The sequence below is a fragment of the Sminthopsis crassicaudata genome, chromosome 1 (genome assembly GCF_048593235.1).
Source record: "Sminthopsis crassicaudata isolate SCR6 chromosome 1, ASM4859323v1, whole genome shotgun sequence".
In the NCBI taxonomy this organism is placed as follows: Eukaryota; Metazoa; Chordata; class Mammalia; order Dasyuromorphia; family Dasyuridae; genus Sminthopsis; species Sminthopsis crassicaudata.
The window spans coordinates 488,621,545-488,868,447 of NC_133617.1; the positions used below are offsets into that span (position 1 = coordinate 488,621,545).

The 246,903-nt window shown below is 42.5% G+C and overlaps 15 protein-coding genes and 5 long non-coding RNA genes across 45 annotated transcripts; 13 read left to right on the forward strand and 7 right to left on the reverse strand.

Annotated features, from left to right (window-relative positions):
- The first annotated feature begins 276 nt into the window (after positions 1 to 276).
- SRCAP (Snf2 related CREBBP activator protein) lies at positions 277 to 30,835 on the forward strand. Its single transcript, XM_074281358.1, has 31 exons — positions 277 to 547; positions 2,283 to 2,356; positions 2,653 to 2,918; positions 3,301 to 3,555; positions 4,057 to 4,242; positions 4,698 to 4,838; positions 9,107 to 9,347; positions 9,453 to 9,730; positions 11,720 to 11,810; positions 11,898 to 11,987; positions 12,231 to 12,410; positions 12,512 to 12,852; positions 13,003 to 13,180; positions 13,598 to 13,734; positions 14,043 to 14,212; positions 14,366 to 14,558; positions 15,342 to 15,478; positions 15,603 to 15,789; positions 16,035 to 16,186; positions 19,976 to 20,158; positions 20,213 to 20,571; positions 21,174 to 21,346; positions 23,092 to 23,357; positions 23,507 to 23,709; positions 25,489 to 25,658; positions 25,910 to 26,106; positions 26,221 to 26,335; positions 26,565 to 26,690; positions 27,355 to 27,549; positions 27,851 to 27,934; positions 28,077 to 30,835. The coding sequence occupies exons 3-31, from the start codon at positions 2,865 to 2,867 to the stop codon at positions 30,426 to 30,428; spliced, it is 7,434 nt and encodes a 2,477-aa protein (XP_074137459.1). The 5' UTR covers positions 277 to 547; positions 2,283 to 2,356; positions 2,653 to 2,864; the 3' UTR covers positions 30,429 to 30,835.
- On the forward strand, positions 16,066 to 19,870 carry LOC141550555 (helicase SRCAP-like). Of its 4 annotated transcripts, XM_074281341.1 has the most exons (6): positions 16,066 to 16,203; positions 16,558 to 16,823; positions 17,035 to 17,271; positions 17,585 to 17,753; positions 18,587 to 18,847; positions 19,733 to 19,870. In XM_074281341.1, exons 1-5 carry the CDS (start codon positions 16,190 to 16,192, stop codon positions 18,825 to 18,827), a joined length of 927 nt encoding a protein of 308 aa, XP_074137442.1. In that variant the 5' UTR covers positions 16,066 to 16,189; the 3' UTR covers positions 18,828 to 18,847; positions 19,733 to 19,870. The 4 variants fall into 4 exon arrangements, with proteins under 4 accessions (XP_074137442.1, XP_074137441.1, XP_074137443.1 ...); XM_074281340.1 differs by lacking the exons at positions 18,587 to 18,847; positions 19,733 to 19,870 and adding an exon at positions 18,177 to 18,468; XM_074281342.1 differs by lacking the exons at positions 18,587 to 18,847; positions 19,733 to 19,870 and adding an exon at positions 18,177 to 18,382 and having other exon boundaries at positions 17,585 to 17,749.
- A 104-nt stretch (positions 30,836 to 30,939) lies between the features above and the next one.
- On the forward strand, positions 30,940 to 33,077 carry TMEM265 (transmembrane protein 265). Of its 2 annotated transcripts, none has more exons than XM_074281345.1 (3): positions 30,940 to 31,364; positions 31,889 to 32,062; positions 32,563 to 33,077. In XM_074281345.1, the coding sequence occupies exons 2-3, from the start codon at positions 31,892 to 31,894 to the stop codon at positions 32,722 to 32,724; spliced, it is 333 nt and encodes a 110-aa protein (XP_074137446.1). In that variant the 5' UTR covers positions 30,940 to 31,364; positions 31,889 to 31,891; the 3' UTR covers positions 32,725 to 33,077. The 2 variants fall into 2 exon arrangements, with proteins under 2 accessions (XP_074137446.1, XP_074137447.1); XM_074281346.1 differs by lacking the exon at positions 30,940 to 31,364 and adding an exon at positions 31,373 to 31,685.
- Positions 33,078 to 34,034: 957 nt separating this feature from the next.
- Positions 34,035 to 41,704, forward strand: PHKG2 (phosphorylase kinase catalytic subunit gamma 2). Of its 2 annotated transcripts, none has more exons than XM_074281337.1 (10): positions 34,035 to 34,194; positions 34,704 to 34,816; positions 37,722 to 37,897; positions 38,180 to 38,234; positions 38,849 to 38,914; positions 39,111 to 39,274; positions 40,358 to 40,448; positions 40,529 to 40,682; positions 40,775 to 40,900; positions 41,103 to 41,704. In XM_074281337.1, the coding sequence occupies exons 1-10, from the start codon at positions 34,120 to 34,122 to the stop codon at positions 41,385 to 41,387; spliced, it is 1,305 nt and encodes a 434-aa protein (XP_074137438.1). In that variant the 5' UTR covers positions 34,035 to 34,119; the 3' UTR covers positions 41,388 to 41,704. The 2 variants fall into 2 exon arrangements, with proteins under 2 accessions (XP_074137438.1, XP_074137437.1); XM_074281336.1 differs by having other exon boundaries at positions 34,101 to 34,260.
- Positions 41,102 to 45,515, reverse strand: CFAP119 (cilia and flagella associated protein 119). 2 transcript variants are annotated; one of them, XM_074281338.1, is made up of 9 exons: positions 44,894 to 45,514; positions 44,482 to 44,513; positions 44,143 to 44,208; positions 43,767 to 43,936; positions 42,885 to 42,955; positions 42,571 to 42,687; positions 42,427 to 42,487; positions 42,260 to 42,337; positions 41,102 to 41,982 (listed from the first exon to the last, which is right to left on the reverse strand). In XM_074281338.1, the coding sequence occupies exons 1-9, from the start codon at positions 45,104 to 45,106 to the stop codon at positions 41,786 to 41,788; spliced, it is 1,005 nt and encodes a 334-aa protein (XP_074137439.1). In that variant the 5' UTR covers positions 45,107 to 45,514; the 3' UTR covers positions 41,102 to 41,785. The 2 variants fall into 2 exon arrangements, with proteins under 2 accessions (XP_074137439.1, XP_074137440.1); XM_074281339.1 differs by lacking the exon at positions 44,143 to 44,208 and having other exon boundaries at positions 44,894 to 45,515.
- Positions 45,516 to 45,576: 61 nt separating this feature from the next.
- Positions 45,577 to 56,519, forward strand: RNF40 (ring finger protein 40). The gene is made up of 20 exons (XM_074281335.1): positions 45,577 to 45,700; positions 45,871 to 46,045; positions 46,811 to 46,978; positions 47,197 to 47,338; positions 47,590 to 47,796; positions 48,012 to 48,133; positions 48,222 to 48,368; positions 48,453 to 48,527; positions 48,666 to 48,785; positions 48,921 to 49,100; positions 50,042 to 50,177; positions 50,589 to 50,710; positions 51,140 to 51,606; positions 52,081 to 52,198; positions 53,271 to 53,420; positions 53,507 to 53,719; positions 53,809 to 53,934; positions 54,031 to 54,171; positions 54,262 to 54,363; positions 54,511 to 56,519. Exons 2-20 carry the CDS (start codon positions 45,914 to 45,916, stop codon positions 54,685 to 54,687), a joined length of 3,045 nt encoding a protein of 1,014 aa, XP_074137436.1. The 5' UTR covers positions 45,577 to 45,700; positions 45,871 to 45,913; the 3' UTR covers positions 54,688 to 56,519.
- A 17,168-nt stretch (positions 56,520 to 73,687) lies between these two features.
- On the reverse strand, positions 73,688 to 106,819 carry ZNF629 (zinc finger protein 629). 6 transcript variants are annotated; one of them, XM_074281352.1, is made up of 5 exons: positions 106,643 to 106,819; positions 105,164 to 105,329; positions 95,142 to 95,296; positions 77,879 to 77,987; positions 73,688 to 77,706 (listed from the first exon to the last, which is right to left on the reverse strand). In XM_074281352.1, exons 4-5 carry the CDS (start codon positions 77,949 to 77,951, stop codon positions 75,248 to 75,250), a joined length of 2,532 nt encoding a protein of 843 aa, XP_074137453.1. In that variant the 5' UTR covers positions 77,952 to 77,987; positions 95,142 to 95,296; positions 105,164 to 105,329; positions 106,643 to 106,819; the 3' UTR covers positions 73,688 to 75,247. The 6 variants fall into 6 exon arrangements, with proteins under 6 accessions (XP_074137453.1, XP_074137456.1, XP_074137455.1 ...); XM_074281355.1 differs by lacking the exon at positions 106,643 to 106,819 and adding an exon at positions 106,545 to 106,616; XM_074281354.1 differs by lacking the exon at positions 106,643 to 106,819 and adding an exon at positions 106,434 to 106,559.
- On the forward strand, positions 81,002 to 96,519 carry LOC141550568 (uncharacterized). Of its 4 annotated transcripts, XR_012484623.1 has the most exons (4): positions 81,002 to 81,419; positions 85,781 to 85,894; positions 86,218 to 86,334; positions 88,161 to 96,519. It is a non-coding gene; the product is annotated as an uncharacterized LOC141550568 (long non-coding RNA). The 4 variants fall into 4 exon arrangements; XR_012484625.1 differs by lacking the exon at positions 85,781 to 85,894 and having other exon boundaries at positions 86,218 to 86,395; XR_012484624.1 differs by lacking the exon at positions 81,002 to 81,419 and having other exon boundaries at positions 85,174 to 85,894; positions 86,218 to 86,395.
- Positions 106,820 to 106,859: 40 nt separating the features above from the next.
- On the forward strand, positions 106,860 to 117,688 carry LOC141550567 (uncharacterized). The gene is made up of 3 exons (XR_012484621.1): positions 106,860 to 107,160; positions 111,799 to 111,868; positions 115,101 to 117,688. It is a non-coding gene; the product is annotated as an uncharacterized LOC141550567 (long non-coding RNA).
- A 16,444-nt stretch (positions 117,689 to 134,132) lies between these two features.
- Positions 134,133 to 137,842, reverse strand: BCL7C (BAF chromatin remodeling complex subunit BCL7C). Of its 2 annotated transcripts, none has more exons than XM_074281368.1 (6): positions 136,455 to 137,842; positions 136,068 to 136,146; positions 134,947 to 135,055; positions 134,658 to 134,819; positions 134,486 to 134,571; positions 134,133 to 134,362 (listed from the first exon to the last, which is right to left on the reverse strand). In XM_074281368.1, the coding sequence occupies exons 1-6, from the start codon at positions 136,544 to 136,546 to the stop codon at positions 134,216 to 134,218; spliced, it is 675 nt and encodes a 224-aa protein (XP_074137469.1). In that variant the 5' UTR covers positions 136,547 to 137,842; the 3' UTR covers positions 134,133 to 134,215. The 2 variants fall into 2 exon arrangements, with proteins under 2 accessions (XP_074137469.1, XP_074137468.1); XM_074281367.1 differs by having other exon boundaries at positions 134,658 to 134,822.
- A 341-nt stretch (positions 137,843 to 138,183) lies between these two features.
- CTF1 (cardiotrophin 1) lies at positions 138,184 to 142,031 on the forward strand. The gene is made up of 3 exons (XM_074281369.1): positions 138,184 to 138,273; positions 139,861 to 139,979; positions 141,079 to 142,031. The coding sequence occupies exons 1-3, from the start codon at positions 138,249 to 138,251 to the stop codon at positions 141,523 to 141,525; spliced, it is 591 nt and encodes a 196-aa protein (XP_074137470.1). The 5' UTR covers positions 138,184 to 138,248; the 3' UTR covers positions 141,526 to 142,031.
- Positions 142,032 to 142,754: 723 nt separating this feature from the next.
- LOC141550564 (cardiotrophin-2-like) lies at positions 142,755 to 145,409 on the reverse strand. Its single transcript, XM_074281370.1, has 3 exons — positions 145,394 to 145,409; positions 144,955 to 145,091; positions 142,755 to 143,213 (listed from the first exon to the last, which is right to left on the reverse strand). Exons 1-3 carry the CDS (start codon positions 145,407 to 145,409, stop codon positions 142,755 to 142,757), a joined length of 612 nt encoding a protein of 203 aa, XP_074137471.1.
- Positions 145,410 to 155,579: 10,170 nt separating this feature from the next.
- LOC141550571 (uncharacterized) lies at positions 155,580 to 158,121 on the reverse strand. The gene is made up of 2 exons (XR_012484628.1): positions 157,334 to 158,121; positions 155,580 to 156,663 (listed from the first exon to the last, which is right to left on the reverse strand). It is a non-coding gene; the product is annotated as an uncharacterized LOC141550571 (long non-coding RNA).
- A 436-nt stretch (positions 158,122 to 158,557) lies between these two features.
- On the forward strand, positions 158,558 to 177,762 carry FBXL19 (F-box and leucine rich repeat protein 19). Of its 4 annotated transcripts, none has more exons than XM_074281359.1 (12): positions 158,558 to 159,247; positions 160,257 to 160,320; positions 160,720 to 160,920; positions 162,029 to 162,172; positions 162,433 to 162,519; positions 162,689 to 162,901; positions 163,481 to 163,513; positions 164,489 to 165,000; positions 170,640 to 170,803; positions 170,892 to 171,053; positions 176,995 to 177,213; positions 177,289 to 177,429. In XM_074281359.1, exons 1-12 carry the CDS (start codon positions 159,186 to 159,188, stop codon positions 177,291 to 177,293), a joined length of 1,866 nt encoding a protein of 621 aa, XP_074137460.1. In that variant the 5' UTR covers positions 158,558 to 159,185; the 3' UTR covers positions 177,294 to 177,429. The 4 variants fall into 4 exon arrangements, with proteins under 4 accessions (XP_074137460.1, XP_074137458.1, XP_074137461.1 ...); XM_074281357.1 differs by having other exon boundaries at positions 158,560 to 159,247; positions 177,322 to 177,762; XM_074281360.1 differs by lacking the exon at positions 160,257 to 160,320 and having other exon boundaries at positions 158,948 to 159,247; positions 177,322 to 177,762.
- On the reverse strand, positions 175,423 to 185,505 carry LOC141550569 (uncharacterized). The gene is made up of 3 exons (XR_012484626.1): positions 185,232 to 185,505; positions 181,963 to 182,034; positions 175,423 to 176,360 (listed from the first exon to the last, which is right to left on the reverse strand). It is a non-coding gene; the product is annotated as an uncharacterized LOC141550569 (long non-coding RNA).
- Positions 178,993 to 184,122, forward strand: ORAI3 (ORAI calcium release-activated calcium modulator 3). Its single transcript, XM_074281364.1, has 2 exons — positions 178,993 to 180,411; positions 182,180 to 184,122. Exons 1-2 carry the CDS (start codon positions 180,181 to 180,183, stop codon positions 182,894 to 182,896), a joined length of 948 nt encoding a protein of 315 aa, XP_074137465.1. The 5' UTR covers positions 178,993 to 180,180; the 3' UTR covers positions 182,897 to 184,122.
- Positions 185,506 to 186,074: 569 nt separating the features above from the next.
- Positions 186,075 to 200,618, forward strand: SETD1A (SET domain containing 1A, histone lysine methyltransferase). Of its 4 annotated transcripts, none has more exons than XM_074281349.1 (19): positions 186,075 to 186,335; positions 187,700 to 187,852; positions 188,050 to 188,148; positions 189,962 to 190,232; positions 190,477 to 190,598; positions 190,848 to 191,074; positions 191,458 to 192,325; positions 192,452 to 193,225; positions 193,810 to 193,986; positions 194,130 to 194,217; positions 194,600 to 194,757; positions 195,070 to 195,157; positions 195,410 to 195,742; positions 196,215 to 197,255; positions 197,663 to 197,835; positions 197,925 to 198,035; positions 198,390 to 198,509; positions 199,059 to 199,196; positions 199,384 to 200,618. In XM_074281349.1, exons 2-19 carry the CDS (start codon positions 187,715 to 187,717, stop codon positions 199,555 to 199,557), a joined length of 5,100 nt encoding a protein of 1,699 aa, XP_074137450.1. In that variant the 5' UTR covers positions 186,075 to 186,335; positions 187,700 to 187,714; the 3' UTR covers positions 199,558 to 200,618. The 4 variants fall into 4 exon arrangements, with proteins under 4 accessions (XP_074137450.1, XP_074137448.1, XP_074137451.1 ...); XM_074281347.1 differs by lacking the exon at positions 186,075 to 186,335 and adding an exon at positions 186,365 to 186,494; XM_074281350.1 differs by lacking the exon at positions 186,075 to 186,335 and adding an exon at positions 186,378 to 186,450.
- A 681-nt stretch (positions 200,619 to 201,299) lies between these two features.
- Positions 201,300 to 205,395, forward strand: HSD3B7 (hydroxy-delta-5-steroid dehydrogenase, 3 beta- and steroid delta-isomerase 7). 2 transcript variants are annotated; one of them, XM_074281362.1, is made up of 7 exons: positions 201,300 to 201,437; positions 201,890 to 202,055; positions 202,344 to 202,499; positions 202,754 to 202,862; positions 203,461 to 203,560; positions 203,896 to 204,058; positions 204,357 to 205,395. In XM_074281362.1, the coding sequence occupies exons 2-7, from the start codon at positions 201,896 to 201,898 to the stop codon at positions 204,815 to 204,817; spliced, it is 1,149 nt and encodes a 382-aa protein (XP_074137463.1). In that variant the 5' UTR covers positions 201,300 to 201,437; positions 201,890 to 201,895; the 3' UTR covers positions 204,818 to 205,395. The 2 variants fall into 2 exon arrangements, with proteins under 2 accessions (XP_074137463.1, XP_074137464.1); XM_074281363.1 differs by having other exon boundaries at positions 201,367 to 201,437; positions 201,871 to 202,055.
- Positions 205,396 to 205,691: 296 nt separating this feature from the next.
- Positions 205,692 to 229,096, reverse strand: STX1B (syntaxin 1B). Of its 4 annotated transcripts, none has more exons than XR_012484620.1 (11): positions 228,826 to 229,096; positions 220,036 to 220,110; positions 219,473 to 219,572; positions 216,362 to 216,436; positions 213,184 to 213,257; positions 212,308 to 212,416; positions 211,941 to 212,014; positions 211,330 to 211,467; positions 211,126 to 211,236; positions 209,911 to 210,333; positions 205,692 to 206,333 (listed from the first exon to the last, which is right to left on the reverse strand). XR_012484620.1 is itself a non-coding variant. In XM_074281366.1 (10 exons), the coding sequence occupies exons 1-10, from the start codon at positions 228,853 to 228,855 to the stop codon at positions 210,253 to 210,255; spliced, it is 867 nt and encodes a 288-aa protein (XP_074137467.1). In that variant the 5' UTR covers positions 228,856 to 229,096; the 3' UTR covers positions 205,692 to 210,252. The 4 variants fall into 4 exon arrangements, 2 of the variants coding, with proteins under 2 accessions (XP_074137467.1, XP_074137466.1); XR_012484619.1 differs by having other exon boundaries at positions 205,692 to 206,280; positions 209,869 to 210,333; XM_074281366.1 differs by having other exon boundaries at positions 205,692 to 210,333.
- Positions 209,576 to 219,479, forward strand: LOC141550570 (uncharacterized). Its single transcript, XR_012484627.1, has 4 exons — positions 209,576 to 209,702; positions 212,201 to 212,276; positions 213,205 to 213,272; positions 215,465 to 219,479. It is a non-coding gene; the product is annotated as an uncharacterized LOC141550570 (long non-coding RNA).
- Positions 229,097 to 246,903: the final 17,807 nt, after the last annotated feature.

Sequence of the window (246,903 nt, forward strand, 5' to 3'; positions counted from 1 at the left end):
AACTAGAAATAGGCTGGAAAGAAAAGGTATAATCCAAGATTGTCTAGAAAGTTTAGTTAACCTTTTCATTTCTGTGTCAAGGAATAGACTCTTGTGTGTGTGGTTTGACACGCAGCGCGGAAACTACACTTCCCAAGAACCCTCGCGCGCCAACAAGCCAACACCTCCTTCTGGCACGCGCGTCTCCTCCCTTTCCCTCCCCCTTTGCTCTCGCACCCGCACTATCTATCGCGAGAGGACGGGCCGCGGCGGCTGTAGCGGCAGTGATCTGTGGTGGTGGTGGTGGTGGTGGCGGCCGAAGGCGGCGGCGGCCATTTTGGTGAGGCCTCTGGAGCGGCGGTGGCGGCGGCGGCGGTTCGCGGGGAGTGGCACCTCCCCTCCCCCCCCACCGCCCTCCTACATCTGTGCGCCTAGAGAGGTGGAGGTAGAGACGAGATAGCGGCAGTACTGGCAGGCCCAGTGAGACTTGGGGCGGCCGCCGCGACGAGAGAGAAACCCTCCCCCCTTTCTCGGCGGGGGGGTGGCGCGCGCGCCCCCGAGGACGCAGGTAAGAAGAGGGAGACAAGATGGCTGATTCCCCTCGTCCCTCCCTCCCTCTCTCCCTCCTCCCCCCTCCCACCTCTCGACGACGAATGATTGCGCGCGCATCTCTGCTCTCCTCCCTCCCCCCCTTCCCGGGTTGCTGCGCGCGCATCTTCGGCCGGGCCCCGGGGCCAGTGCGCGAGACTGCCGGCGCGCGCCCATAGAGAGGGACAGAGAGGCCAGACGGGCCAAAAGGGGCACCGGCGTTTTATCCTCTCCCCTTTCCCGCTCTCCGCGCGCGTGCACGGGTGAACGAGTCTGAGAGGCGAGCGCGAGATCCAGGTGCGCTCTTGGCCGCGCGTATCCGTGACCCCTCCTCTCGCCCTGTCTCCCTGTTCTCTTTCCTTTAAGAGCGCGCAGGAAGGGAGTGGGTAGGGAGCGTGGGTCGGGCAGTATTTGTGCGTGCCCATCTCCGGTTCTTCACTAGGGTGGGTGGATGGGGGGGCCTTATTAAAGCTCACCTGTTTTTCTCCCTTCCCCACTTATTTCCCCACGATGTAATAGAGTGATAGGCTAGGCCGGGCACGAAGTACTGTTTTCCCCGATCCTGGGTTCCTCCTACCTCCCCCCGCCCCCTCCCCCGCCTTTCCCTTCCCCTCAGTGCGAAGATTGATTTGGGCGGGAGCCCTTAGGCTTGGGCAACCTTGCCAGGTCTCCCCACCCCCTGCCGCGCAAGCGCTGCCTGTTCTAACTTGGGGTGTGTGTGGGGGGGAGGAATCGTGTGTGTGTGTGTGTGTGTGTGTATGCTGTGTGTGTTTGTGTGTTTGTGCGCGCCTTCCCCGAACCCCTCCTCTTCTTCCGCGGACCCGTGTGCGCGTACCTTGGATGGAAAGGCGGAGTTGGGGAGGGGCAAATAAGTGGGAGGAGTTGGGTGGTAACGTGGGTTAAAGAAGTCAGAGGTCAGAAAGGGTCAGAGCTCTGAACGGTGGGAGGGGGCGTGAAATAGGGGTCTATATGTAGTTAGGCACTGCAATATGTCGGGGTAAAGAGGTCAACCAAGACTTAGTGGCCAAGGATTCGGGGTAAGGTGAGGTAGGAGGAGTGAATCGTAATAGCAATGATTTAAAATTTGGTGAAACATTTCCAGGTTAACTCTTAACAACTTGGGGTATAGGGCTTTTCCACATCAGAATCGAACTGTAATCTGACTTCTGTTACTGGAATCATTTCTGTAAAGAATGTGCATTTGTGAAACTATCTGGTCAAGGATTTGTGGAGCCCAGTCGTTAAAACTGCTAGTCTCTGTTATGAACAAGCCTGAGAACTCCAGAGGCCTTTCCTTGACTGTAGAAGTCAGAAAAGTCATCTTTGTACCTCTTGTGTTTATCTTTTCTGTATGCAAGAACCTTCACTTTCATAAGGTCCACTGATTCGCTTCTTTTCCTTAAACAAACAGTACAGGATTTTTAAAGCTTTCTTTTACTGTACTATATCTTTCCCTCCCTGCTTCCCCACCCTTCCTTGGGTGGCAGAAACTTGTTCCTATTCCCTGAATGAATTCTATTTCCATAGTACATGCTTTTGCTTACTCTTCTCTGGAACATAAAAACTTTCTTCCTTAATGCTCTTATTGGAATCTTTTTCTTTTCTGTTAAATTAGGAAACATTGAAAAATTCAAAAGCAGATAGTGTCAAATACATGAATTTATAAGAAAGAAGTTCCTCAAAGTTTATGATTCTTTTCTCTCCCCTCTTTGTAGGTGTGCTCTCCTTTGGTACAGCGGCACCGTGGAAGTGCAGACTTTCACGGCGGGTGTGGTCTCAGCTCACACAGGTGAGAGAGAGAAGAGCCTTTAAAAAGAAAATTAACAGGGAAGAGTTTAAGGCATCTATAAACACTAGTTGAGGGCATGAATTCTGGGCTCCTAATATTTTAATGTGCTTTTTGTGAAGAGTTTGGTTTCACTAGTAAGGGGACAATGTAAACTCTAGTACTTTGAATGAAAACATTGTCAAATAAAGTGGCTTTCTACTCTGGTTTTTAGAAATTGGGAGTAATGGGGTTTCTTTATACTCCTTTTGTCCCAGGAGATGGCTGTGATCCTTCTATCTTTCCCATTCATTTTGAAGCAGGTACTCCAGAGGCCAGTGGACCTGAACGGAGGCTGGGACGCCCTGGGGGGCCCCGGGCCCTGGACAGTGGGTCCCGGTGGCCGGTGGCCCAGAATGAGGCCAGTTCCCAGCATGCCCTGCAGCCGGACGCCAGCCCCTCGGCTAGCAGCAGTGGTGACGAAGATACCGTCATCCTCCAGGCATCCTACGTGGAGCCCAGGAGTGGGACAATGCAAAGTAGCCCCTCTCCTGCCCACCCTCAACTTCCAGTACTCCAGACAGAGGTATGAGAGGGAGAGGTTTTTCTCCCATCAGGAATTATAGTTCTAAGATGGGGGAAAATGAGAGTTAGGATAGAATGGTTTCCTTTTGAGAAGAAAATGAACACTGAAAATATTTTCCCTCTTCAGATTGGCTTGGAATATTTCTCTGTGTGTTCTGTCCCCCAACAAAATGTAAACTCCTTGAGAATAAGAATGATTTTGTATTTATGTGGCCATATTGCCTGGTATAGATCCTTGCATATAGCATAAGTTTGTTGAAGTGAGTCATTATTCTTTGGTAGGAAGTATAGTATTTCCTAGGGAGAAAGGCAAGAAATCTAGTATGTTCTTCGTGGTTTATGGTATACATAAGAATCTACTCATTTGTCTTCCTCTTCCTTAGCAGATGGTATCAGACAGCATGACAGGAAGCAATCCTGTGTCCCCAGCCTCAACTGACTCTCCAGCCTCCAGTGGGGCAGGTGGGATATCTCCCCAACGTCTAGCCCAGGACTCTTCCTTGGATGGCCCTCCTGGCCCTCCTGATGTCTCCTCTGTGCCACTGGTTGGACTTGGCATACCCCAGCCTGCTGACCCAGCCAGTAAGGGTCCTAAATGGGAGAAAAGCCACGCTGAAATTGCTGAACAGGCTAAGCATGTATGTATTTTCAAGCCACCTTCTTCTTCCCCCTGTCCCTCCACTTCTTTCCCCTTTCTTACCTGCCCTTGAGGATCAGAAAATCTTCTTTGGGAACCTTCTTACTATAGACATAGCTACGTCTATTCTATTTATCCATTTCTTTTCTCCTCTACTTCTAGAGTCTATTTGTCTTTTCTCATCTTCACAGTCATTATCTAGCTTTTGCTTTTTGCTTTCTTGGTATCTCTTCCTCCATCTTGAAGTTCTCTTTTCTGTCATTAGGTGTTTTCTCCCCTGAGCTAAGACTTCCTTGGTTAATTTTTCTCAAGAAAGGTGTAGGCAACAAGGAGGGAAACCCAGGGCAATATTTTCAAGTTCTTTAGAGCAAGGACAGAGTAAGAATAAGTCTATCCCTGTGTCTTTGGGAACACATCATTTGATACATTTAGTCATCTTGTGCATTTCTGTGGAATGATTATTGTTGGGAGCTATTGGTCTCTGCTTTTTTATCCCTACCAGGAAGCAGAGATAGAAACAAGAATTGCAGAGCTTCGGAAAGAGGGCTTCTGGTCACTAAGACGACTGCCCAAGGTACCTGAACCAGCCAGACCCAAGGGTCACTGGGACTACTTGTGTGAAGAAATGCAGTGGCTATCTGCTGACTTTGCTCAGGAACGACGCTGGAAAAGGGGTGTGGCTCGTAAGGTAGACATCCCTTTTTCCCATTCTTCAGACTGAATATCATGCTCAGAAAATGTTTCATTTAAGTGAAAGTTAGGTGTTACAATGGATAGAGCACCAGCCCTGGCATCAGGAGTATCTGAGTTCAAATTGGTCTCCAGGTGCTTGACACTAGCTCTCTGACCCTGGGCAAGTCACTTTCCCCCAATTGCCTTGCCCCAAAAAAGAAAAGAAGAAATGTTTAAGTAGAAGTCGTCCACAAGACCACTTAAAGTAGGTTGAAAAAAAAAAAAAAAAAAAGGCTAGAATCATAGAGCCTTTGGGAATGTTGAAGAAGTAAGTTTTGATGTTTATAGATATTTATATTTTGGCCACCAAAGTCTCTCATTTTCCCATTTTCTTCTGTGGAAAAGAGAATGAAGAAACACGGGGGACAAGTTTCTACTTTTACTCTCAATTTTATATACTTCTTCCACTAGGTAGTTCGGATGGTAATACGTCATCATGAGGAGCAGCGACAAAAGGAAGAACGGGCCAAGCGGGAAGAGCAGGCCAAATTACGACGGATTGCTTCATCCATTGCCAAGGAAGTCAAGCAGTTCTGGAGCAATGTGGAGAAGGTAGGAGTTTGAGGAAATGGGAATGTGTTTGGACATGGCTGTATATTTGGATGGCCAGAAAGTTTCTACCTATATGAATATGGAAGAGAACCGTTTGCCTACACTAGTCCATTTTTAAGACTACTACTAATCAATAAATTTTAAAATACTTACTTTATAAATTAGGCACTGAAGACATAAAGACAAAATTGAAACAGTTCCTCCTTTTAGGAAGTTTACATTTTATTGGGAGATGTACATATGTAGGTATATACAAAATAAATACAAGGCTATCGGGGGTTATGTTTGGAAATAGGTTCTGGCAGCTGTGAGGATCAGGAAGAGTTTTATTTGGAAGGTGGAAGGAAACCAGGTATTCTCAGCAGTAAAGGAGCAATGCATTTCAAGCATTAGGGACAACTAGAGCAAAAGCAGAGAGGTGGAAAATAGATTGTAATATGTAAGGTTTACACTCAAGAATGTATTGAAAAGAATTCTATGTAATGTCTGGAAAGGTATGTTGAGCCAATTTGTGAAAAATTTTGTTGTTGTTGTTGTTGTTGTTTTTTTTTTTTTTTTTTGGTTTTTTGGTTTTTTGCTGAGGCAATTGGGGTTAAGTGACTTGCCCTGGGTCACACAGCTATCATGTGTTAAGTGTCTGAGACCAGATTTTGAACTCAGGTTCTCCTGACTTCAAGGATGGTGCTCTATCCACTGTGCCACCGAGCTACCCCATTGTGAAAGACTTTAAAGTCTAATAGACGATTTTATACTTAATCCTTGGATGATCCTAAAGTCATTAGAGTTTATTAACTAGTGGGACTCTCTGTGGTGATATCTGTGCTTTTAAAAAAAAATCACTTTGGCAACTGTATGGAGGTTGAAGTAGAATAAGGAAAAATAGAAGCAGGTTCACCAGAAGACTATTGCAGTAACTAGGACAGTAAGCCCTCACAAGAGTGGTGACTGAATGTAGTAAAAGGAACAGGTTTGACAGTAGGAACTAAATTATATCATAGCTGAAAGGATGCTTGGAAGTAAGGAATCAAAGATGACATAAAGAATGAGAGCCTGAATAAGTAGGATGGTGATACTCTCAGCTGGTAATGGGAAGGTTGTGAAAAAGGGTGGGAAAGATGATCATGAATTCTCTTTGGACTCGATGATTTTTGAGATACTAACAAAACATCCAATTTAGAAATTCCAATAGACACAATGGTTGCTTAAGACAGAGTCTTGGGGTGTGCCCATCATTAGATAATCTTGATATAGATGATTAGAAGAGACTAAATTAGAGTAGTCAAAAAAGCATAAAGAGAACTAAGAGCACTGTCACAAAAATCTAGAAATGAGAATGTATGCTAGAAGAGAGTTTGGAGAAAGAGTAATAATCTAGAGTGTCAATATCAGAAATAATGAAGGCTGTAAAAAATGCCACCATATTTAGCATTTAAGAAAGTCATTGCTAACTTTGGAGAGAAAGTTTAAATGAAATATTCAGACTGAAACCCATGTTGCAAAGTATTCAAAAGAAAGTGAAAGAAGAGAAAGAAGCTGCAAGTGTGGATGGCTTTTATCTAGTTTTTGCTTGAGAAATATAGGGTGATATATAAAGTAGTGGTCATCAAAATCATTTGGTACTGGCTAAGAAACAAGAGTAGTGTATCAGTGGAACAGGTTAGGTTCATGGGACAAAATAGTCAATGACTATAGTAGTTTAATGTTTGACAAACCCAAAGACCCCAGCTTTTGGGATAAGAATTCACTATTTGACAAAAACTGCTGGGAAAATTGGAAACTAGTATAGCAGAAATTAGGCATTGACCTACACCTAACGCCATATACCAAGATAAGTTTGAAATGGGTTGAAGATCTAGACATAAAGAATATATACATAATTTAGACGAATATAGGATAATTTACCTCTCAGATCTGTGGAGAAGAAGGAATTTGTGACCAAAGAAGAACTAGAGACCATTATTGATCACAAAATAGATAATTTTGTTATGTTACATTAAAAAACTTTTGTACAAACAAAACTAATGCAGACAAGATTAGAAGGGAAGCAATAAACTGGGAAAACATCTTTAAATTCAAAGGTTCTGATAAACTCCTCATTTCTAAAATATAGAAAATTAACTGAAATTTATAAGATTTATCTTATATACATAATATTTAAGATGTAGATCAAATTTGTAAGAATTTAAGCCATCTCCAATAAATAAATGGTCAAAGGACATAAACAATTTTCAAATGAAGAAATTGAAACTTTCTAGTTATATGAAAAGGTGCTCCAAATATCTATTGATCAGAGAAATGCAAATTAAGACAACTCTGAGACCCCACTACATATCTCTCAGATTGGCTAAGTTGACAGGAAAAGATGATGAGAGAATGTGGGAAAACTGGGACACTGATACATTTGTTGGTGGATCTGTGAATGGATCTAACCATTCTGGAGAGCAATTTAGAACTATGCTCAAAAAGTTATCAAACTGAGCATATCCTTTGATACAGCAGTGTTTGTACTAAGCTTATATCCCAAAGAGATTTTGAAGGAGGAGAAGGGATCCGCATGTGCAGAAATGTGTGTGGCAGCCCTTTTTGTAGTGGCTAGAAACTGGGAAACTGAATGGATGTCCATCAATTGGAGAATGACTGTGTAAATTGTGGTATATGAATATTATCAGATATTATTGTTCTGTAAGAAATGATCAGCAGGATGATTCCAGAGAAGCCTGGACAGACTTACATGAACTGATGATAAGTGAAATGAGCAGAACCAGGAGATCATTGTGCACGGCAGCAAGACTATACAATGATCAATTCTGATGGATATGGTTCTCTTCAACAATGAGAGGATCCAAATCAGTTCCAATTGTTCAGTGATGAAGAGAGCTATCTACACCCAGAGAGAGGACTGTGGGAAATGAGTATGGACCACAACATAGCATTCTCACTCTTTATGTTGTTGTTTGCATTTTGTTTTCCTTCTCAGGATTTTTTTTCTTTCTAGATCCAATTTTTCTTATGCATCAAGATAACTGTAGAAATATATATACGCGTATTGGATTTAACATGTATTTTAACATATTTAACTTATATTGGACTACCTGTCATCTAGGGGAGGGGGCGTGGAAGGGAGAAAGGAGAAATTTGGAATAGAAAGTTTTACAAGGGTCAGTGTTGAAAAATTACCCATGCATATGTTTTTGTAAATAAAAAGCTTTAATTAAAAAAAAATAAATAATAGGGTGATGGTTTCAGGGATGATTATGATCTTTAAGGATGAGGAGACTTGGATATATTTATAGGTAACTAAAATACTCACTTGGGAAGGGAAGCATTAAGGATTTTTTGGAGGTGTCAGTAGAGGAGAACAATGTGGCAAAGAAGACAGGAAGGAATTTGAAACTGAATGAAATATTTGTTAAGCATTTACTATGTAGAAAGTATTTAAATGTGCTAAGCATTACAAATAGAAAAACAAGAGAGTCCCTGCTCTCAAGGAGCTCACATTCTAATTAGAGAGAGAGTACACAAATGGAAGATTTTGGCTGCAGATCAGATGGAAAAATCAAGTGATCCTTTGGGTGCAGTAGTGAAACATGTTAATGCTCCTCCTTTGATATAATTTCCACTGACAAAATCATAACAGTTTCTGGTATTAAACTATTTGATAGAGCCAAGAACTTTCCTTTCTGGGTCTTTAGTGTAGTTGTGAGTATAATACTTACAGGAACAGTTATCGGACTATATCTCCATAGGCTAGGATGATGACGATGGTTTCTAAGGTACCAAGGCCACTGAAAGGTACCATTGCAAGGTTCTTGGATTCAGGATTCCCATTTGTCTCCATCAGGTTTAAGGGAAGATGGCTAGCCAGATGGTAATGGTCTGACTTGCCTAAAACATGTTGCCTCCTGCCTCTCCCCCATGTGCCCCAATGCTTCAGATAGGATGGCTTCCATGCCCTTTGTGTAGCAGTTAGATTTCAGTTGTTGGGAATAACTGAACTCTTCTCCATAGGAATTGCTTCCTTGGATCTGGCTGAGGACCGGGCTGGAATCAGAACTGTCAGATTGAAAGCACATATAGAAAGGTTGGCCTTGGCAAGAAGAGCCACCTTAACATCAGGAATAACATTTCATTTTTGTAATGCACATGGATCCTGCTGGTACTGAGTGACAGGCAAAAAGTAGACAGCTTATAGAAGGAACACAGGCTCTGTCTTGAGAGATCATATTGTATAGTAGTTCTGACCTAGATTTCTTCCCTGATTTTCATAGGTGGTACAGTTCAAACAGCAATCTAGACTAGAGGAAAAGCGAAAAAAAGCCCTAGACCTTCAACTTGACTTTATTGTGGGCCAAACAGAGAAGTATTCCGATTTGCTGAGCCAGAGCCTCAATCAGCCCCTCACCCCAACTCCAAACAAAGCTGGTTCTTCCCCTGGCCTTGGTTCTTCTCATACTGGTTCAGCTGCTTCTAGTCCTCCACCTCCTGTTCTCCTCCAGCTTGATGATGAAGGTGAGTGCTCTTGAATCAGTTTACTTTCCTATGTTCCTCAGAACAGCCCAAACCTGTGGTTGACTTAGTTAACTTACAGTTCTGAGCTTGTTTTTTATGTTCTAGATGGGGACTTTCAGCCACAAGAAGAAGAAGAAGATGATGAAGAAACAATTGAGGTAGAGGAACAGCAAGAGGGTAATGATGCAGAGACTCAGAGACGTGAGATTGAACTGCTTCGTCGTGAGGGAGAACTGCCCTTGGAAGAACTACTACGTTCTTTGCCACCCCAGCTATTGGTTGCACCTTCCAGTCCCAGTCAGGTCCCTTCCTCAAGTGATGGTGACTCCCAAGAGGTCCTAGAGGAGGATGGTGAAGAAGAGGAATCTCACCCAGGTCCAAAGGTACAAGAAAAAGGGCAGGGTAGAGAAGATGGATGAATTTTAGGTCTGTCATTGGTTTGGAAAGGATTAGAGTCAAGCCATTCTCCAGTTGATAAGTGGTCAAAGGCTATGAACAGACAATTTTCAGATGAAGTAATTAAAGCTATTTCTAATCATATGAAAGAGTGTTCCAAATCACTACTGATCAGAGAAATGCAAATTAAGACAACTCTGAGATACCACTACACACCTGTCAGATTGGCTAAAATGACAGGAAAAGATAATGACGAATGTTGGAGGGGGTGCAGGAAAACTGGGACACTGATGCATTGTTGGTGGAGTTGTGAACAAATCCAACCATTCTAGAAAACAATTTGAAACCATACTCAAAAAATTACAAACTGTTCATACCCTTTGGCCCAGCAGTGTTACTATTGGGCTTATATTCCAAAGAGATATTAAGGAAAAGGGATCTGTATGTGCAAAAATGTTTGTGGCAGCCCTTTTCGTAGTGGCAGGAAACTGGAAACTGAGTGGATGCTCATCAATTGGAGAATAGCTGAATAAATTGTGGTATATGAATGTTATGGAATATTATTGTTCTGTAAGAAATAACCAGCAGGATGACTACAGAGAGGCTTGGAGAGACTTACATGAACTGATGCTGAGGGAAATGACCAGAACCAGGAGATCATTATACACTTCAGCAAAAATACTATATGGTGATCAGTTCTGACAGATGTGGCTATCTTCAACAATAAGAGGATCCAAATCAGTTCCAATTGATCTGTAATGAACAGAACCAGCTACACCCAGAGAAAAAACACTGGGAAATGAGTATGGACCACAACATAACATTTCCCCCATTTCTGTTGCTGTTTGCTTGCATTTTTGTTTTTTCTTCTCAGGTTAATTTTACCCTCTTTCTAAATCTTGTGCAACAAGATAACCCTGTGTGTGTGTGTGTGTGTGTATTATTTAACATATACTTTAACATATTTAACATGAATGGGACTACCTGCTATCTAAGGAAGGGGATGGAGGGAAGGAGGGGAAACATTGAAACAAGTTTTAGTAAGGGTCAATTCTGAAAAATTATCCATGCATATTCTTTGCATATAAAGAGCTACAATTAAAAAAGAAAAGAAAAGGTGACACACATACAAAAGAAAGGATTAGAGACTTCAAATCGGAGCCTAAAAATGCGATCTGTCCGTGGTCATTGGTACTTGACCAGTGGAATCTGGTACCAACTCGACTATTTTGTTAAAGTGCAATACTCTTGTCTAGGTTAATTAGATCATATCTAGAACATTAGGTTCAATCCTGGGTTCCCTATTTTAGGAGTGCTATTGGCGTAATGTAAAGTACCCAGAGAAAAACTGCCAGGATGGAGAAGATCCTCAAATTCATAAAAAATTGAAAGAAATTGGGGTGTGTTTATCCTGCAGAGTAGAAAAAAGGGATATGGTAACAATGTATTTGAAGAGCTGTTGATTGGAAGTAGTTTTTCTTTGTAGTCTTTAGGCCGTTTGGTGAAAATTGAAAAAGCAATTTAGATTTCATATAAAAAGCTGCTTCCCAGTAGTTAGCCTCAGAAAAAAGTGGGACTACTCACTAGTTTTTCAAAAATATATTTTAGAATTTATTTTCTGATATGAGTCGGAGTAGATTCCCATTAGAATTTCTTCCAACTGGAAATCTGTCATTCCTATTCTGATATCTGATTTGGAGAAAGTTAGGGCCTGCATTGAAGGTGTTTTGATGTTATCATGGAATGGTTTTCTAAGGTTTAGCACTTCCACAGGTCTGCCTTTAGGCAATGGGGCTAAGACTTGGTAGCTGGTGCTAAAAATAAAATCCCTTGATTACTCTTTTGCCCTGGTCATGCCTGTGGCAACAGTAACTTGGGAGACAGTAGGGTTAGGGGTCATTCTGTGGTGTCTGAGCTAATAGTATCTATTTCCTATGCTTCTACACTGATTTCCTCACTCTACATTTTCTCCTTAGAGAAGGCACCCAATACCTGTCACACAGCGAAACAAGCAGTTGTGGCATCCAGATGAGGAGGATGAGGAATTCCGAGCTGATGAGGATGAAGGTTAGTCTTTCAAATCATCTTTTTTTCTGCCTTGGTTAGTGTATATAACTTCTCTCCACCTTTGATTTTGTTTGCTTTCTTCCCTAGCGGAGGATGAAGAGGATACAATAGCTGCTGAAGAACAACTGGCAGGGGAGGTAGACCATGCCACGGAGCTCAGTGAATTGGCCCGAGAAGGTGAGAGAACTAGTAACAGGATGTTGTAGAAGTTGACAAGATTACTTCTGGGAATATAGCACTTTCACAGGTCCACCCCAGTTCTGGGGCAAGGATTTGGTAGCTGGTGCTGAAAGCAAACCCTTCAGCCCTCCATCTGTGCCCAGTCTAAATCAATGGCTGTAGCATTTGTGGGGCAAAATAGGCTGAGACAACAGGGATGTTGGAGAGGAGATAGCAAGCTGATCCCAGTGTGTCCTCTAGGAGAGCTTTCAGTGGAAGAGTTACTGCAACAGTATGCCGGGGCCTATGCTTCAGATGCTTCATTCCCAGGCTCAGGGAGTAGTGAAGATGAGGAAGATGAAGACGATGGTACCAGCTCTGAATCTGAACAAGATCAGGAAGAGGAAGAGCATCCCCATGAGAATAGTAGCAGTCAGTCCGGTATGTGGGGATTGAGGAATCCTGGTTTTGAACTGGGAAAGGACCAGTTGTAATTGGGGATTATGTGTGAGGAGCTCTGATCCCTGTCCCTATCTATGCAGAATCAACTGAGGAAGCAATGGAGGAGGAAGAGGAGAATGTTTCAGAGGAAGAAGAGGCAAGCGAGAATTCAGACTCAGAGGAATCAGAGTCAGAAGTGTCTGAGCAATCTGAGGAGGCCCAGCCTAGAAACCGAGCAGATGAACAGGAGGAGGAGGAAGATGATGACTTTGGAGTAGAATATCTTCTGGCCCAGGATGAAGAAAGGAGTGAAGTCAAAAGAGACAGTGGCCCTGCTGCCCCAGGGCCTCCTCCATCACTTGGCCCTAAGAAGGAGATAACTGATATTGCTGCTGCTGCTGAGAGCCTTCAACCCAAGGGCTACACCCTGGCCACCACCCAGGTATCCACTGATCCCATCTTTGTCCTCACTCATCTATGCCTGCCTATGTCTTCTATTTCTCTTAGCCACAACTTACATTTATTTCAACTCAAAATGTTTGCTCTAGCCATTTTCCAAAGTTATCCCTTCTCTCTTTTCCTTCTGTATCAGGTGAAGACGCCAATCCCTCTTCTGCTTCGGGGCCAATTACGTGAATACCAACATATTGGGCTGGACTGGCTAGTTACTATGTATGAGAAGAAGCTCAATGGCATCCTTGCTGATGAGATGGGTCTGGGGAAGACTATCCAGACTATCTCCCTGCTGGCTCACCTGGCCTGTGAAAAGGGTAACCCTAGAAAAGACTCTACATCTGGGGATTTTGTTTTCCTTCAGGCCCCATACAACTTCCTTGAGAGCAGTTCTTAAGTCATTGGGTGGGAGTCCCAGGTAGGGTTAGGAAATGAAAAATTTGAACGTGGATGATAACTATTCAGACTATTTAATCAGAAACTTGGTTATCCATCTGACTGAGAAATGAAAATCACAATACTACTGGGATTGATAATCTGGTGCTTGAAAGCAAGACTAGTTGCTGTGTGACTGATATCTGGAAAGGAGGATAGAAACTGGGAAATTGTGTTATCTAGCAGGACTTTGGACAAAAAGGCAACAGGCTTGATGGAGGGTTTCATTGGGGAAGCCTGGAATGGACTTTTAAACTTCATTGCCTCATCTCTGATCTTCTCCCCTTATTGTCAAATAGGTAACTGGGGTCCTCATTTGATCATTGTCCCCACCAGTGTGATGTTGAACTGGGAAATGGAACTAAAGCGATGGTGCCCCAGCTTTAAAATCCTCACTTACTATGGAGCTCAAAAAGAAAGGAAGCTCAAGCGGCAGGTTAAGACTTTTGCCACTCTTATTTGATCACCTCTGATCTGTATTGATTCTTTGATTCTGGCTCCCTTGATGGCCTCTTCTTGCTCTCTTCCTTCTATGGATCTCTTTTTTTTTTTTTTTTTTTTTTTTTCCCCCACCTCTTCTCATGTCAAAAAACTTTTTCTTCTAATCTATCCTTAATCTCTAGATGGCCTTTTCTTTATTCCTTTCCTATTGTTTTACCCTCTTATTCTATATTCATCTCTCTCTCTCTCTCCCTCCTTTTTTTTTTTTTTTAATTTTTCTTTTTTTCTTTTCTGGTCTCATAGGGCTGGACTAAGCCCAATGCCTTCCACGTTTGTATCACATCTTACAAGCTGGTGCTGCAGGACCACCAGGCCTTCCGCCGAAAGAACTGGCGATACCTCATCTTAGATGAGGCACAAAATATCAAAAACTTCAAGTCTCAGCGATGGCAGTCTTTACTTAACTTCAACAGGTGAAGATGGGAAAATATAGGGAAAGTCTCAAGATCTGACAAAAACAGCCTAACCATCTACCTGAATTCTGAGAGAAAGTCCTAGGAAAATAGGTTGAACCTCCAAGGTCTTAACCATGACCTTTTTGTTCTTTGTTTTGTGTTTTCCTGTAGCCAGCGCCGTCTGCTGTTGACCGGGACACCACTTCAGAATAGCCTTATGGAACTGTGGTCCCTGATGCACTTCCTGATGCCCCATGTCTTCCAATCCCACCGAGAATTCAAAGAATGGTTTTCTAATCCCTTGACTGGCATGATTGAAGGCAGTCAGGAGTACAATGAGGGATTAGTCAAAAGGCTTCACAAGGTAAGAGGAAAGAAGAGTAAATTAAAATATAGTCAGTGTGGAAAGACTACAATGCTCTGCTCAGTAGAATAGTCAATATTTATTCCATACTGACAAAATTTTTTTTTAAATTTTATTAATTTTATAATTATGCTTTTTTTTTTTTTTTTTTTTTTTTTTTTTGACCATACTGACAAAAATTAAAGGGTACATCTCTTTTTTTGTGTGTGTTATAAATGGACCAACTTTCTCAGGGACCAAACTTTGTAAGGAGGATTGTTTTTAAGATTTGTTAGGAAGTTTCTATTATGTACAAACAAAACAGTAAAATTTAAAAGAAAATTAGCATATATTTAGATTCGTGTAAAAATCACTACTAGAGGTAGAATAAAATGTAGTGGAAAAGTTGGTCTGAACTTGATAGAAGACCCAATGTGCCACTTCAGACAAGTCATCTGAATTGTTTGGGCCTTAATTTATTTCATAAAACAAAGGAGTTTAATTAGATTGTGTCTAATACTCTTTCTATAATTAACATTTCTGTTAAGTAATATTTCAAGGTGTTGAGATTAAGATTTTCAAGGGTTGGGAACATATCCAGAAAGCATCTAAAAACAGGAACACAGCTACTAATTAGAAGCAGTTTCCCTCCCTTCATTTGGCAAGATGGTATGGGCGTAACATGAAGAAGGCATGATGATTTTAGGTGAAACTTGGCCAAAATGAGCCTTTCGATGTAGAGTGGTTTCTAGGTTTTTCCCATAATAGTTTTCACATTCCTAATTCCTGCTTATTTGACCCAAGGTCCTCCGGCCTTTTTTACTGCGCCGAGTCAAGGTGGATGTTGAAAAGCAGATGCCCAAGAAGTATGAACATGTAATTCGTTGCCGTCTATCAAAGCGACAGCGCTGTCTTTATGATGACTTCATGGCACAGGCTACGTGAGTCTCTCTCCAAGGTCATAAGCATAGGTGCTAGACTTCCAAGTAAAGAGTTTTTGTCCAAGTAGCTGTACGAGGAAATTTCTGGAACCTTACCCATGTTTTTCTCTTTTTTTTCTGACAGTACCAAGGAGACTCTTGCTACTGGTCACTTCATGAGCGTCATCAACATTCTGATGCAGCTTCGTAAGGTGTGCAACCACCCTAACTTGTTTGATCCACGTCCTGTGACTTCTCCTTTCATCACTCCTGGCATCTGCTTTAGCACTGCTTCACTGGTGCTTCAAGCCACAGACATCCATCCCTTGCAAGTAAGTGACTTTCCCCGATTTTTTTTTTTTTTTTTTTTTTTTTTTTTTTTTAGTCATTAATATTCACTTTACCATATATTACCCATATATTTACCCAATATTAATTTTCTGAGTTTGTGACTGGGGGAATTTTTCCCCTCCCTTCCTGTGCTGATTGCCCCACCTCATCTCTCTGCACACTAGTTTCTACTCACTTTTATTGGATTTTAACTTAACCTGTCTTTCTTTGGCTCCTCTGATGACAGCGGGTGGACATGGGCCGGTTTGACCTGATTGGGCTAGAGGGCCGAGTATCTCGTTATGAGGCTGACACATTTCTGCCCCGGCATCGCCTCTCTCGCCGGATACTATTGGAGGTGGCCACTGCTCCGGATCCCCTCCCCGTCCCAAGCCTGTAAAGATGAAGGTTAACAGGTACTAGGGATGATGAATAAGTAAATGGGAAATCAGAGGAGAAATGGAGTAGTTATGAATGGTGTTTAGTGGAATGATATGGGAGAAAGAATAAGTAATGGTTATTTAAAATATTGTTCTGAATGTTGGTAGGGAACAGGATGTAGAGAAATTTAAAAGTAGGAAAGTAATTATGGGTTAATTTGGTCTAAAATTGTTTCTTTTTTCACTTTTATCTACCTTTTCTGAGTCTTGTCTGAATTTCCTCAAATCTGTTCCCATCTTTGTCTCCTTTTTTTTCTCTCCTTTGAATGTATAATTTCTCTCACTTTTTGCCTTACCCCTCTATTTTTCTTTGGTTTTTCTCTATGATAGGATGCTGCAGCCAGTGCCAAAGCCAGAAGGCCGGACAGTAGTTGTGGTGAACAACCCACGGACACCCTTGAGTCCTGCCCCAACCCGACCTCCTCCAGGCCCTGAGCATACAGCCCAACTCACCCCTGGCCCAACTCCTCCAGTGCTGCCAGCTCCACTGTTGGTGTCATCTTCATCCCCTGGGGCTCCACTTAGCCCAGCATCTCGGCCTCCTGGCCCAGTCCTGCTACCCCCTCTGCAGCCAAACAGTGGTTCCCTCCCCCAGGGTGAGTTACAAAGGATCCTAGGTGCTGGGATAGTTCCAAAGTTCTGCTTGGGTCTGAGAAAGTAGAGAGCGCAAAAAGCTTGAGGAAATGGTCAGGAAAAGGGAATAAAGAGTGGTTTGGTTGGGGTGAAAGAAACCACGGAGGTTAATGGGACCAGCCTAAGCCTTTAGACCACACAAGATGCTGATGGTTCCCTACTTTGTGTCCACAGTGCTGCCACCCCCTCTGGGGGTGTTAGGTGGAACCCCACGGCCCCCCACCCCGGCCTTGCCCTTGAAGCCATCTCCACCTGCCCCAGTGCGCCTGAGCCCCTCTGCTCCACCTGGCTCATCCAGTTTGTTAAAACCCCTGACGGTGCCTCCTGGCTATGCCTTCCCAGCTGCAACTCCTCCAGCTCCTGGGCCTCAGCGCCTCATCCTCTCCCCTGACATGCAAGCACGCCTGCCTTGTGAGTCTTGGAGCAATTTGGTGTGACTCAGGGATAGGGGGGAGGGGAGAGAGGGAGCTTGAGAGCAAGGACTTCAGAGGGAAAAACCTTGTTCAATCCCCAAGAAAGAGGAATTTAAGAATGCTAGAAAGAGGGAAATGGGAGGCAGGCTGGAAGAATGGAATTTTTCAGGATAAGGGTGAGTTTTTTGATGAGTGAATGTCAAAAAATAGCATAGGACCTCGAGAAGATGTGTGTCCGGTGAGCAAGGGGATGTGGCTAATAGAAAGAAGATGCCAGAAGCAACAAGCTTTTTTTTCTTGCTATCTCCTAGCCGGCGAAGTGGTGAGCATCGGGCAGTTGGCCTCCTTAGCACAGCGGCCAGTGGCCAGTACAGGGGGCAGTAAACCCCTCACCTTCCAGATCCAGGGCAACAAGTTGACTTTGACTGGTGCCCAGGTGCGCCAACTTGCTGTGGGGCAGCCCCGCCCGCTGCAAAGTAGGTAAAAACCCATCCCCTGTCCTGCCCCTCTACCTTTTCCTCCTTGTCTCTGCTTTTCTTCCTTTTTGAATTTCAATCTCATTGTGTCTCCTTCCATGTATAGTAGGCAGCCTAGGGTGGGTGGCATTGAGGGGAGTAGATTTTCAGTAAGTCTTCATTGAAAAAGGAAGAAAAAGACCCAATATGGGGAGGTATGCCCTCTTTCTCTATTTTTTCCCCTTATTTTCACCATCACCCCTGCTTTCCCCAGTTGACAGCTGCCCCTGCCCTGTTTCTTTCTCTCTTGCTCTCACTTTCTCTTTCCTCTTTCTTTCTCTCTTCTCCCTCTTTATCTCTCTCCTTCCTCCTCTACTTCTCTCCTTCCTTTTCTTCTTCTCTCCCTATTTTTCTCCTTTCTCTTTCTTTCTCTCTTTACCTAACCCAGGGAACGTGGTGCACCTGGTGTCAGCAGGGGGGGCAGCACCAAATCATCAACCAGCCTGCCCATGTGGCTTTCATCCAGGCAGTGGCCCCGACCCCTGGCCCCACCCCTGTCTCTGTGCTGCCTTCTTCGACCCCCAGCACCACCCCTGCCCCTACTGGTCTCAGCCTCCCGCTTGCTGCCAACCAGGGTGAGGCTCTTAGCTTCATCTTCATCCCCATGCCAGCCTTGGCCCCTCCAGGCATCCCCTAAGTTTTTGTCTGTCCACTCCCAGTCCTGATTTTGTCCATCCCATATTGCATTCCCGTAATGCTGCTTTCCCCTGCAGTAGCTCAGATGTCTTGTCATCAGTCCTTTTCACTCAGTACTTTGTTCATTTTCTGGTTTCTTCTCAACATGGCTTCTTCTTGTAGTGCCTCCAGCCATGGTGAACAGCTCGGGAGTGGTGAAGATTGTAGTGCGTCAGGCCCCAAGGGATGGATTGGGTCCTTCACCCCAGCTGGCCCCTCCACCCCGGCCTCCCAGCTCGGGACTTCCATCGCTACTAACCCCACGACCTACGCTTCCCTCTGGCCGGCTACCTGCTCCTACACTGGGCCCTGCCCGTGGCCCCCTGCCTACACTGGTCAGGCCCTTGCTCAGGCTATTGCATAGTCCTTCACCAGAGACAACTGGTAAGTCTCAAAACCTGGAATATTTAAGGTCTTTGCTGAGATCCAACCAAGCCCAGAAGTAGTTCAGGGCTGGCAGAACATATAGGGTATGTTATGTTTAAAAGTATCATGATGAATGCATTCCTTGAATCTAATTATTTTTTAAAAATCATATTTGCAGACCATTAGTATGCTTTTCCTCAATAGTTTTGTGAGATAAGTAGGCAAGGATTATTTCTCTGTTACAAAGGAGACGGAGTCCTAGGGATATTAAAGGCCTTGCCCAGTGTTACACACAAATGTTACAGTGTAAGATTGAACCAAGATTCCATTTCTGCTTCTGTGATTGTGACCATTACACTAAGCCAGTTCTCTCAGTCAGATTTTGGATTGCCCTGGAAATCCTTAACAATCCAAGTCCCTCCTGTACTCTTCAAGTAATAATTATATGCATGCTGGATCCCTTAAACTGAATCTCCCTGGATTCTGGGGATTACACCTGTCCTGTCCTTATTCTGAGATGTTTATCCAGAGTTTGGGGAATTAAGAACATCAAAGAGTCTTTAAGGAGAACAATCTGGAGTCAGGAGTCCTGAGGATTCTATTTTTTTGTTCTGTCATTATTTAACTAAGTTTGGGCAAGTCCTAAATCCCCTTCAGGCCTCCATATTCTTGGTGTAATAAATAGGTTGAACTAAGTGATTTTAAAAATTCCTTCCAGTTCCATCTAACATTCTATAATTTTAATTATAGTGAGTTGCCTGATACACCTGTAATGTGGAAAAGCATGGTTATGACTCTTTTCTGGAAAGCAAATAGTTAAACTGTTATTTGGAAATAGCAGGGAATTAGGGGCAGAGTGAGAGAGTAGACTTCTGGACTAATTCTTTTACTTCTTCTCCACAGCCTCAGTTCCTGGCTCTGCTCCTGTTCCCATCTCATCATCATCCCTTCCAGTCTCAACCTCACTTCCTGGCTCAAGCTCATCTCCTCTCTCTAGTCCTATCTTGTCTCCACTACCCATCCCAGTCTCATCTCCTCTTACTGGTCCTGTCTCATCTCCCCTTCCCATTTCAGGTTCTACTTCACTCCCTATTCCAATCTCAGCTCCACTCTCCAACCCTAACTCATCTTCACTCCCTGTCTTAGCTCCGCTTCCTGTTTCAGCTTCAACCCCAGCCTCTGCTGTCTCTACGCCTGCTTCTTCAGCCCAGGCACCACCAGTAGGAGTTGCCTCATCAGCTCCAGCCTTGACACTGGGTCTGAGTACAACTCCTTCACCTGCACCAGTCCACCCTCCGACTCTGGCATCATCTTCTACAAATGTGCAAAGTCCTAATCAGACTGGAGCTCCAGCACCTACACCAGTCATGGTTCCTGCTTCAGCTTTGGCTTCCTCTGTTGCAACAATATCAGCCCCAGCTTCAACTCAGGCTCCCATCCTGACTCCATCATCTACAGCACCTCAGGCTCTGACTTCTTCACTGACTCCAGGGCCAGTCCCACCAACAGCAATCCTGGCTTCATCTCCACTTCCGTCACCAGTTTCCATTCCAGTCCTGGCTCCATCACCAAGTCCTGCTCCTGTCCTGGTTCCATCACCAACTCCAGTTCCAGTTTTGGCTCCATCATCAGTTCCAGCATCTACCTTAACTTCAACCCCATCCTTGGTGCCAGCTCCAACTCCAGTCCTGGCTCCATCATCAACTCAGACTCTGGTACCAGCTATAGTCCCAACACCTTCAGTAGGCCCACCTTCTACCCAGACTCTGACCCTAGCCCCAGCTTTAGCACCACCCCTTAGCTCTTCTGCTCAGACACTTTCTCTGGGTCCAGTGCCCCCTCTAGGTCCATCTCCAGCTCAGACTCTCTCATTGGCTCCAGTGTCTCCCTTGGGTCCAAATCCAGTTCAGACCCTCTCATTGGCACCCACAACACCACTGGGTCCATCTCCAGCTCAGACACTTTCATTGGCTCCTGCAACTCCTCTGGGTCCATCTCCAGCTCAGACACTTGCTTTGGCTCCAAGTTCCCCCTTGGGTCCTACTCAGACTCTTTCTCTGGCCCCAGTACCTTCATTGGGGTCCAGCTCAGGCACTCTCTCTGGCTCCCACTCCATCTTTGGGTCCATCTCCAGCTCAAACTCTGTCTCTGGCTCCAGCTTCCCCACTGGGATCAGCTCCAACTCATGCACTGACTTTGGCTCCAGCTCAGACACTGAACCTGACCCCGGCCCAAGTTTCAGTGCCCCCTCTGGGCCCAACTCCAAGCCAGACACTGACGCTGGCCCCAGCACAGACAATATCTTCGGCCCCTCTACCATCTTCCCTCCTGGCTCCAACTTCAGGCCCAGCTTCCTCACAAGTCAGTATGGTTTCTCGGCTGCCAGCTCCCAAGGATGAGCCTGACACTCTGATGCTTCGTTCAGGCCCCCCCAGTCCCCCCCTTCCGGCTACCTCATTCTCTGGAGCCCGGCCCCGACGCCAGCCACCTCCACCACCCCGCTCTCCCTTCTATCTGGTAAGTTTTTGATTTCATGGAAGAAGGACTGATTTGAAATGGGACAGTCGCTTGATTAAACCCCTTAAGGAAAACGCAGGGAGAATCTTTTGTTGAACATGTAAACCAACATCAGGTATTCAGACTTCTTAGAAAGCAATGAGACATTTGAATAGTTTTAGGGAATTTTTGGTGGCTCCATTCCTGGAGATCTTTAAGGAAATAATTAACAGATAACTCTCCTGTCTAGTTATTCCCTATGATGAAACTAGAGAGGTATGGTTTAGAGCCTGACCAGCTTTAATAAGTCACTCACAGGATGTATGATATTGTGTGAGTGCTGAAATTTTGTGGAATTCTCATTTTCTACATATCTCCAGTTTAATGGAATCCATAGCCTGGGATGGAAAAGTCCCTGATGGACTCAGACCTTTCTCTAAGACACTTCTTAAACTTCCCATTCCTCCCCCTTCACTCTGTACCTCTCATTTCTCTGCTGGCTGGAGTCACCATATCTCCAAATACTGCCAAACAGACATTGCCTTTCCCCTTCCAGGCCACCCTGAACCATCCTTTGCCTCTCCTGTTCCTAAAGAATTATGAAAGGAAAATATGGGAGGTTTGGGTTTGGCAACTGGCACATTAGTGTTAACACAGACTCTGAATTTTATTGGCATGCAGACTCCTAGCTTTCTGCTATTATGTCCCTTCCAGCTACTTGTCTAATAATCCCATCTTTTCCCTTTCTGTTTCCCTCAAGCTCTTAGACTAGAAAGCAGGAGAAGCAGCGCGGAAACTTGAGTGTTATTTTGACAAAATCTCTGACTTGTTTTTTTCTTTCCCTGTCCCATCATTGTCCATTCCTTTCTTATTTCTGTTGTTTCTAGATCCTTTTACCAGGAGAAGTCACATATTCTGAGTTAAACACTCGAAGAACTGGAAAGGATAACAATTAGAAAGTTAGGTTGAAAGTGGGAAGATAAGAATAGGGGAGAAGGGCAGGTAGGTAGTGCAGTGAATAAAGCACCGGCCTTGAATATAGGAGGATCTGAGTTCAAATGCAGCATTAGGCACTAGACAATTACAAGCTATGTGACTGAGCAAATCACTTAACCCTCATTGCTTCCCACCCCCCCAAAAAAAGAAAAATTGAATAGGGGAGAGACTGGACTGTTCCTTTCCTTCCCATTAAATACAAGTTTTGCCTGAAGACAAGGATTTGGAATGTGATGACCTTAAGATCTTCATCAATCTAAAAACCTGGGTAAAGATTCCAATAGGGCTAAGTTATTTCCTCAGGTTTTATAACCTAGTTTTGTGTCTAATTAACTACTTCACTCCATCCTTCCCCTCAGCAAAAACCCCACTTCAGATTTGATTAGCTATTTTTGTACAAAATTCAGTTGCTTGAAGAAGTGTTAGATTCTCTGAGAAAATAATCAGTCTATCCAGGGATATCCTGGAGGGTTAAGTCTTAACAGGAAATCCTTTTAAAAGTGTCCTTTTTTAGGAGATAACCTGGAAGAGGGATTGTTATTTGGGAAGCATCTTTTATTTTATTATTATTTTTTTAAAATATATATATTTATTACTTAATAATTTTGACTCCCATGTGTATTCCCCTGGTATTCTTATAATAAATTACATTTATTTAGTATATTAGCAACGTCTACTTGTTCAAAATAAGAGTACTTGCCACAAAAGGTCAGCAGAGTCTTAAGATCTCAAAGCATTCATTTGCTTCTCTGTGCTTATCCCATCCCCAGGATTCTCTGGAGGAAAAACGGAAGCGACAACGGGCAGAACGCCTAGAACGACTCTTTCAGCTGAGTGAGGCCCATGGAGCACTGGCGCCTGTGTATGGGACTGAAGTGCTGGAATTCTGTTCTTTGCACCAACCCCTCGCCAGCCCAGTTGGACCCTCTGTCCCTGGCCCCAGCCATCCTGCCTTTTGGACTTATACTGAGGCTGCCCACCAGGCTGTGTTGTTTCCCCAGCAGCGTCTTGACCAATTGGCAGAAATAATTGAGAGGTTAGCTGGATTTGATACTGGCATATGGAGGGGAAAAAGTCAGTGATATGAGGTTGAAAAGCTGGTACTATGATTTGTATGGATGATTTGCAGAGGGCAAGGTAAAGGAGGCCTCTGGAAGCTCCAGTTCCTTGTCTCTTTTCCCACAGGTTCATCTTTGTCATGCCTCCTGTGGAGGCTCCTGCCCCATCTCTGCATGCCTGCCACCCACCTCCTTGGCTGGCTCCACGCCAGGCAGCCTTCAAGGAGCACCTGGCTTGTGAACTTTGGCCCCGGGCTCGGCCTTTGCACCGCATTGTCTGCAATATGAGAACACAGTTCCCTGATCTGCGGCTTATCCAGTATGACTGTGGTAGGTTCATGAAAAGAGGATAAATATATTAAAAACAAGTCGTGAAACTATTTCCTTTTTGACAGAATTACTAAAGCCTCCTAAGCAATGTAGGGCATTCTGTGTGACATGGTGTATCTGAATTTCCCATTAGGTGGTTCACTTGTATTATGGACAGGATAAAGAAAGTGAGCTAGCTGGATGATAGCTGGATTGATTCATAAGTGATCAAAGAACCCTTAAAATTTTTGAATAAATGATTGATGTCAACGTAGAAGAGTCTTTAGTTGTGTGCCTTGAGGCCATATTGAATTGAATGAAAATTTGAATAGAAGGTATGCTTATAATATTTTTAAATGATGCAAAATTGGGAGGTATAGCTGACAGATGGAATGAGTATGCTAGGTTTCTGAAAGTTGAAGAGAGGGGAAAAGACATTTAATAGTGAACAGTGTCTTTACTTTTTAAAAAATAGTAATATTTTCCCCTACTTATATTCAAAACTTTTTTTTTTTTTTTTTTTTTTTTTTTTTACATTTCATTTTAAGATTTTTGAGCTCTAGGTTCTCTCCCTTATTGTATTTTTACTTTTAAGCAAATCATCCACACATGTATAAGCTGAGGGGATATCAGGCTTAATGACAGTTAATATGAAAAAGATTTGAGGATTTTGAGTCACCCATGAACTCTATCATTCAGCACTGTTTTGTGTATTTCAGTTAAGTTAATGTAATTTTTAAAGGTATAGTACACAAACCAAGTGAGGTAGTGGTCCAACTGTAATCTGTATTGGACCACATTAGAAATATTTTGCTGTGTTTTAAGAAGAACTTAGAAAAAGCTGAAACACATGCAGATAATGATCGCCCCATTAGTATGCATAATAGTTGAATGAACTAGAAACATTTAACCTGGAAAGAAAAAAATTGGGTATGTGGTTGTTATTGTTAAATATTTGAAGGGTATTGATAAGAAATAAGGATCAATTGGTAAAAATTAGGAAATAGATTTCAGCCCATTTAGAAGCAATAATTTTTTTAATAGAGTTGATAAAAAATGGAATGGTTTGTTATGTAAGCTCTCTCAGTGAATACATACCAAGATCTCTACTTGTGAAATTCTTTTTAAATTGAAATTATTTAACTTAAACACCAGTAAAACAAAGAAAAGCAAACTGAAACTACAATTTATTTGTAGTTTAAAAATCAAATTTTTAAAATTGCATATTAAATTTAACATCATAGTAACAAAGCTGCCCTGTTTGTCTGTGTCCCCTTCTGAGCTTCCTTTAGTTCTCCATGTATTTTGTAATGCTATTTTCTTTTAGAAATCATTCTCATTACCCTCTAACTTCTTCCTTTTCCTCTCCCTCACATCTCAGACACACATAAAAAGCCTTTTTTTGTAACCATTTAGTCAGCAAATCAACACATGGTGAGAAATTTTTTGGTCTATAATTTCCTGGCAATTCCCATTACATATTCTATACCCTGTTGCCTGATGGGCCTTTGGGTAAAGTTTAAAATTGTTGCTCAGGGAGGGATCAGGTTAGTGAAATTCTTGTATAAAGAAATTGGTAATCTCTATCTGCCACTCCTGGACAATTTTTGATCACTCTTTGGAGAAACAGTGGTAGAGACGGGGGAGACTTCATCTCAGAAGCCTTACTTATGACCCAATTCCACTGTACGTTTAACCCATGATCTTATTACTGTCTTAGAATACAGTATAGAATATATATTGTCTTTTACATACCCAGCCCCAACTCCTCATTGTGCTTCTGCCCTCATGTTTCCTCAGGAAAGCTGCAGACACTTGCAGTGTTGCTAAGGCGGCTCAAGGCTGGGGCACACCGAGTGCTCATCTTCACCCAGATGACTCGAATGTTGGACGTATTGGAGCAGTTCCTTACCTACCATGGCCACCTCTACCTGCGGCTGGATGGTTCTACCCGTGTTGAACAAAGACAGGTGACCCAGGGGTCCCTGTCATCCTTCAGCCCTAAAGTGCCTTGCATCTTCAAAGTCTCCTCTCCATTCTTTGTGATCCTAAAGCCCCTTACCTTTCTTAGGTCTTTGTGACCTTTTTCCCTGCCTCCCATCTCCCCCCTTCCTAGACCCTTTGACTCCCAGAAAAGGCAGAATTCTGCCTCCGTGCTGCTTGTTTTATGGGCACTTATTTGCTCTACCTCTTGACTCTGATTCTACACCCTTTCCCCCAGGCTTTGATGGAACGGTTCAATGCAGACAAACGAATCTTCTGCTTCATACTGTCAACACGAAGTGGGGGTGTGGGGGTGAACTTGACTGGAGCAGACACAGTCATCTTTTATGACAGCGATTGGAACCCCACCATGGATGCTCAGGCCCAGGACCGCTGCCACCGCATTGGCCAGACCCGAGATGTGCATATCTACAGGTAATTGTCTCCTGCATACCCACAGTCCACTTTGTGAGCTGCCTCATCTCTGGCTACACAGGCTTCTAACCCTCCTTGGTTCTGTTAAGGAAATAGTTCTCACCCAATCCTCAGGCTTATCAGTGAACGGACCGTGGAGGAGAACATTCTGAAGAAGGCCAATCAGAAGCGAATGCTGGGGGATATGGCTATAGAGGGCGGCAACTTCACCACAGCCTATTTTAAACAGGTATTCATCCAGACATTCTATTCCTGCTGTAATAACCTCCTACACACCTAAACAGTCCCTTTGAACCTTAGAGGCATCAAAGATTAATCTTTTCAAGATTTCAGACTTTTTTTTTCCCAACCAGAATGCTTCAGCTGATGGAACCCTAACACATTCCCTACTCTTAGACCCTTCACCTTCATAGACTTATTCGTTGATTTTGGTCCTTCTTCCCCTTTGTCATCAACAGCAGACAATTCGTGAGTTATTTGACATGCCCTTGGAAGAGCCAGCTGTCCCTGTCCCACCTGTGCCTTCTGCCCCTGAAGAAGAAGAAGAAGCTGTGGCCAACAAGCAGACCCATATTTTGGAACAGGTGAGAGAAGCAAGAGCACATGAAGCTGGGTCTGTCTCCCAACAAATTTTAGACATGTTGAAATAAGAGTGATTAATAACCTCCGTGCTTTTTGGACACTAGTTTATTCTTTTAATGTATAGAATACAAACATCTATGTATGTGAATACAAATTCACATTTGTGAATTCACTTTGTGAATTACTTTAGGCCACCATGCCCTGTCTTTTTGTGAGATAAATGAACTTGACTCATTGTAATGCCTTTCAAATTCAAAGAAAAATTGGTATTTTGAATTGTTTGTGCTATACTTCTTTCTTGTAATTGTGTTGCTAGGGTTTTTTGCCTGGCCCAGAAAGAAATGAGTTAATCCTACCATTATTTTGTTCTAGTTTGCTGGGTTTCTATGGGCCAAGTATCTGACTCCTTGTTTTAAAAATATACTGTATTGGTCATTTTGGAACCCAGGAGGTACTTGGCTGCTTTAGTGTTGATTTGGCCTAGAATTAGTTTTGTTTTAGTAAGTTATGGACTGGGGAGGTATGTCAACCTAAACATTTGCTTTTGTATATGAAATTGATGGATGGGATAATATTGTTTGATGAAAGATTAAAAAAAGAAAGAAGCATAGGGTTCTTTAAGGACAATTTTGATAACTGAATCCCTTCCCCCTTTCTACTCTTTAGGCACTGTGCAGGGCAGAGGATGAAGAGGATATCCGTGCAGCCACCCAAGCCAAGGCAGAGCAGGTGGCAGAGCTTGCAGAGTTCAATGAGAATGAAGGTTTCCCCACTGGAGAGGGAGAAGAAAGTGGGCGGCCAGGCGCTGAAGATGAAGAGGTATCCCGAGCTGAACAAGAGATTGCTGCCCTTGTGGAACAGGTCAGTCTCACTTTTTTTCCTCCACTACCTTCATTTTTTCTAGTCTTTACAGCCCTCCTCATCTTTTTTTCTCTTATTTCCATTCTGTCCTCCCTGACCATCCTTTAATTCAAGTTCTGATCTTTTTCCTTCCTTAGTTTCTCCCCATCCAATCTTGCTAATTTGTTTTCTGAATCTACTTCATTTCAGTCGTTCTCATTTGCTTTTATTATTCCTCCTTCTTGTCTTCTGCCTTCTTTTACAATAAGGATAGTGACAGAGTACCACATTCTTTTTGTTCGTGTCTATCTCTCCCTTTAAGCTAACCCCTATTGAGCGCTATGCCATGAACTTTTTGGAGGCATCGCTGGAAGATGTGAGTCGTGAGGAGTTGAAGCAAGCAGAAGTGAGTATCCACCTGGACCTGGCCTAGGTGTACAGATCTTGGAATTGTTATACCTCCCTCCTTCCCCCCCCCCAGCCTTTTCCATACCATCGAACCCCATGTCTGAACTCTCTTCTTGCCACTTCATTTTTGTTTCTGGCAGGAACAAGTAGAAGCTGCACGAAAAGATCTAGACCAGGCTAAGGAAGAAGTATTTCGTCTACCCCATGAGGAAGAGGTGGGGGTAGGAGCTGGGGATGAAACAGCCTGTGGGACTAGTGGAAGCAGCCATCGTCGTAGTAAGAAAGCCAAGGCCCCTGAGCGTCCAGGAACCCGAGTCAGTGAAAGGCTTCGTGGAGCCCGGCCTGAGACCCCAGTGGCAAATACTACTGCTACCCCACCTGCTCATCACACACGTAGTAACTCCTCTACTCCTCGTCATAGCCGAAGTCCTGCCAACGAGAGAGCCCCACGGGCTACCTCACGGCCCCGTATTGTTTCAGTTCCAGCCCCTGTTTCCACCCTAGGTCCTGCAATCCCACCATTACTTAGTACCCTACCGGTTTCCACCTCTCCACCAATCCTCAGCCTACCACCAACCTTGAGACCTGAGATAGAACCATCAACTCAGTTGGAGCCACTCCCTCAGTCTTTGGAGCCTAAGTATGAGGAGGCAATAGTGGCTGGTCCCAAAACCCCTCCACCAACTCCTCCTCCCACAAAAGACTTGTCATCCAGTACCACTGAGCTCCCTATACCAGAGGAGAGTCTATTCCCAAGTTTACTTGCCCCAAGCCCAACCCCTAAGACAGAAGCCGTTTCTAATGGCCATGAGCTGGAACCTCCAGAGCATGTTGAGGAGTCCACACCAGTACCACCTAGTGATGAAGAGTTAACCCTGACCTTAAGTGAGGACAATGATCTTGGGTCCCCATTTTCTGGAGCCCCTGCAGAGCTTTCCCAGGAGCCACCAGACATTCAGCAGCCAGTGGAAGTTCAAATCCCATTACCCAGCCCTGAGAAGTTTGAGATTCCTGCTTCATCGGAGGTTACAGGCCCATCAGCTTCTTCTTCAGCTTCCTCTTCACCCAAGAGTCCTTCACCAGCCCGTCCCCCAAGACGTCGCACCAGTGCTGATGTGGAAATCCGGGGACAAGGGACAGGACGGACTGGGCAGCCACCAGGTCCCAAGGTACTGAGAAAGCTGCCAGGCAGGCTGGTCACTGTGGTAGAAGAAAAGGAGCTTGTACGAAGGCGACGACAGCAGCGTCCATCTTCAACACCACCAGCGACAGGGACCTCAGAGATTGGGGTCAGCCCTGGAAGCTCTTCAACCCGGAGCAACTCTGAGCCTGAGTCTTCCCCTCCTCTGGGAGGCTCTTGTGATTCTGTATCCCTTACCACTTTGCCTCCCCAAGCCCGGCGGCCTTTACCTGCTCGCCGCCGAATCGACCTGGGCAGTTCTGGTGGGGACAGCCCAGAGAATGGAGAACAGGGACAGCTAGGTTTACCTGTTATGAAGCGCAAACGTGGCCGACCACCCAAAAACAGGTCCCCTGGGGATGCAGGGCGTGAACTACATGAGTTGCTCCAACCTGTACCTAAGGACAAGACCAATGGGGCTGAGTTAGTGGCATCACCTGTGGAAAAGCGAAAGCGGGGGCGGCCCCCTAAGGCACGAGAACCACCTACCCCAGGAACCCTGCCCACTCAGGGAGGTGGTGGCACTGAGAGCCGGACACCGCCACCCCCCTTGCCACCACCTCCTCCTCTTCCTCTTGTCCCTTCTCCTGTCCCTGCTTGCCCTACAGCTGTCTCACCCTCCCCACCCAAACGGAAACGGGGCCGACCCCCAAAAAACCCACCATCACCCCGACCTAGTCAGCCTCCAGCTTTTGAGCATGACAGTTCCTTGGGTCTTGATGCTGGTGGAGGGGGGAAACAACAGCAACAGAAGCCTTCTGTTGAGAGTGAGGGTAGCTCCTCTGATGAGGATGGGGGTCGCCCTCTTACCCGCCTAGCCCGCCTCCGCTTAGAAGCAGAAGGTCCCCGGGTTCGGAAGGCAGAAGGATCTGTGGCAGCCATCCCTAATAGGGATGATACAGAATCGGCAGAAAGTGGCACTGGTGGCACTGATTCAACATCACCTCCTGTACCACTGCTCCCAGTTCCCCGCTCAACCCGGCTGCGTCCAGGCTCCCTAGTCCCCCCACTGGAGAGTGAGAAGGTGCCCCGAAAACGGGCAGGGACACCAGTCATTGGTGGCTCTGTCTCAGCCAAGAGGAGGTACCCACGACCTCGAAGCCCTTTGGGCGCTGAGGCATCAACAGAGGAATCAGAGGCTGAGGCCTCAGGCGAGGAGGAAGCAGAGGGTGATGGTGTTTCACGCCGCCGACCTCTGCCCCGACGCCCAGTTGTGGCCACCCCTGGGGACCAACGTGTCCTGCGAAGCAGTGCCCCTATAAATACAGTTGGCCCTTCCCTCAGCCACAGAGGTCGGAAGGCTAAGACGTGACCAGCCCTCCCTCCACTCTGGCTGGCCAGCTCTGCCCCTCCATCCCCACAGCCAGTCCTGACTGTTAAACCACTACTTGAAGTCTGGGGAGAGGCCTTCAGGGGAATTTAGGGGGCCTTCCCCCCCTCCCCTACCAAAGTGTGTCTGGGGGAACTGGTTGTCATGGAAACAGGGCTCTTTACCCTCCCCACCCCCATCCCTTGGCTGGGCAGTGTTAAGGGTGGCAAGATAGCCACTGTCCCCACTCTCCTATACTTGATTCCCCATCCTGGCTGTCTTTCACAGGTCCCCACCCCCAGGGGAGGGGGAGGGACTCCTTTCTCTCTGCGATGAGTTTTTTTTTTTTTTTTTTTAAAGAAGAAAAAAAAAAAAAAGAAAAAATAATAAACTTAGTTTCCGTATGAGCATCAGCGTAAGGAGGCTTCTGATTTCCTGGGATACTGGTGGGTGGGATGGGGTTTGGGCTTCGTCTATTTCTTCAGTCTTGCCCTAACCATCTGTGGCTGTTATGTTAATCTTTGTCAATTAATTCAAGGATAATATTTTTCTTTTAATACAAGCCTCTGCGAGCATCATGCCATCCATTCAAATTGTCTCATTTTCTTTCTTCTGATTGTTCTTGACTCCAGTCCTTCAGACTCAAATTTGTGCACCTAGGAATGGTTTGCCAAAGAGTCATTGTCTTTGCAAAAGACAGGTATAGCCTTGCGTCCCCCTCCCTCAGGCTTTCCATCTTCTAGACTCACCTTGCTGCTCAAACAGGTTTTGAGGTGGCCCCATCTCACTCCTCCCCTCTAGCTCTAGCTCTTAAGGTGGGTGGATAGAGTGCCATGCCCCACCCCTGGGCTCAGATACCTTTGAGTCAGTGAGATGTTTCCACCCAAATCAAATCAAAACCAACAAGCAGGGAGCTGAAATTCAGGGACCTACTGCCAGGTAAGAATCCTATTTCCCCTAGCTTTATCACAGACCTCTTAATATCCTTTTTCATTTTCCCAATAACCATAACTCTGTCAGTGCTTTAACCCTAAAATGATCTAAGTTCACAGTCCTCCCATAACACTCATTCCCTTTATTCACATTAATCTCTTTGCCTTTTTTCCTACTACTTTCTCATCTATTCTCTTCCCTTTCCATCTCTTCCTCAGTTTCTCCTGGAACCTTCCTTCCTCTTTATCTACCAAGTCTCCCCAAAACAGTGATCAATTTGGACAGTGCTATTATCATACCAGTTTATTTCCGGTGGTGGAGAAAAAGGTAAGAAAAAGGAAGTCTTAGGGAAAGAATTTAACCAGTAAACCACTTCATGCATGAGTCATTGCAAAAACTTGTTAAGAAAATTCCTGGTCAGACAACATTCCTGAGAAATGGCCTGTGCTACTTGGATGTTCTTAAAGAGGATTTGAAATCCAGACTTGGTGCAAGGGATCCCATATACCCTGACAGACTGTCCTCTACAGGTAATGGGAGAAGAAGAAATGGCATTGGAAACCTTGGTGAGCATAGAGACTGATCCTCCTCCAGCCTCACTTCCTGTTGGCTGCAATAGATATTCACTCCGATGTCTTGCAGCCACTAGCATCATCTGTGGCTGCTCCTGTCTTGGAATCATGGCTCTTGTGTTTGCTGTCAAGGTGAGGGATGTGGTTTTGTGGGGAAAGGGCAGGAATGAGCTAGGTGGTTGGGTCAAAGGAATGGAATAAAAGGATGAAATGAAACATGGCAGGACACAAGACAACCTATGATCTGGATCCCAAACTGGTGTTTTATAAAAAGATCTCTGAGAACAGAGACTACATTTGTATCCCCAGTACTTAAAAGAGTGCTTATGCTTAGCACACTTGTAAGCACTTAATGTTTTACTTCAATTAAAAAAAAAATTTCCATAGATTTGTTAGGAAAGGATAAAAAACAGGCGTGCTTAATGTATTCCATACATAAAACTAAAGTGTTTTCATGCTATTTTACTAATTATAAAGGGATTAGGTTAAGTATAAATGATGCTCATTTTACAAGTTAAGGAACTAGAGATGAGGCATTTCTCAAGAACATTACACATTTAGAATTTTTATGTTTTGAGCCAATTAAATGAAGGATGAGAAAGGAAAGCTGACCTGGGGTCCTGACTTCACAGGCTGAGGAACGACGTAAGGCTGGGAAACCGGAGGAAGCATTGTTCTGGGGGAATCGAGCCAGGCGTCTTGCCCTGGCTAGTATTGCAGTGTGGCTTGGAGTGCTTGTACTGACACCCCTGTTATTCTGGCTTCTGTCATACGCCATTGCCCAAGCAGAGTGACCCTACTGTGACAAACCTGGACAGCATGAAGTTGTCCTGTGCCATCAAAGGTGGGCCTCACAGCAAGGTCCTTCATCATGACCAGAAGAACAAGGGCCCCCAGATCCTGGAAGATATTTAACTACCTTTCAAAAAGTGGTTTTCCAGAGTCTGCCTTCCTAGCATGCAGGCAACAGAGCCATTCAGAGGGGCTGATAATAAAAGGTTTGAACTTGCATGGACTCACTCCTGCCCTTGGGACCTTAGCCCATATATGGGGTTGGAGAATAGGCAGCCCTGATTACAATTAATCTTGTAATTTAAAAAAACAAACAACCCTTTTTCAAGTGAAGATAAATGTTCCTATATAGTTAGTCTACACTGTCTTTTTCTATTCTCTGATAGTGTTCATAGCTAGCTACTGTTTCAATTTCAGGATGGGAAAGAACCACCCAGTGGAGTACCTTTTTTCAGTTCAAAAATGAAGTGACTATTTGCAGAATCTTTCTCATATGACTTGCACCTCTTTTCTTTACAAATCTTTATTAACACACACAAATACACCATAAAAAAAACTCAACATCAGCACAAATAACACGTTCGAGGTCTCACAGCTGGGACTCCTATCCCTCATTCCCCAGATCTTTGCAAGATGCTATGCAAGTCTGCATTGTATTTACTGAGAAGTGATTGGGAGTGAAATCTTTTCTGGGATCAGATCTTTTATCATCGCCACTGATTACTAGACTTTGCATCAGCAGTTTAGGGAGGAAAAACTGGTGCATAATGGATAGGGTTCGGGATAAGAATTAGCTTTTTTTCCCATTGGCTGCAGATGGAGGCAATTTAGAGGCTTTCCAGAAGGAGGTTGGACTCGAAATGGGGAACAATGATAAAAGTGGGTCCTAATTCCTGCACTTGTGTAGACTGACCAGGTTGCCAATCTTTTATCGATAGGCTTAGCTTTAGGGCTAAGGGCCAGGTTAAAGCATGCCTCTGGTCATGAATAATCGGGGAGCGAGAGTGCCCTAGGATGGGGCACGTGACCATGGTTCTAGGTAACAAGTGCCACTCCACTCCTTCATCCCGCTCACAGAGAGCCCACTTGAGCAAGAACAGTCTATATCCACTTAATGAACTCGACCACTTCCGGGGTTCCTTCCCAGGGTTCCCTAGTCAAAGGTGCCCGCCCACCTGTCTGCCTTTGCTGCGCACCGATTGGACAAAGTAGTCCCCTTTCCAGTCCGAGAAGGGCAAGATCCACCCCTCTCCTCTTTCCCTCCGGGTCTAGGGTCAGCTTCCTACTGGCTAGCTCTCTCAGGTCCCAGACCACAAGATTGACGAACTAGGGAAGGAGGAGGAGTGGAAGCGAGGGGGCGGTGTGTCTGATTGGTCGAAGGGCTCGGCCTGAAAAGGATGGGGGCGGAGTCTGAGGCCTCGGCCTCCGGTTGTTGGGAGACTGACTTGAAGCAGCGAGCCCAGAATCCTAGAGTGAGCGACCTCGCGGAGACCCCGAACCTCCTAGGGCATCCCCCCAACCCCCTCCCCTTCTGCCGGGTGGGTGAGACCGAGCGAGACCCCACGCCCTTAACCCTCCCCGCCCCCCCCCGCCTTCCCAGTGCGCCTGCGTGCCAACGGTCCCACTTTTCCTCCCCGCTACCGCGGTTCCCCCCTTTTCCCCTTCCCTCTGCACCTTCCCGACCCCCCCCCATCCCTCCTCCCCCTCCTCCCTCCCCCCCCAACCCTTCCCTCGGCTTCAGACTTCTCTTTAGGGTGTCTCCCTCAATCTCAATTCCTCAGTGTCTTCCTTCTTTCCCCCCTCCCCCTCCCCCTCCCCTTCCCCTTCCCCTTCCCTTAAGATCCTGGCTCCTCAGCCGCTCGCTCGGCGCTTCAGGGACTCCCGATGCGTGTCCCCCCCGTCTCAGCCCCGGAGCTCGGGCTGGTGGATCTCACTGCCCTCCTTCCCCTCCCTTGCCGCCCTCCCCTCCGCGTCCTCGCAGGCTCCACAGTCTTTCAAGATGACGCTGGACGTGGGGCCGGAGGATGAGCTCCCAGACTGGGCTGCAGCCAAGGAGTTCTATCAGAAGTACGACCCCAAGGATGTCATTGGCAGGTAGGGCCCCCCCTTCCCGCGAAGGGGTTGGGGGAGGCTTTTTTCCACCGGCGTCCGGCAGACCCAAGGGACTTTAGAGATCATCGGCCCGCACCACGCAGACCCGAAGGAAGTGACTGGCCAAAGGCCTCCCTGTGCTGTCAGACCTGGGCTGGAGTAAAGTCCCAGACAACACTGGATTTGCTTCTTAAACTCACCTGGCACTAAATGGAAGTGCTCTCGGAGCTTCATTTGAGAGGAAACACTGGGTCCCTGTGCACGGAAAGAGTTTGGAGACCTGAATTTCAGGCTTTGGCTTTGGCGCTTTGACTCGTTGTGTGTATGTGGCCTCGGCTAGTCCCACCATCTAAGCCCTGGCTTCCTCGTTTGAAAGTCAGGGAATTCTGCCTTGCTACCTATTTCTAGTTGGGTCCAAGTACTGTGCTTTGGAAACTTGTTAAAGGCTGTTAAGTTAAACCTGGAGGAAAAAAGCTTCAGAGAGTCCTAGCATCTTTACATTTAGACCACTTCTCTTTCTTTTACAGATAAAGTAACCAAGGTCTAGGGACATAATAGCTATTGTCATATGGAAGAGGGATTTTATGTAGGATTGTAGATTTACAGCAAAAAAGGTCATCTAGTCCAGCTGCTTTATTTTTTTAGAGCAAAGACTTGAGGCCCAAAGAGGTGAAAGTGACCTACTGAGGTCACCAGAGGAAGTGATAGAGACAGGATTTGAACAGACTACTTATTCTGCTTGGTTCTAGAAAACACCTAAAAACCATGAATAGAAAAGTTGCACATAAAAGCATATTTATGTTTAAAATAAAACATTTGTAATTATTAGAGCTATATAGACATGGAAGAGCCTGTTGCCTCCTGATTGAAGGAGATCTTTATGCACAAGCTTGGCAATTGCCCAGGCCATTCATTCAGCCAGGGAGAGTTGTCGTGATACTTAGTTGTGTAAGTGTAGTTTGGATAAGTGATCTCTGAGGTCTTTTAAAATTTAAAGTCTTATTTTGCTAGTATTTGTTTCAATCCTTTCACTTCCTAATGTATCCCTCTTCCCCATCCAAACAATTTCTTGTAACAAGGAATATAAATGGGAAAAGAAAGTTTAACAAAACCAACAAATCATCCAAGTCTCACGTTCTATATATTGCCCTCTGTGCAAATTAGCATGAAGGTATACTTTTCCCTCAATTTTAGGGGTCCAAGTCACAGCATTGTTTCAAGTTTTTGGTGTTTATATTTTTATTTACATAGTTTTCCCCCCCTGGTTCTGTTTACTTTGAATCTGTTTGTCTGAATCTTCTTATGCTTCTCTATATTCTTCATATTAATCATTTCTTACAAAGCATCAATTCATTATATGCATATACCACCACTTGTTATGTTTAGTCATTTCCTATCAGTTGGCATCTGTTTTGGTTTTGATTCTTTGCCACTACAAAAAATGCTGCTATAATAAATATTATGTGTGGGATCTGATCATTGAGACACTGTGATTATATTTGGGAAATTGTTTTACAAGAAGCTATTGAGGCAGCTAGGTGGAGCAGTGGATAAAGCACTGGCCCTGGTGTTAGGAGGACCTCTGTTCAGAGATAGCCTCCAGGGATTAACCAGCTGTGTGACTCTGGGTAAATTGCTGAATCCCAATTGCCTCTCCTCCCCCCAAAAAAAGATATGAAATACTTCTTGATGTTCTCAACAATGACAGGTTGTTATTGTCTCCATGGGAAGTCAAAGAGAAACACAGGTATCATTGTTTAGTGGGAACAGTATTGGACATGTATTCAGGAGAGACTTTGAGTTTGAATTTTGACATTGCCATTTAATAGACATAATTTACCCTCAAATCATTTAATCTCTCTGATCCTTAGCTTTTTCACCTCTAAATGGAGATTTTTTTACACTCTTTACCTCAAAGGGATGTTGTGAGACAAGTGTTTACAAACCTTAAATCATTATTATAAATGTAAAGAAACAGATTGCCTCTGTATAACCTTGGCTTTTAGGATATTAGTGGCAAAGCTGACACCTAATCCTCATATTCTTTTAATCAACAAATCTTTCTTGAATTATTTTTTATAGATAAGATCTGTTTAACCAGGCAACAGAAAAAAAGAGGGGGTAAGAGAGATAGTGTGTTGGCGAGAGGCCATAAAGTAATCTGAATCAAAAATAAAGTCCAGAGGAGGTTACAGGGGATGGAGGCATGTATGAGTGATAGGCAGGGAGAAGAAAGGTTCATGGCCATACTCTTTGATCCAGCAATACCACTATTAGGTCTGTACCCCAAAGAAATCATCTAAAAAGGGAAAAGGATCTACATATACAAAAAATGAGGGTTTTTTTGTGGTGGCAAAGAATTGGAAATTAAGGGCATCCCCATCAGTTGGGGAATGGCTGATTGAACAAGCTATGGCCTATGACTGTAATGGAATACAGTTGCATTGTAAGAAATGAGCATATGGATTTAGAAACTTGGATTTACATGAACCAATTCTGAGTAAAGTGAGCAGAACCAAGAGAACATTCTATACAATAATTGTGAGATGATCAACTATGATAAGACTTAGCTTCTCTTCAGCAATGCTGTGATAAAAGACAATTCCAAAAGACTGTGATGGGAAATGCTACCCAAAGAAAGAACTATGGAATCTGAATGTGGATTGAAACATGTTATTTTCACTTTTTCCTTTTTGTTCAGATTCTTCTTTCACAACATTATTGTGTTACTGTTTTATATGATTGCATATATTATTACCTATATCACATTGCTTGCTGTCTTGGGAAAGGAAGGAGGGGAAAACTAAACTCAAAATCTTATGAAAGTGAATGTTGAAAATTATCTGGGGGGGAACAAGATTCAGCCCTCTCACCATCCCTTTTTGTTCCTCCCCCTTCCCTCAACCAGGGGCATAAGTTCTGTGGTCAGGCGATGTGTTCACCGTGCTACTGGCCAGGAGTTTGCAGTGAAGATCATGGAGGTTACCGCTGAAAGGTTGAGTCCTGATCAACTGGAGGAGGTGCGAGAAGCAACTCGAAGAGAAACCCAGATCCTGCGCCAGGTTGCTGGCCACCCCCACATCAGTGAGGCTATACCTCCTTTCTTTGATAACCCAACTACCCTGACCAGTCCCCATAATTGTCCCCCCAAAGATTCTCCTTGCCATCCCAACATTGCCTGTTCATCCCCTTCAGGTTTTGTGCCATCATGAATTCAGAAGCTGTTGGACCCATAGCTCTCCATTTTACCTTTTCCCTTCTGTATAATAGCCCCCATATCTCCACCTGATAATAAAAAAGCACCCTTAATGTATCTACTCCTTTCCATTTCTATGTCTTTTCTTCTCTTTTTCCTTCTTTCCTCAGTCACTCTCATCGATTCCTATGAGTCTTCTAGCTTCATGTTCCTGGTGTTTGACCTGTGAGTATCTCCCTGCCCACGTTTGAAAATTTTCCGTAGCCTTCTGTCTGGCCCACTTCCCTAACTTCACTATTCTGTAGGTGTGAAAATCTGCTCCCCACATCTTTAGTTCTTTTTCTTTGGCTATGGACCGTGTATTCCCAATTTTCCCTCCCTTTTCCTTTTGTGCTTCTTAGTAAGAATGACTAATCAACTCTAAGGTAATATACTTAACCAAGAAGGCACTGAGCTAAAACAAACCCTAGAATATTATTTTAAATACTTCAATGGGTATCCTCTGTGTGACTGCTTAAGTGATGGACATCCATTCTAGGATTTTGACAATCTATAAGTAGGAGGCCCTGTTTGACCAGCCTGAGTGATTGCCTCAATTTTTTAAACTTAGGTTTGTCAATCTTAGAACCAATTGTAGGCCCTTAAGCTTTTTCCAAGAGAAGAGACTCTAAGGGGCTATTTCTTTTTTGGTTTTGTATACTTAGTATGGTGATGACCTTGCATATTAGTGGAAATTTAATTATTGTTTAATTGAACTAAATTTAAGGAAGACAATGGTTGGTTACCCTTAGCTTCTCCATCAAGATGTATCATATTATCATTGACCTTTCATCTTTTAGGATGCGGAAAGGAGAGTTATTTGACTACCTCACAGAAAAGGTTGCTCTCACAGAGAAGGAGGCCAGGTAAAAAAGGAGACCTAGGGGATGAAAATCAAAGGGAAGAAAAGGGCAATGACCCTGATACCCAAGGAATGAGGGAATTAAAAGGGAGAAAGACTTTCTGGGTGGCCTGGCAAAAAGGAGGGGATGGGGAAAGAACTGCTAGATTTGAAAGTTACTGGCTCTGGGGTTGCAGAAAATTAGGCTCTTCCCTGTCTAGGGCTATCATGAGGTCTCTGCTGGAGGCTGTGAGTTTTCTTCATGCCAACAACATCGTGCACCGTGATTTGAAGCCTGAGAATATTCTCCTAGATGACAACTTGAAGATTCGACTTTCTGATTTTGGTTTTTCCTGCCATGTGGAACCTGGCGAGAAACTTCGAGGTAAAAGGAATCAATCATCCTGAGCAGCTGAATCTTGGTTGGGAAGGGGATTAAAGACCTGATAAAGCTAGTGACTTAAAAGGAGAAGTCAGTAAGGATGTGTAGAAAGAAGTCTATGTTCAGGGAACTCATGCCTAGGGAGGTAGAGAAAATAATCTTTGTGAGATAACTTTAGAAAGTTAAGTAACAGCTTGTCAAAAAAGTACTGAACAAAAGATGGAACCTCAGTTAACTGGAATCCAGCAATAAGTAGGAAGCTTCAGTTAGACTGTGAGCCAATCAATTTCTAGGTGAAACAGACAGTTCACTTATAAATAGGCTAATCACAATTTATTCAAAGCACAGTCTTAAAGATTATATGATCTGGAGCCATCACAGATTCTAATTTCTTTTGTCTACAATATTTGAAAGATACTGACTTTTTAGCAAGTACCTCCCTGAGGCTCTACCAGGTCTCTCTTACTGAAAGAGTATTAATTCTTCTGAATTACAATGTTTCAAAAGGATTTTAAGTAACAAGATTTAAAACAAGGAGTTTTTATTAAGCTAAGAAAAGTGAGTTAATCATTATACTGCATTGCCCAAACATTCCAGTTTTAATATTAGGGATTTATACATGCTAGGATTCCTTAAGATACTGAGAATTTGGAATTGTGTTAGTAACTAGGGAAACATTGACAGAGGAAATAAGTTTAGAAAAAGGTGTGATTTAATGGCTTGGCAGAGAAAAGAGAGTAGAGTATTCCAAGAAAAAATGCTTTGAAGGTTAGAAATGAGCAAATCATGTGTGGAATTATAAACAGATTTGGGTGACTGAAGTAGTAGAAGTGTATTGGATGAATAAGGAAAGGTGGTTAGTGAAGGCCTTGATGTCTTAGTCAAAGAAATTGTGGATTTAATCAAATATGTGATTAAGCTGGTGTTTTCAGTAGGAGAATGATAAAAGGAAAATGTTGACACTGCTCCCAGTAGAACAGCCTAGAGGTAGGGAAACTAGCTAGAAGTTGTTTTAATAATCAAAGCTCCAGGGGCCAGCATTAGGATGTTTGTAGTATCCATAACATATATTCCTTATCTCTCCAGATTTGTGTGGGACCCCAGGATATTTAGCCCCAGAGATTCTGAAGTGCTCCATGGATGAAACCCACCCTGGCTATGGCAAGGAAGTTGATATGTGAGTCCCTAGTTACTTGTTTGTTGTTCTGTCTTTCATTTCATTCCCTGATCACAAACCTAGTGGTCTTCCTTCCTCAGCTGGGCCTGTGGAGTGATCCTGTTCACACTCCTGGCTGGCTCGCCCCCATTCTGGCACAGACGCCAGATTCTGATGCTACGATTGATCATGGAGGGCCGATACCAGTTCAGGTCACCAGAATGGGATGACCGATCAGCAACTGTCAAAGATCTGGTGAGTAGATCAAAGGCTCAAAATGGGGTGAGTTGCAGTAATAGTCCAGAAATCAGGGGAAGAAGTTTCTCATGGACTCTGCCTTCTTTCAGATCTCAAGGCTGCTCCGGGTGAATCCTGAGGAAAGACTGACTGCAGAGCAGGCCCTGCAGCATCCCTTCTTCCAGCGCTGTGAGGGTAGCCAGGCCTGGAGCCTTTCTCCCATCCAGCGATTTAGGGTAAGGAACAAAGAGAAAATATTACAAGACAAAGGATCTTAGGAAAACAAAATCCACTACCACCACATCTAACTTTTCCTTTAGACCTAGGTGATAGATGATATTGTCTCCCTGGGACCCAACTATTCTTCACATACGTATTAGTTTGTTTGCGTACATTCAGTACATCCATGATCTTGTTTCTGTTTGTTTCTCTTCTCAGGTAGCAGTATGGACAGTGTTGGCTGCAGGTCGAGTAGCTCTGAGCACTCGTCGGGTAAGGCCCTTGAGCAAGGGAGCTCTATTAGGAGACCCGTATGGGCTTCGACCAGTGAGGCAACTCATTGACAGTTGTGCTTTCCGCCTCTATGGACACTGGGTAAAGAAGGGTGAGCAACAGAATAGGGCTGCCCTCTTCCAACACCAGCCTCCTAGCCCATACCTGGGCTATAATCCAGACGAGGAGGGAGATCCAACCAACACTGATGATGAATCTATTGTTGCATAGTTAAGACCTCCATCCTGGGGCCCCCAGAAGTCTGTTTTCTTAGCCCAAGAGCTTTGGGAAGTTCGTTTCCCAATCTGAGGGCTACAGTCAACTCGGTCACCGTGGACTCTGGCCGAATGCATTCTTCCCTTCTCTTTGTGCTCTCTGATGATGATGCTACTGTAAAGGGGGTCAGCTCTATGACCCCATCCCTGTTGCTCAGGACTACAGGACAGGACTTGAACAGAAGAAAAAGGGACCAGTTGAGAATGATATTCACATCTTTGCTGTTGCTGTCCATTTTTCATGTGAAATAAATCATCCTGCACACTGGGGAACAAGCTGTCTCTCAAGGTGGAGTGAGAAGATGCTCAGAAGGGGACCTGGGGGAAGGGACAGGGTACTTCTGGCCCAGGCTTTTATTTGGGTACATAGCCCTGGGGTGACTTGGCTTTGCTTTTGCCCTTGGAGATCAAGGTAGGAGTCTCAAGGGCAACCAGCCTGCTATTGAGCTGCTCCTCGCCAGCCTTCAGCCGTGCCTCCACCATCTGCCTGAGTTGCCCCAGTTCCTTGGTAAGCTGGGCTGAGATGAAATCTCGGAGTATATCGCCCGGACCTGGGATTGTTGAAAAAGCAATTCAAACTTGAGCTGAAGCAACCTTTTTGATAAGAGAAACTTCAGTCCCAAGTTGTAAAGAAAGGGGATTCATGGAGTGTCACAGTGTTATGTCAGGGAATGTCCTGGGAGGCAGGAAATAATGGACTCATTTAGTCCTTAAGGAACTGAAGGAATTAGACTAGAAGGAAGCATAAGAAAAAAAATTTTCCCCCTATAGGGTGAGGACAGCTTCCCAGGGAAGACTTGGGGAAACAAGTGGCCCTTGATTTCTTACTTGGCTCTTGATCAATTTTTATTTCTGGTCCTGGCTCTTCTGGAGCAGGTGTTTCATCTACCTCTTCTTCCTCTTGAACTGTTAGATGAAAGACAGTGGAGCCATGAGCCTTAGAGCATTACTTCCCAATCCTTTCTCAGGCCCACTTTAATCTTTACCCTTCTTACCATCTGCTGAGGGCTTTACTTCAGGCAGACCTACATAACGCAAAGACAAGTCTAACCGTACCTGGGAGAGAAGAATGACAATGTTAAGACAAGAAAATGGGGGAAGGTATAGACAAGATTTCTTATATTCTGTGGGACCAGTACCTGAGGGGTGAAGACATACTTGTAGAGTTTAAAATGACGGAAATAGGTGTTGATGATATAATCTGACAGGCTCAGCAGCTGTTCCTCTCCAAATAGGTCAATGCTGAAAGGGGGACGCTGTGAGAAAGGGTAAGAATATATAGCTTGGTACTTCTTACAGAACCTTCAGAGCAGAGAAAGGGAGAAAGTACTGTAGCTTTGCCCTCCTAGGACTTGAGATAGTAGAGGAAGGAAATAGGGGGAATTCTGCTGGACACAGCATTGGATGGGGATAAATTCTTCAGAGTTCTCATTTTCTTTATGGTGGAACTGACCCTGACTCCATGGCAGAAGAGGAGGCTGGTGAAGAATCGGAAACAGTCTTCCACATTGCCCAAGGGGGTTGCTGTGGAAAAGGGAAAATGAGTGATGGTAATAATTCCCCTCAACCATATGGAAAGAAGGGAATGAAATTATGTAGATCTAGGAATGGGAATTGGGTCCCTACTAGTGGTATAGAGAACTCTAGGATGAAGTATACTTGCTCCCATCTGATGCAGGCTGGCAGCACCTCTGCAACTTCTAAAAGACTTGCCTAGAACACTGAAAAGTTAAACTTAGACTTGCTCACTATCACACAGCCAGTATGTATCAGAGGTAACACTTGAATCCATGGCTTCCTGTTTCCAAGACAATTTCTGTCATGGTCATCTGAAATAAGTAATTTCCTTTCCCTGGGCCTGTTTGCTCCTCTACAAAAAGATTAAAATAAAACTCTTGAGGTCCCTCCCAATATTCTGCTGTTAACCTTCCTTTTGACCGCATATTCTGTACAAATCAAATAAGCATTAAGTGCCTTCTGTGTGCCAGGCACCATGCTAATTGTTGGGCACACAAAGGCAAAAAACAGTCTACCCACCTTCAAGAAGCTTACAACCTAATGGAGACAACATGCAATTAAAAAAAAAAAAATTGCTATAGGATAAATTAGATATGTTTCTGGGTTCATTTCACTTATGAACAGAGAAGCTCAGCCTCACCATTACTACAGTTGCCAAGCCAGTGCCAAGAAAGCACTATCTGATGCTCACCATCCTTGTCCTTAGCCTTCTCCACCTCATTCCCTCCATATCCACTCCTTCTACCCTCCTTTCTCAGGCTGGATCTGAAAAATCCCTGCAGGGCCCTTGTCCCTGGGGCTCAACACTACCACTCACCAATACAGGCCTTGTGAAGGTCCTGAAGCAGAGCACAAGCAGCTGAGGTCTGTTCCCGAGAGAAGTGTTGTTGCCGGCAGAAGATCAAGATGTGGCAAAACATATCCAGAATCACTGCCTCCCTGGGGCTCTTGTCTTTCCTCCCCAAACCTAGCAGTTCTGCCAGCAACCTTGGAGTGGATTAAGGTGAGGGTAGAGAGCAAACAGTTCAGGAGTAAAAGATCCTTTTGAATCACCCCATCCTGGATTCCTAGGAAGGTCTCTTTCCTCCTGTTGTGAGTTCCCTCCCTCCTTGTTTTCCTCATCCAAAGAAACATTATTGGGGTGGGGGGAAGGAGGTAATCTATTCGAACCCTCTTATTCACTTAGCCCGTACTCCTGCATCTCTTCCAAGGTGGTGGTTTTTTCCAGCAGGTCCATGGAATGCACATCCAGGTATTTCCTGCCATTTGGGGGGAAAAAAATGGGAGGTAATCGGAGGACCACCATGGCAATTGGATTGAGAATCAAGAGGCCTGATTCTAGTCATAGTTTTTATCAGCTTTCTGCTTGACCCTCTCAAAGTGTGTTTCCTTATCTGTAAAATGAAGCAGTTTTGACTAGGTGAATCCTAAAATCCTTCTCCTGCTGGATGAGACATTTCCCACATTCATCACCCTTAACCAGATCTCTCTCCCAGCCCCACCCGGCGTCCCAGTTCCAACCTCCAGCTCACCATAAGTAGATCCGGGGCTGAGGAAGTGGCGGCTGCGGAGAAAGAGGGCTGTGTGACAATACTGTTAGGTTAGTGGGAGCCCCAGGAATCTCTGCGCTCGGCCATTCTAAAGGGAAATCCGAAGGGGTGAAGCAGGCGAGACTGCCCGGAGCTCGGAGTCACAGTTCCCGGCACTCCCCACCCCATTCCCAGGGATGCGGCGAAGATGCCTCAGAGATAAAAATCCGGGCTTCTGAAGTTCTTCGCGGAGAGGCTAGGGGAGCAAGTCTTGCAAAAGACTGGCCAGGCCCAGAGAAAACACTAAGGGGCCGGAGATCCCAAAAGCCGACCCGCTCTCCAGGATTACAGAGAAAGCTAAGGGTAAAGCTCCGGGACGAATATCAGTGAGCAGACGAACGTGCCCCGCCCTCACCGGCAGCAGGTTGGCGCCTGGCTCCTCCTCTTTGCTTTCTCCTGCAGGTTCCGACTCTAACTCTAGATTTGACTCTTTCTCCGTCCCTAAATTCAGCGCTGCCTCCTGATTCAGGCCAAGGGCCGCGTCCAGCAGCCTCTCAGAGTTTGACCTCAAGCCCGATCCCAGTACAGAGTTTACTCCAGAAACTCCACTAGATTTTCTCCGTTCCATCGTGTCACCTGCGGCTGCCGCTGCCCCAGCCTCTGCGGTCCCTCGGTCTTGTATGCCTTCAGGCCTAGGCTACGGCTCCGAGCATCGAGGCCCTGCCCTCTGTAGTACACGTTAGCCAATCAGGACCAAGAAATAGTCTGGTTCTGCCAATCCGTGAGAAGCGTCGTTGCTGGGTTAGCGGTTGCTAAGGTAGCTTTGAGGGAGGGGTAAAGGCGTGACAGGAGTTAAGAACGGACCAATAAATGGAAAAATATTGCGCAAACGCAATATTTTCTGCCGCGTATAGATGTTCAGTTCTCTCAATATTACCAATAAAGAAAAGGGTGGGGTTACTCGGATAGAGAAAATGTAGTATGCAGGCGGTTGCTATGGTACTTGGTCATTTCACCAATCAAGGGGAAGAAGATGGGCTGCTGGGTAAGAAGGCAGGAGGCAGGAGGCAGTTCTAAACTCGAGGTTCTGACCAATAGGAAAAGAAAACACACAAGTTTTTCTGCGTGCCCGCCCACTCCTCGGCGCCTGCGCACTGTGGAGGAATTCGATGCGACATCCGGTGACGTACATCATGGCGGCGTTTGGTGGAGGCTGGAACAGGTGAGTGATCTCCTGGAACTGTTGATGGCCCGGACCCGGGGGAGGAGGCCTCTGGTCATGTGGAGAGCTGTCTTTCTGGGAAAAGATAAGAGGGAAGGAGGGGGAAAAGGAGTAAGGCCTCATCGCCCCCGCCGGAATCCTGAGTCTCCCCGGGCCCCGCCTCTCCCCAGGTGAAGGAGGAGCCGCCCAGGGTCGCCCACTTTCTTTGCTGCCATGTCGGGGGCCGGCAACAAGCGCGCAGCCGGGGATGGGGGCTCGGGCCCCTCGGAGAAGAAGCCGAATCGAGAGGAGAAGACCACGACCACCCTTATTGAGCCCATCCGCCTGGGGGGCATCTCCTCCACGGTCAGTGCAGCCCCTCCTCCTCTTTACCTACCTCACCCTTCTCCGCGCTCCCCGTCCAACCCCCTCCGCACACGCCTCACCCCCATCCCTGGTGCTCATCCCCGCGGCAACACCTGACCCAGGGCGTTGGGAAGGACCCCGAAATTGGGACTCAAAACAAGAAACTTGGGTCCGGAACCTGGCCAGGGCCAAGCCAGTCCGTGCCCTAGGAGCTGCAGGTCTGCAAGAGGTCAACTCCCAAGAATGGAGCTGTGTCTACTTCAAAGTCCATCCAGACCTGCTCTCTTATTCCAATTATCTAAATATAAGTCTATTGCAAAAAACCCACCCCCAACCCTGACAGCCACCACTGTGGCACTCAGCCCGTCCCTCTGCTGCCCCTCCGACCAGCAGAGATGACGGGACTCTTGGCTGGATGCGCTTTGTTAATATTTTTAACACTTTGTGGTGGGATGGAGCCAGGAAAACTTGGTTCAGAATCCCACCTCTGATAGTCACAACTTCTCTAGTCTCACTTTTCCCTTGGGGGGGGTCTGCGGTGCCCATTTTATGGGATAGTCAGGGAGCTTACAGGAAATCATATGCAAACTGCTGTCTAAATTCAGTTGTCATGATTAAGGGGCCCTGTAGTTAGGAGTTACAGTGAGATTTTTGACTCGTGGGATCTTCTGCAGGACCCTGCTTTCCAGTTCTCTTTTTCTTGACATTTTATGACGGCCTTTCCTTCTGAGCCATATGTTCCTTTTCTTATTTTGTTTTCTACAGGAGGAGATGGACTTGAAGGTTTTGCAGTTTAAGAACAAAAAGTTAGCAGAGCGACTGGAACAACGGCAGGCCTGTGAAGACGAATTAAGGGAGCGCATTGAAAAGCTGGAAAAGCGGCAGGCCACCGATGATGCCACATTGCTGATTGTCAATCGCTATTGGGCCCAGGTATGTCTCAGCTGTCCGTCCGGAACCCTTTTTGCCTCTTTTAAGCCACGCAGCTTCATTTTCTTGTTCCTGCTACCTCAAACCCTGTACCAGTTTTCTCTTCCTTGAGATCTTTTTTCAGCTAATACTTCTGAGTTTTCATAATCCCCTTTTGGGGAGGGAGAATTTTGCCATTGAAGCCTCCAGAAAATTCACGTTCTCCAGTTGTTCCCTCACAGCTGGATGAAACTGTAGAAGTCCTCCTCCGACGACATGAGGGACGAGGAGAATTGCTCTCTAGGACAGAGGAACCGGGAACCCAAGATGGCATCGAACCTAATGGAGCCCCTCTGCCTGAACCAGGAACCACAGAGAGAAGAGGTGAGACTGGTCGTAGAGAGCTCAAAAAAGCCTGAGGAAAGTGACGAGCAGAGTGACCATGATCAAGGGAGGAGACTGCACAAATTTTAAAATAACATATGTTATTAATAATAAAGGGCCCATATGATAGTTCTAATAGAGTTTGATTCACCACACTTTGTTTAGAACCCTGCTTCTTGTCAGTATTGCTCTTAACACCTTTCTGCACGTTTATGCCAAATGCGACAGTCACGTTTGGATCTCTGTTACAGATCTGCCCGTCCTGCAGCTTCGGCCCCCGCTGAGTGAGCCAGCTTTGGCTTTTGTGGCAGCGCTGGGAGCCAGCAGTAGTGAAGAGGTAGAACTTCAGCTCCAGGGTCGCATGGAGTTCTCCAAGGCTGCGGTGTCCAGAGTGGTAGAGGCCTCAGATCGCCTGCATCGGCGAGTAGAAGAACTGTGTCATCGAGTTCAAAGCAGAGGTGACCTCAGGAGCACTCAGCCCTCTTTCTTTATTCAGAACTGGGGCATATCAGTTTTTATTGGGCAGCAAGTGTATGTGTATGTCTCCTTATATCAGACCTATTGCAGATATTTCCCAGTTCTTTTTAGGAACTTTTTGTCATACAGTATGTTTTCTGCTCTTAGCTTTTTCTTCTGGTTGCCACTGCCCTCTCATCAATCCCTAACTTTTCAGGAGAATGTGAGTCTCTCGGGGAAGGAATTAGGACTTTAACCAGGGAGCTTGGCCAGGACAATAGGCGTCTACAGGACTTGACTACACAGCTGCAGGAGAAGCACCACCGAATCTCTCTGGAAGTAAGACTGCTGACTGGGGACACATTGATGAATCATGGGGAGGAGCCAAGAGGACACCCTTCCCACCCCTTGCTCCTTACTTCCATAGTACTCAGAACTCCAAGATAAGGTGACATCAGCAGAGACCAAGGTGTTAGAGATGGAGACTTCAGTAGAGGATCTGCAGTGGGACATTGAGAAATTGCGCAAACGGGAGCAAAAACTCAACAAGCATCTAGCTGAGGCTCTGGAGCAGGTAGGGACTGGGAAAGGATAAAGGGGTGGTCAGTGGGTTGCTTTTTAGACTCTTGAGATTCTGGTTCTTTTTATTCTGTTCTAGCTCAATTCCGGCTACTATGTGTCAGGGAGCTCAGGGAGTTTCCAGGGGGGCCAAATCACGCTCAGTATGCAGAAGGTGAGCTACTAGTCTGCCGTTACCCATGATTCCTTTAGGGGCACCCTTCCCAGCCCTGGACCTCTTCAAGGTCCCATTTTGATTGTGCTTTTGCTCATTTATCACTATCTTTTCCTTTTTCTTGCCACCCTGGCCCAGTTTGAGATGCTGAATGCTGAGCTGGAAGAGAACCAAGAGTTGGCTAATAGCCGCATGGCCGAGTTAGAAAAGCTTCAAGCCGAGCTTCAGGGTGCTGTGCGCAGCAATGAGCGGCTCAAGGTGAGGGGCGGGCCAGGTAGGAGAGAAGAGATAAAAAGAAGAGGTCACTTCAGAGAGCAGTTTCTTAAAGTGGGAAAGGATTTGGACTAACTGTTGCAGGATTTTATTATTCTGTTCCCCTTTTCCATTCCCCAGGTGGCCCTTCGGAGCCTGCCTGAAGAAGTGGTCAGAGAGACTGGGGAATACCGACTGCTCCAGGCCCAGTTCTCTCTGCTCTACAACGAATCCTTGCAAGTGAAGACCCAGCTGGATGAGGCCCGGGGGCTCCTCCTTGCTACCAAGAACTCCCATCTGAGGCACATTGAGCACATGGAGGTAAGACAGAATGGCTATGACAAGCTCCTCCTCTGTTCCCTAGCCTAAGTCATCTTTTTTCCTTCTATCCCCCAGGAAAGCCCCAGAGCACCATTTACAGTGGAGATGAGGACTCTAGGCCTTTGCTGTACCATAGCATCTGGGGAAGTAGGATGAGGAAAGGAAAAAAGCAGAGTCAGTATTCTGATGCATATCAACCAGTTCCATTCTAAGTAAAGGGAATAAGAACTAGCTGTGAAAAAGAGTGAATTTGTATAGTTGTTAAATATTTGTAATTAGACATCAGTGTTTTTCTCTGACATGCTGCCTAAAATTCAGTGTGTTTTTCTTAAATGTAGAGACTTAACTCTTTCCTCAGAAAGGTGGATAGGTGGAGAGAGGAAGATGAAGTAGGGTGGTGGTGGTGGTGGTGGTGGTGGTGGTGTTGCTTTTTTTTTTTTTTTTTTTCTTTTTTTTGATTTATCATTTACTGGTGGAAAGGTAGAATGTTTAACCAAAAATTCTCCTTTTCTATCTGGAAAGAAATTAAATTGCACTCTGCCTAAACTTTATAGCAGAGCAGGGAATTTGGTGGTGGTTGTTGTTGGGCTTTTTTTTTTTTTTTTTTTGGATTGAGGCAATTGGGGTTAAGTGACTTACTTGTCTAGATTCACACAACTAGAAAGTATTAAATGTCTAAAGCTGGACTTGAACTCTGGTCTTCCTGACTTTTATCTATTTTACCATCTAACTGCCCCAGTTGAACTTCCTTTTGAAGGGAATAGGGTCATGCATGGTATCTTTACAGCTTAACCTAAAGGTAGGACAGCATATATTGTAAAGAGCAATGGATTCACAGTTAGGAAACCTGGTTTCCCAGCATTGGGTTGGGAAATTCTGTAAAGGAGATGGGTTTTTTTTGGCCTCTACCTCCTAATTTCTGTGTTTTTGATCATGGACAGAGTGATGAACTGAGTCTGCAAAAGAAACTTCGAACTGAAGTGATTCAACTAGAAGACACATTAGCCCAGGTGCGAAAAGAATATGAGATGCTTCGGATCGAATTTGAGCAGAATCTAGCAGCCAATGAGCAGGCAGGTAAGGAATGCTGGAAATCTAGAGGATCCATGGTATCAGCAGAGGTTCACCTAGGTTTTGAGACAGCATATATTATAAAGACTCAAAGTCAAGAAGTCTGCTTTTTCTAGCTCCAGCTTTGAGGCTATCTGTGACATCCTGTGAATCATTTCACTAGCTGAAAAGGCGACAAAAGTAAGGTTTTCGCTTCCCTTCAGAGGTTTTTGAGAATCAGCTAATACAGATCTGTACAAAAGTAGTTTAAGATCTATCAGAGTATATCCATATGTCTGGTAGTAGTTTCTGAGCTTTCTGGACTTATGTGACTTCTTCCTATTTGCCACTTTGAGGGGAAATGAAAGTTTGAGTATGCAAGCCAAGTGAGCTTCTGCTATCACCTTTAAGTTCCCTCCCTCAAACTTTTCCTCATAGGGCCCATTAACCGGGAGATGCGTCACCTCATCAGCAGCCTGCAAAACCACAACCACCAGCTGAAGGGTGATGCACAGCGGTATAAGAGGAAGCTGAGAGAGGTGCAGGCGGAGATTGGCAAGGTAAGGGACATGGTTGAGGTTGTATCAGTAGGGAGAAGTGCCACTAAACTAATTTTGTGCTCCCCAGACAAGTCACTGATTTACCTTTCTGAGATTTTTTCATGACCTTAAAATTGAGATAATGTTTTCACTACTCACAGAGTGGATGTGAGGAAAGTGCTTTGTAATTATAAAACTGTTGTAGGAATGTGATTTGTTATGGAGGTGTGGGTTGCATAGTGCCTGGCACTAAAGAGGCACTGAATATTTATTTATCGTATTTGATGGGGCCAACAAAGTATTAGATTAGAAGTAGATGGACTGGAATATGTGATGGATGGAGAGGGAAGAGGGGACTGGCAAGTCTTAGATGAAACAACCTTTAATGAGAGCTCAGCACTCTGAAGACCCTATATCCCTGACACCTCTCTCTTTTCTGGGTTCTCATAGCTCCGGGCACAGACTATCGGCTCAGGCCCTTCAGCCCCATCCCAGACTGCCTCTGATGATCAGGGATCAGGAGTAGGGGGAACACTGGCCCCGGTGAAAGAAGAGGAGAGTTCTGGGTCGGGGCCAACTGTTCTCCAGGAGGCCAAAAAAGAGTCGTCGTCAGCCCCAGTGACTCCCACAGCTTCTACAGCTAGTGTGGTGAAGAAAGAAGAGCCCTCTTTTGAAGAGGAGATACCTCTTACTCAGGCCCAAACTCCACACCCTGCACCCCAAACCCCTGCTTCCAGGAGCCGGGAGACTGAGCCTCGAGGAAAACGAGAGCCCCGGGACCGGGAAGGGCCAGCATCTGGGACCCCAACATCCTCTTCCTCCTCCTCTTCCTCAAGGGGAGATCGAGACAAGGCCAAGGCTGAGGAGAGTAAGAGGAAGGAGTCTGAATTACTCAAGGGACTTCGAGGGGAGCTTAAGTGAGAACCACCTCTACTCTTTACCCTCTTCTCCCAAGCCCTGTCTTCCCTACCACTTCCTTCTGCATTTGTTCTGTCATCTTTATCATCTCTAAGGTAAATAAATGTGCAATAATTGGAGGATTGTAATGCTCAGAGTTAGCCCTGGTTTGTTCTGATTCTAGTTCTGATTCCATCATTCATTGCACAGCTTTGATTAAGTCACCTGTCCATTCTAGGCCACATTTTCAGTTGGAGTAGATGGTCAGATTTTCTGGCTCTCAAGGTCATAGATATTCCATTCTGCTTCAGTCCCTGCTTGACAGGTATTAATACCTTGATTGCTTCTTCCTTAGGACCTCTTCCTTCCTCTTTTTGCTCTTTCTGCTAATCTCCCTCACACTCTGGTCTCTTCCTCTTCCCTGCACTCCTTCCCCCTATCTTCCTTCTCACAAAATCTGCTTTCCCCTCCAACTTGGCTTCTTTCCTGCCCAGGAAGGCCCAAGAAAGTCAGAAGGAGATGAAGCTATTGCTGGACATGTACAAGTCCGCCCCCAAGGAGCAGAGGGACAAGGTGCAGCTGATGGCTGCAGAGCGCAAGGCCAAAGCTGAGGTGATAGAGACTGGGGGGAACAAGTGGGGTTGGAGAGCTCCCGACAACCAGGGAGAGAGATGAGAGGGATGGCTGCGGACTGAAGTGAGGGGGGTCAAAGCTATTTTGTCCTTTGGGGAAGGAGAAGAGGGCATTTCAGCATCAGCCAGAGTGGGCATTGTTTGAAGCACTTTGATTTGACCAAAAAGGCTCATTGGGATCTTAGGCTGCAAGAGCAGCAACATAGAATAGAGAACTGGGGCTTTTATAGTCTCAGTGTTCATTTATGGACCCCAAGCTAAGTTGTGTCCATGGGAAGGACCCAGAATAGTGATAAGGCTAAAAACCGTAGCATGTGAGGACCATAAGCATTGGAGGAATTAGGGAAGTTTAACCGAAAGATAGAGTACTTAGAGAGGACAGATAACAGGTTTCACATCTATTGTACAGAAGAGTACTTGGTCTGTTTGAGCTCATGGGACACTCATTAGAAATTAGATTTCCATATTTTAGCAAATTTGTTAAAATTTGAGCAGTCCATTATTGGAGTGGACAATAGCTAATGAGTTTTCCATCACTTGTTAGGTATATTACTGAAGGGTTTTTTCATTTCAGGCAAGGGCTACACTAGGTATCCTCTGAGATCTATTCCAGCCCTTAGATTCAGTAATGATTCTAAGGAGGTTTTGGTAGCAGCAGCAGAAGATAAAGTATAAAGGTGATGATTAGTAATCAATCACAGAAAAAAAAAAAAATCACAGAAAGACAGACTTGTTGATGGAGTAGGAGCAACTACTTTGACTAGATTCCAAATTTTAGGTAGGAAAGGAGAAGCCAAAATTAGCCTCGACAGGCTAGATAAGGACAGTTAAGGTTATTTACTGTCCTGAGAGCAAATGGTCTCACTTGGATTCTGAAGTATGTCTGAGAAAGAGTAAGTATATCTTGGGCAGGTCAAGAATAATTGTCCTTTCTGGGATTTTCTGTGTTTCTGGGTTACATTTCTACAAAAGGAAAAAGCCACAGATGGTAGTGAGAAGTTCAGGCCAGCAATGATCTTTCTCCCCAGACTTAGTCCCTGTACCTGCCACAGGTAGATGAGCTTCGGGGCCGGATCCGGGACTTGGAAGAGAAGGAAAGGAAAGAGAGTAAGAAATTGGCAGATGAGGATGCTCTGCGAAGGATCCGGTTGGCAGAGGAACAGATTGAGCATCTGCAGCGCAAACTCGGGGCCACCAAGCAGGTGTGGAAGTCAAGTTGTCCATTTGTTCCTCTCCTTCCCGCACCTCCCCTTTACTCCATAAACCAACCCTGGATATATCCCCTCAGGAGGAGGAGGCGCTGCTCTCAGAGATGGATGTGACTGGGCAGGCTTTTGAGGATATGCAGGAGCAGAATGGTCGCCTTATACAGCAGCTGCGGGAAAAGGATGACGCCAACTTCAAGCTAATGTCAGAGAGAATCAAGTCCAACCAGATTCATAAGCTGCTCCGGGAAGAGAAGGATGAGCTGGGGGAGCAGGTCCTGGGCCTCAAATCTCAGGTGCAGACACTGGCAGGGGATAAAGAGGGGGAACCATAAGTGAGGTCAGAAAGTCACCGAGCCCTGGGTGCCGTCTTCTCGTGTCCTAGGTGGATGCTCAGCTTTTGGTGGTACAGAAGCTAGAAGAGAAGGAGCGAGTTCTTCAGGGCAGCCTGGGGAGTGTGGAGAAGGAGCTAACCCTACGGAGCCAGGCCCTGGAACTTAACAAGAGGAAGGTGAGAGCATGGGCCGAGTGAGTGACGGTCCAAATTTCTCTCAGAACTTCCCCCTCCCCCTCCCAGTTCATTTACCATCTGTTCTCTGCCCCCTAGGCAGTAGAAGCAGCACAGCTGGCTGAGGACCTCAAGGTCCAGCTGGAACACGTGCAGAGCCGGCTTCGGGAAATCCAGCCCTGTCTGGCCGAGAGCCGAGCGGCCCGAGAGAAGGAAAGCTTCAACCTCAAGAGGGCCCAGGTGAGGCTAGAGCCATAGGGCATGGGGCCTTAGACTGATGGTGTGAGGAGCAGGGCTTTTAGGTACTAATCCCTGGGGCCCTTACCGTAGGAGGACATTTCTCGACTTCGGCGGAAGCTAGAGAAGCAGAAGAAGGTAGAAGTCTATGCTGATGCTGATGAGATTCTGCAGGAGGAAATCAAGGAGTACAAGGTGAGCAGGCAGGGTGGCGTAGGCTGAGGCAGAGCCTGGAGGTTCTTACTTGGAGACAGGAGGAGAGGTTTGGGGCTTGGGGAGGCAAAAAACACAGTGATGGGCTGACTGACCAAGGCTAACCCTTCTTCATGCCCTGTGTCCCAGGCCCGGCTAACCTGCCCCTGCTGCAACACCCGGAAGAAGGATGCTGTCCTCACCAAGTGCTTTCATGTCTTCTGCTTTGAGTGCGTACGGGGCCGCTACGAGGCCCGCCAGAGAAAATGCCCCAAGTGTAATGCGGCTTTTGGGGCGCATGACTTCCACCGTGTCTACATTAGCTGAGGCAACCTGCATCCAGCTTCCCCCACTTCTACAATCTATTGGTTGAGCTACAGGGTTGGAGGACCAAGGTCTGCATGGTTTCCATGGTGCTGTCAGCTGAGCTTAGATCTCAGGAGTCATTCCTCCAAGCCTTTTTTCCTTTCTGCTTTGGACCTTAGCCATCCAGCCCTCAAGCATTTCATCCCTTTGGCATGTGTGAGTTTATCCAACGACACCTTCAGAACTTGGTTTTTCTGGTTCAGAACCCAGGCATCCTGACTCTCACACTCACTTCCAAGATTGAACTCTCCTGGTGAAATCACCCTTTGCTCTGGTCTGTCACAGGAAGTGGCTCCCTTTGGAAAAGGTTGCCTTTCTCCATTTGGCCTTATCTGGACCCAGACTGGCAGAGGAAGGTGATTCTGTAGTCTGGTCTGCCTGAGCTTAGTATGAACTTGTACCTTTGAAGGCTGATTGGGTTAAGAGAGTTATTTTCTGTCACATTAATCTCACTCCACAGGGAAAGTTCTTTCCAATTCTGGTCTGTAGCCAGGACCCATCCATATTTTTTCTTCTTCCTCCATCCCCTTTGCCTTGTTGTCTCAATACAAAAAGCTCTTTGACATTCATCTCCTTGAGGCTGTTCCTCCTTATTGATCAACCTGGCTTCCTAGGAAATTTCCTTTTACTTAACAGGATGCACCAAGAAGCATTACAACCTTAGTCTCATTCCCAGAGAAGGATTTACCATTTTTTTAACCTCCACCTTGAGGAGCCTCTCCAAAGTACTTGTAGCTACATCTGAATCGGGGGCTGGCCCCACTGGGTACATTCTCTGCTGTTGGGGAGGTTGGACTGGGCACTAAGGGAGTCATCTCACCTTCTTTGGCCCAGGAAGGAAGCCTTTCCCATGTTGGGTAACCCATGAAGAGCTCTCTCTCTTTTTTCCTTCTTTCCTTCCTCCTTCTGTCTGTCTCTCTTGTCTCTTTGTCTCTATCTTTCTCTTCCCCTCATCTTCTCTTTCCCTCTCTACTCTTCTCACTCTCCCTGTCTTTTCTCTGTAAGGAGCTGCCAACTTTTCAGCCTGGTACACCTGGGTCTTCCTACTCTGGGGCCTGTATTATTGGATGAGGCTAGGACTACATCCTCAGGATCTCTCAGAAGAGTGAGGGTCTGCAGGATCCAATGTAACTGAAACTGTCCAAATGGCAAAAGCCTTTGCTCCCTTTGTGACAAGTGTCAGGTGTCCCATTCCTCTGCATTTTCCAGAAAGCCTGTGTCCAGGAAGTTTCAGCCCATTGTGTATTTGCTACCTGGACTCCATCTGTCTCTTCTTCAAAAGTTGTAGCCTTCAGCTCCAGCCTTCTCAGTTGTCCTACAGGACCTTGGAGTCCCATATGCTAGAGATGGAACTGAATCTTAAGAATTGGAAGACCTTAGGTTAGCTGTCCTCTCAGGCTCCCTGAGCCCCCTCATCTCTAAGCCCTAGCTACCCTAGTTCTGTCTTTTCCATCTGATGATCACAAATGGAGTAGAGAACAGTTCTTAGAGGAAAGCTTAAAGAAAAGTATAATACAAGACAACATCATAGCTGAAAAGATTTTCCAGTAACAGATTCTCACATCTGAGTCCATCTAAGTATGTCTTCCTCACGTCCAACTTCCATTCTCATCCCTCTCTCTACACCTCTCCCACCATCATCATATCTCATTACTTCATTACCAAGGAGGAGCAAGATTCATTTTTTCAAGTTTCTATATGCTCGGACCCAGATGCCCTGTGTGTTAGATTTCTTGTATGGCTGATTGATATTTGTTGTGAAGAGTAAACATTAAAACTTTCCTTGAAGATCACATTTTAGTTGAGTGATTTTAAACACTAAATATAGTACTGTATTTTTTAGAAAAATATAGATAGTCCAGGCCTGAAGGGCCTCCTTTAATCTTCTAACCACAGCTTCTTAAATTTTTTCCACTCACAAGCCCTTTTCACCTGAGAAGAAAATTTTACATAACCCAAGTAGTTAGGTATATGGAATAAGTATATAAATCAAATATTTGCTGATGATAAATCATAATTTTATGATCCCCCCACATTGTTATGAAACCCAGCATGGTGTTAAACCCATCAGTTTAAGAAGCTTTTCCCCCAAACCAGTCCATCTCACAATTGGACTGTTTATTATAGGAGCTTCGTTTGTTTGTTTATTTATTTATTTAACCTTCCCCACTCCCCAAATATCTTGAAAAGGAGAAGTCTTAGGCCACTCAAATGCACCAGTGATTCTCCTGAATTGCTCCACTTAGGTGCAAATGGTTTTGATTCTGGGGGCAATGTGACAGGTGCGCCCAGAAGTATTCTATGATATGAGTAGTGATGGTGGCCAAGGAGAGAAGCAAACTGAGTCGTTCAGCAAGGGAAAAGGGCAAAGAGGCCTTAGGCTGGAATGAAAAGGAAGTTTCAGGAAGGCGGAGCCATCTGAGCAGAGCTTTTGAAAGGTGGCTCTGCTTTAGAACAAAGCCAACAAATTTAAGGGATATCCCCAACAACTGAAGAAGAGTATGTGGAGGAAAAGTGAGGGGTCAGAGATCACTGCTGGGATGAGCTGAGCCTTTGTTTTGGGTGGGGTAGTGATTATTTTAGTTTGACATGCTGAGCTACAAGAGCCACCATAAATATCTGGTAATAAGAGAGTGGAGTTGAAGAAAAAGCTTATTAGGAATAATGAGGAAGATTTGGGAATCATCTACCTTTAGGAGCAAATCATGTCAGAAAATAGCCAAGGATGAAAAGAGTTTAGAACTAACCATTAGGAGATAAAATCCAAACTCCCCTCCCTGGCATTCAAAGTCCTCCACATTTGTAGACTTTTCACCCTTAGTCCTTTCTGCTTCCCAACCAAAGTAACATTCACCCTCCTTGTGCCTTTGGTCATTTTCTCTGTACCTGAAAATCCTCTAGGCCTCCCCATGTCTCCATGTTGACAATGCTCTGTTGCATCCTTCAGATTTTAGTTCAGATGTTCCCTTGTCCATGAAGCCTTTTTCAGTCCCTCTAGCTGGACGTAATGACCCTTCATCTGACCTCCTAACACTTTGTAGTCTGGTGCACTTTTAGTTCATGCTTTCATTTGTATCAATTAAATGTATACATATATGAACTTCCCCCTATAAAACCAAACTCTCAGAAGGCAGATACCATGCTGCATTTGTGCCTTCCCAATTACTATACCAGTATGAGAAATATCATACATAGGTATTATGATTCTTACAAAGTACTAAGATAGTAGAATTGATGGAGACAATAATTATCTAATTTAGCATGGTTCAGTATGATTGATCTGACTGTACAAGGAGATGTTATGGGCCAGAACTTGAAACAAGGTACTGAGTGGAATTGAGGAGACAATGGCTAAATCTAATTTAGCATTGATTTAATCCTATAACAAAGATTGGTTTCCTAGTGATATAATGATTGGTATGTACTCAGCAGCATATAAGCAAGAAGCTCTCAGAGCCAAAGAGGATTTTGATAGACTCAGAGAGTCAGGATTCAGTCAAGGAGATTCACAAGTCGGGCAGAACGAAGGAAGACAGAGAAGTGGTGGCAGGCTGTCCTGTGGAGAACACGGAAACCAAGCTCCGGAAAGCCTCCAGAAAACTAGCCAAGCCCCAAGTGAAGGAGATAAGATTTGGAAAGAGACAGTAAAGGATTTGGACTTTTGATCCCTGGCTGCATTTGAGGTGATTATTACACACAACTGAAACTAAGGCTGCTCCCAGAAGCCCCCAAGAAATCTGCTCCGGGAGAACATTATATTTTAGAGAAAAACATTACACATAGGTGTTGTGTCCTGCTGCTTTCCAGAGCCCCCGTGCCAGGGTAATTAAAATGTACCTTTGCTTTCTAGAGCCCCCACACTGGGGTGATTAAAATATACCTTCCTAGTGGAGAAGTGATGAGACGGCACTCCAAAGGATGGTGGGAAAATGGAATCTGTTTATTTTAAGGGCTTTCCCCTTTTTATAATGTAACAAAAACAACACTGCGCACATGGGACCACATAAACAATTTACTATTGTGTGTAGATTGCCACCTAGTATCACTCTGCTTTAGTCTCCACAAAAGTTGTCACTGACTTCTCAGGACGGCCAGAGCCCTATGGGGGGATGGGGAGCCAAACCAGACATTGTCATTGAACCAAACATTTGTCAGCAGTTCCCTCTGGGCTGAAGGTCTTATACCTCACCCAGAGTTCCCCCACAGTCTGTGACCCTCTACACATAGGGAGCACTACATTAATGAGGAAATCTCCAAAAGAACAAATCATTTGCCTTGGTTTCTTACCGTTAGAGAGTGTGGCAGGCCTGGGCCTAGGATTCAGGTATCCTGGCTTTGCTGAGGACTTGTTGAGAAAGCTGAAGCCATCCAGAAAGAAACTAACTCAGGTATTAGGCCTGGGATGCTGGGTCTTAGTTGTTGTTTTGCTACCCAGTGCCTAAAGATTTGGCTTGAGGCTTTTGTGATTTATTGGGGGATAATGGGAGAGGAAGTGTTCAGGGATGGAAGAAAGGTAGACCCCATGAATAAAAACCCAGGGGAAGTCAGGGAGGGTAATACACTTTCTCCCAATACTTATATAATTCAAACAATCTCACACACACTTGGGTCCCATTCATTCCCCCAGAAAAAGGCCAAGATAGAGGCTCAAAACTAGGTTTCTCATTATCTCAGTACATCCCAACTTTGCTTAGCAAAACACCTCAGGAAAATCAGTCCAAGGAAGGCCTAGGTTCTGAGGAGGTATGTCATCAGCCCCATCTCATCCTGCTGACCACCCTCACTGTCCTGCCCAGTAAATGCTGAGTGAATCCTCATCACACCTGCCTCCCAGGCCCAGAAAAGCACAAACGGCCCTCCCTCCTTCCTCCTTTATCCACCCTGCTCTTTGTTCCCAGCCTCCACACTTTCCAGCTAACACCTTATCTTAGTTTTTGCTAACTTTTAAATGCCAGGTTTAAGTGACTCAATCTAAAGAGAAACTTTGGGAACATTGTTTATTAAGGATAGAGAATTTCAGTGAAAATTCTGTCTTTTCCCTTCTTCCCCAGTCTTTGTTTCTCCCTTACCCTCAGAGGTCCGTCTCAGTTGGGGTGGCAGGGATTCCTTCCCCTGCTTATTGCAAAGATCCACAGCCCACAGCTCATTAGCTGGTCACCATGGCTCGATAGGATTGCTTTTAGCACTTCTTGTGAGTTTGCAAGAAGTGTGATATCAAACAAAACAAAAGTACTTAATTGAGTTTCCTCCTTAATGTGTTGTCTTTCCTCATGAGTGGCCAGGTTGAAACTGACTGAAGCTTTTGATGGTTTCAAGGGAGGACAAGGGCCAGTTGCTCCACAGCTACTTTAATGGGTCAGCAGATGGGAGGAGACAGTTTAATGCTGGCTCTGCTGTGGACAGAAACCAGCCTCTGATGATGGTAGTGGTGAATCAGCAGGTGTGGAGGAAGCTTTCTCTGCAGTTCCTGTAAAGGTCAGATTGTTGACCTCCAGGAGCTCCAGGAGCTCCCTCCGGGAGAGTAGCCTGAAGAGAGGATTCTGCAGGGCTGAGGAAGGGGATGATGATAAAATGGAAAGCATGAAACATTAAATAAGCTGCAGGAAGTCCTGAAAATAGTGTAGCAAAGACTGAGTGCACTTGGGTGAAGAGCTCATAGGGCTAACCCCTTGATTGCACATCTTGGCTGAGCCTAGACAGAACAGAAGAGTACGGCTTGGATTACGTTTGGGGATTTTCACTGTGCTTTAAAACAGTTTATGGATACTCACTGTTTTCATAGGACATTCATTTACAAGGGACAAAAAACTAGAAACTCTGAGCCAATCCTTGTAACAAAGATTTTTTCTTAAGTAATTCAGCAAAACTAACACATACATCCACTATGCCTATAAAGACATGTGCAGTTTTCTAGTCACAGTCCCCTCCACCTGCACAATGCTCTTAATAATCTCAAGCATCATCTTAAGTGGTCCCAGTATTTAAAATCAGTATTATTTTGGCATAGATCTGTAATTTATAGAGTTGCCTGAGATATTACTATGATATTAAATGACTGATCCAAGGTTACACAGACACTATATGTGAGAGACAAAACTTTAATTCTGATTCCAAAGTTGGCCATTAATTCATAATACCATGTTGCCTCTTCATGGGTAAAGAAAGGAAAATTTTCTCTCTAGATATTCACTCCACCAATGTGATCATAGGATCAGATCCACCCTGCCTCAAAAAAGAAAGCTTTATAGTTTATTGGATAAAGAGCTAACTTGAAAGTTGGGAATATGTCAAGTCCCATCTCCATGCTGTACGATTCTAGACAAATCACTAAACCCTTGTGTCTCAGACAACTCTTCTCTAAGGCTATATATAGATTTCAAAATGATCTGCAGAACTCAAGGGAGGTTCCTCACTAGAGATTCCTTATATCAGTGAAAACACAGGTATATATCCTCTCCTACAAAAAAAAATTGGAGTATAAATATTCTGTAATGTGGTGTATACCTATCATGGAATATCATAGTCTCAAGTATTACATTAGCAATAACTGAAAATTAGCCAGAGAAAAAGGCAGGTAGGTAGTGCAGTAGATAGAGCAACAGAGCATTGTGCTTTGAATCAATTTCCTGAGTTCAAGTCTGGTCTCAGACACTTACTAATTATGTGGTCTTGGGCAAGTCATTCAACCCTCTTTGTCTCAGTTTCCTAGTCTGTAAAATGAGTTGGAGAAGGAAATAACAAAGCACTCCACTCTCTTTGCCAAGAAAACCTGAAATGGGGTCACAAAGAACTGAACCTGATTGAAATGACACAATCATTATTGAATCAAAGTGGCAGGGGAAAAATGTTTACTAAAAAGTGATATGTCACAATGTATTCAACAATGTTTTGTATCTTCCTATTTTGCAAAAGTGGAAGACTAGAGATATGGAATGCTTTGTCAGACTTGATTGATGTATGGCTAATTTTGCTAAACCACTTTTTCTCTCTGTTAAACTTTCTCACAAGGGATGACCAGTGGGGAGGGGAGAGGAAGGTGTGTATTTGGAAATGAAAGCAGTGTAAAAATAAAAGGTACCAAAACATTTTTTAAAATTAGATATGATTTTTATAACAAGACTATATATTCAGGTCTCAAGTCTTGTGTGATGATTGATTCAGAAACTTAGAAATCTTTTAGTCTAACCCTGTCATTTTCCAGAGGAAGAAACAGAAACAAAGAGGAAAAGTAACTTGCAAGTTAAAGAGCAAATAAACAGCAAATGGGTGGCAGAGCCAAGAAATTAATCTAAGTCTCCTGACTCTTATCACACCATAATTAAATAATTTCTAAAGTCCCTTCCAGTCTTTATTTTTATTATTTATTAAAGCTTTTTATTTACAAAGCATCTGCATGGGTATGTTTTGCATAAAATTTTGCAAATATATATACACACACACATACAGTTATCCTACTGCACAAGAAAAATCAGACCAAGAAGGAAAAAAAAAACTGAGTGCAAGCAAATTACAACAGAGAGAGTGAGAATGTTATGTTGTGCTCCATACTCAGTTCCCACAGTTCTGTCTGGGTATAGATGGCTCTCTTCATCACTGAACAAGTGGAACTGGTTTGAATCATCTCATTGTTCCCTTCCAGTATTAAATCCATGATTCTATGACTATGCCTCTCATAAACCCCAATAGGCTATTTCTTGAATTAGATATAAAACAATAGATTTACACCATGGTCTGAAAAGACTCCCACCCATAGCTAAAACCCCAACCTTCTCCTGAGTTCCCCAAATTGTCCTTGATGATCATCTTTGTTATTTTAGGTCCTGAACTTTCCAGGGGTCATGAAGTCCTCCATCTCAATAGCAAAACTGTTCTGAGAACCCCTGGAGAAAAAAATGACCAAGACCAATATGGCAGAGGAAGTCAGAAGAAGTCAGCCTGGCAAACTGCAGATGATGGGACATGACTCTAATAACTAGAGATGCCAACAATGCAGAAGGTCCTTGGCTATTAGGACTGAAACGGGACTTGAGAGACCACTTCATCCATTTCTCAGAGGAAAAAATATCAAAATATCAAAGAGGGGAATTCAGCCAAGGTTACACCATGCCCAGAACTTCTGAGCCCTAGTCATATCCCCAAGAGACTCTGACTCCTAGTTCTGATTTATAATGGATTTGGAATCGGAAAAACCAAACTTCTTATAATGAGTTAACAACTAAATGTCTGAATTTTTCTTTACAAACTTATCTATGTGGATTTAGGGGTGAATCAAGAGAGAAAATACAGAAAGAATAAAAGAGTCTACAACCAACCATTAGGAGATAAAGTCCAAACTCCCCACCCTGGCATTCAAGGCCCTGTACATTTGTAGACGTTTCACCCTTGGTCCCTTACACTTCTAACCAAAGTAACATTCATCCCCTTGAAATGAGAGGATTTTGGTTCCTTCAGTCAGGAAATTCCCAGTGGAGAATGTTCTTTCCATGAAATATCACAGGATCAGAGAAAGTCAGATATGAAAAGGACCTCAGAACAATTTCAGAGCTAGCTTTGGAAGATCTAGTCTATCCCCCTTTTTTTTTTTTAACATAAGAGAAAAACTTGAACCTAGAGAGGACAACTGACTTATTTCTAGTAATAGCTAGAACTCAAATCCAAATCATTTCTCTCAAGTACAGCACTTTTCAGAGCACAGATACTTGCAGAATTGGGACAGGAAAACTGACCTTAGCAATGACTATTATTGTCTGAAGCCTGGAAAAATAAATGGATCAGGTCACATCCAATTTAGCAAATAGTCTATCTTTTCCTGGGATTGAGGCTGGCATAACAAGGAAGAGAAATGAACGAATCTGTGAACCTCTTTATCATTCTCTGGAAAAAGCAACTCACTTGCTGAGCTGAGAATGTGGGTCTGTATTGTGATCATCCATCTATGAAAATGCTGTTATTTCCTGGAAAATCCGAGTTGTCAATTGCTGAGACACAAGCAGCAGAAATAAAGCCAGTTATAACAAATCAACCTTAGTCAGTGGATGAAAAAGGCCACATAAGACTTTAATTAATGAATTAGTTGTTGATTCTTCCCTGCTAAGGTAGGATCTCTGTAGCCCAGGGAACTGTCTCAGAGACCAGGCACCTTCCTGAGACGTTTCTCAGTCTCAATTTCAATTCCACTACAATTTCGCTCCAAGACCCAGCTCTAATTTTTCCCTTTGGCTATATTTATTACTCATTTGTGTCCTGGCCTTACATCCAACGTCACCTCTTGCTTTTACTTTTGCCCTAAGGCTGACGAAGTCCAGTTGAGGCATCCTAGGAAAACAAATTGACATTGTAACTCCAGTCACTCCTATAGAACAACAACAACAACAACAACAAAAACCAGCATTCATTTCTACTTAATCTTGAGCTGGTGGGGGATGAAAAGTTCTGAAAATACTCCATGAAAAGAAAAATCCTTAGTCTCTCTATCTTGTTATGTAAGGAAAGATTATTAGGACACATGGGGCAGTCCATTAAAATCAAAATAGTGAAATGGGCCCCAACAGAGCCTCCATTTATAGTTGGGGGTAGGGGAAGAAAAATAAGTTACTGTTGCCCACCAGGACAGGTATAGGGGACATGGGTTGTGGTAAATAGGACACAGTTAACCACACAACCAGGTGCAAGGAGCTTAGATCTGATAAACAGAATGCTAGGAAGCACGAATGCTGTTATATGTCCATATTGCTTGTTTTGCTCAAAATCTGGTCAGTAATTAAGAGGGTCTAACCATCTTTCCCCCCCAACCCCTACCTTTCCCTATAAAAAATCCATCCTGGAATACCTTCTTAGACCAGCCTGATGCTGCTTTATATGACAATGAAGCCTTTTCCTTTGAGAGACCAGTCTAGTGTCTAGGTAATTCTTACTTATTGAACCTGCTCTCCCATTGCATTTCTTTTGGTGCTGAAACCTGGAAAAGGGCAGAGCTTAAGGGCTGGTCCCTTGGACTTCCTTCCCCTTCCCGGACTGTTTTCTCTAGGAATTGCTCTGAATTCAGCCTCTCTCCAGGATTGCTAAGTCCCTGTCCCTCCTCCTTGTCTCCTTTGATGTTCAGTCCTCCTGTGGGAGCCTCTGCCCTAGGAGTAACTGGGCAGTGGGTTGAGGGGCTTGAGCTGTCTGTGTGCCCCCCTGTGCAGTCTGCCTTAAATGGATTGCATTTTTCTTTTCTTTTCTCTTACTGGACCCTTGGGATGCCAATGATGAAGTCAGAGATGGGACAGAGAGCCTCCACCCCTCAGACTCCCCCAGGCTATCCTCTGATTTTGATCCTCTTGTCCTGGGCAGTGTAGGTTGAGGGCTTGAACTGCCTGCCCTGTGCTCTGTACAGTAAATTCTCAAGGCAGGATCTGGGGAGGAAGAGGATGGCTTTCTTTTGTAATAACAGATGTTATTACAATTTAGAAAAGCAAGAAAGATGGGCTGAACACGAGTCTATGCTCTTAGCCACTGTTAGATCCACCCTCTTCTTTCCCCACTTCTGCTCCAGGCTCCCATGATGGGCTCAAGACTCTTGTCTTCCTCTCTTCCTTCTTCTTTCCCAAAGGCTCCTCCTCTGCCCCCACTCTCTCTTTGAAATCTCTGGCCCTGCAACCCCAAACTTGCAACAATTCTGCTCTACTCTCCTTATCTCCCAGCCTACTGACCACACTAACCTGGTCCCAGAAACCCCCTCAGAAAGGGGGGAGGAGCAGGAGACCAGTGATATATACCAACATTGAATATTCAGCGGAAGGAATATATGTAGCAAGCAAAGGAAAGTTGTAGAGTCTGAATCAAGAAAAAAGAAATAGGAAAGACTCTGAGGAAAGAATATGGGAAATAATAAAAGTTTAGGGTTTCAAATCACAAGAGAGATAGACAGAAAAAATGAAATGAAAGTTTAAGCTTGTTTAGAAGGTCTGAAGAAGTTCCAGAAAGCTAGGAGAAAACTAAGAAGCATCAGGCTCTTTTTGAAATTATAAAATCCGTTTTTTAATTAATTAAATTATGATGTATTCTTAAGTGTGATAATTGGGGTAGACTACTGCCACTTTTTAAATCCTTGGCAGTTAGATTGGCTGAAAATAGTGAACACCATGACATTGAAATTGTAATGCTGGAGAAACTGTGGCAAGATAGAGATTAAAGAGCTTTTAATATTTTATTTATTGGAGAGTTTAATTGATTGACTGGATTAGACTCTTGTTTCAAAGTATCCCGTATTGAATGTGAGACTCCAAGGTTTTTTTGTTTTGTTTTGTTTTTGTTTTGTTTTTAAATAGGCTTCAGTGAAAAGAGGAACAAAAGCAGAAAGCAGAGTGGGAATTATCAGGGATGGACCACATAAATTCGGTTCTGACAGAATGGGGGTGAGAACTATAAATTCTTACTTATTGGGAGTTAAGGAGATGTCCAGCTAGAGACTGGAAGTCTGGAGAAATAGAGACAGAAGATGCCAATTAGGTATCTGAGATAGGACATCTGGAGTCTTGTCTTTTAGAATGTTAGAGTGGATAGTACAGCCCTAATGAACAGAAAAAGGGGGTTCATACTAACTCAGGGAAATTGAGATATTATAATTCAGGAAAACTAATGCAGGGAAACTGAGGTAGAACAATTCAAGGAGACTGTAGCATAACAAAATATATACAGATTGCAAAATAGATGGATTAGGGAACTTGTTAGTTAGATCTTAAGATTAACCAGCATCCTGGTAGGGCTCAGAGAAAAACCTCACCACCTTTTAGGGACAGACTTTGGGATACTATGGTTAAGCTCTCCCCCAGTTACCCTGAATCCCAGGCAACAGTCTTGGCCATGCAATTTATTTCAAATTCAGCTCTGGATATTTGCCAGAAGCTTCAAAAACTTGAAAAGGGTCCCCAGCCCTTCTTGCAAGGATTGCTTGATTTGGCTTTTAGAGTCTATAATAACAAGAGCAGAGGAGAATGGATTAGCAGAGGATTAGACAAGGTTCAGTCTTTGGCCACTGCTTTAGTGGTGGCTAATGAGCAGAACTATGGCTCCCATCGCACTAACTAACCTTTGCTTTAAGTAGAAGAAGGCAGGATGTTGGTCCTGAGACTGCTCTCAAGTCCTCATGTTCCTGGCAGCCTCCTGGGCCTCCTTCCCCTCTGTAACCAGGAGAGAGAAGCAGAAGGTATGGAGCTGCTACTCAGATTCCTGCCACCTGAGACCCTCAGGACTTGGACTGACAGGACCCTTGGGGAAGGTGGCTCTCTCCTTCAATCTCTCTAGCTAAATTGAGGGTGATTTGGGATGTGGAGTCTAAGTCTACCCCCTTCTTAATACCTACAGAAGCCACTTTATTCTCATCTCCTTCCCCGATAAGACATCCTTCTCCTTATGTACTTAGATGGCAAACTAGAAGATGAACGGGATCTTTGGCCTATGCTTATGAGAACCACTCTTTTGTCCATCAGCTTTTGGTTTTCCCTGAATGTCCAGGCCCGGCTGAAACCTTATGTCCAAACTTGGATCTATTTTTATGTTACTCTCCCCGCTGGCACACTTTGGCACCTCTTCCCCCTTCCCTTTCCAAAAACTTGTAAACCCAAAGATTTGGGAAGATGGTATACTGGGAAGGGTCCTCCAGGCAACCCCATCCTAATTTGTCTTAGATTCCATCTCACCAGAAACAATGTCTCCTTAAGCCGTTCTTAAACAGTGGCTATTCTCTCCATTCCACAGCCAGGGTTTTTTAGCTCCATTACCCCCACCCACCCCTCTATGAAGCCACCTGTGGACCAGAAAGCTCCCCTTGAAGGGGGGGAGGGAAGAAGGGGGTTCTCTCAGGAAATATCTTCCCATGAGCAAGAATCATCTCTCTTTAACACCAGATTTAGCCCTCCAGATCTCACCAAGTCTTTCCATTTTTATGTAGATGAAGAGCATGGTTATGCCCAGGGTCTTTATGCAGGCCCTGACCCTCCCACTTTTCCTATTCCCTGGATCCAATGGCCTTCAGCTGGCCTTTTTGCTTTAGGGCAGTGGCAGCTACAGCCATCTATGACTACTAACCTTTCTAAAGCCCTTAGAAAGCCCCTCACTGTCTTTACCCCCTATCGTGCCCAAGGCATTCTAGCAGGAAAGGGATCTCAGCATCTCCCTCATTCCCCTGACCTTACCCTAAAGATCTGCTCTCGTCTGAGTCCTGCTACATCACTTCCACTCTCACAAGATTCGCTCCTTGCTCGTTTTTGTGAAGACCATGATTACGCTTACCTCCCAAGACCTGGTTTCAGTCATTCCTCTCTCTACTACCCTGATTTATTTGTCTGGTTTATTGAGGCCTCTAGCTTTAGGCCAAGTGGAACTCACTATTCTTGGTACTTGGTCTTTTCCCTTCCTGAAACAATTGAGTTGGGTGCTTCAGCCCCTCTGTTCCAGCCCATAAAGTTGACCTTATAGCTTTAACAAGAGCCCTTACACTGGGGAAGGATAGATGCTTCAATAAGCTTTCTTTTCCCTGTCCTCCCGTGTTCATGGGGCTATTTGGAAAGAGTGAGGTGGCCTCACCTCCAATAGGTCCCCTGTTAAACACGGCCCCCAAATTATGCACTTCATCACTCCCTTCTGAGGTTTCTATGTTGCATTGTAGAGGACACCAGACATGGTGTCCCTTAGCAACCGGCTTGCTGTGGTTTCATCCTTCTGATTCTGGCTGGCTTATAGATCTTACCGGCCTACTGTTTATTCCCCCAGCTATAGTGGAAGCTTCTTTATTTCTAGTGGTCAATGAATGACACCCTAACCTTACCTCCTGTTGACTCTGCTCTGGCAGTCCTAACTCTGTAAGGATAGTTCCTCTTTCATACCTTATAAGTGCGTGATTACCCTAGATCTCATCGGTCCCCTTTTTTCAATACTCAAATATTATTAAGTATTATTTAAATACTTAAATAACTGCATTGACAAGGACAACCCTCATGATCTAATGATTTGTGCAGGCCTTAAGGGATCTCCATGCTGAGCTTATTAAATTCAGAATCATCTTTCCAGGACTTAAGATACCCCCTTGTTAGGATCCCTTGTATTCTCCACTCCCCCATCTCACCAGGAGTCTCATTCACTTTGTTTTCTATCGAATCCTAAAGATGGGACTCCTAGCCTGAAGCAGATGATGGTGGCTACATGCCTATTTCTTGATTCTCATTACCTTTCCCAAAACAAAAAACAGAAAATGGAATGGGCCTCAGCAGAGCCTATATTGGGGCTGGAGAAGAAAAGCAAGTTGCTGTTGCCCACTAGGACAGGGGCAAGGGTCTTGGGCTATGGTAAACAGCATGTGGTTAACCACATTCCCAGGAGCAATGAATTCTGGTGGTTAAGCAGGATGCCAGGAAGTTTGGGTTCTGCTACATCTTTTTTTCCCTCAAAATTTGGTCAATGATTAAGTAGTAAACATCTCCTCCACCACCTTTCCCTATAAAATACCCATCCTAGAGTACCCCCTTAAACCAACCAGTCCCCTGATGCTTAAGCCTGTCCTGCTTTGTATGGCAATAGTCTTTTCTTTTGAGAAACCAGTCTAGTGTCCGGGTAATTCCTACCTATTGACCCTGCTCTCTCACTGCAAACCCACACATACTGACTTCCTAAGAGTGGTGGGTTTTAGTTGGAATGGAAGAAAATAAACTAGACAGGCCAAGAGAGGGTGAAGGGAACAAAGGTTGAAGGAGGGACAGGGTAATCTGGAGAAAGGAAGCCTCCAGGACCAAAGCTTTTTTATTCTCGGGTAATAGTGACATCAGCTTTGTACTGGGAAATTAGCTGAAGATCTAGCCAGTTAAGGCAAGAAAGAGAAGGATGTGCTTAGAGCTGATGGAAGAACCTTTTCTTACACAGGACAAGGCCTGGGGCTTACCAATATTAGCTCCTATGGTGCTGGGTCAAGTGATTAATGCTCATGAACTTGCGACAGGTGGGACATGGTTTGCAACACTTGGGAGGAAAGCCCTAGCTGAAGCTTTTTGTTGTCTTACTGGGGACATTTGTGAAGTTCGGGGGTCAGTCCAGAAGTGGGATGGAGTTAGAGGGTACCCTGAAGACTCATGCTCCTACTCAACAAACTCCAGTAGCTGTCTATTACTCCAAGATAAAATACAAAATGTTCCACTTGGTAATGAAAGCCCTTCATAACCTACCCCCCTCATGTCTTTACATTTTTCTTTATTCCTCACCATATACTTTTCCATCCAGTATCACTTCCTGGCTTTTCCAAGAAAAGATACTCTATCTCTCGATTCTGGGTGTTTTCTCTGGCTGCCATCCCTGAAATGCTCTCATTTCCACTTCCTGGCTTCCCTGAAGCCCCAACTAAAATCCCATTTTCTATAGGAATCCTTTCCCAACTCCTTTAGTGCTTTCACCATTTCCTAATTATCCTGTTATCTGTGCTTGTTTGCTTGGTATAGTATCTATTGTATGGCAAGCTGAGGGCCTTTGGATCCCCCATGCTTAGCAATTGCCTGGCACAGAGTAAGCACTTAACATTTGACTATTTCAAGTTCAAAGATTAGTTTTACTTGTAGCAGGGTAGAGTAGAAATGGTTGCATTCTTCTCCACAGCATCTTGTTGGGATGCTCCTGATATGTTTTCCTGGGCTCTATTGTGATTATCCCATTCCCAGGATTCTTTCTCAGATCCAGGCCCCTCCAGAAACTGGAAAGGGTAAAGTAGAAAAGATTCATTTCCACCCCCAATACAGAGCTGGGTTATTAGGTTGAACCCACCACCTGTGTGTACTCTCTGAGACACTTCCCTTTTCCTTAGGACCTGGGAAGGGGGAATATTCTCCCACATAATTGTCTTTGTATTAGGTATGGGAAGGATTATTTCTTGAGAATGACCAGAGAAGCAATGCAAAGTAAAAAAACAAAAATCATAGCTTGGGGGAAGATGACCAGGATTTAGGAAGACTAAACCCGAGTTCCAGGACAATAGGTTGGGTGAGATAGATGTATTGATTTAACAAGGATTCCATGAAACCTGGGGACAGTGGAACTTCAACTATTAGGAAAAAAGGATTGTCAACTTAGTCTCGGGCTTGAAGTCCCAGCTCCTTTTCTCGGAGGGGAAAAGGCAATTCTCCCTGATTTCTTCCAAAGCCCCTCCCTCTACAATCAGAGGTATGAGACTCTAGGTATCAGTTATAAGAAGTGAAACAATTTGTGAAACAAAAAAATGGGGAATTTGGCTCCTGGATTCTAAGATCACAAGACATGAATTCCCAGCTGCTGCGAGACAAAAATCTTTTCCCTTTTGGTTTGTTTCTCCATCATAAAAACGAGTTAGGGCCTAGGATTGTTAACCTAAAACACCTCAGTCCTAGATAAAGTTTCTGAATAATCACATTAGGCCAAATTATGTTTTGGGACTGATGCTTCCAACTGTCTCCAGGGTACTTCCTTTTCTATTGCTCCTTGTGATTGATCGCACTTCCTTAGAATTCAAACCCTGCTCTGGGGTTTTGCTTTAAGAGCACCAGTTTCTGCCTTTTTCTTACCCTTCCAGATCTTTGGAAGTTGCATTTTAGCTTGGGGACAAATTCTTGAGCCATCTTGTGCCAATAACTTATCAAGTTGAAGTTCCCTTGTAAGCCCTAGCAGCAGAGAGCATGATGCGGCCAGTCCTGAGAGTGGAATGCTGGTACATTTTGTTCCAGGGTGAAGGAGGAGACAGAGGCGGCAGGAACTCGGGAAATCGCATTCCCTTTATTCTCTTCAGCTACTCCACACAACCACCAGCGACACAACACTGTTTCTGACACACAACACTCAAAGGAGGGGACCCCCTCCCAGCCCACTGGTCTGGAAAAGGAGGAACTCTAGGGCAGTGAGGGAAAGCTGATCTGGGCCATGGGGTCTGGTGTCTATTCACCACACCTCACACAATGGCTGAAAGGACTTTGCACCTCACTGCTCTGATGGTTTCAGGTCTCTCCATCATTCAGCATCCCCAGTGCTAGCAAATTTCCACCTAATTTCACAAGTCATAGCTCTGAAATTTTAGTTGACCTCCTCAAGACCCTCTAATCCCACTTCTTCCAAGCTAGTTTCCAGCATCTCTTTACACTCATGTCTCCAGCTTGCTGAATTGTCTTGGCTTCCTCCTCACCCTGGCCTCTGCTGGTGACATTGCTTTACTGGGGGTCAGTTAATGCAGTTCTAGAATGAGGGAGGACAAGGAGCTAGCAAAATGCATCAGGTAAAGGGTGTTCTCTCCTGAAGCTCACTTATTTGACCCACCTTTTAAATGTAGCTAGCTCTGGGATGGAAAACAGAAAAGTTGGTGTTCCCAATTCAAGGCTGGGGCAAAGCCAACAGAAATGACGCTGACATGGTGTGACTGCCCACCCAAGTCACAGAGATGCATGGGGCAGCAGGGAGCATACAAAGCTGAACAGAACAGTGAAAGTCACCAGCCTTGGGATTGGAGGTCCATGGATAGAACTGAGTAAAGTTTAGGGAAGAGAAAAGGAATTGAAAGGATTGGATCCAAAAGGTTCTCTGACCTCTTTCCCCTTTCTGCCTTGAAAACTCCAAATCCCAACCAGATCAGGCTCCCACCCTAAACTCTGTATTAGAGAGAAGACCCCAATCCCTCCCCCCCAACCCTATAACATGCGATCATCCTAATAGTCTACACCCTATCTCCTCTACACAGCCTACTGTACAGCCCTCATAGGACTGGTTTCTGAGAACTACCCTCAGCTACTGCTCTCCCCTACAGGACTTTCCCTGGACTATTTAGGGTTTCCCCTTATATAGCTCCTTAGGGCTTGCCATTCCTGATTACTAAAGGGGTGGGGATAACTTTACCTAGCTTTACAAAGGTTTTATCTCTACAATTTATAGGGCATTTTTTTCTTCTACTGGTTTAAAGGATTTATTTTTCCTTCTAGACTTGAGCACTTGTCTTCTTCCCTTCAGTTTTATGCAATTTATCACCCCATGCAAGTGCAAAGGGGAAGTCTTTCTCTTACCTTACTTAAAAAGGTATACTTATTTTTGTTTTGTTTTGTTTTTGCGTCGGGAGGTACATAAACCTGTATTAGCTTATCCTTACAATTATTCTACAGGGCACCCCCCATTTCAACATTATAGGGCTCTCCCACTCCAGGCTGTCTGGGCTGATCATTATGATTTTAAAGATAAAAGGGGGTTCTTTTCCATATAATTTAATGCTCCCTCTACGGTCAAGTCCAGACTCCCAGGGTTTTATAACTTCATGTAGGAGTGTTTTGGAAAGAGAATTTTTGTCTATGTCCCCAAAAAGAGCCTCCCCCACCCCAACCAGAGCTTAATAGGAGTTTTAACAGCTTTGTAGCTTCTGAGTAATTCCTAGGACTTTTTCTAAAATTCTATACAGCAGAGATCTTTAGTTTTATGGCTAAAACTTTAGGGATAGAATTCTTTTGTGCCATTTAACAAAATCCTTTCTCCTCAATGTTTACTTAAAGGGGGAATCATCCCCTATCTATTTTAGGGGCAGTCTTTTTTGAACTGTTTAGTTAGCTCCCTTAAGAGTCACATAACCTCCACCCATCTCTCCATTACAGGTCATTTACTGTAGGCTTATATGATTTGTATTCTTTTAGAAATTTGGAAGGGGATAATAGGGGTCCCTCCAAGAAAGCAAAGTTTTATTTCTTTGGATTTTCCCCTTCTAAGGTTTTTGGTTACACAGTACTCAGCTACCTAAAGAAAAGCAGGGCATGTAGAAGTCACCTCACTGCAAAGTCCCATACCACAGAAGGCACCTGGGAGCCTGGATGTAAAGGAATACACTGGGAGATTAAAGGCATAAAGGACAAAAAAGGGGGGAAGGGATTACAGCCAACTCTTGATTACTATAGGGTGAAAAGTCTTTGCTTAGGAGACATTTGGGAAAGACAGGAGAGGAAAATAATAATGAAATGCCCATCAGTTTATTTTGTCGTAATAGCTCTTATAAAAGACTAGATGGAAAATTAAGATTGTGGGATAATCTAAATTTCATTCAAATAAAGTCTGACCTCTTCCCCCCAAGTAACCAAGAGGTGGCTATAGTTTGAAGACTATGGGAGAATTTAGTCACAGGCTTCAAGTCTCTAAAGGGCTTTATTCTTTGGAGGATGATTAGCAGCTATTCTCTCTCTCCATAAAAGGACAGAACAAGAGGAAATGGGTTATTGCTGCAGCAATTGAAATGGAGGTTAGACATCAGGAAGAACTTCCTAGAAGTTCAAAACCTGAGAAGGGGTAGGATGGGACAGAGGAAAATTGAAATCCTTCCCTGGAGAGACTTCAGATTTGGGAAAACCTCTCTCAGGGGAGTTTTGCTACCACTAATCTTATATAAGATTTTGGTAACAATGGAAACACAGTTTCCTCTAAAATATATCCTGCTGTGGTTTGTTTTACCAAGAAAATCTTATTGAAAAAAACAAAAAAAAAACTTATTTCTACATAGTCTCCTGAGATTTGTAGGGACCTTCCAATATTTTCATACTGGAATTTTTTAACTCTTCCCCCCAAAAGCTTCATAGTTGGAAAGAGGTTTCCCATCCATCCTACTCAAGTATTTTACCTTCAAAATTTGGGGTATTTTTTTCTACAAAGGACTTGTTTCCCTTTTAATTTTATAGGATTCTCATATCCCATTTCTTTTCCTCCAACCTCCCACAAAATAGGACTTTTCTCCCATTTTTATAGGATTCTCCCACCACAATGTATAGTACTTTTCTCTTACCATTTCAAAGATTTTCCCCTATATGTGTTTTGGGATTTTCCCTGCTTAATAGTTAATCTAAGCTTTCCCCACAGCAGATTAACAAGGGCACATTTTCTTCGGGAGGATTCCCAATCTCTTTCCTTTATAATTTAGTGCAATTCCCAGACCTCTGATCCTGCCCCCTCCCCCAACAACTAACTGGGATTTCTCCCAAAGGAATCATACAGGATACATTCTAAGAGATGATTCCTCTAGTAACTTTTCAGGAAAGAAAGGAAGGCGATTCTACAATTGTAGAGAAGATGTTTCCCTGCAACTTTTTTAGGGGCTTCCTAACTTAAGAGCTTTATAGTATTTCCCTCCCTTTCTAAACCCTATAGTTTCACAAGAAGTTTCAGTTTCATAGGGATGTCTAAAGACATATAGAGCTTTCTTCCTACAATTGTACAGGGCTTTTTCCAACTAAAATTTATAGGGTTTTTCTGCTACAGACTTATAGGGTTTTCTTCCTACATATTTATAGGGGTTTCTACCCCCAACAGTTTTTTTTTCTCAACAACCTTATAAAGGGTTCCTCCCCCGCCCCCAACTCTGCAGGATTTTCCCATCACTGATGCGTAGAAATGATTTTCTCTCAAGTGTCCTTCCTTTCCTTACAATCTTATTGGGTTTCTTCTCCTTCCCCCTATAATTTAATAGGGCAGCAAGGTATTCCCTCTCATGACAGAGAGCATCCCCATGCCTCCTACTCCAGTCTCATAGGGTGACACCAGGATGGCTGCCCCGGTGAAGGAGAAGGGTTGTTGTTTCTGTGAAGCCTTCTCCACACTCAGGACATATATAGGGTTTCTCTCCTGGTTGGGTTTTGGAGACTTCACACTGACTGCTGCTTTCTGTCATGGGGGCTGCTTCCCCGTCCTGGCTCACTGGCAGTGTGGCTGGTTCTGGAAGGGTCTCCCCAGTTGTGGGGGGCTTTTCTTGGGTGTGGCTCCCTTGGTGCCGGATGAGGGCCAGGCGGTCCAGGAAAGATATGCCACAGACAGAGCAGCTGTAGGGTCGGGCCCCCAAAGGGCTCTTGAGATGCTCTAGGAGAACAGAAGAGCTTTTATAGGGCCTTTCTCCTGCATGGACCTTCTGATGCTGCAGGAGCTCAGAGCTGAGACTGAAGCTTTTTTGGCACTCAGGGCATTTGAAGGGTTTCCCACTCAAGATGGGGCTGGGTCCTGCCCCTTCCCCAACACCAGTTCTATATTCAGGAAATATATAGGGTTTTTCATTTCCATGGGTGAGCTGATGCTGATGGAGCACCGAACGGTCCAAAAAGCTTTCCCCACAGTGAGAACAAATATAGGATTTGGGGGACAGTGCTTCCGAACTCTGACTGAAACTTTCACGACCCTCAAGGTTTTTAGGGGTTGGTCCAATATGGTCTACGCTGTCACCCTTCTCAGCACCTGAATAGGATTTCCTTCCAAGAAGGGTCCTCTGAGGGCGGAGCTGAGAAGGGTGGGGAGATGGACGTTCAGTGCCATCAGTGGTTTTATATGGGTTTTCTCCAATGTGTATCCTCTGATGCTGCATAAAAATAGCCTCATCATTAAAGCCCTTACCACACACCAAACACTTGTGTGGTTTGGCTCCAGGGGGTGGAAGCAGAGCTGATTCCCCAAGCCCCCCTGAGAATTTATAGGGTTTCTCTCCTGCTGGGCTGGTTGGCTCTGCCCTGTCTCCAGAAGGAGGCTTTCCACCTCCATGTATTAGCCGATGTTGCAGCAGCTCAGCAGCATCCACAAATGCCTTTCCACACTCAGGGCACAAGAAGAGGTTCTCATCCATGTGGGTGCGGACATGGGTGATGAGGTTGGAGCTCTGGCTGAAGCTCTTTCCACACTCAGGACATTTGTAGGGTTTCTCCCCAGTATGGGTTCGCCGGTGCTGAATTAGGTGGGAACTTCGAATGAAGCTCTTGCCACAGTCAGGGCACTTGTAGGGCTTCTCACCTGTGTGGATACGCTGATGTCGGATGAGGGTGGAGCTCATAATGAAGCTTTTGCCACAGTCAGCACAGATGTATGGCCGCTCCCCTCGGTGGATGCGCTGGTGGTTAATGAGGTTAGAGCTGACACTAAAGCTCTTGCCGCACTCAGGGCATTTGTAGGGTCGCTCACCTGTATGGGTGCGCTGATGCCGCAATAGTGTAGCACTAAGAGTAAAGGTCTTTCCACACACTGGACACTTAAAGGGGTCCTCCCGGAGGTGAGTACGCTGGTGCTTAATGAGGGTGGAACTGTGCCCAAAGCTCTTACCACATTCTAGGCACTCGTAGGGCTTCTCCCCAGTGTGCGTGCGCTGGTGTTGCGTCAGCTCTGAGCTCTGGATAAAGCTCTTGCCACATTCGGTGCACCGATAGGGCTTCTCACCTGCATGTATCTTCTGGTGCTTGAGGAGGTTGTGGTTCTGGCCAAAGCGCTTGCCACATTCAGTGCACTTGTAGGGCTTCTCGCCTGTGTGAGTGGCCTGGTGTTGGATGAGGTCTGAGCTTCGGTAGAAGGCACGTCGGCACTCACCACACTTGTAGGGCTTCTCGCCCGTATGAGACCGTTGGTGCTTGATGAGGTTGGTGCTCTGGGTGAAGGCCTTCTCACACTCAGTGCACTTGTAGGGCTTTTCGCCCGTATGTGTCCGCTGGTGCTGCACCAGGTTGGAGCTCCAGCTGAAGCACTTACCACAGTCAGGGCATTTGTAAGGCTTCTCACCTGTATGGGTGCGCTGGTGCTGCACCAGATGGGAGCTCTGCGTGAAGCTCTTGCCACACTCTGAGCAGGTGTTGGGACGTTCACCCGTGTGGATGCGCTGATGCCGGAGCAACTTGGACCACTGGCTGAAGCTCTTACCACACTCATTGCAGATATAGGGTTTGTCACCCCCTGAGGGCCGGCCTTGGACCAATTCACGAAGGCTGGGTTCACTGGCTGTCACTATTGGGGGGCTGTTCCAAGTAGTCAGGGCCCCCCACTGCCAGCCTGTCTCACAGGCCTTGGTCCAATCAGAGGGGGTGGGAACTGATTCGGAGGCTGGATTATCCAAAGGAATCTCCTCCAGGGGCATCTCTGGAGGATCCTTGAGTTCTGGACTATGGGGTGGGTCTCCCAAAGGCATCTCATCCCCTGATCCCTCTGGCTGAAGATTCTCCTCCTCATTTTCACTTCTAGTACCTATGAGAAAAAGGGAAAATCCAAACTCCAGTCCCTCTCAGAATCCAGGGGTCCAGACCCAATATATCCCTTTGATTTTCCCCTAAACCTGTTGCCCTCCCAGAACCCTGACAATCTATTCCCCATTCTGTCTCTTGTCTTAGGACCACAATTCTCTTCTTGTTCCCCTCACCTTTATGACCATCTCTCAGGCTCTCCTCGGGGCCCTGGAGATCTGGGCCCCATAACTCTGCCCCTTGCTCCATCCTAGAGATCAGGGCCGGTGTGGGGTTCAGGGGACCCTAGGGAAGGAAAGAGATGAGAATGTGACAGGGCTGGGAACTGATTTTGCATAATGAAGACAAATCGAAGGATTTAACTGTGGTGTGAAAGTTAGAATCTCTGGTCATATTCATTTTCTCTGAGATTCAGTATTCCCTTTCTTAGGCCTTAATACCCTATATCTCTGTGTTTTGCTTCTCAGTTGCCCCTTTTTGCTCTGGGCCAGTTTCTTGCAGTAGGTTTTGGTTTTTCAGGAAACTAGTAAGGTAAATTAAGAAGCCCAATTAAAAACTAATTAGGCATAAATACTTTGAACTCCATTGTGGGCTCAGAAGGCACTGGACCTCCCACAGTGGGATGGGGGAAGGGAAAAATGAGGTTCTCACCCTACACTATAGATGCCTAGGGGCTGGAAAATCAGGCACAGTAAACCTGTTATTTCACCAATCAGGGAAGCTCATTAAAGCTCTAATTTTTCTTCCTTAATAGAGCTTCTAATTAAGGCCAATAAATGTTTCCTTTATGAAACTTGGAAAGAGCTGTTGTTGTCTTTGACATTTAAAGAGTTAAAAAAAAAAAAAAGATCATTTGCCTTAGGGAGAACAAATTTTCCAACGGTATAGGAGTATTTTTCCCCTTCCCCGTTATTCAAGTATTAGGAGAACCTCAGAAAGAGACTCAGGTTTGACTTGCTGATCTCAAGCAGAGCAGGAAAAGTTGCAGTAGGAAGGTATGATTATACCACTTAAGGTATGAGGTTATTAAGCACAGCCAAAGGAAGGCCAAAAAAAAATTGCCTTAAGAAAGACTTCCCATGATAGCTACTGGACCACTTCCTATAGACTGAATAAAGTATATATTTGAACTGGAGAAAGAACAGACCTTCTTGGAAGGAAAGGATAGCATAACCTAAAGAAATGCTTCACATCTGGGTAAAATTTCAATTACTTTCTGCTCCAAAATAGGATTAAATTATATGAAGAATCAGAACCAAGATAAAAATTAGGTAACTTCCACCTGTCTTTTCACAGCTTCATATTCCTTCTCAAGATTTTTTTTTTCTGAGACCAAAAAAGTGTGATGCTGGCTCTACAAATGATACTTAGGGAGCAAGACACTACCAGCTAGAAAGATTTTATATGAAGATTGCAAAAAAGGATCAAAGGGAGTATGGCTCCAAAGACAGAGATAGCCAACTGTAACTAAAAAATAAATGCTGCTGGCTACATATAAGAATGGAAAAACAAGCTATAAAAATGGTAAAGGTAATTTTGGGGAAGAAAATGATAGGCAAAGTCAGTGGCATGTTGCAGCCAGTTCCTATTAGCTATACTGATTATTACATTTTGACTGTAACCACTGGTACCTCAGAAATTAGCATATGCTTCCAATCAGGACTAATTGTTTTGTTGTCTAGACTTACTTAAGTGATGGAGAAAATGTTAATAGTGCAGATTAAATTTAAAAGTATGTCATGCATAAATGCCCTCCCAGCCAGTTGTTAAACTTTTACCAGCATACCCCTGGGTATAGGATATGTTATATACATGTTCTTGTGCTTGCATGGAAAGAGGAAATCTTAGGAAGTCCATAAAAGAGAAATGGTGATGAAAAAAAGAGTTGAGAGATTAAAGAGGAAAAGAAGAGGACTATATTGACTATATTCTATCTTTTTTTTCTCTTCTCCACAAAGGGCAGACTGCAAGGGAAATATTACAAAGGACAGTAGAAGGTTAGGTTTCAGAAGCAATTTTTTATCCCTCAAGATTTTTTTTTCTTATATTAAGAAAAGCTTCCAACTAATGGATGCTTGGGAAAGGATAATCCCATCTGAAGACAGGAGAAGAGACAAGATAACTCCTTACTATCCTCTCCTCAATACTTTCATTCTACAGACCTGGGGAGAGAAGATTTTCTAATTGCCTTGATGCGTACAAGGTCTGGGGAGAAGTGGGAAGAGTTCCTTCCATATGTATACAAAGGATGGACTATAAGTCCAGGAGGAGATCTATAAGTATGTATGTATAGACATATATGTGAACTGGAATTATCAAACTTAGTGATCTAGTGAGGAAAAGAAAGAATTAGTAAAAAGCAGCATTGGGCTTAAGTAATGAGTCAGGGTGACTCAGGGCAATCACCAGGCCCACCTAAGGAAGAAAATGATTTTTAAAAAGCCCCAAAGAACAAAAAAAGGAGGAGGAGGATGACCAAAGCACTCAAAAGTTTTTTATTTCTCCCTTAAAAGATCTAAGGAAGTCCCAAAATGAAGGAGGTGAGGAAATAAACATCAAGAGGAGAAAGAATCATCCTCAGGGTCACCCTGAAAAAAGGGACAGAGAGAGGAAAATTCAGCCACCCTAACCTCCAGGCCCTGACTCATTCCAATGCACATGACTCTTGCACCAGAACTCAGGAGTTCTATACCCTGCCCGCCCGCCCCCCAACCCAATTATTTTCTAATAAATCTTCCAATCTACAACCACACACAGCTCCTGACGCCACCAGTAGTCCTTGCTCCCTCCTCAGAACCCAGGTCTCCTTTCAGAATTGAAGCACTAAAGAGATCCTGCCCTGTACCCCCTCTTTAGGTTTAATTCCATTTTCCCAGAATGCTCAAGCCTCTAGTCCTCCCCATCAGCCTAGACCCCCTCTTCCTACCCAGAATCCTCTAGCACTCTCCCTCTTTCCCTCCACCCTAACAGCCCCCGCCCCCCACCCTGGGGAACAGGATGAGGAGAGGAAACAGCTTTCAGAACCCAGGTGTCCGGCTTTCCAGTCCTCCTAGGTTCTTTGTCTTTACCCCTCAGGCCACTCAGGCCCCTCTCCACCGCCCCCACTTCCCAAGAACCCAGGTGTCCCCGACTCACGGCTCTGGGGGCTGGGAAAAGCTGAAAGGCAGGATACAGCCCCAGGGGACTTAACCCCTTATATATCCTGCCTTGGGGTTTTGGCTAGATGCTGAGGACTCTGGGGTCCTTCTCAGGGGGCGATCCCAGTCTGAGGACCCGGGACCAGTTCAGGGTGACTGGGACGGAGCAGGAAGTGACCCCAGCTTCCCGGGCCCCTCTAGCCTGGAGTCAGAGCGCCAGCTCTATGGGATTTAACCCTTCACTGCCCACAGTATCAGAAAAGAGGGGAATGGTGGAAGTCAAGGGGCTGAGAATCGGTACTCACTCTTACATTCAAAGAAAAGAGAGGTTGGGAGGCAAGATCATGAGGACTTTAGAGGCAGGAAGCGGAGCTTAGGGAGAAACTCAAACACTTGAAAACAGTTCCAGATTCAATTCTTCTCATTTCTAAGTAGGGCATTGCAACATTTTTCAGAAAACTGGCTATCTGATCCATCTGTGCTGATTTTCCTGGAGATGTGTCAGCAGTAGTCTATCTCTGTTCTGGGTCCAAACATGGAGAAGGATATGGATCGACTGAGCTGGAGCTAAGAGCAGACGGTAAAAATGCTAATATTTATCAGAAGGGAACATAGGACTGACCGTTGATACAGGGACCAGGAAGCAAAAGGTAAAGGATAGTGTAGAAGGAGATCCTAAATATTAAATACTTGTTCAAATTAAATGCTTAAGAAATATGAAAAGATTTGATAATATAAATAAATGAGCACTTGATGAATTTTAGGAGGAGTTTTGGGGTTCAGCTCCTCCAGTAATGCACCATTTCTACTGTCTAATTCTTTCAAAACATTTTTATACATCATGTTTTGTCTGTACCCCAGAAACTCACACCTCAAAAGAAGTTATATTCCTGAAAGAATGAGCCCTCAATGATACTTTTAGTATCATTGTCTTCTGACTAATTAGATGGCTGAGGCAGCAATACACAAGTTTTTTACTTTTTAAATCTTTTCTTTTCATATCACCTCATTTCTAAATACTATTTCTCCCCACTCTCCTAACACATAGGATCCTATGAATTTACTTTCTAAAGGGCAGCAGGACACTCAGGAATCCCTGAGTTATATGGACAAAAATAGTCTTTGCTTTTAAACAGCTCCACTCATCCTTCTTATATTTTCCTACAATCTCTATTCACTGAAGCCTAGTGTAGGAAACAGAGCACTGATTCAGGATCAGAAAAACTGAGTTTGTGTGCCTTGGACACATGATTTATTTTCCTGATCTTCAGTTTCTCAATAAAATGAGGATAATATACCACCTACCTCAAAGAAATATTATGAAGATTAAAAGAGATAGCAGACATAAAAATAAATAATTATCAGCTATTTTTATTTTGGTCTTCTCTTTCAAGAATATTTTTTCTTCTTCTTCACTCTGCTTACATAAAGATTCTTGGTAAATTTTTGGTTGGGTGGCTCAGCTGTCTTAGTGGAGCAACTATTATAACTCTTCTATGATCTAGCAGGATGTGGGTGATCTCCTAATACCATTGCCATTGTCCAAAAATATATCTTAACGGCCAAAACGTAATGTGCTAATAAATAATAAAGGCTGAGGGTGCCACTTCTAGGAAATGGTAATCACTTGTGTTAGCCTTCCACTCTTACTTTTCCTGAGATTAAGCCTCCTCTTGATTTCTCTCTTTCTTTGATTGGTATCATTATCCTCCTAGTCCCCTAAAGACAATGATCTTTTCTTGCTTTATTCTTTCCTCCTCTCAATCTTCTTATTAGTGCCATGGATTCTTCTTTCATAAAGTTTCTTGAATCTACCTTTTTCTTTCTAAGTCCAATCTTTTAAATATCTTTCTTTTTTAAAAAATATTTAGGGGGCAGCTAGGTGGCGCAATGGATAGAGCATCAGCCTTGAATTCAGGAGGACCCGACTTCAAATGTGGTCTCAGACACTTAACACTTCCTAGCTGTGTGACCCTGGGCAAGTCACTTAACCCCAGCCTGGGGCGGAGAGGGGATTTATATTTTATTTACTTATTTATCTTTGCTGAGGCAGTTGGGATTAAGTGACTTGTCCAGGGTCATACAGCTAGGCAGTATTAAGTTAGTCTGAGTCTGGATTTGATCTCAGGTCCTCCTGACTTCAGGGCTAAACCACTGAATCATCTAGCTGCCCTTTTAAATATAACTTTCTAAGGCTCATCTGTCATTGTGCTATAAAGGGGATCGCTTACATGGGATAGGAAATTGTCTTCATGACTTGTAAGGTCTAATACAATTGAGATTCTGCAATTCTAGTTTATAGGCTCTTTATCTCTTACCTATACTGTTGATGTCTGTCTCTTCCTCCTATCAGTTCTCCCTGCTCCAATATCCTATATCTACGCTACGTTAAAATTTCCTAAAACAATATTTCCATAGGGTCATTCTTGTATTCAGAAACCTTTAATGGCCCCTTAGTGCCTACAGAAGGAATTTTCCAACTGTTTCAAGTCATGGAAATTTGTGCATGCCCCATGTACTCATATTTCCAACCATCAGCATGACACTGGATGTCTTCTCCTATAAATACCTTCTTGTTATCTGTATCTTGATTTGTCCCAATCTGACTTCATCATTAATTAATCAACAAATATTGGGTAAACATCTACTATCTACTAGTCATTGTGATCTAGAGATAAAGATATGAAGAATGAAACCATCCCTATTCAAAAGACTTACCTTTTAATGAAGGACACAGCAAGTATATATAGAATAAATATTAATTAAATACAGAGTAGTTTGGAAGAAAAGTCACTTGCATTTGGTAGGGGAAGAGCTAGGAAAGGTTTAATTAGGAAGATGGTACTTGAACTGTGTCTTAAAAGAAAAGGATTCTATAATATATAAGTGAGGAGGGAGTATGTCACATGTATTCAGGGTGCTCTAGGACTATGAGGAGCTGATTGATTTGATTGTCCTGGACCTTAAGAGAGTAAGGGTGGAGTAACTTCATTTCACATGTTTGAAGAAAATAGGAAGGAAATCAATAAATGGGAAGAAAGCAAAGATTAGAAGGGGAAAGAGAAGACTGAGATTGCAAGGTATTGGAGAAGATGGGAAAAGAGAGGATAAAGAGCACATGTAGGGCAAGAGCATCACCTTTCCCAGTAAACTAGATCACCTTTCCTAAAGATCTCATGTTTGATAAATGTATCAATTTTTAGGTACTTTTGTCAAAGATCTGAATATATTATAGGCAAATCGCTGTAATAGTTGTGATTATTCCATACTCCCAGAATAAAAACTTTCTCTCCTTCATCTGCTACTTTCTACCATTCACAATCACCAATTCCTTCCTTTGAATGTTCTCTTGGATTCACCCATTTTCTATTCTCATTCCTGCTTCCAATTCCAGCAACTCGAATGGATTACTATAACATCTTTTCAAGTAGTCTTTCTATTTCTAGCCTCTCCTTTTCAGTCAACATAGCTCCTAAACTACTTTTCTAAACACTATTTTCTTCATGTTATCCATCTGTTCAAAAGCCTATAGTGTTTTCTTATTGCTTGCCCCTTCAGATTCAAAGGCCCTTTGTACACCGAGACCTGATTATCTTTACATTTTTCTTTTCCATTAATTCCCAGTACACCTATTCAATGTTGGTAACATATAGTTCCTCATTAGCCTCACTCAAGGTTCATTTTTGCCTCAGTGGATTTATTTTCAATATTTTCCCAGCATGACAAATGTGGAAATATGTTTAGGAAAAAATGCATATATTTAACCTATATTGGATTACTTGCTATGTAGGGAAGGGTGGAAGTGGGGAGAGAGGGAGAAAAATTGGAACATAAGGTTTTGCAAGGGTGAATGTTGAAAACTATCTTTACATCTATTTTGAAAAATGAAAAGCTATTATTTCATACACACACACACACACACACACACATATATATATATATATATATTTTTTTTGGAGACTATTCAAATTCTACCTACCCTTTAAAGCAGCAGTGTTAAATTCAAAGAGCAATAGGGATCACCATTCTGGATATAAGAATCCCTGGGGGTACATATTGACAGTTTTTAGAAAGATTATTATCTGTGTATTACTGTATTTTATTTATTTTGTTAAATATTTCCCAATTATGTTTTAATCTGGTTCAGGCTACATTGGGAGTGTTATGGCTGCAGGTTTGATTTGACTACTGTTTTAAAGTCTATTTCATGTCCTTCAGAAAGCTTTCTTGCCACAAGCATTTAATCCATTTTACTGGTTTCATGACATTTTTCTTTTTTTTTTTTCTTGAGGATGTAAGCTCTTTAAAGACTATGGATCCTCCATTAACTATGTGCTATGTCTGTACAAAGCAGTCAGCCCTTTCTTAAGCCTTCTTTCTCTTGCGGCATGTAGAATGTTACAGAGATAAGTTACTATATTTTATGAAATATATGGAATATTATGAAATATTATGGGATCACAGAAATTTTAACTAAAAAGGACCTGAGATTTTACTTTATCTCAATGGGCCAAGATCAAAAAGATTAAGTGATTTGCAATGGATCACAGAGATATAGTGGCAGAACTTAGATTCCTAATTCCCAACACCTATTCCAATGCTCTCATTACCATATATCAATAAACTCTTCATATTTTATCTTTTCAATTAATTACTCTATCAAATCTATGATATAAAAATTCCTGACACAGGAACATAGCTGAGGACTTAAGTGCTCAGACTTCATTTCCTAGGATTCCCCTGGAGTCCAGGAAATATTGGTCAATGGGAGAAACTACCTGGACCCAGAATTACCAGATGAGAACATTGGTGGGGAGGAGAGTTTAAAAAATAAGCCTGCTACAGGTGCTCATGTACACACATGAGATGGCTTTGATAAAGGTTGAGAGGGCAAAAGCATGTAGAACAGTCCCTGCTAAACCTAGGGATTCTGGCATTCAGGAATCTAGGAATTTTGGCAGAACCTAGAAGATCCCAGAACTCACAGGCATCAGACCCCCAGCCTACAACAGGATCCTCAACAGAATGTCATTCTGCTCTAAGAGACATAAACAGGTAAGAGTGGGAGGATATCCTATCATTCTTATGTGAATAACCAGGAGAATAGGATATAATCTCCACATGGTCTTTGGAATATATGGGGAAATTCTGTATGTAGCAGTCGTTTTGATTGACAATGGAGCCAGAACTAGGAAAACATTCAAAAGGAACTGGCGAAAACATTTCATTTTTCTGGTAAGGCTGGCATTGGAGAAAGTGAAGCTGCTGTGGGTTTACAGGGGGAGGGGCAGAGGCATCAGGCCTTTTCTTCTCTCACCTGGAGCCAACATATAGAGAGGATAGCCCTACTATTAATTCTGTCTCTTTCTTGCTCTGAGGTGAAGGAGATTGGAGATGGCTACAACTTTGTGATGGCAACAACAGAAATTAGGGATCAGAGACCTAGCCTTGGAGTTGAGAAGACCTGGATTCAAACTTCATCTGACACACAATGGGTATTGAAACCTTGTTCAAGTCACTTAATGCAAACTTCAAAGACTGTCAGTTGCAGAGAAGGTACATTGGTGGAAGTCTAGTACTCGTTCCTATTCCTAACTAAATGTTTCACCCCATACCAGATCAGGGAAAATAGTGGGGTCTTAAATCTAAATTTCTCAAAAGTACTTCAGGGACCTTTTGTTACACTTATATTGAGTTTAAATAAAAACTCCTGTATCTCCTTTCCCTTGAGGCAGCTAGGTAATACAGTGGCTGGAGCTCCAGGCTTAGAAACAGGAAGATTCATTTTTATGAGTTCAAATCCAGTCTCAGATTATGTGACCCTGAGCAAGTCATTTAATCCTCTTTGTTCCAGTTCCTCATGTGTAAAATGGAGAAAAGTAAATGACAAATCATTCCAGTATCTTTGCCAAGAAAACCCCCAAATAGGGTCATGAAAAGTCAAATACAACCAAAACACAAAAACAATCCCTTTGCCAATACTGAAATGCTGTTGAGCTCTTGTTTTTATCATATAGGATTATCTTAAAAAAAAAAAAAAAAGATTTCCAACCCATTCATTCAGTTTGGTAAATTGTTCTTAGGACATGGAACAGTTAAGTTTTCAGAAGTCATAGAAAGAATACTCTTAAATCACTGTTTATTAGAGAAGTGAAAATATAAACCACTCGGAGGTATCACCTCACAACCACTTAGAAGTGACAAACATTGGAGAAAATGGAAAAAATGGTGCACTAATGAACTGCTGCTGGAGTTGTAAACTAGTCCAACCATTCTGGAGAACAATTTGGAACCATTCCTTTTGACCCAACATTACTACATATTAGGTCTGTATCCCAAAGAAATCAAAGAAAAGGGAAAAGAACTTATATATATATACATATATATATATATATATACACACACACACACACACACACACACACACACACACACACACACACACACACACCCTATGTGTATAAGGATATAGTAACTATTTTTGTGGTAGCTAAGAATTGGAAATCAACAGGGGAACAGTTGAGCAAGTTGTTGACATACAATTTTGATAGAGCACTAGATGTGCTAAAGGAAATGACAAAAGGGATGGTTTCAGAAAAATCACATTGGTCAAGACTTTTGTCTTGGCAAAGAAAAGAAGTAGCACCATCATTGTGCACAGTAACAGCAATGTTGTAATAATGATCAACTGTGAAAAACGACTACTCTGGTCAAGATAATTCTAAAGACTCACAACAAAAAATGCTATTCACTTCCAAAAACAGAATTGATGGACTCAAGAGTACAAACAAGTATTATTTTCTTGCTCTCTTGATTTTTTTGGCCTTTTTTTGCAATATAGCTAATATACAAGTAGTTTTGCATGATTTCATATGTATAATTGATATTATTTTGCTTGACTTCTTAGTGGGTAGAGGAGGGACAGAAAGGAAGGAGAGATTTTAGAACTCAAATATAAATAAAAGAATGTCAAAAATTAATAATCTTATTTTTAAAAATAAAAAAGATTTCTTCTAATTTGTTAGGATCATTATCTTCCAGATCCTAATCTTCTTCTTGTCCATCTTTCCTTTTTTTTTTTCTTTTTTAAGCTGAGGCAATTGGGGTTAAGTGACTTGCCCAGGTCACACAGCTAGAAGTGTTAAGTGTCTGAGGCCAATTTGAACTCAGGTCCCCCTGACTTCAGGGCTATCCACTGAGGCACCTACCTGTCTCTTGTTGATCATTTTTGAAGAGGACCAATGTGTGAACTGAAGAGAACTTATGTGTGAAATGGATTTAGATGAGGGAGAGTTGGACAAAATCTCATCCTTTCTTCCAGACACATCAAAATCCGGGGACAAGATAAAAGATGACTGGCCATGGCCCAGGATGCAATGGATGATATTGGTGTTTTTAACTTCTGACCAAGCTTTAAATGCTCCATAATAGTACCTGAAAGTCACTAGAACAAACTGCTCTCATCTGACCATTCTGCCAGAGGTACATGCTCCTCTTATTCACTGAAGAGTTTGAGGTTACTTTCAACCTGATTTAGCCCCTCTGCTAAGACTGTTTGCTGGGATGTGATTGTCCACAGGTGAGAGTTGAAAATGCCACATGGACACCAAAAGTAGATGAGTAACCCTGAAAAGGGTTTGGCAAGTCCTCACACAACACTTCATATACCCTCCAATCTTATATCCCATTTCCACTTGGAGGTCACATCAGCACCTCAAACTCAATGGATATCATGATCTTCTATCCCATCTTTAAAACATCCTTATCTGTATATTAAAAGCACCATTACCTTTCCAGAGGCCAGGTTTGCTACTTCTAGGTTGTCATTGACTACTGTCTCTCCTTCATTCTCTCCACCTCCACTCAATCAGTTCCCATGGCTTGTCAGCTCTATGACCAAAAGAGCCCTCCAAGTATGTTCCCTTCTACTATACCATTCCCTGGATTCTCACTTCTTACCTGAACTCCTATAACAGCTTCTAGTCTTTCCTCTCTATAACCCACCTCCGAAGAATTGGAAAATGACCTTTCAAAAGTATTCTCAGTACAAGAGCTTTTAATGGTTCTTGCCTCTATGATAAAATACAAACTGGCAAAGTTCTTCACAATCTGGACAGCTGTCCAAACTTACTGATATTATCCCCAGGCTTCTTGTACATTACACCCTTAAAAAAAAAAAAAAAAAAAAAAAAAAACTAAGTTCTAACCAATATATCTACTTAATATTCTCCATCCCTGACTTTCTATTTCTGATCTTTTCAAAGACTTTCCCAAATACCTAGAAAGCATTCTGGCCTCTCTTCCCTAGCTTCCTTCAAAGCTCAAAGCTCAATTCACATGTTACTTCCTATAAGAAAACATTCTTGATTCCCATATTGGTGCTCTTTCCCACCTCCTCAAATGCTCATGTACACTGTATTTATCAGTTTATACTTTGTAGAATGAAAGGTCACAGAAAGCAAGAATCAGTTTTCATTTTGTATTAGCATTCCCAGTGCCTAGCAGTGTGTTACACATGGTAGGTGCTTAGAAAATGCTTTTTAGATCTGACTAGACAAATTTTGACATTATTGTAAACTCTCTGCAATTTCTGGAATACAATTGAATTTACCTTCTTCCTATTCAACTCTGGGCCCAGTTGGCTAGATATCTACAATCCATCAAATATATACCCAATTTATACTTGAAAAGGGGTGGGGATGGAGAAAAAAATAACCACTGTGATCCTAGATCCTAAAAGCCTAATTAGCACATCAAAATCAAAAGAGCCCAAAACCTCATAGGCACTGAGAACAGCTGCCCTTACTTGGAAAACAATAATATATAGGAAAAATGGCAAAACTAGAAGATTTTGCATTTAAAAAAAAAATTCAAGCATATGACACAATGCCTGTACGTCTTTGGATTTTTTCTTTTGGCTCTTTTGGACCACAGAGTTCCTTTTTAGGGCAAGATTGGGCATATATAATTAATGACACTGTTCTTTGTAAGACATTTATTCTGTTGTTTAACATTATATACAGACCCCTCAGCGTCATGTCAATTCTAGTCATTAATTTCTGTATTTTTTTGCAATTTTAAAATGTTTTTATGAGGGAGCTTTTTTTAAAAATGTTTTTATAGGGTATCCTTTTTTCAATTTGATATATCAGGCCACTCTATTTCCCAGCTTTTCTTTTTAAAGAAGTCAAAATATATTTATGCTCATGTGAGAAGTGAAAACCACTTTTAGCTTAAATTCATAATTATCACTTTGGCAAGTGGTAAGTAAAGGGTTATTCCCACTGAGATGACAGAAACCTTGGCTCCTAGAGAGGCACTTCCTGTCTCTGTCCCAGACTCCAGGGTTTCTGAGTTCCCTTCCTCTCCCGCCCCCTTGAGATTTCCCGTGTAGCTAGGACGTACTGTTTCCAGTTTCCTGTCTCCTCTCATTCCAAGCTGTAAGTGAATTGAAATGAGAAAGGTGAGGGTTTGAAAGTAGAACCGAGCTTGCATAGGAAACAGAGAAATCTGGGCATGGTTTGGAGTATTAAGACAAGCCCTAGAAGGGACCAGAACTAGACCCAAATAAGTACAAATTGTCAACAACTCCCAGGAAAAAAGCAATATACTCTGCAAGAGTTCCCTGACTTTTCTACTTATTGCTTTCTGCTCTCTTTCCTGGTCTACGCCTCTCCTTGGCCTAGTTTGGAAAAAAAAAAAAAAATGTTATTTCATTTCAGGTCTGTGTTTTCCCCCATTCCTGGATATCGTTAAGATTAAGATGATTGTTGTGTATCCCAAGTATTTTTCCTGGAAAGATAGGGTCAGCAGAGTCCTGCAGAGATCGCCCTCTACAGGTTCAGCAGGTAAGGGAGCACTATACTGGGTAAAGAGTCATTCATTCCTGTACCCCCTCTTCCAATCCCTTTCTCTGACTTGCCTTTGCTGTCCTCATTAAAAATAAGTTTTTTCTTGATTCGAGGGCTCTTCGGCCTTGCCATCCATTTCATCATCTCTTATAACTTCCCTTCTACACAGGATCAGTATCAATAAATTATTCTTTTAAAAATAAAAATGCCCAAAACCAGTTTCATTATCTTCCCCCAATATCATATCCCCCTTCCATTTTTCCTTTTTCATCATCGAATTACTCAGAAAAGGGATACTTCCCTGCCCCTTCCCCAAGCAACTTTCAAAGATGCAAGATTCCTAGCATCCATCTGCCAAATAGAAGAGTTTATAGTTTATCTTAAAAGTAAAAGAGAACCACTGATGCTTTTTAAACAATGAGTGATATGGAAGTATTTGACTTATGTGTGTATCAATTTGGCAGTTATATTGAAGTAAATTGTAATGATGAGAGACCACCTTTCCTCAATACAAACCTCTGGTCATATCAGACTGCTCTAAATCACCATCTTTGAATTCACTCCTTGTGATTTCCCAATTGCATACTTTTGGTTATACCATTCTCTGTCTGTCCCTCACAAGAATTTCCCTGATTTTGTCCCTGTTTAAATTTTACCCATTTTCCAAAGCCCTCTTCTGTGAAACCTCTCTTGAGCAAACTCGACCTAGAATAACTTTTGTTCTCTGGAGCCATTGTCATATGTGTCTATACTATTTGATATTTATCTTGTATTGCCTTATATTGTCATATTCTCATGTGTTGTTTTTTTTTTTTTTTTTCTCTCTGTCTCTTCATCTACTTTGTAAACTCCTTCAAAGCTAAGACCATGTTCTTTGTATCGTGGTTCTATGTACCATGGCTCCCTTACCTAGTACAGAGAAAGTGTTCAATAAGATTTGTTGAGTAAATGTGGTACAGGACTTGAAACAAAACACTACTATTAAAAGAACTGATCCATTAAATTCAACAAATTTAGTACACATTTACTGAGGATCTCTCATGTAGAAAGTCTGAGGGAGAATAAAATAGTATGGAATAACTGTCTTAAAGGTATTCATAATTTAGCAGAGAAGATATGTCCAGAAATTATTATGATACATATATAGAACGTGTTAAATGCTTTAGGTGAAACACAAAGTACTATGGGAGGTCAGAATAGAGAGAGATTACTTCTGGCTGGTATTATCTTAAAAACATTTAAAGATAATTTGAGCTTGATGGATGGGTAAAATTTCAAAAGAGATTAATGGGGAAGGAATCTAATTAGAATGATAAAAGCAGAGGAAAAGAAGCAAGAAAGTCCAGATTTTGCTTGAGGTGAATATAATCCAGTTTGGCTGAAATATTATGAATATTAAGAAAGGAGTATTTATTATGAAAAGAGTTAGAAAACTAGGTTGTAGCTGGATTGTGAAGGACCTTAAAATCTAAGCTAAAACTTTTAATTTTGATCAGTAGGCATTCAGAAGCTATCAAAGACTCTTGAGCAGTAAAAAGACAAAAAACTAAGCATTAGGAAGATTAATCTGGCAGTGTCTACAGCATAAATAGAACAGAAAAAAAGGCTGGAATTAAGCCGGCAGTTAGGATATTATTGGACAATAATCCAAATTAGAAAGTTAATGAGGGTCTGAACTAGGGTGATAACTTTACAAATGAAAAGGAAAGGACTAATTTAAAGAGAGACTGGAAAAAGAAGAAATAATACATAATGATTGCTTGGATATGACAGAAGAGAGGGGAGTCAAAGAGAGCTCTAGATTTTGAGCCTAAGGGACAGCTAGGTGGTGCAGTAGATAGAGCACCAGCCCTGAAGTCAGGGCTGAGGTCAAATATGACCTCAGATACTTAACACTTCTTAGCTGTGTGACCCTGGGCAAGTCACTTAACCCCAATTGCCTGGGGGAGGGGGAGGAATCAGCTTTGGTCCAATGGTAAAAGAAGTACAAAATCTCACTAAAAAAATAATTTCTGGACAATGTATATTTTTGTAAGTATTCAACCATTTCACTTAGATTATCAGATTTACTCGCATACAGTTGGGCAAAATAGCTCCTTATTGCTTTAATCTCCTCTTCATTGGTGGCAAGTTAATTTTTGATATTGGCAATTTGATTTTCTTCTTTCCTTTTTCTAATCAAATTAAAGGTTTATTTTGTTGTATCTTTTTCCCCATAAAACCAACTCTTAATTTTGCTTATTAGTTCAATAATTTTCTTATTTTTAATTTTATTAGTCTCTCCTTATTTTCAGAATTTCAAATTTGGTATTTAATTGGAGATTTTTAATTTGTTCTTTTTCTAGCTTTTTTGGTTGCATGTGCAATTCATTTTTTTTCCTTTTCTCTATGTTATTCAAGTAAGCATCTAGAGATACAAATTTTCCCCTAAAAACTTGTTTTGGCTGCATCCCATAAATTTGGTATGTTGCCTCATTGTCATCCTCTTGGATGAAATTATCAATTGATTCTATAGTTTTGTTGTTTCACACACTCATTCTTTAGGATTAGTTTATTTAATTTCCAATTAATTTTTGGTCTATTTTCCATAAAATAATTTCTTAAGATTTAGAATTGAACAAGTAGAAGCTGATGATTCCATAAACATCAAGACGCAATAAAACAAATTTTTTTTAAAAGCTGAAAAAAAATAGAAAAGTTACTGAAAGGAACTAAAAAGAATGAATTCAAATACTTCAGTCAGAATGACAAAATTTAGCAACTCCTACAATCAAGGCTTGGAATATGATATTCCAAAAGGCAAAGGAGACAGATTTATAATCAAGAATACCTACCCAGCAAAACTCAGCATGGTGGGGAGGGAGAGGATGAAAGGAAAAACATCTAATGAAATGAAGGATTTAGAAGTATTTATAATATTTTTTTCTTAAAAAAAAAGGCCAGAACTGAATAGAAAATTTGACATTCAAACACAAGACTCAAACATTAAAAGATAAACACGAGTAAGAAGTCATAAGGGACTGTTTACATTCTGATATAGGATGATAAAACCTGTAACCCTTTGAACATCATTATTATGGCAATTAGAAGTAGTCTACTTATGAGGACATTAAGTGTGAGAGTCTATTATGTTGGGATAATCTTAAAAGAAGAATGGAAAGTTGAGAAAGCAGGAAGCACTAAGAGAATAGGGAAGAGAAAGAAAGAAACAAAATTATCTCACATAAAGATACAAAGAAAAGTGTCTACCTTGGAGGAAAAATGGGGAGGGAGGAATAGGCAATACTTGAAACGCTTATCTGAATTTTTGAGAGAAATAAACATATGCATATAATTAGACATAGAAATTTAAGTAAGAGAGAAAAGAACAAGAGAAAGGCATGATAATAAGAGGGAGAGTAAATTAAAGGAGGAAATGATCATTGATCAATCAAGAGATGAAAACACTTTTGAGGATAGGGGAACAGGGTAAAAAAAATAGAAGGATAAACCATAAAACTAGAATGAAGAGATATATTCACTTAGAAATCATAACTATGAGCAGGATGAACTCACCCATAAAATGGAAGAACAGATTGAAATAGAAACAAGAATATCAACAATATGTTATATGTTAAGAGCCACAGAGTTACACTAAAGGGTAGAGCTCTATTACGTTTTGGCTTTAAGTTAAAAAGGCAAGGATCTTAAAGCAAAAACAAAAGCAAAAAAAGACCTAATTAAAGGAAACAGTCTGGGAAACTACATTTTGCTAAAAGGTACCATAGATAATGAATCAATATCAATATTGAATTTATATGCACACAATGGCATTCTGTTGGTGTTCAGTTGTTTTAGTCATGTCCAATTCTTCAAAGCCCTTATCTCAAGTTTTCTTGGCAAAGATAAACTAATAGTTTACCATTTCTTCCTCCAAGCTCATTTTGTAGCTGAGAAAACTGAGGCAAACAGGGTTAAGTGACCTGCCCAGGATCATACAGCTAATAAGTATCTTAACAGATTTGAATCTTCCTGACTTCAGGCCTGGTGCTCCATCTACTGTGTCACTCATCAAATGGCAAAACACCCAGATTTATGAAGGAAAAGTTAGATGAGTTATAGGGGGAAACAGTAAAATTATACTGGTGGAAGATCTCAAATCGACTTCTTTTAGATTTTGACAAATCTAATCATATAATAAACTAAAAGTTGAAGAGATGAATAGAATTTTAGAAAACATAATAGACCTCTATAGAATATTGAATGGAAATAAGAGGGGTACGAACATAACTCAGAGATCTTGAGAATTTGGTTCTAGAATACTGCAATAGAGCGCACATTGCAATAAAATTCGTCACTCAAAATTTCTAGTTTCCCAGTATATATAAGTTACTTTGACCCTACATTGTGAATCTATTAACTACAATAGTATTATTTCTTAAAAAAAAAAAAAAAAAAAGCAATGTACATACCTTAATTTAAAAATACTTTATTGCTTAAAAAATTGCTAACCATCATCTGAGCCTTCAATGAGTCATAATCTTTTTCACTGGTGGAGAGTCTTTCCTCAGTGTTTCCTCAAGTGCTGCTGACTTATCAGGATGGTGGTTGATGAAGGTTGGGGTGGCTATGACAAAAATGAAGTTTGCAAAATCGATTGACTGTTGAACACTTAGAGATTATTGTAGAGTTATTAATTGACCTAATTTCAATATTTTTGTGTCTCAGGGAATAGGAAGGCCCAAAGAGAGGTAGAGAATGGGGAGAGCAGCTGGCTGGTGGAAGAGTCAGAACACACACAAAATGTATTAAGTTCTTCATCTTAGAAATGTGCAGTTCTGGGGCAGCTAGGTGGCACAGTAGATAAAGCACCAGCCCTGAAGTCAGGAAGGCCTGAATTCAAATTTGACCTCAGACACTTAACACTTCCTGGCTGTGTGACACTGGGCAAGTCATTTAACCCCAATTGCCTCAGCAAAAAAAAAAAAAAAAGAAATATGTAGTTCATGGAAACTTCAAATAATTATAATAGTAACATCAAAGATCATTGATCACAGACCACTATAACAAAAAAATAGTAATAATAATGAAAAAGTTTGAAATGTTACAAAGATTACTTAAATATAAACAGACTCTAAGTGTACACATAACATGGCTCAATGCATATTTGTTGCAAATCATCAATTTGTAAAAAAACACATTGTTTATGAAGATCAATAAAGCAAAAAAAAAAGAAAAGAAAAGAAAAAAGAAGTGCTTGCATACCTATTTCTCAGTGATAGATGGCACCTTCATAAAAATTAACTATATGTTAGGCATAAAAAAGAAAAAGAGAAATATCAAATTTACTCTTTGATTAAAAGTTAATTAGGAAATAAATCTAATCCTAAAGATTGAGTAGGTCAAAATATAAATCATAGAAACAACTAATGATTTCATTAAAGGTAATGGAAAAATGATACATGTCATAATATGTGGGATACAGACTAAAACAGTACTTTGGAGAAAATTTTATGATATGGAAATATGCCAACTCAAAAAAACATGTTTAGGGGGCAACTTAATAACTTTTAACAATGTTTACATGAATAAAAAAGAAAAAGAACAGATCCACAAACTGGACTTCAAAGTAAAAAAACTAGAAAACCAACAAATTTAGTGTTCCTAATTAAGCATCTAAACAGGAATCTTGACAATCAAAAAATAGTTTAATAAAATTTAGACTAAAACCTGAATTAATAAATAAAACTAAGAGTTGGTTTTATGAGGGAGAAAATAATTTTTTAAAAAACTGGCTAATTTGATTTAAAAAAAAAAAGAAAATCAAATTACTGGTATCAAAAGTAAAAAGAGCAAATGTAAAAGGGTAAATGTAAAGATGAAATCAAATCAAGTTATTAGAAACTATTTTGTCTGACGTTATGGCCAGAATAAAACTGACAATCTAAATGAAGTGGATGAACATTTACCAAAAAAAAAAAAAAATTTTTTTTCCAAATTAACAAAAGAGGAAATAAAGTACTTACCATAAAACCTCATCTTAGGGAAGGAAAAAAAAATCGAATAAGTCATAAATAAGTTCCCTTGGGAAAAACAAAACAAAACAAAAAAACCTAAGACCAATGGATTTACAAGTGAATCCTATCAAATATACAAAGAACAATTTAATACTATACAATCTATTTGGAGAAATAATTAAAGAAGAGGTCCCACCAAATTCCTATAACATAAATATTTTGATATCCAAACCAGAGAGAACAAAAATAAAAGAAAATTATAGACCAATTTCCCTAGTGATACTGATATAAAAATTTTAAATAAAATATTAATAAGGAAACTACACTAATATATCCCAAGATCATATTGTGTGGCCAAATGGATTAATGCCAAGAATAGAATGCTGATTCAATATTAGGAAACATATAATAAAAACAACAAAAATTATATGATTATATCAATAGATGAAGGAAAAGATTTTGACAACATGTAAACATCCATTCCTATTAAAAACACTAGAAAACACAGGAATAAATAGAGCTTTTCTTAAAATGCTAAGTAGTATCTATTTATAACCAAGAGCAAGCATTGTCTGTAATGGGGATAAAACAGAAGCCTTTACAATAAGATCCATGGTGAAGCAATGATTTCCATTATCACTAGCTATAGCAATAAAACAAGAAATTGAAAGAATAAGTATACATAATAAGGATACAAAATCATTACTTTTTGCTGATGATCTAATGGCATACTTAAAGAACCTTAGAAAGTGAATTAAAAAAACTAGTTGAAATAATTAACAACTTATAAACCCACACAAACTATCACCATTTCTACATATTAGTAATAAAACTACTTAAATTCCAGAGAAATTCCATTTAAAATAATTGCATACATATAAAGTATTTGAGAACCTATTAAGACATACAAAAGAAACTGTTTAAACACAATCACAAAGCACTTTTCACACAAATACAGATTTAAATAACTGGAGAAATAATCATTGATCATGGGTAGGCTGAATCAACATAATAAAAATCACAATATTAGCTAAGTTAATTTACTTATTAATTAATACCAGCCAAACTACCCAAAGAATTACTTTATAGAGCTAGGGGGAAAAAATTACTCATTTGGAGGAACAAAAGGTCAAGAATATCAAGGTATCCAATTTTAAAAAGAGAAGTGAACCTAGCACTATCAGATCTCAAACTATTACTATTAATCATCAAAACAGTTGAATAATACTGGATAAGAAATAGAGGAGTAGAGCAGTGGAACAGACCAGGAACATAGTATACAGAAGCAAATGAGCACAGTAACCAAAATTTTATAAACTCAAAAATCCCAAGTGTTAGATTACTCAATATTTCATAAAAACTGTTAAGAAAACTAGGAAGTAATCTTGAATAAATTAATTACAGACTAATACTTTGTACCATATATGAAGGTCAAAATGGATACATAATTTAGATATAAAGAGTGAAATAAGAAGCAAATTAGAAGAAATTACCTGTAAGATCTATGCTTAGGGGGAAAATTCATGACCACACAAGAAAGAAATTTTTGTGAAAGGAAAAATCGATCATTTTAATTAAATAAGATTAAGAAGTTTTTGCACAAATAAAACCAATGCAACCAAACTAGGAAACTATTTTTACAACAAATCTTTCATAAAGGTCTCACTTCTCAAATATGTAGGGAATTAAATGAAATTAGAAATAAGACCCATCAGGCAGAAAGATGGCACTATGATGATTGAGCCCTGCTCAAATCCAGCCTCAAACACAACACAGTTGTGTGATCCTGTACAAGTCACTTAACTCCAATTTCCTTGCCAAAAAAAAAGGTGGGGGAGGGATAATAATAAGAGCCATTTCCCAACAGATAAATGGTCAAAGGAGATGAACAGTTTTCAGAAGAAGAAATCAAGGCTACAATCAAGTAATGTTTTTTAAAAGCTATTACTAATATTTAGAGCAATGCAAACAAGTTTGAGGCACAACCCCACTTTTATCTGATTGGCTAACATGACAGAAAAGAAAACTAACAAATGCTGGAAGGGATGTTGGAAAATAGGTACATTAATGCACTGCTACTAGAGTTGTGAACTAGTCCAACTGTTCTGGAAACAATTTGGAACTTCATCTTTTGACCCAGACAATACAATTCTACATCTATACCTCAAGGAGATTTTTTTTTTTTTTTTTAAAGAAAAAGGACTTATGTACAAAAATATATCAATTCTCTTTATGGTGGCAGAGAACTGAAATTGAAAGGATGAGAAATTGGAAATGAAAATAAATATAAAATTAAGGGAAAAAAAGACAAGGTTATTTATATTGTTTGAGAACCTAAACTAGGAACAAATTAGCTGATACAAGACCATACTAAACTAAGCAATGATCATAGAAATTTTATAATTGATTAGTAAATGAACAGATCAACTACACATGCCAAACAAACAGACAAATGTCTAACAAACAGAAAATAGAGGAATTCTAGGTAAATGGAAAAGGAATTTGCAAAAGATATGAACAGAAGTGGATTAGTCAGAAAAATTGGCAGATGACAAAAAAGGAAGCAGATAAAGATCTCTTAAAAATAAACAAACAAATTCTATGATAGTTCATGGCATCACTCCCAGATCTCTCCTTATATACCAGCCATAGTACTACACTATCAGAATTACTGTAAATAATAGTGATCTGAATGTCTATAAAATCAAAGAATCATCAGAGAGAAGTACATTCTATTTATTCAATATTAAAAACATGCTAATACAATTTAAAGATTTTCAGAACAGTTGAAATTTCTAAAAGGTTGTGTTACTTACTGGGTCTAAGGTTTGCCCTTGAACCATTATAGCATAGAGATCTATATGCTGAACTTAAAAATCCAGAAAGCTTCAATTCTTGATTTAGATACTGGCTATGTCACCCTGAGCAAGTCACTTAACTACTCTATTTTCTGTTCTGTTTAAAGAAAGAGATGAACTCCATGTGTCTCTTAGTTCTTTCTGCCTCTAAATCCACATCTCTATGATGAGGATAGGGTAGCTAGATGGCTCAGTGGATATGAGGGCCAGGCCTAGAGTCAGGAAGACTCACCTTTTTGAGTTCAAATCTGGCCTCAAGATACTAGCCATATAATTCTGGGTTTGTCACTTAATCCTGTCTGTATCATCTATAAAATGAGAAGAAACCAGCTCAGCACCTTTGCCAGGAATGAATTCATGAAAAATCAGGCATGCCCAAGAAATTAAGTTAAATTATCAGGATATTCACAGCTCTAGTTCTATATCTAGGTTTGTGACATTTCAGCTTATTTACAGTCATATGCTATTACTAGAGCAAAAGTTCCCCATCTGGAGTATGTATTACTCCCAGAAGCATAAAGAGCTTTGTCAGTGTGGTTCAGGGAATTTAGCAAATAACTATGTTATCCTATCAAAAAATACCAAAAGTAACAATCTTAATTAAAAAAAAAAAAAAAAGTTGTAGAATGGTTGGTAAGGGTAAAAAGAGAAAGGAGGGAGTGAGAATATAATGGATCTGAAAAAATTTCAGAGAGAATTGAAAGCCTGACATAAGTGATACATGCCTAAAATTCTGCACTTTGGGAGATTGAAAGTGGTGGACTGCTTGACACTTCTAAATGCCACTTTTCAGCTGCAATTATAAAACTTACCTAATCTATGTGCTAAATCTGGCAACCAATACGGTGCTGAGGGTGGGCACCAGGCTATCTAAGAAGAGGTGAATCAGTTCGGGTCAAAAACAGAGGTTAGAAATGTGGAAATATTTTTAGAAGAAATGCACATTTAATCTATATTGAATTACTTGCTGTCTAGAGGAAGGGAGCAGGGTAGGGAAGGAGAAAAATTTGGAATAGGTTTTGCAAGGATGAATGTTAAAAACTATCTTGCCATATATTTGGAAAAATTAAAAGCTATTATTAAAAAAAACAAAAACAAAACAAAACAAAAAAAAACAATGCTAAGTGAAGTGAGCAGAACCCGGAGGATCATTGTACATGGTAACAAAATTATAAGATGATCAATTTTGATGATTTTTCTCAATAATGAGATGATTGAGGCCAGTTCTAATGATCTTATGATGAAGAGTCATCTACACCCAGAAAAAGGACTGTGGGAACCGAGTATATGAAAACACAGTGTTTTCACTGTTTTGGTTGTGGCTTGCTTGCATTTTGTTTTCTTTCTCTTTATTTTCCTTTTTGATCTGATATTTCTTGTGCTGTATAATAATTGTAGAAATATGTATAGAAGAATTGCACATGTTTAACTTATATTGGATTACTTGCCATCTAGGGGAGGGGATGGGAGGAAGAAAGGGAAAAAATTTGGAACACAAGGTTTTGCAAGGGTGAGTGTCGAAAATTATCCATGTATATGTTTTGAAAATAAAAAGCTTTAATAAAAAATAAGAAAAATAAAAACAAAACTCTGTTATAATGGAAATACCTGGATTCAGAATCTAAAAACCTGGGGAAAAAATTAAATAGATAAACAAAACGAAAACATGTCAGCTTCCATGACAAATAGAATTCAGCCTTTGAATGACCCTTGTACTTTCACCTTGAGTAAGATGAAGATCTAGTCTTTAAAAAAAAAAAAAAAAAAAAAAGTTAACCAATCCCAAATTAATGAAGTTTAGATAAAAACAACAATAGCCTAGTAAAAGATGAGCTCATTGGTCTTCACAATAACTAAAAATTCTAAATTGATTTCCAGTGAAGTAACAAAATTTTTGATGTGATCTTGAAGAAGCATATGCCATTCTTAACAAACATGCTCACAAGGCTTTAATTCCATTTACAACAATTTATCTCTTTGAAGAAGTATTCTTTGTCCCCTGCTCAATTAAATCCAAAGCAAAAAAACAAACAAGAAGAGGGATGTGATTTGTGGGTATCTTTCAAAAACTATACTGAGAGTATGTTTCTTGATGACAAAAAAAGGATCAAATTCATATTGATTTATTTTTCTGTATCCTGATAAACATTCAACTATTTTATGATACTAAAAAAGTTATATACCAAATAAAGCATATATATATATATACATAATATATATATATGGTACACACTAGAATTTATTTTCCTTCATAGTTGATGAAGATATGGGAAGGTTAGCCAAAGGGTACAAGGATCCCCCCCAAAAAAGACTGAGAACCCCTAGTCTATGGATCAGAGATCTAAACAGAACTCTGATTTAATTTTCCCAGAGAAGAAGACTCTCTCTGGGAGTATGACACTGGAGGGCTAATGTGTACATCAGCCTGTACTAAAAACATTCATATACAAAAATGGTATAAAGTAGGGTGACTATAGAAGAGAACAATCGCATTCACTCCACAAGGCAGAAAATTCTAAGACTTTCCTTAGGATAGAGACAGATAGGGCAGTAACTTATGCAAAGGCATAGATACTAGAGATAGAATGCTGAGTTCAAGAAACAGCTAATATAGAACTATAATATGAAAAGAACTTTGAACTACAGATAAGAAGCAGTTTTAAATGGTGTTAAGGGAAGCAATTTGTAGTTTATCCCACTGAAAAAAAGGAAGCTACTGAAGATTTTAGCAGGAAAGTGATAGTGAAATATGATCAGATCTGGTATCTTTAGAATGCATTTTAAGAATATTAATTTAACACTTGTGAAAAGAATGGGTTTGAGAAAGGAGAAAATAGAAAAAGGAAGACCAATTCAAAGTGTGTTATAATAATGCAGGCAAGATATCATGTGGACTTAAACTAGGATTGTGATTCTGAGTTTTCTCAATGTAAAATAGAAGATTAGCCTTAAAGGATCTCTAAGATGCTTCCTAGCTCTAAGTGAAATAGGCAACCATACACAAGGTATGGCCATGTTTAAAGAACCATTCCTGGTTTTGATTAGGAGTTTTAGAAGCCTAGTCTTCTCCTATTACTTACTGAGCTAGAAGAGCTGATGACTCAATCAGTGTTTAAAAGGAATGATACTTCTCTTCCTTTTTTGTTTCTAATCACATCAGAACCACTTTAAGCCTGCTTCCAGAGTAAAAGAAGAGTGGCTTTGTCCTATCTATCCCTCACCTCAGCCTTCATTTATCCATTAGAACATAGCATCTACCTATTAAAGCTTGAGTTTAAACTGCTGCTTTTCTTTCTAAGCAAATGTGTTCAGACTTGAAGGCAATCTTGTGAGTGCCATAGGTACAGATTCTGGATCTCAGTGAGTTAGAGCTAAAAGGCAGCAGGGAGGAGTTCTCTAACACTCTTAGAAAGGACAGCCTTGGTCATTTAAATTACAACCAGGAGGTTGAATGTGCAAAGCAAAAATAAAATAGATATGTTCTGATGAGGTTTAAGCCTCCTAGCAGATTATGATAGTAAGTTCTTCTATAGCAGTTAGGTGGTGCAGTAAATAGAAAGCTGGCTCTTGAATGAGAAAGAACTGAGTTCAAATCCCACCTCAGACATATTAGTAGCTGTATGATCTTGGGCACATCACTTAACTTCTGTCTGCCTCAGTTTCCTCAACTGTAAAATGGGAATAGTAGCATACTCTCTTCTATTTTTAGCATTTCTTTTATGCACAGAAATAAAATACCTATCTTACATCCGATTCATATTATTCAATGAGTGCCTTTCTACTCTACCCTCACCTTAAGAGAGAAACCTGGACATAAGCCCGTAACCTAAACTACAAGTAAATTTTCCCTCAGGATGAGGGAATAAAAATTGGATAAGCAAAAGAGTTTTTAAAACCCTTTTTTCCCCCCTAACCTTTCTCATTTGAGGCCAGCCCCTCTTTAGGTTTGAATCTGGTCCAATCACATACTTGGGTTATACCTGGATCCAGAGCAAGGGCCACCCAGATTGGAAAAGAGAGCAATATAGTACTTAGGTTCCAGTCCTAGCAAGGTTCTTTACGGTTACACCAGCAAAAAAAAAAAAAAAAAAAAAAAAAAAAAAAAAAGCCAATTTCCCATTTCAGTGTTCATCCTGAATCCCAATGCCTAAAACACCGCTTGGTATCCCATCTCCACAATCCTAATTGAGGAGGCAAAAAGAGAGGGCAGCTCCTCGGAGATAATTTAATCATTTTCTTGCAATAATAAGCAACAATAGAGGAACTACAAGAAGCAATTTTTAACAGTTTTTATATTTGGTCCCTCATTTAGATGGCTTCTGAAATTTCCTCTTGGTTTTCCAGAAATCTAAAGGATGAGGACTGGTCTCATAATCATGAATCTTCCAGTGCTCTTTACAATTTTCCCTCTTTCAGAAATGCAAATTAAGACAACTCAGAGATATCACTACACACCTGTCAGATTGGCTAACATGACAGGAACAAATAATGATGAATGTTGGAGGGGATGTGGAAAACTGGGACACTGATACATTGCTGGTGGAGTTGTGAAAGAATCCGGCCATTCTGGAGAGCAATTTGGAACTATGCCCAAAAAGTTATCAAACTGTGCATACCCTTTGATCCAGCATTGCTGCTATTGGGCTTATATCCCAAAGAAATACTGAGAAGGGGAAAGGGACCTGTATGTGCCAAAATGTTTGTGGCAGTCTCTTTTTGTTGTAGCTAGAAACTGGAAGATGAATGGATGTCCATCAATTGGAGAATGGTTGGGTAAATTATGGTATATGAATGTTATGGAATATTATTGCTCTGTAAGAAATGACCAGCAGGAGGAATACAGAGAGGCTTGGAGAGACTTACATCAACTGATGCTGAGTGAAACAAGCAGAACCAGAAGATCACTGTACACTTCAACAATGATATGTATGAGGATGTATTCTGATGGAAGTGGAAATCTTCAACATAAAGAAGATCCAACTCACTTCCAGTTGATCAATGAAGGACAGAGGTAGCTACACCCAGAGAAGGAACACTGGGAAGTGAATGTAAATTGTTAGCACTACTGTCTATCTGCCCAGGTTACTTGTATCTTCGGAATCTAATACTTAATGTGCAACAAGAAAATGGTATTTACACACATATATTGTATCTAGGTTATATGTAACATATGTAAAATGTGTGGGATTGCCTGTCATCTAGGGAAGGGAGTAGAGGGAGGGAGGGGATAATTTGGAAAAATGAATACAAGTGATAATATTATAAAAAAAATTACTCATGCATATATACTGTGAAAAAAATTCTAAATTAAAAAAAACCACAATTTTCCCTCTTTTTATTGCTAAAATAAGGATTATTGTACTTTGTGGAGGAGTTTCTGTGGCAAAGGCAATGACCTAGACCAAGGTTGCTATATTAAAAACCTTGAGAAATCATTTGTTTTCCGGAATCAGGGACAAATGCATGAAAAAGGGGGATTTTCCCCCTTATTACCCCCTATTTTAATATTATTTCTGTCACTCATCATACATACCTATCCTCATATATAGCTTAATTTTCTCAAAAAAAAAAAAAACAAAAAACAAATTACCCTTCCTTCTATGGAATTGCAGGACTTACCTCCACTCCACTGTGGGCTTTCTTTCTCTGCTCCACCCCAGGTCCATCCCCAGTGACCTAGGAAATGAGGCTGCAATGGGGGTAGTCAGGCTGAAAGATTGATTTCTTCCTGATTTCACACAGCGTAACTTAGCAGAATGTACAGGAGAGGCCAAAGGAGGGAATCCTAAGGGGCAGTAAGTTTTCACATTCAGAGAAGGGTTGGTGGGAAAGCTAGTTCAGATAACCACAATGAAACTTGGGCTATTATTCAGATACACAAAACCTACAGAAATACAAAAATACTTATTGTCATTTTTTTGTCTTAATAGCCCTCCCCTTTCTTTTAGCAGACCTGTGATTTCATTGGCATAGGAAACTGAGGAGAATCTCTCCATTAATTTGTTACCAGTTCTTTGACTTACAACTTTCTAAGTTGGTTGGAGGAATTAAGAGGTAAAATTACTTGCAGAGCGTCATACAGTAGGGGCAGGATATTTTGACCTGGAGACCAGCTATCCTCTTCTATGTGGGCCAGCGGTCTGATGGTCTAGAAACAAAAATCCTAAATATCTTAAAACCTGAGTTTAAATTCCAACTCTGTCACATGCTATTACTAGTTCTCCGATCTGAATAAATTACTGAATCTCTTTTGCCTGTTTCCTCATCCACAAAAGAGAGATGATTGGACTGCCTATCTCAAAAGGTAACATGGGAAAAAAAAGCATTCTGTAAAACCTTAAAGAGGTACTTAAGTATTATTTTTAGAATTCTGAGGGACCATCTGAAAGTAAAATTGGGAGGCAACTTGGCCATTTGAAAGATAGCTAGTTATTGGGATGGGATGGGTTGGGATCAGGTAGAAAAAGTTTTTTAAAATGTGTTTGACCTTTGCAGGTATTCTTAAATTCTGTTTTTTTGAGGGTTAAATGGTCAGGAAAAAAAATTGATTGATATCAACGTGGTTTCTCTACTTTTGTTTGTTGACAACCGTGGAAAGCAAGTCTGTATCCCCAAGTCTGAGGACAAGAGAAAGTTTTCATGACTTTTAACAAGTCATTTCACTTCTGTAAAAAAGGCATTCCAATCCGTGCCCCACCTATTTTATATGGAGCTTTCGTGAGCAGATATTGAGGATATATATGTTTATGGAAGCCCTTTGAAACCCGTACGTTGAGCGCTATACCCATATAGGTGGTTCTTCTTGTTCTCTCCACCTGCCTGCTGACCTATAGTAACGGGCCCCTTTCAGGTTTACATCACTCCCTTTGCACCCAGTGCGAGTACTTACTCCCATTTTACAGATGAGCAAAGAGAGGCCGGGAGAGGTGAAGAGATTTCGCCAAGATCTCACAAGAGATCCCCTCCCCCACCCCCACAGGAAACCAGATGCTTCCACCACCTGGCTTGTCCCCTGGGGGCCCACATTTTCCTTTCGAAGCACTCTGGGTCCGAGGTCCCGCGTCCTTTCCCTGAACCCCTCCCCAGCTAGGAGCTTACAACACGGCAGACAGGGGCTCGGGCGTGTCCGGGCCGAAGGCGAGCGCGGGGGGCGCTCGCCCTGGGCTGGCAGCCCCGCTCAGTCCTCGACCTCAGCCTCCGGAGGAGAAGGGGAGGAGGAGGGGGCGGCGACGGCAGCAGCCTACGGCCTCGCGCTTCCAAAGCCAACCGTTTGTGAGTTCCAGCCCCGCGCGTGGGGTCTAGTGGGGAGGGAGAATGAGAGAAAACCTCCAGAGCCAATCACAGGTGGGCATAAAGGTCTGGAGGCGGAGCTTTGGGGGAGACTGCTCGAGGCTCTCGGTTTCCTCGGGAGTAAGAGATCTAAAGAATCACTTCTCTCTGCCTTCCAGTGGACTGAATCCTTTCCCTTGCCAGCCGCCCTCCAAGTGTAGCCAATTAGAAAGAAGGAACCCTTAAAAGGCCGGGCCGAGGAGCGCTTTGATTGGCTGGCTGGCTCGTTGGTTCGGGACTGCCCTGAGTAGGAGATGTAACATAGAGTTGAAGGGACTCGGGCCCAGGTAGGCGTGAGGCAGCAGATTTAAGTTTCATTCCTAGCTGGGACTGAGCTTCCCCGCTCGCTGGTCTCAGGCCGCCTCGGATCGGCAGGGCTACTGGTCAGGCGTTCCCGCTCCTTCCAGCGCTCCGAGCGGTCGGTAATTGTGGGGGCGGGGCGGGCTCTAAGTGACCTCCCCCTGGCCGCAGCCCTCAAGGGAGTTTCCGCCCAGCCACTCCTCTAGAAAAACTAGCCATCTGAAATTTAGCGAGAAATTTGGTCCCTCGGCTTGCAGATGGGGAAACTGAGGCCTCCCGAGGGGAAAATGACTAAAGCAGAATGGCATAGCTAGTTAGCTACACTGCCAAGATAGGTGTCCGGGATTTATTCCAGTAAACCAGTTGTCTCTGATGCGGGCTCCAAATTTATCCTGGAGTGAAGTTAAAGGTCTAAGAAAATGAGTTAGAGAATCGATGAGATCTTGCAACTCCTTCGGTCTGCCTGAACTTGTCCCCAAGGATGTCATTATCTCTATCCGACCAATTCTGAGTTGTCCGGTTTCCTAAACCCCAAACTTTCTATGTCAGCATTTTCAGTGACAGGATGATGGTCTTCCAAACCCTTCCATCCATGGATGAAGACCTCAAGGGGGAAAGAGTATTCTAAAAAGAGTATTCTCTAAGATTTAGGGAGAGAATCCAAGGGGTTCTCAGGCGGTTGAAAGGTCTCCTTCACAGCTAACACTGACCTGTGGAATGCCAGACCAACTCTTAGATTTTTTTTATTTTATTTTAGTAATAGCCTTTTATTTTTCAAAATACATGCAAAGAGTTTTCAACGTTCACCCTTGCAAAACCTTGCAATTTTTTGCCATTCCCAATTTACCCCCTCCCCTCGACAGCAAGTAATCCAATATAGATTAAATTTATTATGCTGCATAAGAAAGATCAAAAAGGGGAGGGGGGAGAGTGAGAAAAATAAAAAGCAAGCAAACAACAAAAAAAAAGGTGAAGATTCTATGTGTGACCCACATTCAGTCCTCTTTCTGGTTGGAGATGGCCCTCTCCATCCAGTTTTGCCCTTGTGGATCCTTATCCCTTTTTCATGATCTCATTGAGTTACAAACCTAGTAGAGACACTGCTGGATTAAAGGGTGTATACACAGTTTGATAGCTCTTTGGGCATAGTTGCAAATTACTCTCCAGAATGGTTGAATCAGCTCACAACTCTACCAATAATATATTAGTATCCCAGTTTTCCCATTTATCCAAGACTTATCTTTTTTTTTTTTTTTTTGTCATCTTAGCCAATCTGAGAAACTGTGCTATGGTATCCCAGAGTTGTCTTAATTTAGACCAGCTCATAGACTTAAGATAATAACATTTTAAAATAGTATAAAAACATTTTCATAAGATAAGATTTAGCACACATCAAACCATTCTATGTGTGAAGGCACTGAGATAACAGAAAAACAATGAACACATTAGGGAGAATATAGGTATCAAAGACTCAAAAGTGCTCTGAGAAGTTTTTTGGAGAGAAACATCTGTGCACAAAAGAATGAAAAGAATGAAGGTAAGTAAGGGGAAGATCAAATCCAAGCCTTTACTGAAATATTTAATTTGACCCTCTGTGTTCCAGTCCTAGCCAACTTTTCCAGGGTCATTTTCCATGACTTTCCTTCTTGGATTTTATGCTCTCTCCAAGCTGGATTATCTTCCCCTTATAGCCATGCTTTTGTGTATACTCTCCCCATTCTGGCACAGATTTATTCCACATATCTACTTTAAAGGCCATTTCTTTAAATTTTTCCCAGGTGCTACATTGTCCATTAAGTCTAATTCTATACTATCAACTACATGGACTTTCTCCTTCCATAAAACTTTTTATACCTCTCTGATGTTTCTTATAATCTCCCATGTATTACTGATGAAGTCTTGAATAATGTGCCATTGGGAATTCTTCACATGACCAAACCACATCACTTTGGTTTCCAAACCACATCATTACCAAAGCTTTAAATCTTCAAGGGCAGACTCTGAGTCATGTTATCTATCTTATATGCCTAACACATAGTTGATGTAATTGTAATGTTAATTTGAATAAATATTTTGTATGTGAAGGGAAATAGCATGAGATAATGCTACAAAAGTTCAATGGCATTAGACTGAAGAGAGTAACTTAAATGTCAAGATAAAAGACTTATTCTCTATGCAAATGTATGCACTAAGGAGTTACTATTACTTCAAAACAAAATGTATCAATAAAACGTTTATTATTCCTTCTTAATAAGTAATATCTTTATATAATATACATATATATATAATAAGTAATATCCACAAGTACTGTCCCTTTGGAAGACAGTAGATAGCAAAAACTATTATAGCAATTGAGACTGACAGCTCATATAATATTCTGCTCTTATAATTAGTTCATTTCCCCTTTTTCCCTTTAATCATATTTTTTTTGCTTTTTTTTTTTTCCATTTCTCACTATATCCCTTTCATAGAATCTTTAATAAGAAAAATTTGGACAAAACCCAAGAGGCAAAATGACTGTATCTGACATTATATGTGGTATTCTGCATCTCTACCAAGAGGAAGGAAGGAAATTAACATTTGTTAGATACCTACTCTGGGCCAGGCACTGTATTAAACGCCTTACAGATATCATCAACAACATTGAGAGAAGGCAGACAGAGGTTAACTAGCTTGTCCAGAGTCACAAAACTAATAAATATCTAAGGTTGGATTTGAACTCCTGACTCCAGGTCCAGCCCTCTATCCAATGTGCAAATATTCCCTAGAGACTTCTGCAGAAGAAAGGGAATATGTTTTATCCTCTCTGTGATCAAAATTGATTATTGATATTCATTTGAATTAACAGAATTTAGGTTTTTTTCTCTTTATGTTGTGGTAATTTTATATATTGTTTTCAAGGTTCTGCTTAGCTTGGTTTTAACAGTTTAATTTATAGTCAAAAGGATACGAGGATTTAAAAAAAAAAAAAAAAAAAAAAAAAAAGACTGAGAACCCCTAGTGTATTGTATGGATCAGAGATCTAAATTATTGTCAGAGAAGAAGGGTCTCTAGGGAATATTTGACATTGGAGGGTGAATGTGGATATCCGGATGCCTGTACTAAACATTCATATACACAAGACTGTTACAAGGTAGGATGACTATAGAAAAGAGCAATCATACTCCTTAAGGCAGAAAATGGAATGCTGAGTTCAGGAAACAGCTAATATAGGATTGTAATATGAAAAGAATTTTGAACTAGAGATAAGAACCAGAGAGCTTTAAATGATGTTAAGGAGAGCACTTTGTGTTTTATCCTACTGAAAAAGGAAGCTCACTTTAGTTCAATTTTCTCATATTTGGGGCAATTAGGTGACGCAGTGGATAGAGCACCAGTCTTAAAGTCAGGAGGACCTGAGTTCAAATGTAACCTCAGATACTTAACACTTCCTAGCTGTGTGACCCTGGGCAAGTCACTTAACCCTATTGCTTCAGAAAAAAAAAATTCTCATGTTTGATTTTCTAGTTTCTTTCAGTTTTAATGATTATATATTATATTCATAAACCATAATTTGTTCAGTCATCCCACAATCATTAGGCACATAATTTTCCCCCAACTTTCTTGTATTTCAGATTATCGGAATGTTTTTAACCAGAAAAATTATAGAGCAGTATTTTTAGAATATTAAGATGCAACAGTGTAGAAAATGGATTGGAGAGGAGTATTTGGTCAAAGAGACTAGTTTAGGAGGCTAATCCAGAGGAGAGACCATAAAGACAATTGTCCCCTTATAAACACATAGATTCTTTTTTTTTTTTTAAGTGCTTTTTATTCAGAATTTAAACCCTCCAAATCACATTTTGGTATTCACATTGGAATACAGAGTATTGTATATGAAATTGTATGTCCCTATATTGCTTCATTTTTAAAAGAGGTATAAGTTTGGGCAGCTAGGTGGCGCAGTGGACAGAGCACCAGCCTTGAATTCAGGAGGACCCGAGTTCAAATTTGGTCTCAGACACTTAACACTTCCTAGCTGTGTGACCCTGGGCAAGTCACTTAACCCCAGCCTGGGGGGGGGGAGGGAAGAGGTATAAGTTCTACATATTACTTTCAAAGCTGTCTCATTTATCCAAAGCAATATATTATCTCTTTTATTTTGTTGGGGGTTACAGGAGGGAAGAGGGAGGTAATTAGGGCTAAATGACTAGCCCAGGGTCACATAGCACATGTCTGAGGTCAAATTTAAACTGAGGTGACCCTGACTTCAGTGCTGGTGTATCCACTGCACCACCTAGTTAACCCCACAGCAATATGATCTTTTTTTTTTTAATTATTATTAGTAGTAATATTTTATATTTCATTCCCCCCCAACAATCACTAAGGTCAATTGCAACTTTAAGTCCAAGATGTTATGAAAATTCTTAATATGAAGGGGGTACAGGATTAGGAACCAGGAATGGAATGGCATAATTAGACTCTCTTGTACACGATCAAATATCTAGCTGATTTTGTTTGCTACTTCAAGAATATATTGCTTTTCAAAATACTAGTTAGACTAGAGCTACATCTCAAAAAGAGATAAAAAATTAAAAGGCCTTATATGTACACAAAAAATATTTACAGCAGTTTTTTTTTTGAAGGCAAAGATTTGAAAATTGAGGGGATGCCCATCAACTGGGAAATATTGGGAAATGGCTGAATTAAATTCTGGTATGTAATTATTATGGAATCCTATTATGCTATAAGAAATGATGAGCAAGATGCTCAGAATCTGAAAAGATTTTTATAAGCTGATGCAAATCAAAATATGCTGTGTACAAAGTAACAGCGATATTATAAGATGATTAATTGTGAATAGTTTCAGAAATACAATAATCCAGATGCTATCCATACCCAGAGAAAGAACTGAAGGTGTCTGAATACAGATTAAAGCATACTCTTTTTACTTTATTTTTCCTGAGGGGCTTTTTTGTGAAATTGATTTTTTGAACCAAGTATAATAATGTCATTACTCTCTTAAAATTCATCATATTAGATTTAGCCCAGTTATCTAGGTTGTTTAGATCTTTTGGGATCTTGACTCTGTCATGCAATATGTTATTTATAATTCAGCTTTGTAAACTCCAAAAATTTTATAAATATCTCATCTAAACCTTTATCCAAATCATTGATTAAAAAAAAAAAAAAAAAACCAATAGTACAAGCTGAATAAAGCAGAAATTTCTGAAACATTGGACCAAAATCTTCCTTTTTAGTTATAAGTTCCCATTAATGATTAATTTTAATCCATTTAGCCAACTATAGTATACATTTTCATTTTATCTTTCCTTGTCAGCTTTAGTTCATTTTGAGCTTTAGTCTTCTTGATATTATTTCTATGGGACTATGCCATGCTTCTGTGTCTATCCTCTATTAAGTGCCCTTGCTTGGATCTTCTGTATGTCTTTTTAAAATCTAAGTTTGTTGATGGCTTCTTCTGCATACACATCACTCTTTAAACATTTCACCCATTTGTAAATTAGAATTGTTTCTCATTGTATCTTTTTTTATGTCACGTCAAACATATTTCCATATGTTAAAAAAAAAAAAACCAACCCCACAAAGAAACTTTTTTTTTTTTTTTTAAAGTATGCTTCACTCTATTTTTAGAGTTCATCAGTTTTCTCTCTGGAAGTAGATATCTTCATGGGTATTTTAGATCATAATCTTGATTTGAATAGTTCTTTGATTAGTCTTGATTAGTGTCTTTCACATTTTATCATCCTTATTACTGTTACTGTGTACAATCTTCTTCTGGTTTACTCACTTTGCCTGAGTTTTTCCAGGTTTTCTGAAACAATTCTGCTGGTCACATATCACAATCATTGTGTCTTAATTTCATTTTGGAGATTTCCATACCACCCAGGTTCATTTGTAGAATTTTATTTTATAGGATACTGTTTGCTTTGGAATCTGTTCTCTCAAAATTATTTCCACCCAATAAACCAGTTCTTCCTTATTAGAGAAATCTAAGTCTAAAACTTTTAGACTTAGTTGTTTCCTCTGGCTTTTGAAGGAAATTATCATTAAAGTAGAATATGAAATTATTAATATTAACCAATCCACAGAGAGGTCCTTCAGGCATCTATATAAATAAAGCTTCATTATCATAATATTCTCTCTATGCTCTCTGTGATATTTCCCAAACATATGCTTTCTTTCTTAAAAGGTGGTCTGTAGTAAATTCTAACAATATCCTATTTTTATTCATCTACCTCTATTGTTCTTAATCTAAATGATCTCTACAATGCTTTCTTTCCCTTCTGATTCATTAATTTCTCCATGTAAGTACTCTTACTGCCTTTCCCTTTTGCCTTGTGAATAAAATATAACCTTCCAGAGCCATGGTCTGGTAATGGCCTATCATTTGATATCAATATATAATACAATGCAATATACCTCTATACAAATAGTAGGCCATTTGATATTATTGGTATCAATGTTCATACTAAATTTGTCCCCTTGCATTATTTCTAATTCACTTACTATTTTATCTCTTTTACTATATTTGTGTCTTAGCTCCTGAGTTTTATTCTTGGATCTTTTCTTGAATTTTTTTCTTTGTCTTATAGTATACCTACATTCTATGGTACATAATAATGTGGATTTCAATAGGTAGTTTATTACTTCACCTTCATTTTCAGTTTAGAACCCTTATGATTAGATTTATAAGAGTTCATGCAAATGTGTTATTAGATTTGCTTCAACAGAGCAGTTTGGTTGGGAGTCAGAGTGAAAACTTACACAGGATTCACTTAAGTTAAAACTTTATTTTATCAAAGCTAGTGTGACAAATAGCATGGGCAACTAATTGGCAATTAGGGTCAAAGGGGAACAAAGCTTTTATGCCAAAATTTTGGCTCTAAGGAACATGAGGAATACTTAGACTGCTAAAAACAGTATTTTTTTTTTTCAGACAGTAACTTTGACATGAGATCTCTTAAAAACAGAGTTAAACAAAACAACAATTTGGTTGTCTGGGTTCAAGGAAGAGTTTACAAGACAAGTGTTCCTTTTTTGAGCCCAACAAATCTAAACATCCTTGTTTTAGTGATTTTAGTAAATGTTTATGTTAATAATTTTCATAAGCCAATCTAGGGCTTGGGGTTAGGGTCTAGCAGGACCCTATCATTACATCCCTGCTTAGGAAACTTTCCTTCTTAAATTTTAAGCAGACTTTAAACTGAATGTACCCAGAATTTGGGATCAGTGTTAGAAAGTGTTAGCCTATGAAATGGAATCTAATAATCAGCATTAAACAGAACCAGGGTTTAAGAATAATGGAAATTGTTTTGATCTGGGGAGTCAAGAACTTTTAATTCTAGTCACAATTCTGACAGGTAGCCCTGTCACCTTGGGCAAGCCACCTCTCTACTTAATGTTTCATTTGTCTCACTTGTAAAATGAAAGCTAGATTAATTTTAGGTTACCTTCCAACTTTAATTCTGTATGCTGGCTTTATTGCCAGCTGACATTTTGTTCTGAATTAGCCAGCTGAAGAAACAACAATGTATTCTTTGTGCTTTTAAGTTTTAATGATTTAAAAAAAATTTTTTTACATAATTTCGTAGATTAATCTCCCTCCACTTCCAGAGAGCTCTTTCATAGAAATTCCAAAAAAGGGAGGGAAGTTGGAAAATTCAGCAAAATTAGCCAACACATCAACCTAGTCCAGGATTTCATGCAGTATGGAATACCCACTATCCCTCACCTCTGCAAAGAGGGGAGGTGCATTCTTATAGCTCTCCTTTAGGGCCTTTTGCAGAATAAAGTTGATTGTATCTTTTGCATTGTTGTATATGTGTTGACATCCTAATTCTGCATACTTCACACCTCTTTCCAATTCTGTTGATCATTTCCTTGATTCCTGGAGATTTAATCTTAAACATATCTCTTCCCTGAGCTTATCTCCAACAGTTCTCAACTTCTGAAAAAAAAAAATGCTGGACACCAAGGAAGCGACTCTGGAAAAACCAAGCGGAGTATAGGTATCTTTGGACTTATTCTGGATAAACCTCGCGTTCGGGCCGCCCTCATTCATACGGCAGGTTCTGATTGGTCCCTGGGATGTGGTCTCCGCCTCCAGACTCTGATTGGCTGGAAGAAGCACGCCGTGGGCGAGGAACAACGCTCCTCTCCAAACCTGTGGCGGTTCTTCTGCGCCCCTCATCCGCACCCTTCTTCGTTTCTACTGTATACTCGACAGTGGCACCCCAAAAATAGCGTCGGGAAAGGGGTGTGCGAGGAAAATAGACGGTATTTCCTTCCCCTGGGCAGCGCTAACACCTGGGTCGGATCACAAGTACGTGGTGAGTTTGGTGCCCGGCCTGCACCCCTGCCCCCTCGCCGGTGGAAGGCTGCCTTCTCTCCCTGCCCCACCCCGCCCCACAGTCACGCAGTGATCCATTTTTCCCTTTGGGACTCCCCAAGCCTCTTTTTTTTTTTTTTTTTTTTTCTTGGCGGACTTGTAGAGCTGGCTTTTCTGTGTTGACCGGTGATTTCATTGCTGAGAGAAGACGTGCCCTCTGCTCCTGTTCTTGAATTCAAGTTTGGGAGAGTAGCCTGAGAAGCGGGGCCCCCGGGCTCCAGCCAGGCCTGCTGTCCAGACACCAATCCCGAATATACTTTGGGGGAACTCAAAAGAGAGCAGTGTGTTAGAGTGGACAGAGACGCTTAGACTTAAAGGTTCAGACTTTTAGAGCTGAAAGCATCCTTAGTGCTGCCAAACTCAAATAGAAATAGGGCCCTATACAGACTTAGGAAACCTTGTATTTAGTTTATTTTGTTAAATATTTTCCTATTCCTATTAATCTTGTTGGGACCACACTCGATAGTGGGCCTTATGTGACTCCTCTGATAATGTAATCCCAGATTTTACAAGTGAACAGCTTTGGATCTTTTCTTCCTGAGGTCACACAACCAGTAACAAACAGAACCAGAACACATACTGCCATCTCTGACTCCAGTGAACTTGTGCAAAGGGCTTCAACTCCCATGAGTAGAAGAGATAATCTCTGAAGTGCTTTCAAATTGTGCTGTTATCTACTTCATATTCCTAAAAGAGCTAAGTCTGTCATGGTTGATCATCATATAATATACCTGTGTAAAATGCTTTCCTGGTAAACTTCATTCAGCATCAGTTCATGTAAATCTTTCCAGTTTTTTTCTGAAATATGCCTGCTCATTATTTATAGAACAATAGTATTCTATTGCATTCACATACCACAACTTATTCCCCCATTCCCCAATTGATGGACATCCTTTCAATTGCTTTGTCACCACAAAAAGGGCTGCTACAAATATTTTTGTAAGTATAGGTCCTTTTCCCTTTTTTATGATCTCTCCAGAATACAGAACCAGTAGTGGTATCATTTTTGGTGGTATTGGATATGAAGTTTAATAGCCCTTTGGGCATAGTTCCAAATTGCTCTCCAGAATGACTGGATCAGTTCAAACTCCACCAACAATGTATTAGTGTTCCAGTTTTCCCACATTTATCATTGTCTTTGAGAGAAAAATTCTTAATCATGAAAGAAATAAGAATGGATGAAGGAAACCTGTGAAATATCCCTTCTGAAGGTTTTTTTTTAAATGGCCAGAGTTCCTTATCTACTTTGTTCCTGGGCCTTAGTCTTCTCATCTAAGGACTAAAAGGCCTCTGACGTCCCTTCAGGCCCAGAATCTATGATCCTTCCCTCTTGTGATGGATTCCCAGGCCTAGATCTAGTATTTCTTAGAGCAACATTTTGGTGAATGCTTTGAGTTTTTTTTTTTTTGTTTTGTTTTGTTTTTTTTTTAATGTCTGAGGCTCTCATAAGAGAGATTTGCTTATCATAGTATCATATATTAGGGGTTCCAATTAACAAACCCCTAGTTGCCAAGTAGTGAGGTTAGAGAATAGATTTTAAGAGACCCTGAAAGGGAGTCTTCCTGGATACTAAAGATCTTTTAAATCCAGTAGCCAATCTGATTTGGTTCCTTAAAATGCATGTATCACTATGATTTTCAATTAGCTTAAACTGTTTGTGAATTTTTGTGTGTAGTGTTTTCTGATAAAGCATAGTTTACTTTGAACAGACTAAAGTTACCATCTTCAAGATGGATATAGTTGCCCGAATCATGTTAATTTATTCCAGAAATCTTTTTAAATTAAATCAGCTTTTATAATTTAATTTGGGGGGGGGTAGTAGATTTTTTTAAAAATTTGACTTTTACAATTTTTACTTTTGACAAACCACAATTCTAGATGTTTCATGGTGAAATGTGCTACCTACATACTGATAGAATGGTGAATCATCTCTGCAGACTGAGGTGTGTATGTGTTTATGAGAAAGAATGATATAGCCAATGTGGGAATTTGTTTGTCTTGACTATAAATGTAACAGAGATTTGTTTTCTTGTTTTCTGCAAGTAGTGGGATCGAGATGGGAGGGTATTGCTGGGTCAGGAAGAGAAGGTGGATCTTCATAAAAATAAAATTTAAACAATAAATGTTGATTCTTTTTCTTTTTTTAAAATTAAAGCTTTTTATTTTTCAAAACAGTGGATAATTTTTTGACATTAACCTTTGCAAAACCTGTGTTCCAGTTTTCCCCTCTTTCTCCCACACCCTTCCCTGGATTGTAAATAGTCCAATATATGCTAAATATGATAGAAATATGTTAAATCCTATTTATTTATTTATTTATTCATGCTGCACAAGAAAAAAAAAGTGAAGTAAAATGCAAGCAAACAACAACAAAAACAGTGAAAATGCTATGTTGTGAACCACACTCAATCCCCACAGTCCTCTCTCTGGGTATAGATGGCTCTCTTCATTACTGAATAATTGGAACTGGTTTGAATCATCTCATTGTTGAAGAGAGTGGCCTTCATCAGAATTGATCATCGTATAATCTTGATATTGCCATGTATAAATATCTCTGGTTCTGCTCATTTGACTTAGCAGTGTTGATTTTTTTCAAATCATTTCTGCTTACATTGTTCTTTTGTATGAACAGCTAACATTAAAATTCTGGACAAGAGTTATGATGTTTGGGGAGGGCCTTAGGGAATGGAGAAACCCTAGTTCTTGTTCCACTATGCCATTAACTAACTAATTACTTATTTCTATAATTATAGGAAAGTAATTTATTTGATCTCTGTCTACAGAATAAGGTGTTTTGACTAGGTAATTTCAGAGTTCTGTGAGGCTATGAAACATATCATGTTTTAAATGGCTACTTTACGAAAAACAAAAATAATAAATATTTCAACTATAGCTCTCATATGCTTACCTAAAGCACTAATAGCACAGAATCATAGTAGTAAGGAGAACTACATTTATATAGCACTCCAAAGTTTGCAATGTACTTTATATCTATTTCATATGATTCTCCCAATAATCCTGTAAAGTAGGTATCATTATTATTTCCATTTTACAAATAAGGTTAAGATGGTTAAGTGACTTATGTAAGATCATATTAAATGTCTAAGGCAGGATCCTAACTTCTTGTCCTAATGGACTACAAGTCTATCTTTCTATCCACTGTACTATCTAACCCCTTAACATAAGAATGAAAATTTAAAAAAAATGTATTGTTTAGGATTATCCTAAAATATGGAACTAATTAAACAATTGAACTAAAATGGGACTAATTAAAAATATGGGATTAATTAAACATCAACATTTTTAAAAATTGTTTAGGTTTATCCTAAAATATGGAACTAATTAAATAACAAATGAAAAATCAGCGTTCTTACGGTTCATCCACTAAGATATAGAAATGGCTTTATTATACAGAAAGCTTTTCTCCAATATCAAGAAATATTTATTAAGAATCTACCATATTAGGGACAGCTAGGTGGCGCAGTGGATAGAGCACCAGCCTTGAATTCAGGAAGACCAGAGTTCAAATCTAGTCTCAGACACTTAACACTTCCTAGCTGTGTGACCCTGGGCAAGTCACTTAACCCCAGCATCCAAAAAAAAAGAATCTACCATATTCAAAGGACTATGCTAAATGCTGAAGGAGACACAAATAATACAGAATTCACTGAACTGGGAGAAGAGAGCTATAGTCACTTTCCTCCATCAACAAATCTGAATTGTTCTAAATTGCAATTTGGTCACTCTCACATTTGCTAATATTAATAATTACTATTATTTGTATAATTAGGGCAAAAAAATTATATCAGTATCTGAAAATGACCTAGAGATCAATTCTCTCTTATTACATTTTGACAATTCCCTCCAGCATTTCCCTAACTCATTTTCCTTTTTCACTATGTGTTTAGAAAAAAAGTTTTCTGGAATAGAGACTAGACTGTTGGTATCTAGACTAACTGCCTTCCCTGGCAGAAAATTTATTGCAATTTTTTCCTGAGAGCTCTCTCTTATTAAAATGGATTTCCTGAACACTTTAAAAAATTTTATACATAGCTGTATGACTCTAGATCCATCTGTAGTTCCAGTTGATTTAGCTACGTTCATTCACATTTAGAACTGAAATGGTCTCATAGCTTCAATATCCAGCTTGCTTCACTGTACCTCCTGTCCAGTTCTATTCCCAACTAGTTACATCTCACAAGCATAGATAATTGGTGTCATTAAAGCCTACCTGATTATTACCATATCTTCTGATTATCATGGAACATAAGGGAAATAGGAGTGAGGATAATTTAAAGGTCTCTGACTTCTAAATGTATTATCTAATGTTTCTGCAGCAGATTTACCTTATTCTGTTTGATGTGGAGTATTATTTCACAGACCACATACCAGTAACGCTGAAAAGAAAACAAGAAGGTGGTAAATAAGCAGATATACTTCAAGATAAACATTTTTTGTGGATAAACCATATGTAGATTACCGAAGATTGAATGTGGATAGTTATTGCCCTTACCAGTGTACTAATCACTGTAAAGGTATTGTCCATAGTGAATTTCAGGTCCCTTGATAAAAAATATACTATAAGATTCCAGACAAGTATTTGAGTAAAATGAAGAACTCTAATCTCTTGCACAGAACTTCTTCCCATTTACAAAGAAATTCTAGGTTTTCTGTACTGGAAAAATCACATCTTTGATGTGTCTATGGCCAAATGCCTTGGCACAATTAGTACATTTTGAGGCCTTTTCCCCTGTGTGTATTCTCTTTTTTTTTTTCTTTTTCCCCTGAGGCTGGGGTTAAGTGACTTGCCCAGGGTCACACAGCTAGGAAGTATTAAGTGTCTGAGACCAGATTTGAACTCTGGTCTTCCTGAATTCAAGGCTGGTGCTCTATCCACTGCACCACCTAGCTGCCCCCACCCTGTGTGTATTCTCTAATGTTGAATGAGGTGGGCATCCTGACTGAAGCATCTTCCAGTCAAGATATTTGTTATGTTTTTCTCCCCATTGGTTCTTAAGGTGATGGATGGAGTAAGAACTACATTGAAAAAATTTCCCACCGTCATTACATTTAGACAATGTGAATACATTGGTGTGTAATGAGATAGAACTACAGCTAAAATTCTTTATACAAAAAACTTAATTTTTCTCTAGTGAGATCTCTAGTGAGTAGCAAGTTAAAACTTTGATTAAAGCCTTTCTCACATATGGAATATTTGTAGGACTTCTCGCCTGTGTGTATTCTCTGATGCTCAACAAAAATGGAACTCATACATTGACAGGGTTTCTCTGTCCCATGGCTTCTTTGGTGCTGAACAAGATTTTTGTGCTTCCCAAAGCTTTTCCCATACCTATCACATTTACGAAGTTTCTCAGAGGGTGGTGTGTTCCTAGTGCTGAAGCAAGCTGGAGGTTTGTTACTGTATGTTTTTGTGCACTTGGAACCAGCAACTTTATTAACACTCATAGTGGATTCTTTGATCCACATTAAGATGAGAAATCTGGCTGAAGCCCTTCCCATATTCAGAGAATCTTTAGGTCTTCAGCGTGTTTATGTACCTAGAAGGAAAAAGAAATTTTTCTCTCCAATGTCTCCTCTGAAGAGAGGGCTTCTCTCTTCTCTCCCCCTCTGCTTAGGGCCAACTTTGTTTTTATGCTCTACTCATTCATTTGATTTTCTTTTTTTCTGGGACTCTGGACTATGTTACCTTTATATCTTGTAGGTTTACTTTGATGATCTTCATCCATAAAAGATCCAGGTAGGTCTTCAGAGAATGACTTTTGAAGCATTTTGTCTTTAGACTTTTCCCACTGGATATTCTGCAGTCTTTCTCTGTAGAGTATCTTTGCCTTTCTACTTCACCCCTTTACATCAGATAATTTTCTTAGGAGAACTTCTGCTTCTAAATTTAGTTGATCATATTCTAGTGAAATCAGTGAAATCTAGTGAAATTAGTTACATGAAAGTGCTTTGTTAAAAACACTGTACAAATGTAAGAGATTACTGTCATTATTATTCTGAAAAAGTTATAGCTCCAGATTCAGTTTGTTAATCAAATTCAAGACACATTTATTACTTTATTCATTCACCTGCTGCTTACACAGCAATATGCTGGAAGCTTGAGACATATTGTCTGCCTCCATGGAGTTTATAATTTGTTCATAATAATAGAGTATAGTTCACTTGAAATTTTTTGTCCAGAATCTCTATACAATTTAAATGAAATTCCTGCTGTACTCTGTAGGATAAATATAAAGGTATAACAGGTGACTAGCAATATTCCTGGGATCTATTCATTCAAAAACTTTTTAAGTACCTTCTCTGCATAAGACCCTGCTAGGGATACAAAATTAATTATGAGGTAGGCCTTGATTTCAATAAGCTGACAAATGAGGGAAAGGGGGGACATACTTTAAGGATTTACTATTCTAGAAATATGGTACAGTGGGTGGAAAGGTTAATTTGGAGTCAGAGGTTCTGGCTGTCCATTCCAGAACTACTACTTATCATTATGGCTTTAGACCCTCAATCTCTCTGGGCCTCAGTTTTATAGTATCATTAATCAAGAAATGGAAGGAACTAGAGAGATACATTTTCCAAGTGAGCAAATTAAGAGAGATTAAATGACTTCCCCAAAGTCACATAGATAGTAAGTGGCAGAGCCAGGATTTCACACTTTTTTGTCTAGCTAACTTTTAAGGTCCATTCCTGTTTTAAATCTAAGATCCTTTAATCCCCTTATACAGATAAAGATTGTAACCCCTGTCTTTTAAGTTTCCAGATATTGGGCAGCTAGGTGGCACAGTGCATGGAGCACCTCCTGACTTCAGGGAAGACCTGAGTTCAAATTTGACCTCAGACACTTAACACTTCTAGCTGTGTGACCCTGGGCAAATCACTTAGTCCCAGTTGCCTCAGCCAAAAAAAATTCGTTTCTAGATATATTTCTCTCATTGGCCCCATAATCAGTCTTCTCAGAATGGTAGCATCTCTCAGGACTTGAGCTTCATTGGCATTACCTTTAAGAGTCTAGTTTCAACTTATCACTTCTGCCATTTTAGTAACTGAAATTCACAGGAGCTGGTAGAAACATGCCCATTTCCTCCCACTTTGAGATATACCATTTCCTCCCCAAATTCTGCCTTTCCTCTTATCTCCCAAATTACTTACATCATTGCCACCTTTCCTAAAAGTGAAGTGCTGATATACATACAACCTACTCCAAAAGGCCAGTTGAAACCTTGAGTTCTGCAAATGACACTCACATTGTAATCACTGTAGATACTATCACCATAATCTGATAAAGACTTTTTTAGACCAGATTGGGATCATTTATATCTGCACAAGAAAGACAAAGATAGCTACATTGTCTGTGATCCTCTGGAAGGAGAAGCTAGTTCAGATTAGAGCAATCTAGTCCAAGGGAAGGAAAAGAGGATTTTATTTGATGAAATTCAACCTCCCAAAGTGCTTTTCAGGCATCTAAATGCAAAATACTGACCACTAAATTTATTAAGTGAAAGTTTACCTCTGAAGCCATCATGAGTACTGATAATAAGCAAGTCTTCTCAAGGGCAAGATCCAGGGATACTTTTTACCTGAATTTTTTTTCCTAGGTGACAGGGAGATGTAAAGAACAGATTTTAATCTCTTTAACTATGGAATTTAGTCTCTTAGCCAAATGGTATTTATAATTAGCTGGCAGAATTGGACTATCCCTCCTACTGGGCATTTAGGTGCTTGGTAGCATTCTATACTTTTCTTTGGAGGAAAAGAGTGAGGGCTGGCCACTCAATTCCACTACTAACTTTCTCTACCAATTCTGTGCATCAGTCTTCCTCCTAGCAACATATTAAGAATCCTCAACACAGTCGTTTAGACATTATATATTGCTCCCTGGATATAGCAGGCTCTTAAATTTATTTAATTAAACTGGCACTTTATTTGAGGATTGAAGGAAGAGAAAGCTTTGAATAAACTGAAATGGAAGGGAATCTATTCTAGATATAGTGGACAGCATGAGACAAGAGAAAACAGAAAAAGAACAGGTGGCAGAAAGCAATACAGTTGGACAAGATTGTAAGCTACAGGAAATAGAGTAACATAAGATTAAGAAAGGTAGGTTACAGCCAGATGGTAAAGAGTTTTGAGTGTCAGGAAACTCAGGAGAAATTGGGGATAAAGACAGAGATTTGGAATTCATCTATACACAGATGCAAATTGAAGGCATAGGAGTTAGTAAGACAGGGTGGAGAAAGAAGGCCACTGACAAAATCTTTGGTAAAATTGATACTTAAGAGCTGGTGAGAGAATGAGAAATATAGAGGAGTGGGGGGAAGGGGAGATAGAAAATGGATGAATTTCAGGGTGACAGATGAGGAAGGCCAAGGCACCAAGGGTAAAGATATATGGAGAACTTTCTAGTGGTCTAGTAGATGAAGTCAGGAGGACCTGAATTCAAATCCCATCTCAGACAGTTAATTGTCTGTCCCTGGGTAAGTCACTTAATCTCAATTGTCTACAAATACATTTATGTGTGTATATAGATATATACATAATATATACATCTAACCATATCTAAATAAATACTTTTAAATTATTTTAATAGCATTTTCAGTGCATCTAGTTTCATTACTGTTATTAAAATAGCTTGGTAGTTAAAATTGGTACAATGGTACTTAGGGCAAACTTTGGCATTAAATATTTAACATGGCCACACTTCTTCATAGTTGCTTTTCATTTGTGTGTGGCTTGTGACTTTTTTTTTTCCATCTAAAAAATACCCAATGGCCTCTCATAGAAGAAATGTTTCTCATTTTTCAAAGGTGGGAAAAAAGGATCTGGTTGCACAGGATAATTGCCATTTCTTAGAAGCCCAGGTTTCCCATCCTAACCCTAACCTCAATTATTGTAATTTGAAGTTTGTCTGGAACATGGGGGGGGGGTTAATTTTAATTTAATATTTTGATGGTTGTATTTTACCACAGTTGGTTTCTTTTATAATGCTATGTATTTTATGTTATATATATTAAAATCATTATTCTTAGAAGGGGCCCATATCCATAGACTTTATGAGCTTGTCAGAGGAGTCTGTGACACACCAAAAAATGTTAAGAATCTGGTTTTGGGCTTGCAAAACAATATTCAGAACCCTAAGAAAAAGGTGGGAATCTAAAACTATTGGGGAATAGCCTCATCAAAGAAAAAAAGATGAACCAAGATAAGGCAATAGGCTTAAAAGTGTATATTAAGATACTAAAGATTGGGAGGAAGAAGCATTGGAGGAGCACCAATCTGCAGGAAGCCTCTTTAGACACAACCAAAATCAAAATTCTGACTAGGGCAAATAGGCCTGAGGATAGGCATTGGAATGTGAAGAAGGAAAACTAGTTTCTCTGGTAGATTTGATCCTGCTCTCCCATTTCTGTTCATCCTCAATCTGTATCCCTTCCTCTTTCTTTTTAAGTGTATTAACAGATGGGCATGTCAGGGAAAGGAGATACATTCCAGATGTTCTGTCCAGATGCTACATCTCATTTCAAGCCCTAACATGGAATTTGAAGGAAAATAGCTTTGATGAATTAAGACAGACCCAAAGTAGAAATCCAGACTTTCCCCTATAGTATGCAGGCATAATGGGAGACATTTTGGGGTTTAGCAGCAGGCTGCCCGGGTTCTGAGAGAGAACCAGAAAAAAGGTGCTTACCCATTGGAAACAGGTTCCAGTAGTTTTCAGACATGATGTGGCTCTATAGCAGCCCTGAATAGGAAAGGAGACAACCTGAAATTCCCCAAACATGTAGAGTCATACTGAATGAAACCCTAGTTAATCTGAAAACCCTCTAGTGAGTGGAACAGGAAGTTGCTTTCCTCAGCCTCTCTAGGATTTAAAATAGTCACTTGCTGAGTTTAACCCTTACCTCTCCAATCAAAAGTGAAAGAAAAATCTTTTTTTTTTGATAAAGTTATTTATAGGAGAAATTAGATTCAAGCCCAGACACTCCCAGAATTCTTATATTTACAACCACAAGCCATTCAGTTCTACCAAACCCTGTCAATGACTTCCACAGAAAAAGCCTTGAATTTTAGGATAATGGAATCAAAGAGTTAACCCCAAACATGGGAAATTTAGATTGTTTCTAGTCACTTCTCGGACCCTCACTTCCTTATTTGCAAAATGAAAATTTTGGATTAGATAATCACCAAAGTCTTTCCAACTTCTGATATTTTGAAATCCTAGTCCCAGCAAAATTTATCTTGTCTTGACAAATTTCACCTTTGCATCATCTTCCTAATAAGCCTCCTTTTCTTGTCTGCACCCTATTCCTGGTGCATACCCTTATCCCTCACACCTGGACTACTTTAAGAGACTGCTTGTTGATCTGCCTGTCACAAATCTCTTCCCTATTCCATTACACCTTCCATTTAGCTGCCAAAATGATTTTCCTAAAATTCAAGTTCAGCCATGTCACTCCCCTAGTGGCTCCCTGTCACCTCCAAGATCAACTACAAAATCCTCTGGCATTCAAAACTCTTCATTAACTAGTTCCCCTTTTCCTCCACCACTGTCTTTCCTATCTTCTTATACTATATTCCCAACTAAGGGGCAGCTAGGTGGTACGGTGGATAGAGAACCAGCCTTGAATTCAGGAGGATCCAAGTTCAAATTTGGTCTCAGACACTTAACACTTCCTAGCTGTGTGACCCCCCAGCCTCAGGGGGGAAAAAAAAAAGAAAAAGAAAAAAAACTATATTCCCAGCAGCATCTTTTTGCTGTGGTGATATTGTCCTCCTTATTGTTCCACAAACAAGATACTCCATCCTCTGGATTTTTCTCTAGCTGTCTCCCATGCCTCAAATGATCTCTCCTTGTCTTTAACTTCTGGCCATCCTTTTAAGTACCAACTAAAATTCTACCTTCTACAAGAAGCCTTTCTTAGTTCCTCTTTAATTCCAGTGCCTTCCTCTATTAATTATTTTCTATATATTTTGTATACATAGTTTGTATATATTTATTGGCTTGTCTCTCCATTGTGAGCTGCTTGAAGGCCAGAACTCTTTTTGTCTTTCTCTGTATTCTCAGCACTTAGCACAGTACCTGCACACATAGTACGTGATGAGGAGAAACTGAGGCTCTAAGCTGATAAGGATCAGCTTTTTTTCTGGTGGTGTAATTACCTCTCACTCCTTCCCCAAAGTACCAAGGGCCAGGTTCGTATAGGAAATTAATTCTATATTCAATACTGTGTTAAAGATCTTTATTGATAGTAAAGGGATAGACAGGCATTTGGCCTCTAGAAAGGCCAAACTGCTTGGCTACAATTTTAGAAATTCATTTTATACATAACCAGGGTCATAAAACAAAGTTTGTATAGAGATGTTATCCAAGAGATTCCGGAAAGATTTGTAAATAAGACAAGAATTTCTAAAATTCTATTAATTATTTGTCTCAAATCATCTCCTTTAACCTCTCCTAAAACAGGAATTTCCTGTTGATTATTTGTATCTTGGGCTATCTCTTTTTGACCTTATCAGAGGTACTTTGTTGCTGTTGTTGTTGTTCAGTCATTTCAGTCATGACAAATTTTGGTGCCATTTGGGATTTTCTTTTTAATTTTGTTCTGTTTTGTTTTGTTTTCGGTAAGGCACTTGGGGTTAAGTGACTTGTCCAGGGTCATATAGCTGATGAGTGTTAAGTGTCTGAGGCCTTATTTGAGCTTAAATCCTCCTGATTTCAGGGCTGGTGCTCTGGCCACCTAGCTGTTCCTCCACTCCACTCCCATGGGGTTTTCCTAGCAAAAATACTAGAGTGATTTGCTATTTCCTTATTTAGGAAATACATTTGTCAAGTAATCAGAGGTTAAGTGACTGCCCAGCTAGAAAGTATGTGAGGCTGGATTTGAATTTAGGTCTTCCAACTCTAGTCCCAGTGCTTTATCCAGTGAGCCACTAGCTGCCTCATAGTTAGGAACTTGTGTGCTTATTGACTGACCAGCTGACTAGGTCTCCAAACATTTGAATCCCAGTTTCTCATTGGTTTAAATTTGCCCTCAAAAAAGGCTTTTTTTTTTCCCCCCCAAATAAAGTGTCTATTTCTTATTCAATTTAACAAATATTTATTAAGCACTTACTCCGTGGAAGACGTTGTGAATTTTCAGTCAATTAATTTACTAAGCTCTTACATTGTGCCAAGTACTGTGCCACATGCTTGGGACAAAAAGGCAAAAACACTATCCCTGCTTTCAAGGAGTTAATATTCTAATGTCTAATTGACAATATATAACTTACATGTACAAAAAAGGTGTGTGTGTGTGTGTGTGTGTGTGTGTGTGTGTGTGTGTGTACAGAATAGAAAAAAAGGAAGGAATGAAGGAGGGAGGGGAGTGTTGCCCAGTCCTCTGGGGGCCAGCTCCTACTTCACAGACCATTACATCAGAGAGGCAATGCCATGACATGCAAGTTTAATTGCCTCGGAGTAAACCATTACTTGGACCTGTTTGACTGAAACCTGTTAAAAGATCCTAGTTTTAAAAAACCAAGGTCTCCCGCAGCATGCAAGGCCATCTCCATCCCATCTGATTTGTATATGGCCCCTGGACCCAGATGGTTCCGGATGAGAATGTGATGCTGGTGACTTTGCATAACCTCCATCACCCAGGTTAGAGTAGAATGAAATGGGAAGAGGGAATCGTCCAGTTCTTTTGTGCCAGAAAGGTAGTTTAGAAACCTTTAGTCCAATCAAAGGAAGGCAAGTGTGCCATTCACTTTCTGACAAAGGGATGAATTTAAAACGAATATTATCTGATATATATACAGTGGAAGAGAAAGATTAATTTTAAAAAACAATTAAAATAGAAACACAACCCCATTGCAATGTAGGGAAAGAGTTTTCAATTCATTCTCTAATCTGTCCAATGGAGATACTTGGCCCCGCCCCATCCCAGCCAGGATTAGCCAATTGGGGGTAGCAAGGGCTGGGCCTTCTAGATTTGCTCAAACCCTTTTAAAAAGGGGATTAGTCTGTGGCAACAGCTTCTCCCTTGTTTTAACGCCAAAAGCCGTGGGATTGCTGCTCGATCCTTTTCTTGTTCACCTTTTGCCCTCTCTGGGAGTCTTATCTGGCCTGGTAAGAGGCCGCCCCAGTTATTTAAAACTGAAGTTCATCTGTGGGTGGAGGAAGGAACCTTGGCGCCATCGCCGTGGAAATTGTGCTTCGCTCCGTACTGGGTGCAGGGATCACGTTGGGACTCCAGCGTGGGCGACATCTCCTGCCACTCGTTACAGAGACCCTGCCGATCCTCCCAAGGCCGGGACCTCGAAAAATGCGGACCCTGATACTTCGACCTCCTCCCAGCCTTTTAGCACCACGTTCGCCTGACGCCAGCTGTGTAATGCAAGTCCTGGTTGCTCCTGCCTCAGATTTCCCGCCTTTGAGCCTGTGCACCAGACCCGGGAATGCTCAGAAAAATCCAGGCGAGGAGGGACAAGAAAGATGGAAGAGAAAAAAACAACCAACCCTGATTTGTTTTCAGTGTTTTCCCATTTACAAATCATTATATTAAAATTTTTTTATCTGTGACATCTGTGATCAGAAAAGGTGATTCTGTGCAAGGTATCCAGAGCTGGGGAAGGACACTATATTTAGGTGATAACCTTAAAAAGCTAAAATTCCTAGAGCTTGCCTCGAGCGCATTAGGCGCTGGACTTGTGAGAAGACTGAAACAAGAATCACCCCAAATGTGTAATTTGCACCAGAGAGGCATTACAGAATGTAGACACATTTTCCTTTTTTGTCATGTTAGGCAATCTGATGAGCATGAAATGGTGCTTTTAGAATTTTTTCGTTTCCATTTTTCTGATTATGTAATTTAAAGCATTTCTTCATATGTGTCTATTGATATGTGTATATGTATCTATATATCTACATTTATATATATAGAGAGAGCACTTTGATTTATTCTTCTTAAAATAGCCTGTTCATACCCTTTGACCATTTATCAATTAGGGATTCCCAGAAATTTCTAATCCCCTTCCCAACCAAGAAGACAATAAACAATAAGATCTCCCCAAATGGGAGTAGTAAGAGCCATTATCCTTTTGTACTGATAACTCAGTAAGCCCACAAAAAATCTATAATGGAATAGGATAAGAATCCATTCAAGAATGCTCAATCTGTTTTTTGCATGCCTATTCCTGAAAAACCAGTAGTTATGTTGTAGATCCCTATGGATCCCTACTGATTTTCTATTTTCTATTTTGACAACCGTCAGTCTTCTTGGCCTCCAAATACTCACACCTAATTGCTCCCAGACCCAAAACTCAGAGGGATCACCCCATCTCCACTAGCTAAGCTATTCTTAATTGGTTATCTCTTTTACACCCTTCTTTATTTCACTTTTTAAAATTTTTAAAAATATTTTTAAATACATTTCCTCATGAATCATCTTGAGAAACAAAAATAAGAAGGAAAGGGAAACATCACAAAAGGAAAAAAAAAAAAGGGAAAAACTGAACATAGCATATGTTGATTTATGCTCTCTCTGGACATAGATGGAATTTTCCATCCAAAGTTTATTGGGATTGCCTTGGATCACTGAACCACTGAGAAGAACCAAATCTTTTATAATTGATCATTGCACAATTTTACTATGCATGATATATTTCTGGTTCTGCTTGTTAATGCTCAGCATCAGTACATGTAAATCTTTCTAGGCCTTTCTAAAATCAGCTTGTTCATCATTTTTTATAGAATAGTAATAATCCATTACTTTCATATACCATAACTTATTCAGCCTTTCTGCAATTCATGGGCTTATGCACTTTTTGCTGTCCAAAATGATGAAAAAAATTTGATGGCAAGAGAGCTGAGCCTGGAATCATTTGTTTCAGAAAATAGTTGCGTTAGAGGATGTTAGATTGAGTTTGGAGTAAAAATGAGTGCTATAAAACTAGAATTAAATTTATTAAATGGAGATAACATAACATGATGTCTCCCTTTATGACCTCTCACACTCCAGAACCAAGGTATCATTGTTCCTCTCTCTTTCTTTTAGGGCACCTGTTATAAATAGATGGACACCTATTTTGTTTTGTTTTTTTAGTAGAAGAAATACAGAAATAGCATATAGTAGAACTACATTGTTTGAGCCTTGCTATTCTCCCTTCCCTATTACTAGGAATCCTACTTCATGTGCTAGAAATCTTGTTTTTTTTTTTTTATGCTCCCTAAACCTTTGGGTTTGGAGAAGGGACTTCCTTCTGGGGAAAAAAGTCCTGTACTTGGGATGATAAAACTTAAATTCAAATTCCAGCTTTGCCATTGTATGACATTGAGCAAGACAATCAAGTTCTTTGTACCTCAGTTTTTCTTTTCTGTAAAATAAGTAGTTTGGACTAGATTAATTTTAAGGTGCCTTCCAACCCTAGATTTATGATCTTGTGTCCCTATGGTTCTCTTAAAGATTTGTATTACTGGATACAGAATGAAGTAAACAGCATAATGAATATATACAGTCACTCCAATTATGTATAAAAAAAGAAACCAAAATCTAGAAGCTGGATAAAATTATAATAATCAATTTGACTCCAGAGGAAATATGATAGGGAAATGCACCTCTTCCTTTTATTGGAGAGGTGAGGAACTATGAGTACAAAATGTTATGTACAAAGTAAAATGTGACTGTGGTATTTGTTGTTTTACTTTAACTATTTTTCTTTGTTGTAGAAAAAGGTGGAAGAAGGGGGAAGGGTGATAATTGCTGATGTTAGAAATAATTGATATAAAAACAAAATTAAAATAAAGTCCTTAAAAAAATAAAAAGAAAAATCTTTAGAAGAATTAGCTAGTATTGAGGAAAGAACTTGCAGATGTACATACAATATGCATGGGTTAAATAGAACATCTAAGTTCCAGAGTCCTTGTAAGATTAAAGTCTACTAAAGCTCATCAAGGAATGGTTAAACTAGAGAGAATACAAGAATCGAGTTTTTCTATCCAATCAGAAGAAGGCTGTTTTGCAGGTTGCAGATAGAGCAATGGTTCCTGCCCAACTTTTTAGCCCATATAAATCATTAAAGACAAATCTGGAAGCCTCCCCAGAAAGACCAAAGTCTTGCTGTGAGAGGGGCTCCAAAATGCTCCAAATGATTATCTTCCAAGAGAGAAAGATTTCAGTCAGTGAATAGTTCTAGTCACCTGTGTGTTTTGGGATGGAGGGAATCCTTAGAGAGGAGAAGAAACCAGCCATTATGGAAATCTGTTTCTCAGGGAATCCTTGGTTCAGTGTACTAAGCAACACAAAAGGAAAAATTGCATTGACTTACAATTGGAAGCCATTGGATTCAAAGCTCTGCTGCATTGTTGACCACTTTTGGAAGCTACTTAATTTCTGAGCATCTATTAACTAATATTTAAAGTGATAGTGACAGATAAATTATCCTGTGATCTCCTATCCTTTGCAGCTCATATCCTGTCTAGCTGTAAATCTATGACTGCTTAAGATTTACTTCTAGCTCAAAGGCTACTTCTGCTATTTAACTACCTTCATAACCTAGAATAGTCACTTAAACTCTGAACTCTTTTCTCATATGGAAAATTAAAGGGTTAGACCAGATCAGAGTTGTCAAACAGACAGGCATTATAGCTCACAGCACCCTTAAGGAAGGCTAGAACTAGATTGAAATGTAGTTGGGAAATAATTAATAAAATAAATAAAAATATTATAAAGTGGAGGTAATATCACATTAGAAAACTAAGTCAACATGCAACCCTCTGGGCTCCTCATGTATGGAATAGGAGCCCCCATTTCTATTTGAGTTCCAGTTGAACTAGATGGCCTCTAAGATCATCATCTAGCTCTAAAAGAAGATCCTTCTGAATGAATAGGGTTTGTAATTACATGCTCAGTTACTTTCCTGAAGGCTTTGAATAGTAAGCCTGACCTAAGATCCTATAACATAAGGCTCATGAGGAAATATATATCCATTCCACAGTCAACATAAAGAGACTCTTTAACTGTTCTTAATATCGAATATTTTGGAAACATCTCATTCCAGCTCCATTCACACAATGAGGCTTGCAAACAGGAGTATGTGTGGAAATAACAGAAAACTTTGTCTAGATATGTGTAGAAAACCAGTAATAGACTACATATACAACCTGAATGTCATAATAATATGGACCCCCATTCTCAACAACTCTATTTGGTAAAGAAAATTATAAATTTGCTTCAAAATGTGACTCACATAGCAGAGAAAGAATATTAGGCTTTAGATAAATGGTTTTCCCTAGGAGTACAACTACAAATCCATCTGAGCAAACAGGCATTCTGTATCATATACAGTCAAAATGATTTTACAATATTTGTAGGAAAAAATCGCCCAACATTGTACTCCAATCAGATCAAGGACATCTACTCACACACATGACACTTTTTGTTACAGTGAAAAATTGTAAAAACAAAAAATAAGTACCCTGCAGTTGAGGAATAGCTACACAAATAAGTTGTAGTATAGGAATAGAAAGGAGTGTTATTGTATCATAAGGAATGATGAATATGACATATTCAAGAAAGTATGGAAAGAATGCATGAATTGATAAGGTGAAATTAGAAGAATCAGAAGACTACAATAAAAGGTAAAGAATGGGGGAGTACCCAGTGGGGTACCTATTCATAAGTAAAGACATATAATTCAAATTACTTGAAATTTGTGAACTGCCTATAATTCTGTTATGAAATTGATCTTAATGAATAAATTGACACTGAAAATACATTAGGTTGTCAAAAAAAAAAAAAAGACCAAAAATAATGTGACAAGAAACTATTTTAGAAGACCTTAGAATCCCAGCCAAAGCACTGCCCAAGTATAACTTCAAATGATTCATGATGAAACATATAACCTGTCTTTTGTTAGAAAGATGGTGAACTAGAAGTGAAAAATGAGAAACACATTCTGACAACATGGCCAATGTGTTGATTTGTTTTGGCTTGATTATTTCAAGAGAGGCCTACTGAAGGGAAGGTTTGTTATTGGAAATTGATAAGCATGAAATAATAGAATATCAATAAAAACATTTTGAATGCACAGAAGAAAATAATACCGAAGGGGACACAATGATTTTGTTACTACCTCGATATCTTTCTTTAAACTATATGACAAATTCAAAATTTCATATAGGATCTCATTCTTTATATGTTGAAATGTTTGTTTTGGTGACTAAGTCCATAATACAACCCATTGTTTTTTAAAGATCAAAGAGGGAATTTGTACAGGGAAGGATTTAGGTTGTAAGAAAGGAAGGAAAGAAAATGGAAAAGGATAGGAAGGAAAGCACAATGGAGCATAGAAGAGAAAAGAACTCTAATAATACTTTTAGGATCCAACATACAGTTTCTATTTACATTGCCCTCTTCCTCACTTCCCTTCTCAAATAGGATTTCTGTGAATATTTATGGATGCCTGGTGTCCGCTTTTCTTTGCAGGGTTTGGATAGCTCAGGTTCCTGAGAGAACAGGAAGATATCAGGCAGAACCTTGGTGTTCTGACTGAAGTGATAGAATACTTGGCTACAAAAGCTTCTTTATTTGTAAAAGCCTGGGGTGGGGGGAGAGAGGCAAGACATTAAGAACTTATGGATCAGCTTTTTGGGCTCAAGGATCCGAAGGGAGAGGACTGCCTTCAGGGGCATCTGGACAGATACGCTTCAGAGGAGGTGCCCCCTCGGAGTCTTCAGTCTCCCCCACAGCTGCCTCAGGTACAGGGGGCACTGGTTCAAAGACCGGATAAGCTTCAGAAACCTGGTGAGGAGGAACTGGGATAAGTTTTCCTATGTTCCAAGAATTTTGCTCCTCTCCCAGCCCTTCCACATCCCTTATTCCCTACTCCTTCAAAGCCAGGCATCTTTCTTCAGCCTTTCTTACCTCAGCCTCCAGTAACTCAGGCACAGGCTCTTCCTTGGTCAGCATTGGGGGTTCATCTGTCCCACCTATAGTCACACTCCCCGGTTCTGGAATAACAATGAAGCAGGTCATCCTAGGAAACAAGGTGCTAAAGATCATAGTGGGAAACCAGGGGAGCTGTTTGAGTTCTTACCTCTTTCCTGACCCAACCTTGGTGGCTGGACATCTTCAGGAGCTCCATCTGGCTGAGCAGCAGGTGAAGCTGGTCGACTAGGCTGAGGAGTTCCCCCTGGGCTGGGCTCTGTGCCCTTTTGCAGGGAACCCTCTGAATGGAAACTCTGATTGCTGTTCTCATCTGCTGGGGGGGGAGAGAGGCTGGGAGGGATGGGCTTGGGTGCCTTGGCTGCTTCTGCTTTAAGATCTCCTCTCCCTTCCCCCACCCAAGATTTCCATTCTCCTACCCTCCAGATGCCCCTACATACCACTGAGGTCAAGCAAGATAAGGGGACCACCCCCTCTCGGACTGGCTCCCCGACCCCTCCGCTCCCTGACTCGGGGCCTTTCAGCCCCACTTCCCACCCGTCGACGTTCCTGCAGAAGGGAAAAGGAAAAGGAAGTTCGAGAATGGTAGAAAAAGGAGTGAATTAGTTAGGAGAAGGAATGGGAAAGTTTTCCAAGAAAGAAAATAGTAAGACCCTGAAGGAATTCAGCTCTTTTCAACAAACATTCATTAGACACTAATAGTGTTCAGGGATTTGTGCTAAGGTATGGAGGGGATTTTTTTTTTTTTTAAATTAGAGTCCAGCCCTCTCTCTAAGAGCTGTCCAGTTATGGAGATGGGACACATATATCAATAATCCAAAAGAATACATAATCAGTTCATTGCGGATTTACAAAGAGGATTTGGAGGAAAGGAGGTACAGCTATTATTTCTAAGCCCAGAGAAAATTTCAAAACGGAGGATATGTTTGAATGAGCTTTTAAAAATGAGTAAAAATTTAACTGGTGAGAAAGGAATAGGGACATTTCAGGTACAAGAAATTGGCAGGAAAGCATAGAGGACAGAAAACAGTCTACTTTGGCTTAAGCAGTCAGTAGAGATGGAAGAAAGCTGCAGGAGGGAAGTCTGCAAAGCTGGATGATGCCTAGTGGTGGAGGGCCTTGACTGCCAGGCAAAGGAGCTTGACCTTCAATAGGTAGACAACCTGAAACCACAGAAGATTTTGGGCAAATGACATGACTACATGTGGCAAGCCATGGGAAGAGGGGGAGGGAAAATATCTGGCAGCAATATGAAGGATGGATTTAGAGGCTATTGCAATAATCCAGGTGGGAAAGGAGAGCCTGTACTAGGGTGGTAACAAATAGAAATAGGAATGATAGGACAGATACAAATGTCATGGCAGTGATAAGATTCAACAGACCTTAGTAACTTATAGGATATGAAGAGAAAATCCAATAATTAGGGGAGACTGGGATAGTGACACTGAGAAAAACAAGTAAAGCAGGGGAAGGATCTGGTTTAGGGAGGAAAGACTGGTAATGTTACCAAGAAGAGAAAGAAAAGGAATAGAGAAGCAATATCAAAAGGGAATTCTCTCACCTCCTCATGTGGGTCCACAACAGGCACCCACTTGTAGATACGGAGGGAAGTGTCTCCCACTGTCACCCAGCGTTTCTCCCTGAGGGTGGTCCACAAAGCCAGATCAGCCAAAGCCAGAAATTCACCACCACCCCCAAAACACACACACACACATACACTCACACATTCTGTGTGTGTGTGTGTGTGTGTGTTCTATGGCACAGCTATCTTTGGAGAAAAGAAAAACAGCAACCTGGTGGGATATACCTAGATACCTAAAGATTTGGAGGGTGGTCTTACTGAGACCCTCCTACTTCACCTCTCACTGTTACTGCCATGTTACTGTCCCACATCCCTTCTCCTCCTCATCTCAAACCCCACCTTCCAGTCCCTGGGCCCCGCTCTCACCATCTCCGGACCTTTTCGATGGTTGCCATCACCTTCTTGATGTCATCCTTGGCCCGACTCCTGGTCTCAGCCCTCACTGTCCGGCCCGCCATGGGAATTGAGGTGTTGCTTCTCCTGAGGCCCACCTGGCCTGCACTAGGGACCCTGACTCTGCCCCTCCTGGACTCCCCGAATCCCTCTCTCTGGGTCACTTGATGCTCTTCTCCCCTTGAGTTCCCTCTCTGCCTTGCTCAGTTTTGCCTCTTCCTCCCTTCCAGACTGTCCCTTTTTCCCTTTACCTCTTGTTCACTGGCTTCCTGTTTCCCCCACTTCTCAATCTACCCGTCTGTTTGTTTCACTCCCTCTCTTCCTTTCCCTCTTGGTTTTTCATCCTATCTTCCTGCTTTAAATTTTTTTTTTCTTTTCTCTCCTCCCCGCTGTCTGTCGTCTTCCCTTCTCTCTGTGAGTCACTCTTCCTGCCTCCCTCACTGTCTCTCCTTCCCTTTCTTCTGTTCCCTGTCGTCAGTGTCTGTCTCCCTCTCTGTCACCTCTCTCTGGCTTCTTCTATGAGCCCGCCCCTACCCCGGCCGCCCCCTAGTTCTGCTCTGGCTTGGGGATTTCCCTGCTGCAGCCAGGAAACCCAGGAGCAGCAGTCCCCTGGACCAGACACTCCGCCCCCTGTCCTGACTGCACTTCCCCGCCCACCCTGGCTCCCCCACAGCGCCCCCTGCCCTCCAGAGACAGGACCAGGACTTGGCAGTAGAGGCGGGGGCAGGGCTGGGGGCAGGGGGAGGGGGAGGTCCCTACCCGATTTCAGTTTGAGCTCCTTTGACTGCCCCCTTGTGTCTGTAGAGTTTTCTGCCTCTGTGTGCATGTGAGAATAATGTGGATCTGTTGTCGAGGATGTATCACTGTGGGCATTAATGCCATCCAGTCTGTTGCTGAGCCTTTTTGTGAGTGTCCTTAGCTCAGCGTGCACAGCGTCTGTGGGTGCTGGTATAATAGTCAGCTGGGGCCTGAGTGTGTGTGGACAGCACTGTTTCGTCCCTCTGCAGCCTCCCCCCACCCCCTATATCAGGTGTCCTTTTAAAATGTATCTGTCAGTTTGCTTGTCCGTATCTAGTTGGTGGCATTTAGGTGTGTTTGTCCGAACTTATGGTAGTAGATCTCTTGGCGTATTGAACATACCTATGACTGAAACTCCTGTGTCCCCTTCCATATCAGCCTCTAGAAGTCTCTCCCCCTTCCTCCCTCCACCCCCGGACTCCTGGGGGTAGTAGTTCCCTAGATGTTTCCCCAGGAAGCTATCCAATAAGCACATTCTTTGAATTCCACGCATGCTAGTTCCCTCCCTGAACCCAGGAGTCCTCCTCTTCCTTCCCCCCCCCACCCCCACCCCAACTCCTAGCTTCTTTCCTTTAACTGCCCTCTCAGAACTTTGACAGTCCCTGCCCTTTTGCTGCTGGGTGACCTCATCAGCAAGGTGACAGTTGTGTCCAGTTCCTAGCCTAAGAGAAAAGCTGAAACTCTGGGAGGGAGAAACCCTGAGATCCTTAAGATTTCTATCTACTCAAGACCTATAAAATACCCCCTCTAGGGCCTTACTCCACTCCTCAGGGCAGGGCTGAAAGGTGAGCTCAGGGCCCTGGAATCTGGGCTTGGGGTGAGGTGGGGGGGAGTTTGGGGTGGGACCTGATTGGTTGATAGTGGACCACGCCCCCTACCCCCCTTTTTCCTCCCTCCTTCTTCTCTCTGGGCAGGGGAGGAGGGGGCATGTAGGGAACCGGGACCAGCCAGGGGACGGAGGGGGCCAACATGAGCCAGAGGGAGGGAAACAAGGGTAAGGGACTTCTGGGACTTGGAAAAATATCGTCTAGAAGAGAAAGCTGGGAATTTGGGCAAGATTGCAGGTTAATAGCAGGAGCAAGGTTCGGACCTACAGGTTAAGTGCCCAGGGCTGTATAATGTTTGTGTTCTGGAAAGGAGAGTTTAGTGACTAAAGAGCAAAATTATGGATTCTAAGAAAGGAAAAGGGCCTGATTGAGAAAATGGGGGAAGGGCTTAGAGAAGGTGGAAGTGGTGAGGTAGAAGTGAAGTAGACATGTTATATGTTAGAGAGGAGAAAAGAGTAAGGGTTGAAAACCTTAGACAAAAATACCAGCTTCTGACTGAGGAGTAAAGTCCCAGAATCTGAATTAATATAGCAAGGTCAATTAATGTCTAGGTGAGGGACAAGGTCGGGGAAGGTAAGATGCAAGGAAGATTTTTGCTCTTTATACAAGAGAACCAGAGCTAGGTGATAAGCTACCTGAGTTAAGGGAGGGAGGGTCTTGGGAAGAAAGTTGGGTGGGGTGTGTGTGTGTGTGTGTGTGTGTGTGTGTGTGTGTGTGTGTGTGTGTGTGTGTGTGTGTGTGAGAGAGAGAGAGAGAGTGTGAGAGAGAGAGAGACAGACAGACAGACAGACAGACAGACAGACACAGGGAGAGGGAGGGAGGGAGGGAGAGAGAGAGGAATTGAGCAGGAAAAGATATGAAAACTGGCAAGGGAATCTTGGGGCCATAGGCCAAGCATGGGTTAAAGAACTTGGTCACCTTTGCATGTTGCTTCCTTCTTACTAGTCCTCCCCCTACAATATTAAGCACCGTGTGTCTATCGGCTGCTTAAGTTCTTTGCATCCTGGGAAATGTAGTTTTCTCTTAGGCAAGTGTAAAAAAAATCCTGGACATGTATTCAAGTGTTTTCCATACCCTAGATAGAACAGAGATTCTAAACCTAAGCTCTGTGAATTGGATTCTTTCCCCCACCTTTGTTTTGTTATATTTTGATGAGCATTTAAATATAAGTAATAGGTATTATATTTTATACATTTAAAAACATAATTCTGAGAAGGAGTCCATAGGTTTTTCTAGGATATCAAGAGAGTCTATGACACACACAAAAATTAAGAATTTCTGTCCTAGAATCTCCCCTTGTTGGCTTTGGGGGTATATACAGAGGGACTAGATTATAAAAGAAACTGTTAAAAATTAGACCCTTCAATAACTGAATAGTCTAAGGCCAATTCAAGTTATTAATCAACTTGTCAGGATTCTGAATTGTAGTTGGTTTTATCAGAGAATACTTCAGGGTATTATAATACATATCTAGGAATTGTGATTATTTTTAATATAGTCATTGGAGCCTCCCCTTTGGATCCCCATACCTAACCTTGTACTTTGCTACTTCCAGTCCTTATAGATCAATTTCTCTTTTCAAATAACTAGGGTAGAGGAAAATAGGATCGTAGTCCTAATTGTCATAAGGTGAGAATGTGGAACCAAGTTATGAATTAGGTACTAAAAATAGTATGCTGTGAGGGGAGGGGAGGCCTATCATATCGGGAGACCTGGATTTTGATCCCTCCTCATCCCTCCCCTGTCCCCTCCAGTGGACTTACAGTCCCATTCCTCGGCCTCATCTTTCCCCCACCTTGAGGCCAAGATACGTCAGACCCACAGCCTTGCAAGGCTCCTCACTAGCTATGCTGAACAACTGCTTCAGGAATATGTGAGTATGGAGGTGGGAAGTGATGGGGTGGAAGAGGGGATGGGGAAAGATGGAGAAGATTGTCCTATACCCTTTGAATTATTCAGTTTTAGGGGCAAGCCCTGGAAAGATCCTCTAATCCAACTCTGCTATTATACAAAAGAAACTAAGTTGTTCAGAGTCACACACCGAATCCAGAGCCATTGATTCTTAGGCTAGCGAGTTCTTGATGCCAGATCAGGCTTGGTTTTGTTTTAAAGGATAGACAACTCTAGAATTAGAAATAAGCAAGATCAGAACTCATTCCCATGTATATAAAAGAAAATCCATTTTCTGTTGGTTTTCCATTCAGGTCAAGTTATTAATGAATAAAAGCTTTATCTTTTCACTGCATAGCAAGCTTGCTTCCCACATGCCTCACTACCAGTTTTCCAGGAGAAGCCCCTAGTGCTGATGAGAGAAACGTATAGGCACAAATGAAAGTGGTGTAAGGTGGGAGGGAAATATTATGTAATGTATCCAAATTCAAATCCCAGTGATCCATGGGCTATTCACTGTTAGATCATTACTGTTTTGGACTATCTCTGCTGTAGGACTTCACCATTAATGCTGACTTGAAAAAACTGCAGTGCAAGTCGCAAAGAATTAGGTTCTGTTTCTGGCTCTGTTTACTCATGTTGTATGACCTTGGGCAACTAAATTATCCCTTTTGTGCCTCAGTTTCCTATAAGATTATTCCACATTCTGAGATTCTAATTGGAATCCAGCCCTGCAAAAGGGAGCATTCCCTGGGAGGTATAATAGGCATTCATATTTGGAGGGGGGAAAGGAAAGAAAAAAACTTGTGTTATTAGTAAGGAAGACTTTTATAGCACAAAGAGTATCAATTTCCCTAATGAGAACCAAGCAAGAGGAACAAAGAGGCCTGGGAGGCTTCACCAAAGCTGGTAGAAAATAAGGTGATTTTATAGTATAGGTGGTTCCTATTCAGGGTAGTTGCTCTTGCCTGGTACTTTTACAGAAGACTGGGGATCTGTTTTCTTAAATGGGATCCTCCAGGGAGGGTCTGTCCAAGGGTAAGAAATGACTCCTAACACCTCTCCCAATCTTTCCCTTACAGGTCCAGCACCAGGGGGACCCATTCGGGCTGCCCAGCTTCTCTCCCCCAGGGTTACCAGTGCCTGGGCTGAACTCCCCGGCCCCAACTCATTCAGGGCTCCCCACCCTTGAGCGGCTGCAGCTTGATGCAGCTGCCCTGAACTCACTGTCCCCACTTCTGGATACCATCTGCCACCTCCAGGCTGACCTCAATCCTTTTGCCTATCGGCTCCTCCGAGGGCTAGAAGATGCTTCTCACCAGTCAAGGGCACTGGGGAGTGCTGTAGAGGTTGTTCTGGGGGTACTAGGTGCAGCCCCAGGGCCCCCGGGGCCCCACCCCATTCTTCCTGAATCTCCTGGGGTCTTCCTGGTTAAGTTGTTGGGCTACAGGGTATGTGGGTTATACCATGAGTGGGTATGCTGCACAGAAGGTGACCTAGACCAGTTAATGCAGGAAGAGCTAGGTTGAGAGAAAGGCCCATCCTGTCCCATATAGTCCCCCTTGGAAGGGCCACCAACTAGCTTTCTTCCCACCCATCTTCATTTTCTGTCACCATCCCTTCACTAGCATACCCTTCCTTTTATCTCCTTCTCTGAGATTCTCTATTTACTTCATTTTCTAACTGTGCTTCTCTGCTTTGGATTAGGCCCTATGGTCAGTCAATATCTGCTTAAAATATCACTATAGAAGAAAATTCCAAGACATTTCCCCAGAGGAGCCTTCAGCCTAATTACCTCTGAAGTCCACATTGTTGTCTGCATCATTACTTCTAAATCCTACCTTATCCCCTCAACGATCTCTATTGTTCCCCATAGCCCTAATCTGCCTTATTATCTATTCCCTCTATTTTCCCTTTCTCATTTCTCTAACTTCCTAATTCTATCAAACAGACTATGACATTTGTGAAAAGGATACCCCTGAAAAGGAGATTTTTATTTCTGAGAATAAATTAATTTTTTTGTAAATTAAAAAAATAACCTTTTGTGTACAGTTCTTGAAGTTGGGAGGTACAAGTGTCAAGGAGGAATTGGGCTTGTTTCTTGATACAGGTTACACATAAATTGCAAGGATACATCATAAATATGGCATTAAATAAAAGAACTCAGATCCCTAGACAATGACATCCTACCCTGAGAGCCAGAAAATGAAAGGCTATGGGTGGAAAAATCAATATGATTTGAAGAAAAAGTAAATGATGTTTGATACTAAACACTAGAAAATAGCTAACATAGAAAATGCAATGGCATCTGTTGAGACACAGCAGGAGCCCAAAGTCATGGGTGATGAGGTAGACTTAATGAGGAAATTAATCCCTCTAGAGGTAGGAAGTAAAATTCATTCACACAGGACATCATATCCTGTACTGCACATGCCCAAATAAGTGAGAAAGCTTAAAATAAGTCTCATCCATTCAGAATTGATCCCAAAACACTTGGTCACATCCCTATACAATGAGGTTCTGCTTATACCACCTGGGCACAGCCAATACCACTGGAATCCCTACTGAGCAGGAACACTGGGGAGAATCAGGCCAATGGCTCCAGAGGACAAATTAGGAGGCATGCTTCATGGCAGCTGGCTTGCCCCTTAGGAACAGCACACTGCAATTCTTCCTCTCAAAAGTGTGCAGATAATAGGAAATCGTCCATGGTGAGGCTCAAAAGTTGCCATTTCATACAGAAAGTCCAGCCTGTTCCTTATGCCACATATTTGGCCTTAAGAAGAGCCATGTCCCGCACAGCCCTGTCTGTCCAGTGTCCATATTCTCGGGTCACCACATAGCCTCGACATTTCCTCTCAAATGCAGAGGCTCCAAAGGGTGCAGGTCCAAGAGCATCCACTTCGGGAGGAATGGACACTCCCAGAACTGTCATAACAGAAGCCATATTGCCCATCAGGCCCTGGGCCCGGAGCCTTGCAGCTGCCAATTGAGAAAGCAAGACAGAACTTCCAGGGTTGAGGTCAGCCTGGTCATCATTCACAAGCTGAAGATGCTGGGCCAGGGCTGAGAAAGCACCTCGAGTCTGGATTAGCCTCTCACCATCTCCCAGGCCTCTCCACAACAGAAAGGGGACAGCTGCAGGGGGGAGGCTGCTCAACTGGAGCTCAGGGGCTGAAAAACCTGGGTCACTGAAGGGACTACCTTGGTACTGGAGCTGTGGAAACAATAGAAAGTACATAGAGTGTAAGCAAGTGTAAGCAAGATACTCCAGTCACATAGGCCCCTAGATGGAACAGGTTCAGGACCCAGGTGAAAGGATTTAGGTGATACAGTGGATAAATCACTGGAGTACAAATCCCACCTCAGATACTTTCTAGCTGTCTTCTAGATGGGCAAGTCACTTAATAAACACTTTGCCTCAGTTTCCTCAGTTGTAAAATGTGGATAATACCACCCACCTTGCAGGATTGTTGTGAGAATCAAATAAGATATTTGCATAATGCCTGACAAAAAGTAGACTCTATATAAATGCTTATTCTCTTCCTTTCTCCTTTGAATTTCTACAACCATAGAATCTTACAAATGGAAAGGACCTTAGAGATTATTCAGTCACAGATTCTTAAGGTGGAAGGGGCAAAAGGATCTTCTACTACACTTCATCCTGACATGAGAATCCCTTTGGACGATAAATAGCAACTGACATTTTTACATTCATTTCAAGTTTGCAAAACACTATATATATTTCATCATAATTGATTCTCGATACAACCCTGTGAAGGAGGTACTTTATGTGTCGCTATCCTAATTTTATAGATGAGGAAACTGAATTTAAGAGAGGTAAATTGACCTCTTCATGGTCATACAGAAAATATTGAAGAGATGAGATTCAATTCCTGTTCTTTTGAAAGTAATTGGTATTAAGTGACTTGTCCAGGATCACACTGCTAGTAAGTTTCTGAGGTCACATTTGAACTCAAGTCCTCCTGACGCCAGTGTTCTATCTCCTGTTCTCTAATTCTAAATCAATTGTTTCTATTATATCAACTACCTTTTTAAATTTTATTTTAATTTTTTTAATAACATCCCTCTCAAGTGATCAGGCTTCTGCTTGAAGACCTCTCTTGATATGGAAACTTACTCCTTGTAGAGGCAGCTAGTTCTACTTTAGACAACTCTAATGGTTAGATAGTTTCCCCTTCTATTAGGCCTAACTTTAATATTTTGCCACTTCTACCCTTTGGGAGTCAAAAAGATAAAGTCTAATCTTTCTTCCACATAATAGCCCTTCACAGAGTTCTGATTTTCCAATTCTAGCCCAATAAAGATATAAAATCTGTGTTAACTTTCAGTTTATAGAGAAGGAATCCAAATGCCAGAGAAAAATAACTTGTTCACCCACTTGGTAGGTGAGCTGTGACTAGAATCTGAGACATGCTGGTAGATATTTCCAGAAAAATAAATGTAGGAATGAACATTTAAGATTAATCTGAACTGTTAATATTTTCTCCATCATTTTCTTAAGTCTAGACAGTCAACAAAACAATAAATCAGGCTCTGATTTGTAGCCATGTGCCAGTTTCTGAGGTGTAAATGCATACTCTGAAAATTTCATACTTGTATCTCAGGAGCTGGTGGGAGCAGGCTCCAGCACACCTATAACTAAAACCCAATTCTCCTGACTGCTAATAATCTCCATGGCAGGTCTTGAGGTAATAATAAAAATTACAATTTGTATTTATATTTGACTTTATAATTTTCAAAATGGAGTTGAGACTTTTCTTTATCCCTTCCCTCAGTTTTCTATTCCTAAAGTCTCCTTCCTTTCCTCTATTGAAGGAGGCTTCTCTTTGACAACCCTTACTTTTCCCCAGAAGGAAGAACCCCTTTCCTGCAGCCCTATCTTATCTCCAGTGTAAGAACCTCCTCCACCTGGCCAGCAGTCCACCCTCACTCACGTAAGTCTGCAGCAGCACCGATGTGTTCTTCTGCATGTAGAGGGCCAAGTTATAGGCTTGGTTGATGGGATCAGCCAGGGATACTGGGGCACCCAGGGTAAAGGGTTCCAGCAACAGAGACAACAGGCAGGGGACAACTGGTTGAAATACAGAGAGAAAGTCAGAGGCAGGTCTGAGACTTCTCTGTGAGGATCCAACCTCCATTTCTTCAGAAGGCAAGAGCCTTGTCCTATAAAAATTCCCAGCAGATAAAGAGAAAAAAAGACAAATCTCCCCAAACCAGGCCCAAAGGCACCTGCAGACAGGTTCCCTGAAAGGATAAACAGATAGATGTGTAGAATGGGCCCTCCGGGTTCTCCCTCCGATTTCTGATCCAGATCCTCTGTCCTTCAGGTTCTATGATTCAGGACTTCTGTCCTCCACAAGTTCAGCTACTTACCTACTAGATTGATCATGTTTGTTCCTCTTTCCTTTGCTCTCTGTCTCTAGGTCCCAGGGGCACCTGTTCTCTCTGGCCCTACCCTGAGGTCCTTTATACCTTTTATCCCTGAGGCTGTGGATGGGACAGGCAGAGGACCACACCCTGGAGGAGGGAAGAAGTGGGGGGGGGGAGCCCAGGAAGCAGAAATGGGAATTGGACAGAGAAGAGGGTGACAGGAAAAAAGAAGGAAGGAGGATGTAGAACATGAGAGATGCCATGGGAAAGAAGATTTGGGAGACTCATAGGAAAAGGAAGAAGGAAAGATAGAAAGAAAGGGGATAAATGGAGAGGAAGCCAAGGTAAACCCAATGGGAAAAGAGCCTGAGAACAACAAGGTAAAGAGGCTGCAGAGGGATTCCCCAATAGGATAACCATGGCCCCCAGCCCTGTTTTCCTTGGTTCCCCCCACCCTTCTTCCATTGCCTGGCCCATAAAACACCAGAAGCAAAGGAGGGAGAGGGCTGAGGGCGGGGAGCGGATTATGGGGGACAATGGGGCCGACCGGATCCCTGCAGCTCCGCACGTCCTGAGATCTAGTTTCCCCCAGAGGCGGCTCTACTCCGCCCCTCAGCAAAGGCTTTCTCTGTCTTTCAGCACCCTCCCAACCCTACCCCCACTCCACCCTTGGCACCCAGTAAGCCATGAAGACTGTTGGCTGGGAGAAGAGGGCAAATGGTGTCCTAGAGGACAGGAACATCTGGATTCTGAGCTGCGACCAATTATTCTACAAAAATTCACCAAATACTATGGGGTTCCTCTCTATGGCTGGGGATACCAAAAATAGTTCCCTAAGAACATGGGTCTGAGGGCAGGGCAGCTGGATCCCTGAAATAGGGGTACCCATCTTTTAGGCTATAGTCTGAGAAGGTGGGAGGGGCAGTAGTCAGTACAGGGAGAATTTGTCTCTAAGTTACTTCAAGGTGTATAAGACTCAATGTGCATATCAAACTATGTCATTTTTATCTCTATTGAACGAGCATACCATAACATCTCACACATTACTATTTTTCAAATTTGTTGTGAGTAATAAAATACAAATTCACTTGCACATCATTGGATTTATACCTTTTGTTATTATGTATTTTTTTCAAATAGATATGATTAATATAACTACTATCAAAAGTTAATGTTCTGTCACTTAACAAGAATTATCATATTTTTTAAAGTTGAGAGAAATTGGGAGAAATCTTGCTTTCCTGATCTTCAATGGGTTCTGTGTTCAATCACCTATTGCCCAAACCTCAGAGTCACTCAATGGCCAGGCCCCCAGTCTAACCCCCATCCAGGCCTTGGAGCCAAGATACTGTCCCACCCTACCTGCCCTGAGGCCTCCACTTCTGGGTAGAAGGATAGGAGCAGCAACTAAATGCCTGGGACTTAGACATACCAGCTTCCTGAGGTCTTGAAGCTGACAGGGCAGGCCAGGAAGTAGAAGTCTAGCTGGAGAATTAGAGCAAAAAAAAGGTGACCTGGGAACCAGCTCCAAGATGGCAAACCAGGAGCAAAAGCATGGACAATATTTTTGGAAGCTGACGTGAAGCCAGATATGTAGAGAAGAGCGAGAGCCCTTTGGCAAGCAGTCCTCTGGCTGAGGGGGGCTGTATGGGGGGAGTAGGTGATGTCAGAGGATTAGCTTGGACTCATTGAGAGGGCTCAGTGAGGCGTGGGGCTGGCAGGAGGGGGAAGGAGGCAGGAACCCGATCTGAGACCTATTCACAGGTGAAGGGTATACGTGGAGGCAGGAGGGGAGGAGGCAATTTAGGGTGCCTGGATACAGGTTATTCATTTGGTGACCCGGTATTCCTCCTCTATCACCTCAGCATCTTTATTTCCCATGCTTTATGTCTTAAGGTTCTGCCCCTATTCTCTGTCCAAATCTTGTGCTATTACTAAGATCTTATTTTCCCTCTTCTAAGACCTATTCTCACTTCTCTCTGAGCTTCATCTTCCTCTTTCACTAGTTTTCATTTCTCTCTCCCCTTTCTAGGTTTCATTTTTCCTATGTCTATCCCATTCCCTTGACTCCAATTTTACTTCCCTTTTTCTTCCCTGGTCTCAGACACTTCTCCTGGCCTCTACACTCTCCCTAGGGAACAGAGAGGTCCTCCCAAGAAAACTGAGACCAGATTATTATTTTTTTTTATTCATTTTTCCAAATTATCCCCTCCCTCCCTCCACTCCCTCCCCCCGATGGCAGGTAATCCCATACATTTTACATGTGTTACAATATAACCTAGATACAATATATGTGTGTAAATACCATTTTCTTGTTGCACATTAATTATTAGCTTCCGAAGGTATAAGTAACCTGGGTAGATAGACAGTAGTGCTAACAATTTACATTCGCTTCCCAGTGTTCCTTCTCTGGGTATAGTTATTTCTGTCCATCATTGATCAACTGGAAGTGAGTTGGATCTTCTCTATGTTGAAGATTTCCACTTCCATCAGAATACATCCTCATACAGTATTGTTGTTGAAGTGTATAGTGATCTTCTGGTTCTGCTCATTTCACTCAGCATCAGTTGATTTAAGTCTCTCCAGGCCTCTCTGTATTCCTCTTGTTGGTCATTTCTTACAGAGCAATAATATTCCATAACCTTCATATACCATAATTTACCCAACCATTCTCCAATTGATGGGCATCCATTCATCTTCCAGTTTCTAGCTACAACAAAAAGCGCTGCCACTAACATTTTGGCACATACAGGTCCCTTTCCACTCTTTAGTATTTCTTTGGGATATAATCCCAATAACAGCAATGTTGGATCAAAGGGTATGCACAGTTTGATAACTTTTTGGGCATAATTCCAGATTGCTCTCCAGAATGGCTGGATTCTTTCACAACTCCACCAACAATGTATCAGTGTCCCAGTTTTCCCACATCCCCTCCAACATTCATCATTATTTGTTCCTGTCATTTTAGCCAATCAGACAGGTGTGTAGTGGTATCTCAGAGTTGTCTTAATTTGCATTTCTCTGATCAGTAGTGATTTGGAACACTCTTTCATATGAGTGGAAATAGTTTCAATTTCATCATCTGAGAATTGAGACCAGATTATTTTCAAGAGACAGTCTCAGAAAAGGCAGTTCTAATGATGAGTCCTGAATGCTTTCAATGTTCAAGATATACTCATAGAATATAGAAAGGGACCTTACAGTTCATTGAGTCCAGCCCCCTTATTTTGCAGAGGAAGAAACTTAAAAGACAGAGAGGTAAACTGATTTACCTAGGCTCACACAGCTACCAAGTATCTGAGGCAACATCTGGAGGCAGTCCTTCCTGACTCCCAAGTCCAGCACCTTGCCCATACTGCCACGATGCTTCTCACAGACTGGTAGGAATCCTGATACCACAGACCATAGGTTTTCCTCACATTATTAATGGAGAGCTTGACCCCTCCTGTTCTAAAGCTAGACTTGATTCTCCAGGTATTTATCACCCCAACTCTTTCTTAGATGTGTAGATAAATCTGTGACCTTATAAATGTGGTAACCCCTTCTGCCAAATCCAATTGATTCTTGCCCCTGTCTTTCTACATAATATCCATAGAAAATCCATCCAGTGAGCTAGAGGTCCTTCTTATATTTTCTTAATAGCCTACCGGGAAAATATTTGGGCTAGCTACATATTCACTCTTCTGACTACATGATCTATCCACCTCATTTTGGGATTATTCTTGTTTTTTATAATGCCCTTTAATTTTGAAAAGCAATGTGGCTAGGGCAGCTAGGTAGTACAGTGGATGGAGCCCTTGAGTCAGAAGAACCTGAATTCAAATTGCGCCTCAGACAGTTACTAGCTATGTGACTGGGAGCTAGTCACTTAACTCTGATTGCCCCCCCCAAAAAAAAAATGAATATGGCTAGTAGGTCAAAGTTCATGGCTCTTCAATCATCTTTCCCCAGAACTTAGTCAATAATGATGATGAAAATATCCTCTACAAAAATCAATAACTTCAGTTCTATTGATATCTTTGCACATAATTTTATAGGTATGTCTAATGCCAATTCTGTAGGTATGGGATCAATGTAGTTATTGGAAGGAACACTGAATCTGGAGGCAACAGAACTAGGGTAAAGTCACCTCTGTGTTATTTACATCTGTGTGACTTAGAACAGACTCAGTTTTCTCATATGTAAAATGACAAGGCTAGATTAGTGTGCTTCCATTTTAAATTGGATATTATGTATTCCTAACTGCAACACTACTGGTATCCTCAATCTGAATGCCATAAATAGTCCTAATCTCATGAGAGATAATATAGACAGTAGATAGCACAGATTACATAGAGAAGAGTATCAATGCCATATTAACATGATGCTGATCTGGCCAGAGGCAGGTGTCCATATTGGAAAGCAGTGGGAGACAAAGTGGTGGGGGGGGGCAGATTATGGGAAATGCTGAAGGTTAAATATAGATTTGATGTAGTGAGCCGTTACAATTTGGATCCTTGGCCGAAGAATTATGTATATTGGAAGAAGGCTATTAGGCATCTGTTGGAGGAGGATGGAATAAAAAGAGAAGAGACTAGAGGTCAAGGTGATTAGGGGTGAGAAGATAGCAATTCCTGAGAAACTCCATGGCTCAAGCTTGGGCAATACCACAAACAATACTGGCTGTTAGAGAGCAATCTGTTGGTCAGTGAAACATAGAATTCAATGAGGGGGAACTACTCCATTCCTCAACTGTACCTCTAAGCCATAAAATTAGCAACAACCTCATTCCTGTAAAATTATCTTCTTTTAATTCTTTGCTAGATCCCCATGGAATTTTGGCTGGCTTCAATTCGCATTACAATTATAAATTTGCCCTTTGACTTGGAGGGACACTACTGCACCCCTATCACTCCTCAATTTTACCTTTAAGCTATAAAATTAGCATTAAAAAACTATTTCTCTTTCTCATAAAATTATTTTCTTGCTCCTGATTCTTTGCTAAATTCCCTTGGAATTTACATATCCCGCTACTGATAGCTGCATAATAAATCTTTGCCCCTTAACTTGGAATAAATTTGCAAATTATTTTACCATACCTACCCATGACACCGACCTGGGGACCCTCATATTGTTAGGATGTCTTCCACCTCAAGAAAGAGATCTGACTTCTAATTGTAACGCCAACCCTAAATTTACTCCAAGCAAATCATTTCCTCCCTCCAACCTTTAGTTTCTCCATCAAATACAGGTCCCCTGTCTCTAAGCCCAGTGTTTGGTCCATGGAATACTCAAATCACATGGAGGGGAAAAAGTACTGGATTTGTAGACAGAGAATTAGGAGTTTGAAGAGATCTCAGAAATCATTTGGTCCAATTTGTCCCTAAATAGAAATTTCCTCTACAGTGTCATTGACAAGTGGTCATCCAACCTATCTGTGAACATCTCTAGTAAGAAGGAACCCATCACCTCCCAAAACAGCCCATTCCAATATGGGACAGTTCATGTTATTAGACAAGTTTTCCTTTCACTGGGTCCAAATCTGTCTTTGGATACTTTCATTATCACTAGTTTTGCCCTAAAATACACCTTCCACATGACAGATCTTCATATAGTTATCATTCTCTCATCTCCAGACTAAACAACCTTCCTTCAACTAATCTTCATAAGCAGATATTCTCAGTCCTTTCACCTATTCTGGTGAGATAGACTTTAGCTTATCTATGTAAATCCTAAAATGTGTGCAAAACTCAACACATTATTTCAGATGATTCCTAACCAAGACAGAACTATTATCTCCCTCTTTCTGGACATTGATTCTATTAATGTAGTTTAGGTCATCATTAATTTTTCTTTTTTGAGGCAGTGAATAGAATGCTAGGCCTAAAGTCAAGAAGAGACCTGAGTTCAAATTTGATCTCAGATACAACTATGTAAACGCTGGCAAGTCAGTTAACCTCAGTTTTGTTTTATGTAAAATGGAGATAATAATAGCACTTACCTCATAGGGGATATATAATCAAATGGGATAATATTTATAAAATGCTTGGCACATGGTAGGTGCTTAATAAATCCTTGCTTCCTTCCTCCCAACTCTTTTTGGCTGCCCTGTTGCACTGCTAATTCATCCATTAAGCCCCTCAGATCTTTTTCTTTTTTAGGAAAAAAAATAAGTATTATTGATGCATCTTTTTATATTATCTTGACCTCCCAATACATTTCACTTTTCTACTCCTACAAAGCCATTCCTTATCGTAAATAAAACGGGGGGGGGGGGGGGAAACACAACAGTTCAGCAATACTAACCAATATAACAATGAAATCCCAAATTATATGAAGTGTTCCATAACCCTAGTATTTCACCTTTGAAAAGAAGATGCTTTATCATATCTTTTAAGGCCAGACTTGATCATTGTAATTGGATTATTTCGTTCATTGGTCTATTTACATTGGTTTTAACTAAAAGTTGGTACAGGGGGGGTCTAACACAAAACATCCTTAACTGCTTCTGGCTGACTGTAAATTTGAGCTCAGTGCTCAGGTACTTCGGGATTGACAAAGCAACCTCCTTATTGGTCACTCTAGCTGGCATTGATGATGACTCAATGGACCTTTAAAAAGGAGTGACTCTGCCTTCAGGCTCTGTCTTCCTTTGATTCTTCAGGTGGTATTATGTAATTCTGAGACTTCCCATGGTGGTGGTGGGAGGAAGGGCAGCTAATTAATTTTCTCATTGCAGAAACACTTGGGAGCTAAAGCATAAACTCAGCCCTACGAGGCCTTAGAAGGGAGATATATATATATATATTAGCTGCTTCTTCCATTTTGGGTTTCTTTTTTGAATGTGGATGCTGGAAACAAACCTTGAAGTGAATCCAAGTTTGGAGATAATCTTATGAGTTCAAAAGATATGGAGGAAATTGAGTCTTTTGGCACAGCAAGAGCCTGGCAACAAGGGGAGCTTGTACTAATTAATTTTGCAGCAGTTCATGTAAATCTTCCCATGTTCCTCTTGGTCCATCATACATATCATCTCTTAAAATGTAGTTAACACTTACTACATTAGTTCTCATTGCCTGAAAGTTAGGTATATTATATTTTAGCCCTCCTCCACTGTCCTCCAACATCCTTAAGGAGATTTGGGATGCCTACACTTTCTGCAAATGGTTCCAGCCCCTACCAAGGATTTTCTACCAAGTTGGGGGTGGTAGTGGAACCTCCGTTAAATTTTGCTTTTAACAGAATAACTTTTACAAAGTAGTATTTATTTTAAAAGGTAGAGTAGCAAATATACAAACTTAATCTTCCCAACACATGGGAGGCATAATTCCCCTTGCTTCCTATATCAACTCAGTCACTAGAAAAGGGTGGAGATTAGGTTAATAATTTGACTCAGTTTCTGTATAACACATAGTTCTCTTTCCAAGTCCAAAACCCATTAGAATCTCAAGCATCTTGGTTTCTTTAGGTTTCTCTGCCACTGCTAGTGGCTGAACACATCTTATCTGCAATTTTGGCTCCAAAATTGCCTTGGCTCAAACTCCTAGAGTTTGATGGGAGATTACCATTGGTTTCCATAGCTCAAAAAGTCAAATAATGCAAAACAGAGATCCCAGGCCCATTTCTCCATGCTAGGTAAAAGGCAAGGGGATGGGAAAAGATACTTCCTCTCTCGATTCAGCCTCCCTGTCAAATGGGAAAATCAGACAACTGTTAGATAGAATTAGGACTAAACGAAGGGATAGGATTTTGATGAACAGAGAGGAAGGGGAAAGGCCATTCCAATGACGGGGGAAATAAACTAAGCAAAGGAATGATGTTGAAGAATGAGGATAGCCTATTTTGTGGAACCATAGGAAGACTGACTTGACAGGAGGAGAAGGTCCACATAGCAGTAAAAAAACAAAACAACAATAAAAACACACACATATGGGTAAAAGAAAATAAGAAAGATTTTATTTAAAAAATAGAAGAATAGAACACTCTTAAGAAAGTAAGGGGCGCAAAAAGTTATCAAAATGTGCATACCCTTTGACCCAGCAGTGCTACTACTGGGCTTATATCCCAAGGAAATACTAAAGAAGGAAAAGGGTATGCCATATAAAGAAGGGAAAGTATGTGCCAAAATGTTTGTAGCAGCCCTTTTTGTAGTGGCAAGAAACTGGAAAATGAATGGATGTCCATCAATTGGAGAATGGTTGGGTAAATTATGGTATATGAAGGTTATGGAATATTATTGGAATATGGAATATTAAGAAATGACCAGCACGAGGAATACAGAGAGGCTTGGAGAGACTTACATCAACTGATGCTGAGTGAAACGAGCAGAACTAGGGGATCATTATACACTTCAACAACAATACTGTATGAGGATGTATTCTGATGGAAGTGGATATCTTCAACATAGAGAAGAGCTAATCCAGTTCCAATTGATCAATGATGGAGAGAATCAGCTACACCCAGAGAAGGAACACTGGGAAATGAGTGTAAACTGTGAGCATTTTTTTTTTGTTGTTTTTCTTCCCAGATTATTTTTACCTTCCGAATACAATTCTTCCTTTGCAACAACAACAATAACAAAATTCGGTTCTGCACATATATATTGTATCTAGGATATACTATAAGATATTTAATGTGTATGAGAATGCCTGTCATCTAGGGGAGGGAGTGGAGGGAAGAAGGGGGAAAATTCGGAACAGAAGGGAGTACAAGGGATAATGTTGTAAAAAAAAAAAAAAAAAAGTACCTATGCATATGTACTGTCAAAAAATGTTATAATTATAAAAATTAATAAAAAATAAATTTTAAAAAAAGAAAGTAAGGGGTGGCACAGTAGATAGAGCACAAGCCTTGAATTCAGGAGGAGCCAAGTTCAAATCTGGTCTCAGACACTTAACACTTCCTAGCTGTGTGGCCCTGAGCAAGTCACTTAATCTCAATTGCCTCAGCAAAGAAAAAAAAAAAGAAAAGAAGAGAAAGGAAGGGGAGCGAGATGATACAGTGGATAGCACACCAGATAATTAGCACATGGGTCCTGGAGTCAGGAGGACCTAAATTCAAATCTGACCTCAGACACTTGACACTTAACATTTATAGCTTTGTGACCTTGGGAAGTCACAACTCCAAAAAACCCAAAAAAGAAAATAATAAACACTGTACTCTTATTTCCTGAATAATGGTTAGTAGAATGGTAAGATATTGATAGATTGCTAAGGGCCCTGAATGCCAGGCTGTAAAGATTTACATTTTATTTTATAAGCAATGATCTCCATTGCTAAATTGTTTTTGAGCAAGGGATAAACAAGGCCAGATTTGTAATTAGAAATAATTTTGGGAAGCTTGTGAAAGATAGGTTAAAGAAATGAGAAGTTAGGAAGCTCTCACTATACTTCCAACACAAAAGTACCAGGGCTTGACCCTAAAGACATTGGAATGAGAATAGAGTAAAGTGGATTAATGGGAAAGATATTATAAAGGAAAGAATGAAAAGCCTTTATGACTGATTAACTTATAAGAGTTCAATTTAATTTAATAATCATTTATCAAGCAATTATTTACAGGATAATATTCTAGTTGTTAAAAATATAAAGGCATAAATTCAATTATTCCTGGTTTAATGAAGCTTATATTTTTCTCAGGGAAAGGGAAATATGCAACATGTACATACAAGTATAAGGAACATTGAGAACAAAGACCCCCTAATAACTTGGTCAACTCTTTTGCTCTATGTATCCTCACTGATTGCTTATAAGGGTATAAGCCAGCAATCCTGATCCAGATGTTTCCAATCTTGGTTGCTACTTCATGAGTTGGGGGGTATGTGAGTACCTGAGTTGATAGCTGATTCAATGATGGTTGTCCAACAGAGGATTCCTGTGTGAATGGAATCAACAAGATTGTTCGGACCATGAAGGCACTAGGTAGAGGTGCCTGAGTGGCCAGCAGATTTGGGCCTCAGACAATGAGCTGAGGCAAAGTCCAGCAGCCTCACAAAATACCTTTACCTTTTACAGAAATTAAGATGATGAATCATTGTTTTACCCCCCAAATATTTGTTAATGTATGCTCAAAGGTCTTTTGTTTTATGCTTTTCTCCATTGGTAGAAAAAATAAATTGCAGTACTGTACCAGATATTTGTATATTGAACAACTTTATGAGAAAGGATCCTTTTAATCTACTTGTGGGAAGATGCTAGATGCTAGATACATACCATACTTAAGCTTTATTTAGAAATGTCCCCTGGAACTCTTAAGTGGGGAGCAATGAGAGAATGAAAGAAAAACCTGACTCTTCTCTTTAGGGTCAAACTGCTTCTAGAATGAATGACGCCCCTATGTAAATACAGAACAAGAACCTCTTTTCTGGGAGGAGCCACAAATACATACAAAAACATGTAAGAATATCCACATATAAATCCAGATAGGTGGCAAGGGAAAGCAGATAAGAATGTTAGACTCGGAACAGCTAGGTGGCACAGTGGTTAGAGCACCAGCCCTGAAGTGAGAAGGATCTGAGTTCAAATTTGACCCCAGGCACCTAACACTTCCTAGCTGTGTGACCCTGGGCAAGTCACTTAAAAGGGAGAGAATGTTAGGCTTAAATCTTGGATTTGAGTTAATTATCTGGCATTTCCTAACTAGTTGATCCTGGGTAAGTCGTTTTACTGCTGGATCCCTTAGGCAACTGTTCAAGACTTATCTATTAAGTCATGTTTGGGCATGATGCTTTGGTGATGTGGTAATTGGAGTTCAAACGCTCCTGAGCCCATGATCATATGATCGAATGTATGTGACAGCCTAAAGAACGCTTCCCACGGTTGCTTTAATAAACTTCCTTTTTTCTTTTCGCTGATAATGTCTGACACGGAAAAGGCAGAAAATTAATGATACCTTGAAGGGCCACGCTGTGTCAAATGATGCAGTCCATTTTTTAAATCCATAAGTTACACAAATAACGCATAACGGGAATAGAATGAAAATTTGTATGTCAAATCAAAACTGTAATACAAATGTTTGCATCGGATCTGCTTTTCTCTCATTTCTTCGCCTCAAGGAGAAGGATCGCCTCTCGCATCCTCCAATCTTCCCAAAGCATCCTTCAACACTGGGAATAAACACTATCCCCTACATGTGCTTTTAAGCTCCCATACAAATGTTCAAGTTTTTAATTAACCTCAAGATGGCGCCAAAACATCTCTAATGATGGATGGGGGGCCGGCCAGAGAGCGTGTTGGAGCGGGAGGAGAGAGGGGGACACCGCACGGTGTGCTCCGCTGTCCGGGGTCCAGCTGTGTCTGCAGACAGGGAAAAACCTTTTAGAAAGCAAACTTTTCAAACGCAAACGTCACTATTGCCATTCCTCGAAGTGTGTTTGATGCGAGCGCAGGGACGGAGGTCTCGCATCCCCCGGTACTTGCTCCTCCTCTCCCAGCCACAGGTGGCCTATTTGGACAACTTTGCTCTGCTACAATGAAGAACTTTCTGTTGTAGGGAGCATTCGGGCTCAGAAACTCTTTGGCCCGGAACACACGAGCCGAGCCTGCCATTCCCACAGCAGCACAGGGGAGCTGGGGGGTGGAGTTGACAGGACATTGAAAGAGGCAACCATCTGGAGCTTTTCTCATTTCTCCGGTTGTCTCAGAAGATGGGGCGAGAGGGAAGAACTACTAAGTAGGACGCTTGTATCCTGTTTAAATGGTGACGAGATCTCGCGCTGTGCCTTTAAGAGACCCCTTTAAAGGAAAGCACATTGTCACAAGAACTATAAATCCCAGCATGTCCTGTGTGGGCCTTTTTCCTCTACACATTTGGTTGGGACCTCTATCCTCTGCCTCTATCCTCCGCCAATAGAAGCCGACTACATTTCCCAGCAAACTGTGGAATGTGACCGGTTTTCTATTTTATCCTGGTTGATTTCTCCATTTACGTCACGACCATGACACAATCTTCCACTGTCCAACCTACCTTCTTTCTTGGGCTAAGGAAGGTACTACGCCTCCCAGCATACACAGCGCAGGTAAAGATTGCTTATGTCATTCATCTTCACTACAATCCTTTTATAAGAAGTCTGACATGAGTAGCTATGGGCTGCAGACTACAACTCCCAAAAGCCCAGAAATGCTCATTTCATTTTTCCTTTTGCCGCCATCTTGCCTATAGTCCCCGCCCCATTCCCTTTTCCATTGTCTCCGCTGAAGAGAAAAGAGGTGGAGTCTGGAAAACTGCAACTCCCATAGTGCCTTGCGCTATCGGATGGCTTTAGATATTGGTGGTGAGATACAGAGCTAAAAAGCGGCAGCGAGGAGAATGTCAATCTTGGTCGCCATCTTGATTGTAGTCTTATCCCTTTTCCGGGTTCGTTGTCCTAAAGTATTGTTGCAAGCTAGCGGACTACTATTCCTAGCGCACCCCGCGCGACAGGCGAGCCAGTTAGTCACTCTACCGCCATCTTGCATGTAGTCCTTATCTGTCTTTACCTTCCCATTGTTCCTAACGGGATAACTGGAGATTAGGAAGTAGACGGACTAAGACTCCCGTGGGGTCCCACACGCGCAGAGGGTTGTAGAGGGAAAGAGGCTGAGAGCCTGAAGAGGAGGGCGGAGGAAGATGCCATCTTGTTTGTAGTCCCTGTTCTTGTTCCCGTTCTGTGTTCCCCAATGAAATTCTCAGGGCCTGTTGGAATACAACTCCCGTCGTCCTTGGTTTGCAGGGAGGTCCCCAGCCGGGCCCGTTGGCCGCCATCTTCTATGTAGTTTTTGCCTTCCCCGGCGTTCCATTGTTTTCCACGACTGCGCCCAGGGCTAGAAGACTACAATATCCGTCGTGCTCCGCGCGCCTCAATTCAGGAAGGTGGAGGTGTAGGGGGAAAGGGGGAGGGGTTGGCTTGGAAGAAGGAGGGAGGGAGGGAGGGAAGAAGGAGGAGAGAAGGAGGGGGGAGGAGAGGAGGAAGGAGGAAGGAGCTGAGGAGGGATGAGAGAGGCGGCTGGGGCCCGGGGCCGAAGCAGCGCGGGGCCAGGGGGCCGGGGGGGCTGAGACACCCCAACTGCCCCCTCCCCCTCCCCTCCCCCTCCCTCCTTCCCTCCCTTCCTTCTACTCGAGGGGGGGTTTTATTCAAATTTATTTAAATTTACTTCTTCATAGGGGCGATTGCGGGGGAGGGGGGTGGGGGGGCGCACGGGCCGGGGGGGGCGGGGCCAAAGTCGCTTCCTTCACCCCCCCCTCCCCACCCCCCTATCCTGCCACGGAGGGGGTCACCGGAGGGTGAAACGAGCTCGGGGGAGGGGGGAAGGTTAAGGTGACCCCCCCTCCCCTCCCCAGGAACCAGCGGTGGGAAGGGCTTGGACCCTGGGAAACGGGGAGGGGGGGGTGGGCCTGGACCTCAGGAGCAGCTGCAGGGGGGCTAGGGTGGTGGGGAGGGAAAGGTGGGAGTTATTAGGCCAGAGCCACTTCGGAGAGAAAAAGGGTAGGAGCCACTGAAGCAGGGAAGGGGGAGAGTTTGGATCCCTAAACCAAGAGACACTGGGAAAGGACTTGATCTCCCAATAGCCAAGGAACCCAAGAACCTGAGCCTATTGACTTGGGGGTGGGGCTGCAGAACTGAGTCCCCCCCAAAGCAAGGACTCTCCTGAAAACCTAGAACCAAAACCAGTGCAAAGGCCTGTCCTCCAAGGGGATCCACACCTGAGCACCCCAATAGGTGCTTTCACCTATCTCTACCTACTGCTCCAGCCTCCAGGAGAGGCTGTGCAGCCTCAGGGGGCCGTGGACCCCGGAGTTCTGAGCACCCAGCGCCCTCCGCCCCCTGTCCCCCCTGCTGATGGCCGACGACCCACCGGGAGCTTCCGAGAAGGGAGAGATGGCTCCTGGGACACGTGTGAGGTGGGTTGATGCCTCTCTTCTTCCTTCTGTGCTCCCCACAAATCTAGATTTCTTTCTCATCTCCTTCGATTCATCTTTAGCTCATCTCCAGCTCTTTTCAGGCCCCTTTGATATCTCTGACTTTCCCATGGGGCTTTTCCTCATACCCAGAACTGAGCCCCTGGCTTCCTTCATCCCAGTTTCTGTTTCACTCCATAGTTCTGGTCATTTTACAATCCTGTGGGATTTATATACCCTTTGTGGGTCTTGGCTCACCCTTGGAAATCCTTAGAATTTTTCCTAATCTCATTTTCTTTTCTTTTATGGACTAGAGAGAGCTAGAGATCCCTAGAGAATTAAGAAAACTTAGAAGCCATGGGGAATTGGGAAGGGAGCTGGGGAATGCCATTGAATGAAATCTCAAGACTAGGAGGATGGGGGGTGGAAAACTCCCAGCAATCCAGAGATTTCCATATGGGATCTTTGAGAATCTGGTTACTATGGAAAGGGGAGCAGAAAACAATTTAAGGGATCTGGGACTCTGGAATAATGTTGATCAGATTGAATTCTGAAATTTTTGAGAATCTGGGTGAGTGCCTAAGTAAACTGAAGAACCTGAAGGTAGGAAGTCTAGGTTTTATGAAGGAGCCAAGTGTCTTGGAATCTGGGAAGAGGAGAGTTTACAGGATCATGAGTGTCTCTTTCTAGTCAGGAGCATTCTAGGGAATTGGGAGTCCAAGACTAAAGAAAAAAGGATAATAGATGAAACCCAGAAGCCTTGTGGGCAAGGGATACAAGATCTGGGATATGTAGCAAAGATATAGGCTTTTTGAGAACTTGAAAAATTTTGAGGAGAAATCAGAAGTTGAGGTGGAATCCTAATCTTAAAGGCTTCTTGAGGGTTGGTTTGAGAAGAGATTGGTGGGCAACATCTAGTTTGTTTTATACGGTAGGGACGGGTGGTTGGGAAAGTTTGGAATTCACAGCCTGGGAACAGAGGGGACCTTGGAGGTATATCTGGGAATTTCAGGTTGGGGAGAGCCTGGGGAGAGCTGCATTTGGAGATCGAGGGGAAGAGTCAGGAGATTTCTGAGGTAACCTCCATTGGGATGTCTTGGCCTTCCTGGGGAGTTTCAAGGTGGGAGTATCAGAAGAGACTGGGACATACTAAGGGAGGCACTGAGGAAGGTGAGGGGGTGGATCTGAGGTCCGGAGGTTGAGGGATCTATGGGTCCGTTGCAGAATTCTGAGGAGTAGAGGGAGATGGGGTGTGGACTGAATGGGGTGGCCTTTGGCCTCCAGGAGGGAGGGAGGGCAGAGGGAGGATCTGATTGAAAGACAGCCTTGGGAAAAGTTTAGGACTTCTAGATTCCATTATATCTTCTGGAGAAGAGAAGAGAAAAGAGCCGGATAGAGGTTATTATAGAGGCAATGTAGAGAATAAAGAAAAGAGAACTGGGCTGATTTTTCTTGATAATTTTCTTCCCATACAGCCCTCGGCGTTGCTGACGCCCCCAATGTCGTCCAGCGGCCGGGGGCCGGGGGCCGGAGCGCGCAGACGCCGAACCCGCTGCCGGCGCTGCCGGGCCTGTGTACGGACCGAGTGCGGGGACTGCCACTTCTGCCGGGACATGAAGAAATTCGGGGGTCCCGGGCGAATGAAGCAATCCTGTCTGCTCCGACAGTGTACTGCTGTGAGTCTTCCTTTTTTCCATTCCTCAGTCCATCAGTTGATTTGCTTGGGCCTATCAGCCTACTAGGCCATTTCTAGGCCTCTGGTCCTCTCATAAGGGTTATGCTCTTACTGCACTCAAATAAGCTGCATTTAGGAGCTGGTGTCACCTGGCAGAATATACCTTTCCCATGACTGACTCAAGAGAAAGCCTCAGTTTTTTTTTTTGGGTGTTTGCTCTGCAGGGTAGACAATGTATTTCTGATTTACTTAACCACTTCGAACACTGGTCCAGAGCTTACAGTGGGAAATAGTCTTTGTCCCCAAAATGGCTTGATCCAGAACCAGCTGTTAGGAGCTCCCAATCCAACATCTTTCTCTCCCCTCTTTTTTTTCCTCCCCCTACCCCAAAAAGACTGGTGGGGAAGTGTTATATGTCTTCCCAGTCTTCCCAGTGACTGATGGCCAGATGCTGGCTCTTTGACTTTTACAACTGTCTTCTACTCTTGTTGCTTCTTTTCCTTCTTGGTTCCCCTTCTCTTTTTTGTTTATCTCTGCCCTTCGGTTTCTTATTGCCTAATTCCTCCTGTCTCCCTTTTCCCTACCCTTTCTCCAGATTCTACCTTTAAGCCGGCTGGATCTCTTGTTTGACTTCTCTCCCCACCCCTCAAAAGCTGTTTTATCTCCTTGCTGGGACATCTATCCTGGAGATGGTTTGGGAGTTCCTCTTCTTTTTGCCTTATTGAGTCTGTCTGGCAAATCCCAACACCTACAGACTCTCAGTTGTGGCTGCTTTCCTCCCCAAAGTCACTCTGTTATATTCCCATGGCCTCCTGCTCTTCTCAGATCCTCTGTATTAACCAGGGACTGTCTTGTCCAGAAACCTTTGGGTCCCTCTATTAACCTCAGCTGCTAACTCTTCATTCACTGGACCGACCACAATTTATTTTGTGCTTCAATTCACTTCAGCAAACATTTACTAATTGATTATTATGTGCTGGAAAGATGTCTTTCTCTATACCTCAGAGTCGTTCATAATTGTTTGATTAGCCACTAGTTCTTTCTTTTCCTGTGCCCAGTGAGGGAGTCCTGACTTTCCTTTTTTTTTTTTTTTTTTTTTCCCCCTGCAGCCCGTGCTACCCCACACAGCTGTGTGTTTGCTGTGTGGAGAGGCTGGAAAGGAGGATACAGTGGAGGGAGAAGAGGAAAAATTTGCTCTGAGCCTCATGGAGTGTACAATCTGCAATGAGATCGTCCACCCAGGCTGTCTCAAGGTAAGGTTTGGGAACTGGGCTGGGGGGGTGAGATTGCTTGGACCAGAGCAGAAAAAGCTACAAAATGCTTAATGCTGGAAGGGAAGGACTAGGAAAGAAGGTATGAGAAGAGGCTGGGAGACAGAGCTGAAGGCCAGCTGAAGGAGAGTATAGAATAGGACATGAGAAAGATACTTGGGGCAGAATGTAACAAAGGGGTATTAGCTTCTAGGTAAGAATAGGATACACACAACTCCCTCTTCCCTTTTTGTTTCTACTAGATGGGAAAGGCCGAGGGTGTCATCAACACTGAGATCCCAAATTGTTGGGAGTGTCCTCGATGCACCCAGGAAGGCAGGACCAGCAAGGTAGGGTGGAGATCTGAGAGCCAGAGGTGGGAGTGGGGTGGGGTGGGGTGGAATAAAGAGTGACCTGGCTTCTTCTGTATATCAGCTGGATTAGAGGTTGGAACTCTGGGAGGGAAGAATTTGGAAGAAATGAGGGTAGAGGATGGATCTTCACCTCTTCTTTCCCTAGGATTCTGGGGAGGGGCCTGGACGAAGAAGAGCTGACAATGGGGAGGAGGGGCCAGGGCTGGGAAGTGGCTGGAAGCTAACTGAGGAGCTACCACCACCCCTCCCCCGACGAAAAGGCCCCTTGCCTCCAGGGACTCCCTCAGAGGATGGTCCTGGACCTCACAAGAGGAAAGAGAAAGAGGTGGGGAATGAACCCCCCACACCTAGGAAGAAGGTAAAGGCTGGAGGGAGGGGGGAGATCACGCCCTCTGAGGGCCAGGTAGAAGGGATTCTGGAGGATGTAGTTTTGATGACAAAAAAAAGGGATGAAGGATTGGGAGTCAGCACTTTGTGGGCTTCCTGTGGGATTTCTGGGAGATGTAGTTCTGGAGCTAGAATGTTGTTTAAGGGATGGGTGGGGAATTGGGGGAGGGTGGAGCATGCTCAGTATGGTTTGTAGGAGTCTGGGAGGTATAGGTAAAGGAGGGGGTGGTAGGGGAACTCCAGGGAGTAGGAGAGTAATTTAGACAGAGTTGGAGAGAAGGAGAGAGCATGCTCAAGTTGGCTCCTAGGGAGGAGGAAAAAGGAGGGGCTGGAGAGGGCCTGAGTAGGAAGAAAGAAGAGCAGGAGCATGCTCAGTGGAAAGGAGACGGTATGATTGAAAGGTGAGCATGCTCAGAGTCTTGTCTGGGATGGGGACTTCTGGGATTTGTAGTCCAAGGTAGAGGCAGAAACTTGAGTTTTACAGAGGGTTAAGGGCCTAACAGAGTTTCTTTACTTTCTACACTCTCCACCATCCCACCCACCCAAACAGATAAAAGGAGGAAGAGAGAAGCACCTGAAGAAGGTGAGTGCAGATGGATGACTGCCTGTTCCCCTTGAGGCCTCATCAGATTGGAACTGGGTGTCCTATTCTGCCTCACCTTAGTCCTCAAGGTGTTCTGGATAAGAGCCAAAATGTTATAGCCTTCTACCTTGGGGCAAGATCTTAAGATCTAAGAGTTTGAGTGGGAGGGAAATCATGGCTTTCACCTACCATGGAAATCTTAGCTGTTTGTTTTTCAACTAGTTCTAGGAGGTTGGAAAAGAGAGGAAAGAGAAAGAAAATACAAATGGAATGAGGTTGAAGAATCCTAAGATTCAGATTTCTAGAGCTCAGAGGGTAGTCTAAGCCATGGCAATGATCTAAGATAAACAGAAATGAACAAAGGATCTTTGAGAGTCCACTCCACCCTTTCACTAGAAGGATAATCATGGGCACATCATTTACCTGCCTCGAACTTCAGTTTTCTTATACGGAACATGGCGATACCTGCTTAAGTCACAGTTGTTGTTAACACAGAATCAGAAAGTGTATGTTGAAAGCATTTTGTAAACCTCTTCTTTTTACTAACTGTATGATGGTAGGAAAATTTTTCTAATTCTCTTAGCCTTAGTTTTATAATCTGTAAAAGAGGGACCATAATACAAAAGCCACCCATTTTACAGAGTTTTGATATTTGGTAAAGTAATACACTCTATAAATGTGAGCTATTATTGAGTGCTACATAAATGTAAGTTATTATTAAAATACTCATCTAGTCTAATCTCATGAGGATGCCTTAGAGAGCTTAAATAGCTATCCAAAGTCTTAACTGCTTAGCAACAGATCTAGAACAAGAACTTGGGGCTCTTGCACCTTCAATGTTCTCTGTGTACTATTTCATGCTATCTTTTATATTTTTATTGAAATGTAAGGCTGCATAGTTCTTTTTCAATTCAACTCCTTGGGACTTCTTTAGGGTAGTCATTGAATAAATTTTTCATCTGCTTTTTCCTCTAGAAACCAAAGCCCCCTTCAGCATCTCCTGAGGGTCCCGCAGCCCCAGCCCCTTCCCCACAGCGGGAAAAGCTAGAGCGTTTCAAGCGGATGTGCCAGTTGCTCGAGCGGGTGCCAGACACTTCTTCATCTTCCTCAGACTCAGATTCAGATTCAGACTCATCAGCTTCGTCCCTCAGTGAGGACGAGGCCCCTGGGGAGGCCCGAAATGGGCGGCGGCCCCCACGGGGCAACTCTGGGGAGAAGGAGAACAGGGGTGGCCGTCGGGCCTGGCGGCCTGGAAGTGGGGGTCCTCTACTCAGTTGGCCCTTGGGTCCTGCACCTCCACCCCGCCCCCCGCAGCTTGAGAGACATGTGGTGAGGCCACCACCACGGAGCCCAGAGCCTGATACATTGCCCTTGGTAGCGGGGCCTGACCACCCTCTACCACGGGCTGCCTGGCTTCGAGTCTTCCAGCATCTTGGGCCCAGAGAATTGTGTATCTGCATGAGGGTCTGCCGGACCTGGAGCCGATGGTGAGTGGTTCCTTGGCTAGCACATTACAGAAATTGGAGGGTCCTGGTTCCTAGCTATGGTTGCATGGCAACAAGTTTCCCTCCATTGAACCAGTTCATTTCACCTTCCTCTGTATTCTCCCTTTGATAACTTTGGATGGGGTGAAGGGTCTGTATAAATGGTTTTTACCTGTGTGTAAGTCAACGAGCATTTCTTAAGGTCCTGCTTTGTGTCAGACACTGTGCTAAGCAATGGGTATTCAGAGAACAGCTTAAGATGGACCCTGCATGGGGCAGTTAGGTGGCGCAGTGGATAGAGCACCAGTCTTGAATTCAGGAGGACCCCAGTTCAAATCTGGTCTCAGACACTTAACACTTCCTAGCTGTGTGACCCTAGGCAAGTCACTTAACCCCAGCCTCAGAAAAAAAAAAAAAAGATGGACCCTGCTTTTAAGAATAGGAGATAAAACATACAGCTCTGTTAACAAATGTTATATAGACAGAATAAATTGGAGATAATTGACAGAGGGGAGGGACAGTAAAGGGGTAAGAATTGGGGACTTGAGCTGAGACTTGAAGAAAGAGAAACAAAGAAGAGCAGATGAGAAAATAGATATCCAAACAAGGGGGAAAAGTAAATGAAAATGCCCAGTCAGGAGATAGAATACAACAAGCAACACTGGATCACAGAGTAGATGAGGTATTGGGGAGATGGTATTAAGTATAAAAATACTGGAAAGAAAGGAAGGGGCTTTTAAAAAACAAAAGATTTTATTTGACTTTGAAGGTATCAGGGAGACACTGATATAATTAGACCTATGCTTTAGAAAGATCAGCTTAACAGCTGGTGTGGGGAGATTTGAGGGAGACAGTCCCTCTACTAAGCTGCTGTCAGAAGCAGGGAGATGCTTCCCATCTTGCCTTCAAGTGTTAGACAAAGAAAAGGGGCAAGAGATATATAAGCAGAATTCTCCCTAAAGACAACTATATTTATCTTTTAAAATTCACAACTGAGGGACAGTCTCTACTATTAACAGAGAGATATGGCTAAGTTGTAACTAATTCATTGAGTTGAATGAGGAGCAATAAACATCAAGTTTATCAACAAAATTTATCAACATTTAACACATAGATATTAACTGCTAGAGGTATGAAGATTTTAAAATGACAGTCCCTGATCACAAGGAGCTTGTCTTCTTCTGGAAGAATCAGGACAAGGTTGATGATATTTACGTGGGGAAACTGGTATAATTCAGGGTAGGAAGTGTGAATTGGAACACAGGTGAAAGAGCTTGGCATTCTAGGAGAGAAAATGAGTTTTCTATGATCCTTCCCCCAACTAAAAATCTAAGGAAAGGTAACATCTGAGCTACATTTTGAAGATAATAATGAAAGACTTGCTTGAATGAAAGTGAAAAATGGTAAGTTCAAGGAACTCACTTCCAGTTTGAGTCATAGAACATATAAGGGAGGTAATTTGAAATTAATCTGGAAAGATAGTTGAGATCCAGATTACATATGACCCTAAATACCAAGATAAGGAGTCTGTAGTTTATCCTAAAGGCAATAAACCAAAAAACAGCATCATCAGATCTCTGTTTTGAGGATATTTATTTTGGCAACTGTGTAGAGGATGGATTGAATTATTTATATTCCTGAAACAGGAATTAAGAGCTATTACAGTAGTCCAGTCAAAAGGTGTTAAGAGCCTGAACTGGGATCATATGTGAGTGGAGAGATAAGGAGATGTCTGTGAAGGATGTAATGGAGGTAAAAACAGCAAAACTTGGCATCTGAATGTGTGTGGGAGAAGAGGCAGAAGGAAAAAATCTAAGATAATTCAAACCTGAGTGACTTGGGAGATGGTAAAGCTATCAACAGAAAAAAAGAAGTTGGTATTAGGGGTGTCAGGGACATAATTTCTCAGATAAGTTAAATTTGAGGAATCTATAGGACAAATATATCAAATATGAGGCCAGGCTGCCACATTTTGGCTTGCAATATTCCTGGGCTCAGCTGAAACCATATGAAAATATAATTAGAAAATATTTAACAAAGCAAATAAAAATGTAAAAAATAAATAAAATTTTTAAAAAACCAAATTTAAAAAAAATGAAGAAGATGATGTTAACATGTGGTTTTCTAAGTCAGTATATGGCTTATAGAGGGGCCCTTCGAGTTTAGTGGCCCCCATTTCTGTTTTGAGTGTAATATCACTGCTTTAGAACATCCAAGAACAGATGACCAGTAGGTCTTTGGAAATGTGAGGAGTGAAGTTTGGGGGAAGAGATTAGGAATTTATGTGTAGATTTGAGAGTCATCAGTGACACTTGAACTCATGACAGCAGGTAAGATTATCAAAGAATAATATATATAGAGAGAGAACATAAGAACTAGGACAGAACCTTGAGGGAACACTCATATTTAGGGGACAGGAGATAGTTGTAAATAAGGAAAGGAGACTGAAGAGCAGTTAGATAGATAGGATGAAAGCCTGAAAAAAGCTGTATTATGAAATCAAGGAAGGACTGGTCAGCAGTATTGATGTAAAAAAAAATCAAGGAGAATGAAAAGTCCACTGGCTTTAACTAAAAATCAAAAAGCTGTTAGTGAACTTTGGGAAGAGTAATTTCAGTAGAGTGGTGGAATCACAATCCATATTACAAAGACTTGGTGCAGAACTAGAGGCAAGGAATGTACACTACTCTTAAAGAGTTGAGCAATGAGGTCATGGCAGGGTCAAAGAATAGTTTTTTAAGATAGTCAATAAACATTTATTATGTACCTACTATGTATCAGGCACTGTGCTAAGCACTGCTAGGGGAAACCTAAGCATACTTGTAAGCATTGGGGACTTAACCTCATAGAATAGTTGATGAGGGGGAAATTCCTGAAGAAGATGAAAACAAAGGCTCATAGGGAGGGATTAGCTTTGGCAAAGAAAAAGGCCTTTGAGACTGGGGCAAAGGAATGGGTAAGAAGTTTTGAAGTTTGGAGGAAAAATGAGGGTATTCATGAGAGAAAGCCTCAGTCTTCTCAATGAAGCTTGAAGCAAAATCATCTATTTTTAGAGATGGGATTGAAGAGGGAGCTGGAGATCTAAGGAGAAAGAAGTTTGGAACAGCTATTCTGAGTCATACAGTAGTCATTCAGAGATCAACAAAAAGATTGTCATGCTGTCATGAGCACTCATTTGAAGTTAGCTAATGTGAATTTGTAGGGAGCTCAGTTAACATGATTGGGATAGATTGGGAATAGAAAATAGTGAGGAGGAACCAAAATTAACAGTGTGAACCCCACAAAGACAAGAAGAAAAGTGATTCAAAGATGAAGGACAATATCGTTTTTAATTTGTTAACTAAAGATTCTAAGTTGAATGAGGTCAGAACAGAGATGAAGGCATAGAAAAGGCGGGGGGGGGGGGGGAGAGATCATAGGATCAGAGATCGCTATCAAGATAAAGAACAGGTTTAAGAGGTTCAGTAAGAGATGTAGAAGAACTGAAGATTGTGATCATAGGGGGATTTTAAAATTCAAGATCTTTAAGTAGAATGGTCTTGGTTGATGTTTGAATTTAACTAACCACAACTGTTGGTAGCCAAGGTAATGTAGAGAATGGAGTTCTAGGGATTGGGGGTTTTGATAAACTAGGAGGTCAAGATGTTCACAGGGTCAACATAAATATTGTTGTCACCAAGGACAAAAAGAGGAATTCTGGGTAAGAGAGACTCTTTCATCTCTACTAAGCTCATTGAGAAAGGAGGAAGAGTGATTTGGAGTTTGATAGGAAAAAGAACCTAGACAAGTGCTAGAGATGGATAATGTAAAGGACTTATTAAGTATACATTATGGTAAAATAGTATATGTAAAAGATAGAGCTGACTTCAGTGTTAGAGATCTGTTAAAGATCTGCTTCATAGTAATTGTGTGATATTGGACAATGTCTCAGAGCTCTATCTAGGGAGTTCTCTGAGGCCATCATTTGCAGAAATAGTGCTGGTCTCTGTTGGTAGAAGAAATTAGAAGAAAATCTTCACTGAGAACCCTGTATACCAGGGATAGGGAACATCTGCTCTGTGGGCCTTATACGGCCCACAAAATCATTTGCTAAGACAGCTCCTGGCAATTATGAGCTGAAAGCTAGGTACAACAACTTCCCAATGCTTGAGTTCTATAAGATGATAATTTTGTGTGGCCACAAATGATGTTATAAATATCCAAAGGGCCTTTGGAGGAAAAAAAGGTTCTTTAAGCCCTCCTCTACACCAGTAGTAACACAGTTTTAGGGGAAAATGTGCAAGGCCCCTCAGCTCTGCCTACTCTCTGCTATGAATTAAGGATACAAAAAGGAATAAGACATGGTCCCTTCTCTCTAGGAGTTTGTAATCCTAATTAGGGAAATAGAATATGGACACAAATAACTACAAAAGATATCAAAGAAGGTTGAGATATCCCTTAAGTAAGAAATTGCTTGGGTCTGGGCACTACTTCACTATTTAATAGACATTTACTAGCTGGATGACCTTAGGTAAATTATTCTCTGGGCCTCAGTTGCCTGCTCTGTTAAATATGGGAGTTGGACTAAATGATCAGTGACCTCTTAATGTCTCTTCTAGTTCTACAATCTATGATTCTGTTCTTTTGGCTTGGGAGTTCAGGGATGACTTCATGAGGAGAGGTATATTGGAATAAAAGAGTGAATGGAGAGAAGTAATACATAAAGCTAGAAAAGGGCAAGATTGCAGAAGGCATTAAATGCTAGTCTAAGGAGTATGAACTTTGTTTTCAATAGGTAAAGCAATTTGAGATTTTTGACTAAGGAAGTGTGATAGACCTTAGTTAGATTAGTCTAGATGAATTGGCTTTAGGAAGGGCTAGATGCTATTACAGTTGTCCCGGAAAGAGGCAATGAGGCCCTGATCTGAAATAGAAGATAGCATTGGAAGTGAAAAAATATGATGAGTGTATGACATAGATTATGGAAGAACTGACAGAATTTGGTGAAGGGTTGAGTGTTGGGAGAGGGGAAGTTGAAAAATGACTTCTAAGACTCGGATCCAGGAGAAATGGGGAAATAATGATGCCATTGACAAAAATGGAGAAGTTGGGGAAGTAATTTGGTGGAAATATATTACATTTGGCTTGTAAAATTTGAGGTACCTGGGGGACATCTAGGGAGAGATATCTATCATATATTTGGGCATCTCAAGTAAGAACTGAAGATAAAGATTTCAGAGTCAGTAGGATAGCAGTGAAAATTGTTGGGTTGAAAGACTGTAGAAAGAAAAATGGCAGAATGGAGGTTGGCAAGATAGTGGACTTGAATGAGCCTCCTGGATGTTCAGACCCAGCTGGACTCATGGTTTGGCTGCTGCTGCTGCTCCAAAACCAGGCAGAGAAGGCGGTGGAGAGGCAGGCCTGGCAGGTGGCAGCCTTTCTCCTATAGCTCTTTTCTCCCTCTTCATAAGAACATCATTAAATCATTAGTCTAAGGGGAGAAGAAAGAGTAGTGGCACTGTGGCAAGAGTCCTGGAAGCCAGGATATGTGCCAGAAGTCCAGGTTTAAGACAGGGCCTGGAAGGGTCAATGAGATGATCTCTTGGAACACAGCTGAGCCTTGTTGTGGCTTTTGGTCTCTGTCTTCCCCTTGTGGTTCCCAGGTGCTATGACAAGCGTCTGTGGCCCCGAATGGACCTGAGCCGAAGAAAATCACTAACCCCACCAATGCTGAGTGGTGTGGTTAGGCGGCAACCCCGGGCCCTGGATCTCAGCTGGACAGGAGTTTCCAAGAAGCAGCTCATGTGGCTCCTGAACAGGCTTCAAGGTATGAAGGGGGAGAAGGGGGAAGGGGAAGGCTGATGGAGCAGGGACTCAGCCTGGCGTTAAGTATCTGAACCTGTACCCTGTCTCAGGCTTGCAGGAGCTGGTGCTGTCGGGCTGCTCTTGGCTCTCGGTCTCAGCATTGGGCTCAGCCCCATTGCCTGCATTGCGGCTTTTGGACCTCCGTTGGATTGAGGATGTTAAGGACTCCCAGCTCAGGGAGCTACTATTGCCTCCACCTGACACCAAACCAGGTGCTGCCTCATACAAGGCTCTGTAGCTTTCAGGCTCTTTCCAGGTGAAATCTCTCCCATTCCTATCTATATTCTATTCATTCATTTATTCATCAAACATCATTTGAGAATCTACTGAGTGCAGAGCTCCATGGTCTATGCAAAGATAAGAAAGAACAATTTTTTCTCTGATGGTGCTCCCTTATGAAGTTGATATATGTGGGAATTAAGCTGAGATTTGAAGGATAGGTCAGTTTGTAACAGGTAGATATTAGGGGGTGAGAATGATGGTGAAATTTTAGGGGAAGAATCACAGGTAGCATTATATAATCATAGTCCATCATTCTTGTGCTAAATAAGGAAACTGAGGACAAGGGAAGTTAAATGCAGACTCAAGGTCACACAAATTATCAGAACTAGGTTTCAAGCACTCATGTTCTGTCTCCAAATCTATTTTTTTTTTTTTTTTCCATTTCACTCAAATTCTAGGCAGAATGAATGGCCGAGTAAAGAGTTAAAAGTAGAAGGTCAAAGTCTGTGTCTGAGAATTGGAAATTGTTCCATTTGATCAATACCACCTTAATTCTGTATGACACCAGGCACTTGCATATCCATTATCTTATTTGAGCCTTATAATAGTATTGTAAAGAAGGTAGATCATTAATCATTAATAGAATCAAAAAATGTGGGAGTTGGATCAGAGGTCATCTAGTTGAACTCATACATGAAAAGAAAATCCCCTTTGTAAGATTCACCTTTCTCTAAAAAAAACCTTCCAGTAATTATTTCTCACTCATTTCAAATTTGAATTATTAGGGATTTTTCTTTAAGTTAAACAATTTGTCACCCATTTTTTGTTATTAATTTTTTCAGTTATGTCTCATTGTTTGGGACCCCATTTATGGTTTTCTTGGCAAAGATACTAGAGTAGTTTGCTATTTCCTTCTCCAGCTCACTTTCCAGATGAGTTAACTGAGGTAAACAGGGTTAAATGACTTGTCCGGGGTCCTATAGCTATGAAGTGTCTGACTATATTATAATGAACTTAGGAAGATAAACTCAGGGTCTTCCTGACTCCACTGTGCCCCCTAATGCAAACAATAACAACAAGTATCATTCATTAAGAACAAGCCAAAAAAAAAAAAAATCTAATCTTTCTTCCATGTGATAATCTTAAAAAAAAAAAAAAAAACTTTAAGAAAACTTCCCCTGCCCCCTTTTTTACATTGAAAACATCTTTGAACTTATCTTTGTACTTCATGATTTTGAGCCTCTTCACCTCACTCTGATCATTCTTCTTTGGGTACACTTCAATCTGTTAATATTGTTGCTAAAATGTAGCATTTACAATTGAACATAGTATTCTGAATGCTGACCGACCATCATGGGCAGACTATATAAGCTTGCCAATGCAAAGTATATGTTGTGTTTCTACTAATGTAGCACGATAATAGTAATGTAGCCATATACCAGTAAAACCAAGTTGAGGTCTCTATCCCATTGGTGAGTTGGGAGGGAGGTGTTTGCTCCAAGCATGTGAAGTCTTCCACAGGGGAATGGGCAGATGAGAACAGTTTGTTTCAGTGACCATGAATAAGGAGCACATAGAGCTTGGCCAGACATAGAAGACCATGGTCACCCATTGTATCTGGGTCATCACTATTGCTACTGGACTTTGATGACTCAAGAAGAGAGAGTGAGGCTGATAACTTTGTGCAATTCTGCCTCACTAAAATCCAATTCATGGGCAAGTCAGGACATCACCCCATGGTGTTATTGGTCTTCTTGGAAACAAGGTTGAATAGCAACAATGAGCTTTTAGTCCATTCAGTCCTCTTAAGTTTTGGGGGGAGGTTGCCACTAGATTTGTGATGTCTTTGTGTCTTCCCCCCTCTTAATATAGCTATTTTTAAAAATTAAGTATGAAAATTAATTTTAGGTTCATAGGATTATCTGTTCTTTCCCTCTAAACCTATAAAATAGTTAAAATATCTTAATATATCCCTCTCCTTTGCCCCTCCTAGAAAGTCACCTTTTATAACAAGGAAGAAAAAATGAGGGGAAAAAAATAAGCAACACAGCAGCCAAATCTGACAGTATATGTACTATTCTATAGCTACAATTTTCCATCTCTTCTGTGGAATCAAGCTTGGTCATTATTTCACAACACTCAGTTTTGATTATATTGTTCTTTCCATTTACACAGTTACAGCCCTTGTATATATATTTTCTTGATTCTTATTTCTTTACTTTGTATCAGTCCATATAAGGTTTCCCATGCTTTTTTATAGTTGTCATTTGTTTAGATACATATGGGCATCTACTTTGTTTCTTTCTTTCTTTTTTTTTTTTTTGCTACTACAAAAAGTACTGTTACAAATGTTTTAGTTTGTTTCAAGTATTTAAGCACTTTTTTCTTTTTCCTTTTTTTTTTTTTTTTTTTTTGCTAAGACAGTTGTATTAGGGTTAAGTGACTTTCCCCAGGGTCACTCAGCTAGGAAGTGTTAAGTGTCTGGGGCCAGTTTTTAATGCAGGTCCTCCTGACTTCAGTGCTGATTCTCTATCCACTGTACCACCTAGCTGCCCCCTTTTGTTCTAATCTTGAACTTTTTGAGATATGTGCCTCATAGTGGACTCTTGAGTAAAGAGTCTGAACATTTTTGTCTCTTAATTGTTCCAGAATGGCTAGACCAATTCAAAACTCCCATCAATATACTAGTGAACCTATGTTTCAAAAATCATTCCAACATCTACTATCCTTATTTTTTTTTTCCCTGATTATCCCTACCTTTTCCAGTTTGTTCAAAGTGACACAAAATTTTAGAGTTGTTTTGATTCCCATTTTTCTTATCAATAATGATTTAGAATAATCTTTCATATGGTTGTTCATAGCTTTGCAGTTCTCTTTTACAAGTGAACTAAACTGTTCAAACCCTTTGACCACTTGTCATTTGGGGAATGGCTTTCTTTCTTTTGTGTTTACATTAATTCTCTATAGATCTTGGATATTTGAACCTTCTCTGATGCAAAGATCTTATAGATGAAAATTTTATATTATTTAGTAGAATTAATATTTGAAGAGTATTCCATCTATTTCAAGGCGTTGATAAAAATGTTGAGCAGAACAGGTCTCTTTGGCATTCCACTAATGATTTTCCTCTAGTTTGACATCAATCTATCATTTGCTACAATTTGGGTCAGATTGGTAATTCACCCAATTCTAAATACTATCTGCATCATTATCTAATTACATATCACTAACTTGCTCACAAGCATCTTGAGAGATTTTGTCAGTTGCTTAGGTAAAATGCATGTGTACTTCTCAGTCTACCATTCTAGTGAGTATGTCCAAAAAAAGGAAATTAGTTTAGTCTGACAGGTCTTCCTTTTTCTGTGTCACATATATATATATATATATTTAAGAATCCGCCTTCTCATTTTTGAAAGTAGGCATATTGTTTGCTTCTTTGTAGTTTTCAGCATGTCTTTCATCCTTCACAGTTTCTGAAGATCAGTAGTTGCAGCTCAGCAGCTATGTCATCCTGTTCTTTCATTTCCCTAGAATTTAATGCTTTTAGGCCTGGCGGTGACTTAACTCATTGAGAGTAACTAGGTGCCCTTCTCCTATCTTGAATTCTTATCTTGAATTTTATTTCCTTGTTAACAATTCTTGTCTTATTTTCTTGGTATGAAGATTGTTTTCCTTAGTAGAAAAAAGCAGATGTATAATGGAATTAAGTACTTCTACTTATTATTGCTTCATTTATTATCCCATCTACTCTAAGCAATAATCCTGTCTCTTTTTAAAGTTTTTCTTCTTCTTGCCCCCAACATAGGTTTAATCCAGTTGTTTGGGTTTTTTTTTTATTTTCAAAAGTATTTTATTTTTCCAAATACATATAAAGATTGTTTTCAAACATTCTTTTTATTAAGACATAAGACTTTAAGATTTTTAAGAAAAATGTTCCAAATCTTCTCTTTCCTCCCCAAGATACCAGGTAATCTGATATAAGTTAAATATGTGAAATTCTTTTAAACATATTTCCATATTTGTCATGTTGTACAGGAAAAATCAGACTGAAAGAAAAAGCCACAAGAAAGAAAAACAAACAAATGAGGTGGAAAAGGCTCTGCTTTGATCCACATTCAGTCTTCATAATTGTCTGGATGAAGTTGGCATTTTCCATCCCAAATCTATTGGAATTGCTTAGAATCACTTCATTGTTGAGAAGAGCTAATTCCATCACAGTTGATAGTCACATAATCTTGTTACTGTGTACAATGTTCTCCTGGTTCTGCTTGCTTCAATCGGCATCAGTTCAAAGTCTTAACAAACTTTTCTGAAATCATCTGCTTATGACTTCATGATTTCATGATAGTAATCTGCTCATTTTTTCTTTTTTAATATTATTTTATTTTTCCAAATACATGCAAAGATAGTTTTCATCTTTGCAAAATTTTGTATTCAAAAATGTCCCCCTCTCCCCAAGATAGCATGCAAATCCTATTTAGGTAAAACATGTGTAATTCATCATCTTACACCAAAAACAAAGACAGCCAAGGTGGGGGGAGGGGGGAGAGAGATCTGAGAAAGGAGGGGAAGGAAAAAACAACAAGCAAATAACAACCAAAAAAAAAAGGGGATGTGTGAAAATACTTTGCTTTGATCTATATTCAGTCTTCATGGTTCTCTTGATGTGGATGGCACGATCCATTCCAAATCTATTGGAATTTCCTTGAATCACCTAATTGTTGAAAAAAGCCAAGTTCATTACAGTTTCATTATTGTAATCTTCTTGTTACTGTGTACAATATTCTCTTGGTTCTGCCTACTTCTGTCAGCATCAGTTCATGTAAGTCTTCCTGGGCATTTCTGAAATCATTCTGCTGATCATTTTTTATAGAACAATAATAATCGATTATTTTCATATATTATAACGTATTCAGCCATTCCCCAACTGATGGGCATCCACTCAGTTTCCAGTTCCTTGCCAGCCAGGAACAAAAAGGGCTTCTGCAAACATATTTGCACTAATGGGTCCTTTTCCCTCTTTTATACTCTCTTTGTTAACCTAGTTATTTGTAAGAAAACTGAGGTCCATGGAAATGAAATGATTTAACTGAAGACATAGGCTATTCAGAGCTAAGGCTAGAGCTTAAATCTCTGGCTCCCAGGGCTTTTTTCTCCTCCACTATCTTCATAATTCAGCAAATCTCTCCGCCACTCTAGTTGTGATCAAGCTGCTGTTTTCCTTGTCCTTGTATAGCTTTCAATGCAGTTGAATGTTTGGGAATTTTACATTTGATTAGCCAGTTCATCAGGGCCACCTAAATGAAATAGAAATAGGTGCTAAAAGGTGTGAAAACAGGCCACTTTGGGCTAAGCAGGATTTGAAGTGTTTGAGCTTGAAGAGTAGCTAATTATTATTATTATTATCTGTCTGTGAAGGCTTTCAGATTTTTCAAACCATTTTTATATTCACTCAGAGTCTGTACCTCTTAATATCTTTCTGAGTAGGCAGAACAAAGTTGTTTGCATTTGAAATGAAGAGTTCCAGTTGGGTGATCTCTAACATCCAAGCCAACCCTTTAAAAACAGTACACCTATTTTACAGATGAGAAACTGAGGCCCAGGAGGAGTAAAGTAAAACAATGATATAATAGAGCTGAGACCTAGACATGGATGTTTCTTCTTTCTGTTAATCCTATTAGAACTTAACTGAGTGGAGAGAATGCCACAGGGTATTTGAGATAGGGAAAGAGTGTAAGAAAAGTATGGCTATTTCTTTCAGTAATTCACATCTCTTTAATCTGTCCCTTCCAACCTCTCTCAGCACCTGTTCTTAACATTACCCATGGTTGTTGGGGTGGGAAGGGTAGATGCTAGGATTGTTAGTACTATGAACTGGGGAAAGAGATTAAGGATCCATGTAGGGCCTGACTCCCTCTCCTGTACCTCTAGGCCAAACGGAGAGCAGGGGACGGCTGCAAGGGGTGGCTGAGCTGCGTCTGGCTGGCCTGGAGCTGACAGATGCCTCCCTCCGCCTTCTCCTACGCCATGCTCCCCAGCTCAGTGCCCTTGACCTCAGCCACTGCGCCCATGTTGGGGATCCCAGTGTCCACCTCCTCACAGCCCCCACCTCCCCGCTCCGTGAGACCCTTGTTCACCTCAACCTAGCGGGTAAGCAACCCTCATCCCTTTCTCCTGCTACCAGGAGCTCCTCAGCCCTCATTAGTAGCTTTGCCCCCTCCCCAGAGTGAGCCACATGTCAGCCGCTGCCACCCTCAGGTTGCCACCGCCTCACGGATCACTGCCTCCCGCTCTTCCGACGATGCACCAGACTTCGACGCCTGGATCTTCGCTCCTGTCGCCAACTCTCACCTGAAGCCTGTGCCAGGCTGGCAGCTGCAGGTCCCCCTGGTCCCTTCCGATGCCCTGAGGAGAAGCTGCTGCTCAAGGACAGCTAGTGGGGTGCCCCCCAACTTCCCCCAGGACTTGCAAGCCCTTATCTCGGGGCCCTTTTCCCCATCTCCCCAATCCATCACCCAGGGGCTGGGTCTCTCTACCTTCTGACTTGATTCTCCCACAGAGACTCAAGAACAACCCCCAACCCCCTGCACTGATATATTCCTGGGGGTTAATGTCTTCCCTTCCCATGCCCCTGCCTACTTCACTGTCCTGGGGGGAAGTGGGGCAGAGGTACTGACTTGGGGAGGGACTGGGGGGCTTGAAAGGGGGGAAGTTTAGGGGGGCAGCATTTAGGTGGAGGGGATTGGGAATGTGGCTGGGGAAGGTTCTGGTGGTGGGGCAATCTGCACATTGCTAATGGGGATCCAGGGGGATGGGGAAAGCAGTGGGGGGAGGGGCGGTAAGCAGACAAGCATAAAGGGAATGAGGACCACATATTTGGGGGAGGGTGGGGGAGGGTTAAAAAGGGAAAACAGAAAGTGGGAGAAACGGGTGTCAGATTGAGGGCAGCTCAAAGGGAACAACTAAAATTGGGGTTGGGGAAAGGGATGAGGTGAGGCTGCAGAGGGAAGGGAGGGGATGGGAGCAAGCTATGGGGGAGCATCAGGCAGGCCAAGGGCTCCCCTCTTCCCATCCTTATCACCCTAAGATTGTCCCTTCCTCTCCCCTCTCCAACTCTTGAACCGTCACTGACATGGCAGCTAATTGTGGAGGTGGGGAGAGGACAGGGGCCTTTACTGCTGTACAGGGAATCGGGGCCCTGCCAGGGGAGTGAGGGATCTCCAGACTATCCCACTTCCCAGAAAAATACTTGAACATTCATCTGTACTGAAGTGTTACTTGAACTTAGGGGACTTTGGGGATGGGGAGGTGGGAGTTGGGGGAGGGGAAAGGGGTCAGGGGAAGTTACCAGTTTTGATTGGGTCGTTGGCAATTTGGACTGGGATATTCCCAGTCTTATTTTTACTGTATCTATCCTCTCTCACCCTCTGAAAGGGCCAGACAGCCAGTGATGGGGAGAAGGGATTCCCCAAAGCTGTTTTTTTCCCCACCCCTTTTGTTGTCATGGAAACTTGCTTCCCATTCGCCCAGGGAAATGCCACTCCTGGTTGCCAAGGAAATAGCAGCCAATGGACACACTCCCAAAGCTAGTGCCCCAGCTGGAAAGGCCCCTCTAGGTTGCCATGGGAACTTCCAGGGTTTTTTTTTTTTCTCTCTCCTCTTTTACTCATCCCTGTCACTATAGTAACAGCCACTCCCCCTGAAACTCCACCCAAGAGGCGTGGCTCGGAGCTCTGTAGCTAGCTCCGCCCTATGGGTTTGTCTTGGGGAAGATACCCCAAACCCAAAGGGAGGAGTGGCTGTGGAGACTATCCTCTGACCACTTGGACTAAACCACTTGGGAGAGAGGGGGGAGGGGAGAGGGCAGAGTGAACCACATACCTCAGGTAACAGGGAGGGAAAAAGGATTGGGGAGGGAGGGAAGAGGTGGACCAAAGGCCGGGAGGGGGGGGGGGGTTGGGGTAGGGAGAAGCAGTTTGGAGATGGAACTATAGAGGATTTGAAGGATGAGGGCACAGAAAAGGAAATTGAGAAAATGGGAGCAAGGGGAGTGGGCTGGGCTGGGCCCCGGGCCCCCTGGATCTCGGAATTGTACAATATGGTTTGCTATAAAACATAAAATCTTCCAGCTGAGGCCTATGGTGTGTCTATTTTGTTGAAGTGGGAAGGTGGGGCAGTTTGGGAGGAAATCTAAAGTGTCTTGAGTACTGTCAGGGTACATAGAGTAGAATTTGTGTACCGAAAGAGAGAATGGACTATGCAGTTTCCACGGTCTCTTCCTACTTATATTTAAGAACACTCCCAACTCACAGTCTGCCCCAGCTTCAGATTTTTACCAGTTTGGTTTTCTCCTTATAAGATTTAACTTCCGACCCAAAGGGAGCATATCTAAGACGCTGATACTTGTTTGCATGTGTCCATCCGACGGTTCTGCTCCGCTGCCCCCCCCAAAAAAAAAATTTCCTCCAAGATTGAAACGTAGAGTTGGGGGGGGGGGAGGAAGTTAAGAGAAGCAACTCCGGGGGAAGCTGGGATCCAAGAATCCTGACTATTGGAGAGGGTAACTCAATGCAGGCACATTTCTGGGTCTCTGGGCCAGAGTGTTCGGACTGAGGATTTGGTCTCTTCCCCAGCTCCTCCCTCATCATGTGGCTGGCCCTTCCCCCTCCTCCCCCCCTCCCCGTCCCCGCCCCTAGCTCCAGTTCCTGTTTCTGCCTCTTCTCTTTTTCAGCCTCTGGGGCTCCCGCCTCCTACTCCTCCAGGGCCCTTTTTGCCTGAAGCTCTAAACTGACTTCTTCCTTCCGGGAACCAAGCATCCTAGCTCTGTCTAGTTCTGATGCTCCCCTCTCTTTTCCCTATTGCTCACCCCACTTCTAGATCTGACCAGCAAACTAGGGATGCTTAGAGACTGTCCGCATTTCCTTTGAATTCTCAGAACTATCCCTGCACTGGCATAGCTTCTTGGCTTCCCATCCAGAGTCCTAGTGTTCTCTGCTCTTTTGCTCCTTAGGAATAAGGTGGTACAGTTCCTAGAGCTTTTCCCTCTTAGTCTTAGCCCCTGTTTCAGCCCCAAGGTTTCTCCTTCCCCCCCCTCCCCATTTGCCTGGACTCTCCAGGATGAAAGGAGGAGAGGGGGATGCAGGAGAACAGGCCCCCCTTAACCCTGAGGCTGGAGAGAGCCCTGGAGGTTCAGCCACCTACCGGGACTTTGTGCATCGAGGCTACCTGGACCTCATGGGAGCCAGCCAGCACTCTTTGCGGGCTCTTAGCTGGCGCCGCCTCTACCTCAGCCGAGCCAAACTCAAGGCCTCCAGCCGAACATCTGCCTTGCTCTCCGGTTTTGCCATGGTGAGGAGGTTACTTCTAGAGGCTATGGGATGAGGGAGCATTGGAGATGTAGTGGAGAGAGGAAAAATAGGGGGAATAAAGATTAATGCTGGATTGGGGGGGAGGGGTCAGGGCTCCAGGATAGCAGATGCTCTAAAGGCTGCCAACCCTGGGTGTTGAGAGTCAGAATCCGGATGTGGTTCAGGCAGTGGGGAAGATGTTCACAGCCAGAGCTGATAACAGTGCTGGGCTGATTCTTAGAGGGCTGACTCTCCAGTAGGGTGAGAACAGGACTATAGGGTGAGAATGCCTGGAGCTTAGAAGTTATCTGAGCAGAGAAAAATCTGGTGAGAAAGCTTTGGAATGCAGATCAGGAGGGAGATAGCTGATTTGGGAAAGTGATAGGAAATGTGGGGTTGCAGAATTTTAGAGCTGCAAGGGGGCCTTAGAAACCATCTAAGGCAACATCTTCATTTTACAGTTGGGGAAACTGAAGTTACAGAGAAGTGGCTTGCCCAAGGTCATCCAGTGAGTTAGCCGATAGAATGCAAATCTCCAGATTAAAAGACTAGTACTGTATCCTTTCTACTCTACTGGGAATGAAGATGGGGAACTTCATAATCTAATGGAGGACTTAGTGGCAATGTTATTCTGATGAAAGAAAAGGGACTTCTGATTCAGGAGTTGAGACTTAAGTAGAATAAGTTGGAAGTTAGCAAACCTAGGTTTTTGTCTGAGCTTTGCCATTAATTCACAGATGACTTTACCTCCGTGAACCTCAGTTTCCTCACCTGAAATAAGAAATTTGGACAAAATTATGTCATTTAAAGGGTGAAAAGTGTGTATGGGTGATAGATAAGAACAGGCCAAGGATTATTCCAAACTGGTTATCCTACAGAGTCCTTGTCCCATTCCCTCTCCTTCTGTACACTCCCCTTCCACCATCTCTATTTCTGCCTGTTTTCGGGGAAAGATCAGGATGAATTTTTGAGGACCAAGGCACCTAGAAAGTGGTGTTTGTTGGGGCAAAAGAAAGTCTTGGCCTCCTAAGGAGAGTAGATTTGCAGGAAGAATGGCAGAAAGGTGGGTGGTGGAGAATATTGATAACCCTAGAGAAGAACAGGGCATCCTTGCAGGTACGATCTATAACAAGGCTAAAGCAAATCTTAGCCCTAAAAAGCCCAAACTTGTTCCTAGGGAGACAATCCGGTCCCTGCTGCCATGTTGCTGAGGTGACGGCTTAAGGGGCCAGGCCCTCCTTTAAGGGCAGGAAGACTGATGTCTGGGTTCCAAAGGGGAAATATAACCCAGGGTAAAGAGTAAGTTCTAGTCTAGAAGTAGGCTTACTAAAATTTTGATGGCAAAGAGGGGCTGGGTAAGGGGATGGAGAAAGCAGTGAAATGGGAGTAAGGTGATGGATCATCAAAAGGGAGAGGGAGGGCTTCTGGTTGCATTTTCTCAGAGACTGGCCCAGATCCCTATCTTTGAGCAGCACCTGTTGCCATCTGCCATGTCCCAATTTCCTAAAATAACTAGGTCCAAAGGATTCCCCTCCCCCCGCATTTTCCTTACCTTCTTACCTGGCTCCTTGCCCTCTTTCCCTCTTCTTTCCCTTCTGTAAACTCCAGAGTAATCAGGTAAGCTCTGTAAGATCCAAAAAGGGAAAATACAGTTAGAGAGCTAGATAACCTGAGTTCTGTGAAGGAGGTAAAGTCTTATTAGCTGGGTCTAGGTGGGGAGGCTTGGGAGTTATATACCAGGTCCCTGAACCCCTGACTCTCCTCTCCAGGTGGCCATGGTAGAGGTCCAACTAGAGACCAACCACGACTACCCCCCAGGGCTGCTGGTGGCTTTTAGTGCCTGTACCACAGTGCTGGTGGCCGTCCATCTCTTCGCCCTCATGGTGTCTACCTGCCTGCTGCCCCATATTGAGGCCGTCAGCAACATTCACAACCTCAATTCTGTCCACCAGTCTCCCCATCAGCGACTCCACCGCTATGTGGAGCTGGCCTGGGGGTTTTCCACAGCCTTGGGAACTTTCCTCTTCCTAGCTGAAGTGGTCTTGGTTGGCTGGGTGAAGTTCATGCCTATTGGGGGGCCTACGGTGGCCTCTGTACCTGAGATCCCTTCTTCCTTGGCCTCAAGAGGTCCCGAGAGCCCTTTACCTGATGCACCAACCTCCATGGGCCCAAGTTCTGGACTATCCCTGACAGAGCCAGTGGTCCCCTTGAGTCCCCCAGCTGTGACCTCGGCCTCGGAAACACCACCCAGAGTTGGGCCCCCAGCTGTGACCTGCTCACAGAGGTGCCAGGAGCCAGTGGCCTCACCCCATGGGCCTGGGTGGCATGCTGCTATGGCATCTACAGTGATCATGGTACCTGTGGGCTTGGTTTTTGTTGCCTTTGCCCTCCACTTTTACCGATCCCTGGTTGCCCATAAAACTGATCGGCACCAGCAGGAGTTAGAAGAGCTGAGCCGTCTCCAGGGAGAACTTCAGGCTGTGTGAAGTGCAGAGAGCGAGGGCTTTGGGAAGAAGCAAATAGAAGATGAAGCAGCGGCTGTCACACATCGATGGTTTGGAAGGGGTCCCAGTAAGAGAACCACAGGCTATCCTCAAGGTAGGCCCAGGAAGAAAGCCTTTGGCAGCCTGACTCAGGTCTGTATTCCCCTTCCAAAAGCCCTGAGCCAAGAAGAGGAGCCCAACACCACCTATCACAAAGTGGAAAAACAAACTCAGGTAGAGGGACGTTATTTCCTCCTTCTCTCCCCTGAAGCTCTGAGTAGTGGGGTCAGGATAGGCCAGGCCAGGCTGGCCTTTCAAGGAAGATCCCAGTGACACGTTTGGTTTCCTCAAAGCTGAGCTGCTCTCTCCTAGCCTTCCCTTTCCCATAGAGCCTATAGTGATGGGCTTGGTACATTCTGAGAGCCTCCTTTCTTTGGAAAAGTACATTTGATTCACTTTGGTTTTCACATTATTGAGAATTAATTGATGGCAGCTATGCCCATTTTGGTAGTTCCTGAAGTGTTGGCCCCTCCCATTTCTTAGGTTCTCTTCCAGTAGAGTTATGCTTTCTAGAGGTATTCCCAAAGTCAGAACTGATTTTTCCTGAAGAGTCCCCCAAGCATACTCTGTTTAATGAAGCTTTTTAGCATTGTCCAAGTTCAGTCTTGGTCCTACCTTTGAAGCTCCAGGGCCATGCAGTGGTTCCCTTTAAAGAACAGGACTTGTCTCCCTACTCCCATCCCTTGGAATTGTTAGTTATCTTTCCACTTGGATAGGTCTCCCAGTGCTAAGCAACAAATACATTTTATTTCCAAGTTATTAGGAGCTCTAAGGATAGGGCATACAACAGTGCCTCCAAATTGGAGGGCCCCCTCCTGTTGCCTCTTTATTGGCAACTGCCCCATGGCTTTGATGCACCAGAAGAAATTGCCTTACCTCCAAACAGAGCCTTTTCCCCCTCTAGTCTTTGTGCCAACACAACCTGTTTCTCTCAAAGTTCCATCCTTTCTTCCTCCTGGCTAGGGTGGGAACAGGGGAGAGGATGCTAAAGGGGAATGGAGAAATAGACTTCTGTGGAGGTCTCGTCCAATCCCAGAAATCACCACCCACATAGATTTTGCTACTCACCGAGCACCCCAGGGAGCCCTCCCCTTCCTCTGTAATAATGGGGGATCAACTCTTGACACTGAATTTTCTTTTGTACAATAAACTTTGTTTGAAACACATCACTGTGATTGTGTAGGACTGGTTCTCTATTTTTTGAAAGGGAAGAGCAACAGATGGGATCACTTATTCCTAGTTACTAAAGATTAAGGATAGAAGGCTGAGAATTGAGGCTTGGGTTCTGGGAAAGAAGTGTGCCTTGGTGGTGAGGGAATAAGGTGGAGTAATGATCAAAGGGATTACCTGGAGACAGCAAAAGACCCAGCAAATTGTGCCAGAGAGGGAAGCATCCAGACTTATGAAGATGGCAACTTGTCTTAAAAACTAAACAAAAAGGTTCAGATAAGAGTAGAAAAGACTCAACTCCAAGTGGGCTGACCTGAGGAGGGCAGAGGTGGGAGGAAAGGATAGGTTGAGCCAGTCCAAGTGGATGGGCTATCCCCCAAAAAAATATATTGGAAAGGAAGGGTTGGACTCAGGGTCCTTGGGTACTCCTTATCTACTTGCTGGGTCAAGGGACAAGTGGGAACCCAGTGGTTGGCAAGGCTGCCTGATGGAATTGTTTTAGGACTCTCCCTTTATTGCTTGCAAAGCCCTGGTTTAGCACATTCCCTGCTATCTCTGACAAGTCCTGGGGCCAGTGACTTATTCCTTCTCTGTCCTGGAGGACTGTAGTCCTCAGTTTCCTAATCTGGCCTGTCCCAATGCAAATAATACCAAGAGGCCCATTTTGGAAGGGGAACTGTCATAGGGCCTGAGGAGTCTCTGCTGAGCCTTATATTTCATCTGGAAATTGGAATGGAGGAAAAACTGAACCCTGAAAATGGACATTTCAGGAAAATGTTTCCAGACCACGATGGAGGCGGGAGGGGGGAAGGGCAGGGCCAGGACAGGTTGCTCCAATCCACACCCCTCCCCTTCCAATCGTTTTTTTGTTTTGTTTTTTTTCCCTTTTCTCAAGATCCTAAACATTTTTAGTCGGTCCTTCAAAGCAAGAGGCCATCCCACCATTGTTCCTCATTTTCCCCCAAAAGTTAATATAACTCAGAGAGAAAAGAACCCCGGGGATCATTTAGTCTTAATTTCGGGGGATGAAGAGTACTCTAGGTACTAGTTGCCACAGTATTCATTCGCACTCCTGACCCCGTGTCCCCGAAATTTTAATCTTCCTTACGTGGGTAACGACTTCCCGCTTAGATCGCACCCAACAGTTTCCTCCTTTGAGGTGGGTGGTGAATTATGCCCATTTCACAGATAAGGAGACCGCCTCGAGGAGTGATGACGCTGGCTCAAGGTGTTCGTTCAAGGTCACGGCAGAGCCCAGCAGAGCCCAGAGTTCCATCACTAAGGTCAAAAGCGCCACTATAATGTCCACAAGACCGCGTGAGGATGGGGTGGGGAGGGGTGGGATGGCAAGTTTGGGGCCCGACCCCGGGCTTCAGGAAGAACCCTCCTCCCTACCCCCTCCTCCCCTCCCCCGCCGCCACATCTCTCCGCCCCGCCCCCTGGCAGGCCCTGCCTCAAAGCTCCGCCCTTCCCGCGAGCTGTCCCGCTCCCGCTCGCAGATTCGCATTTCTGTCAAACTCCAGGATGGTGATCTGCAGATTCGTTCCTTCCATGACAAGCCTATTTAGGATGGCCCCGACCTAGACCTTTAATTCAGGCGTGGGTTTCTTTGGATTCATTTTCTATGTTTAATGCCAGAGCAGGAAATTTTAATAGCATTTACAAGAAACACCAACCAAAGATGAGAAACCGAATTCGATTGCTGAAAATTACATGAGTGTACACTTAACACCGACATTATATTTACAGTATGGACCCGGTAGGCTGAGTGAAGGGAGATTACGGAGCTTAAAGTGAATCTGCGAATCCAAAATTTTTACTCTTCAGAGTGAGTCGGACGTAGGAAGAAACGCAAGTTCCAATAATGCCGATTCGCCTTTGGCGAATCTACGGCTGTTCAACACGCTAACCTTTCTTACCCAGCTCCGGTCCGGCCTCCGCCCCTGCACTCCGCCCCCTTTTCCTCAGGGACTCGGCGCCTCTTTAGGAGTTGCAGATTCGTCACACGTCCAGAACTGGGCAAGGGGGTAATAGTAGTGAGGTCCGTTCTTCAAGGGATGCGACAGGCCTGCCGCCTCCCCTCACTTCTCCTTCCTATACCGTCCGGAGTTAAGAAAGAGGGGGAACCTCTTCTCTTCCACCCGCAAGACTTCTGGAGGCGCCAGTGTCGAATGTGCTCCGGTGAACGCAGAGCCCGCCGGGCATCGCGCAGGTGGCGGTGGTGTTTGGTGCGCGCGCCGGGGAGGAGGGAGGTGGTGGTGGGGGCGCCGCCGCCGCCGCTGCCGCTGCGGGGCCCGGGTCTCGCGCCGCCGCTGAGGTGGAGCGAGGTGGGGAAGGGAAGGGGAGGGAGCGACTCGCTCGCCCCGAGCGGGTGAGTGTAGAACGCGGTGCGCGCGCGCGCTCAGCGGGGAGGGGACGGCGCGCGCGGGTGGGGAGGGGGCGGCTCGCGGGGGTGCGCGAGGAGAGGGAAGTGCCGCGCGCGCTGCCTCCTCCCCCAGCCTTACTGCCTTCCCCCCAGACCCCCCGCCGGGGGCCCGGGCCCGGGCCGGGGCCGGGGCCGGAGGGTCTCGCGGTGTTTCCGGAGCCCCGCCACGGCCCCGGAGGAAGGTTTCACCTTCCTGGCTTGGAGCCGCAGGGTCTCTGGGCCCCAGGCAGCTGGGGGGGGGGGCGGGAAGGAGGGGTTCGGAGAGCGGTGCCTGGGACCTGGCCGGCCGCCGGTGAGGAGACAGGCGGAGGGGGCGGGGCTTAGGGGGGGCGCGCCTCTGGGCCAAGGGGGGAGGGGCCGGGCAGGGGGCGTGAGGGGCTGAGGAGAGGGTTTCTTAGCTTGGGGTCCCGGAGGAGTTTGAGCATGGAGATGACCCAGGGCACCTGGTGATGGGGAAGGGGACAGGGGGCGGGGGTGAGGGGGGTGTATACGGGACCCGGGAGACTCTTTAGGAGGTGGGAGGGGCGTGTTGAGGAGCTGGGGAAGGGGCTGGGTAGGGTAGTCTGGAAGAAAGGGAGTGGAAGAGTGCAGGAGGGACGCGGGGGGTGGCCCTTTTGGTGATGGAAGCTTGTAGGGAAATCTTTACAAGATGGGAGTGTGTTGGGGAGAAGGTGGAAGCTGTTGAGACGGATTTGGGAAAGAGTTTGGGGGGACTGACAGGGCTGTGAGGGGGAAGTTGCATGTGTACAAAGTGTGTATAACGCCGAGGGCCAGGGCTGTGAAGGGCATGAATGAAGGAGGAAGGAGCGCAAAGCAGAGGCTGCGGGGAAGGCAGGCTGTGAGGAGAGGGGCTTCGTGCAGGGCGTATGGCGGAAGGTGGGGAACGGAGAGGTGACAGAAGACTAATGGAGGAAAGGGAGCTCTAGGGAATAGGTAGTGGAAGAGACGTGGGGGGGCTGCTCTACATATATGTATTATAGGGGAGTACTTGGGGTAAAGAGGCATATGTATTTTTAGCAGATAAAGTGATACCCCAAAAGAGGGTGGTTGCCTGTGGGGGATGAGTTAGGACTGGGGAGGGCTCTCAAGAGGAGGCCTGTGGAGGAAGGCTTTGGAAGTACAGAGCCTTACCCCCCCTTAATTGTTTATAGTGTAAATGAACCAGGATGGACCAGGAAGGAGGGGGAGATGGGCAAAAGCCCCCCAACTTCCAGTGGCGAAACTACAAACTCATTGTGGACCCTGCATTGCACCGGCTCCCACAGAAGGTTTATCGCTATGACGGGATTCACTTCAGTGTCAATGTAAGTTATTTTGCTTAAACTGTTCCCCCCCAAAGTTCTTGGGCAGGTAATTTCCTATCTCCTAAAATTCCTGTTCTTTGAACCCTGCTTTTGTTTTAGAAAATTGGCACTTCTACATCTCAGCTAATTGTGAGCCTAAGTTCTTAAATTATTTTCCCCAGAGTGATTAGATTGCTTTCTTCTATCTTTCATCCTAGGATGCAGGATATAAGATTGTTAGCAAGCTTCAAGACCCCCGTCAACGACTCACCTGGTCCAAAAACAGGGACCTTTCCCTCCCAGTCCCTAAGTTTAAGGTAAGCTACATTATTTTTATGATTTGATAGTTTTTATGTAGAATGATAGGTATGAAGAAATATGTAAATCCAAGTAGACAAAACCAAAGGAGGGATTTTTCTTTGAGCAAGAGTAGGAGCTCTGTACATAGAGTTTGTGGATAACTGAGTGAAGTGTCCTGGTCTAACAACTCATAATTTCATTTCCTGGATAAATGTATTTTGGCTTTCTTTAGTGCTTATGATTGGATCTTGTTTCTTCATTAGGACATGGGTCCTAACTAAAAGGCCTTGGCCTTTGGAGAAGGGATGATTGACATTCTGATGGGAATTAAGTCGACTATTAGAGCAGAAAAGAAGTCTACTTTATATGATTTTTAAGTCTGAGTTTGTGTGGTATGAAAGATAGTGGTATCCTAAATAGTTGCAACTCTGCCCCTGGATGGCATTGCTGACCTCATAGTTGGTTAATAGAGATGGTATTAAAGACTCTGAAGTCTTTAATACCATCGCTTATTATGTTCTCTCTTATATATAGTCTTGTGATCTTCTTTAGCATGCTTGTCATAGTTGCAGACCTCACAAAATGAAGAGCTGATTTGAGTTGGGTTGCATTCCCAAATGAGAGGGGCTATGTTCTCTATATTCTATTTTAGTCAGATCACATTTGGAGTAACATTCTCAGTTCTGGATGCCACATTTCTAGAAAAACATTGACTTATCTAGAACTTTTTTTTAGATGTGCAATGTCAGGATTGTAAAGGAATTTTAGATCATTACATAAAAGTTTGAAGGAACCATAGATATTTAATCTGAAGAAAGGAGGACTGGGGCTTAGGGAATAGAAACAAATATGATCATAGTGTTTCTAAGTATTTGAAGGGCCGTTACATGGAATAATAACTAAAATGTATAAGTGTTTCAAGGTTTGCAGAGCACCTTATTTACATTCACATGTGGAAAAAGGGTTGGTCCTGGGTTTTCGTGGCCTCAGAATGTAACTATGAAGACTTAGTAAAAGTTAGGAGAGAAACATTTTATCTAAATAAGAGAAAGAGGGGGATAGACTTATTAAGCACCTACTATGGGTCAAGCTTGTAAGGACCATATGATCCTCAGAACAGCCCTGGGAGGTAGGTACTGTTACTCTCCCTATTTTTGGTTGAGGAAACAGAAACAAACAGGAAATTAAGTGACTTGCCCTAGGTTATAGCTACTAAGTGTCTGAAGCCAGAGTTAACTCAGGTCTTTCTGATTCCAAGTCCAATGTTCTAGCCCAAATAATTATTCTAGTCACTGGAATTGTCCGAAAGTTAATAGAGGAAGTAAATTCCATTTTACTGCTCTTCTGAGTAGATGTGTACTTAAGGATATCATAGAGGGGATTTTCACACAGATTTGTTTTGGACAAGATGACCTATGAAGTTACTTCCAACTCTATATTCTGCATCTTTTCACAGGACTCCCCAGCCTTGACTTTTCCCATCTTGGAGTTCAGGTCTTTGGATTTGTAAACATTTTATCCTTGGTATCCATTTGGCTTTCTTCTATAGCTTTTTCTGGGATTTATTTTTCTGACGCCTGCATTCACTTAGGACCACGGCTTCACATTTTTGTATCATGGGACCATCTTGTTCAAGTCATCTCTGTGGTCATCTCTCTTAGTGTTCAGTAGAGTTCTCTCTTCCCTATTCCTCCTTCCCATAACACACACATGAATCTATTGATTGGTCCAAGGCTCAGTATCCTATGGCTCTGCCACTTATCCATGACCAGATCTTCCATGCCAGGGTAACTCTGGATTCTGACCCAGCTCCTGCTTTCCCCTCCACAGCTTGACGAGTTCTACATTGGGCAGGTCCCACTGAAGGAAGTGACCTTTGCCCGGCTGAATGACAACGTTCGGGAGACGTTCCTGAAGGACATGTGCCGCAAGTATGGAGAGGTGGAGGAGGTGGAGATCCTGTTGCACCCCCGAACCCGAAAGCATCTAGGCTTAGCCCGAGTGCTCTTTGCCAGCACTCGGGGTGCCAAAGAGACTGTAAAACACCTCCATCACACCCCAGTCATGGGCAATATCATCCACGCCCAGCTTGACATCAAAGGTGATGTCCCTTCCCTATGTCTTAAAATCCTGATTGGGGGGGAGGGGAATCTAGATAATTGGGAAAGGTAGAAGAATTGAGATCCTAAAGTTAGGGATAGATGAGAGAAATCTCCATGTGTTAAGGCCAAAGGAGGGTAGAGATGGGGAATTTAATGCCAGAGAGAGGAGCTAGACTGTCAAATGGAGAGTGGACTAGTACTCTTCACTTGTATAGACTGACTTTTTTGATTCCTGTCTTCCAGGACAACAACGGATGAAATACTATGAGTTAATTGTCAATGGATCCTATACCCCCCAAACAGTACCCACAGAGGGCAAAGTCCTTAATGAAAAGTTCCAAGGATCTGGGATAGCCACTGAGACGGTGAGAAACTGATGTTATCTGGGTTTGGGCCATCTGAATTCTAGAAGGCAAGATATCTGGATTCAGGGTAGTTTGGGAATTTAAAGATGGAAAGACTTTCAATGAGGAATAAAAGTGTATGTGAGTAGGAAGAGCCTTGGAAAAAGTGCTTGAGTCTTTTTTTTTTTTTTTTTTTTTAAGTAAAGTGCTTGATTCAACAAGGATGCAATGAATATACTGCTAACTTTATTTTCTCCCTTTCTCCCCAAGACGGAATCTCGGCGCCGGCCTTCATCTGACTCAGCCTACCCATCAAGCACTTCTGTGCCAGTCACACCTGGTAATGGCACACCCTGCTCTCAGGACACCACTTACTCCAGTAGCCGGCAAGACACCCCATCCTCTTATGGCCAGTTCACACCACAATCCTCTCAAGGGACGCCTTATACCTCCCGGGGCAGTACCCCGTATTCCCAGGACTCTGCCTATTCCAGCAGGTACGGAAAAGAGAAATACCTGAGTTCCTTCAGCTGTTAAAGTCTGAGAACTAACACTTGAAAGGCAAAATATCTGAGGCTGAGGAGCTTACTTCTGTTATTCTTCAAAAAAAGTTTTAGTATTTAAAAGAAAGTTATTGAGTATTTACTATATATATATGAAGCCTTGTGCCAGATGCTATGTGGAATACATGGTCCTTGTAGTCAGAGAATTTACAATCTGTTTTAGGAATATGGCATTCTTGGCTTCTCTGGGATCTGTATTTTTAAGAGGGTTCTAAAAGCCTAGAAACAAGAGTGCGTGAGTTTGATGCCATTTATACTTAGGAAGAGATTTTTTTTTTTATTCTTAACCTCTTTTGATCTTTTATGTTTTCCTTTAGGCAAGGAACTCCTGGCTATTCCAGTTACCATCCAGATTCCTCCTCTTCTACCACCTCTTCTTCCTATAAGCCTCGGCGGTCAGAGAACAGCTATCAGGATTCTTATTCCCGTCGACACTTCTCTTCTTCAACTACCACTGTTGCCTCTTCTTCTTCATCGTCATCGTCATCATCATCATCATCATCGTCATCTTCCTCCTCCTCCTCTTCCTCTTCATCCTCTTCTTCCTCTTCTTCTCACTACCGTAGTTCTGACTCACACTATCCTGCATATTATGAGAGCAGTAACCGATACCAGCGCCATGCCTCCTACCCACCCCGACGTGCACCCCGGGAAGAGCCCCCAGGAACTCCTTTCCCTGAGCGATTCCCACCTTCCTACACCTCCTACCTGCCCCCAGAGCCCAGTCGCCCTGCTGACCAGGACTATCGACCTACCCCAGAGGCTGCACCTCCAGAGCCTCCAGAACCTGGCGGTGGAGGGGGTAGGGGGGCCAGCCCTGAACAAGAGGAAGCCAGGAACTCACCTCGCCCAGCATCCCCTATCCGATCTTGTTCACCTGCCCCAGAAATCACCAATGAGAGTGTGCCCTTTGCCCAGCACAGTAGCCTAGATTCCCGGATTGAAATGCTGCTGAAGGAACAGCGATCCAAGTTTTCCTTCCTGGCCTCAGACACGGAAGAAGAAGAGGACAACAGTAGTTTGGGCCCTGGGGCCAGAGAAGCTGGAGGTGAGGTCCTCCTGGGACCAACTCATGGGCCTTGCACACCTCCTCCAGCCCCAGCAAATTTTGAGGATGTGGTTCCTATGGGAAGCATTGAACCTGGGACAACTGGGGAATCTCCCAAAGCCAATGGACAGGATCAGGTGAGAAGAAAAAAATCTGAGTTCTGAGAGAGCATCTTGACTTCTCAGTTTTTTAAGAATAAAACCAATGAATTGGGAAGCAGAGAGCAGAATTCTTCTAACCCATCTCTTTCCACATTCTTCTAGGCCTCCCTTCATTCTTCTGGCGAGGACATGGAAATCTCAGATGATGATGGTGGAGGATCACCCCCAACAGCCCCCTCACCCCCACAACCTCCACCTCCTCCACCACCCCCACCTCCACCTCCACCCTTTCTGGCTCCTCTTCCCTTGGGTTATCCCCATCAGCCCGCTTATCTTCTTCCACCCCGGCCAGAGGCACCCCCACCCCCTGAGTATCCTCCACCACCTCCCCCTCCCCCCCACATCTACGACTTTGTCAATTCCCTTGAGCTGATGGACCGACTGGGGGCTCAGTGGGGAGGGATGCCTATGTCCTTCCAGATGCAGACCCAAATGTTGACTCGGTTGCACCAGCTGAGGCAGGGTACTGGGGTAACTGCTACATCAGCAGCACCCCCTAGTGGAGGTTTTGGGGAGCATTTTCTTCCTTTCCCTCCACATCAAGAAGCAGCCTATGCACTACCCTATACTCTGTATGCTCCTGGACAGGAGAGTCGAGGAGCTTATGCCCGTGAGACCTATCATCTGCCCTTGCAGGCAGAGCCTCTGCCTTCCTCCTCTGCCTTAAGGGAGGAGGAACATCTGCCTTCTGGGGAAGAGCTAGAACCGGTAGAGGGGAAGGCACCACCTCCTGCTGGCACTGTGGGCCGGGTGCTGGCTACTCTGGTGCAAGAGATGAAGAACATCATGCAACGGGATCTTAATCGCAAGATGGTGGAGAATGTAGCTTTTGGAGCTTTTGACCAATGGTGGGAAAGTAAAGAGGAGAAGGCTAAGGTGAGAGTGAAGGCTGTGAGAATTTGGGCACTCGGGGCTTGGATGAAAGCAAAAGCTAGGATAGTTTTATGAGGAATGGTTAAAGGAACGGAACTCAAGAGTATTTGATTTGGAGAAGAGAAGACTACCCCAAGCAATGGGCAGGAGAGGAGACATGATTGACTCTTCTACTTTACCCAAGGCTGTCCTGTAGTTTCTGATTGAGGTGACTGGCCTTTATTAGGAGGCAGTTTACTCTAAAGATTTACTAAAATCCTGAAACTTTACAAAAATAGAATAAGTTGATAATGATAAGCCATCCATCCTTAGAAGAATTGTCTAGGTAATCACTTTTAGAATAGTCAGAGAGGAGGTGGCTTCTTTGGCTGGGGGTTGAACTATATAAGTTCCTTTTATATCTGGCATTCTACAGTTATGTCCTTGGATTTAAGAGATAAATAAGAGTTAAAAGAGAAAGATGAGGATAGAAGGAAACGGAATTGGCTAGATATGGAGGATTTGGGAGTGATTTTTGGATTAAAGGAATCAGAGTGCTAAGATGCAGGATTATTCAGTCTTCTTACTTGCCTATCCCTTCTTCACAGCCTTTCCAGAATGCAGCCAAGCAACAGGCAAAGGAGGAAGACAAGGAGAAGACAAAACTAAAAGAACCAGGGCTGCTGTCCCTTGTGGATTGGGCCAAGAGTGGGGGTGCTGCGGGCCTTGAGGGCTTTGGATTTGGCTCTGGGCTTCGAGGAGCGCTTCGACTGCCTTCATTCAAGGTACTGAAAACTGGAAATCAGAAATCATGAGTCTGACCAGGAAAACATGTGGGATGATGAGCATTCCTTCTTACCTTTGGAAGTAGTAGGGAAATGAATTTGGTATCTTACAAGCATGTGTTTCTTATTTTCTCCTACTTCAGGTAAAGCGGAAAGAGCCATCTGAAATTTCAGAAGGTGGAGAAGAGAAGCGGCCTCGGCCTTCTACTCCAGCTGAAGAGGATGAAGATGGTGAGTATGAGTCCCAGTCTTGAGGACAAAACAGAATTCCAGTTTCTGAAAGGAGAGGGAAATGGTAGAGCAAGAATTAAAAACTTGGAGCCAAGATGTGCAGAAAAGGAGAGATTTTAGAATTGGAAGGATGAATTTTTGGAGATATTTCCCTGGGTTGGAAGCTAAGTGGAGCTAGTCCTGGTTCTACTACTAATTTACTGTGACTGTGAACAAGTCACTTTCACTATGTATCCATTTTCCTCTCTGCAACTAGACATAATTCTCCCAATACCTACTTTGACATAAAAGATGAAAGAGTGTGTGAAAAATTTTAGAAGGATTAGACAAATACTAAGAATTATTCTTGGTAGTACATTACCATAATGACCTTGGTGTCTAGAACCTGATCGAGAGAAGGAAGCTGGAGAGTCAAGTCGACCAGGAATGAAGGGCCCAAAGCGGGAAGAGGAGAGGAATAAAGCCCAGGGCAAGCACAGAAAACCTTTTGCTCTAGACAGTGAAGGGGAAGAGGCCTCACAAGAGTCTTCTTCTGAGAAGGTGAGATGTCTTTTTTTGCTAATGATGATGAGGAGCTTAGCACCTCTGCTTGTTTGTGATTTGGCTGCCTGGTTGGATGGTCTTTCCCTATTGCTTCATCTCTTTCTTTCAAAGAACCAGACACATTTTGTTTTTTTCAGTCTGGATGGTGGGAATCATACTGGGGTATACGTTTCCTCTCTGGATTCAAGTATATTGTGACCTAGGAAGTCTTCTCATTGACTTTGTATAACATCTTGTTATAGTTAAGGGCATGAGTCCCAGTTCATAAGTCTAGAGAATTAGTTACTTATTTTTATCCCTTTTCTTAAGGAGGAAGAAGATGAGGAGGAGGAAGAAGAGGAAGAAGAGCACAGTAAAACCATGGAGACCAGTAAGAAGGAAGCAGAGGCATCTGGAGGTGATTTGAAGCTGTCATTTTGGAAATCTTACAGGGGAGGGAAGGAGAACATTTTCTGTAGACTTGGTTACCTGATCTCTCTGCAAGGTCCTATGTATATTTCAGTGTTGCATTTTGTTCCTATGATTCTCCTTAGTACCCCTTGAAATTCTTGTCCCTATCTTTGCCCATTTAAGCATAATGAGCCCTAGATGGGTCCTGCTCTGCTATCTTGACTGCTTTTTCTTGACTTTTTCTTGTTTGAACTTCCAGGTGAGGATGAGGAGAGTGCCTTCTCCAAATACTCTCTATATGCTGAATCAGAAGGTGAGAATGACAGCACTTCAGACTCTGAGAGCAGCAGTTCCTCTAGCAGTTCTTCCTCAAGCCCTTCTTCCTCCTCCTCTTCCTCATCTTCCTCCTCTGCATCTGAAGAAGAAGAGGAGGAAGAAGAGGAGCCATCAGTAGTTTCTTCAGCCTTGTCACCCCTTCGGGACATACCATCAGACCTCCCTGTCCCTGTGGAGGAGCCAGAACAAGAAAAGCCTTCAGTTGCACCTGTCATACCTATCCCTGAGCTGGAGAAGGCCCCAGTGAGGCCTCCAGGTAGGTAGATTTATGGAGAGAGTTGAGTTCGATATGTAGGCTGTGAGATTATGCATGTATGTACATGCCCTCTGTTTGAAAAGAGGGCTGTTGAATGAATAGGAATGGAGAGGAAATAGTGGAGAAAGCATTATGAGGTAGTAGAAAGATCACTTAGATTTGGGGTCAATAAATCTAGCTTCAAATCCTTGTTCTCCATGTATTAACTTTGTGACTCTGAAAATGTGATTTCCCCTCTCTGAGATTCAGTTTTCTCATCCGTAAAATGGCATTTAAAAAAAATTAGATCACCTCAGCTAAGGTCTCCTGTGGCTTTTGATCCTGTGATAGCATACCTCATTAAGTAGTGGCCAGTAAATTGGGATAATTGTATATCTAACATAGCATGAGGAGAAATCCTAACTTATTACAAGAATACATCAGATTGAAAGCTGGGTTTGTGATACTCTTTTTATCATATCCCTTTCACCAGGTCCTCCAGAGGAGCCACTACCTGAGACACCTCATCATCCCCCAGAGCCACCAACTGTCTCCCAAACCTCTCCTCCCCTACCTCTAGTCCCTCATCCTGAGGAGTGTCCATCTTCTCCTATTCCCCTTCTCCCACCACCGAAGAAGCGCCGGAAAACAGTCTCCTTCTCTGCATCAGAGGAAATGCCAACTACCCCCATTCCTGAAGTTCCCCCACCTGTTGCACCTCCAGTTAAGCCTCCTGGTCCCCTTCCACGAAAAATCTCCCGGGGTAGCGATCGGACCATTCGAAATTTGCCTTTGGACCATGCTTCTCTGGTCAAGAGCTGGCCAGAGGATGGATCCCGGATGGGGCGGAACCGGAGTGGAGGTCGGACTCGTCTGCCAGAAGAAGAAGAATCTGGGACTGAAGTAGACCTTGCAGTGTTGGCAGACCTGGCCCTGACTCCAGCTCCAGCTCGGCGAGGTCTAGTTACTCTGCCTGTAGGGGATGATTCTGAGGCCACAGAAACCTCAGATGAGGCTGAACGTGGGGGACCAGCAGTTCCCTCGATCATTCATGTTCTTCTGGAGCACAATTACGCTCTGGCTGTCCGGCCTGCTCCCCCTGCCCCAGTGTCCAGACCCTTGGAGCCACTTCCTTCCCCTGCCACTGTCTTCAGCTCACCTGCCGATGAGGTCTTAGAAGCTCCTGAGGTGGTGGTTGCTGAGGTAGAGGAGGAAGAGGAGGAGGAGGAGGAGGAAGAGGAGTCAGAGTCATCAGAGAGTAGTAGCAGCACCAGTGATGGAGAGGGCGCCTTGAGGCGGAGGAGCCTTCGATCCCATGCCAGGCGCCGTCAACAGCCCTTGCCACCTGCCCCTCCACCCCCACCTAGCTACGAGCCCCGAAGTGAGTTTGAGCAGATGACCATCCTTTATGACATCTGGAATTCTGGACTTGATGCTGAGGACATGGGTTATTTACGACTCACTTATGAGAGATTGCTACAACAGGACAGTGGTGCTGATTGGCTTAATGACACCCACTGGGTACATCACACTAATATCCTAGATTGTTGTGGGTCAGGAACTAGCAGATTGGGGAACTACCGTACCAGAAGCTTCAAGTCTAATCTTTCCTCCCTCTTGAGTGGTTTTTTTAGTAGTTATGCTTCTGTGATTCCATTGTCAAGTACTTTTCTTTTTATCTGCTATTTTTCATTTCATTTCATTTTTCTTTGCCGAATGTGTTTCCATGGTTTTTGGGAGATCTATGTGGTGACAAATGTTGATAGGTTATTGGAATTGGCCATATTCTTGTCTCTTTCCCCACAATCTGGCTTCCCCTATCCCAATATCCACTTTCACATCCTTCCTGACTGGAAAGAGCTAAGAATGATTTCTGAGTCCCTGAGGGGGCTTGGGAGTGGGGCACTGAAGAACCTGTTTTCTTCCTTAACCTTATCTCACTCACCAACTTGACTGCTCCCAAACGTAAGCGAAAGCCTCTGGATGGACCCCGGGAGCATCAGACAGGTTCAGCTCGGAGTGAGGGTTATTATCCCATCAGTAAGAAAGAAAAGGATAAGTACTTGGATGTCTGTCCTGTCTCAGCACGTCAATTAGAGGGCTCTGACACACAGGTAATGATGCTAGGACTGTTCTCTGCAGATGACCACTTTTTGTTCTCTTTCCTTCACTTCCGTACTGATGAGGTCCTTTTCCTTCCCAGGGGACAAATCGAGTGCTGTCAGAAAGACGGTCAGAGCAGCGTAGACTGCTGAGTGCCATTGGTACATCAGCCATTGTGGACAGTGACCTGCTGAAATTGAATCAACTCAAGGTGAGAAAAACTTTAGCTGAAGAGCCCTGAGATTTTGGGATGCTTAGGACCCTTGCTGTTGGGCATTAAGCATAGCCATAACAGGAGAGAAACCTTAAGCAAGTTTCAAGAATGGGAAGGAGCTTTAATTTAAATGTAAGCTCTTGTGGGGAGCAAGAAATTGGGGGTATGTTGGAACAGAAAGGAAGGGAATGTGACCTTTTATCTTGGAAGGGGTGTCAGTCCCCCGCACCACATACCCATTGTGTTTATGAATCATGAATTGGAAATTAAAAGCTTGGATTGGACAGTGGGAAAAGCAACAGGACTTCAGGGCATCCTTTCTCCCTCCCATCTTCTCCCCTACCCTTGTAGTTCCGGAAGAAAAAACTCCGATTTGGCAGAAGTCGGATCCATGAGTGGGGTCTTTTTGCTATGGAACCTATTGCAGCTGATGAGATGGTTATAGAGTACGTGGGACAGAACATACGTCAGGTGATCAAGTTACCTTGTCTTTACTTCCATCATAAAAATGATTAGATATCAAATTGCATGTGGTATTCTTAGGGGAGATAAGGTCATTGTTCTGAGACAAATTACAACCTAAGAGAGATGCTGTGATGTAGATATATCCACACATAGGCCACATCCTCCATAAACTCTCCTTTCTGGGGACTAAGGGTAAATATATAATTGGAGAATAGTTGGAAAAAACCACTGGAATAACCATGTCCATGGAAGTAAACGAAAGGAACCTAGTCAGATCAATTCAGGAAGGCTTCACAGAGGAGGTGGAATTTTTAGACATGAAAAAAGACAATTTGACATGGAGAGGCTGTGAGGTGGGGAGAATTGTATGGATTGAGCACAGAGGTAGACAATCACAGATTATAAACAGTGGAAAGCCTAATATCCAAAGGTATTTGGATAATAAACATGACATCTTCTGTCATTTATATTGAAAGCTTCAAAGATTTAGATGGGGAAGAAGGAAGATCTTGGTTTTATCTGGAAAACTTTTTCTGACCCTTCTTGGCTTGTCAGGTGGTAGCTGACATGAGGGAGAAACGGTATGTACAAGAGGGCATTGGCAGCAGCTACCTGTTTCGAGTGGACCATGATACCATCATTGATGCCACAAAATGTGGAAATCTGGCACGGTTTATCAATCACTGTTGCACGGTGAGAGCTGGGCCCAGGGGCAGGGACTGGTTTTGGACTAATTGTTTGGGTTTGGGAAGGCACTTATAAAGGAGCTAGAAGAGCAAAATGAGGGTAGAGGAAGGGGATACATGGCTCAGGACACTGGATTTTGGGGAGAGAGAAGGGTGCCAAAGTCAAAGCTAATAACTTCCTTTTCCAACCATAGCCCAACTGCTATGCCAAGGTGATCACCATTGAGGCCCAGAAGAAGATTGTAATCTACTCCAAGCAGCCAATTGGGGTGGATGAAGAGATCACCTATGACTACAAATTTCCCTTGGAAGATAACAAGATCCCATGTTTGTGTGGCACTGAAAGTTGCCGGGGTTCCCTCAACTGAGGGTTTTATGGAGGGGCTGGCTTTACCCTACCACCTCCTCTACACACACACACATCCCTAATTTATTCCCACCACAGGCTAGAGAGTCAGCTAGGGCCTGAATTGCCCTTTGACATGTTCAGACTTAGATCCTGAGCTTCTGGTTCCTGTGGTTCCCAAGATAAGGTGGGAGAAGGGTAGGGGGCATGAGGTCTCTGCAGAATAAGCAGAGAAAATCCAACCCACCATTTAGGAACCTAGATACAGGAGAAAAAAAAATTGGAGTATTCCCCTCTCCCCCTTGTGAGGAGTATGGGTCTCCCAGATTCTGGGTTGTGGGGAATGCCAAAAACATGAGGCAGGTTCTGCCCCCAACTTTTTTTTTTCTTTTCGGAGAAGAAACTGTAAATGTTTTGTAGCTGCTAGCGGCTGTTTCCTGTGGAAACCTGGGGTGCCGGCCTGTACAGATGCTGTTCTTTGAGGGGGGAGGACTTTCCCATCCCCCCGCTTTGTTTTATTGGGGGCTATTCCCCCTACACCTCTTTTCTTCTCCATTTTGGGGTCTCTGGAGCAGCTGGCCATATTTCCTTCCCTCCCCCCCTCAGGAGAGCTCTTTCCTGGACCCCAGCTGGGAATCTCTCCCTTTCCTGGTATTGAATACTCCCTCCTCCCCCAAACCAGGGAAGATAGGGGTCTATGATTTCCCTGGCCTGTCGTCTAATCATACTGGGCCTAAAGGGCCACAAGGGGTTACTTAAAACCTGGGCCTTCTCTTGGGCTTTAGAGGCATTGAGGCCAGGCCTGAGGAAAGGGGGGGTTGGGACGTGGGAGGGTGTGTCTCCTGTTCCCCCCAAGCTGCCTCTGCCCTGTTCTTCAAAAGGCCACGTACAAATTCCCACCCCATAAATGGCTGCATAGCTGGCCAGGGGCTGGGAGAAGACATGGCACAGGCCCCCAGGGTTTGACCCCAGCTCTATCCTCCCCACTCCTGTTGGCCTGATTTTGTACATATGTTAATAGCGCGGATGCCTCGGACCCGACGCCACATTTTTATAATTGTGATTAAACTTTATTGTACAAAAGTTGTCTTTGTCTTTGTGTTGATGGATATATATATCAGTGTCACTTTTATCTTTAGGGGAGAATGGATAGGGAGTTAAAGACTTTTGAGGTATTTGAGCATGGGTAACTTAGGATCATAAATTTAGAACTGGAATGGACTTTAAAAGATCATAGGAATTGGTATACTCGTGCATCTGTCCATCTTTCCACTCTCATCTTGATACTGAAATCTTCCCATTCTGTTATAAGCTGTTCAACTTCAAAGATTCTGGGCCAGGTACTGGCCAATGGCATGTCACTATGAGACGAGAAATTATAAGAATGGGTTCCTCTGAGGTGTATTCAGACTTCTTCCCCATCCTTGCTTCCCTTCCACCCTGGGGATGGGGAGCAGTGAAGGGAATAGTGGTGATGGATCAACAGTTGGGGCCTTTGAGCCGTTTTCCCCTTCGGGAACATCCTTTTGTTTTCCATGAGTCCGGACGGCCCCAGCCTTGAGAATCGGGGACTTGAGAGAGAGTGGGATGGGCACCACCATAAGCCCCACACTTGGATTCAACTGACTGAGCATGCAGTAGCTGGTGTGGGTCAGCAGGAGGTGCTTCCTCTGCCAGAGGAGAAGGCGGAGCCAAATGGGAGTCACTCTGGATCGTAGGTTGGTTGGTTTTGAGAGGGGGCTGTGCTTAGGATAACTACTGGGATAGGGGAGGGACCACGGAAAAGGAAAGAAGGGGGAGCTGAATTTTATAAAGAAGGGAGTAGTCAAGGTTTGCTTCTAAAGGGTTTGGGGAGGTGTCTTAAAAGCTGTAGCAGACTACTGCGGAGCTGACCTCTTCCAGGTAGGAGGTTCTCATCCTTAGTTCCAGTGTCCTCAACCCTACCCCCCTTGTTTACTTTCACGCAACCCCCTCCACATTCTCTTATTCAGTTCTGACAACCCGCCATCCCCTTTCCCCTCCTTATCTCCTTAGTTTAAAGTTGGGAACTAAGTGTCTGTTGGGACTGAGTTTAACAGGATACTCCTTTTCCTTCCCATCCCTCCCGGCTCCCATTACTTCGTTAGATATTGGCTCCTGGACATTTTCAGGCAGTAAAACCAGGCTGAATACAGTTCTCTGGCCTTAATGTGCATGTTCTGCCTCTACCCTTGTGGGAATTAGATTAGCCAAGTATAGTGGGGCTCTGCAAGCAAAAATAAGTCATTTGGAAAGAGCAAAGAAAACAGACCCCTGAGGAAAGGGCGGAGGAGGCTGACCACCATGGCCAGCCCAGTCTGTCTTTCCGACTACAGTTAGACATGACAGACGGAGGCCGGAATCTGGTGTACCTGGTGACAGGGGGCTGCGGCTTCTTGGGGGAACATATGATTAGGACCCTGCTGGAGATGGAGCCGCGGCTCAGAGAGCTTCGGGTGTTTGACCTTCACCTGGGGCCCTGGCTGGAGGCACTAAACCCAGGTGAGGGAAGAGGAGATACCTCTGGACCCGTCAGGAACTCATGTGCAACCTCTAGGTCCTGTTCCTAAACAAGACCTTTCACTCCTCCCCACTACAAAGGGAGGCAACCCAGCTTTTCCCTCTGGGCCTCCTGGGGGAAGTATGTTTATGACTGGATTGCATTTGGATGGGGGAACAGTGACTCATGGATGGAAAGTTATGATTTGGAGGGTGTTACTCCAGTGGGGGTGGGGAGGAGAGGGAGTGGGAGGAATATCCTCTGTGGGGCTAGCATCTGTCCTGTGTCAGAGTCTGTGCAGGTGACTCCAATTCAGGGAGATGTGACTCGTGCAGAGGATGTGGCGGCGGCCGTAGCTGGAGCAGACGTAGTTATTCACATGGCTGGGCTGGTGGATGTGTGGGGACAGAATGAGCCCAAGGTCATCCACAGGGTTAATGTTCAAGGTGAGAGACCTTTAAACTTAGTCCATCTGGAAAGCTCCCTCCCTAATTTGTGCAACGAACTTGACCATGTCCTTTTCTCCCTTTCCCTCCCACCCATTGGTTTTCCCCTGGAATTCTGGGCCAAGAAAACTTTGGCTGGTGGGAGGTAGGTAAGGGTGTGTGTGTGTGTGTGTGTGTGTGTGTGTCGTTCGTCCCTAGAATAGGAGAGAAGCTGGGGAGAAAGGAAAACAAGTCTATCTCCTCCCTTCTTCCAGGGACTCAGAATGTGATTGAAGCCTGTGTGCAGACCGGAACTCGGTTCCTGGTGTACACTAGCAGCATGGAAGCCTTGGGGCCCAACAGCAAGAAACAGCCCTTCTACCGGTATTCCCCATCTTCCTCTACTTTCCCCCAAACCCCTCAGTCCTCCCAATTCCTGAAGGGGCCCTGTGCTGTAAAATGAAATGAAATCATCTTTCAGCATTGTTGGGGGTGACTGGAAGTCCTTAGAAAACTTTAAAGCAGAATTATGTGAGAATTGTGCAGTGGAAACCTGAAAAAAAAAACCTGAATTCAGGAGAACTGAAAGCCATGAGAAGTGAGTTCTAGGTGTGACTCTGCCACAGAAGTAGCAACTTCTCTGAGCCCATTTCCTCAGGTCATTAGTGCAGGGCATTCCTGGCATGGAGGTACACATGGGCAAAATTGGTCTTAATATTTTGAGTGTTGCCAAAGGTACTGCCTTTGGTCCAAGATCACAACATATCTTTCTGACTTCAAGATCAGCTTTCCATTCACTATTGTGGGCTTCTTCATCTAAAAAAATTTAATAACATCACAATATCTGCATCTATTTTGCAAGGTTTTTGAGAGGGAAACAAAATAATGTTTGTATTGCTGAAGTATTAGACTTGTCCCAGGGGATTCGAGGGACTCCCTGAGGCACAGATCACATGCCATGACGAGGATCTCCCACTTCCAGGGGCAATGAGGACACTCCCTATGAGGTGGTACACACAGAGCCCTATCCCCGAAGCAAGGCCCAGGCAGAGAGGCTAGTCCTTGAGGCCAATGGGAGAAAGGTAAGGGGGCTCAGCTGCTTGGGTCTGGGAAGCCTACAGCACTGGAGTTCACCCACTGGGGAGACCGAGGTCCATGTAGCAGAGCCAACAATGCAATTTAAATCTTCCGATCTCCGGCACATGGTTCTTCCAAGGACACCAATGAGTCCTCTTGTATGTACTGTTTACCCAGTAAGGAAACAAGAAGCCCTGGAAGATGCCAGAGGACTTAACAGTTTAGGGGTCTTCACCTATTTACCCCCATGACACATACAAATGCAGGTAGTTAGATGGACTGGATGGGGGAAGGGGAAGGACAGAAATCTTGGGTCTCAACAACTACCTTTCCTGTCCAGGTGCGGGGTGGACTTCCCTTGGTAACATGTGCTCTACGTCCCACGGGGATCTATGGTGAAGGCCACCAGCTGATGCTCAACTTTTATCAGAAGGCCCAGAGCACTGGAGGGTGGCTCCTCAGAGCCATCTCTCCCTCTGTGGAACATGGTCGAGTTTATGCAGGTAAGGCCCAGGCGGCCTGGTTGGAGGAGTTGAACAATGTGCGGATGGAATAAGGGCCATGCAGACAAAAGCCGGCTTGTGGGACAGCAAGAACTGGGCCTGGGGAAGCTGCATGATGTGTGTGGGAAAGCGTAGAGGGAGACAGCCTCTAACCAGAGCCAGACCTGGAAAAGGGGCTGGCCCCCTGTGCTGGTGAGGTCGGTGGATGGGAAAAGGGACTGTGTGGTCAGGGAAGGAAACGGTGGGCTGCTTTCAGGGCTAGCCGGTGTTTGAGCAGCACCTGCTCTATCTGTCTCAGGCAATGTCGCTTGGATGCATCTACTGGCAGCTAGAGAACTGGGCTCCAGAGCCTCCACAATGGGAGGACAAGTCTACTTCTGCTATGATGACTCCCCTTATAAGAGCTACGAGGACTTCAACATGGAAATCCTGGGCCGCTGTGGCATTCGCCTCCTGGGGACTCGGCCCCTTCTGCCCTACTGCCTGCTATTCTTCCTGGCTACCCTCAATGCTTTCTTGCAATGGTTACTCCGGCCTTTGGTGGTCTATACAGCCTTCTTGAACCCCTACACCCTAGCCACAGCCAGCACCACTTTCACTGTGCTCACAGACAAGGCCCAGAGACATTTCGGGTATCAGCCCCTCTATGGCTGGGAGGAATGTAGAGACCGAACTGTTTCCTGGGTGAAGACCAGAAAGGGGTACTCTGGCCCCCTTCATGGGGACAGGACCCTGGAGACAGGAGATCCTGGGCTTTAAATTCCACCCCAACCAGGGGTTCTCCTCACCTAGTGGCAGTCCTGAGTGAAGGTTGCCCTGGTTTCCCATAAATGATCCTTTCTAGGGGACTTTTCACGTAAAGATCAAACCCTAAGACGTGTGACAAATCTCATACTTTTAGATTCCTTTCTCTTAACTTTACAGAGGGAAATTCCAAACATGTTACTACCAGTGATCAGAGCTAGGAAAAGTAGACCTGGGGCCAAATGCCATTTTCAGATGCGCATCCAGAGCATCCCCATCCCTCTCCACTGTGCTTGGAAAGACAGGCCTTGGGGAGAGCTGGATCAGCATTCTAGATCGCATTCAGGGCCTCTCCTGGCCCTCAGGCCCCAGGGACCGCAGTTCCCGGATGGCTAAGAGCCCCCGGGGATGTAGATCCGGCTCCCAACCGGCCACAGACTCCGGGCCAACTGAGAACCAGTACATTCTGTTATGCTATCTGCTGCCTTGTGGGAACCCACCATAAGGTGGAGCCCACCTGCTTGCCATCTTTACCATAGTATCAGATCAACATAGACCTCCCCAGTCACTTTGATATTAAACATTTGCCTTTCTTTCTCGTGTCTAAATAATTGAGTTTATCCTCTCCCAGACAAGCACCCGCCCGTTGGCTCCGTGTGCTAAGGCTGGCTAGTAGAAGCTGGCTCCAGACACGCTGTGCTGACCCCTCCCCTCCCCCGCCTCCCCGTCCCCAGCCCGTGTCCTCGCGTCTGCCCCAGGGGCAGCTCCCCCGGCCCGGACTCCGTGGGGCGCTACACCTCCCGCCCGGCCCTCCCTCCGTTCCCCTCCGCCCGGTCGCGACCCCCATCCCCCGCGATGGGGAGGGGAAGGAGAGGCAGCACACGGCTGACCCGCTGGCTGGACGTTTGCTATTTTTCCCGTGGGGGCCCGGCCCGGCCCAGGGTGGGAAGGTCTCGGGACGGGACATGCAAGGCTTGGGGTGGGATCAGGGTCTTAATTTTGCTTTTTTTTTTTTTTTTTTTTTTTTTTTTTGCTTCTTGGGCACCAATGGTGAGGACGTCCGGGGGTGGGAGGGGGAGACAGGGAGGAGCCTTGAGGGACCAGTGGAGAGAGACGAAGAGGCGAGACCAGAATCGGCCCGGTTCCGTCCTCGGTCCTGCCCCGGGCCGCATCTCTCTCCTTCTTAGGATCCAGACGTCCTGGTCCCAACCCCCGGCGTCCCCGGCACCCCGTCCTCGCTCTGCGGGGCAAGGGAGGGTGGGAGGGGGAGGGGCAGAGGATGAGAGCAACTCTAGAAAGCCACGGGAGAAACGGAGGAGGGGCAAGGGCTCATGTCAGCGAACACGGCTACATCACGCGGGACGCCAGCGACACGGAAACACACGCCGACGCACACGGCTGCACAGCGGGGAGGGAGGCGGGAGGGCCCGGGGCGTCCATCCATCATGTCCTTCGGTGCGGGTCAGGCTGGAGAAGGGCTGGGGAGGCCGAGGGGAGGGGCGGGGGATGCATAGACACGTAGTGTTCGCGCCTGGGGCGCGTCGGGAGCGTGTGCGGAGACCCACGGGCACATGGGACGTACACACAGTGTGCTTAGTGAGAGGCGGGCTGTGGGGGCGGGGGGAGGCGCCGGGCCAGCCTGAACCCGTGGGGACATGGGGACAGAGCCGGAGCGCTTCGGGCTCAGGAGACCCCCGCCCTGAGCCACTGGCCAGCTGTGCACACCTTTCCACTTACATGCAAACATCTGCACCCAGACAAGACACCGGAACACAGGCACAAGCAGCATAGCGGAGGGACACATGCGTCTGGCGGCTCGCGGCTCTCCCACTCCCCAGAGCCGGGGCGGAAGAATGCGGTGGGATGGGTGGGCCGTGGCCCCCCAGAACACAGAAAGAGCCAAATGCGCTCTCGGAGGTTCTTAGGGAAACGGGGAGTGGGAGACGGGCACAAACTGGCAGACACGGGATGGGCGTGTGGGCACAGCACAGGGTGAGGTGATGCTGTCTGAACGCAGAACAGGCAAGCAAATGTGTGTGAAAAATCACAATGTCAGGATCGGAAAAGCATCTAGTCTATCACTGTCATTTTTAGGGGAGGAAGCTGAAGCCCAGAGGGAGAGAGGAAGAATTATCCCCCAAATCACCCCTGAGGGGACAGAGCAGAGACTAGGACCCAGCTTTCCTGAATGTTCATCCCAGGATTCTTTCCATCCACTGAGACTCCTCTCCGTACTTTTAATGTATGTGCACATGTGCACGTGGTGGGGAGTGGTCTGTCTGCTTTTGCATTAACTGGCCTTTATCCTAGGCTGGTCTGGGCTTCCTGTCTGAGGACTCTAGCAGGGGCTGAGGGAATGGGGCCGTGAGAGAGAGCCCGGGCCTGGAAGGGTGAAGGATGGGAGGGATGAGTGGCTCCCTGCTAGAAAAGGGTTCGGGTTATTAGGTTTTCACAAAGGCTTCAACCAAAGGGAATAGAAAAAGTCAGGAGTGGGAGGAAAGGATCTCAAAAAGCAAATACTTTCTGTTCTGAGAAGTCTGCTTGCCTTTTCCTGGAAGCAGAGAGGCCTCTGCTGAGGGAGCTGGAGAAGTGACTGGTGGGGCAATCATTCCGAACAGCCACTGCCCGATCTGACCACGGGCTGCCCAGGTGTGAGGCAGGTTGTGGGACGTGGCAAGTTCACGTACGTGTCAGCTTCACCTAGAGTGCGTGTTCTCCGTGGGATCAGCTAGATTAACCACCCCCGAGGGCAGACTCACGAAGGCCAGGCATATGCAGGAACATATATATATGAAAATATATATATGTATGTATGTATGATGGTTAAGGGGCAGGCAGAGAGGGAGGGAGACCGAGGAATTATGTCAGCTGGCTGATGTCAGGGATCCGAGGGAGTGGTGGGGTGTGCATGTTGGCGGATATCCAACCATGTTGGTGGGTGTGCAAATGAAAATAGACACATATCTGAACGTGGAGATGAGACCTACGGCCTGGGAGAGAGCGTATCCAACATCACTATGTCTGGTGCACGACTCGAGCAGGGGACCAGAGGGGCCCTGGAACCTGTTGCTTGTGTGTTTGTGTGTATTTGTGTGTGTATGTGTGTGTGTGCATCCTGAGGTACACACTCAACAAAGACATTACTACATACACACATACTGATGCATATATGCACACACACACACAGAGCAGCCCATCCCTGAGAGGGCAGGTCTCTCCTGGCTGGGGAATTATTTATTGCTACCAAATCGGAGGTCCAACCTGGCCCTCTCCACCCAGGGAGAGGACTGTGGGGCCCCCAAGTGTGGAGAGCCAGGCTGAACTGTCGTGGGCTCCCAGGCTATGCCGACCTAAACAAGGCCCTGAGTGAAGGCACCCCCATGCTGCCCAGCTGCACCTCGAGGAGGAAGAGCTGCGCTTCCTGGGCAGCCCCACTTAATTCAGGGAGCAGGGGAGGGAGGGGGAGAAGAGGAAACTCCAACCTTTGTGTGAATCATTCTATGCTCCAGGCATGGCCTTAGAACAAAGGCAGTTGATACACAGGGAAATACGGTAGTCCTGATGCAACGGAGACAAATACATAGCAAAATAAAGTAACTAATTAATAGCTTCATGGCTCAAAAACTAACTATGGAGCTCGAGCGTAGGCTGAGTGCATCTCAGGGCATGTTGAGCTCTGCTGTGGATGGCGGCCAAGGTCCATGTTACTGAAACACAGAGGGAATAAGTATGGGACACAGTAGTAACAGTTGGACGAAATATGGGTCTTGGGCCTAGGAGACGAAAGCAGCACGCCCTAAAGAGGGCACAGGAGAAGCTGGGCCTCAGGGACAGAAAGAAATCCTGCTTCCAGGGGCCCCTGCCTTCTTTTAGCTCTGTCAGGCTCCAGGAGCGATGTTGAATGCGCACCCATCATCTCCCCAGGCTCTCTCGGATAAATGAGGCGTGTGTGTCTGCATGTTCGTGTACATGCACGTGGGAGCACGTGTGTGTGTTATGCGGCCACCCGGGGAGGGCCCTGCCGGCTCTGAGGGGTCAGGGCCTCTGTATGCACCAACATGAAGGCTAGAGGCAGAATCGGTGCAGAGAGCAATCTGGCGGTGGGTGGGCCAAGGATTCGCAACCTTGGGGCAAAACGCCTGGTTGCACAAGGTTTGCACGACTCTGTATCTGTGCTTGCATCTCTACGTGAACTTGTGCAAACCTGAAGTGGGAGGAGGAGGGAGAGGAGGAGGAGGAGGAGAGAGGAGAAGGGGGAGGGGAGGGGGAGGAGGGACGATCTCCGGATAAACACAAATGCACACAGACCCATACAGGACACACAGCTGTGCTGATCAATATAATGTGTGTAGGTAATACGGAACGGGTTCTATACACACCATGTACGCACATACACACACGCAAATATGGATAGATATGTTATAGAAATATATATCTCTGTGCCCACACAAACAGGTGCCACGTACACAGCGCGGTGGGCTCTGCCGGGGGACGCACGACCACACTCCCCACACACCTCCGGGAGGTCACCGTGTGGGGGAGCATGCACACGCATGCAGAGGTAACTTATATACATCTAGGAGAGGAATATTTGCGTGCGCGTGTGTGTGTAGGTGTGTGGGTTCTCCTACCGTTTAAACAAAGACCGGCAATACAACAAAGACAAAAGGTATCTACACACGGGGTGGGTAAACAGAGCGGGAAGGGGTGGGTACACCTGGCTGGGAGAAGTGTCTCTAGGTACACGCCAGTCACGTTACGTACGCCGCCATGTGTGCAGCGAGCGCACACAGGCCCTGACCCCTGACTGGCCGGCATCCCGGGAAGGAGCCGCTCACGGGGTCCTCTACGGCTTGGGAGCTTCGGGCCGGCGGGGGAGTGTCCGCACACGGGTGTGAGAGTGAGTGTGAGAGCCGCCCCGGTCCGCCGGCGCCGCCACAGCCGCGCCCGCCCCCGCCCCTCCTCCTCCTCTCAGAGCCCCTCGGTCTGCACGGGACGCACGCACACGGGAGGGCGGATGGAGGGATGCGCTCGGCCACCACGCGGACAACAGCTCAGGCAGACACGGGGGCGGGGCGATGGGGGGAGTGGGGGAGTCCAGCGTGCACGCCCACCTGAGCACACACGCGCCCGCCCTACACATCGCCAGCATGTGGCCCCTGGTGCTAGGCCTGTGTGGGGAGAGGCAGGTGTCGAGGGCTCATGCCTGCTGTAATCTACATGCGGAGGGGTCCCACCCCGGGGTGGGAAGGGAATTGTTCGGGTCCGCATTGTGGGGAGGGGAGGGGAGGGGCTGCCTGGATCCAATCTCAGGGGCTGAGGCTGGAGTGGAAGAAGGGAGAGGGCTGGGGGAAGCCGGGGGGTGGAGGAATGGATGGACCGGGGGAGGGGTATTGCTCCCATTCTGATGAGAGGGTCTGGGGGAGATGAGGGGAAGGTGAGGGGAAGGTCTACAAGCCCAGCGTCCCCCCGATGGACGACGCAAGCACCACCCCCAGCACCACACAGCAGATGATGATCATGATTTTCTTCTGCAGGTGGGAGAACGGAGAGGGAGACAGGGAGAGAGAAAGGAAGGAAGGAAGGAGAGGAGGAAAGGGAGAGGAGCAAGGAAAGTGTGGAGGAGAAAGAAGGAAATGGAACAGAATGAAGGGATAGGGAAAGGGGGAACATGGAGGAAAGAGTAAGTAAAGAGGGAAGAGAGGAAAGAGTAAGTAAAGAGGGAAGAGAGGAAAAGAAGGGGAAAGAAGGGAAGACAGTAACAGGAGAGAAGGAAGAAAGAAAAGAAGGAAAAGAGGAGTGGTAAGAAAGGAGGGAAAAAGGAGAAGAAAAATGGGAGAAAAGGAGGGAAGAAGAGAGGAAAGGAGAAGGGGGAGAAGGAAAAGGATTTCAGGAAGGAGAAAAAGAAAGGAAAAGTGAATAAGAAGGGGACAGATGGGAGTTTAAAATGAAGGAGAAAAGGAAATAGTGAAGGTAGTAAAAGAAAGAAGGTAAGAGAGAAGAACAGAAAGAAGAAAAAAGGTGAAAGAGCGAGGTAAAAAAAAGGAAGAAGGTGAAATTGGAAGAGAACCAAAGATGGACAGCAGGTGATAGTTAGGATCAACGGGAATGAGGTGAAGTGGGGATGAGGGCACAGAGGAAGAGGGCAGGAGAAAAAGAAACAGAAATAAGGAAGAGGTCAGAGCAGGAGATTAGGTCCTTCCACCCCTATTTTACCACTTACCTCATATTTCTCGCCCTAAAACCCCAGCCTTCTGCCTCCCAGTCCCCAACTTCCTCCCCTTCCACCCAGCCCTGGCCCAGCTCCAGCCCAGCCCTCTCACCCTGCGGGCCTTGCTCTGATATTTCACGGCTTTCTTGGTGTCGGACACAGCCCGCTCCACATAGTCCACGGAGTGTTCCACGTTGTACTCAATTCGGTCAATCATCTCCCCCTGCGGAGATAAAGGGCCCCCGTGATCCCCGGTGGTCCAGCAGGGCCATGGGGAAGAGACCAGGGCTGGCGGGCCGGGGTCCTACAAATCTACCTGGCTCTCCACAAGCATGGCCATGTCTACGAACATGTCATGCAGCTCCCGGATACTGGTCTCCAGCTTGATGATCTCATTGTGCCTTGTTTCAATCTCATTCAGAGCCTGCTTAGTCATCTGTGAGTCCATCTTGATCTAGAGAGGACAAAGTGGGAGAGGGATGGTGAATGGACCTCAGCGGCGGACACATCAGCTTTGCCCCCCCTCTAGTTCTCATGTCCCCCACTCCCAGAGACTCCCCGTCAGGGATCCATCCCAACAATTGCCCATGGCATGCAGTAGGTACTTTATAAGTGCTTGCTCATTGATTGAATGAATGATTACTCTGTAAGAGAGAGAGAGATGGGCAAGACAGAAAAAGGAATATTTGGAGAGGGAAAGATGCAGAGAGATCTCAAGACAGAAATACAAGGCTTGAGTGAGAAATATACACACACACACACATATATGTGAAGTATATAATACATATAATAAAGAACCCAAGAAGAAGGTCCCTATGAACTCTTTCTGGGCGCAGACAAATGAGCCAAAGTAGTTCTGTCCTAAATGGGAGGCTAATCACAGAATGTTGAGGCAGCTCCCAGCCCCCACCCCTGTCCCTCCCTCACATCATCCGTAAAGATGGCCAGCTTTCCACTCTCCAGCATGTCCTCCAGCTCCTCATTGGTTGTGGTCCTTCCAGCTGCAAAGAGAAAGGGATGTTGTAGGGATGGGGATGGCCCGGGCTGGGGACCAATTGAAGGGAAGACAGAATGGATACCCAGGAAGAAATCTGGACCTAGGGGAGCCCCCAAATCCCTCTCCAATTTAAGCCTAAAAGAGGTTAGGTCTCAATCTAAACTTTTCTCCCCACCCCATTTTCCTCCAGGAACTTGGAGGTCCCTAGGTGGTCCCAGGATCTGTGAGCCTCCAGCAGAGACCAGGAATGAGAAATTGGGCAACAGGTAGGCAGGGAGGGGAAGGCCAAACACGCACTGATCTCGAGTTGTCGCTGGATCCGGTCCTTGCATCGATCTCGATACTTAGACTGCGTGGCGTTGTATTCAGTCATCACTTCCACAAACTTCCGGGACAATGTGGAGTGCTACAGAGAGTGGAGGAAAAGAAAAGGGAGAAGGAACAGACCCCCAGGGAAGGAACAGACCCCCGGGGAAGGCCATGGGAGACAGAGAGAGAGAGAGAGAGAGAGAGAGAGAGAGAGAGAGAGAGAGAGAGAAGACATGGAATAAAGGATAGGAGAGAGATGAGTAAATGCCGGTGGAGAGAAGGAGAGAGAAAGAGAGAAAAAAGTAGAAGGAGAAGAGAAAGAGGTTTTTTAAAAAGGATAAAGGAAAGAGGAGAAAGACAGAAATGAGAAGAGAAGCAAGAAGATAAAGGAGAAAGATGGAGGAGGAAGTGGGGGACAAGGGTGGAAGGAGATAATGATGAAAGGAGAAGCAGAAGTAAAACAGGGAAGGGAGAGAAAGATGGAAAGAGATGGAGATAGGATTGAGACAAAGATTAAGCGACGAAGGAAATGGTTGATAGGTTAAATAAAGATAAGCAAAGAGAATGAAAAACAGAGAGTAAAGGAGGAGAAAGAAGACCAGGTTTGAAGAGCTGGTTAAGGCTTGTTTCCCCCTTCCCACCTCTTCCTTGCACCCCCTTATTTGGAGATGGGCAACAGCCAGAAGGAAAGGACTATGGTTTTTGGCTCTATCCTTCTAGAGCTCAGAGCGAGGCTGGTTTTCAACAGCTCAGATGGTTGGGGTGTTGAGACCTGACTGGGCAGGCCAGGGATGACCCCATGACACTGGGGTGGGCAAAGGGGGGGGGCAGGGAGCATTCCTGAGGAGTGGCAATCCCTTTTACCTGGGTCTTTCTGATACGAAGGTCAGCCGAAGAGCGGTTCAGTCCTTCCTCCTGCTCAATACTTTGCTCGATGGCTACCGAGAGAGCAGGTAAGTAGAGTGAAGAGCATGGGGCAGGGCAAAGGGGAGATCATCAGGCAGGGACCGCTGACCCACAAGACTTCCTATGACCCTCCTTCCCAACCTCACCACAGCTTCCACACAGGCTTCGGTTGATCTAGAATGCTTGAGGAAGCATACCTTGGGCAACAGTAATCTATACCTGAGAATAACCATGCACTGGTTCCCAATCTTCAAAAAATGGGGAATTTGATAAAATCCGCTTTGAGCCTAAAATCCTATCAGATGTAATGCAATCTTCCCTTAATGATGGATACATTACATTTATTGCTTACTATATAATGGGCACTGTACCAAATGCTGATCTCACAGAAAAACCAAAACCATAGAAATCCTGCCCTCAAGAAGCTTACATTCTAATAGGGAGAGAAGACATGTAAGTAATTATGGACATATAGTGATAATGTACAGATATAATACAGTTGATAAATGGAAATATCAGAGGGAAAAGTACTAGGGGGAGGGAAGGAAAATACCAGGAAGGGCCTCTTGAAGAAGGCAGAATTTGAAGCAATCTAAAGGTTGAGACGAAGACCGAGAGCGTACCAGGAATGGGGTACACAGCTAGTGCAAAATGCACAGAGCCAAGAAAAGGAGTTTCATGGACAGAGAAGACTTAGTAGGCCATATAGCTGGATCTTGGACTGCATGGAAGGGAGTAAAGTGTAAGAAGACTGAAAATGTAGGAACTCTTTGGTCATTTCAAGGCCTAAGAGCTAAGAACAATGGCTGCCCCGAATCTATGCATGAGTTTAGACCATAAAAACAGAGATTAATAACTAATGGCATGCCAGTCAATGATAGATTTAAGTTGACTGGAAGAAGCAGTCACATTGCTCAAAAAGCTCCACGTTGGAGGGGAAGGAAACTTGATTTAGAATCAGAACATGCACTTCTCCTCTGGCTGTGACTTACTGGTGACCCTGGGCAAATCAATCTGGGCCTCGGTTTCCTGCTCTGTAAAATGGAGTGATTTGATATACTGAGTGTCAGATTTACATACCGGGTTTGGAATGTTGCCCATGCTCTCAGATGAGGTCCCTGTGTTAGTCAGTTTTGCCTAAATGCTTTTCTTTGTTCAGGAGAGTTCTCTGGTGGTTGAGAGGAGGGGGTAAGGATGGGGTGGGATTAAACAGGAAATGACTTTGGTGTTAAAACAAAACAAAACAAAACAAAAAGCATCAATAAAACTTTATAAATTAAAATGAATGGGTGACAGGGTAGAAAGAGCTCTAAGTTTGGAGTTAGAAGACCTGTGTTCAAATTCTGCCCCTGCTATTTCTTTACCCTTGGAAAATTTGAATAAGAGATCAGTTCTGGCCTCTCTTACTGTGGTGACCTTGAAAAAATTATTTCTCTTCTGAGCTTCAGTTTTCCCATCTGTAAAATGAGGCCATGGGATTGATGACTTTTCACATCCTTCCCTTAAGATCTTATTGGACTACTTCAGTCGGGTCACAGATCCTGAGTTCAGAGGCCATCCATTGAGCCCATCTCCACATTTTCTAGATGAAGTGAACTTACTCAAGATCACACAGGTACTAATTGTCAGAAGAAAGATTTGAATTCAGAGCCTCTGATTAAAAAGCCTATGACAGTTTCCTTTTCAAGTATAAGAATCTCTTTTTAACATCAAAAAACATTTCACATGATTATCCAATAATAATACTAGCTAGAATTCATATAGTGTTTTAAGATTTGAAAGCACTTCATATATATTATCTCATATAACAATAATAATGGCTAGTGTTTATATAGCATTTAAAGATTATTACATTATGTCAATCTTCACTATAATTCTGGGAAGTAGGTGCCATTATTGTCTCCCATTTTATAGATGAGAAAATGGAGGCAGACAAATATTAAGTAAATTGCCTGGGATCACACAATTAGTAAGTGTCAGAGGTCAAATTTGAACTCAGGTTCTTCCTGACTTCAGGTTCAGGGCTCTATCCATTGTATCACCTTACTGACTAATATCTATTATTGTGTTACTAATTTCCAGAAGCTGAAGAAATGAATATTATCATTAACTAAACAAGAGCATATAAGAATTTGTAGACTTTGCAGTAATTTTGTGAATAATTACTTTGCAAAGTAATTTCAATAATTACTCCATTGTCTTCCCTTATGATCCATGGTCCATATGCTGGGAATCCCAGGAATAAATGATCTCTAAAATCAAAGCTAGAAGCCACTTTAGAAGACAGAACATGCTAACTGGAAGAGAACTAGGAACATAGAACACAATAAGAGAATTGGATGGAACCTTAAATATGGAACCATAGAATGAATGTTGAGAAAGAAATTAAAGACCATCAAGGACCAACCCTTCGTTTTAGCTGGAGCTTCTTTTTTTCTTTAGTGAGGCACTTGGGGTTAAGGGATTTGCCCAGGATTACACAGCTAATAAATATTAGGTGTCTGGGACTGGATTTGAACTCAGGTCTTCTGAATCCAGGGCTGGTGCTCTATCCACTGTGTCATCTAGCTGCCCCTAACCCCTTCATTTTAAAGATGGGAACACTGAAACACGGAAAAGGAAAATTGCTTCTCCAACGTCACATAGCAAGAGAGGCCAGGATTCAAATTCATGATTTCCAGTCCAGTAGTTTCCACTGTACTACAGAGATGCATTGAATCAGTATTCAGTCTAAGATTTCACAAGTATTTGCTGAACAGGGATAAAGCTGAGCTCACACTGAACAGGGCTCAAAGTTCATTTCCAGGGGATTCTGGAGAATGGGTGGGTTTCTTTGTTGGTTTTTTTTTTAATGGTGTTAGTCAGACAGGAGAAATACCTGCCATGATAAGGTAGCCCCATTGTAGACTATAGAATTTCTATTTTTTTTTTTTTTAGTGGGGAGAAGAGAGCTTTTTTCCTTATGTTTCTCAATAGTCAAGTCTGACCTTCTATTGTTTGGGAGTCTGGATAAACAAATAGGATTTACCTGAAAATCTATGTAGGAGATTTTTTAAAATTATCTTGGTGGAGGGATAGCATTTCCCCCCTCAGATTAAATCAGTGAGACCCCAAGGTCTTGGGTTATGTTCCTCACCTTTCAACTTGGATCGAACCTTGTTGGCCGTCTTCTTGATGTCTGCAGTCAGGTCTTCCAGCTCCTGTTTGGTCTCTAAAAGGGAAAAGAGGGGAAAGCTCAAGTTTGAATCCAGATTCAAATTCAATGAACAATTATTAGGCTCCCTGTGTGAGCAGAATTCTGTGCTAGCCAATGGGGAAAAGATAAAGCTTAGAAACCATCGTAAAAAGATGTCTCAGAGTTCATTTGATCTAACCTATAATTGACCATTCTCTCTGACAAATGGTCATCTAGCCTCCACTGATGAAGAACTAGTAATGAAGAGCTCTATACTTTCCAGGACAGCCCATTATACTTTTGATTATCTCAAAAATATGGAGGAAAACTTCCCAATATGGAGCAGAAATTTGCATCTTTGTAAAAGGCACTGGGTTTTGTACTTAGGATCAAGAGGTATGAGTTTGAGGCATGCCTTTGCCATTTAATAGCTGTGTGATCCTGGGAGAAATAATTTAATCTCTCCAAACCTCAGTTTCCTCATCTGTAAAACAGGAATAATAATACTACCCATTTCCCAGATGTTTGTGAAGAAAGTACCTTGTAAATCTTTATCAGTTTGGCTTGATATTATTGCATTCATTGCTCTTGGTTTTGCTCTTTGAGAGCCACAAGAACAAGTTTAATTACTGTTTCCACATGATAGCATTTCAGTGACTTATAACAAGCCATAACATCCCTCTGACATTCCACTTCTCTAGGCCAAACATCCCCACTATTCACTGAGAATTTGGGAACAGTGGATTTGGACTCTTATCCTCCAGAACTGATTGAACACCTGCAGGTCTTTGGGGTTGGTTTGTTGGTGATGGGGAAGTGGATGAGGATGATGAGATAGGAATCAGTCATGGAGACCTGTGGCTAAATAAATGGAAGGAACAGAACAGGCAAACTATGTCATCAGAGAGTGACCATGATGTAACAGAGAGAAGAACATGGGATTTGTAGGAAATGCAGAGGGGCCAATGTGTTGAAATGGAAAAAAAAAAAAAAAGACTGGCTTTGGAGTCACAGGTTTGAATCTCAGCTTTGCCATTTGTCACCTGGGTGACACTGAGTAAATTACTTCACTTGTGTGAATCTCAGTTCAGTGATGAGAGTGATCTTCGGTTCTAAGTTCAAGAAAAAGTTCAAGTTTCAGCTTAGATAACTAACCCTCCTCTCTCTGGGTCTCAGTTTCCCCCTTTATAAAATGGAAATAAAATGTGCAGTTTTGCTCTACTTTGTATATACCAGTGACATTTTCAACATTATCAGTGACATTGAGGTGAGGAAACCATTTTGTAAACCATAAAGTATTTTATAAATGGAACCTCTCAAATTTATGGTCAAAGAAGAACTAGAGAACATGAAATTCAAAATGGATAATTTTGATTGCATTAAATTAAAAAGTTTTTACACAAAGCCAATGCAGCCAAGATTAGAAGAGAAGCAGCAAGCTGGGAAAAATTTTTTTACAGCCAGTGTTTCTGATAAAGATCTCATTTCTAAATTGTTTAGAGAACTGAGTCAAATTTATAAAAAAAAAAAAACCAGTCATTTCTCAATTGATAAATGATCAAAGGATATGAACAGATAATTTTCAGATGAAGAAATTAAAGCTATCTATAATCATATGAAAAAATTCTCTAAATCACTATTGATTAGAGAAATGCAAATTAAGACAACTCTGAGATACCACCTCACACCTATCAGATTGGTTCAGATGATAGCACAAGATAATGATAATTGGTGGAGAAGATGTGAGAAAACTGAAATACTTGTGTGGAATGGAATACATTGTTGGCGAAGTTGTGAACTGATCCAACCATGTTGGAGAACAATTTGGAAGTATTTCCAAAGGGCTATAAAACTCTGCATAATTTTTGATCCAGCAGTGTCACTACTGGATCTGCATCCCAAGCAGAAAATAAAAAAGGGAGAAAGGTCATAAGTGCCAAAATGTTTGCAGCAGTTCTTTTTGTAGTGGCAAAGAATTGGGAAATGAGTGGATGCCCATCGATTGGGAATGGCTGAATAAGTTATTGAATATGAAAGTAAAGGAATATTATTGTTCAATCAGAAATGATGAGCAGGCAAATTTCAGAAAAACCTGGAAAGATTTACATGAACTGACGCTGAGTGAAGTGAGCAGAATCAGAAGAACATTATTTTAAAAAGAAATGGAACCTCTTATTAGCATCAACTTTTTATTTCTGGGGTGAAGAATCCTAGGAGGAATAAGAGGTGAAGGAAAAAAAGATGCATGTGAAATATGTCTTGTTCTAGAATAGCCTGGGGACAGAAAGTAAGACAATGGCACTTGCCTTCATGAACTTTTCAATCTAGCAAGAGGATAAGAGACAAATATAATTAACTATATATAGTATATGATACTACATCATATATGTACTATATAATATAATGTACTACATCATTAGAAATGATGAATATGTTAAAAAAAAACTATGTAGGGTCCAAGGACAAGGTCGGTACCAGTGAGGTGATTGGGGAGGGAGAAGACTTTCTGAACTGGGCCAACAGGGTGAGGAGAAATTCAACAAGTAAAAAGAAAAAGGGAGAACATATAGGCAGAGGAAACCCTGAACAAAGGTATTAAAGCTGAAAAACATGTTTAAGAGACAATACAGTTTAGCTGAAGAATGTGTGGAGGCGTCGTAAAAAATAAAGCTGGAATGATATGTTAGCATTAAGTCACGAAGGGCCTTGAATACTAGGTAGAAGAGTTTGAACGTTGAGGACATAAATAGGGAACTTAATGAATTTTTAAAATTATTATTAGAGGAGAACACGACTAGATCTATGTGTAAGAATGAATACTCTGAAAGCAAAGATAAATAAGGATGAGGAGGAAGGGTAGGTGGGAAGACCCAGTGGGAAGCTGTTGTAATAGTCCTATTGTAATAATCCAAGTAGGTGGTGGTTAGGACTTGTGCAAGAATGTGTTAAGTGACAAGAGATTGGAGGGGATGGATGTCAGCAATCCCAGATAACCTTTTCCCCTTCCCCCTTGTCCTGGCTTGAGGACCCCATCCCAGTCTGGGTCCAAGTTTTTTGGTTTCCCCCACTTACTTTCATCGGGGTTGGGGGCAGCCAAGATGGCACTGTGCTGTTTCTTCACTTGCTCCACATCCTCAGACAATTTCTCAATACAGCCTCGGATCTCTTCCACCTGAAGGGTTTGGATAAATAGGGGGAAGGATGGAGAGACCCATGCTTACAGGGCCTAGCAATGGAGAAAGAGTCCTATCCTTGGGGGAGGGGAGGTGGGGAGAATGTCCCTAGTTCATCAGTAGTATGAAGTTAGTAGTAACAAAAGCCCAAGGAGGGAAAGGTTGTGAATGAGGGCTAACCTCCACTCAGAAAGATTTGAGTTCAAGTCCCCCATATGCTGGCTATGTGACTCTCCAGGGAATTCTCTAATATTATTATTTGCCAGGAAATGGTCAATCTGCACTGGTTTCAGGAATTCCTCATAGAGAGCTCCTTACACTGATGAAATCATAGGACCAATAAGGACTAAAGAAGTTTGGTGGGTAAATGTGACTCAGAGGGAGAGGAAGCCTAGAGATTCGGGATTTGGGAGCTGGAATGTTTGCCAAGACAGGGACTGGAGCCTCCCATAAAAGTTTTACCTGTTCAAAGAACTCATCCATGAAGTGATCCCGGTCCACATGTACCACCTCCTCTTCATCATCACTGTCTTTTGCCTGGAGAGCAAAGGTAAGCTGTATATATCTCTGTCCTGTGAAGGTCAAGACCACTACCCTTTGCCCCAATCCCCATCATCCAAGCACTTCTAGCTCTGGAACTAAGGAAAAGAGGGAGAATCCTGCTTCTTTGATCCCCTGCCATAAAACTCAAGAACTAGGGATGGATGAGGGGAGGTGATTTTTCCCCACACCCTACTCCAATTTTTCTCACCCACTTTGGTTTGACTCAGCCTCAGCCTCCCTCCTCGGAGGTCCCCCACACCCTTCATCCCTCTCACTCCTCCCTCAGCTGGCTGTGTCCCCTTTGCAAGGTCACAGCCCTGCTTCCTGCCTGTGGGGAGCCAGACACGGTCAGGGCCACCGGCCGGGAGCTGAGACGTGAAAGAACAGGAGGCTGAGACCTCACACAATCCTTCAGCCCTGACGTCCTGCGCAGGCCCCGGAGATACTCTTCCCCTCCCCCCACACCATGCAGTTCTCTGCCTTTCACTCCCCTAACTCGACACCCACTTACTTTCTACTGCTCGGATTTTCCCGTGGCAATGTTCAGCCCCCCACCCCCAATACCCACAGGCATAAAGAGGCACACACTCACACATTCCCCCTGACACTGATCCACGAGCTGCCGTCATCTGCCCACTCACTGATACACACAGACATGTACCAACACACAAAGGCTCCCCCACACACATTGGGGGTCCCTGACAGACACACAGCCCCTCCCACCTGTTCTACAGCCCACTTCTACTCCCCTAAGTCTCAGTGTGCCTAACCTGCTCCCATCCCTCGGTTCGGTTCAAGAAAAGGCTGGAACAGACCCATAAGAAGAAATATTGCAGAAGGAGGTCACAGCAAAGAAGGTCCTTCAGGACAAATCCAGGGCAAGCATGTCTCTATCACTGCCATAGATGAGCCTCAGAGCCATCCAACGTGGTGGTCTTTCAAAAGCCCAGGTGGGAGCAGATCCCAAGATATACTCTGGGCCAAACCCCAAAAAGACACTCCAGAAAGTGATTCCAAAAGAGACCAGGCCATGAAGTGGCCCAAGATGAAACCTGGACAGATCTAACCATACACATTTTGCCCAGACAGAAACTCGATTTAAATCTGGAAACCTGGAGAGTCTCAACAGAGATCCCAGCAACTAAGGCAAACCCAAAACAGTCTCAGATAGAGCTTGCACAAAACCTAGACAGTTGTACCAAACGCAACCCTAATAAAGTCTCAGGAGGAACCCAGACAGGGTCTAGAAAGCTTAGCAGAGCCCAGACACAAGATAGAGAAAACCTAAATAATGCTTACACGAAGCTTAGGCAGGACCTAGACAGAACCCAGACAGCGCTCAGAAAAGAAACGAGACCAAATTCAAGCAAGACAAAAACCCAGAAAAAGTCTTACACTGGGTCACCTAGACCCCAGACAGAGCCTTCCCCAAATTTGGGAGCCTCAGAAAACAAACAAAAATCTTAATCTCTTAAATTCAGTTAATCTCAGAGGAGCCCAGAGTTTTCAAGTGAAATCCCAGACAGAAACAAGACAAAGCCTAGAATCTAGAGACTAGACAGAACTGCAGACAACAGAGATTTCAATTGTCAATCTTCTGAATCACCCAGATCCCAGGGAGCAGCAACTATGTGACCTTCTCAATGTCCCTTCTGGGAATTGTGAGGATTGAGGATATCAAGCCATCATTTCTCACTGACATAAAGATAGAAATAGTCATTGCTTATTCACAGAGAAAGTAACATATATCCATATATATATACACTAATACTTCCAGACACAATCAGCAAAACACAAACAGGTCTAAGGATTCTTGTGCAAGGGAGCACATGAAGATTCACTAATACATAACATGGACACACAGATATGCTCCCAAATATATGTGTACACTTGCCAAAATAGACACAGGAACTATTATAGAAACATTAACACAAAATGCTTTTTATACAGATAAAGACCGATATAAATAATTGGAGTAATGTTTTTTGTTCATGGATAGGTAAAGCCAATATAATTTTAAAATGACAATTTAAGCTAACTAATCTATTTATTCAATGCCATTCCAATTAAATTACTACATTACTAAAAATTATCTTACTGAATTTGAAAAAACAATAACAAAGTTCATTTGGAAGAACATAATATCAGAAATCTCAAAGAAACCAAGGGAAAAAAGATGTCATAGAAGGTGATCCAGCAGTATCAGACCTTAATTATAAGGTAAGAGCGTTGAAGTGTAAAATGAATAATTTTGATTATTTTAAATTAAAACTTTCTTATAGAAATAAAACCAGTGTAGCCAAGAAAAGAAAGAATGCAGAAAATTAGGGGGAAAATCTTTCATAGACAATCTCCCACATAAGATGTTGGAATATTGCTGTGCTATAGGAAGTGATGAATTGGTTGATTTAGAAAAACATGGAAAAGCTTGGAAATAGAGATGAAAAGCAGAAATATACATAGTACAATCTTACATATATGTGTATGAGTATATATGTGTATATTTGTAAATATCTAAATATACGTACATATACTGGGGTTTAATTGTAGGCTTTTTTAGAACAGGGATGGAGGAGGGAGGGGAAAAATAAACTAAAAAGTGCACATCAAAGAACAAAAGAAAACCTTTAAAGAAGAAAGAAAAACTGGATAGCTTTTAAAAAATGTATAATGTTTATTATATGGGTTTTCTTAAAATGGAAATGTATTATTTTATATTAAATTCTCTTGTGTTTTTCTGCTGGGAATGTTCTTTTTTTCTTTTTTCATTTTGTATTTAAATTTAAAATTTAAAAAATTTACCAAAAAATGTGTAAAGGAGTACACATAGACATGAGAACAGATAGACATATTAAGACATACTAAGAATCCCCTCAAGGAATATATGTATGAGGGCACAGAATCAGATAAAGGAGCATAAGGTAGATGTATAGTAGGGAAAGATACCTTCTTAGGATACATGGTTACAAACAGAAAAATTTGTAACAGAGTATACCTCAACATATCTAACTCATGGACAGGTACCCACACAAAGAGACATAGCAACACACACACAAACACACATACACCTCAATAGACACAAATATCCTTTCTGTTTCTGTTGTGTTTTTTCTGCCTTCTCCAGCTGCTACCTTCCTGAGGTTTCTGGCCTCAATCTCAATTCCTGAATTTCCCCCATCTTATTCAGGTTTCCTTGTCAGTCATCTTCTTCTTCCTCCTTCCTCATTATGGTTTCCTTATTTAGCACTAGTGGCTGAAGGACAGACCAACCTTCCCCTTCCTGACCCCTCTGAAGATGGACCTCCAAAAACCTTAGCAAAAGGCTCCTGTCCTCTAAAGGGTAGATGATAGTGATTCAGGAGAAAACCTGAATTGTTGAATTGAAAAACTCTCCCTGCAGAGTCTTTTCCCTCTGGAGACTTGTGCTTCAATTCTCTACTCTGTCTTCCTTTCTATAAGTCACTAGATCCTTCTACCTCTGGACCAAAAACCTAAAAAAAATCTCCCTTCTTCAGCCTTTCTCCCTCCCTCCTGTGATGGTCTTAGAAATTTCTTCTTGAAATCTAGCTTATGTTCCTTCAATTGAGTCTCCAATGGACTTCTTCACAATTTGATCTAGGAAGGAGGTGGGGATGTGGGGCTATGACCCTAATTTAAAAAATGAGAAAATTGATTTTGAGGAACCTGAATTTTTTTGCTACAATAGGAGGTAAGACTGAAATCCAGGCCTCCTGACTCTGACCAGAGATCTTTCTCTTAGCCCTCACAATATGCTTGTCTTCTACCAGCGTCTGAAAATCATATTGCTTTCCACCAATGGGCTGTTTCCATGGGTAGCTGATCTCTCTCCACTCTGAGAAGGAATCTGTCCTGCCAGCTTCCTTTCAGTCATACCTACATTTGGGGGCCAACGTCAAGGTTGATAGCAGCTATTCATCAGACTTAGAGTATCTGGCCAAGGTCAAGTCACTGCCCCTGGATCCAGATGCCCTGGGATTTTAGTTCTAATTTCCTATTGACTGCTTGAGTAGCCTTGACCAAATCTCTTCCTTTCAATAGACCTCAGTTCCTTTACCGTTAAAAAGAAAAAAGAGGAGTAGGATATAGGACTATATCTTGTTTTTTTTGTTTTTTATATTTTGTTAACTATATTTCAACATGATTGATTTCATCTACTATAATCATCTGTTTATTTTATGCTTAAAAAAAAACACCCTACAACATTATTCTGAGAAGAAATTCACCCGTCTGTCAAAGAGATCCATAACAAACACAAAAATACTGACCTCTAAAATCCTTTCTACTATGGTACTCTACAAGAACTTAAAAGATCCTTTCTAGTTGCAACCTTCTGTGCTTCTATGATTCCAAGAACAATGAATTCAGCTTCTCACCCTTAGAAAAATTAGGCCCAGAGCCAAAGAAAGCATGTTGCAGGCAGGTAAGATTTTAAATGAAAACGGAAAATATTGGCTGTTTTCTACTTCTCCCCAACCCCCTTAACTTCCGAAGTCTTCTAAGGAAAGATTGAGGCACTGTAACCTGAAGAGGGGGTCCCTGAAGATAAGCTATGTGAGAGAACCCCAGCTACTTACTTGGTGCTTCCCTTCCAGAGCTACCCTCTCTCGTCTTTTCCTCAAACTCCTTCTCAGAACCTCCATCCCAGGGTTTCCCTGCCTTGTACCTCCAGCACACCAGATATTGGGCTGCTGCCTCCAGCTGGCTCCAGATTGTAAGCCTGCAGGAGGGTACAAAGCTAGGGCCTCCAGCCGGCCTGAGAGCTGTTATTCCGGCACTGGCTCACTCAGGGAAACGCAACCAAGGAGGAGGCCATCCAAATTCTGTCTTGCCTCCTGCCTGCTAGGTCCAGTCCTTCTAGAACCCCAGAAAGCTAAATTCCTTGGGAATCAGAGGCCCTAAAGGGGAGGGTTTGGAGAAGGGAGACAGAGAGAAAAAGGGAGACATTGAGAAAAATAAGATGGGAAGGGAGAAAATAGATAGATGCAGAACTGAGAGAAAGGGAGAAAAAGAACAAAAAGAAAGGGAAAATGGAGAAAACAGAAAGAAGGGGGAGACAAACCTAAATAACAGAAAGAGTAAAAGGAATAGAGTCAGAGGGAGCTAGTATACATGAGCAAAAGACAGGAAAGCAGTGACTGAGGGACAGATGGTGATGAAGAGACATAAAGAGATGACAACCAAAACAGAGAGACACTGAGATCAAAACCCAAACAGAGAGACACATAAGCAAATTTAAGTGAGAGATCAAATGGGAAACAAGCAAGATTGTGAAAGCACACACACACACACACACACACACACACACACACACACACGCATATTCTCCTAGAGGAATATTAGCCCCCTTTAGGACAATGATGCTCAAATCCGAGTTCTATTAGCACCAAAAGTAGTAGTTCTAATGGCCTCCATCTTTTTGGCTCCCCCATGCTCATCTCCATTCCCTTTCCCTTTCTTTTCCCTTTCTCTCCTGGCCCTTTTCCTCCTAGGATTTGAACTCTCTCCCAATTCCCTTCCCTTTCCAGCTCACAGAACTAGATCCCCTTTTTAGCTTACTCTTTATATGTATCAGTCTCACTCCCTACCCTTTTTTCATTCTTCTCTATCCCCTTTCTTCTACCTCTTTGGCCAGCTTTGTATTTAGATTTCTCCCAATCTAATTCCTTTCTCATTTAGGGTACTCCACTCACTATCTCCTCATTTGTCCCCCGAATTCTGATGCTTCACATTATTTCCCATTCATTCCTTCTTCCATCTGTTCTTTATCCCTTCATATTTCACCTTGTCTCTTTATTAAACCTAATTCTAACAAGGACTCTGAACTTTGAAGGAGGGAGTATCATGGACTCCTCTGCTTGTCTGGGGAAGTCTAATGTTATAGTGGCTTACTGTTTACATTCATAATTGCATTTAGAAGCTAAAACTATGTTAGAAGTTAGTGAAAAAGACATATATATGTATATGTGTATTTATCAATCTATCTACACACACACACACACATACACACACACACACACAATGTATGTATGTATTTTCCCCCTGTTCAATCAAGGATCAATGAAATCTATTCAGATTAGGAACTCTTTGATCCTTTTCCCCAAACATCCCTCTTCATCTAAGGCAGTTTTGTCTGTTGTCCTTGAGCTCATTCACTCTCCCAACTCTCCCTACAATTTCTTTTTCCCCAGATTCTCTGCGCCAGCCTCTCTTTCTCCCCAGTCTCTCAAACCAGCTTTTCTTCTTTCCTGACCCCATGTTTTTTTCCATCTTCACCCTGGAGGCCTTACCTCCTTTTCCCTCCATCTGTCCTCAGTTTCGGGCATCCATTGCCCCTTCTGGTCTCTCCAGCTGCTCCTGACTTCCACCTCTTATAGCCTCCTGGCTCCCACCATTCCTTCTGCTCCTTTTTCCCCCTTTTCCCACAGGCTCCATCATTTTCCTTTTCTACGTCCCCTCACCAATCATCTTCTTTTCTCCTTTCCAGTTCTTTCCTTTTCTCAAATCTAAGTCTTCACTCCCTAGACTTAGGGCACCAATCAATGACTATCTGTCTCAGACTATACTATCTCCTTCTTGCTGTTTCCCAGTACATTCCAATATACCTTCAAAATCTTGAGGGGACATATTTCTCTCATTTCTTTGGACTATCTCCCTATATACCAATGCTTTCTAATTCTTCCTAGTATCCCCCCAATCTTTTTCAATGTATCTGTCTTCTTCAATATCCTTTGAACTTCACCCCAAAAATATGCCAGCTAGTACAATCTTCACTTAATCTCCCCTTCTCCTTCTCTTCTCCCAGATTTCCTCTTCTCTTTACTAGAGTTTAACTCTTCCAACTCTTCCCAAACCAATGGAGGTTTTTACCATTTTACCCCCACCCCAGCTCCTACCAGTATGATAATCTTGGACTGAGCAACAAATACATCAAATCCTGATCTCCCCAAATGGCTTTGCCAGCCCCTAGTTGCTCCTCCCGAGCTCTCCTTAGCTCCTCTAACCCCTCCCTCCAACATTTGGGTGACAATTTTGCCACCCCCACAATTGCTCACATCTCAACTAGTGTCTCCTTGGCTTGTTCAGATAGTTTCCTCCCCTTTCACCTTCCCCTAGAAATACCCTTTCAAAAAATATTCAAGGACCCCCTAAGTTCTCATTCTTTCCTTTTGTATCCCAGTCCTATAAACTCACTTTATCCCAAGTCACATAACCTGTTTCCCTTATCTCCCTTTTTCCTATAATCTGGGGAACCCTATCCTTCAAATGACATCTTCAAAATGACAATCAGTTCCTTCCTCTGTCTAAAATGTCCCATTTCCCTATCCACTTGACTCACTTCCTAAATCACTTTCCTTAACATTCTTTCTCTTGTTATCCCTAAAACATCAAGGACTAAGTGTCAATGACCCTGTTCACCATGCTCAGCCATCAACCCCTTTTCCTTTCTTTTTCTGGGAACATCCTAATTTTATACAAGGCCTTGAATTTTAGCCACCCCATCAATCCGAATATCTTCATTCCTATCCAAATGCTTCCAAGTCTCTCAGTCTTTGTCTCACTGTTCCTAATTACTAGAATCCTTCCTTATGGGCCTGTGGACCCTCCTACTCTTCAGATTCCCACATCTCAGACTCTCCTGGGCTTCTCAATTCTCCTTCCAAAATAGCAACATCTCTGCAAAATATGTGACCCTCAACCCCTCAAACTTATCCTTTTCCCAAGTCTTGAACTGCCTCGTAGGTCCAGAATTTCCTAGCATCTATCATGTTCATACGTCTCACCTTCCCCCAGACACAGGGGACTTTTGCTGCCCCAAACCACTTCCCATCACGTTCCCCAATCAGTGTATCCAGTATCTTCTTGTCACTTTAAGGCGCTTTCCCATCCCACACAAACTATCACAGTGCCTTGTTCCCCGGAGCACTCTCCTCCAACTCCCCTTTCTCCTACATCTCATATTTGGTCTCAAGCCCAATCCAATATTGGGGGGTCTTGAGGATTACCATTGCTCCCCTTCTATACTTCTTTCCTCTAGGCCTTTTCAAGCTTTCTCAAGAATCCACATTCAGAGAAAAAGTGTGGGGGGGAAATATTTACACAAGCCCCTTCCCCCACATTCCTCTTCCTCAGCTTCCCAGGGCTTTCTCTAAGCTGCTCAGTGTTCTTCATTTCCCCCCCCCCAATATTATGATTCCCACTGAAGACACTGGAGCACATCAGTTTGTTACACAGCTACCATTTAAAGTCTATTCTAGTCTTTACAGTCTCTCTCATTCTTCCAAATATCATCATATGACTGCCTTTGAGCTCCAGACCCCTTCACCTCCCATCTCCAGGGGGCTCTTCTTTCCCATTCTCTCCTAAACACATCCCACCCTTGTCATATACTAGGGACTCTCTTGGAAATACAGAGTATCAGAGGCCCCAGTCTTCCTCCCCAAATTTCTCTTCTCATCTCCGGCTCCTAAACCCTCCCAGGCTTTCCCAATCCCCTCAGAATATGGGGGTACACTCTGGAGATACTGGAATCCCCCTGAGATAACCTGTATATCCATCCCATTAAGCCACCTCTTGTAGAATTCTCCACCCCCATCTTAATGCCTTCCCATGTCCCCCTCCCCAAATAACGGGGTGCTTGATACCCCCTGATTCTCTCTCACCCCATCTCCTCCCTCCCCCCCAGCTCACACTCCGCAGCTCCTGGGTCCGATCCTTCATCTTGCGGCGGCTCCTCCTCCTCCTCGTCTCTCCCTCCTGCCTAAGCTGTGAGGGGGCACGGGCCGGGGGCGCAGGGGTTCCCCGGAATCTGGGGACTAGAGGGGTACCTGAGCCACCTGGGTTCCCCAGAAGAAGGGGCAGGGGACCGAGCCTGGTCGGAACAGGGGTAGGATCAGGGGCCTGGGCCGGGCTCGGCAGTACCAAGGCTGCGGTGGCGATGCGGCTGCGGCAGAGGGATGGAGGGATGCGGGAGAGGAGGCGCGGGGGAGGGGGGAAGGTGGAGGGGAGGGAGGGGGAAGAACGGGGTGGGGGGAGCAGGAGGCATGCGCAACGCAGGGTCTGGGGGCGCCTGGGGGATGTAGTCCTGGGGAAGGGGAGAAAAAGGGAAGGGAGGGGAGGATAGAGAGGGACGAAATAGAGGGAGGGGAAGGAGTGGGTAGGGAAGATTCGTTGTGATGGAGAGAAGGGAAGGTCAGGACAGACACGCACAAGAGAGACAGGAGCAAAGAGCTAGACACAGAGACAGACTGAGACAGAGATGTAGAGACGGAGAGACAGAAATAGATATAGGAGCAGAGACAAGAGACAAAGAAAATAAAGGTGATGAAATAGGATTTGGAAAGGGCAGATGGGGAAAACGAAGGGTAGGGTAATAGAGAGGTTAATATGTCAACATGCCTTTTACATATACATATATATCTACATCAGTACATGGTTTAAATTTTGTTTGTTTTGCTAGTGTACCTGTGTATTTCTCTATGACTGTATTTGTATACATGCTCATGTGTGTGCGCAAACTTTGGAAAATAAAAATAATGTGTCTTTTCATTGTGATACCAGACATAGAGGGGCAAGTTCTAGACTGCAGAATCCCTGGTGCAGCCTGAAGCCTAGACACCTGCAGACTCATACTGCCCTCCCCCCACTTCCAACAACTTCTACCCCACCACCATCCCCCAATAACAGATCTCTACTTGTTATTGGTTGACCAATAAGCTTTAATTCACAAATCCCCCAACCCTGCTAGACACATCCTAGCAATACACTGAAGGACAATATAGACATGACTTCATAAATACAGTTTGTATTTTTAAATTATCAGATAATCAGAGGAACAATTAGACACACCCTCACACCTTGACTCAAATGGAAAGACACTCTGGCACATACACAAATCTGGATGGGTACAACTATGTAAAGACACCCAGAGCCACAGGAGGGATGGGTACCCAGGATATTGTGACAAAATCCAAATTTAAAGAATGCTGGTTCTGGAGGGCATCCTTCAGTAGCTAGAATTAACAGTTTCATAATTGATTAACAATAGAGGCAATGTTGTGCAGTGGATAGAAAATTAGTCTCTGAGCCAGGAAGATTACTGTTTTAGTCTAGCCTCTGACAAATACTGGTTTTGTGACCCTGAATATTCCCCTACTTTTCAGGACTCTTGGCAGCCCTCAGAAATTATAATTTGTAAAGAAAGTGTCATGGTATAGCCCGATTTTCACCCTTTTTCTATTAAGGGGAAAAAAAAGCTGGATTTTTAGTGCCTAGGGTAAAAGAGAGGAGAATATGGGTACCTGAATCCTGAGAAGGAATGGCAAAATCAAAGCAATAAAGGACCAAGGAAGAGTTTTAGATCAGAGCATTCATTTTAAAGATCACTGTTAAATCAACTCTTTTTTAGAACTCAATCCCTTGCCCTTACATCTGTCATTGCTACTATCATTAGTATTCCCATCATTTCTTATTCCTTTTTCTCCGTCATTCTCTACACTCAACCGGAACTAAATGATGTCAACCTTACCTCCACAATAATTTTCTAGAATATTGCATGACTCTAGGCTCTCAAAATCTCTTCCTTGGACTGGGATGAGAATGACCTAGCATTCAAAAGATCTGTGTAATCTGGGCTCTATCTCTTTTTCTATACCTATGTTATCTCCCTCTGCTCACAGGTGGCAGAATGGATAGAATGCCTAGTCTGGAGTTAGGAAGACTCATCTTCCTGAGTGCAAATCCATCCTTAGATACCTACTAACTGTGTGATTATAGACAAGTCAATTAACCCTGTTTACTTCAGTTTCCTCATCTGTAAATGATCTGGAGAGGGAAGTGGCTGATAATTCCAATGTCTTTGCCAAGAAAATCTCAAATCAAGTCAGAATCAGATATGACTGTAAATGACTGAAGAACAATCAGAGAGGTATCCACATTGTCTCCTTCTTATTATCATGACAGACTCATTTCTGTAAAGCCACCGTTCCATTCCTCTCTCCCAGATAAATTCTATCTATCTTTTTTAAAGATCCATCAAATCTTTGCTTTTCCAAGAACCCTTCCCTACTCACTCTAGATCAGCATGAATTCTCCCTTCTCAGAGTGCCTGATGCATAGAAGGCACTTAGTGAATTTTGACTTAGCTTTAATTATAGGAATTGTAGTCTGTTCTGCTCATTTGAAATGTAATCTATTTGAGTTATTATTATATTACCATGGCCCAAAGTGATGATGATGATGATGATGATGATGATGATGATGATGATGATGATGATGATGATTCAGAGAGCAAAAGAATGACAGAGAAGTTCTAATGATTATCCTTGCCATTTGACTAAGATTGTATAATTACCATAAAGTGATGGGGATGGCTAGGCTCCCAGCTATTGTTGGCTATGGCCAAAGACTCAATTGGCCAACCAAGACTTCTGGAGACCAGTGCTGCAAAAGCAATACAGATCCATTTCAAATCCTATGTCTAACAGATATTGTTCTTATGTAAACAGGTGAGTTAGAGGGGGAAAACAGCTTTTTCTCTCCTTTAATTACCTCTGCTGTAGTCTGTAATCCAGAGCTGGGGAGTAGGATACACATTTCTTGCCCTTTCTGTTATTTAAAGATACATAAGTTTAAAGAATTTCCCTAGTCACACTTGAATTAGGACAGTCGAGTGGGAAGAGTTTTTAACAGATACCTGAAGATTAAATGCTCCATCTAGGAGCATTTAATGTTTCCCTTCTATTTTCTCTTATATTCAAAAAAATCACTTGATCATAGGATATTCAGTGTCTGAGTCCTGTGAATATAGGGGTTAGTGAATAGAGAGAAGAACCTAGACATGAGATAGAAACTCGAGAGCTATGTATTTCATATTTTCGTATTTTGAATAATATTATCCCTTAGATAATTCTGGTCCCACATAGTGGGTATTTGAACTGGCCAATGCCCTTCCCTTAAGTCGGCTTGACAGTGGAAGGATGAAAACTTAGCTGTTTGTAGAAAAATTATCCTCTGCTGGATATGCTTCAGCCTTTAAAAAGAATATGCACAAATGTAACATTGCAAAAACTGAGAGCTACTGGACTAATGGATCAGGGGGAACACCATCTTAAGAACAAGTTAGATATTGTACTTCTTCCCTCACTGGATAATTACTACAGTGACATGCTGTCATTCTATAGGCTTATGGAAAATAGTATTTGGCTGATGAGGACTGCTTAGGGTGCTACAGCTGTCAAAGGACATCACATATAAGCATGACAAAATGCTACACGTGTTTGGCTCATCAGGACTATTTTGAAGTTTTTAAAGTAATCTATATACTTTCTCTATTAAATAGGTATCACATAGGATTGTATCTTTAGGTACTTGGGCTCAAGAAAGAATTGGATTTGCCTTAGTGATTGATTGGATTGTGTAAGGATCCTTTAAATGGGCGGCCACAGCGCAACAGGAGATTGAGTGGTCCAGAAGTAATCTCTGTGGATATAGGACTTCCCTGTGGGTGGGATCCTGGCCATATTGAGATAGCTTTGTAATGGGTGACGGCTCTCTCGTGGGTTGGCTGTGTGTGTGACCTCATAGGCCCTTTATAATTCCACTGCAGACAGCAGTCGCTCTCTTTAACCTGGCTCCCTAGCAAGGGGTAGCCGAGCCAAGCTGATGGATAGTCCAGAGAGGTAAGGAGTTTGATAGTGAACACGTCTTCAGACCAGGTGTTCACTAGGGAGTTAACAAGTCAGGACATTATGTGAGTAGGTATAATAAAGGCTTTTAAGATTACATGTGGCTGTTCTTGAATGTGCTACCGGTTATTAAACTATAGATTCAAGAAATCGTGGCCAGAGACCTTTGAAAGCCTCAGAGGAGGCGAGCCGGGTAGAATTGGCACTGCAAAGGTCAATGGTCAAAGGTACTCTGTTGGGCCCAGGACAGACTGGTAATAGTAACTGCCAGGAGGTCATGTTACAGGATTGTATACTCAATACAAAAGGAAATGTATCCCACTGGTTTGAATATGAGCCCTTTGGGCACAAATGAGACAGAAAAAGAAAAATATACATGAAGGTCAGTATGGCTTAGTGAAAACACATTAGACTGAGATCCAAGAGAGTTGGATTCTAAAAATTCCATGCTAACCCCCCCAAAAAAAACAAAACAAAACAAAAAAAAAAAAAACCCGAAGAGACTAACACACAACAAAAACACATCAAGACAGGAAAATCTCCCCCACTAAGTTTTGACTCCTTTGAAATAGCTATTTGAATAGATTAGTTGCTACACTCATTCAGTATCTTCTCTCTCCCCTCCCTTCATACTCTGTCATGAGATATCAATTCTCAGAAATGTCCTCTGGTACAAAAGTTTCAATTTTCTCACATAGGGACAATCAATACCACATATATACTCATGTTCTTATGTACCACACTTGATAACCCAAACCCATAAAAGCTCCAAATTTGAAAGTATCTCAGAGAATAACTTGTTCAGTCACATCATTTTATGGTTGACTATATTTAGTCCCTAGATATAGTAAGTGGATTGTCCAAAGCTATGTAACAAATGACAAAGCCAGGATTTAGAGCCAGAACCTCTTATTCTACATAATTCTAAATTCAACATTCTTTCCACCATACTACCATGTCTGAAATAGATCCTGTCAACAGCTTCTCTGAACTGGTTATGCAGCCTTTGCTAAAATGACATATATTGTAGTAAAATTCACCATCTCATGAGGTAGCTCATTTCACTTCTTGTAGTTTTAATTGTTAAGATTTTTTCCCTCTTATTCTGAGCCAAAATCTGCCTCTACAACTTTCACTTTTTGCTTCTAGTTCTGCTCTCTGAGGCTAGGCAGAAGAGGTGTAAGACCCTCTTCCACATAATAAAACATTTAAATATTTGAAGATGGTAATTATGTCTTCTATTCTCCAAGTGAAATACTTCCATTTCCTGAAACAATTGTTTACATATCATGTTTTCAAATCCTTCTCATCATTCTTGGAATGATTGTTTCCTAGTGCTCTGACTTATTAATGTCCTTCCTAAAATATCTTGTCTAGAATAAGCGTAATCCTCCAAGTGTCTGGTCAAGGTAGAGCACAGTAGGACTATCACACCTCTTATTTTGGAGGAAGTCATTCTCCTAGTACAATATGAGATGACATTACTTTTAAGGGTTTGTTTCCATGTCATCTTACTGACTCATATTAACCCTCTAGACCTACAAAATTCCAGAAGTTTTCCCCCATGAACTACTATTAAGCCATGTTTCCCTTATCATCCTGTACTTGTCCAATTGGCTTCCTTAAACCAAGTATAGGATTTTATATTTATCCTTTTTAAATTTCTTCTTAAGTTTGGTCTAGTGAAATCCTTTCGGGTTCCATTTTTATCATCAAATTTGTTGTTAAATGACAAATCACTTTGTCATTTACATTTGGCAAGGAAGCCATCCATTTGCATTAAAATGTTGACTAGAATAGGATTAAGGACAGATCCATTGAGCATGCAATTAGAGATCTTTTTTCAGGTTGATATAGATACATTGATCATAACTCTATGGAGGATTACTAGTCATTAAAGCAATTCTTAATCCACCCAACTTTAGTATCACCTAACTTATATTTCCACAAGAATAGTCAGAAAGACTTTGTCAAATCCTTCATTGAGCAATAAATATGTATCTACCACATTCCCTTGACACGCCAATCTAGATACTCAGTCAAAATATATAACATCTATTCATTAAGTACTCCCACTAAGATGATCAATACTGTTACTGTATCTTTAAGAACCAAATGATAAGTTGTAGAAAAGATAGTTTGTTCTGGCAATTACAGTGTAAAAATATCCTTCTATGATGTGCTTCTATGAGTTAGTGATAAGAGGGTGTTTTTAACTTTTGTTCTATTAGGATCAATGGGGAATTTGTGGAGAAAATAAAAAGACAGGTGAGGAGAAATTCCTTTCTTATGAGAAACAGCTTATTTGTTATATTGTAGAAAAGGAATAATAAAGAATAAATATAATGAAGAGATTGTTTTCCTGTGATAGATTGAGAGAAAGTGGAGAGAATATGGAGATATCTACTTTTAGATATTGTTTATCTTGAAAAGATATTTTGTAAAGAGGATTTGGTATCTTAAAAAATTAAATAATGTGGGACTATGTTTTCATAAGTAAAGAGAAATCATTTGCCATTAGAGTAAGGATTTGAGGTAACTAGCTGTGATTTTTTTACAGTCAAAATATATTTGTTTTACAATGTTTTCATTTGGTAATAAATTGTATAATCAATAATTTTAATGTTTAATCATGGGAGATTAAGGAATTTAATGTATGGAGAAATGAGTAATTACTATTGAAAAAATATTTTCCCAGGTTATTATATTATATGAGCAATATCTTATAAGCTGAGATGGGACTTCAGATAACTAATGAAAAAAGGTTATAATTTTATTTATTAGAAAGAAAATATCCCAACAAATCCCCACATTTCTGAGGATTCAGAGTAATAACATTGAATATGGGAACTGAACAAGTAAAAAGCTGAGAAGTGACCTAGAAGTGATGTTGGTAGACTCTAGTACACTTTTTACAAAAGGAAATTAGAAATATCAATACAGATAATATTGAAAGACAACAAAACTCAGGTCTAATGTGATAAACAATGTTGGAACCATTATATGAAAGTTAAAGCACACATCCTTTTTGTTAACAATTGGTGTACAACAAAACCAGAAAACTACAATCATACTATTAGGTGGTTTTGCTTAATTGTTTTCAGGAATAGATTTTGTTGGGGGAGGAGGGACTTAAGAAGTATGTTTGGTGTCAAAAAACAAAATCTATCCAAACAAATTAATACATAATTTTTTTAATAAAAAGGAAACAAGGTTTTTCTGGCACAACTTATTCTTGATGAAGCTATATTGCCTTGTAGTCACCACTACTTCCTTTTTTAATTGTCCCTTCCTCTAATAATGTGTTCCAAAATTTTTCAAGGAAATAATATCAAACTTCCCAATCATAGCTTGAAAAATTCATTTTTTGAAAATTGCATTTGTCCACTTCAAATCCAGTGGTATCTCTCTTGCTTTTTACATGTTTTCAAAGATTACCTAAAAGTAATTCAGATGAACATTTGCCACTTTCAGGATTCTACAATGTAGTTCATGTAGGCCTGGTAACTTAAATTTGAAGAGGGCAGGGACCATCAAGTTTTATACCCATTGAGCTACATAGTGCTCTGCTATGTATAAATTAAACAAAGCTTTTTAAATTTAATTGAATCTACAGAACAGAAATCTTTAATGTTACAATTAACATGGATTAGTGAATATGAATTTGTTCACCAAATGCCTAAATAATAAAAAAAGCTACTCCCTTGAAACTAAAGCAAGAAATATGTGTAATAAGAGGAAGTATGATTTTTGCTTTTGCCTAAAAAATACACCAAAAAATTCATGAAACTTATAAAAAGAAACATAGATCCCATGATGCTATTTCACAGTAGGCGTGATAGTTCTACCTTATGCTATCCTTGTCAAATTGTCTATAGAATATTATGTACACTTCTGTGTACCACATTTTATTTTATTTTTCCCCTTTGATAGTATTTTATTTTTCCAAATACATGCAAAAATAATTTTCAACAGTCACCTTTGCAAAACTTTGTGTTCCACATTTTTCTCCCCCTCTTAATCCTTGCCCCCACCTGACCCCTCCCCTCACCCCAGCAGCAAACAATCTGATATAGGTTAAATATGTGCAATTCTTCTAAATATATTTCCATATTCATCATGCTGAACAAGAAAAATCAGATCAAAAGGGAAAAAAACACGAGAAAGAAAAAACAAGCAAACAACTAAAAACAAATATTATGTTTTGATTCACATTCAGTCTCCATAGTTTTCTCTCTAGATGTGGATGGCTCTTTCCATCACAAGACTATTGGAATTGCCTTGAATCACTTCATTGTCTATTACAATTGATTATCATATCAGTTTCTTGTTGCTGTGCATGAATTACATTTTAAAAGTTTAATTTATAATCTAGAATGAATCTAGATGAGGATGACTAGTTTGGTGGAAACTGTCATCTGAGAAGAGGGAGAGAATTATTTATTAACCTTATATGTAAGGAGAGATCCTAAGGACCCTTGGATCTTGCCATCTTCCAAGGCATAGGACTCTTGGGACATTCTAGCCTTTCTGTTAACTTGACAGCTTAACTCTTTTATGTGTCGTCTTCCCCATTTATAGTGTTAGTTCTTTGGGACCAAGGCCTAGCTTGGCTTTTTTTTTCCTCTCTTGGCATAGTGTGTGGCATATAATAAGCACTTAATAAATGTTTTTTTTTCATTCATTCAAAGCCAAGCAGGCTTTGATCAATATTTCCAAAAGCTGAAGCATGGCCCTGCAGAAAGAGAAATTGTAATCATTGTATGTGGCCCTGGAAGGCAAACCTAGGAAGAAGTGACTGGTAGAATGATTGATACTAGTTGTAAATCTCATTAGGGAGATTAAAAACTGAATGAATGACTGGTTCTAAAAAGTTGTGATCAGTTTCAACCTGGAAGGAGTACTCTAGTAAAGTGCGCCAAAGATTTGTCCTTTCCCTTTGTCTGTTCAACACTTTTATTAATGATTGCATACTTATCAAGTTTCTTGAAGATAGGAAGCTGGAAGGGAAGGGAATAACTTACATGCTGGTTTCATCATAATAGGTTTAAATGATAGGCTAAATTTACCAAAATGAAAAATAATAGAGATGGATGAATTGTCCTACAATGGGATTTTTAAAATCAAATTTATGAATAAATAATGGAAGATGTATGGTTAGACAAAAATTCATGTGAAAAAGGGACCATGTATCCAATATGAATTAAATGTGTGATATGGTGACAAAAAAAGTGAATTCAATATAGGATTATATTCAGAGTTAGATTGGTATTAGCCTTGCTATATTATGCCCCAGTTAAATCACATCTGGAGCACAATATTTTGTTGTTGGCAATAGGAAAAATAGGAAATGCAATGACAATCTGGGACAGCGAGGTGGTCCAATGTGTGAGGATTAAAATTATCCCACCTACAATAAGAAAGACTGAAGCAGATATCTGAGCCAATGGCACTTTATTAAAAGGTCCATGGTCCCCTCTAAAAAAGTGGACTTCAGATCTTCCTCATGATCTGAGATCCCACCTCTTCCCAGGGCCCTATTTTTATAGGGCTAGATGTCCAGTTATTCCAGAACAGCTATGCCAATTAATTGACATGTAATGGATAAGCTAACGTAACAATATGTCAGCAGCATCACAAGTTGGATGAAGCGGGGAATATCTTCACATAAAATGATAGGCTTCTTTATTTGGGCAGGAGGAAATAGTACAAGTTGTCACAGTCTGTGATCTTAGTTGTCATAAGATGATCATCTGCTCCTGTTGGACAAGTGATTGGTGCAGAGGTACAAAAACATTTTGGAGGACTTTCCACATAGTTGTGACATCTGCTACACTGGGCTTGGTCACTATGACAAGGCAAAACAAGACTAGAATGCCTAACTTCCTATGCTTAAGCAAGTAAACTTAGAATCTGTAGTTCACAACTTTAGAGTTTTATATACAGAACTTTGATATGGATTCTTCAAATTGATTAGTACTGATTGGAATGGAATAGGGGTTCAAATCAATTATTTCTCTCAAGTGGATACACCACCAACTCAGGACTCAGGAGGACCTAAGTTCAAACATAACCTCAAATGCTTACTAGATGTGTGAACAAGTCACTTAACCCCAGTTGTCTCCTCCTTAAAAAAAATAGGAAAGCAAAGAAAAGAAAAAAGAGAGGCAATGACAAGCTTGAGCTGATCCAGAAGAAAGTAATGAGGATGATGAAAAGTCTAAGACCATGCCATATGAGAACTGATTAAAGGAACTTGGGCTACTTTGTCTAGAAGGGAAAAGTCTTCATGGGACTTGATAGTTGTATTCAAGCATGTTAAAGTTCTATTATTAAAAAAAAAAAAAAGAATTAAACTTATTTAGTTTTTCTCCAATGGGCAAAACTTGTTGCAATTCCTTGAAAATTGCAAACTGACATATTTCAGTTTGAAATTTAAAAAGAAGTCTCAGCAGTGCAATAAACCAAAACAAAGGACTCATGATGGAAAATGCTAAATAAAGAAACAATGAATTCTGGAGGCAGAATTGAAGCATATCTTTTCACTTTTTTTTTTTTTATGGTTCTTACCTTTTGGTCTATTTCTTTTTTCACAATTGTGATTAATATGGAAATATGTTTTACATGATTGTACATATGCATATATATGTACCTCTATCAAATTGCTTATCATTTTAGGAAGAGGGGAAGGGAGGGATGGAAGAAGAAAAATTTGGAACTTAAAATCTTGTGAAAATGAAAGTTAAAAATTGTCTGGGGAAAAATATTATTTAAAAAAATTTTTTATTACTATCTCCAAGGGATAATATGGATAGTCAGGTAGCAACTATTTTACTTTGGTAAGTTTGTGATTTAATCACAACCTCTCCACAGTTGTTCCTCCTATGTAATTTTGTTCTCCATACTTTTCCATGCATCCTTTATAGTTAACTCACTAGAGCACTTTCACTAATTCTTTTAATATCTATAAGAAAACTGGAAAATTTTCATACTGTCCATCTGCTGACTCATTCATAAAATATGACTGTACCACCTTTTACAATTATAGATCTTTAAGCATGCTTTTCAGTCAACAAAACATTTATTAACTGGCTCCTATGTACATAAAGAAATAAACACAGAGAATATCCAGGTATGCATAACAGAGAATGTAGTCTCCCCTACAAAAAAAACCTTTAGTTCTCATCTAGCTTTTGCCAGATAACCTCCAAGAACAGGGAACTCCCTTCTCTCTTTTTATTCTTGATAATTTCTTTTTAAAAATCTATTAATAATTTTATTTTTTCTATTATATTAAATTTTTTATACACATTTCTTTATGAATCATGTTGGAAGAAAAAAAATCAAAACAAAAGAGGAAAACCATAGGAGAGGAAAAAAAAAAAAGAAAAACAAAGTGAACATAGCATGTGTTGATTTATGTTCAATCTCCATAGTTCTTTTTCTGGATGCAGATGGTGTTTTCTATTCAAAGTTTATTGGAATTTCCTTAGCACTAAGAAGAATCCTTGAGCACTAAGAAGAACCATGTGTTTCATAGTTGATCATCGCACAATCTTGCTGTTACTATGTACAATCCTGGTTTATCATTTTTCTTTTCTGTCATTTTGACCAATCTGATAGATTCAAACATAGCAAACAAGCAAACATAATCATGCAAAACCAATCTAAACAGTGATTATGTTAGCTTATTCCATACCTCCAATTTATTACCTTACTGCCAAGAAGTGGAGAACATGATTCCTCATCAGTCTTGATAGTTGTAATTGGTTGTTTCATGGATCATAATTCTTTCGTTTTTCAGTTTTTCTTTACAATGTCATCACTGTATAAGTTGCCCCTCTCATTACACTATCAATTCATACAAGTGCTTCCAGGTTTTTCTGAATCTGTCCCTTTACCATTTCCTACAGTACTGTGTTTCCTATTCTTTGTAAAAACCAAAAGTACTCCTTTTGGTATATATGTTGTTTTTTCTTTCTTTGATCTTTGTTAAGATATAAGACAAATAAGTAGTAACTCTCAACTAAGTATATGGGTAGTTTAGTGATTTTTTTCATCACAGTACCAAATTATTTTTCTAAATGATTGCATCAAAAAAATAACTCGGACAAAAGGACATTAATGTGCTTATACTTATCTAACTCCTGTAACAAGTGTCATTTCCATTTTTGTCATCTTTGTTATTTTGGTGGGGGTATGTTGAAATTTTAGGTGTTATTTTAATTTTTATATTAGTGATTTTAAACATTTTTTTCATGTAATTATTGATAGTTTGGATTTTATCCTTTGAGAATTGCTTGTTCATATCTTTTGACCATATATCTATTGTAAAATGGTTATGGTTTTTATATATTTATATTAATTCCTTATATTTCTTGGATAACAATTATTTATCTCAGAAAATTGCTGCAAATACTTTCCCTAAATAACTTTTTTTGCTTCTGATTCTAATTGCATTAGGTTTTAATTATAGTTTTTATTTACCCGATATATGCATGGGTAATTTTATAGCACTGACAATTGCCAAAGCTTTTGTTCCAATTTTTCCCCTCCTTCCGCCTCCCCTTCCTCCAGATGGCAGGTTGACCAATACATGTTAAATATGTTAAGAGTATAAATTAAATACAATATATGTATACATGTCCAAACAGTTGTTTTGCTGTACAAAAAGATCGGACTTGTGTACAATTAGCCTGTGAAGGAAATAAAAAATGCAGGTGGACAAAAATTGGGAATTCTATGTAATGGTTCATAGTCATCTCCCAGAATTCTTTCGCTGGGTGTAGCTGGTTCAGTTCATTACTGCTCTATTGGATTTGATTTGGTTTATTTCATTGTTGAAGAGGGCTACGTCCATCAGAGTTGATCATCATATAGTATTGCTGTTGAAGTATATAATGATCTCCTGGTCCTGCTCATTTCACTCAGCATCAGTTCATGTAAGTCTCTCCAGGCCTCTCTGAAATCATCCTGTTGGTCATTTCTTACAGAACAATAATATTCCACAATTTTCATATACTACAATTTATTCAGCCATTCTCTAATGGGCATCCACTTAGTTTCCAGTTTCTGGTCACTATAAAGAGGGTTGCCACAAACATTCTTGAACATATGCTTTCCTTTCCCTTCTTTAAGATCTCTTTGAGATATAAGCTCAGTAGTAACACTGCTGGATCAAAGGGTATGCACAGTTTGATAACTTTTTGAGCATAAGATTTTCTTTTTTTTTTTTGACAGAAACTTTTCAGTTTTATATAATCAAAATTGTCCATTTGTTTCTTATGATTCTTTCTGCTCCTTGATGAAGAAATAGTTCCTTACCCATAGTTGTAAAGGATATTTCCTTATTTGCTCTTCTAATTTACTTATGATATAACCTTTTAGAATTAAGCCTTGTATCCATTTAAAGCTAATTGTGATACACAGTATAATATGTTGGTCTAAACATAATTTCTGCTAAACTGCTTTCTAGCAGAAGCTTTTGCTAAATTCTTGTGCTGGTTGGTAGTTGTAGAACTTATGTTTAATGAATACTATGCTAAAAGATTTATTTGTTCCTAAGTCTCATAAAATGAATCTGTTCAAATGATCACCTTCTTTATTTTCAAACCAGAAACAAATAATTTAATGATTACAGCTTTGCAGTATATCTGGTACTGCTGAGTTCTTTCCCTTTCTACTTTTTTTCATTTTTTCTCTTGAGAAGCAACCTGTGGTTCCTCCTGATATATTGTTTTTTTTTCCTAATTCAATAAAGTAAATTTTTAGTAGTAGTATTACACTGAATTTGTAAAATAATTTAGTATTTTGGCAAATTCCAACCCTAAGTAGACATAAGGATCTGTCTATTTCTATAAAGAGCATTTTATACTCATACTCAATTCCTGTGTTTTAGTGCTTGAAGCCCTAGGTATTTCATATATTCTTTAGTTATTTTTAAATGGAATGTATCTTTTTTTAATGGAATGTATCTCATTCTGCTGAGTTTTGTTGGTAATATGTAAAAAGGCTAGTAATTTTGTGAGTTTATTTTATATCTGTTGCTTTTCTGGTTATTGTTTCAATTAATTTTTATTTGGCTCACTAAATTCTTTTTTTTTTTTTACAGTTGATCAGAATTTTTTATTTTAGTTGTGTTATGTTAAGCATAATCATAGAACCATTTCTTATCCTCAAATTCATATTTTTTATAATATTATCCCTTGTATTCATTTTTCCAAATTATTCCCTCCCTCCCTCCACTCCCTCCCCCGATGACAGGTAATCCCATACATTTTACATGTGTTATAATATAACCTAGATACAATACATGTGTGTAAATACCATTTTCTTGTTGCACGTTAAGTATTAGATTCTGAAGGTATAAGTAACCTGGGTAGATAGACAGTAGTGCTAACAATTTACATTCGCTTCCCAGTGTTCCTTCTCTGGGTGTAGTTGTTTCTGTCCATCACTGATCAACTGGAAGTGAGTTGGATCTTCTTTATGTTGAAGATATCCACTTCCATCAGAATACCTCTTCAAACAGCATTGAAGTGTACAGCGATCTTCTGGTTCTGCTCATTTCACTCAGCAGCAGTTCATGTAAGTCTCTCCAAGCCTCTCTGTATTCATCCTGCTGGTCATTTCTTACAGAGCAATAATATTCCATAACCTTCATATACCATAATTTACCCAACCATTCTCCAATTGATGGACATCCATTCAACTTCCAGTTTCTAGCTACAACAAAAAGAGCTGCCACAAACATTTTGGCACATACAGGTCCCTTTCCGCTCTTTAGTATTTCTTTGGGATATAATCCCAATAGCAGCAATGCTGGATCAAAGGATATGCACAGTTTGATAACTTTTGGGGCATAGTTCCAAATTGCTCACTAAATTCTTTAAGCAAACTATTACATCAACTGCAGAAAGCAATACATTTGGTTCCTTTTTGTTTGTGGTTATTCCCTGAACTTAATTAAAATTTCTCATTGCTATAGGTACCATTTCTAAAACTATGTTAAATAATAGTGATGACATCCCTGATTTAACATTGATGTTATTGGGGAAAGCTTCTAGAATTTCTCCATTAAACTAATGCTTATTTTCAGGGAGATACTATTTAACACATTAAGGAATAATCTGTTCATTCCTGTTTCTGTTTTAATGTTTTAAAATAAATAGGTATTGTAGGGTTTTTTCCAAAAAGTTTTTCTCTAAGTTTTGCTATAACCATGGAAGGGTTATTGTTTTGTTATTAACATGGTCTATAATGTTTATAGTTTTCCTAATATCGATCCAAGGGCAGCTAGGTATTGCAGAGCATAGAGGGCCAGTTCTGGAGTTAGGAAGACTCATCTTCATGAGTTCAAATACAACCTCAGATACTTACTAGCTGTGTCATTCTAGGCAAGTTATTTCACCTTGTTTGCCTCAGTTTTCTCATCTGTAAAATGAGCTTGAAAAGAAAATGACAAACAACTTCAGTATCTTTGCCAAATAAGCCTCAAATGTGTTTTCAAAGAGTCAGATATGACTAATAAATGACTAAATAACAACAATATTGAATTAACGCTTCATTCCTGATAGGACAATTTATGCAATATTCGAATGAATTGTTTTTTAAATGTTTGCTAGAATTAACTTTGAAATCTATTTTAGTTCTTTAGAGACTGCTTTAGTTCACATTTGGTCATATGTGAATGATCCTTTTTGTGACCATAGAAAACTTGGGATCACATCAAGGAGTTATATAATTTTCTAAAAACAATGTAGCCCATCCTCACCCTTCTGTCCAAGTCCTAACCCAATTTGTTATTCATTGTTTGTATGTTTGTACCAGTTATATCTCCTAAAAGACAAACTGTATCCATATAAATAAATATATGCCATAATCTGAGAGATAAAAATGTATTATGGTTCTTCTTGTATAGGCCAAGCTCTTTGAACAGTTTAGATCTTTTCCAAGAGGCTCTTCAGTGCACCATGGCTTGATGTGAATAACAACACAATGTCATCCCAAAATAATAACACCTCGAGGATCTCACCATCCTCAGAGAATTTCTGTTCACTTTCTGCACTGGCATGGTAGCAAATATGTCTGGGAAATGGACACCTTTTTGTTTTATGTCTATGTTTTATGATGATTATTATTTCTACTGTTATATCTTACAAGAAAATTTTCAATGATTTTGATGAAGATAGAGAATCATCTAGTTGGAAAAGAACCTTTAAGGTGCCATTTTGCTTTACTCTTTAAAATATTTTTAATAATCAACAAAGAACATAATGGGATCTTACTTTTTTAATACTTTCCAAGCAATTTTGGAATGGTAAAGATTTTCATTTTTTAATAATCATTTGTGAATCTCTGCTTGTCCTCCAAAAATCTGAAAACTGAGGATATTTTTGAATGCTATATAGGAAGAGAGAATAAAGATTTTGCATGGGTAGGAAAGGAGTTATATAGATAGTTAGTTGCTGATGTTCTCTTAGTCAATATTTTAAAACATGTTTTTGGTATTCTCTCCTGATTCAGAAATCTTGCACATTGACACTAGCTCTTCCAGAATTGTGTTTTCTTCAGCATGAATCTGCCCTACATACAATTAGTCCATATATTCAGGCAGCTTTTCCTGTCTTTGTATTCACTAATGCCATTTTAACTTACCTATGAGTATATTCTGGACTATGTTAGGGTCAAAGTATAGACTATTAAGATACCTTTACTGATGAAAAATTTACTATAGTATTCTTTAAAGATCATTTTCATTTTTCTTCTATTTGTTGTTCTTTTGTTTTATGACTCCTATGACTTCTATGACTTTTGAATAACTGCAGAGCTAGATTTCTTGGAAAAGTTTTATTAAACTTTACCTTCTACTCTGCTTTAAAAGATTATATTGTTAATAATTCACCACTTTTGTAAAACTTTTGCAAAAATTTCTTGTCTAAATTACCTTTGACACATGAAGAAGTTGCCTTTGGCCCCCATCTCTCTCAAATTGTCAAGTAAGTAAAATGCTTGCAAAATTAGGCCTTTTCTGTTTTGGTTTTATTGTTGTGACAATGGTCACAGTCATTAGAAATTTTTATTGATATTAATGTTATTTTAAATTCCCATTTCCCATTTTTCATTGCTGATTATTTGTTTAACAAAATTCAAAATTGAGTTGCTTAGATAGGATGTCATATATTATTTCATTATTCTTCTGGCTTTTTAATGATTTTGATTTTTATTTAACATGTTAGAAGTTGATTGTACACAAATGACTGAGCCAAGATAACTTTTACACTACTGACGTCTTTTTCTGTCTGTTAACATAAAATCTATTTAATTTTTTGCAATGTTAATTATTGCTCCCTATCTAGAACTAAAGAAAATGTTTCTGATATAAAGGCATGAGGCTTTTGTGAAATCTACAAGCCTTTTGCTTCTCTTATTTCCTTTTCTTAAAATATGCCTTCTCATATGTATTTCAGTATCTCTACTTTTTTTTTTCTTTTGCATTTTTATTGAGCTAACTCATTTCTCTACCTATCTCTTCATCCTTAGCAAACTATATTGGTTCAAAAGACTATTGTCATAGTGGTCTTTTTGCAAGCACTTATCAGTGTAGCAATACCAGATGACCAGATATTTCATGAAATATTGTTTCTTGTTTGGAGTGGGATGGGGGGAGGGAAGGAGGCAACTAGATGGTGAAGTGGATAGAACACCAGACCTGAAGTCAGGAAGATTCATCTTTCTGAGTTCAAATTTGGTTTCAAACACTTACTAGATGTGTGACCCCTGGGCAAAACACTCAACTCTGTTTGCCTCAGTTTCCTCATCTGTGAAATAAACTGGAAAATAGCAAGCTACTTCAGTGTCTTTGTCAAGAAAACCCAAATGGAGGCACAGTTAGATATGATTGAACAACAACAAAATATTGCTATTTTTGTTTAATCTATAAGACCGACTTTTTTCTTTGCCTCTTCAAGGTGTGCTAGGACTTATCTTCCATTTGGCTGCAACTTCCTCTTTCTTTTAGTTTCCTTTTTACTAAGAATTTCAAGATTGATATGATTCATCTCCTCTATCTACTAAGTGGGGA

Excerpts from the sequence above, each read along its gene's own strand:
- SRCAP (XM_074281358.1), top strand. The coding sequence starts at position 2,865 with ATGCAAAGTAGCCCCTCTCCTGCCCACCCTCAACTTCCAGTACTCCAG. Across the intron at positions 20,572-21,173 it reads CTATAGTCCCAACACCTTCA|GCCCAGCTTCCTCACAAGTC; the intron begins GTAGGCCCACCT and ends CTCCAACTTCAG. Across the intron at positions 26,336-26,564 it reads CCACAGCCTATTTTAAACAG|CAGACAATTCGTGAGTTATT; the intron begins GTATTCATCCAG and ends TGTCATCAACAG.
- LOC141550555 (XM_074281340.1), top strand. Across the intron at positions 17,272-17,584 it reads CATGCAAGCACGCCTGCCTT|CCGGCGAAGTGGTGAGCATC; the intron begins GTGAGTCTTGGA and ends GCTATCTCCTAG. Across the intron at positions 17,754-18,176 it reads CCCCGCCCGCTGCAAAGTAG|GGAACGTGGTGCACCTGGTG; the intron begins GTAAAAACCCAT and ends TACCTAACCCAG.
- TMEM265 (XM_074281345.1), top strand. The coding sequence starts at position 31,892 with ATGGGAGAAGAAGAAATGGCATTGGAAACCTTGGTGAGCATAGAGACT. Across the intron at positions 32,063-32,562 it reads CTCTTGTGTTTGCTGTCAAG|GCTGAGGAACGACGTAAGGC; the intron begins GTGAGGGATGTG and ends CTGACTTCACAG.
- PHKG2 (XM_074281336.1), top strand. The coding sequence starts at position 34,120 with ATGGGGGCGGAGTCTGAGGCCTCGGCCTCCGGTTGTTGGGAGACTGAC. Across the intron at positions 38,235-38,848 it reads ATGTTCCTGGTGTTTGACCT|GATGCGGAAAGGAGAGTTAT; the intron begins GTGAGTATCTCC and ends TTCATCTTTTAG. Across the intron at positions 39,275-40,357 it reads ACCTGGCGAGAAACTTCGAG|ATTTGTGTGGGACCCCAGGA; the intron begins GTAAAAGGAATC and ends TTATCTCTCCAG.
- CFAP119 (XM_074281338.1), bottom strand. The coding sequence starts at position 45,106 with ATGGAACGGAGAAAATCTAGTGGAGTTTCTGGAGTAAACTCTGTACTG. Across the intron at positions 44,514-44,893 it reads CAGGCGCCAACCTGCTGCCG|CCGCCACTTCCTCAGCCCCG; the intron begins GTGAGGGCGGGG and ends CTTTCTCCGCAG. Across the intron at positions 42,956-43,766 it reads CCTTCACAAGGCCTGTATTG|CAACCCCCTTGGGCAATGTG; the intron begins GTGAGTGGTAGT and ends CCTTTTCCACAG.
- RNF40 (XM_074281335.1), top strand. The coding sequence starts at position 45,914 with ATGTCGGGGGCCGGCAACAAGCGCGCAGCCGGGGATGGGGGCTCGGGC. Across the intron at positions 47,797-48,011 it reads TCATCGAGTTCAAAGCAGAG|GAGAATGTGAGTCTCTCGGG; the intron begins GTGACCTCAGGA and ends CTAACTTTTCAG. Across the intron at positions 48,369-48,452 it reads TAGCTGAGGCTCTGGAGCAG|CTCAATTCCGGCTACTATGT; the intron begins GTAGGGACTGGG and ends ATTCTGTTCTAG.
- ZNF629 (XM_074281353.1), bottom strand. The coding sequence starts at position 77,951 with ATGGAGCAAGGGGCAGAGTTATGGGGCCCAGATCTCCAGGGCCCCGAG. Across the intron at positions 77,707-77,878 it reads CCTGAGAGATGGTCATAAAG|GTACTAGAAGTGAAAATGAG; the intron begins GTGAGGGGAACA and ends TTTTTCTCATAG.
- BCL7C (XM_074281367.1), bottom strand. The coding sequence starts at position 136,546 with ATGGCGGGCCGGACAGTGAGGGCTGAGACCAGGAGTCGGGCCAAGGAT. Across the intron at positions 134,572-134,657 it reads AAGGTTGGGTCAGGAAAGAG|AACCGGGGAGTGTGACTATA; the intron begins GTAAGAACTCAA and ends TTGTTATTCCAG. Across the intron at positions 134,363-134,485 it reads CTGAGTTACTGGAGGCTGAG|GTTTCTGAAGCTTATCCGGT; the intron begins GTAAGAAAGGCT and ends CCTCCTCACCAG.
- CTF1 (XM_074281369.1), top strand. The coding sequence starts at position 138,249 with ATGAGCCAGAGGGAGGGAAACAAGG. Across the intron at positions 138,274-139,860 it reads CCAGAGGGAGGGAAACAAGG|TGGACTTACAGTCCCATTCC; the intron begins GTAAGGGACTTC and ends TGTCCCCTCCAG. Across the intron at positions 139,980-141,078 it reads AACAACTGCTTCAGGAATAT|GTCCAGCACCAGGGGGACCC; the intron begins GTGAGTATGGAG and ends TTTCCCTTACAG.
- LOC141550564 (XM_074281370.1), bottom strand. Across the intron at positions 143,214-144,954 it reads CGGTGCTGCTGCAGACTTAC|CTCCAGTACCAAGGTAGTCC; the intron begins GTGAGTGAGGGT and ends TTGTTTCCACAG.
- FBXL19 (XM_074281357.1), top strand. The coding sequence starts at position 159,186 with ATGGCCGACGACCCACCGGGAGCTTCCGAGAAGGGAGAGATGGCTCCT. Across the intron at positions 162,902-163,480 it reads CCCCCACACCTAGGAAGAAG|ATAAAAGGAGGAAGAGAGAA; the intron begins GTAAAGGCTGGA and ends CCACCCAAACAG. Across the intron at positions 177,214-177,321 it reads TGTTCACCTCAACCTAGCGG|GTTGCCACCGCCTCACGGAT; the intron begins GTAAGCAACCCT and ends TGCCACCCTCAG.
- ORAI3 (XM_074281364.1), top strand. The coding sequence starts at position 180,181 with ATGAAAGGAGGAGAGGGGGATGCAGGAGAACAGGCCCCCCTTAACCCT. Across the intron at positions 180,412-182,179 it reads TGCTCTCCGGTTTTGCCATG|GTGGCCATGGTAGAGGTCCA; the intron begins GTGAGGAGGTTA and ends TCTCCTCTCCAG.
- SETD1A (XM_074281349.1), top strand. The coding sequence starts at position 187,715 with ATGGACCAGGAAGGAGGGGGAGATGGGCAAAAGCCCCCCAACTTCCAG. Across the intron at positions 193,226-193,809 it reads GTAAAGAGGAGAAGGCTAAG|CCTTTCCAGAATGCAGCCAA; the intron begins GTGAGAGTGAAG and ends CCTTCTTCACAG. Across the intron at positions 198,036-198,389 it reads TGAAATTGAATCAACTCAAG|TTCCGGAAGAAAAAACTCCG; the intron begins GTGAGAAAAACT and ends CTACCCTTGTAG.
- HSD3B7 (XM_074281362.1), top strand. The coding sequence starts at position 201,896 with ATGACAGACGGAGGCCGGAATCTGGTGTACCTGGTGACAGGGGGCTGC. Across the intron at positions 202,056-202,343 it reads GCTGGAGGCACTAAACCCAG|AGTCTGTGCAGGTGACTCCA; the intron begins GTGAGGGAAGAG and ends GTCCTGTGTCAG. Across the intron at positions 202,863-203,460 it reads AAGAAACAGCCCTTCTACCG|GGGCAATGAGGACACTCCCT; the intron begins GTATTCCCCATC and ends TCCCACTTCCAG.
- STX1B (XM_074281365.1), bottom strand. The coding sequence starts at position 228,855 with ATGAAGGATCGGACCCAGGAGCTGCGGAGT. Across the intron at positions 213,258-216,361 it reads GGTTCGATCCAAGTTGAAAG|CCATCGAGCAAAGTATTGAG; the intron begins GTGAGGAACATA and ends CTCTCTCGGTAG. Across the intron at positions 212,015-212,307 it reads CCAGCGACAACTCGAGATCA|CTGGAAGGACCACAACCAAT; the intron begins GTGCGTGTTTGG and ends TTCTCTTTGCAG.